Source organism: Hippopotamus amphibius, chromosome X (assembly GCF_030028045.1).
Source record: "Hippopotamus amphibius kiboko isolate mHipAmp2 chromosome X, mHipAmp2.hap2, whole genome shotgun sequence".
Taxonomy (NCBI): Eukaryota; Metazoa; Chordata; class Mammalia; order Artiodactyla; family Hippopotamidae; genus Hippopotamus; species Hippopotamus amphibius.
Window position 1 is genome coordinate 38,124,430 of NC_080203.1, and position 288,358 is coordinate 38,412,787.

Below are 288,358 nucleotides of genomic sequence, written 5' to 3' on the forward strand. Positions count from 1 at the left end.
AGCTAATAAAGAAGTTGTGAATTAGTTGAGACTGATTTTTTAAAGTAACATGTAGCACAGTTGTTACATTGAATGCAAATTAAGCTTCCTTTGATGATTTAGTAAGAAATTGGGGAACCAAAGTTGCCTCAGGATCATGTATGTACATATCAATACATATCAATTTCTCATTACATTGGAAGACATACAAAAGAGCTCAGTGCTGATGGTTCCTCAGCTGATGCACCACTGGGTAATAAGGATTTATTAATATGATGCGCCATCTTTTCTGGGCCATCTCTATGTTCTGTATCTCCTACCCAAAAGGGAAGTACCCTATAACCCTGGATACTATAACTGAAGCTAGTTAGACTGAGCATCTGCTAGAGGTAGAGCACAAGAAGGTTCTGTACATTGAGGTCTCTTATTTGGAAAGCCTCCTTAATGAATGGCCATCTGGTACCCCATGAAGGACTGTAATTAGGGAAGCAGTGGATGAGCAGATACATCAATGAAAACCTTGCCTGTGCTTGCCTTCCCTCCAAGATACTCAGTACTCAGGTGAATGTCAAGGTCACACTGGGCTATTTTTATTTTTCATAAAAAATGATTTGGGTCTAGAGGTTGGGATAAAATAAATCACTGATTGAATTAAATGGCAGACACAGGACTTACTAACATCTGTATGCTCCTTACTGAATGTGATTCAGCACAGATCTGCTGTTTTCATTGTCCCTGTTTTTTTCCAGTTGATTTTAGGCTCTGCATGACAGTAATAGAGGCTCCCTGCAGCTTCGGGATAGATAAAAGAACTGAACAAGCCCCTTGGCTTTCTCAAAAAGATCTGCACATGTCTTTTTCACTACAAACATAAATGAAAACTCCTATCACAGTTATTCCTTAAGAGAATAATAAAAGGAGAATTCTTCATCCAAGCTCCCAAAGAGGATCTGCCGAGTTAGAAATCATCTCTGTTGCAAGGTTCAAACCTACAGATGTGATCAAGCCAGAAATTTATCTTTCCATGCAAAAGCAAACAATAAAAGGGGCTCTACCCTGACCCTTGCTGTCTACCTTAACTCCTCCATCCGCAGGACCCATGGGTGAAAGCCTTCGGATTCCTGGGTATTTGGTATAAAGTGTTTATGAGATCAGAAACTAAGGTTGCAGGAATGAGGTACAACCCAATGATATGCTTAAATTACAGACCTCAGCTATGGCTTTAAGATATTTCTCTGAAAGATGCAATAATAGGGGTATCATTTTAGAACAGTGGAGTGCAACAGGAAGCACATTGTCAACTACCTCCTGGTTTTGTATTAACTTGAATGTTACTATAAAAAGTGACCCTTCACGTTTCCCAACCTCACCGTACAACCTCAGCAGTATCGCTTACCTATAATGCAGCTAAGAACCAGGAACAAAGCAAAGAGGATATCTGAGCATCATATCCATGCATTTTATTTAATGCATGTGCTTCCCTCAAGGTGAACCTAGATAGGATTTGATTCAGAATCTATACACCTGTATTTTTTGTATAATTCTAACCAAATTTGGATATTTCCAATCCTACCAAAGATTAGGAACATCACGTCAAGTGCTACACAGTGGATGTTAAAACAAAGACAAGAGAATACTTAGAGCAAGTGGAGAGAGAGGAAAACAAACTAGGAAAAAGCTGACAAAATAATCCTCTGCAGTCTGGGAACATTTAGTGTTGGAGCAAATATTCTTATAGCCTGTAATAGGCCCTGAGGGTATCACTGGATACAGCACAGTGAGAAAATGAAAATCATAACATGGACCCTGAGTCATCGAGAAAAGATACAATTATATTCAATATATTCTGCTTAAGGAGGCAAGGAAGTGTGCAATACATGTTAGAGAACATTTTATCCAAAATGGTTAAATTAAAAATCATTGAAATGCAAGGAGGTAAATTTGAATTCTAGAAAACTCTGCTATCCAAAAAGATCCTTTTTAAAGAGCTCCATGTGCTGTTGTGGTTTCACTGTACATCATTCTGACCTCATCTTTTACAGCCTTGACCACCTCTTGGTGAAAGAAGATGATGATTTTGCATCTTATGCTCTTTTTTGGCAGTGGAAAAATACATGTTCCTAGTTTTGCCAAGTTTTTCAACTCTTGGAAGGAAAGGGGGATTTTTACTTTTAATTGCATATTTTGTATGCTGAAGGGTCATAAAGTGTCCTTATTCTTATATTAGCAGTGAATTTCCACTAAAAATTCTGGTGTAAATATAGATACCCCCCCCCAAAGTAAAAGAGAATTACCCACAATGCATCTTTGTAGTAGAATATTCATCCAATCATATTGCAAGTGTGATTTCTCATCTACATACTCATTACTTAGTTTCCATTTCACCTGCAGCAACTACAGCTTTGACAACTTATCTGACAGGTCTGCAACCTACATTTTCTGAAAATGCCAAAGAAATGGAAGTACCTATGTTTGTAGGGTATAGTTCAGAGATTTTGGAAAAGGGTAAGAATAATGGGCCCATAGCAGAGGGAGAGAGAATTGAGATGGAGAGGAAATTGTATGGCTGAATTCTAAGAGCGACTATAAGGACTAAAAACGTAACTCTAAGGGAGGGCAATGCTGCAAGAAAGATCTAGGAGGAAAAACGATAAGGTCAAGATAGCAAAAGAAAGTTGGCATCAATCTCCTGATAAGTAAAAAGGTCAGATTCCAGAGGAAGTAGCCAGTGCAAGCCAGATACAGCAAATCTGATTCTTTTCTTTTTTACTTACACTTTGGTGGCAGGGGAGGAGAGAGGAAATTAAGGAAGCAACAGGAGTAGCCTTTGAGTGGATCTGAGCCTTTAGTATCAAAGAGTCCAGACTAGGAAAGATAGGTGAACTGCAGAAAGTGATAAGTATGGACTGAGAGAAAAGGACCAATAAGGTAAACCTAAATACCAGAGGTATTACCTAGCATGGTGGGAATCTTTTCCCAGCACCTATCAACATTCAAAGGCCCATGGGTATCCACTAAGACTAAGTCTAAGCAAGAAGTCCTAGGTGGGGAAGACATACAGAGGTCAGGGTTCTTTTTAAGGGTCTCTGGAGAGGTTTCTTAAGCCAAGCTTCCAGGAAAAGCTGCAGATTCAGTGACCCAGTTAAAGCTTTGTTGGTGAGAGTGACATCAGCAAAATGTCAGGGTAGGCAGCTCCAAACTCCTATCCCTTCTCAGAAACATTGAAAACCAGCAGAAGCAGTCGTAATCAACTGTGTCAGAAATCTGGAAAACAGTCAAAGATTTACAGAAACCAAGAAAGCACTGAATTAAGAAAAAAAATCAACTTCCATATGGTAGGAAAGCTATGTGGCATTTTCACCTGGCCTTGCTCCACCCACTTCCTAGCTCAGCAGTGGTTTTGAAGATAGCATCTCCCATTTCTTGTGTGAGACTCTAATCCCTGGTTCTAGAAGGAGCAGAGCAGACCTTATCTGAGACTTATTGTGTTTATCTATTCTAAACTGTCTATGGGCTTCCTGGAAGGACTGATGCAAGGCACTCATCTCTGTTTCACCTAACTCAGAAATCACTCAGGGCAGTAAAATGGTGGACTTTGCTCAAAAACATTGTAAGGCAAATGAAAACACTGCACCCACCTGGGGCAAAAGATTGTGGTTGTGACAAACAATAGACTGCCTAAAGCCTGAAGGGATATTTGAGGAGAGACATTCTTTTGGAAAGTAGGACATTCAGAAGCACCCACGTATACTGGGGAATTTAGAAAGCCACACACATTCCCAAAGCAGAACACATGTTCAGAAAAGACCTAAGAAGACCCTAAGCTTTCACCTCTGGCTGATCTCTGAGCTCAGTGTGAGCGGGAAGTGAAGGCTAAGCCAGATTTATAAACAATCTAGCTAAGTTTTGAAAGAGTTTCCCAGCATAGAACCAATCTGCCAAAGACTGGGAAAGGTGGATTTTTGGCTTTTTTAAATATTGGGTTGTGTGCCTGTGTGTGTGTGTATTCTGGAGTTCAAGGAAATCTCTGTCAAAACATTAGTTGAACACTAGCTGAAGGAACAGAGACTTCACTGAACACACATGACAAGGAATACAGTCTTTGCAAAAATAGTTTGGAAAACTCATTAAACAAATGAACAACTATAACCTTCCAAGTTAAAAAGAGCAAATCCCGGAGAAGGGGAATAATTTGATTTCTAGAGATACATATTATAATATTCAATGTCCAATTTTCAACAAAAACTCACAGGGTACACAAAGAAACAGGAAAGTATGGCCCATTCATAGGAGAAAAGAAGTAGACAGAAACTACCTCAGAGGGAATCTGTTGTTAAGAGACAAATTCATAGTTCTAAGCTCCTACATTAAAAAAAAAATCTCAAATCAATAACAAATTTATGCCTTAAAGAATTAGAAAAATAAGAGCAAAGTAAATGCCTATCTGGCAGAGCAAAGGAAATAGTAATGATTAGAGTTGAGATAAACAAAATAGATAATAGAAAAATAATAGAAGCAAAGATCCCAAACATTGGTTCTTTGAAAAGAATAACAATATTGACAAACTTTTAGGTAGACTGACAGAGAAAAAATGCAAAGAACTAAAATAAGAAATGAAAATGGGGACATTACTACAAACCTTACAGAAATAACAAGGATTATTAGAGAATGCCATAAACAACTTTATCACAGCAAATAAAAAGGCCTGGATGAAATGGACAAATTCTTAGAAACATACAAATTACCAAAACTGACTGAAGAAGAAACAGAAATTCTGAACAGTAAATATATTTAATTTGTAATAAAGCAAAACAAAGCAAAACATCTCAGCAAAGAAAAATTCAGGACTTGATGGCTTCACTGGTGAATTCTGCCAAACATTTAGAGAGTAATTAACACTAACTCAGGGACTTCCCTGTTGATGCAGTGGTTAGCAGTCCGCCTGCCAATGCAGGGGACATGGGTTCAATCCCTGGCCTGGGAAGATCCCACATACCACAGAGCAACTAAGCCCATGTGCCTAGAGCCTGTGAGCCACAACTCCTGAGCCCACATACCACAACTACTGAAGCATGCACGCCTAGAGCCTGTGCTCTGCAACAAGAGAAGCCACCATGATGAGAAGCCCACACACTGCAACAAATAGTAGCCCCGCTTGCCGCAACTAGAGAAAGCCTGCATGTAGCCATGAAGACCCAAAGAAGCCAAAAAATAAATTTAAAAAAAAAAAAAAAACACTAACTCAAACTTCTCAAAAAAAAAAGTAGGAGAGAAAACTCCCTAACTCAGTGTATGAGGCTAGCATTACTCTGATAAAGATATGAGGCTAGCATTACTCTGATAAAGACATCACAAGAAAACTACAGAATATATCTTATGAATATACATTCAAAAATCCTCAACAAAATACTAGCCAATTGAATACACATCATATTAAAAGGATTGTATACCATGACCAGATGGGATTTATCCCAAAAATGCAAGAATGGTTCAACATAAGAAAATCTATCAGTGTAAAACATAACATTAAAAGAAAGGAGAAAAACCACATCATCATTTCAATTGATGCAGAAAAAGCTAATAAAGAAATTAAGCAGGGACTTCCAAGGTGGCACAGTAGTTAAGAATCCGCCTGCCAGTGCAGGGGACATGGGTTCAAGCCCTGCTCCAGGAAGATCCCACATGCTGCAGAGCAGCTAAGCCCATGTGCCACAGCTATTGAGTCTGTGCTCTAGAGCCCGCAAGCCACAACTACTGAGCCCTTGCACCACAACTACTGAAGCCCGTGCACCTAGAGCCTGTGCTCCACAACAAAAGAAGCCACCGCAATGAGGAGCCCACACACCACAATGAAGTGTAGCCCCCACTCACCACAACTAGAGAAAGCCGGTGTGCAGCAACGAAGACCCAATACAGCCAATAAATAAAGAAATAAATTTATTAAAAAGAAAAAAGAAATTAAGCAAAATTTCAGGATGCAAAATCAATATACAAAAATCAGGTGTGTTTCTATACACCAACAATGAAGAATCCAAAAAGGAAATTATTTAAATAATTCCATTTACCATATTGGTCGAAAGAATAAAATATCCAGGAATAAATTTACACAAGAAGGTGAAAGACATATACTGAAAACTTTTTTTTAAATACTGAAAGAAATTAAAAGAAATCTCAATAAATGGGATAACATTCTATACATTCTGTGTTCATGGTTTACAAGATTTAATGTTGTTAAGATGTCAGTTCTACCTTAAAGGGATATACAGATTCAATGCAATCTCTATCAAAATTCCAACAGCCTTTTTTTTTTCAGAAATGGAAAAGCCAGTTCTCAAGTTCATGTGGATTTGCAAGGGGTCCTTGCAAACAGCCAAAACAATCTTGAAAATGAAGAACAAAGTTAGAGGACTCACATTTCTGATTTCAAAGCTTCCTACAAAGCTACAGTAATCAGTATAGCATGTTACTGGCATAAGAACTAACATATAAATCAATGGAATAGAATTAAGAGTCTAGAATAGACCATGTAGATTTTGAGGTCAAGATGGACGAATAGGAGGATGCTGGGCTCACCACCCCTCATGAACACATGAAAATTACAGTTATGTGTAGAGAGACTCTCACTGAAATAGACCTGGAAACTAGCAGAATGGCTTTTCTAAACCAAGGCTGTGAAGAAAGATCCACATGGGGTCTGGTAGGAGGGAGAAGTGATTTGGTTGGGGCCCATACCCCTAGTGGGGGACCCAGAAGAGGAAGGGGATATCACAGACTCAAGGATCCTCCTTGCAGAGCGAGAGAGTCAAGCCATATATTGGGCACCCCAGTCCTGGGGTCCAACACTGGGAAGACAAGCCCCATTATCAGGTTTGAAAACCAGTGGGGCTTACTGGAGGGCTGTAAGAAACTGAAACTCCACTCTTGAGTACACACAAAACTTGCACATTCCCAGTCACAGCACAAAGGCAGGAGGCTGAAAACTATCTGGGGTTCTGGTCACTTTGCCAGGACTACCACAGCACACCAAAGCCTGCACCAGGTCCCTGCTCCAGCCCCTCTTGCTCTGGCAATTCTCCCCATGAAGAAGGCTGTTGTTGCCAATAAGTGTGTCCACCCTTAGAGGGAACAGAGCCAGCAAGGACCCTAGCCCTGCCTCTAATGAGGGTGGAGGCACCCATTACCAGCACCTGCATCAGTGCACACACTTCAACAGAGCAAAACTAGCTCCAGGGTGAAGACCGCCATCTCCAGAGCGAAGACCGCCATCTCCAGAGCACAAGTCCCTAAACATACTCAGGAGGGAGCAAAATCAGTTCAACAGTGTGGCACCAACCCCTCTGGACCCAGCCTCTAACCAAATCATGCATACCATGGAAGAAAAGTGAAACCAGCACACAGAAATGCAACCCCAAGCCCTCAGGTCCCAGTCATGCCCCAAACCAATGTGGAAACTTCCATCTCACCCTGGATAAACCCAACTCCCTTAGGGCTTCTGCTCCAGATGCTCAGGCCCAGACAGCCATTGAGCATAGGAGAAGCTCCAGCTTGTACTTGGCTCTGACGCTATCCCTTCAAACTCCAGCCCTACCTCACACCAAGGCAGCAGCTGCCAGCACACCCCAGGGGAAAGACGCAGCCTGTGCTCACTTCAAATCCAGCTCTCCCACCAAAGCCACTGGGCACATGCAGACTGAATAGGGATGCTCCCACACAATGACACACCTTCAAGACCAGAATAGTTAACTGTTTCACCTAAATTCATAGAGACAAAGAAAGTCAAACCAAATGAGAAGACAGAGGAATATGTTTCAAATGAAATAATGAGAAAAAAAAAACCTTAAAAAACATAATAAAACAGAGATAAATAATTAGCAGATAAAGAATTCAAAACAAAGTAGTAACAATACTAAATAGATGAGTACAGTGAGAATGTTAACAAAGAACTAGAAAATATAAAAAAAGAACCAGTCAGAGCTGAAGAATACAATAACTGAAAAGAAAAATACACAAAAGGGAATTAACAGAAGATTAGATGATACACAATAAAACACGTGTGATCTGAAGGATATAATAGTGGAAATTACCCAAACAGAAAGGCAAAAAGAAAAACAAATTTTGAAAAAAATGGAAATAGTTTAAGGGAACTCTGAGACAACATCAAGGGTACTAACATTTGCATTATAGGGGTACCAGAAGGAGAACAGCAAAAGGGGCAGAAAATGTATTTGATGAGATTATGACTGAAAACTTCTTGAACCAGATATCTAAGTACAGGAAACACAGTGAGTCTCGAACAAGATGAAGCCAAAGAGACCTACATCAAGATATATCATCATTAAAATGGCAAAAGTTAAAGATAAAGAGAGAATTTTAAAGGCAGCAAGAGAAAAACAAAGACTCACATATAAGGGAACCACGCACCTCCCAGTAAGGCTATCAGATGATTGTACAGTAGAAACTTTGCAGGCCAGAATGGAGTATCATGATATATTTAAAGCACTGAAAGGAAAAAGGCTACAACCTAAGTTACTCTACACAGCAAGCTATCATTCAGAATTGAAGGAAAGATAACGATACTAAACCTACCCTAAAAGTAATGCTAAAAGCTCTTCTCAAAGTGGAAAAGAGATAAGAATAAATAGGAAAGGGAAAATCCCACTGAAAGGCAAAGGCACAGTAAGGACTGAGGACCAAACACTTAAGCCAGTATGAAGATTAAAATTTAAAAATTGTAAAAGCAACTACATCTACAATAAACAGTTAAGGGATAAACATGAAGATGTAAAATATGACATCAAAACCACGAAATGTTGGGAATGGGAGTAAAAAACTGTACATCTTTTAGAATGTGTTTGACCTTAAGTGACCAGTTTAAAACAAGTAGATATAGTTTACAGGTCAACATATATGACCCCCCTGATAACTACAAATCAAAAACCTATGATAGATAACCAAAAACTAAAACGAAAGGAACACAAGCATACTACAAAAGAAAATCATCAAGCCACAAGGGAAGAAACGGAAAGAAGAAGAAATGAAGAGACAACTACACAATCAGAAAACAAGGATTAAAATGGCAATAAGTACATTGCTATCAATAATTACTTAAATGTCAATGGACTAAATACTCCAATCAAAAGACATAGGATGGCTGATTGGATTAAAAAAAAAAGACCCATTTACTGCCTTCAAGAGACTCATTTCAGACTTAAAGACACACACAGACTGAGAGTGAGGTGACTGAAAACGATATTCCATACAAATGGAAATGTAAAGAAAGCTGGGGTAGTAATACTCATACAAACAAAGCAGACTTTAAACAAAGTCTATAACAAAAGACAAAGAAGGGCATTATATAATGATAAAGAGATCAATGCAAGAAGAGGATATTTGTTAACATGTATGCACCTAATATAGGAGCACCTAAGTATATAAAACAAATATTAACAGATATAAAGGGGAAATTCACAATAATACAATAGTAGGATACTTTAATTCCCCACTTATATCAATGGAGAGATCAACCAGACAGAAAATCAATAAGAAAACAGTGTCCTTAAATGATGCATTAGACCAGTTACACTTAATATATATGTACAGGAATTTCATTCAAAAACAACAGAATACACATTCTTTTCAAGTGCATATGGAATGTTCTCCAGGATGGAACATACTAGGCCTCAAAACAAGTCTCAACAAATTTAAGAGGATAGAAATTACATCAAGCATCTTTTCCAACCACAACAAAACTAGACATCAATTACAGGAAGAAAATTGGGGAAAACACAAACACATGGAGACTAAACAACATGCTACAAAAATAAAAACAAAAACAGTGGGTAAAAGAAGAAATCAAAGAGGAAATAAGAAAATACCTTGAGACAAATGAAAATAAAAACAGAACTTTCAAAAAATCTATGGAATGTAGCAAAAAACAGTTCTAATTGGGAAGTTCATAGTGATACAGGCCTTCCTTAAGAAGAAAAATCTCAAACAACCTAACCTACCATCTACAGGAATTAGAAAAAGAAGAATGAAAAAAGCCTAAAGTCAGCAAAGGAAGGACATAATAAAGATCAAAGAGAAAACAAATAAGAGACCAAAAAAATGTTAAAGATCAACGAAACCAAGAGCTGGGTTTTTTGAAAAGATAAATAAAATTGATAAGCCTTTAGCCAAGCTCATTAAGAAGAAAAGAGAAGGGGAAACTGAGAAGAAGCGAGAGAGTAGCACAGACATATATATACTACCAACTGTAAAATAGTGAGTGGGAAGTTGTTGTATAACAAAGGGAGTCCAACTCGAGGATGGAAGATGCCTTAGAGGACTGGGGCAGGGAGGGTGGGGGGGACTCGAGGGGGGGGCGTCAAGGAAGGGAGGGAATATGGGGATATGTGTATAAAAACAGTTGATTGAACCTGGTGTACCCCCCAAAAAAAAATAAAAATAAAAATAAAAACAAAAACAAACAAAAAAAAAAACTGGAAAAAAAAAAAGAAGAAAAGAGAGAGGACCCAAATAAAATAAGAGATGAAAGAAGAGAAATAAAATTGATACTACAGAGATACCAAAAAAAATCATGAGAATACTATACAGTTGCATGCCAAGAAATTGAATGACCTAGAAAAAATGGATAAATTTCTAGAAACGTACAGTCCTCCAAGACTGAATCACAAAGAACAGACAATCTGAACGGACCAATCATTAGTGGTGAAATTGAACCAGTAATCTAAAAACTCCCAACAGACAAATGTCTAGGGCTAGTTGTCTTCACAGGGGAATTCTACTGAACATACAAAGAAGAGTTAATACCTATCCTCCTCAAACTATTCCAAAAATTGAAGAGGAGGGAACACTCCCAAATTCATTCCACAAATCCACCATTATCCTGATAGGAAAACCAGACAAAGACACTACAAAAAATAAAATTACAGGCCAATATCTTTGATGAATATAGTTGTAAAAATCCTTAACAAAACATTAGTAAACCGAGTTCAACAATATATAAAAAGGATCATATACCATGATCAAGTGGGCCTTATTCCAGGGATATAAGTATGGTTCTGTGTCCAGAAATCAATGTGATATACCACATAAACAAAAGAAAGGATAAAAATCATATAATCATCTCAATAGATGCAGGGAAAGCATTTGACAAAATTCACCACCCATTCATGATAAAAACTTTCAAAAAAGTTGGTATAGAGGGAACATATCTCAACATAATAAAGGCTATTTATGACAAAGCACAACTAACATTATACTCAATGGTGGAAAATTGAATGTTTTCCTCTAAAATCAAAAACAAGACAATGATGCCGATTCTCACCATTTCTATTTTACATAGTATTGGAAGTCCTAGTCATAGCAATCAGAAAAGAAATAAAAGGCATCCAAATTGGAGGGAAGAAGTAAAACTGTCACTATTTGCATATGACATGATACTACATATATATAAAACTCTAAAGTCTCCACCAAAAAAACTATTAGAGTTAATAAATGAATTCAGTAAAGTTGTAGGATACCCTATACACTAATGATAAGCTATCAGAAAGAAAATGAAAGAAAACAATTCCATTTATAACCCCATCAAAAAGAATAAAATACCTAGCAATAAACTTAGCCAAGGAGGTGAAAGATCTATACTTCAAAAACTATAAGACACCGATGACGGAAATGGAAGATGATACATATAAATGGAAGGATAGCCCATGTTCATGGGTTGGAAGAATTAATATCGTTAATACCATCCAAAGCAATCTACAAAGTTAATGCAATCCCTATCAAAACACCCACATTTTTCACAGAAGTAGAACAAATAATCCTAAAATTTGTATGAAACCACAGAAGACAGAATAACCAAAGCAATCTTGAGAAAAAAAGAACAAAGCTAGAGGTTTGCTCCCTGACTTCAAACTACACTACAGAGCTACAGTAATCAAGACAGTGTGGAACTGACACAAAAACAGACACATAGATCAAGGAAGCAAAATAGAGAGCCCAGAAATAACCTCCCTCACACATTATCAATTAATCCATGACAAAGGATGTTAAAATATACAATTTGGTAAAAGACAGTCTCTTCCATATGTGCTGTTGAGAAAACTGGACCAGCTACATGTAATAGAATGAAATTAGAACATTTTATTCGCACCATATACAAAAATAAACCCAAAATGCATTAAAGACCTAAATGTAAGACTGGAAACCATAAAATTCCTTGAAGAAAACATGGGCAGTACACTCTTTGACATGAGTCTTATCAATATATTTTGGATCTACGGCCTTAGGCAAGGGAAACAAAAGCAAAAATAAACAAATGGGACCGAATTAGATTTAAAAGCTTTGCACAACGAAGGAAACCATCAACAAAATAAAAGCAACCTACTCAATGAGAGAAGATATTTCGATATATTTGATAAGTGGTTAACATCCAAAAAATACAAAGAGCACATACAACTCAATATCAATAAAAAACCCAATTAAAAAGTGGACCAAAGACCTGAATAGACATTTTTTTCCAAAGAAGACACACAGATAGCCAATAGGTACATGAAATGATGCTCAACATCACTAAATATCAGGGAAAAGCAAATCAAAACCACAATGAGATATTACCTCACAACTTTCAGAATGGCTATAATCAAAAAGAAAATAAATATAATAAATATTATTGAGAAAGCAGAGAAAGGGGAATGATCACTGTTGGTGGGAATGTAAATTGGTACAGCCACTGTGGAAAACAGTATAGAGGTTCCTCAAGAAATTAAAAATAAAACTATGATATGATCCAGCAATTCCACTACTGGGTATGTATCTGAAGAAAATGAAAACACTAATTTGAAAAGATAAATGTTCATAGCAGAATTATTTATAATAGCTAATATATGGAAGCAACTTAAGTGTCTAACAATAGGTGAATGGATAAAGAAGATGTGGTTGATATATAAGACACACACATACACACACACACTGGAATGTTACTCAGCCATAAAAAAGAATGAAACTTCGCCATTTCCAGCATGTATGTACCTGCATCATGCTTAGTGAAGTAGATCGAACAGAGAAAGACAAATACTATGTTTCACTTATATGTGGAATCTAAAAAATAAAACGAATGAATATAACAAAACAGAAACAGACTCATAGATATAGAGAACACGCTAGTGGTTACCAGTGGGGAGAATGGTGAGAGGAAGGTCATGATAGGGAAAGGGGATTATGAAGTACAAACTACTGGGTATAAAATAAATAAGATACAAGGATGTAATGTACAGCAAAGAGAATATAGGCAATATTCTATAATAACTTTAAATAGAATATAATCTATACAAATATTGAACTACTGTGTTGTACACCTGAAACAAACATTGTAAATCAACTATGCTTCAACAAAAAATGAAAAAAATGCAAATTAAAAAAATATTCTACTACATCATTGATAAAGTAAGTATCATGCAGCAATACAACTCCATTTATATCCTGGCCCTTTTTTTGTGCTATTATTATATGTTACATAGTACTGTCATACTGATACATATGTTATAACCCTCCACAATAAATTGTTTGCTTTAACTATAAAAAATGAATAAATTAATAAACAAACAAACCATCTATGGCCAATTGATTTTTGACATGATGCCAAGACCATTCAATGGAAAAAGAATAGTCTCTTCAACAAATAGTGCTGGGACAGCTATATATCCACATGCAAAAGAATGAAATCAGATCCTTATTTCATACCATATATAAAAATTAACTCAACATAGATCAACAATCTAAATATAAGAGCTAAAACCATAAAAATTCATACAAGAAATACTATGGGTAGATCTTCATGACCTTGACTTTCACAGTGGTTTCTTAGATAGGATACAAAAAATAAGCAACAAAAGAAAAAAATGGATAAATTGGATTTCATCAGAATTAAAGACGTCATCAAAGGCTATTATCAAAAAATTGACAAGATAACCTACAAAATTAGAGAAAGTGTTTTCAAATCATACACCAAATAAGGGTTTGTATCCAGAATATATAGAGAACTATTGCAAGTCAACAACGAAAAGATAAAAACCCAATTTAAAATGAGCAAAGGACTTGAATATACATTTCTCCAAAGAAGATAAACAAATGGACATCAAGCACATGAAAAGATGTTTAACATCATTAGTCATTAGGGAAATGAAATTCAAAACCACAATAAGGGACTTCACAGCCACTAAGATATCTCATAATATAAAAAGGAGAATCACAAGTGTTGGCAAATGTGGAGAAACTGGAACTCTTGTATATTGCTGATGAGAATGTAAAATGGTTCAGCATTTTAGAACATGGTTTGGTGATTCCTCTAAAAGTTAAACAGAGAATAGAATGGCAATATAAACCTACATTCCATTCTTAGGTATATATCTAATATAATCGAAAACAGTTCCCAAAGCAAGTATACATACACACATTCATAACAGCACTATTCACAACAGTCAGAAAGTGTTAACAGCCCAAATGTCCATCAGTGGATTTTATGGATAAAGAAACTGTGGTATATACATACAATGGAATATCACTTGTCCACAGAAAAGCAATGAAGTACTAATAAATGGTACAGTGTGGATGAACCTTGAAAACACGCTAAGTGAAAGAAACCAGACAAAATTAAGGTGACACATTTTATGATTCCATTTGTATGAAATATCCAGAAGAGTAAATCCATTGAGATAGGATGCAGATTGGCATTTGCCACGTGCTGGGGTGAAGGTGGAGGGGTGCGAATGAGGAGAATGCTTCATGGATAGGGGTTTTACTCTGTACTAATGGAAATGTTTCAGAACTAGGTAGAAGTGTGAGTTGCCCGACATTGAGAATGTGTTAAATGCCACCGAGTTGCTCACTTTAAAATGGTTAATTTTATGTTATGTTAATTGTACCTCAATAAATTATTTTTTTAAATGTTGCTGGTGCCCAGTAAGTGTTTTAAATGTTAATCTTCTAAATAGTTTACCCCTATTAACATAATTAAGAATACACAAACTTCAGCAAACTGAAAACAAAATTAGCCAATTAGCAGGTGCAGGAATTAGAAACAGGAGGTTAGAGGAAATGCTCACAGTTAAAATGACAATAAAAAACATTTTATGACATTCCCAAGATGTCATCCCAAGACAGTTCCCAAGATGACATTCCCAGTTGCCTGTCCTTGACTTGACTAGAGGCAGGAGAGGTATATCCAGACCTTTCAGTCAAGGCAGGGACAGCAAGAAACAGGAAATAATCCTTCAAGTCTCTGTCTCAGGGAGCTGTGCTTTCTGCATTTTTCTTTCTGGAAAAGATAGTGGCTTGTGTTCGTTCTACTGTAGGGAAATCTTCAGAGAGGGGGAGCCAGGAGTGAGAGAGAATTGAGCAAGACTGAGATTTCTCAACTTGTCTAGATACTTGTAGAAGGCAATAACTTTGTTTTAAATGAAGATTGAGTATCATAGTAGAATAGACCTTGGATTTTAGAGTAAAATTGACCTGAGTTCAAATTCCAACTCTGTCCCTTAATAGCCATGTGACTGCATGTTATTTACTTAGCCATTTCAAAGCTCAGTTTTCCCTTCTCTTAAACGTGAATATATAACTCTGAAAGATTATTGTGAAGATTAAGTGAGGTAGATACAAAATACCCAGCACACGCCTGGCACATAGTAGATACTTGATGCTAGCTATTTTTCTTCAATCAAGTTACAGATGCCTGCTCCCTCCCACTTCACTCCCCCTCCAAAAAAGTAATTAGTTTGTTGATGAAGAAGAATAATAAACCAAAACTTCAATTACAAAATATACCAAAACAATTACACCAGGTGATGAAGGCGAGTGTTCAAAGCAATGTTTTTCACCTGGTGAAACATCCTGCGTGATGCGGGATAAAAGCAGATTCCTCAAGGAGAGATCAGCAAAATGACAGAAAGAGGATGCTGAACAATTTCATTCCAGAATCCTTGCCTTTTCTCTTGGCCCCATAAGAAACCAAAGATATCCACATCCCATGAGCAAAAAGAAGCTCAGCTAATGGATGAATGACAATGAAATCATTTGAACAAAAAGAATAATGGTTTTCCTATCCTCCTCAGGAGGCTCTAGGATTCAGAATGCTATAGTGACTAACAAGAATGTGGGTATAGATCCATACAGATGTTGGTTCAATTCCCAGATCTCCCACTCACTAGCTAGGGACCTTACGCAAGTCACTTTCCTTTGCTGAGATTTGGAATTTTCATTTATAATGAATAATACTTACCTTGTAGGGTTGTTATGTGTATTATGCAAGATAATACATGTAAAGTGCTTAGCACAATGCCAAGCACATTGTCAATAACTCATAAATGTTCATTTCCTCCCTCTTCCTATCACATAAAATTCGACCCTATTTTACAGAAAGGACTCCTTTTAAAGATGAGGCTGTCACGAAAATGAATCATCGTCTCTACCTTTCTTTTCATTCAAATTAGCATTTAAGGGTCCCCTACATTACATTATGTAGGCTCCTATCAATTTGGCTCAATTTAAACATTGAAAGAGAGGTGTTTGTCAGTGGAAAATTCAACAATTTAAAAGTTAAAAGCACTGTTTAGTCCTAGCTTTTATGGTAACTAGCACACCATCTTTCTGGGCCTGTTTCCATATAGTGAATGAGGAGTGTGGGCTTGACTATCCCTTCCAGTTTTGAACTTCCTGAAACTAAGCACTAAAGCTGAAGGACAAGTCACAGCCTTTGCTAGTAAGAAGAGTCATGGGCATTAGGCTATTTGAGGGCCTTCAAGAGGTCAAGAAGTTTATTAATGTTACAATGACGTAAGCCCAGCACCTAGGATGGAGATCCCATAGAATTCCTTGTTGGCATTTTCTAAGATTTATTCTCTCTGAAAGTAAGCCTCTGTGATTTTATATGCACAGAATAGAGTATGCAAATGAGTATATAACAGTCACTATGTTGAAATAATAAATCAATCTATATTGAGAGATATAATGATGAATTCTTTGGTATGGAATATTTTTAAAGTAATCATAAAAGGAGACCTAGAAAAGAATTTTGTTATTTGGTCTGATATATCAACATAGTCTACTTTCAGGGCTGAGGGCATTTTCTCCTATTTTCAAAGCTACTTAGTTAAGCCTTGATCCCTGTGCTTTGAAAGATGAAACATAACAGGACTTACAAAACTTCACAAATAGGTATGTGTGTGGCACACACACATACACACACACATACACTCCTCTTCTCCTAAAGGAGAGAAGCTATTTCTCTCAAATTATATCAGTTAGATGTGATTCCAACGAGACTTGAATCGTCTTTACCTAGTAAATCAAGCAATCTCCCAATACTACCATGGGTAGAGCTTCTAGAAGGCCACAACTTAGTTAAGGTTATTTAAAGGGCAAATTCAAAATCTGAAGGTTAAGGACAGAATGTGGTAACTTATTTAGTCCATCTCCCTAGTCCAAGAAATAGGCAAAAACTTCTTCAGACTAAATGCCTCCAGGGGAGTTCATGCTCCTCCTTGGCCTACATATCTTAATGTAACACCTTCTCTCCATAGACAATATGAAATCTAGAGACTCGTCATACATGATCATTGCCCTCAAGATGCTACAATCCAGCCAAGACTCCACATGCGCACATAGAAGCATAGACTATAGAGGCTGGAAAGGTTCTTTAGAGACCATCCAGTCCAGTGGTTTTCACACTCTTTCATAGAGCTTTCAACAGTTCCATAGAAGAGCCTCAAAGTGATATCTTTAAGGAGAGCCCTAGGGGGATTTTTTGCACTTAGAAGGCTCTAGATCCACAGTCTTTTTTTTTTTTTAAGAAACTCCCTATTTTTGTCTCAATTTTGTATATTGGAGTTCTACAGATTTTGTTAGTAGAAAGGGTTTCATACTAAAAGAAAGACTGAAAACCACAGCTTGGATGCAAATCTTTCATTTCAAAGGTGAAAAAATGGGGTCCCGATGTATCTAGCAATCCATCCAAGGTTTTCCTGCAAGTGTTTAGGCAAGTCATGAAGTGTTGAAGAGAGGAGAATACATTTTGCCTTGTGGTATTTCTGCTGCTGCCAAATGCCAAATAAGTGCTGGAGCATGATGTGGGTGGGCACAATCACGGGGGCGCTGTGGTGGATAGGGACTGCTTCGTAGGGGAGGTTGGACTTAAACTGGGGTATGGCCTGTGGGGAGGGTTTCATGAGTTGGAAGGAGGAGGGTGTCCTGGCAGAGGTACAGTTTGAATAGAGGTGCAGGGGCATGGATGCATCGAGAATGTTTTTCCAGCCATTCATTGTGGACTTGTCTGCTACTCAGAAAACTTTTATTCCTATTCTGACAAAATCTTTTCCTATTGACCCTTTCATACTGGCCTCAGTACTAGAGGATTCAGCTTTGATATGAGCCCTCATAAGCTGCAGTTTTGACAACTGACACAATCAGCTAATTCTTGCTTTTATCTCCAAGAGCAAGCTTGGAAATGAAAGATCAAATCTTATCCCATATACTGATATACCATAATTTACAGGGCTTTTTTTTTTCCCTTCATTTTATTTATTTATTTATTATTTTTTGGGGGGGTACACCAAGTTCAATCATCTGTTTTTATACACATATCCCCGTATTCCCTCCCTCCCTCGACTCTCCCCACCCTCCCCGTCCTGGCCCTCTAAGGCATCATCCATCCTCAAGTTGAACTCCCTTTGTTATACAGCAACTTCCCACTGGCTATCTATTTTACAGTTGGTAGTATATATATGTCTATGCTACTCTTTCACTTCGTCTCAGCTTTCCCTTCACCCCCCGCCCCCCCCAAACCTCGAGTTCTCCAGTCCATTCTCTGCATCTGAGTCCTTGTTCTTGTCTTGTCACTGAGTTCATCAGTACCATTTTTAGATTCCGTACATGTGAGTTAGCATACAATATTTGTCTTTATCTTTCTGACTTACTTCACTCTGTATGACAGACTCTAGGTCTATCCACCTCATGACATATAGCTCCATCTCATCCCTTTTTATAGCTGAGTAATATTCCATTGTATATACATGCCACATCTTTATCCATTCATTTGTTGATGGGCATTTAGGTTGCTTCCATGTCCTGGCTATTGTAAATAGTGCCGCAATAAACATTATGGTACGTGTTTCTTTTCGGATTATGGTTTTCTTTGGGTATATGCCCAGCAGTGGGATTACTGGATCATATGGTAGTTCTATTTATAGTTTTTGAAGGAACCTCCAAACTGTTTTCCATAGGGCTTTTTGATTGTGTGTGGCTAGACTTTTTTCATAATATCTGGGTACCCATTTCCTGCACATAATTCTGTGGGAATTGTCATGATCACAAAAACCATTCTTCCTAGGAGACATTGTATATTTCTATTTAAAGGACACAAAACAAAGCGAGGGATTCACGTTGCCTTTGGTATAATTAGCATCAGAGAAGATTATAATAAACTGTTCTTGGTTAAAAGTAAAAAAAAAATGTTGGGCGTTGATATTCTTGCTCAGCAGCAATGATTGATTGCTTGACTTTTTATAGCATAACCATAGCATTGGTATGGGGTGAGCATTCATTACAACAACCTATGGTATAGGTATAGGGTGTGTGTTCATTACAACAGTTTATCTCACTATAAAATGGGAGTAATATGGGGAGATGACTTATTGAAAGTCATGCCACAAATAAATTATTGAATCGGGATTACAACTTTGGTCTCTTAATTCTTAATAAGGCTTCCTTTCTCTAAAATCACCCTGATTTGAAACATTTTCTTAAGTATAATAAGACTGCTTGAAACTTTCCTCCATCTTTTCTCTTTTTCTTCATGGAGTAGCCAATGTGGAAAGGCAGTTATATTAGTCAGGGTTCTCAAGAGAAACAAAAACAGTAAGATAATAGGGTATGGGTGTGTGTGTGTGTGTGTGTGTGTGTGTGTGTGTGTGTGTGTGTGTGTAGAAAGGGAGAGAGAGAGAGAGACTGATTGATTATGAGGAATTGGGTCACATAATTATAGAGGCTGACAAGTCCCAAGATCTTCAGGGTGCATCAGCAAGCTGGAAACCTAGGAAAGCCAATGATACAGTTCTAATCCAAGTCCAAAGGCCTGAGAACCAGAAGAACCAGTGTTTAGGTTCTGGTCCGAAAGCTGGGCAGTCTTGAGACACAAGAAGAGCCAATGTTTCAGTTTAAGTCTAAATGCAGGTAAAGACCTATGTCCTGCTCAAGTAGTTGCGCAGGAGGAGTCCTCTCTTACTCAGGGGAGGGTCAGCCTTTTTATTCTGCTCAGGCCTTCAGCGAATTTGATGAGGGCCACTCACATTAAGGACAATCTGCTTTACTCAGTCTACCAATTCAAATGTTAATCTCATTCAAAAATACTCTTACAGACACACTCAGAATAATATTTGACCAAATATCTGGGCACCCATGGTCCAGTGAAGTTGACACAAAATTAACCATCACAGCAGGGATGGGGGAAAACTCTTACCTCCTTGTCTGGGAAAACAGGAATTGCGGATTCATCAGTTCTCTTTCTGCTCAGAGATAGACCAACATCTTCAATAATGTAGGGTTCATTTTTTAAGAATTTCTAGACTGAATGAAGTTTCCAAGACCAGAATTCCTATGGAAGAGAGTTCTAGAGATTAAGGAAACCATGTCCCTATAAATAGGGGAAAGATGTAAAATCACTAGTTAAAACTGCCCTCACTCCTTGCAAATTATATTTTATTTGGACTGGTCCTACCTTGCATTTTCCCCTGTTGGAGCTTAGGCAGGGTTTGGAGCATCAAGAGACATCAGGCAAAGGAGCCATGAGCTACAGAAAAACATGGAACTATAGCTGTAGATAAAGGTAGATTATAGAACCAAAATATAGGAACACGTCAAGAAAATAATCCAGTTCCAGGGAGTTTATGGCAACTGAAGGTCAGAGTAAAATAACAGATGGGAGCCAGGCAAGTAATCAATAGAAAAGTCCAGGAGCTAGATGGCAAGGCAAGTCCAAGGAAGGAGTCAGAATAGTAGAGGCTGACACAAGGATCCAGAGATAAGAAGAAACCAGACAACTTCTCTCTCTGACAAGAAACCTTTTAGACTTTTTTCACAGGAGCCTAGGACCTGCTTGCCAGGATCTGGTGATTCTAGTACCAATAGGGCCCCATGTCACAGAATCAGGATCTTTGTCAGAAGGATCTGCCAAGGACTGTGAGAAATCCACCAGAGGCTGGAGGTTGGGAACAGATTTCAGTGGCAGATAGGAGAACTGCAAAGACAAAGCCAAGAAGAAAGGAGACAGTAAAGAATTTTAAGGTATCTAAGTCCTGTATGTAACAACTCTTCCTCAGCCCCCAAGGCTGGGTTTCATGGAGGGCTTCACTGTGCTGAAATCAGACTACACAAATAGTAGAAAATGCTAGTCTTGCTGTTGGTAAATTTCATCGTTAATGTTGCTCCAGTGAAATAGTACTTCCAGTAAATCCCTTGGCAATTAACACTTTTTTCTCTTTTCCTGAAAACTTGAGCCAAGTTGGAAAGCCTTACCAAACTTATTTTCTTTTTGTGGTTATAATTTTGGGACTACCATAAGCTTCTCTTTCTCTCGTCCCCATGCCTTTTCTAGATTCCACGCTCCCACTCCATGACAATTACAATACAAAGCAATATATAGGTATTGGTTACAATGTCTTATCTTGAATGATGAATGAGAGTACTTATTCATTCATTCAACACATCTGTTGAGTTCCCACTGTGTGTCAGGCATTTTTCTGGGCACTAGAGATACAACACTGAGAAAAGCACCCAAAAATCCCTTCTCTCCTAAATCTTGTATTTCTGTGAACTTCTGTGCTGTTTGGAGGGCTTGGTTATCAGGACTTTTGATCTTTCCTCATACACACATGAAGGACCAGCCTTTCACTGTAACCAGAAGCTCTTTCTTCTCTGCCTGTACTTTAATGGTTTAATAGAGCATCTGAATCCTAGAAAATTATTTCTATTCTCCATCAAATATGACAGAGGACTGGGATAAATGAAAATCTGACTGTGGCTTAGAACATCCAATTCCTACTGTATAAATACAGTATCTTCCCTCACTAATTCCTTGGACTTTTATCTACTCCACAAAAGGTACACCTAAGCTCTATTCACCAAACTCCTGGGCCTCTTGAAGCCAGACCCCTGAGGGCCATCATTCAGAACCTACAAATATTTATTGAATAGCCATTATGTTCCAGGCACGCTCACATAATTATTTCACTTATTCCTCACAACAACCCTGTGGGAGATGCAGAATAGGTATTCCTAGCCTTCTTAGATTTCATTTTTCCCAGCAAGATGTGTCAATGACTTACACAAGGTCAATAAACTAGTAAATAGTTCTTCAAAATAAGAAAATCATTCTTTTGACTCCATGGCCCTTGTCCCCTAGTGTCCTTATGGGGGACTCTTTTTCTTTATTAATCGTCCTATGTGCATGAAGCATGCTCACAAGCACAGCATATGTAGTAGCCTTTGTCCTTGGAGCAGGTATATTCAATCACCTTTACTGTTCAGTAGCTCATATTCCCTTTAGATTCCACATTTGCATGGAGACACCAACAGGGGACAGGAGGGTAGTGGTGGTAGTGAAAGATTCATTCAGTGGCATATGACTGACAGTCTGCACTCCTATCCCTACTCAGTTTGGAATTGGGAAATGTGAGGTCTGGGCAGTTTCACAATAGAGATTAATGCAAAAAGATTAATGCAAAAAAATTAATGCAAAAATTCAGTCATATTTGTGTGAATGGTTAAATTAATGAATATTCCACTTTACCATTGGTTGGTGGAGAAAAACCTTCAGCTTTGACTTGACTACAAGGAATTCATTAGATAGAAGCACCTATACTGATCATATGGAGGTTTTTTGGTAGTTTTTGTTTTTCTTCTTATTGTTTTTTACCTGCCTATCACATTTACAGAACAAGAGAAAGGGAGAGGTGACAGATAATTCCCCACAGACTAGTAGAATCAATACTTTGTTTCTATCCCAACTCCTACTAGTCCTTTCCTTAAAGCTTCAAACGAAAAGAAAGTAAACTGATTTTCTGCCAGTTTCTTCTATCCTCTTGTGACCCTGCGGTGGAAGTGGTAATAAGGAGGATAAAGACCCCAAAGATCTGAAGCCAGTGGAAGTCATCAAGCAAGTAGCCCAAAGCATCAGGCAACTAGATAAACATCCCCAGATGAGTTGAGAATTGACTGCTGTTAGGAGTGGGAAAAGTCTGCTGCAGTCAGGTTATTGATTATTTTGCAGTAGAAAAATTATCCTCAGTGCCTGAACCCCTGGAAACATGAACAATGAGAAGAAAACATTTTCAATAAATAATCTAAGCTGATTTGACAGGGATCTGAATCAGGCTGCAGCCCAAATCCAAAGGTAGGAAATAAAGGAGGCAGCTGTACCTTTAAATTCAGTCATTGACAAAGCCAGGCCCCAGAGACTCCATTTTTATTTTTTTCTGCCTCTGCAAAAATAATACTTGCTCATCTCATCACATTGGTAGTGTACTGTCAGCACTGGAGGAACAAACTGTATGTGTGCATTTTTAAAATTTGGGCCTAAGACTGTCACTCAGGTAATGTTCCTTTGAGATCTCAGGGTGTTACATTCCCTTCTGTGTTACTCATCAGATCCTTTGGTGGGAGCGGGGGAGCAGTGGAGGAGCTGAACAGAGGACTTTGAGGCTCAAAGGTTATTTCCATCCAAAGCTGTCAAGACTTCCGGCCCTCAATGGCCCAGAGCCTCTAAATCCCTCCCCTTAAAAGCCTGTTCCCCAGTAATTCCATCACTGTACTTTGTCCTGAATGAGAAAGTCACTTCTTTGCCCAAATTCCTCATCTCTTAAACAATTGGTTTAAAGAAAAATATACATCTGAAAATCAGGAAATTTAGCACAATTCATAATGTAACAACCGGTACATTCAGCGTGAGATATGAATGAGAGGAGGACTTCACTGTTAAATACAAAGGAAACTTTATTTATCTAAAACTCAAAGAATACAAGCGTTTTTAGGCTGTAAGTTGTTTCAGAGTACAGGTAATCATGGGAAAAGTGAGGAAGTTAGTTTGGTTGAGAGGTTTTAATCTTACCAGATTTCAAATGTTCCATCTGCCAGCCCTTCCGACAGTCAACTGTAAAACAGGAGGGTTATTTTATGTTATCTTCAACATGCCTTCCTGTGCCGACATTTCCTGATTTCAGAGTTCCTTTCACAGGTTCTGTGGCCACTTCCTAAATAGGCCTCCTCCAGCTCTAAAGGTATTGGCTTCTGTAGACTCAAAGGTTCTGCTTATAATTTTATTCTCACTGAAACAGCGGAGGATCTTGTCTGAGGTCTTGTGGAAGGCAGAATTCTAAAATGGGCTCCCAAGACTCCCAGTCACCGGTACATACACACCTTCTCTCAGTTATTCAATAAAACACTAATCTATCAATAGGTACTGCTATGAAGGTGTTGCAGATGTAATTAAGGCCCCAAATCAGCTGACCTTACGATAGGATGATTATCTGAGTAGTGCTGACTTAATTGCATGAGCCCTTTAAAAGCAGGGAGCTTTCTCTGGCTGATGAGAAAGAAGTCAGAGACATATGCTCCACCTGGCTTGGAAGAAAGCAAACATTCATCTTGTGAACTGCCTTTGGGGGCCACATGGCAAGGAACTGTGGGCAGCCTGTAGGAACTGAGAGCAGTCCCCAGCCAGCAACAGCCAGAAGAAAACCAAATTCTTCCAACAACCTGAATGAAATTAGAAGAGGCCCTGAGCCCAGATGAGAAATGCAGCCCTGACTGAACACCTTGATTTCAGTGCAGTGAGATCCTGAGCAGGGAATCCAGGCATTCTCTGCCCAGGCTTTTGACCCACAAAAACTGTGACATAATAAATTTATGTTGTTTTAAGCCATTAAGTTTGTAGTAAATGTTAATACAGCAATACAACACTAATACAAATCCTTTTAGCCACATAGTCTTGGCACCTGTTGACCTCTCCACTTATTTTTTTTTGCTTTAAATTTCCCTTAGCCTGTGAATTATTTCCTCTTCTTCACATCACTTTCTCCGAACAGACATGAGGATTTAGATAATAAATCTGTAAGTGCAGCAACATTACATCACTTAGCCACAGCTACAACTTCCTGTCATTAGTGAAATTAAAGACATGAAATCCAGTAATGTGAATTAAATACCTAGTCCCCCAGAGGAATGGAAAAATAAATCCAAGATAATTCCACGCATCTAGCCAAAGTTCCAGGGTTCAATGCAAATCCAGATACAAGATCAATTCCTTCATTTGGTTATTTAGCAATAACATACGGAGCACTACTCCATGGCAGGCAGTGGGGATACCATGGCAAGCAAAACAGACAAGGCATCTGCCCTGCCCTCATGGACCTGACAGTCCAGTGCAGGGTGGTCCAACAGAAGTAAAATGTGAGCCACATTTGTCATCTTAAATTTTCTAGTATCCACTTTTAGAAAAGCAAAGAGAAAACAGATGAAAATAATTTTAATATATTTTATTTGGCCCAATGTATCCAAAATGACTTCAACATGTAATCAATATACAGAATTATTAATGGTTTGTATTTTACACTTACACCATATCTCATTTCAGACTAGCCTCATTTCAAGTGCTCAATAAGCACATGTGGCTCATGGCTACTGTACTGGACAGCATGTCTACTTGATACTATGATGCGCTGTGATAATTTGTTAGGCTGTGGAAACATGAAGGCAAGGCGTTGACCTTAGATTGGGAAAGGGGGAAAGCAAGGGAGGCTTAATAATGTTAATCAGGTAAATGGCGGGTCCAGGTGTGTTCCAGGGATGAGGGAATAGCATAAGCAAAGAACTGGCAGTGAAAGAAGGATGAGTATGTTCAAAGGCCAGAGGGAGGAAAGTGGGCCATTCCCAGAGAACTGCAAGTATTTCGGACACTGCTGGAGTGTAGATGGGGAAGGAAGAAGAAAGGCCTGATGCCGTCTCCCCGCCGCCATGGAATTAGACTCAGTCTGCTGATCCACTCTGTCAGCTCTGCCTCTTCCTACTTAGGTCACTCATAAGCAAATCCTACCCAGTTCTTTCTCTGCTTGGAATCATTACTGTCTAAACCCCTTTTACCAAGAGCATCTTACACTTGAGACTCTGTTAAAATAGTCAGCTTCATTTGGCCATAGTGTTAATAGCAATCACCCAAGGAAAAGCCTATCCTGGGGCGGGGGGGGGGGGTTCAAAAGAGTGGTTTTAAAGTGCCCCAGACATCTAGGTCATGTTGTCAACCACTGGGGGCTTCTCTGCTTGTCCTAGTAGTCTCTCTTTTCTTCCATAAAAGTAATGATAATGATAACAACAGCTGACATGTTTTAAGTCCTTATAATGTGCCAGGTTAAGTGCTTTACATGGATTATTTCTTAACTCTCACGACCACTCTCTATATTCAGCTCTTTTTGTTATCCCTTGTTTAAAGGCAAGAACTGAGGCTTAGAGTGGTGAAGTGATTTGTTCAAGGTAATACAGCTAATAGAATGTACAGTTGGGATTTAAATCCAAGGAGTCTGAATTTGGATGGTCAACAAGCTGTACTACATCTTCACCTCCCTCTCCACACACAGAGACACACCTGCACATGCCCATGCACACACAGCAAAAGCTTAACCCTGAAAAATACATGGTTAGGTTGGACCAAGCTCTCGAGATGGTGAGCTGGTAGTCATTCTGAGGGAAGGGACCTGAGAGGATAGACAGCATCCTGCCCCTCGTGGTACTAGGATGTGGAGGCAGGAAGAGAAAAGGTATCAGGATTGATCTGCCAACCCTGAATTCTGAGTACCCCTAGCTAGGCCAGCAGTTATGCCAGCTCATCTCTACTCTTGGCTGTACAAGAGAAAATTTAGTAAGAAAGAATGAATATCTAATAAAGTTGTTATTGTTGGGGGGGACACACACACACACACACACTCCAACCTCCCAGAGGTGCTTCTCTGCAAGGTATAACAAAAGTGCTGTCTCAGGGCTGCTGGACTAATTTATCGCCTCTGTTCTTGTCTCTGATCCAGGAGAGAAGAGGGAATGAATGGCAAATGCGGGGGCTGCATTGCCAGTCATTCTCACCCAACAGAGTGACTAACCAATCCCCTCCCAACCTCATCATCCCTAGCTAGCTACCCCTCCCCCCATCTTTGTGGCGAATAATTAAGCTTGCAAGCACTGGGCAGTGTTAGCTACAGCTGACCGAGATATTCAGAAACAACCCAAAACATTCTTCTTTCTGGTCTGCCGCCCTGGATTAGGAATGGCTTATGATTTGTTTTGTTCTGCTTTCTTGCTGCCTGTGATCTCTAATTTATCCTTGTGCTTTAACAATGAACCTGTTTCTCTTTAAAGGGTGGAAGACAGTTCTCACCATGGCAGGTGGAGATGGAGGCAAATGCCCGAGCCCTACAGAGACTGAATCAAGATAAACAACCTAATGGTTTAACTCTTTTCTCAGCTGCTGGCTGCCTCCCATTACCCAGGAGTACATGTACTTAGTTCATTTGTCTTTCACTTGGCTTTGCAAGCGGACACTTAGTAACTTTGATGTCACTCTCCCCAACACAGCTGTGTGAGGTTGCACACCCTTACTGTGCTGCAAAATTACCATGGAGATTGAGGGTAAAAAAAAAAAATCACACATCACAACTGTCTTGTAAGAGGTAATAGCTGAAGAGAATTGTTTCCCTTCCCAGTGGTTTGCAAAGTGTCGTCCCTGAACCAGCAGCACCCACACCACTGGAGAACTTAGAAATCCAGATTCCTAGGCGGCACCCCAGTGCCACACAATCAGAAGCTCTGGGAGTGAGGCCAGAAGTCTGTGTGACTCAAGTAATTCTGATGCCCACTAATGTTTCAGAACCACTGCCTTACTGAATCCCTTCTGAAACTCTGCTTAAAAAGGCAAGAAGGCAGAGTAAAGGGAAAAGTGGCTTTGGTTTTAACAGGGGTTCTCAGCCTGGGACACGCCTTAGAATCACCTGGAGAGCTCTAAAAATACTAATGCCTGGGCCCCGGCAGCAGTGGCGGGGCCCAGGCAACACAGTGTTTTAAAAGCTATCCAGGTGATTCTAGTATGCAACGAGGGCTGAAAAACCACCATTTATAGAAATATATGGTAGGCTGTCATCTGGACAACTTTCCCTTTTCAGTTATCTCCTGGTCAATGCACTGGTTTGGAGCCAGGATGGCTCCTATGTAATGGGGATGTATTACCAGTTTATAGGCAAGGAAGCTAATGCACATTGAGTGCTGCTACACACCAAGCACTACAATAGGCATTAGGCCCGCACAGCCCTGAGCAGGTAAATTGGGAACAGCCACTGGGGAATATCCAAGGGGAGGAATTAAGATAAAGAGATGATTAGTTCACAGGACCAGACAGAGAAGGTGCTGATCATAATCATTGAAAGAATAAATGAACAAAAGAAGTAAGAAGATCCAAGCATATATTTGGATTGGGTTAGGCACATCCTGGCTTAGATGCGGAAGGCTAGACTAAATGACATCATATTTCTTCCAAATTTCTTCTACAATGCTCTGGAAAAGCATAAGGGCAGGTATGATTTGGAAGTTGTTTTTGCACGTTCAAAATGATGGAGAAAACTGAGGTACTATGTGCAAAAACCATTGTCAACTAACACTTCGAGATGACCCTTAGAGAGAAATGAAGTCAAGTATTATCACACCCATTTTATGGACTAGAACAGTGGTTCTCAATCTGTGGTCCCTAAAATTTATTAGAAACATAATTCTCAGGCCCCACCCCAGTCCTAGTAAATCAGAAACTCTAGGGGTGGGGCCCTGCAATCGTGTTTGAACAAGCTCTCCAGGTAACCCTTATGCAAGTTCAAGTTTGAGAAGCACAGCTCTAGTGAGTACATTCAACTGATTCTCAAAGGAAGAGTCGACTTTTCCTTTTCTTCACATCAATAAGAGCCTGCCTATCTAGCCCTTGATCACACCCTTCTCAGAACTTCACTGGAAAATGCTGAGGTGCAGGGCTGCGATGAGAGCTGGTATTGTGGCTGGGAGGAAACACTGGAGATTGGGCCTCTAAACCCTGACATGTGCTTGCAGTGTGACCCCACAAAAGTCACCTAACATCTCTGACTCCAAATCTGGCCCACAGCAGGTGCTCAATAAATATTTATCTAGGTTCCTATAAACCAAAGGTAATAGTACTGAAGGAGGCAGGGTATTGTGAAGTACTGAAGGAGGCAGGGTATTGAGAAGTCAGACACATCTGAGTTTGGGTCCTGGCTCTGCCTTTAAACTTGCCTCTTGACCTGGAGCAAAGCATTTCCCACTTTAGCCTCAGATTTCTCAGCTGTAAAATGGAGGAGAGGAATTCTGATTACAAGCTCTCCCAGGGCTCTGTTGGCAACCACCTGATTAAACATTGTCCCGACCCATTTATCGCTTTCCGTTGTCTCTCTTTGTGGCAGGAAGCTGCTTGGAGTAGCTGGGAGACATTATGCGCAAATGACTGGGGAAGCTGCTGAGCTCATTAGCCTTGCAGGGCTCCTTGAACCCCTCAATGGCCCTTAAATGTTAGAAGGTGAAAAAATATAACAAAGGGTCAAGGAAAACAGATCATCAGGAAGGAAGGAAGGAAAATAGTGAAAAGAGCTAGGGCAGTGGGAAGAGCGCAGGGATGCGAATCCCTGCTCCGCAGTAGCTGTGTAAACTTAGGCTATTTAACATCTCTGAGCCACAGACTCATCTGTGAAAAGATGATAACACCCGCTTCATAAGGTTGTTCTCAGCACTAAATAGGACAACGCAATATAAAATAAAAAGTTAAAGTTAAAAAGAAATAGGACAATGGACTATGTAAAGCGCCCAGTTTCGAACCCAACACAATCTTAAGTGCTCAGGCAATGATTAGGGATATTATTATCCTGAATTACCTTTGCATGTGAAATTAAAGGGAGTTGTGAGATCCTGGCAGCCTGCAACTTAATCAAACAAAATAACAGGTTTGACGAGTACCCGCTACTTACAGAGCTCTGTATCAGGTACCGTGAGGCATAGCCAAGAAATGGCAGGCTGAATCATACAAAATTGCAACATTTGACCATTTTACCAATAAACCCACCAACGTTATATGATTCAACCTAGTATATGAGCCTGTGCCTCATTTCATGGAAAGTCTGATACTGTGGAGAAATGACTGATTTGCACAGGAAAAGAATAGCAATCCCCAAATGTTTAAGCAAGTGCTAAATCGAATATAATATAAAATGTGCAGTGCAGGGAGGCAGATTGGTGGCCCCAGAGGCAGCCAAGGAGCTCTCTTTTTTTTTTGATTAAGTGACCTACTGAGATCCCCACACTTTCTGAATTGCTGTTTTAAAATACTACCTTCCTTTTTTCAAAATATCACCCATCTGGCCCCACTCCCTTCCTTCCGGAGAGCTCATGGATAGGAGGCCAGTGGCGCACTCAGTCCCCACTGGAGGAGCCTGGCACGCTGAAGGCTGGGTTGAGGAGCTCCCCTGTTCCAGTCAAAGGAGCTCAGCACAGCCAAAGTGAAGCTGACGTGCAGAACAGGCTTTTTTTTTTTTTTTCCATATATTTACTTTTTTATTGAATTTGTTAATGTTACAGAGTTTTTACACTGCCAAACCATGGGAACAGGCTTTTTTGCTCCTGGAGATTCCACAAGCCTGCAATCAATGGGAACAGGCTGTTTCATAGAGCTGATCTCTGCCGAGAAGAGGCAGCAACAGCAGATGACTCTTTCCAAGTTGTCGAAGTCATCACGATGCCTGTAACCCTTTCATTATAAAAATATACGTATATCCCGCAGAGCCCTGCCACTTCCACCTTCCCTGAGTGGCTGCTGGGTTTTACACCCACCAGATTAGATGCATTCTGACTTGTTCAGACACCAGTAGTTTAGGTCCCTTGGTCCCAGAAGCCAAGGGGATTAAGGGCCACTAAATCCAAGGAGAAATTGGAGACACTTTCCCAGGTGGAGGTTTCCCAAAGGCAGCCGCATCTCAGCTGCTGTTAGAATCAGGCTCATCGTTTTCCCCCCACTGCCTCCTTAGATGGAGCCTGTCCTTTACCCTTGTCAAACTGGGGAGGTTGGCACATCCCTGCTGTAGAGGACTAAGGCCACTCTGTTTCCAGCCTGGACACTCCTCATGCTCTCCCCCGAGGGAAGTGGGTGGCTGGCTGGCTTCTCTCAGGCAGGAAGTTTGGCTGCCAGGCATCTCTGGTTCCACATTTATTTCACAAACATTTATGTAACACTCACCATGTGGCAGGTGCTGTTCTAAGCACTATATACATAGTAACTCATCTATTATGCTCATAACAACCCTGTGCAATCTATAGAGTTATTAAACCCATTTTACAGATGAGGAACCTGAAGCACAGAAAGATGATGTAATCTGCCCAAGGTCACCGAGCTGGTAAGTGGGAGAGCTGAGATTCGACCAGGCAGGCTGGCTCCAGAGCCTACTCTCTGAACTACTAGAGTATCATGCCTCTGGAACTAAGACCTTTCTAAGGGGTAAATTGGGGGCAGAGGGAAGGTCACAAGTCTTACTTAGAGGCACAGCCACTGGCACTGAGGCTTGAATTGGGGGGCACTAAAGACATCTGCTCTAAAATGTCTCCCCCTTGCCCTGCTGAGTCAGAGTTCATACTCTGATCCCTTTCTGAGGCATCCAAGGCCCTTCCTGAGCTGTGATTAAAACTTCACAGGGGTCATGGGTCATCATGGGTCATCATGGGTCATGAACACCCACAGGCCCAAAGCACATTATCATAGTCAAAGCAGAATCCTGAGAGTTTGGCTCCCTCAACAGGCAAGTTGTGAAGATGAGGGAGTTTAGAAAATGTCTAATGGCTGCCAGAGTTGCCCAGGAGAGAGAGGCCTGAGAATGACAAATAAGACTACATTGAAGATAGCTGTTATCTCCTTCCTGGTTTGGCCCCTGATCTGACTTCTTAAACTAACCCCAAGTCAAAGCTGATGCGCAGCAGCAAGGTCCTCTTCTAGCAGAGAAGAGGCTCCTGCACTAATGAATGAGGCCCCTGATGAGTAGGTGTCCAGACTCAAAGTTGCCCCCAGCATGGCTGACACCAGTCAGTGAAGTCTATCCCCAGCTAACCCACCTTGTGGCACCACTTGAGAGAACAAGGTGACAGCAAAGCATCCAGATCAGAAGGCACAAGAAAGCCCTTTAATGGGCCAAGGTTATTGACTGTGGCAGTGACAGGCAGGTCCCCTGGGAAGGCTTACAACCCAGACTCTCAGCTTGTGGTGGCTACATAACCCATACACCCTAACTACTCAGCTTCTATCATTGTTAACATTAAGATGAATCGCCCCTTTATTAAACATCTGACTGGTACCAGACACTGTTATAGGTGTTTTATATGTATTAACTCATTTAATCTTCATAGTGACTTTATTATGTAGTTATTATTATGAAGAAAACTGAGGCTCCAAGAAGTTAAGTAACTGGTTAAAGGTCACATAAATACTAAATGGTAAATGAGGGACTTTCTGCTTGTCCCCAAAGCTATCTTCTCTGTATCTAAAATACAATGGGGTCCATGCAAAAGTAGGTGACTTCTGCATGAGTCTCCATCAGTCTTTTATCTCCCATTTGGAAGTATGTATAAAGGATTCTGAGTTCCTTGGCAGGTCAAGGACCTAGCAGGTTGGGGATCAGGGAGGAGGTGGCCCACTGCCACTCACATCATCACCAAGGCACCCATCTCCTCCCTTATGTCCACCCCAAGCCCTCTTCACCAGGATAAACTCATATATGAGCATGTGCTTGGTGGGTTTCACCTTGGGTGGAGTGGAGGGTCTACTTTCTTTGTAGGGTGCCATTTGCCAGACACTTCACGAGACAGGAGACAGGCAGGAATGAATAGTAGGACATGGAGTGGCTATTTGATGAAATTCCTCTCCCCGTAGGTCCCCCTACCACCCAGATGGCTAGGCCATGTTGAATGGACTCCTCCATTCTGGTCCTTTAATGTGGAGCTGCCTGAGCACTGCTCAGCAAGTAAACCTGCCTGGCTACACTGAGACTGAAACCTCTCTCACTTCTGTGGGTCCAGACTGTCCCTAGGTCAGAGTGACTTGGTTGGAGAGCAAGGCTACCTGCTATGGAGCCATTCAAAGGCTTCTATTTTGGACAAGCACCACCTAGAGTGCTGCCTCTGTGTCCTAAGGGGCAGAGCAGGGGGACAGGGCCAAGAAAGTGCTGAGAATATAGGGGATGCTGTGCATCAAAGTCACGAATCTGTTCCACTGCCTCATCCTCTTGTACCTGGAATGACCTTTAGGATCCGCACAGACTCTTAGGCGTGGAAGGAGGGAGAAGTTCTGCTGTGTACCCTCTAACTCTATCCCATGTAGGAACTCCCTTTCTAGTCCCAAGAAAGCAGATTGGAGGAGAGTTTCCTTTGCCCGCCTCTAGCTCCCAGGAACACACTTTACATAAATCTCTCACAGGAGGAAAGCAAAACATAGCTTCATGACTCAGCAAGAAACCAAGTCCCTTACAGGACAACATCTAGTATGGATTAAGAACATTCATACTCATCTAAACACCAAGCATGCAGGTGGAACTGTGAAGGTGTCCAAAGCAAGTTTATCCATTTCTGTCTCAAATCAGCTCCCCTTCCTGATCCTTCCATTTAGTCATCCAGATTTGATGTCAGAATTGTCACTGAATATGGGAGGTGAAAGAGAGAGGACCATTCCTGAAATGGTGTTGCTTCTCCTTCCTAATAAGGCTTGCACTCATCCTTTATTTTCTTGTCCCACTACCACCACCCCAGTCCCTGATTTTATCCATACCCCGCCCCCTCTGCTACGTACTATCTTCTTGACTATCTTCTTATCTCCAGGGCTGGCCTCATGAGCACGCTACCTGTGCGCTTTCATTTTGCAGTGGGCTTGCAAATTACGTAGCCAGTCCTGCCTGTCTCTCCCCACCTAGACACACCTTACACAGAATATTTATTGACAGAGATTTTTTGCTAATATCAATAATAATTCCTTAATGTCCCTAATGGCTCTCCAGTGCCTCTAGAATCAGACCCAAACTCCTCACTCTGGCCTCCTGTTATCTGGCCTCTGTTTAAGGTTCCATACATCCCATACAAATTCCACCCATTTCAGAATTGGGGATGGTTTTACCATTACCTTAGCAGAATGGTTAACCGCTCACATTTTGGCGTTAGACCTGGCTTAGGGTCCTAATTCTATACTTACTGGCTGTATGACTTTGGGTAAATGTCTTAACCTCTCTGAACCTCAGTATCCTCATCTGTAAAGAGGGAATACCAACAGTGCCTGTCTCATAAGGTCGGTGTAAGAATTAAATGAGATAATAGAAACAAATCTCTAAGCACAGTGCCTGATCTCTAATAAACTTTCAATCAATACTAGCTACTAGTACTGTTTGTTGTTGAAATTATTACAGAGCTGAGTAGTTCTAAAAGTCACCATGCCTTTGTTCCAGTCTACTCAGTCATATTGCTGGCTGGATTTCAGGTCTCTCACAGTGACCTGCTGTGTTCTTCTTCTCCCCTCTTATGTACACTTCAATGACCCTCCTCTGGTTGTAGATCATCGTAATTTGCATGCTGTTCAGTCACTAAACTCTGATGCTGCATTTTCTCATCAGTAATATAGGGATGTGATAATATTTTGCAGGGTTATCACAAAGAATGAAATCAAATAATGTATGTAAATCATAAACCTGGCATATATTCAGTTCTCAATAAATAGTTGCTATTACAAATGCATTCAAACTTTACTATTAATAGCTAGTGAGATCTTACCCAATTATCCCCTCTACCACCCACCCCAGGCAGCCTTTGTATTCTAACAACAACCTTGTCAGGGAGGGTCTCTGGGGAAATCCTCCATTTTTTGCACTTCAGCCAGAATAATCTTTTTTTTTTTAAGGGACTGACTCTAATTCCAAGAGTATATCTGAATCAAATCTTCATGTCCTACCTTCAGTATTATGACAGTGATCCTTCTGGGCTTTCTTTGCTTTTTAAAAAATAGACTTTAATTTTTAAAGCAGTTTTAGATTCACATCAAAATTGAGTGGGAGGTAAAAGATTTCCCGTATGCCCCCAGACTCATGTACAGCCTCCCCTACAACCAACACCCCCCACCAGAGTGGTATATTTGTTACAATTGATGAAACTACATTGACATATCATAACCACCCAAAATCCATAGTTTACATTAGGGTTCACTCTCGGTGTTGTACATTCTATAGATTTGGACAAATGTATAATAACATGTATATACCATTATATTATCATACAGAGTAGTTTCACTGCCAAAAAATCTTGTCTTCTATTGAAACACTCCCCACTAACATCTGGCAATCACTGATCTTTTTACTGTCTCCAGAGTTTTATCTTTTCCAGAATGCCATATAGCTGGAATGATATAGTAGGTAGCCTTTTCAGATTGGCTTCTTTCACTTAGTAATACGTAATTAAAGAATGATCTTTTCAGAATATAAACTGGATCACTTTCCTTTCTTCCTCTGCTTAAACTGTTTTCCATTGTTTCCACCTTGCTTGTAGGACAAAACCCTATATCCTTAAATGATCTCCATTTTTTTTAATTTATTTATTGTTTTTTGGGGGGTACACTAAGTTCAATCATCTGTTTTTATATACATATCCCCATATTTGATCTCCATTTTAATTCCAAGAGTATATCTGAATCAAATTGTCATGTCCTGAAGGCCCTTCCTTCAGTAGTTCTTAACTAGGAGGTATTTGGAAGTTTAGGGAATTTGGGGTTGTCATAAATACCAAGAGGACGGTTTGGCATTTGGTAGACAGGGACCAGAGAGGCTAAACTTCCTGCAACCTTGCATATGCAAACTGGCATCCCCCACCCCCATGTAGAATTGTCCTGCCCCAAAGCCAATGGCACCTCCATTGAGAAACACCCCCATCAAACTCTCCAGCTTCATCTCCCACCACCCCCTTACAGTCTGGACTCCAGCCACCCTGACCTCGTTTCTAGTCCTCCACAGCACCTCGGGCCTGGTATTCCTTCTATTGGAATACAATTTTTTTCTGGCTCATTCATACCTACTGACCATCCAAATCTCCGTTTAAGCACTATTTCTTCACGGAGGCTTTCATTAACTCCCTGCTATAGTGTACATTTCCTTAGAACTGTGTTTCTAGCCTTCAGAATATTTATCTCAGTTTATAATTATATACTCATTTATGCAATTATTGAATTAATGTCTATCTCACCCATGAGATCAGAGGCTCCAAGAAAGCAGGCCTCACATCTGTTTTTGCTCACCGTTATATACCCAGCACCTTGCCCAGTGCTTGCTTGACAAGTAGTAGGCACCCACACACTCTCTCTGAAATGAATGCCCACATAATTAGTCCCTAGTCCTACTCAAATCCTAAGGGAGAAGGAGCAGCTATCAACATCCTCTGTTCTCACGGGTCTTAGAACAACTGACTCCCACTGAACTCTTGGAGGTGGAGGAGGAACTGGAAATAGTAGACAGGTTCTTTAATTATTCTGCTTGCATTCAAGCTGGTTAGAATGGAGTCACAATGGTTCTATTTCCAATTTCTTCCTGCTTCCAAAATGCTACACATAGACACTCTGATTGATTACTGGCTCCCAAACCTAATTATATTAAAACAAATGAAGGAGTGTTTAAAGCATGTTGTCTATTCACTCTTTGATGTTTTCAAGACATGCTGTGTACCTGTCCAGTTTTGGGAAAATTTGAAAAACACCCTGACCAGAGTCTAAGAGTCTTGAAATGTGGTACTGCAAGTAGTAGAGCCACATACACCTCAACTCTCTAGTGAGCTCTGCGTTGAAAATGAAAACAACAGCTGGCTTCAAATCCAAGAGGTTTGGATTGGCTTGTTTGTCTTTTTTAGTTCCATGGTCTAGGCAATCAGCAAGAAAGAGCACGAGGCACATACAGGTGTACGATGGGAAAGGAGCTGGTGAGAGGAGCAGAAGCACACTTTATAGGCACTGGGCCTAAGGAACAGTGGTGCCAATCAGTGGAGAAAATAGTGAGACAAGGCACACTTGTGTCTCACCAAGAGGGTCTCCCCCGGACAGTCTTGCCAGATTCATGGGAAGCTGTATCTGCATTATGGGATGTCTACTACTCAAAGACATTTGCTTCACATCTAGGAAGTAGCAGTCAGGTGAGGTCAGGTTTAGAAAACAGTTGGCCCTACTTGCTTTCCCCATCCTCACCTCCAAGCCTGAGTTCTGCCTTGCCTCTCCTCCCCAGTAGTTACAATGTGGGTCAAAAGCAAAGAAGCTGAAGGCTCTGCCCTGATTGTTCAGTCTAGCAGCTTAGCGCTGCTCCCTACTGTTAGCCACTGTGTGCAAAACCCCAAGAAGCGGCTCAGAGAGTTCTGGTGGACTTGTCTTCCCCCCCTCCTCCCAAAGCGCATTGTGATTCATCTGATTATATGGATTTAACATAGGTGGGAAGAGCAGAGTCTTCCTAATTTTTAAACCCCCTCCTCTCCAGAGCATAAATTCACAGCCCCAAGCAAAGATCTACGAATCAAACATTTTATTTGGAGCTGCAACAAACTTAAATAATCCAAACCTTCAATAACCTTATCAAATCAACCGGTTTGCAAGGCAGAAATAGAGACACAGATGTAGAGAACAAGCATATGGACACCAAGTGCGGAAAGCAGGGTGGTAGGATTGGGGTGGGATGAATTGGGAGATTGGGATTGCCATACATACATTACTAATAAGAAAAAATATCAAATTGTACACTTTAGATATATGTAGTTTATTGTATGTCAATTGTATCTCAATAAAAGTTCTTAAAGAAAAAAATATCAAATTGTACACTTTAAAAAAATAACCTTGTCAATATATTTTAGGTTTTTTTAAATTTTCCTACCACTTGCCCACTATAAAGTTTTTTTTTTAAGTTAGAATGCCATCAGTTTTTTAAAATACAATAGAAAGAGTTGTCATCAATTGTTATTTTCCAAGGTTTCACCCCCCCAAGGGAAAAAAAGTCGACTAGAGAAGGCATTCGTATTTAAAAAGCTAATTGTTGCTCTATGTAATTAATAATACAGAGTTATATAAATGGCTACTTGTCCCTTCCCTCGCGCCCATCCTCGTCTGCGAAAAAAAAAAAAAAAAATACATTTTTCCAGAAAACACTGTTAACAGTTTCTTTTGAAAGATGTTATTTTGTAAAAATAATGGAACGCACTCTTCAGAATGAGTTTTAAATGCAGCCAAGGGGAGCTGACCCTCAGTACTTACGGCCTCATGCTGGCAAGGTTTCAACTAGGCTCACAGTTTGGAGGAGTGATGCCACAATAGGACCATTGCCCCTCCAAATTTTCATCCTCAAGGGCTTTTGTTAATATCTCCTCCCCCCATGAACCCCATGTTTTCCTATATTTTGCCAACCAAACTGATTTTATCAAGGAAAAATTTATTTGTCCCACTCTTCAGTAATCAAAGCCAAATGTAGCTGGCCCTAGAATAAGGTTATATATTAGAATATAAGCTGTTCCTTAGAGTAAGAAGACTCCAGTGAGGAACATCACTTTTTAAAGACCGTTTATCCATTCATTCAACAAATAATTATCAAAGAATCAAAATAGTCCAGGCACTCTCCAGGCACTAGTGATATAGCAGTGAACAAAACTGTCCAAGTACCTGTCCTGTTAAAGATGACATTTTGGTGAGGTAAGATAGACAATAACTAATCAACAAATACTAAATATGTCAGGTGATGATAAGTGCTATGGAGAAAACTAAATCAGAGTAAGGTGGTTAGGGCATGCTAGGGATTGGGATGCTGTTTTATATAGGATGATCAGAAATGGTCTCTCTAGTGGCAATATTTAAGCAGAGCTGAAGGAAGTGAGGAGGTGAACTAAGGGCATATCTTGGAGAAGAGCATTCCTGGCAGAAGAAACAGCAAGTATGAGGATGCTGAGGCAGGAGTACATGCCTGGTGTGTTATGGAAATTCTATTCTATTCCAATGTGGCTGGAATACAACAAACAAAAGGGAAAGTAGTAGAAGATGAGATCAGAGAGGTAGGTTAGAGCAGATCAGGTAAAATTTTGCCCTTTGCTGTGAATGAACTGGGAGTCATGGGAGGGTTTTGAGCAGAGGAGCAGCGTGACCTTACATATGTTTTAAAAGGATCACTTTGAGTGCGGTTTGAAGACAAGATTCTGGGCAGGCAGCAAGGAGGCAGGATTTGGGGGGCAAAGGAAAAAAATAGGCCAGTTAGAATGCTGCTGTGATCATTCAGGTGAAAGGAGATGGAGGATATTAACCACAGGATAGCAGAGAAGGCAGTGAAAACTAGTCAAACTGTAGCTATATTTTGAAAGTAGAACTGATGGATTGAAAATGAGGTGTGAAAGAAAGGCATTAAAGATTCATTCATTTATTCAACAAATATTTACTGAGCACCTTCTATGTACCAGGTGCTGTTCTGTGTGCTTGAGGCAGGGCAGTGAACAAAGCAAACAAAGATCCCTACCTTTATGGAGGTTGCTTTCTAACGGATAAGAATAGCTAACATTTATGAAGCAATGTTCTAAGACTTCGCTTTCTTAACTCATTGAATCCTCACCACAACCAAATAAGATATGTTTGTATGATATTATCTGCATTATGCAGATGAGGAAACTAAGTCACAGAGAGGATAATTAAGTTCTTTGAAGTCTCACAGCTGATAAGTAGCAAAGCTATATTTCAAACTCAAGAAGTTCAGCTCAAGAGTCTGAGTTCAAACCATTCTGCTCCACTGCCTCTCTCTCTATCAGGCCAGTATTTCAACACCAAGAGTCAAAGCTGGACCACATGCATGCAAAGCACGAATCAACTGCTAGAGGACTCAAGCTTTTGGGCTTGAAAAACTGCAAGACTGCTCTTTCCGTTTACTTGATACTGAACATAAATTGGTAGCCTGGTGTTATGGACGGAACTGTGTCCCCTCCCAAATTTATATACTGAAGCCCTAACCCCCAGTGTGATGATATTTGGAGATGAGCCATTTAGGAGGTGATTAAGGTTAGATGAGGTCATGAAGATGAAGCCCTCATGATAGGACTAGTGTCCTTAGAAGATGCCGGAGAGTTTGCTTCCTCTCTCCATCATGTGAGGACCCAGTGAGATGGTGGCTGCCTAGAAAACCAGGGAGAGGGTCCTCACCAGGAACTGAATCAGCTGGCACCTCGATCTTGGACTCCAGAAACGTGAGAGAATAAATGTCTGTTTCACACTGCCAGGCAAATCAGGAGCATTTTGGTTAGTGAAACTGCCCTAGGATTCTTCTGTGGAAATCGCCCATCAATATGGTAGAAAGAAATACGTGGGAACAAAAGCAAAAAAGAACCCTGAGATTTGGAGATATAATGATAGAACTTGCTCACATTTTTGTTAAATGCTTACTATATTGTAAAAATGCATTACCTCATCTAATCTTCAAAACAACCCTAAGGAAGAAGATATTAGTACCTCCATGTACGAAACTGAGGTTTAGAAAGGCTCAGTGACTCAGGCTCTCCCAGCTAAGTGGAAAGGGTGGGACTCCCATGTATTTAGATGCAAAGCCCACATTGTTCCTCAGTAGGGTGAACTCTTCTCCTGCACTCCCCAGCAAGCCCTGCCCAGATCTTCCCATCACTATTACTTGCATCACATCTACTACTTAAATCAGGACATCTTTGTATATTTCTATGCATGCTTTGGTATAATCTCCTTCAAACACGTATGCCATCTCTCCCATTCATTGCATTAGCTCACTGAGGTCAGGAGATCTGATTTGGTTACCTTTTCACTTCCCAGCAGTTTTAGTTATGTGGATCTGCCCACAAGTGCAGATCTAATAAAGGCAGCTGATCAACTGCTTTAGGAATCTACTGGTGATATTGTATGCTTTCACCGAAGACCAGATTAATATCACATTTACAGGTAAACTAAGCATTGTCATTTCTTTAAGGCTTAATTAGTGTTTGATACTGTACTAAATGTTTTCCATGCATTATCTCATTTAATCCTTAAAGTATGAATTAAGTGCTCTCATTACAATCTGTATTTTTCAGATGGGAAACAGACTCAGTGAGGTTTAGAAAAACTTCCCAAAACCACTCAGCTAATAAATGACAAAACCACAGGTCTCTCCAACTCCAAAGCCAATTTTATTAACCATAGGGGTTAAAGTGGAAATTATGCCCTATGAGAATTTGTCTCAATGAGTGCATGCAATTTTTAAAAATTTATTATCATCAAATTATTTTAACAGCTTGATTGAAGTATAATTGAAATACAGTAAATACCACAGATTTAAAGTGTACAACTTGATTAGATTTGACGTATGTTTGCACATGTGAAACCATCACCACAAACAAGATAATGAACATATCCATCACCCCCTAAAGTTTCCATGCCCTTTTGTAAGCCCTCATTCCAACTCCTATCTGCCCCCTACCCCATCCCCAAGCACAAATTATGTTTTGAATGTTCAAGGTAGAAACTTAGGAATTGCTCTGCTTGCCCAATGATCATACTATCGCTGCCCCTAATATACTAGGTTCATTTGATTAGTGTCCCAATTTACTGACCTGTGACTTGGGATTTTCAACGTTCAACTTCAACTTCAGGCTGACACCCAGGCTAACTAAACTAAGAGTGATGATAAATTCTCTGAGTTGGAAAGCTAAATCTAAGAAATCATCTGCATTGATTGATTTATTCTTTTTTAGACACAAAAGATGCAGATTATTCATCAGACAGACTAAAACCCTAGGTATGCTTTAGGGCTTCTGTGTATTAGGAAAAATAAGTTTGGCATTTTAAGCTTTTGAAAAATCTCTAATTTACCCACTAGAGAAATTCCCAGGCTATGACAAAGGTAGCAGAGCCAGTCAGCAGCTAAATTCACTTATTTAATAAAACCTACCCAACCTATTTATTTGATGAATGAATGTAGAATTGATAGATTGCCACCAAGTTCTTAGAAAATGATGCATAAGAGCCCTAAAGGGCTTTTCTTTATCAACTTGATTTATCTATCAGCTCTGCTCATTTGCTCATGTGTGTCCTCCACCCACACATTAACCTAACATTTTCGCTCTGAATGGGGAGAAAAAACTGGGAGTGATGGAGGATTATGTGAACCTCTGGGCTCTAATAGACCACTACCCTTGGCCACTATCACCCATTCATCCAGTTCCCAGCCCTATTCATGAAATGGGATGATGAGCAAGGAAGATTAATATTGTTTAAGTGGTGAGATAATTCAAAGCAATGTAACCTAAGGATGAATCTATATGGTACAGCTGATATGCAATAGGAATATAGGGAAGAGAGGTCACTGTACACTGAGGTGGTCAGAAAAGGCTTTTTGAAGGAGTAACTGGGCATGGGCCCAGAGGAGAAGGAAGTATTCCAAATGCATCTAGTCACTGGGATGACTACTGGGTTAGAGCCAGGAATGAGTGTAGCAAATTCAGTGGGTATAGAGGGACAGAGAGCATCCCCAGTGTTCAGGGTTGAAGGTATCTAACAGCCCTGCATTGCTGACCTAGAAGAGACACAGATGCAGAAAGGAAAGAGGAAAGAGACAGACAACCGGTGGGGGTGAGAGAGTAGTTGCCAATTAGTTCTTCTGTCTTTTTACCACAATAAGTGGCAATCAGATGTCTGGGCCTTTTAATTTCGGACAAGCCCTTGTCTACTCATCAAAGATAAATAAATTCAGCTTAGAGCAGCTTCTATTAGCAGCAACAGTTAGTGTAAAAGAAAAAGTAAGCAAAGGAAGGAAATTCTGCAGGGAAAACATTTTCCCTTGATTTTCCTGTCAAAAGATAGAAGTATTCCATGGTAGGAAACATCCAAGACAATTTGACCTCTCTGTAGCAGGACATCTGGTAGCCAAGCACTTCTGATCCTCAACTCCTACATTAAAGGAGGACATAGTTTATGCAGGAGTCCAGAAAGCAATGAATCATTTAAGAGAGCTGAGTCCATCTTCACTTGTTTTCATTGATACTCGGTGTTGGAATAAATCTTAAAGGTGGTCTGCTCTGATCTCCCAGGGGAAAATTTAGCTAAAGTGAGGTCCTGGAGGTCGTCTTGTTCATCTCCCTGTCTCAGGGCCATTTAAACATAAACCATTTATCCCAGAGAAAAGTGTGAAGCCCCATCCCAAGACAATTTTGAGAGTGTTGTGACTTTCCACTACTGAATTCCTCCTTTTATCTTAGAGCCATAGAATTTTAGAGCTCAAATGGACCTTAGGGACTACCTAGTCTAACCTTCTATACTTAAAAAAAAAGAATATTTTTATTTCAGAAAATTATTAAACAAATATAAAAATTAGTAATTAAAAATTTAAATTTAGAACTGAATATTACAGATAAAACTGATGACCTCCTTCCAATCTGAGGCACTTCCTTGTGCCCTGCCTTTCCCCTCAAAGGAATGAACTATTACTAGTTTACTGATTTTCCTTTCAGACCATTTTTGATACTTCTACATACATAAAAACACGTAGTATTATTATTGTGTTCTAACTTCTTTAAAAGGTATCATGCAGTATGCATCTGACTTTCTTCATTCAGCATTGTTTTGAGATCTACGTCATTCCTCTTAACTGCAGTTCAATATTCCATTGTGTGAAAGTACCTCATGTTCTTTATCTACTTCCCTTTTGATGAATATTTACAAGTTTTCTTTATAAAGAGAGTACTGAGGGTCAGAGAAGTTACAGGATTGGCCCAAGTTATGCTTTTGCAAACTGGAACCAGAAGCCACATCTTAGGTGAGGGACAGATGAATTTCTCAACAGTTGGCTGTCCAGGCTCATTGATGAAAGTCTTAGTTTGGATAGTTTTATTGCTGTGTTTGCAAGTTAACTAATGTTTTCTTCTTATTCATCTAACCTCTTCTTCACCATTTATCTCACACAGTGTAGTACTCACCTGAGATACTGTACTTCTCATCGCCAGAAGTTCAATTTGTTTTTTTTTATATCTTCAATATCTATACTTAACTTATATCTTAAAATTGCTTTGTTGAGATATAACTCATATATGGTATCCATATAAATCACTCATTTAAAGTATTCAACTGACTGTCTTTTAATATATTCACAAATATGTACAACCATCACTACAGTAAATTTTAGAACATTTTCTTCACCTCAAAAAGCAACCACATACACTTTAGCGATCATCCGCCAAGTCCCCATCTCTCTCAGCCCTAAGCAACCATTAATCTACTATCTAGCTCTATAAATTTGCCTCTTCTGAACATTTCATAAAAATGGAATCATATATTATGTGGTGTTTTTTGACAGAGTTCTTTCACTTGGAATAATGTTTCAAGGCTAATCCATGTTGTTGCATGTATCAGTACTTTATTCATTTTATGGCCAAATAATAATTTATAGTATGCCTGTAACTATATTTTGTTTATCCACTCATTAGTTGGTGGACATGTAGGTGGTTTCCACATTTCAGCTGTAACAAATAATGCTGCTATGAACATTCGTATACAAATTTTTGTGTGAACATATGTTTTCATTTTTCTTGAGTATATACCTAGAAGTAAATTTGCTAGATCATATGGTGACTCTATTTTTAACCATTTGAGGAACTGTCAGACTGTTTTCCAAAGTGGCTGCTCCATTTTACATTCCTAACAGCAGTATATGAAGATTCTGACTTTTCCACATCCTCATCAACACTTGTTATTATTTTACTTTTTGATTATAGCCATCATAGTGGATGGGAAGTTGTATTTCGTTGTTTAGATTTGCATTTCCTGGTGACTAATGATGTTGAGCATCTATTCATGTGCTTATTGGCCATTTGTATATCCTCTTTGGAGAAATGTCTATTTAAATCTTTTGCCCATGTTAAAAATAGGCTGTCTTTTTGTTAGTGTTTTGCAGTTTGTATATTTTAGATACAAATCCCTTATCAGATATATGATTTGCAAATATTTTCTCCCATTCTGTGGGTTATCCTTTCACTTTCTTGGTAGCACCCTTTGAGGCATAGAAGTTTTCAACTTTGACAGTCTAATTTATCTATTTTTTCCTGCTGTTGCTCGTTCCACAATCCTTGGCCAAATTTGAGGCAATGTAGATTTACCTCTATTTTATATGAGTTTTATGGTTTTAGCACTCACATTTAGATCTTTGAATCATTTTGAGTTATTTTTTTAAAGTTTCCAGTTGTCCCAGAGCCATTTACAAAAAGACTATTCTATCCACATTGAATGGTCTTGACATCCCTGTCAAAAGTTAATTTACCAGAGACACATGGTTTATTTCCATGGATTTATATGTCCATCCTTTTGCCAGTATCACAATTATGGTAACAGTAATTCTAATTATTGTTGCCTGGTAGTAAGTTTTGAAATAAAGAAGAGTGAGTCCTCAAACTTTGTTCTTCTTTTTTAAGATGTTTTTGGGTATTCTAGGTCCCTTGCAATTCCACATAAATTTCAGGATGAGTTCATCAGTTTCTACAAAGAGCCAACTGGGATTAGACAGGCATTGCATTGAATCTGTTGATCAATTTGGGAAGCATTGGCATCTTAACATTGTTTTCCTATCTATGAACATGGGATATATTTCCTTTTATGTAGATCTTTAATTTCTTTCAGAGATATTTTTTAGGGTACACTTCTTGAGGTTTTGTTAAATTTATTCCTAAGTACTTATTCTCTTTGATGCTATTATAAATGAAATTATTTTCTTAATTTCATTTTTCAGAATGTTCATTGCTAATGTATAGAAATACAATTGATTTTGTGTATTAATCTTATATCCAGCAAACTTGCAGGTTTTATTAGTTCTAATAATTTTACATGTATGAGGATTCCTTATGATTTTTTTAATGCAAAATCATGTCATCTATGAATAGAGATAGTTTTACATTTTCCTTTACAGTCTATTTTTTCCTTTTCTTGCTTAATTAATTGCCCTGGCTGGAACCTCCAGTATGATGTGGAATAGAAGTGACAAAACAAACTACATTGTCTTACTTCTGACCTTAGAGAGAAAGCATTCAGCATTTCATCATTAACTGTGAAGTTAGCCATGGATTATTTGTTTTTCTAGACACCCAATCCAAGTCAAGTACATTCCATTTTATTCCCAGTTTGTTGAGTGTTGTTATCATGAGAGTGTGTTGAATTTTGTCAAATGCTTTTTATGCAGCTAATGAGATGTTCATGTGGCTTTTGATCTTCATTCTATTAATACAGTGTACTACATTTATTGATTTTTATATGTTAAACTAACCTTATATTCCTGGGATAAATCCCATTTGGTTATGGTATATAATCCTTTTTCTATATTACTGGATTCACTCTCTTAGTGTTTTATATTCCTAAGGGATATTATCATATAGTGTCTTTTTCTTGTGATGTCTTTGTCTGGTGTTGGTATCAGGGTAATACTGACCTCATAAAATGAGTTGTGAAGTGTCCCCTCCTATTTTTGTGAAGAATTAGTGTTAATTATTCTTAAAATGTTTGGTTTGTCAATTTTGTTAAACTTTTCACAGAATCAACTTTTGGGTTTGTTTTCTCAATGGGTTTTCTATTGTCTATTTATATCCACTCTAATATTTATTATTCTCTTCCTTCTGCTTCCTTTGTGCTTATTTCCTCTTATTTTTCTAGTTTCTTATGGTAGAACTTTAGGTTATTGATTTGAGATCTTTCTTCTTTTATAATATAGTTACTTACAGCTATAAATTTCCTTTCAGTATTACATTAGTTGAATCCCATTTATCTCAGTATGTTGTATTTTCATTTTCATTCATTCCAAGATATTTTCTTATTTCCCTTATGATATATTCTTTGACCCATAGGTTACGTAGGAATGTGTTGTTAAATATCAATGTATTTGTGAATTTCCCGAAATTTCCTTTTCTATTGATTTCTAAATGAATTCCATTGTGCTTGGAGAACATAGTTTTTATGATTTCAATCCTTTTAAATCTAATGAGTCTTGTTTTATGGCCAAGTGTATGGTCTGTCCTGGATAATGCTCCATATGCATTTGAGGAGCTGTGCATTCTGCTGCTGTTGTTGTGTTAGGTCTAGTTTGTTTTTAGTCTTATTCAAATGCCCTATTTCTCTGTTGATATTCTTCCTCCTTGACCTATTCATTATTGAAGGTGAGGTATAGTATTAATAACTCTAAGATTGTTGAATTTTCCATCTCTCTTCATTCCTGTCAGTTGTTGTTTCACATATTTTGGTGTTCTTAGGCACATATATGTTTATAATTGGTACATCTTTATGACCCTTTCATTATAAAATGTCCCTCTTTCTCTCTAGTAACATGTTTTTTTAAAGCCTATTTTACCTTATATTAGTATACCCATTCCAGCTTGTTTTTGTAATTATTTGCAATGGTATATCTTTTTTAACCCTTTTACTTTCAACCTATTTGTGTCTTTGAATCTAAAGTGTCTCTTATAGACAGCATATAGTTGGATTTTTTCCATTCTTCCAATTTACTGCCTTTTATTTGAAATGTTTAATGCATTTACATTTAACGTATTTACTGACAGTAGAGTTTATGTCTGTCATTTTTCCATTTGTTTTCTGCATATCTTACCATTTTTGTTTCTCTGATCCTCCAGTATTGCCCTTTCTGTGTCAAACAGATATTTTTAGTCCACCACTTTAATTCTCTTTTGTTTCTTTTACTATATTCTTGAGTTATTTTATTGGCGGCTGCCATAAGCAGTTTACATCTTAACTTTAAAAAATTAACATGGCTTAGTAGCAACTTAATTTCAATAGTAATACAAACTTTCATCCAACATAGTTCTGTTCCCTCCACTCTCCTTTCAGCTATTATTGTCAAACAAATTACATATGTATATGTTATTAGCCCATGAACACATTTTTTAAATTATTGATTTAAGGACTTGTGTTATAAATCAAAAAGGAGAAGAAAAGAGTTACAACCAACATACATTTGTACTATCTTTTTAATTTACCTATATAGTTCCTTTACTGGTAGTCTTTATTTTTTTCATAAGCTTCAAGTTACTGTGTAGTATCCTTTTATTTCAGCCCAAAGGAATCCCTTTATTACTTCTTCTAGGGCAAGTCTAATCAGTCTTTGTTCATCAGGGAATGTCTTCACATCTCCTTCATTTTTGAAGAATAATTTTGCTGGATATAGCATTCTTTGTTGACAGTCTTTTTCTTTCAGCACCTTGAATATATCTCCCACTACCTTCTGGCCTCAACTCTTTCTGATGAAAATTCAATTGTTAAACCTATTGAGGAAACTTTACGTAATGGATTACTTCTCTCCTGCAGCTTTCAAGAAACTCTCTTTGTTTTTTGGTATTTGACTATGGTTGTCTCGGTTCTTTTAGTTTATTCTATGTGAACTTTGTTGAGCTTCCTGGATCTGTAGATGATATGTAGATATGTTTTCCCATAAAATTTATGGGATTTTGGGTCATTGTTTTAAAATATTCCTTCTGCCGCTTTCTCTCTCTCCTCTTTCTGAGACTAACATTATGGTAGTGCACTTGATGGTGTCCCACAAGTCTATGAGGCTCTGTTCACGTTTCCACATGTTTTATGTTCTTTCTGTTTTCCATACCGGATAATTTCAATTGACCTATCTTCAAGTTCACTGATTCTTCTTTGGTCAGCTCAAAATCTGTTGTTAAGCCCCTCTAGTGGACTTTCATTTCAGTTACTATACTTTTCAACTTCAAATTTTCTGTCTTTATTTTTAAAATTTCTATCTCTTTATTGATAGTCATTGTTCGGTAAGACAGTGTGATCCTACTTTAATTATTTAGACGTGGTTTCCTTTAGTTTATTTAACATGTTTATAATAGCCAACTGAAGTCTTTGTCTATGAGTCCATTTATGGGTCTTCCTTTGGGACATCTTCTATTGACTACTTTTTTTTCAGTATAGGGGCCATACTGTCTGTTCTTGCAGGTGTCTGGAAATTTTAGTTGAAAACAGGACATTTCAAATAATATTTTTTGGCAGCTGTGAAAATTATATTACTCCCCTACCCAGTGTTTGATGCTGTTGTTGCTTGTTGTTTTGCTGCTGCTGTTTGTTTATTTAGTGAATTTTCTGGACTAAATCTGTAAAGTTTGTATTCTATGTTGTATGTGTCCACTGAAGTCTATGCTCAGTTAGCTTAGTGGTCAGTTAATAATTAGACAGGAGTTTCCTTAAGTGCTTTGAACTACTAATTCTTCCAGCTTTTGCCATGGGGCTCCGTGTGTGTTGGGGCAAGCCTTCAGTGCCATGGGAGGCAGTTAACAATTATACCTTAACCTTTACTTCCTGATTCTGCAGAGACTCAAGGTCAGTCTTATGTGAGAGATTAGGCTTTTCTCAGGTCTCTTCTGGGCATACATACAGCATTGAATATTTGCATCACCTTTTAGATTCCAGGGAAATTTTCAGAGATCTTCAAAGACCCCTATGGACATCTCATTCCCCGTATTTTACTTTTGAGTTTTTGATCAGTCTTTTGTTTGCCCTAACTAACTCAGGGAACTATAGCATTAAACAATTGCTGCTGATATTTTTTGACAGCCTGGGGATAGGGCTTTCCTCACTGAGAAAGCTCTGAAATAAGCTCAGATAAAGACAAACCCTGAGAACGGAAATTTCCCAAAGGTTTGCCAGGCAGATCAAATAGTGACAATTCTCCGGGGATGGGCATCTGGTGAACTCCAAACCCATTTTGTCATCTGTAACGACTACTATGCTGCTAACTTTTTCAGTTACTGTGGTTCTGAGGTTGCAGGTTTTCAAGGCTACCATAAAAGTAGAGAGTGAGCAATGGGACTCAAGCAAATAAAATGCTCTCTGTTCTTACTGAGATTTAGCTGTTTTTCTGGAATAAATGCTCCTCAAATTGTTGCAAGCCTTTGATTAATTTCTGGAGCTCTGAAAGTGTCACTTTTAACATTTTTTTTTGCCAGTATTCTCACTGATTTTATGGAGGATCATATTTTCAGAGGTTCCTACACCATCATGCCAGAAGTGCTTCTCCCATGCTAGGTGTTTTCATACTCCTATAAATATTCTTCAGAGACTTTGTTAGGGACATGGGTAGGATACTCAGAAACAGAATGATCCTTTCTAGTTTTGCTTTTAAAATTTATTATATGGTACCAGAGACTTGTTTAGTCTAGGGCTAATTATTTCTTGCTACCAAGGTAAGACCTTTCTCCTCAGTACCCCATAATATATGAAGGTTTCCAGTCTGGCTAGAAGCAATAGGATCTATTTCCCTTTCTGTATGAACATCAGGTAATGTTCCATCAATGTTTTGTGTGGTTCTTTCTCCAGCCTTGAATTGTCTTCTTATGTACATGTACTGATCAGTGTTCTCCTTAATACCTATGGAGAACCCTATGCATATATTTGGAGTTCTCTCTCTCTGGAACTCTCTCTCTCTCTCTTGCCCAGTACTCTATCCTGTGACCTCTAGCTGCCTTGCTTTCCCTGTACTCTCAGCTCTATCTCATCACAGGGAGTCTACCAGGCTCTGCCTCAGTTTCCTCTACCTATGTTATGGCCTGAAAACTCTCTGAAGGCAGTAATCTTGGACAATCATAGAATTCTCCTCACTTGTTTCTTATCTTCAGAGATAACTGTCCTTCATTGTTGATGTCCAGAGTCCTGAAAACCAGTTTCATGTGTTTTGTCTCATCTTTTGGTTGCTTAAAGTGTGAAGTCCCTGTTATTCCTTTTTGGCCAGAAGCAGATGTCCCTACACGACATACTTTTAAGTTTAATCTGCATTATTAACATCTTTCTCCATCATTTTTTCCCAAGTTTTTTAAAGTATAATTGGCTCTCTATCATTTCTTTAAGTTTAGGCCATCAACAAAATAATAAATCTAGCTCTGATTTATAGCATTTTGCCAATTTGTGTGGTGGTGTAAAGACTCTCAGTATGGCCAATTTTAAGTTACTAACGTGTAATAGTGCCAGTATAGATATAAAATAGGATATAAATGTCCTCAAGAGTATAGATTACAATAAAATGTAGTAAAATAATTAAGAAGTTATGAGTTTTAAGTATTATTTTGCTTTAAAATAATTTATTTAATTTATTTAAGTTGATATAATTTAACTTTTAATAATAGCTATATTTAAAAACCAGCTTTTAAAATTCCTGATAATTTAGCAATCAGCTCTAGTGAGATAGTATGAGCCATCTGCAGTACACTACTGCCTCTATCTATGGAGATTAGGATCACTGTGAAAGCATCACTATAAAGCAGTGTACAAGGAGCAGAATTCATCTACCTAGGGACAGGTATGCAAGCTCCCTGCTCACCAAGAGTGTTAGGCTACCCTAACAAATATTGGACATAAAGCAAACCTTTTCCTCTCAAGAACAAAAATAGCTATCCTCAAAATTACATCATTAAAAATTCATTAGTATGGATCTTGAAGTCTTTTCAATTTCTAAGAATCCCCTTTTAAAATGGCAAGGTATTTCCTGTAAGTGGTAATACATTAAGCCTTTTAATCGGCTAACACCTTTATGGATGTCAGGCAGCTAAGTGAGAAAAAGGCCGTGTGTCATTGGCCCATAGGCTCTGTGCTTAGCACAGGTATGGGGTTAGATCTGGAAGGGAAATAAAAGAGAGAAAGTACAAATATCCCCTCCCAAACTGCCTTTTTCAGTCTTTCAGAAGGTCAGCTCCAGTGTATCAGCATGTGGGACTGCATAAAAGACGAGCCAGTGACTTCTCCTATCTTGGACTGACTACCTACAATACTAGCAGAGAACACTATATGAGCAGCTGACTATTCTGTATTGCTCATCCCCTAAAGAACTTCTTATATTAGGGAAAACAAATGAAAGAAGAAAATGACAACAAAACCATCCATAAACCTCAAAGGTTTAAAATACCTCTACGAAATAAAATAAAATACCCTTACAATAGTAGCCATGCCATAATATAAAAAAGCTAGGCATGTCCAGCAGTTCATGTAAATAAAGAAAATAAATACTATAATGACAAACCAGAGAAAAAACGGGGAAGAATAATTTTGATCAAAAACCAGGTTTGTCAAGAAATTATTTTTTGAGTTCAAAATAATATTTTTTGCTGGGATGAAGTGAGAGAGTAGCATTGACATATATATACAACCAAATGTAAAACAGATAGCTAGTGGGAAGCTGCTGCATAACACAGGGAGATCAACTCGATGATGGATGATGACTTAGAGGGCTGGGATAGGGAAGGTGGGAAGGAGTCGCGGGAGGGAGGGGATATAGAGATATACGTATAAATACAGCTGACTTACTTTGTTGTACAGCAAAAACTGGCACAACAGTGTAAAGCAACCATATTCCAATAAAGAGCTTAAAAAGAATATTTTTGCTCAGGATTAAAAGACAAAATTATAACTGATTGATGTAAAATAGCCCACTAATGAACATGTAGAATGTATGCAATCTTTTTAACACCTTTGAGGAAAAGAGTACTAAGAGCAGAGGATCAATTGAGATGGCAGAGTAAGAGGATATGGAATTCACCTCCCACCCTTGAACATATCAAAAATATATCTACAAGAGGAACAATCCTCACTGGAAACTGGGAGAAACACTCCTGTACAATCAAGGCTGTAAGAAACAATCCATATGTAATCAGGTAGGAAGGAAAGAAGAGTGATAAGGTCAGGATCTGTGCCCGTGGGAGAGGACTCAGAGGAAAAGGGAGAATTTATGGGAAGAGATGCACCCTGGGAAGTAAGCAGTGAAAGCCACAGATTGGGTGCCCCAGTCCTGGGGAGACAAGCCCCCTTGACTGGTTGGAGGACGATGGGGACTAATAGGAGGGCTGTAGGAAGCCTGGATTCTGCTTCTGAGGAGTGCATGCACTAGCTTGCCCCGGAAGCGAAGCAGAGAGGGTGGAGAGGGGACTGCTCTAGTGGCTGCTAGGTTTCCCACAACCACCTCAGCACACACCCCAGTCTAAGCCAAGCAAACACTACAGCCCTGCTTACTCCATGTCACAGTGTGGTACTGGATCTAGGGCTGCCACAACCAGGGAGAAAATTAGGCCATGGACACAGAAGTGACCCAGTCCCCAGGCAGAGCCTGGGTGGGGCTGTGGTAGCCACTGGTGGCTGTTATTCAAGCAGTACATCAGAAGCAGCCCAGAATTCTGCTGGTGGCCCCCCACCACAGCTCACACCCTGATATTCACTGAGAGTCCACACGGGCCCAACCTGCCCTGCAGTGTGGCTCCACAACAGGGCAGGGGCAGCAAAGGCTGAGGGCACTGATCAGCTACGAGGAACAAAAGGGACCTGCACCCAAGGCTGCATCTGAGCAGAACAAGAGAAAAAAGCGGGGGTGCCTGGTCAGGCAGTGCATCAGAGATGGCTTGGATCTCTGTCTGCAGCCAACACAAGCTAAGACCTCACACAGGCACCCCATGCTTCAGCACTCCTCCCTTCTAGGGCAAGAGTCCCAGTGCTAGGAGAGGGGAAAATACACACTTACAGGGAGCAGAGATAGCTCAGGCCTGACCCTCAGGGCTTCTGTTCCAGCAACTTGGTATCAGACCCTGCCCCCACCCCTAATAGGGCAGTAACAACCACTGAGCAGAGGGGAAGACCTGCCTCACACCCACCTCCAGCTCTAGCCTCTCCATCTCCAGCCCCACCACCTACCAAGGTAATAGCTTCCAGCATACCCTGAGGAACAATATGACTTGCATCCACATCAAATCCAGCTCTCCCACCAAAGGCACTGGGCACATGCAGTGTGTATAAGGATGATCCCACATAATATCACCCCTTCAGGACCACAGTAGGTAACTGTTTTACCTAAATTCACAGAGGCAGAGAAACATAAGCAAAATGAAAAGACAGAAGAACTGCTCTTAAATGAAAGAGCAAGAGAAGCTCCCTGAAAATATAAATAATGAAACAAAATGATTTACCTAATAAAGCATTTAAAGCATTGGTAATATGAATGTTAACTGAATTAGGAAAAAGAATAGATGAACACAGTAGTGAGAATTTTAACAAGAAACTAGAAAATATAAAAAAAGAGCCAATTAGAAATGAAGAATTCAATAACCAAAAGAAAAAACACATTAGAAGGAATTAATAGCAGACTAAGTGATACAGAAGAATGCATAAGTGATCTGGAAGACAGAATGGTGGAAATCGCCCAATCAGAACAGCAAAAAGAAAAGCAAATCTTAAAAAAATGAAAACAGTTTCAGAAATCTCTTGGAAAAATTGAGCGTACTGATATTCACATTATAGGGGTCCCAAAGGAGAAGAGAGAGAGAAGGGGATTAAAATGTATTTGAGGAAATTATGGGTGAAAACTCCCCAAACCTGAAGAAGGACAGATATCCAGGTACAAGAATCACAGAGTCCCAAACAAGATTAACCCAAACAGACCCACACCAAGATATATCATAATTAAAATGCCAAAGTTAAAGATAAAGAGATGATTCTAAAGGCAACAAGAGAAACACAGTCATATACAAAGGAACCCCCATAAGGTTATCAGCTGATTTTTCTGCAGAAGCTTTGCAGGCCAGAAGGGAGTGGCATAATATATCTACAGTGTTGAAAGGTGAAAACCTGCAACTTAGGAATCTTTACCCATCATGATTATAATTTAGAATTGAAAGAGATAAAGAACTTCTCAGAGAAACAAAAACTAAGAGTTAATCAATATTAACCTACTCTAAAAGAAATGTTAGAGTCTTCACTGCATGGAAAAGAAAAGGCTATAACAAGAAGTAAGAGACTATAGGAAAGGAAATATCCCACTCATAAAGACAAATATAAAGGCTAAGGATCAACTGCTTACAAAGTACAAAGATTAAAGGAAAAATTGTAAAGCATCTATAACTACAATATAGAGGGAAGGAACAAACATGAAGATATAAAATATACCAAAACCCGACCTGAAACCCTGAAACTCCTAGAAGAGAACATAGGCAGAACATTCTTTGACATAAATTGTAGCAATATTTTTTTAATCTGTTTCCTAAGGCAAAGAAATAAAAGCAAAAATAAACAAATGGGATCTAATTAAACTTAAGAGCTTTTACACAGGAAAGAAAACCATTGACAAAATGAAAAGTTAACCTAGGGAATGGAAGAAAATATTTGCAAATGATATGACCAATAAGGGGTTAATATCCAATACACATAAACACCTCATATAATTCAACACAAAGAAAACAAACAAATTTAAAAATGGGCAGAAAACCTGAATACACATTTTTTCAAAAAACACATACATATGGCCAACATGTACATGAAAAGATGTTCAACATTGCTATTAATTAGAGAAATGCAAATTAAAATCACAATCAGATACCATCTCACACCTGTCAGAATGGCTATCACCAAAAAGACCACAAATAAAAAATGTTAGTGAGGATATGGAGAAAACAAAACCCTTGTATACTGTTGGTAGGAATGTAAAGTGGTGCAGCCAATGTGGAAAATAGTATAGAGTTCCTAAAAAACTAAAAATAGAACTACCATATGCTCCAGAAACTCCACTCCTGGGTATATATCCAAAGAAAACAAAAACATTAATTTGAAAAGATGTATGTACCCCAATGTTCATAGCAGCACTATTTACAATAGGCAAGGCATAGAAGCAACCAAAGTGACCATCAACAGATGAATGGATAAAGAAGATGTGCTATATATGTGTGTGTGTGTGTATACAGTGTGTGTGTGTGTATATATAGTGTGTATCTGGGAATATTACCCAGCCATGAAAAATAATGACATCCTGCCATTTGCAGCAACATGGATGGACCTAGAGAATATTGCGCTCGGTGAAGTAAGTCAGACAAATACTATATGGTATCACTTATATGTGGAATCTAAAAAATAAAACAAACAAATGTATATAGAAAACAAAAACAGACTCACAGGTATAGAAAACAAACTAGAGGTTACCATCAGGGAGAGGGAAAGGGGAAAGGGACAAGGGAGGGGTATGAGATTAAGAGATAAACTGCTATGTATAAGATAGATAAGCAACAAGGATATATTATACAGCACAGGGAATTATAGCCATTATTTTGTAATAATAACTTTTAATGGAATATAATCTATAAAAATACTGAATCACTATGCTATATACCTGAAACTAATATAATACTGTAAATCAACTATACTTTAATTAAAAACAAAAGAGTGCTAAAAGCAAGATCAAGCCCCACTCACTATAAATCAACAAGCTATTAGGCCTATCCACCAAGCAGGCCTTACAAATTCCCAGTCAGCTACACAGAGTTTTAAGGGACAGACAGTACTGACTCCCTCCCACAATAAAAAAAAAAATGTATCACTCCCCCAAGTCACCCAATAAAGCCTCCTCACTTCCTCACTAACCCCATACCCAGGGCAACCTGTCAATGCGTACCATGAGTGGAGTCTAGTATTAGATGTATCACTCCAGAAAGAAATATGTAGAATCTACCTATCCCCATCTGCACAGCTATTGGAATTGTGCATATCTTTTTCAGACTTTTAAATTTTTCCAAGGTAAGAAGAAACCTAACGTGGATGTCTTAGTCACCTCGGGCAGCCATAACAAAATACCACAGACTGGGTGATTTAAGCAGCAGAAATTTATTTCTCACAGTTCTGGAGGCTGAGAAGTCCAAGATCAAGGGGCTGGCCAACTGGGTGTCTGGCAAGAGCTTTCTTTTTGGTTTGCAGGTGGTGCCTTCTCACTGTATCCTGACAGTGGAGAGAACAAGTGAACTCCCTGATGTCTCTTCTTATAGGGCACTAATCCTATCAGGACCCCACCCCCATGACCTCATTTAACCTGAATTACTTCCTTACTCCAAATACAGTCGCCTTAGGGGTTAGGGCTTCAATATATGAATTTGAGGGAACATAATTCAGTCCATAGCAAAGAGGAAGGTTTATGTCACTTAAAAGGATTATAAATATGGTCCAACTTGATAAAGGGCCCAATGGGCAGAATCCTCTCTGGAGCTCAACTGAAACATGGGCTCTGTTCTCAAAAACAATGTGAAGTACAGCTCTGGGGTGGATGCAGAGGTAAAATTCACACGAAGAGTCTTGCTTTAATCAATGTATTTCATAGAGTATTCTGTCACTTCTCCATTTTTACACTGAATGGACCAAGAAGTGGGAAAAGGACAGACATGGAGTCAGAAGACTTGGGTTATAATTCTGACTCTGCCATTTACTAACCTTTGGGTTTTAGAGCAAATTATTAATCTCTGTGATGTTGGAAAATATTCATCTAGTTTAAAAGGTAAATGATAACAGCTCTGTGAGATATGCAAGGGTAAGTGAAAGAACTGAATGAGATAACGTATGTAAAAGAACTTTGTAATCATAAAGCCTTAGATAGATATCAGGGACCATCAAACTAAAGGGAGAGCTTAAAAGCCTCCTGACTCAGAGACACATTTCATCTGAGAGAGATAATGGCCAAGAGGGACCTTTTTAATCAGGATACTAGTATTAGAGGAAATCTGAGGATAAATAAAAGTCCTACACTGCACAGTAATTGTAAATATAACTCACAGAACTGCTTAGTATAAAAAGTGGTACAGGATGACTAGTTACATAAATAACACTAAAAATGTGTTCTGATCAACTGATATTCATCACACTATGGTTCCACAAATCACTGATGTTCTTTAGGTTGCACCAAGGTGTTCTCCTACCAAAATCAATCTGTGGCAGTCATTTACTGACTTGCAGAAACAATTTAATCTATGGGGAGAATTTTCTCCATTTCAGGTTTTTCAGTCACAAATTCCTCTTAAATCCTTTAGTGACTGCTGACAGCAAAACAAATGAACCTGTAGCAAAAAACACCTAGGAAAAGCATATCAAGTGTCATCGATGGCTTGCTTTTATCCATCTGTGGTCACATACTTAGGTCTGAACTTTAAACTGCTAGCAAAAATTCCCTGTAGTCATATGATGGTTTGAAACACACTGTCTGAATCCCACCTGTAAGAACCACATTCCCACCAGGGAAGGAGGTGGGGGAAAGGGCAGGAGATGCAAGACAGGGCAATTGTAGCCTGAGGCAGTCTTGGAGGCAGAAAATTCTGAAAAGAAGTTGGCAGCCAAAGAGAACACAGTTCACATTTGCATTTAATCCAGAGAGCAAGGTGTGGATAGAATGGGTAGCGGGGAGAACAGACAGTGCGAGAGAACAGGGCTTGAGTTGCGTAAGGAGCTGAAAGATTTGCTGAGCAGAGCTTTTGAATGTGTGAATGGCTAACTGATAAATGTGTCTCTCACTCGATGCTGTATCTAACCCAGTAGTCTTTAAGTATCATAAATGTTGCTAATACTATGTAAACATTTGTTTTAATACTTAGTTGATTTTAGGGCTGACATTCATCTTAGCACTCTCTTTTGTCTTCCTCATTTCACAGAAAAGGAAACAAAGAAGAGGAAATGTGACTTGTTCAAGTTCATACTTCAGATTAGTGGAAGAGCTGAGATTAGAATCCAGGTCTCCTAATTCCCAAGACACTAGTCTTTAAACTGCATCATTTCACACACAGAGGTATGTACCATCATTCCCAGGTAAGTCCCCTGAAAACTTTTATCTTTCATTTTGAAACTGTACTCTTGTAACATTTCAAGTCCTAGTCTTGTATATTGGGACAAGCAGAGAGGTGGAGAACTAATCAACTTTGCATGAAATAGATCCTTGTACAAAAGTAAAACCCTCTCAGTAACAACAAGGGTGACCTGGTTTTTATAGATCCCAATATGCAAAAGGAGAAAGATAGATGATCATTATTTGGCAGAACCCTCTGGGACAGAGAAACAAAGTTAAAATGTTAAGAGCCAGTGCCAGATGAAAACCAAGAAGAAGGCAAAATAAGCATCTTCGAAGTAAAATGGAAATCATGAAGAAGTAGGATCTGTTTGACAGAAACTCAGTTTACCGTGAAAAATATCATAGCCCTAGTAACCAGCCTAGTGAAGAGCCTTCCTCAATCACATGGATGGCAGCACTGCCACTTTTCTAGTCACTAGGGCTTAAACTTGGATATCATCTTGAGGTTCTTTCTATACCTCACCTCCTAAAGTCTATCCAGTACCAAGTCTTTTTTTTTTTCCTTTCTTTGAAATAACTCTAAAATTCTTCTCTTCTCCATTTGACTGCAAGCAATCTATTGATACGTGGGACTCCATTATCCATGGAAATAGTCCCATTCTTTCATACTCTAATTTACCATTTGTACAGCCATAAGAGTCACCTTATAACATACAGCTTTCTTGATCTCATTCTGTTTAAGAACCTAGACTGACTCCCCAATGCCTATAAGATCAAGTCCTAGCTTCTCAACCATATGTTCATATCCTCCAACAAACGAGTCCAGTTTACCTACTCCTACATACATCTTTCTCTTCAAATACTGCCATACCCAAGACAGTGCCAACTTCCACCCCTTGCTTCTATCCTCACCCAATATATAACAGAGGTATTCTCCCAACTCCCACATCTGCCTGTATAAATCCCACCCAGCCTTTAAGATCCAGCTCAGGTCCTACCTCTTCTACATGCCTTTCCTAACCACCTTACAACAATTCCAGCTAATCTTGATCTTTACAATTTTAATTAGTGCCAGGTGTACTCAAGGCACTGCTCTCCTTGCTTCTTTAGAAATGGAAAAAACTAACAGGTAAAATTTGGACCCATTTGACAAAGTCCTGCTCTGAAACAGAGAGATGGACAAATGTTCACATAGCCTTTGATGTCTGTTACTATGGGGAATGCCAAGCCATCAGTTGAAGGGTCCCCCAAACTTTCTTCCTCGCAAGATGAAAGTAACATCTATTGGAACATCCGAAATGCACTTCATTCATGACACATTATTCATTTGTTACACTATGTGAGAATTTTAGAATATGTGAGAGGTAAGAGACTTTGGATCATCAATTATACATTATACATGAGAAAACTGAGGTCCATTTCTATTTCTTGTGCTTTCTGATGTTTTCCTTCCCTTTAGAAACCCACTGATGATAAATTAATAAAACAATTTAGAAAGAAGTTCAGCATTATGTATCTTTTAAAATATTCCTGGTATTTGATCCAGTAATTTGACTGTTAAGAAGCTGAGCAAATAACCTCGAATATATATAAAAATCTTTACGTACAAAAATATCTATCACAGCTTTATTTGTAACAGTAGAGATAAACAGAAGAAAGCCTAAATATCCCCAAACTGGAGACTATGGTATACCTGATCTGACACAATGAAATATTATGTAGCCGTTTAACATGATATTTTAACATATGATGGCATGAAACATACTGTATCAGTGTCACCTAGCAGAGCCACTTCCCCACAAGGGAAATTGGTGGTAGGAAGAGCAGGAGATTTAAAAAGTGTTATTACAGATAATGATGTGTAGGAAATTCTACAAAATATTAACTGAAGAAAACTGGATAGAAAATGTTATAAAAGATGAACTCATTTAAAATGCATGAGAGGGAAGACTGGAAATTTTTCCTTATTTTAAGCCACATTGTTCGATTTTTATGAGAATCCATGATTTTCTGGTTTAAGTAAATTTTTTGCAAGTTTTATTTTAAAATAGTTTCAGACAGAAAAGTTGTAAGAACAGTACAATAAACTCCTATGTACTCTTCACTCATATTCCCTAATTGTTAGCATAAAAACTTGTAAAGAAGTCCCTCTGCCCCATTTAAAGAGGGTTTGGTCAATAAGTTGCTATGTGAATGTCACCACTTTAGATTTCAAAGTGAAGAGGTAACAGAAAGGGGACAGACACTCATTTATCATAGACCATGGGATCTGGGATGAAAGCCAACCTCAAGACTAATAATCAGGTGCCAAGACTTTTAACCAATTAGACTGCATATTGTTTGCTGTAATCAGTGTCACCCACTCTGCCTTTCCCTTGACTACTTCAAGGAACATCATGCAGACAACGTGATAATGAGTGTTAAGCAACAGATTTAAAGTCCCCCATGACTTGAGGGAGACAAATATATGTGTTTCACTCGTCTTCACTCTAGAGAAAATGAAAAGCATTGATTTAATCCAGCTGCCATTGGTTCTACATAACTTGCCTGGACTTCAAAGAGAAGTGTGAAAGAGTTGAAGACCTTACAAAAATAAAAACACCATGTGTCCATAGCCATGAAAATGCATTATTCAAATGAAAGTACCCATATTTTAACATAGATACTGTATATATCTACCCTGAATTTGGAAGAATTCTCCATATTACAGACATTTTAGGGGTGGGAAATACATTTGGGTCATCCAGCACTGTCCGATAGAACTTTCTGTAATGATGAAAGTGTTCTATATCTGTGCTGTCCAATATGGTAGCCATGAGTCTCCTGTGGTTACTAAGTGCTTGAAATGTGCCTGATGCAACTGCAGAACTGAATTTTTATTTTATTTCATTTTAATTCATCTAAATTTAAGGAGCCACATGTGGCTAGTGGCTACTGTACTGGACAGTGGCGACCTAGACCCTTTATCACTCTAAGTATTGATAGTTCCCCTGATCTTCTTGCACTCTCCCTGATAATCACATCCACTCCTAACAGCTCCAGTTACCACTTATAATGACGGTACTCAATCTTGGCGGCATGTTACATTCACCTGGAGAGCTGTTTTAAATGTCAGTGTGTGTGTGGGGAGAGGTGGGAGGTACTGTGACCCAAGCATGAGGGGTTTTTCAAAGCTCCTTAAGTAACTCTAATGTGCAGCCAGGGTTAAGAACCTTTGATCAATATGGGGATGACTCCCAATTCTATATCACCAGATTCCAATGCTGTGCTCCACCTGCTAACTGGATCTCTCCTTCCTTTGTCCATTGCCCTCACCCAAATCCCTCAAACTATAATTACTGGACTTACTTCTGCCATTTTGCTATTTGTTTTTCCTATGCGGCTCCATCCCTCCTCCTCTATATTGCTATTGTCACAACTTACATCTCTATATATTGTGTGCCTATTAACATAGATGTATAATTTTTGTTCTATGCATTTGTATTCTAAATCATATAGAAAAAAAAGAAAACTTACAAACCAAAAGTACAATAGTGGCATTGATATTTAGCTGTGTAGTTACCTTTACCCGTGTTCTTTATTTCTTCATATGACTTTGAATTACTATCTAGCCTGAAGGACTCCCTTTAGGATTTCTTATAAGGCAGGTTTACCGGCAATGAACTCCCTCAGCTTTTGTATGTCTGGAAATGTCTTAAGTTCACCTTAATTTTTAAAGGGTAATTTTGCAGGATAGTGAATTTTGGTTGAGAGGTTTTTTTTTTTTTCCTTTTTTCTTTCAACACTTTAAATGTATCAACCCACTGCCTCTTGGCTTCCATGGTTTCTGAAAAGAAATTGGCTGTTAATTTTTATTGAGGTTCCCTTGTCTGTGACAAGTTGCTTCTCTCTGCTTTCCTGATTCCCTCTTTGTGTTTGTCTTTTGACAGTTTGATTATGTGTCTTGGTGTGGAATCTCTTTGAGTTTAGCCTTCCTGGAGTTTGTTCACCTTTGATATGTAGACTCATGTATTTCCTCAAATTTTGTAAGTATTTGGCCATTATTTCCTCAATTAGACTTTCTGCCACTTTCTCCTCTCCTTCTAGGAATCCTATTATGCATCTGTTGGTATACTTGATAGTATCTCACATACTTATTATGTTCCATTCATATCTCTTCATTCTTTTTTATTTTCTGCTCCTCAGACTAGATAATTTCAATTTATATAACTTCAGTTTCACTAATTCTTTCTTCTACCATCTCAAATCTTCTGTTCTGCATTTGTCTAACTGCTGGGAAGGCTATTCCAACTCTGAGAAAATTCCAAGAGGGGTTAAAAAAAAAAAAAAAAAAGGAAATCCTCTGACCTGATTCCTCTTTTTCACAGACATTCAATACCTATGTATTGACCAGTCAAAGCATACAATCACAATTCTTTGAGAACAAAATCCATATTTCCCTCCTCCCAGAAGCAGCAAGCCACACTAGGAATATGAGCTACTGTCCCCATGGCTATATTCAAGCTTAGGAGTGGGAGATAGTAAGCAATTCAGTAAAAACACCACAAAACTCTCTTACCAAAATTTAGTAGCTTCTTTCTTCATTAAGCACTACTCTGATTATTGTAAGTTTTTATTAGATTCCAGAGTTCAGACAAGGTTGATTTGAACGGATGGGTTTTGCTAGATTAATCACTGCATTAGTGGAGAGATGGGTTTTTGAAGTTCCCTACTCTATCAATTTTTATAATGTCCTTTTTTTCTTAATCAGAATTTTTGTGGAATTTTTTATACATTTATCCTTTCATTTAACTTTAATTTTTTCCCAGGTCCATATAAAACCCAAATGGGATAATTTTTTAAATTTGTATCTTAATTTGGGAAGAAGTTATATTTTTATTAGGTTGAGTCTTCCTATTCTGTAACATAGTGTGCTCCCCTATTCTCTCCTTCAATAACATCTTTTCTAGGTAAATTTATTCCTGGATGTCTTAAGATGTTGTCACTATTCTGCACTATTTTTCCTTTTTAATTTCTGAGATGATGATTACTGATATACATTTTTAAAGCTATTGATATTTGTATTTTTCTTGTATTATGTCACCTTACCAAAGTCTCTTGTTAGTTCTAATAGACTTTTGTAAAGTTTCTTGGGTGTTCTATTATACAATTATATCCTCTGCATATAAAGGTAATTTTGTCTCCTCTGTTAAATATTTATAATATTTTCATATCCTTCTCTTATTACATTAGTCAGAACCTTAAAACTGAATAATACAGCTGATAATGGCATTCTTGATTTTAACGGCAATGGGTACAGTATTTCACAATTTACTATGATCTTTATTATTGATTTAAGGTAGTTTTTTGTATATAGGTACTTTACTTCTATTCCAAGTTTACTCTGTTTTTTAAGTAAATGGGTGCTAAGTTATAGCAATTTTTTCATCTGATATAATTATGTTTTCTTTCCTTTATGTGGTTGACTTATCTACTAATTGTATTGAAAATTGTCTCATATTGAACCCTGCTTGCACTCATAGGATAAGTTCCACTTGGTCATAATGTATTATTCTTCAAATTCACTTCTGGTTTTTATTTGCTAATATTTTATTTAGAATTTTTAGAATTATTTTCATGGTTGAAACTGGTCTATAGTTTTCACCTTGGAGTATCATTATAAGGTTTTGGCGTTAAGATTATGCTAGCTCTGTAGAATTAATTGAGGAGTGTTCTTTTTCTATAATCTGAAAATAGTTTTACTATCAAGATAACCATCTGCATTTTTAAGTTCTATATACAACTGTGAAACCACTTGAGCTGAATGACTTTTAATTGGTAGATATTTCAAACTATTTTAATATCCTCGATGATTATTAATCTGCTTAGGTTTTCTATTTGTTTGTGGTTTAATTTTGGTAGTTTTCTAGAAAATGCTATCACTTAGGATATCTTCAGCTACTTATAACAGAAAAGCAGGCCTAAAAGTAGGTTAACAAAAAGAGAGTTTTCGTCTCACACAACTAGAAGTCTAGAGGTTGAGCAGCTCCCAGACTGGTTAATTCAATGGCTCAAAGACATCACAAAGGACCCAATTTATGCCATCCTCAATGTGGAGGCTGCATCTTTTAGGCTGGCTTTCTTCATAGTCCCAAGATGGCTACCAAAGTCTTGGGTGTCACATGCAAATGACAACAGAGCCAAAAGGGGAAATATTTTTCTTTTACATCTCTTTTTAAGAACAAAGAAACTTGTCCCAGAAGCCCTCTAGTACATCTCATGGGGCAGAATTGTACCAAATGCTCAAATCTAGGTCAGTCACTGCCCAAAGACATGGAATAACCAATACTGACTTAGACTAATTAAATCTCTTTCATTGAGATGAAAGGGGGACTTTTTGCGTAAGCACTTGGCCGCATGGAGGCGAGGAGGTTAAACAGATAAGAAAAAGCAGAGCTCAGGATTTCCCTGGTGGTCCAGTGGTTAAGACTCTGTGCTTCCAGTGCAGTGTGTGCGGGCTTGATCCCTAGTCAGGGAACTAAGATCCCACATGCCATGAGGTGTGGCCAAAAAAAGAAAAAGAAAAAGAAACAGCAGAGCTCTACTGACAGAGCATTCCCCCATCTCTATCCCTACCAGTGTTTCATGTAGTAATTTAACACATATCTATTGAGAGCCTACTACATGCCAGGTTTTGGATATAGAGTAGTAAACATGACAGGTAAGGTTCTTGCTACTATGGATTTTACATTTTGTTTGGGGGAACTAGATGTTGAAACAATAAACAAAAATGTGAGCATTTCAAATAGTATTAAGTTCTTCAAGAAAATCAAGTCTGGATAATGAGATACGGGGTGACATGAAGGGGCTTGCGCCATTAGAAATGTGTTCTTGGGAAGCTTACTGAAAAGACATTTGATCTGAAATTTACATAAGAAGGAAACTGAAGATCTAGTACAAGAAGATTATAGGCAGTGAACCACATGTGCTAAGGTCCCAAGGTGATCACGTGCTTGAGAGGTTTGAAAAAAGAGAAAGAGAGCCAATGTTCTCTTAAAATACCATTGTGTTTTATATACCCACACCTGAGCACCTGCTGTGTCCGTCATCTAGAATGACCATCCTTACACTGCTGTCTAGCAAACTCTTACCAACCCTTTAAGACATAGTTCAAATATTTCTCTTCAATTATCTTCCCAGGTAGAGGTGAATACTTCCTCCTTTGTGTCCCTACTATATATTAGACTCTGTATCAGACCATAGTACATTTAACTTATTTTCACTTTTATGTCTCCCTCTGGACTTGGAAATGTTTGAAGGCAAGGGCTATGTTATTTATATTTGTATTCCCTACTGTCAAGTGTTCTGAGCATGATAAATACTAGGTGTATAACAAGTATTGAACTGAAACATCGAATATCTACTATTCCTAGCACTATTATAGGCATTATGGAGCATACAAAGGAATCTACCTTCACTGAATTAGTTCAGAATGTAGACTCTAGAGTCAGAAGCTTGGCCCTTATCCCATTCCCACCACTTACTAGCTGTGTGAACTTAAGCAAATTACTTAACCTCTCTGTGCCTCAGGTTCCTTATCTGTGAGGTGGGAGATAATAATGGTAACTGTCTGAAAGTGAGGAATAATTTAAATAATGTATGTGAAGCATTTAGCACATACAGTATCTGGCACATGATAAGTGCTTACTGTTAATTTGTTATTTGTAAATAATGAAAATATTGGATTGATAAGATTTATGTAAATGAAAAGCATAATACTACAAATACACCACTATGCAGGATGGTCTAAAGTGCCTTTTGAAACAAGATATTATGGTGTCTTGACCTCAGTAAAGCATTGCTGAATGAGAAATGAAATTTAAAAAAAAAAAAAAAAACAGCCACAGTGTAATCTGTGCTGGCCTGACCATTCTAGAGAACTGTGATCATTTCTGAGCAGCATACTTTAAGAAAAACAAAATATAGTATAACTGGAAGCAGACCACTAGGATGCTCATAATTCTAGAGGAGAGGAGACTCCTCTGGGCAGAGAGAGACATGGGAGCTGAAATCAAACACATGAAGGATTTTTATGTAGAAGAAAGGAGAGCTTTGCTCGATACTGCTCTAGAGAGCAGAATTAGGGCCATAAAATAGAAGCTTTAGACAGGTGATTTCAGCTGGATACAAAGAAGCATTTGCTAAATGTCAGCACTCACCATGAAGGTGAGAAAGTGGTGAGTTTCTCATCAGCGGAGGTGCTCATTAAGTGAACAATCACTTAACATGGGTATTATCAAGGGGGCTTTTTCACTGGGCAGGGGATTATTGTAGATGACCTTTGAGGTCCCTTGCAGGAGGCTCAAGATCTGGCCCTTTCTGGGAAAGATTAGTGTTACTACATTAAAATTAGGAAGTTCTCAAAGTAGTATTCTTAAAGGAGTCAAAAGGCTCTCAAAATCAACACACACACACACACACACACAGGTACATACACACAAGCTTCCTGTGACCAGCCTATCCCTGTGGCTACGTACACGAAGTTTCCACTTTAGTCACTCATTGGATTGGGCATTCAAGGTTCTTATTCAAATGTAATTTTTTCCTAGAGGACGTATGGCTTTAAGCCACTTAGCTGTTATAATCAGCTTCTGTCACAGTGCCTGGTACATATTCATTGAATGTTAGTTATCCACCATTCACACTTGAGATTGTACAAGTTTATCAAATTAAACCGACTTTCCTTAAAGGACTCTGAAGAGATGGACAAGTAGACAGATAAGCTTGGATAAGGGTAAGAGGTCACAAGGGTTTCACCATTCAAACTCAATTCTCATAGCACAGAATGCAAGCTACACACAGATACCATGTCCTTCCAAAGGCACTATTTTTTTAGTTAGATGGAAAGCCAGGCTTTCCTCCTCACAGACAAAGTCCTGAGCTGGGCAATGATCTGGGCTGGGATTTGGCGAGACTACTTTGCGTCCTGGCCTTCTGCCCAGCCCATTGATTTAGCTCTTTAAAGTGCATCATTTAAACCCACAAATATCACAGATCCCATTAGACAAACTCCTCTGGCTAGCAGCACAGAAAAGAGGGAACATGATAAGCCCCCTGAGGCAGCCTGATTGACCATTCCTAATCTTTCGTGCTTGGGGGACCACACTGGGAGTAGGGTTCACTTGCAGAATGGCATGAAGTGCTGGCTGTTTCATTTCATTCACTTAAAGATATACCTCAAGGTCAGTGCATAATGATGGGAAAGCCAATCTCACCTCCCGGTTTAGGATAATGGCAGATGAGCGCAATCTGCCAAGTATAAAGGTAAAGCGTGATGGAAAGGAACCTTCCCTATAATCCATCTTACAAGAGACACCAGAAAATCCATCATTAGTTACTTATTCCCAGAATAATGGCAGAGTAGGACTAACAAGCATATGGAGAAAGAACTAGTCTCAGAGCTCGGAGCAAGGCTGAGGCTAAAGCTGTAAGTGAGGGTCAGGTGGCTCCAGCTTTGGGGATTGCCAGAGGGCAAGGAACTAGGCAAGTCATTAGACATCTAAAGAAGCCTGCATGTAGACAAACAATATAGGGAACCCATTTTACATCACTCTTAACGTGTAGTGTAGAGGTGGGCATGAATACATAAAAGAGATTTCCAGGCCTCTCCTTTCCCCTCCATTACATCTTCCATGTCCTCCTAAACATACATCGCTTTATTCCCAAGGCCACAGCAAATTTCCTAATCAAGGAATCCACATTAAGGTATTACTAGCTGTTGGCCACGTGATTTATTATTCCTTCCAGCGCTAGTTTTAGAGACACAGTGCCTTAAAGCAAAGGAATGACTCTCTAATAGTACAACTCAGGCAAACTTCTGGAAGGGAGATTTTTTTTCTCTACAGGGAAATGACACTTCTCATAACACAGCCCACTGGAAACACAATAGACCAGATTAATTTCAAATTTCAAGAAATGTAAAGTAACACTAGACTCTGAATTGACTATATATCATCCAATTATACTTACTGCAAGTCACAAATTTACCGTGATTTTACTGTCCTCTCTCTTTGCTACTGTAACCCACACATCTGGCATATAGTGAGAGTTCAATGAATGGTACTTCTTGTTGCTTTCATTATTATTACTATTAGAAGCAGTAGTAGTATTAGTGCCGCCCCAGTACCTGGCACAGTGCCCAGAACATATTAATTATCCCAAACTGTAATAATTATTTTATTGTACTGGCTCCTGGCATAGTGCCTGGTACACAATAGGGCACTGATTGAGTTAGTTCTCTTTGTTTTCACCTTTTGCTGGGAAACATTTGCCTTCAGTTTCCCCCCAAGCTGCACCTTACTAAAGTGGGCAGAGACTTTGCTGTAGCAATAATGCTTAGCCCAGTACCACCAGTGACACCATATGAAAAGACATCTAGACTTTTCTTCCATGGTAGCCCCATAAGTGGCAGATGGGCAGCAAGTGTTTAAGATCATTTTTATATGGGGAAACTGAGGTTTTGAGCTATTGCCTTGTAATTTTAGTTATCCTATCATAGCTTTAAAAACATGCCTCCACCACTATCTCCCAACTAGGCTATGATCAATCTCGCCACCTTTGTTCTTGTAGTCCCTGAACTACCCTCACATTTTTACCCTAAATTCATCCTCCAAGGACTGAGTAACAGCTACCTTCTCCATGAAACCTTCACAGAGCCCTTTCTGAAATCCTAAAGCATTAAATCAGTACCACATAACTTAGCCCTTCATTCTGTGACTGTGCCAACCTCCTCAGCTAGCTTGTATTTGCTCATTAAACATCCATTTGTTGAGCACTCGTCATGTTCCAGACCCTGCGTAAGTGGTAGGAAGGTAGGAATCAAGGTACTCCTACCCAAATAGCAGGAAGACAAACATGCAGTTGACTGACAATGGAGAAATGTGATCTAAATACCAGTGGGGAACTCAGAGGGAGATTGGCTAACTTTCTGAGGGTCTTGGGGGCAGGCTTCACAGAGAAGAGAACCTATGAGCAAGGTGCCAAAGTAGGGAGGAGTTTAAGTGGAGAAAGTGGGATGAAGCCATGTGCAAATGCATGGTCATAAAAGGGCAACTCAGAGAACATGCTCAGTATAACTAGAACTGAGATGGAGAGAGGTGAGAGAATATCATGGAAGGTTTACTCATTCATTCATCAATTTATCAAGCATCCAGGGTGTGCCAGGAACTGGGCTGGCTGCGAGTGCTAGAAAAACAGGATAGATGCAACCCCTGCACTTGAGCTTTAAAGCAAATTGGACTGAAGACACTATTGCCCAGGAAGACAAAGAAATATGTCTATGTAACCAGAAATTCTGGTTAGCATCAAGAAGGAAGAGAAAAGGCTATAACGGAGAGAAGAGTATAAACGAACTACTTTAGAGGGTGGTTAGTTAGAGCTTCTCTGAAGAGGTGACATTCTGTCGAGGCTTGAAAGATGAAAAGAGCTGGAGAAGAGTGTTCCAGGAGGTGATCAAAGGTCTGGAGGTGGGAGAAAGCTTGGTATGTTGGAAGAATCAAGAGAAGTTCCACAGGGCAAAAGAATAGTGGGTGAGGGTGGAAGAGTGGCTTAAGATGACATTGGAAAGGTAAACACAAGCCTAGACCTAGTAGACCTCAGAAAGGAGTGTCGATTTTATCACAAGAGCAGCAGGATACTAACCAAGGAGAGTGAAATGGGATCAGATTTGTGTTTCACATGATAACTTGGGGGTGGTATGGAAAACGATCTGGAGGGGGAGAGAATGGAGTGAGGATAACTAATTATAAGGGTGTGGAATTGTCCAGGTGAGAGATGATGAAGGCAGGGACCTTTTCTTTCTTCTGTTCCAAAAGTGACTAGCACAGTGCTAGGCACATTGAAGGCTTCCACTGATTAATTAAGTAAATATAAACTGAATAGGGTTGTTGAGTCTCTTTTCAGGAGATCTCACTGTCTCTACTTTCTCCTCCCTTTTTTCTTTATAATGGAGACAGGGAAGCAGGGAGGCATCCTACAATTAGTATTATTAAAGTAATTTGCTGTTTAGTGACAAATGCTTCCTCTAAATGCCACTTTCCTTTAGTCATTGCTGAGTTACTTGAAAGTAGCACAAGAAAATATCAGTGCTTCTCAAGACAACCATGCAGCACTCTGCTCTCCTGAGATTGGATGCAGAGAGAAATTTGTCATTTGGGCTTATTCAGGGCAAGAGGCAATACTAACCTTCAAATACTAACTTCCCAGAAGATCACAAGCACATGAATTGCAAATGCCACTTGGTATAATATATGCCTCTCACTCTGCCAAAGTAGAGATGTAATTACCTGGAAGAGTAAGGCAAATGCTTGTGGAAGCTGCAGGTCTTCATCTTCTCTTACATCCAGGAGATGAGACAAGAGGCCCTTTATCACATTTCTGTTTCTTTTTGCTGGCAAAACATTTTGGAAATGAAAGACACTTAAATAGGTTCATCCAAACTCAGCCTCCAGAGGTGTGCTGGAGGTTCCAGGGATGGTAGGGAAAGGGGAGTCAATCACCTAATGGGTCTGAGCCTCAGTTTCTCTCCTGGGGAGTATAACCATTCCCATCTCATAGGGCTAGTACAAGGAGCCAATGAGAAATGTGCATGAATTGAATCTGTAAACTACAAGGCAAGGGCTCTGTACTGTGATTCATTCTATGCAATTAAGGGCAAAGACTATCTTTTATTCTTGGTCTCCCAGAGAAAGTTAAGCATATTGTAGGAGCTCTTGCTTTGAAATCTCTTGTATTAAAATCTGGCTTTAAGGACAGGGGGAGCAGGAGGGAGTGCGGGAGGGAGGGGATATGGGGATATATGTCTAAATACAGCTGATTCACTTTGGTGTACCTCAAAAGCTGGTACAAGAGTGTAAAGCAATTATATTCCAATAAAGAGCTTTAAAAATCTGGCTTTAGATGTGGTGCATGTAAAACAGACCATTCACTTCTCAGAATTGAATCAAACAGATTCTCAGATCTGTCAGCTGCTTGGTTTAGAATGGTGGAGGGAAAAATCATGCATGGGTAGAGGAGGTACATGGCTTTAGTCTGTTGGAGTCAATACCCCTTCCCCAGTGAGCAGCAGTAAGAAGAAGGTTTCAGTTAGCACTACAACAGGATCTCAGTCCATGATCTGCATCTGGGGCAGCTGCAAATGCAATCCTACAAATTAGCACAGGCCCACAGGGCCCAGGGTCCAAAGGAAATTGGCCAAAGACGAGGTCCAACTTTGCATCACCAATCAGAAGTATTATCACGAGTATTTTCAGACAGCAGAAGGGAAGGAAGAAACTATGTGCTATGTCTCAGGAGGTTTACTCTATGCCAGTTGCTTTAATCAGTCATTATCTCATTTAACTCTCACGATAGCTTTATGAGGTAGGAATTAGTCTTTAGCATGGAGCCTGGTGCTATTAATGTTATTAATATTGATAAGTTTAATAATAATAAATGGAAGCACAGTGACCCTGAGTAACTCATCTAAGGTCACAGACCTAATAAAGCCAGGATTTGAACTCACATCTTTCTGACCCAAAAGCCTGGGCTTTTTCTCCTGTACTCTTTTGCAAGAGGAGGAAGTGTGTGGCTTTAAAACAGTTGAGGATTCTTCAAGTCCTTAGCAAGGCTGCCTCCATAACTGGCCACTTGAGACCTGCAGGTATCTAAGACTATCTTTGGTCTCCCTCTCTCTCCTCACTCAGGTTTCTAAATTGCTATGAACCATGGCCCAACTGTACTACAAAAAGGTCAGCTATTCACCCTACAGAGACCGCATCCCCCTGCAAATTGTAAGGGCTGAGACGGAGCTCTCTGCGGAGGAGAAGGCCTTCCTCAATGCTGTGGAGAAGGGGGACTACGCCACTGTGAAGCAGGCCCTGCAGGAGGCTGAGATCTACTATAATGTCAACATCAACTGCATGGACCCACTGGGCCGGAGCGCCCTGCTCATTGCCATTGAGAATGAGAATTTGGAGATCATGGAGCTACTGCTGAACCACAGCGTGTATGTCGGTGACGCGTTGCTCTATGCCATCCGCAAGGAAGTGGTGGGCGCTGTGGAGCTTCTGCTCAGCTACAGGCGGCCCAGTGGAGAGAAGCAGGTAAGAAGTCCCCAGAGCCTGGGAGGTAGCCAGGGACAAAAGAGCACCACAGGGTCAGAAGCCTTGAAACTAAGGAAGGTGAGGTAGGCTGGAGTTGAGAAGCCCTATCATGGCAACCCTCTGCTCTCAAAAATAGCATCAATGATCTCAGGTGGGATCCTAGAGCTATCCTGCATGGCCCACACTGAGTTTCACTCATTTGCTTTTTCCTTAGTAGTATTTGCCTATATATATTCAAAACAACCTAAAAGTGTCCTCTCCATTCTCAGAATATTCAAGCTCCTTCTAGCCTTCCTACCCCCTGCTCTATGTCTTCATTTCCTTCCCCTACTCAAAGGTTACATTCGAGAGAAGGAGAAATCAAACACAGACCTGAGCTTTCCCCTTCTCACCCGCTCTCTCCTGAAGAAGGACAAGAAGCCTTTGAAGTTGAGTGCCACAGCACAGATGCAGGTGGATACAGGGGCTTACATCTCTCTCCAGTTCCACTCATGTGACTGCATTCCACCCCTAGATATTCAGGGTTTTGCCCCTGTGATTCTTCTATCCTCTGAGACACCTAGGTTTAATACTCTGGAGTCATCTTTGAGTCCTTCCTCTCCCTTGTCTCCATGTTGAATCCCCAAGCCCTGTGAGTTCTTCCGTCCCAATATCTTTTATTGACATATACTTTCTTTCCTCTCTAGCCCAGCTCCCAACACCCCGCCTCTGGTCCCCATCATCTCTCTCCGAGATGAGTGATTCTCAAAGTGTGGTCCTTGGACCAGCAGCATTAGCATCACCAGGGGGACTTGTTATAAAATGCAAATGCAAAAGCCTCAGGCCCCACCACAAACTGACTGAATCAGACATTCTAGGGGTGGGGTCCAGCAAGCTGTGTCTTAGCAAGCCCTCCAGGGGACTGTAATGCCACTCGGGTTTGCGAATCCCTGTCCTAGACTAATATGAAAACTTCTATCTGGACTCCCTGCCTCTAGCCTCTTTCTTTCTCTCAAGCCATCCTGAACAATGATACTGGCTTATTCTTCCCAAAATAGCATAACAATCCTGTCATTCCTGCCCATCCTTTCAGGGACTCCAATGTCTCTTCATTAGAAGAGAAACCAGCCCATGAAGCCTCACACTCAATACACACCGTTCATGAATGGTCTTTTCTAGTCCTGTCCCCCTTTAGTCCCTCCTAAACCCCTCAAGCCAGACAGGTCTCCACTGTCTCTCTTCCTTTGGAGCATAGTAGGGGCATGTAGTAGGAACAAAGAAAATACAGAGTTATCAAACACGGAATACCACAATACATTACAAAGTAGAAATAGTACAAACCAAAACCAAAATTGCAAAGTGCTTCAAAAATACTGATAATGAAAATACTCAACATCAAATCTTACGGGACATGAGCAAAGCTGGGTTTAAAGGGGATTCACAGCTTTCATACTTGCCTAGTTACACAAAAAGGAATGAAAATAAGCTAACTGATAACTTGCAGACTAGGAATTGAAATTGATAGAGCAGAAAGCAAGATACTAGATTAAAAGTTCCTTGGGTAAAGAGCCTGAATCAACATTTAACACAGAGTCAAGAGAGAAGAGACCTTATCTCTCTTCTTCACTGCTGTATCCCAGCACTGGGAAAGTGCCTGCAATATCAAAGGCTCTCAATAAATATTTATTTTATGAATGAATAGTATGCAACCACACTGTGCTAAGCATCTTACACGATTTAATCCTCTCAGCTATTCTATTAGGCAGGCACTATTATTACTGTCTCCATGCTACTGATGAGATAGATTGAGCCACAGGATGGTTAAGTCAGTTGTTCGAGGTCACAATAAATGTCAGAGCCAGAATTCAAACCCAGGCAGCCTAGCTCCTAAACCCACCCTCTTAACCACTAGGCTGTACTGCTCCCCTGGCAGTCTGAGTTAAGGCTGAGAACTCCCAGCACAGGAGTTCTGAGACAGGGTAGATCAGTGGAGGATGGATGACCTCTCTGGAAAGGACAGGCCTACAGGATTTGGACATACAGCAAAGCAGAGAGGTGTGAGTATGTTCTCTACCCAATCCACGTCACCATCCCCATCACAACTGGTTTGTTCTGGGCCCCTTTTCCCTAGAGCCCTGCTAAGTGTCTGAGTGATTTAATGTGCTAATCTGAACTAAGGCTTACCCAGCTACTCTGCTCCATGATGATCTTGCCCACCTCTGAGATTATATAGCCTTTGACTCTACCCTTCACTTGACACCAATCACACACTACTATGTACTGTTGGTCAGCTTTACTCATGTAAATGTCTAGTCTCTGTAACTATTGATAGATTGTTTCTTAAATGTGAGGCATAATCTAATGTCCAACGGTTTCCATGCATCCCCCATCAGCACCTGACCCAGTGCCCAGTATATAATGCGTGGTATATAAGTACTTGTTAATGAACAAGAAGCAGTTATGTGTATCTCCCAGAAAAGCACATACCTAGCCGCTTGAACAAGACATCCTGGACTTTCATATTCAATCCCATTTAGCTTCATAACTGTTTGAAAGAAGGGAGAGCACAGAGGAGTTTCCAAAGAGAGGACTAGCAGCAATAGCAGCCCTATCGGGAGTTTTGAAAGTAGGCCAAGTCCTTATTTGATGGCCAACCCTTTCCTCCATCTTTCCCCATTGTTCTGGCAAACTCTGAGGAAGAAAGGCACCAGGTAAACTCACTCTAAAGTACAATCTAAGGCATGACCCCCCCTGGATAAAAGCAGTGTTTAACTCAAAGGAATGAAGCACTACTGGTAGAATGTCAGGCATATGAAACCTGGGTGAAGCTTTTTGGGACAGGCTGTTTTTCACCAAGAGCCTTTCAGACTCACTGCCAGTATAAGACCTCCTTTGTCCACCGTATATCATACCATATATACCAACCCACAAAGCCATCAGCTCCATCTCCAAGTCTCTTCAGCAGCCTTCTCTTCCTTTTCTCCTCTCTCTCCCAACCCCCACCACCAGCCGCTACTAAATTGCATTTTCTTCCATTGCTCTGAGAATTGCTGTGATAAGTCATATATCAGTAACTATAACAACAGGCTGCCACAGTGCTGGAGCTCTGCCTTTCTGGGAGCTAGAAGCAAGATCTGTTTACCTGGAAGCAGTCAGGGATGTGAGCAAACACAGGACTCCTGAAGGACCTTGTGTCCAGCTGGGCAGGCTACTCTCAGGACAGCACTCTTCCCACACACGGAATCCAAACACCTGTCCCTTTTCATGGAGGCCCTCCTCCAGCTCGCCAAAGGATTGGGCACAGCTGACCTCCATCAGTTTTGGGTGGATAAACTAGTCCCCTCTTTGGCTTTACTGAGCAAGGAGTTTGGCTTCAGGCTGGCAGCAAGACCCCCTCTTCTCCACCCTTACCCCAGCCCATAGTGCTCTTCTTCTTCTTCTACCCTATCAAAACTGCTCTCAGATGAAGACCGGAGGCTGGGCGTAAATGGCTGACACTGGCTGCAAGTATCAGCACTCGCACAGACATCTGCGTTTTTAATAGGGACCAAATCTTAAAGAAAAAAATGGTGATGCTCTATCAGATAGAATTTCCTGCACCAGACAACAAGTAGAATACTGTGTGTGTGTGAGAGAGAGAGAGCGAGAGAGAGAGAGAGAGAGAGAGAGAGAGAGAGGGAGGGAGGGAGGGAGGGAGGGAGAGAGAGGAGAGATTCTGTGGTCTTGCTACTCCGGAAAACCGACCCTCTTGCCAGCATCCACTCCCTAAGCACTACAGCCTATTTCCTTAGGGATAGATTTTGGCCACCTGGGGGCTTTTGATTCCTTGGGGTAAACACTCAAATAATTCTCACTATTCTCTGTAGTCTCTCAAAATTTTTTGGACTACAGAAGGTTTCATACCAGGCTATTTCTTGTCTGTCAAACCTACTCCCTTTGGCCCGCTGACTCTTGGAACCACTAGAGGGGCATCAGCAGCAGAGGGGTCAAATCCAGCTCCAGTCCAGAGACGAGGCTTGTGTCTGTCTATGGTCAAAACCTGCTCAAAGATGAAGCAGATTCCTACCTACATACCTACGAAATTAGAATCTTGGGGGTTGGGCCTGGAATCAGCATTTTAATAAGTCCACCCCACCCATTTCTAGGTAAGAGGCCTATGTGCCTTTCCTAGGGCTGCCGTAAAAAAGTACCACAAACTGGGTAGCTTAAAATAAATGTATTCTCTCACAGTTCAAGAGGCCAGAAGTCCAAAATGCAAGTGTCGGCAGGCCTGGTTCCTTCTAGAGACTCTGAGAATCTGTCCCGTGCCTTCCCTTGTAGCTGTGTCACTCCAATCGCTGTCTCCATCATTACATGGAATTCTCCTCTGTGTCTTTTCCCTGTGTGTCCGTGTCCAAGACTCCCTCCCCTTTCTCTTATAAAGACACCAGCCATTTGATTTAGGGCCCACCCTAATCCAGGACTACCTCATTTTAACTTGATTACATCTGCAAAGACCCTTTTCCCATATAAGGTCACATTCACAGGTACCAGGTGTTAAGACTTGAACATATCTTTTGAGGAAATACAATTCAACCCACTACACTCTCTGTGAGAAATACTAGACAAGTGGTTTTCAAACACTTTCAGCAGCAGAGTCTTTCATTAAATGAAATCCTGCAGAAATGTAAAACAAACAGACCCAAGCAGAGCTGCCCTAGTTTAAGTGCAGGTTGAGGCCCAAAGCCCCACTTGTTCACACACACACACACACTCCCATAACTCCTTGGCCCTGAGGAGCAAGCATCACTGGAAAACCACTGATCTAGAAGACAGGATAACAGACTCTAATTTGGAGTTTGAGATGCTAGCCTGCTTGTAGCTAACAGGGTGACCTTGGGCAAGTCATAAGGTCTTCTACAAGTATCCAGTTACAGAATCACCCTACAGCTCAATTTCCTCATCTATAAAGTGAAGCTAACAATACCCAATACCCACCCCTACCAATATAGGGGGCTGTTGTGAAGAAGAAATAAGATAAAGATATATTAAAGTCTTTTGAAACAAAATTTAATGCTAGACAGAGTTCAATGACATTTTCAGCTTCACTCCATTGGTTTGACTTAGCCTGTTGTACTGCGTGGAGAGACCAGCTGGCAAGTGGCACTTACCCCAAGGCACTGCCAGTATGGCAAGAGGGAGAGGCCAGAGAGCGAGCTGGCCCAGCTCACAGATTACCTCCTTCTGCCTGGCCTTGATGACAATGGTCTGCCTTCTGCTGCCATGACCTCACAGTCATCCCTCCTCATTCCCTGGAGTCTAAGGATTTGAGCAACAGGGAGGTAGAGCTACTGGCCTCTGCATCAACAGCACACCCAAGTAATTTTCTTTCTTGGTCACTTGCGTCAATGCAGGCAGGCGGAAAGAGGCTAAGCCAACCTTCTCCCCATGGCCCACCCCTCTGGGCTCAGCCATAATTACTCATTTGTCTGTGGCAGATGGCTCCAAATTAAAATTGGTCTCACAGATGAGCTAGCGAGATTAAGTCTCAACAACACCGATAACTGTTTGTGTTGAGACTGTAGAAAATCAGCAACAAAAGCACTCCACTTACCCCTTCCCCTATCTGATCCTTGGTCCCAGGGAGATATGGCACAATGTAGAGGGGACACTGAGGGCCTAGGAAAAGATGACTGGTACAAAAAAAGGGGCCTACAGTATCTAGCCTATAAATCTCAAATACTAAACATGAAACAGAAAGTAAAGGAGAGAACTGCAAAAGTCACTCTGCTTTTACAGGCAGCCTGAAGTAGCAGAAAGAACAGAGATTTTAGAGTCTTATTAGTTTTAGTAGATGTGCTTCCTTGGACAAGTCACTTAATCTCTCCAAACCTCAGTTTCTTCCTCTGTAAATGTCAATGATAATGGAGCCTACCTCATAGAGTTCTAGTGAAAATTAAATGAAATAATCCATGTATATTACTTAGAACAGTGCCTGACATGGTGAATATTCAATGCGTGGGAACTAGTACTACTCCCATTCCTACTAGTTGAAGCCATGCCAATATCTCCTGCTGGCTAATCTCATTTATTCATTTCCAAATATGTATTAAGCACCCACTAGCACGTAGTGGCTAAGAGCTCAGACTGCATGACCTTAGGAAAGTTGTTTGCTCTGATTAAGCATCAGTTTCCTTTTCTGTATGATGGGTTCAATATTACCTACATCATAAGTGGTTGTGAGATTTAAATGAGAATTATTTTTTAACATTTGGCATAATTTGTGGCACACAGCATTCAATACTGATACTCATATCATTAGAATTAATACAAAATATTATTAAATCTTTGTTACCTGAGTTGCCCAATACAACAGTAGGTATTTATTGCTATAATAATCTGAGTCACAGCTTTAATTCTATGAGTCTCATTCCAAAGTCAAAGTTCTAGGCCAAAAACATGGGCTGTGTCAATCAAGTCAAGAAAATAAATCAGCCACTCCATTGGAAGAAAATGTCAGAATGACCACATGGCATCACATTGGTCAAACTGATAAAGTGAATTCTCTCCTCTCCTGTATCTGTGCTGACTTTCGGTAGACATGGCCTACTTCCCTCATAGAGCAGAATCATAGAGTTTAGCGATCATTTGGTCTGAAATGACATGTCCAGGGTGACTCAACTGAGCCCAAACTGGCACAAATGTCCTGTCTCCCAAGCCACTATTTCTACTACCCCACGCTGCCTCTGAGGAATCATCAGAATCAGTAACACTTACAACAAAGCTGAAAATCAACAAAGCAGCTATAAGTAGTGTCTAAAACAACTCGTTCATGACAGAGTTCCAGTGAATGATTCATTCTCTTTAGTTCTATTCAACTTTCTAAGTATGTGTGGGTACGAATCATATGCCACATGATAAAACTGAAAGATACAGCAAATGCCCTCAAGAAGTTTATAGTTTCAAGGAGAGAAAAGACAATGCACAGGCTGTCCAACGGTCCGCCCCTCTCAGTGGGCCTGGCCTCCCGTGTTCCAAGGGACACAAAAGACCTAAGCTAGTGGTATTTGCCTTTAAGAAAGAAAAATTTAATTGTTTAAACTTGGTCCCAAGTAGACCAAGGGAGCTAGCTGCATAGTATTTTACAAGGAAGAGGCTATGAAATAATCTCAAAAGCAAGTCACTAAAAAAAAACACATGAGGTTTTTTAGCCATGACTGACACCCACCCTGCACCTTCAGAGTTCCCACCAACTCAGGGCTTCCTTTCTGTAGCCTGATGCTCATGGTTGTATATGGCCCTAACCCACATACACAGGTCCAGATGGGGAGTTTCCTCTTCTCCTCTGTCCCTGAGTAGGTGTGTTTCATCTGTGTGTAATAGCCACGCCCACTCCTTCACCTCACATGCTCAGTTATCTATAGGATGGCCATCTTCTATTTCCTTTTCACCGCAGGCTCCTCATTGGTTTTTTTCAACTTATGGTTCTTGTCGCAAACTCAGTTCAAGTGTGAAATATCAGTGCAAAACTCAGCCCCCTCCTTCCATCTCTCCTCCCAGCTGTCCTATTCCAGAGCACCAAACGTTGCCTTGTACTTATTCCTTTCCATATGCCAACAACATGGGACAGAAATAGAACGGTGCAAGGAAATGTGTCTTACATTATCCAAAATGCGTGATGTAGACGATATAGAAGCCCGCTCTGTTTACAAAGTAGACAAAGAGATTTCAGGGGGGTGGGCAACATTTCAAAAAAGAAATAGGCTTTGAGCTGGAAAGGAAGAAAGAAGGGGATGGCACACTTATCAGAAGGGAGTAAGTGAGCAATGACATGGGTAGTGGGAATGATAGTGGCCTGTTCACAGTGGATGCTGGAGTGAAGGGTTGGTGATGAAAGCAATGCCTGGGACTCTTGTTGCCCTCATGAGATTAACCTCACAGAGGAAGGCCTCAGATACCTCACTCAGACTCAGGACACTGGGCCAGGTGGGCCCTGAGTCTTATCAGAAACAGTAGTTCTTGGGTTCCCATGCTCACTTGCCCTCCTTCTTTATCCTCTGATCCTAGTTGTAGTAAAGGAGAATGAGTCTATGGCCATTGGCTGAGTGACTCCTTAGTTGGGACCTTGGGGAACAGTCCTCACTATCCCAGCTGTTTGTTACTGGTCCTCTGATTGGCAGTTGCGGCAGAGAGGACTGAAGTGGGATGAAAGAAAGAAGCTGGACCCACTAATCACCCAGGGGCCCTTTGGACAGGGCTGCCTCTCAACAAATATGTGTGAGGAGCTGACCATATTGATCTTGAGCTGTCTCCCTTTATCTATCTTCTTCCCCAAATGGCACTCTCTCCCTCCTCTCTTCCAACCCCTCCCCATACTCACAGGTCCAATGTCTGTGTCCCATTTTAATCTCATTGGTTGACAACTCTCTTGGTTTCCAGGATATCATGCCTACCTGATTCCTCCTCCCTCTCTGACCACTGCTTCTTAGTCTCTTCTACAAAATCCTTATTGTTTTCTCCCTTCAATATTGATACTGTCCAGAGTTCTGCAACTTTTCCCTTTCTAGCCCAATATCTATTAGGAAATCCAAAATTTATTTTCCAAATTTCAGAACACATTTTAAATGTACTTCAAATATTTAAATTCCCTGTGTCAAACACTAACAAACACTAACTTAGCACTTACTTTGTGCCAGGCACCATTTTAAGTACATAACCTACATTACATTATTCAATATACTCAACAACCATCCTGTGATGCAGGATATTCCATTGGCTAAAAAGTTCGTTCGAGTCTTTCTGTAACATCTTATGGAAAAACCCAAACGAAATTTTCGACCAACCCAATACTATTATCCATTCTTACAAATGGGGACATGAGATTAACATGTCATTTAACAAAGAGGTTAAATGACTTTCCCAAGCTTGTACAGCTAGCAAGTGGACAAACTGGGATTCAAACCTAGGAAGCCTGGCAGCAGAGTGTGTTCTTAATCCTTGGGCCAGCCTCATTTTGCCCTGCAAATCCTCTTCCTTAGCCACTGTATCCTTTCTCAGGCGATAGCACCTTTACCCTTCCATTTATCCTTTCAATTGCCTAGATGTCTTCATCTTCACTCTCTCCTTCAGCCACCCACATCCAGTTGGTTACTAAGTCCCTTGGAATAACTTAATTGAAGTGAGGAGGTAAATATATAATCAATGAGTTGAAGTATAATGTTGTGAGAGATAAGAAAGCGATGTATATGTGGGAGCATAAGTATCTGATCACATCACTCAAACGATCACAAAATACAGGCACAGGGTTGATAGTTTGAGGAAAGAGAGTTGGTTAATGACCCCTCAAATCATGCTGAATTGTCACTGATAAATCAAGCCCTAGGCTTGGAAGGACAGTGAAGCCACCAGACAAGACAGGATGAGGGAAGTGTTTTTTTGTATCCACAGAAAGTCTCTGAGTCAGAATGAGAGCCACCTTAGTGAGGGCCATCCCAGATTCAGAGACCTATCGATAAATGCACACTTGGTTACCTCTGGCAGGATTAAGTCACCCCAATCCAGCAGCTAGTCTCTATTCCAAGAAGTATGTCAGCCCTCTGAAGTCCTCAGTAGAGGGAAGGTAATCAGCACATGATTACCAGGAGCTTGAATGAGGGCAATCTTCCTGGTTCATCTTGCTATCAAGTGGATTGTTATTGCCTATCCATTAGTAAAGGAGGGCTGTGAGCCAGATATGAAAAAGGCATTGAAAGCACCTTCCAAAAAAAGTCAAATCAGAGAAGGAAAAGAAGCTGGTCCCATGACAAATCTCTCGTGAGTCTACCACCTTTGCCTCTTCCCCAAGCAAAGGGGGTGATGACCCAAAACAAATACCTCTGAAGCTGGAGAGTGTAATTTCCAAATCCCCCTCTGCTCTTCCAGGGCAACCTGGAGTGATTTGATGTTTGGGCACCATCAGCTCCATTATCCCTAACAGAACAGTGGATAGAACTTTGGAGCTAAAAATGACCTCTAGCGATCCTCCAGTCCATCCTGTTATCATTAAATAGGCAGATAGATGTCTCCCCACCTTCTAGTGGGCCTGCAAAGGGAAGGCTTCTATCCTCACAGAGACACCTGGTGTTTAAAACAGTCTGGGCTTTGTCTACCCAACAAAAAAGAATGTTTGTCATATTTACTTTCTCCCCTGCCTTATTTCTATTTTTTTAAGCTCCTTATTGGGATATAATTGCTTCACACTGTTGTGCCAGTTTTTGCTGTACAATAAAGTGAATCAGCTGTATTTACACATATATCCCCATATCCCCTCCCTCCTGCGACTCCTTCCCCCCCCCATCCCATCCCTCTAAGTCCTCACCCATCCTCGAGTTGACCTCCCTGTGCTATGCAGCAGCTTCCCACTAGCTATTTTACATTTGGTAGTGTATATATGTCAATGCTCCCTCTCTTATTTCTTAACTCTTAAACTGAGGTATGAAATTATTGAAGTATCAGGGTCCAAGGTCACCACCACCCTTATTCACATCCATTTGTTTATTTTGGAGTTTTTTCTATAAAAGTAATACTACAAGAATTAAAAAAGGATAAAAGCATGTGAAGGAAAACATCCCATTTCCACTCTCACAAGTCATCACTATGAATGATATAGGTGTGTCCTCCTAGGTATTTTCTATGCCTATTCAAGCAGAAACAAATACACACAAACACACACACAGAGACATCTCTTCACAAATGTTCTGCAACTTGTTTTATCTTCCTTAGCAATACATTGTGGACATCGTTCCCTGTGAGGCTATTTATCTTTATTGTATTCTTTTTAATGAAAATATTGTATTATATCATACAAATGTGCCTTTTTATTTAACCAGTCCTCTATTAATGAACATTTAAATTGTTTCAAGGATATTTAGGTTTTGGTTTTTGCTTTTGTAAACAATGCTGTTATGAATATCCTTGTATATGTGTTTTTGAACACTTGCATGATTATATCTGTAAATTCCTAGTAATAAGATTATAGAATCACAGAGTATGGGCATTATTTAATTTTGATATATATTGTCAAACTGCTCTCCTACCAACAATATGTGAAAGTGCCTGTTTCTCACATCCTTGCAATCACAGATTGCAAAAAAATCAAGAATTTTAAAAAAATCTTTGGCGATCTGACAGGTAAAAAATACTATCTCATTGTTTTACATTTGAATTTCTTTTATTATAAGTGGTATTTCACATCTTTTCATGATAAGAAATTTGCTTTATTCTGTGAATCAACTGTCAATTTTTTAATTAATTTTTATTGAAGTATAGTTGCTTTACAATGTTCTGTTAGTTTCTGCTGTACAGCAAAATGAATCAGCTATAAGTATACATAGATCCCCTCTTTTTTGGATTTCCTTCCCATTTAGGTCACCACAGAGCACTGAGTAGAGTTCCCTGTGCAGTAGGTTCTCATTAGTTATTTATTTTATATATAGTAGTGTATATATGTCAATCCCAATCTCCCAATTCATCCGACCCCTCACTTTCCCACTTGGTATCCAGACACTTGTTCTCTATGTCTGTGTCTCTACTTCTGCTTTGCAAAAAGTTCATCTGTATCATTTTTCTAGATTCCACATATAAGTGATATTATACAATATTTGTTTTTCTCTTTCTGGCTTACTTCACTCTGTATGACAGTCTCTAGGTCTTTGCAAATGGCACAATTTCATTCCTTTTTATGGCTGAGTAATAGTCCATTGTATATATGTACCACATCTTCTTTATCCATTCCTCTGTTGATGGACATTTAGGTTGCTTCCATGTCCTGGCTATTGTAAACAGTGCTGCAATGAACATTGGAGTGCATGTATCTTTTTGAATTATGGTTTTCTTCAGGTATATGCTGAGGAGTGGGATTGCTGGGTCATATGGTAGTTCTATTTTTAGTTTTCTAAGGAACCTCCATACTGTTCTCCATAGTGGCTGTATCAATTTACATTCCCACCAACAGTGCAGGAGGGTTCCCTTTTCTCGATACCCTGTCCAGCATTTATTGTTTGCAGATTTTTTGATGATGGCCATTCTGACTGGTGTGAGGTACTCATTGTACTTTTGGTTTGCATTTCTCTAATATTTAGTGATGTTGAGCATCTTTTCATGTGTCTGTTGGCCATCTGTATGTCTTCTTAGGAGAAATGGCTATTTAGGTCTTCTACCCATTTTTTGACTGGGTTGTGTTTTTTTGATATTGAGCTGCATGAGCTGTTTGTATATTTTGGAGATTAATCCCTTGCTGGTTGCTTTGTTTGCAAATATTTTCTCCCATTCTGAGGGTTGTCTTTTCATCCTGTTTATAGTTTCCTTTGCTGTGCAGAAGCTTTGAAGTTTAGGTTCCACTTGTTTATTTTTGTTTTTTATTTTCATTACTCTAAGAGATGGGTCAAAAAGATCTTGCTGCGATTTATGTCAAAGAATGTTCTGCTTATGTTTTCCTCTAAGGGTTTTATAATGTCCAGCCTTACATTTAGGTCTTTAATCCATTTTGAGTTTATTTTTGTGTATGGTGCTAGGGAGTGTTCTAATTTAATTATTTTACGTGTAGCTATCCAGTTTTCCCAGCACCACTTATTGAAGAGACTGTCTTTTCTCCATTGTATCTGTTAATTTTTTAACCCATTCTTCTACTAGAGTCTTCATCTTTTCCTTACTGTTTTATCTAAACTCTTTATATATTAAGGTCATTAGCACTTTATTCATTCTTTAAAAAGGTTCACCCTGATTTATTAAAAGAAAACAAAAAGCAATGATTTACCCTGAGTCTTACAGCAAGTCTGGATCAGAGAGCAAAGTTCATTTGTATTCTAAACCTTTTAACCTTTCTGCATAAAAGTATAGGGTTGTTTTAAGTGATGCTTTAAATATCTTAGTGTCTCTCTCTGATGTAAGAGAGCTTAGATGAGAGAGTATTCATGCTTCATCATTCTTTTATTTTTAAGTTTCCAGTTTAGTGCTTAAGTATCTTTGTTCAAAGGAAAGAAAATCTATATGGCTGTTTTAGCTAGAGTTTGCCAAGAGAAGTAGAAAGGAGACTGCAACAGAAGAAAGGGTTGGTCTTTAACAGAGGAATGAGTTCTATCACTGAGGCAATTGCAAAAATCTATGTAATCCATTCTTTGCCCTGACTTTGTTGGCAGCAGAGTTGTTACTTTAGAAAAGATGGCAAGTATCAAATTATACAGGAAAACATTTTCCTAGATTTCCTTAGTAGGGAGGAAACATGTAAGAGGGAGGAAATGTGACATAAGTCTATATATATTATTTCTGATCTAAACTCTCCAAATTGTCTACATTGATCTGATACATAGGACAGTTTCCAAACTCTTACTTTATTTGATGTCATGCTGACATAATCATGTAGATTGAGAATGTGTTTGGGACAGAGAGAGTAGACCAATACCAGTGTCAAGCAGGATGATCAGGCAGCCCCAACTGATATGCCAGAACGATTCTTGATGACGTGGAGGCTTTTAGTGTCTTCTTGTTCGGCAGTCAGTAAAATGGCATTTAGCCTTGGAATGGAACAACCTTAACAAGCTCAAAGAGGGTCAGCCCTCTGTTATCAATTGTCTGTTTAGGTTATTTTTTCCTACTCTGATTTGAGAAGGACTAGTAATTTGGGGAATTCACGAAAAGGATAAATCAAGCTTTCCTCTGTTTGAAGTATGTGAACTGCAATGATAGGCTCATAATGTTTAAAAAGGGCTCAAAGAATAGAGGAAATCATGAGATGTCCATCAGAAGAGCCTTCAAGCCTTGATTCATTCCAGACTACCCTAGAATCTGACCACCTCCCCTCCCCACTACCACCTCCCCCTTGTAAAAGCCACCATGACCTTTTACGTGGATGATTGTAGTAGCCTGCTAACTGATATCCTCTCAGCCCCACATCATCTAGTCTTCTCCTAGCAGCCTGAATCACCCCCCATTTTTTTTCTGAATCACCCTTTTAAAACATGTCAGACCATGTCACTCTGCTCAAAGCCCTCCAAAGCCCTTTCCAATGCCTACGAGGCCCTGTATGATCTGGCCTCCTGCACTTTCTCCTCATCTCCTACCACTCTCCCCTCACTTGATTTCTCCAGTCACACTCCCCTCTTACTGATCTAGCCTCAGTCCCTTGGCCTGAAATATTCCTCATCCAAGTAGCTGCATGGCAGTCTCCCTTGCTTCCTTTAGATATCTGCTCCAATGCTACCTTATCAGGCAGGTCTTCCTTGATCTCCCTATATAAAAACAGTGCCTCTCCCATTGCTCCCTCCCTCTTGCTGGGCTTCAAGATTCTTCATAACGCTTAGCACCACCTGACATATATGTTTGTGGCCTGTGTCATGCCTCTAGAGAAGGGATTTTGCCTGTTTTGTTCACTTCTAAATCCTCACAACAGCTTTTGGAACACGGCAGGTACCCCATAATTTTTTTAGTAAGATATAATTGACTTATAACAGTGTATTTGTTTCAGGTGCACAACATGGTGATTTGGTATTTGTATATATCGTGAAACGATCACCACAGTTAGTCTGGTTAACATCCATCACCACCATAGTTACAATTGTTTTTCTTTCTTATGATGAAAATTTTAAGGTCTACTCTCTTAACAACTTTTAAATATTCAATACAATATTATTCACTGTAATAACCATGCTGTACATTATATCCCCAGAACTTATTTATTTTATACCTGGAAGTTTGTACTGTTTGACCCTCTTCACTTTTTCCCCTACCTCTGGCATCCACCAATATATTCTCTGTATGATGGGTTTGGGTTTAGGGTTTTTTTCCCCTGATTCCACATATAAACGAGATCATATGGTGCTTGTCTTCCTTACGTATGACTTATTTCACTTAGCATAATGCCCTCAAGGTCCAACCATGCTGTCACATGAATAACTGAAATTCATAGAATGTCAGACCTGGAAAGATTGTCTAGTCCACCTCCTCCCCATTTTATAGATGGGCACAGTGAGACTCACAAAGGGGAAGTGATTTGTCCAAACTCAATGGAGTGACTTGTATAGCAGAGCCAACTTCTGACTTTCAATTATCACTTCCACTACATTAATATTAAGTTCTTCTGTCTTGAAAGCCACTCAGAGTGAATTCTGTGACATCCTATAGTCACCTATTCTGAACTATCTCCCTTGCATCTAACCTAAATCTTGCATCTTATAAGCTAAACAATTTCTTCTACTTCAGCTCTTTGTAGACAGGAAAGACATTCTAAAGATTTATAAGCCTTCTTTCAATCAAATATTTTCTATTTTAAGGAGCTGATAATTGCTCTAAAGAAAAGCCAAGGCAAGGTTTCTGATCCAAGGTGCCCCGAAAGACTCACATCAACCCCATGAAGCAAGTCTCTCTTGTTAGATGGCAGGGATCTAGAGATCCAAGGTAGGAAGGTCACATGAATGTCTAAGTGACAACATCTTTGACTCCAGATTACTGGCGTGTAGGCAGGAGAGCATTAAAATGTCCTCTAAAAACAAAACACATTTGTGTCTAAAAACCAAACCTTATTTAGTCGGTAACCGACAGCTCCTGGCTGTTATTATGAGGTCATAATTCACAGCTTTTGCTAGCCAATAGCCTTCCCTTGAACTACTGAGGGGGTACACAGTGGTGAGCCCTGACTTGGCCTTGGTATCACTAGTTTTCTACCTTCCCTATTGGGAACCTGATTTCTTTCTTCCAGTGTTAAAAGTCTCCATCATTTTAATAAGAGACTGCTGATTTCTAAATTAGCTGATTCCCACTTGTAAACCAGGAAGCCCAACAAGGTGAGTTTGCACATTCTGCCGTCAGTGCTAAGCTTTTCTGGGTAATAGCTTGTCTGATTAGAATGGAAACTGTTCTCTGGATCCTGGAACTTACTTGGGAGAAAATGCCATAGGTCTTACTTGAGGGGAGCTACTAGAATGAGCTAAGCTATCTTTGACTGGAGACCGTTCTTTGGTCATTCCCACTACTTTTTCATTTAAACTACCTAGGAGGAAGCCTAAATTAATAAACTCAACTAAACAGTTCAGGTGGTAGTATCAATTCCCTTGATCTTCAGGATTGGAGAATCCAGTCTAGCAACCAGACAGAAGACTATGGTCTAATGAGAACACTGAGCTAGCACTCTCAATCCTGAGCTCCTTCTTTAGAACCAGATTGAAATATTTCCTGACAGACCCTTGAGCCCAGCAACCATAAGTAGGTCAGATAAGCAAGGACCCACCTTGTACCTAGCAATTTTTTTAATCACACCAAGTGGCTTTACTAGGAAAAAAAAAACAGTATCACAAAGAATTTAAGAGTTAGCATTGGCACTCTTCTTTTTGCCAAAAGTGGTACAACCTTGATGAAGCGTCACTTGTACTACATCTGCCACTTGACCCAGCCCATCAGCATCTCCTCCTCCTCTCACTACCCCTCCTTTTCATACTTTTTGGCCACTTTGAGAGTCTTACTTCTCACTTTCCCAGCACAGGCTGGGGTACAATGGACTTTACCTCCAAGCATGCGGCTAGCTACTTCCTGAGTGGTCAAGGTCTCCACCCCACACTGGCCAAGGGTAGCCTCCATAGGCACGCCTACCAGGAGTACCACTTGATTTTCTGTGTTGATGCCCTCCAGTGAGCCTCCAAGAGCCTTGATCTGAGTAACTGTCTCCTGGTCAGTCAGCTGTCAGCTCTAGGGTGTGTAGCTCCTGGACATGGACAAAGAACTGTATGTTGGCTGCTTAATCCACTGCAGCCATCAGGAGTCCAGAAATAGGAAGGAGTACATCCTCTTAGCCTGCTGTGTGCCACATCGCTACCTAGAAAAGCATTCATAATAAAGAATTCCATACTAGAGAGAGCAGACCAAAGGTGTTGAGGAGTGTTTGCTGGGGAAGAAGGAAATGTAGCCACCCTATTTCAAAACCATGATCTCAGCAGTGGAGAGAAATGGAAAGGCATATCTCCATAGGGCATGTTTGAGCAGAGGCAGAGTGGCCATTGGGCAGGATTGTTGCCAAAGGGGTTAAACATCTGTAATAAAGCTGGACTATGTTATCTTAAGGTCTCTTCCGACCCTGCAAGTTTGCAGTGTGTACATCAGCTGTGGCACATGATATGATGAATGAAGTCTGAAGTGGAGTTCTCATGTTGACTCCATCCTTCCACTGTTATGTAGCCTTAAGCAAATTACTCTTTATAGTTTCTTTACAGTTTAACCTCTTACCATTTTTTTAGAAAGAGATCTTTTATTTATTTATTTATTTTTTAAGTTTCTTTATTTTATTGGCTGCATTGGGTCTTCATTGCTGCACATGGGCTTTCTCTAGTTCCAGCAAGCGGGGGCTACTCTTCGTTGCAGTGCGAGGGCTTCCCAGTGCAGTGGCTTCTCTTTGTTGTGGAGCGTGGGCTCTAGGCACACGAGCTTCAGTAGTTGCAGCACGTGGGCTCAGTATTTGTGGCTCGCAGGCTCTAGAGTGCAGGCTCAGTAGTTGTGTATAGGCTTAGTTGCTCCACAGCATGTGGGATATTCCCAGACCAGGGATCGAACCCGTGTCCCCTGCATTGGCAGGCGGATTCTTAACCACTGCACCACCAGGTAAGTCCCTAACCTCTTACCGTTGAAAAGCAAAAGGATAATACTAAATAATCTCACAAGGATGCTGTAAGGAAATGAAAAATGTTCTGAAATTGTTCTAAAACTACTTTATAAACCCACATTAAATAGGTACTGTTCCTGACACATAATTGGTTTAGTAGAGAGGCAAGACTACAAAGCCCCAGTATATTATAAAAACCACAGGGGATTTAACTAATAACTCCACAGGGAGTGATGCCATTGGTGCATTTCTAGAATAAAACCTCTGGAGTTCTGGTGGATATCTGTTTCGCTGTGGTCCATTTAATCATAGAATCATCAGGATTAAATGAAACATAGTGCAATCTAGCCATTCTTCTGTCACTGCAACCAATCCAAGTTATAGTAACCTCTAGCCTCTGAAAGAGTTAAACACCCCCATGTTAATTGGATGGAACAGAAACTTTGCAAGGTATGAAAGGGGTCCCAACACAATTCTGTGTAAGTGTCAGTTGCCCCAAATGCTCAAATGTGTGTCTGGGGCCTCCAGGGAGTCTCAAGTTTATGAAGGAGCAGTATTATGAGACCACTGATGAAGGAGACTTTGCTGGAAGCTAAGCTCCTCCTTGCATACCCGATCACCTTTGCTGCTCTTTTCTGACAATAGACAAACAATCCCCTGTGTCTGTGGAGTCCTCCAAGAGCTGGGTGCTGTCTCCTCCCCGACTAGAAATTGGGGGTAGAATAACCAAGCATCTGGGAGCCTCGATCATGACCACTCTTGCAACTTTTCATCGCTCTTTGAGATTCTTATTCTCTGTTGACTGAATATGAAGGAGAAAATTAAGCAGTAGTGAATTTAATTTGGAACCCTGTCCCTTCTAAGGCCTCCTTTCCATTAGCCTTGGCCTGCATTCCTGAAAAGGTGCTACAGAGTAAAAGACTTCATTGAAGCACTAAGGTATCTGGTTACACGTGTCTTTCAAAGAGAGGGAAATGTTTTGCAAGTGATTGAAAGGTCATTTTACATTGAAAATATCTCTGCCTTTCCAAGTTTCAGATTTGGGGCATGTTTGACTTCAGGGAAATAAGAACAAGACAGCTGATGTTTTCCTAATTCAGCAGTGAGCAGCACATAGCTTACTATTCTCGAGGGAAGATAGCAGCCCACACTCTTAGCCTGTGAGCATACTGGAAGAGGCAAGAGGCAGTAGCAGTAGGATTAGAAACCCAAAGTAGCTCTCCCTTCTTCCATCTCCAACCAGAGGCAACTAAGCTCCTACTCCTTTTCTTTAACACTTGGTCTGTTCTGCCAAGAACAAAAGGCATTCCGCTTGAGAAGGCACAATTGACAATGCAGCCGCCAGTTCAAAGCAATACAATTAAAAGTAATGTCTGAAAGAGGGAGAAATTATGAGGGGGGCAGTTTTCTTTAGTTTTTTCCTCTCGAAATGTAATAGAGGGAAAATAAATGAGTAAATTCACTACATTAGAAGGATATTAGTAAACTTTGTTAAAGACTGTGTTTAGAAAAAACTTGCAATTGATTTTGTCCACATGATAGGCACAGGTTCAGTTACAAAATGATTTAAGCTACTTTTCTTGTCAATCAAAAGTTACGTATTCTTTTTTAAATATGCCCCCATTTATTGTTATGACCCAGGGATTTAATCCTGGCCTTTGAATACCAAAAAATCAACTTCTCATTATGACGTTTTTCTGATAAAAAAGGAAGAGTCCTGCTGAGATGTCTGTGCTAGCTGAGCTTAAGCTTCTTGGCATTGTCCAGGCTCAAGCTTCTTTTTTCAAAGGCTTCCCAACTCTAGCCAAGCCCTGCTGCAGAGCAAAGGGCTCCTTGTTGCATGGGTGTTTCTGAGAGAAGCCTCTCAGAAATTCCTGGTAGAGAGTTCGAGAAGAAAGAACCTAAATACAAAAATTCTCCCAAGGTGCCTCCAGCAGTAGCAACCAATAAAACATGTTTCCTGCCATGAGTGTTCATTGTAGGTTTGTTTCATGTTTTCCCAAAACATCCGTAACTCATGGAGTTGCATTCTGATGATAACCAAAGGACGTAACTCTGTTACTTCCATGAGATGCACGTGCCTTGACTCCTTTTCAGTGGGGCTGAAGATAGTAGAATCACAGCACCATGCCATGGAAAGGTCATCTCCATAAAGACCTGCCCAGTTTCCTGCCACTGTAGCCCTTCAGTGCCACTACCCCCAGATAAAGACCCTTCCTTCCCATAGGGTGACTCTTCTAGTACAGGCTCTGGGACTAATCCTGTTCCTAGTCACAGAGAGTCTCAGAACCGGAGGCCAGCAGCTCAGCACTTCAGTATCTAGTCAGCGAAGCTCCTAGTCTCCTCGGAATCTTGTATTTTGGTAGCTATGCCTGAGCCCTTGCCTTGTTGCCATGTAACCATTATAGTCTACTTTGATGGTTCTACACTGCAGGCAATTTTGCACCCCAGGGGGACCATTTGGCAATGTCTAGAGATGTTTTTGGCAATCAGCAAGGCCACATATGCAAAATTCAACACTGCAGATACATACTTTACCTCTATCTGGAGACTTGGAAAATGGAAGACAGCTGATGACCTTATAAGGTTTCCTTTGCTGAAAAGATCAAAGATAGTCATGTAAAGAAAAATTAACTTCCTCCCTCCTCAGGGAATATGCCCACATTTTAAATAGCTGTGGAGCAGCAGTATTCTACTTCTGGAGGCTGGTGCCAGTTGCCTGGCTTGCCTCAGGTGTGGATAACTGAGAGAAGCATGAGAGTGGGGCTCAGTAATTGCTTCACGAATATGATACAATCTCCTCTCTCAAGCCTCATCCTCCAATCACACAACCCTTCAGTCCGATGCCTGCATGTGAACTGAGCAACTTTAAAATAAAACATCATTTGGCATGTGTTTGGAGCATGAAATGAAAATCATGATTGGCAAAGGGAGTACTCTTGACATTATTTAACATGAATTCTGCTTCTAGATTTCCGGTTTTCTTTATACCTTTCTAAAAGGTCTCTTACCTACCACTAGCTGACTTTAGGTCATCTTCCTTACCCAGGCTTATCCCACACAACTTTTGAGAATAATGTTGAGAATTACCATTTTATAACTTTTCTTCACAGAGACTGAGAACCAACTGAGCTTAATTTTTATCACTCAAGCTCTTCTAGGCCTAAACCAGGACTCTTGGTGATGCCTACCAATTTTCAATTTATGGCAATGAACATACTTTTCAATTGTATGGCTATGAGCTACTTAAAACAAAATTGAGGTTCCCAACTCCTCTTTTTGCATGAAAGACCCTCTTTTGTTCATTCTGACTTTATGTTGCTGGTAAATGTACTCCTATCAAGATTGTTACCCACTGGAGAAAGTATCCAATAATCGACCTTTATTTGTATTGAATCCTGCGATATATTTGATGTCAATCTGGTTACCCTAGCCCTCACATGGTCCCTTGCCCTGGTTGGATCACCAAGGTTTCTGCGCCTGGGTTCTCAGACCTTTCCGGAAATCTTTATCGAACTCCCACTAGTCACGTGATAACCAATGACATGGACAACTCTAAATCAGCTTGGCAGCATCCTCTTTCCAGTAAAGCAATCTACAGGAGAAATTTAATTTAAAAATTACATGATGACCTATAAAAAAATGAATCAAGAACACTGACTTTCCTAAACAGCTATATGTTTCAAGCTCCACCAGAGGGCTACCGGCAAAGCTAACTACATTCACATTGGCACATTGGGGCTCCATTCCTCTGTGCAGCCCTGGAGACACAATGACCAGACCTTTACTTCTGACATTTTTCCCATCTCTGTAATAACCCATATCCTCTGGTTTACTTGTTTTTCAACTCACTGCATCATTTTCACAATTTCCTGGGAAACGTCGTATCTTAAGAGCACAGAGGAAGCCTTCAGAGAGGGTTGGGTCCCTAAAAGCTACCCATAACATATCCGATTCCTACCTTGGTTTCTTTTACCTCTTCCATTATTTCTAATAACCATCCAAACACTCACCTTACTTTTGGAGTTGATGGCCCCACCATTCATTATAACCAATATTTTGCAAAAGAAAATGTATGGAATGGTTCATTTAATTCTTTGTGACTATCTAGATTTGAGAAAGATGCCTTTTCAGGTTTCCTACAACTAGAACTCTGAAATTATAAACTCTCACAACCTAGGGAGTTAGCTATGTATTATTTTTCCATAGATTTAGCTCCTGTCTTATGAAAAATTAAGAGCCCCCATCTGAGGAGAAATCAAGAATGGCTTTGTGGGCTCCTAAACCTTGAGCAATACTATATAATATTTATCTGGGTTTAAGGTAGAACATTACTTGATGAGGTTAATTAATATCCAATAAAACCTACAGTTTGATATGTCTGAATATTCAATGTTGGCCTGTAGATTTGTTTATTGATGTAATAAATCAAATGGTTGGTCTTTTGCTGGTTGGGGTTGAAGTAGTATAGTGGTTAACGGTACAGGCTTTGGAGCCAAACTGCCTGGGAGCCAAACTTCAAGTTCTGGTCACCCCACTTTCTAGCTACATGACCTTGGATAAGACATTTAGCCTCTCTATGGCTGAGTCTCCTCAGGTGTAAAATGAGGATAATTATTATGCCTATAGTACAGAGCCATGGTGAGGACTAAATAAGATACTCCAGCATGGTGCCTAGCATATGGAAAGTGCTCAATAACCAGTAGCCATTAGTATTATGTTTACCCCTGCTAATCAGGCTAATGCTGGCCACTGTTACATACATTATTTATTTTTACATATAAATACTGACTTTTTCAAAAAACTTCAGGTGTGTTCTGTGACACTATCTCCAAATAAATTTTGTCCATTTGAGTCTTCCAATCTAAATTATATACACTTTGACCTTGAAATCAGCTGAGATGATCCAACAAATTCTGACTATAATGGTTCTGTTTTTACCAGAGTCTGGGAAACGAATTATTTCCCATCTGATGCCAATGGCTGTTTCAAAGTAGCTCATGCATCACCGCTACTAGCTAACTGACCTTGTAGGTACAGCAGAGTGGACAGCTGGTAATGTGACGTGATTAGACGCTAGTGTTCTTCATTTCTGAGTAATACAGAGAAATGAAATTCATTTCCAACAGTCCCTTGGACTGCTGAAAAAGATTGATTTTTATCTGGCATCTTAGGGTGGGGAAGAGGAGACCCAGTAGGTGGAAAAGAGGTATTGCAATTTCATTCAATGTTGGCACAAGATAGGAGATTCATTTCCAATGTGATGCTATCAGGCTAGCTGTGTGAGGAAGTGCCAATCCGAGAGGTTCAGCCTATGACCAGACGGCATTGTGGGTATGAATGAGGTGGCTCCTGATAAGGGTCTGCCCATTAATTACAAATGGGGGGTTTAATTTCAGAAGCCTGTGATAAACTCCAGCAAGGGTGCCTGCCTAAAGCTGGTAACAACAGGGTTCAGAAAATTTCCAATTAGCAGATTGTGTCCAGTGATTAGGTTAATGGAAATGAATGTATCATTTGGGCCCCTTGAGAACAATAACCTTGCAAAAGCCCTAGCCAGTCCTGGGAGTGGGTAAAGTACAGCATCATCTGTTCCTCTGTTGTGTCCTCTGGCAATGGAATTTAGCTGAAAATATGAAGAAGCTGGCTTTCACTCAGTGTTCACTGTACTGCAAGTGTTTTATGTGATGAGCTCTGAGCCGAGCGACTCTGTCCCATGCTCATTAATCCAGAAGGATCCTAGAATATAATGCCAGCTTTTCAACAGGGAGACCTAGGGCAGATCCAGGAGCAAACTCATTAGGCCTGAATGCAAAGCCTCAGGGAGAGGCAGGCAATGTAACTTCTTTAGTGGCTGTGCCCTAAGCCCATATCATTGCAAATTTTAAAATTCAATCAAGTCAGTTCATGCACCAGGTTTCTTTAGAAGTACAGTTGTAGATAATATGAACCGAATCTAATTTCTTGGTGTGTTGATTTCCTTCCCTTTTCTCCCTCAACCTCCACCCTTTTTTACCTTTTAAAAAACATGATTTTTAATGGGAAGCTCAAGATCATTCGGTATAATTTTGGAGTTCAAAGCGAAGGAAAAACTTGATAAGAAAAGAATAAAATTCAATTTTCCACCTGACCTCAATCTGAACACAAAATGGCTGTTAAAGGATAATTTAAAAATAAAAAAGTTAAATCATGATCCTCATACAAATTTAAAATTAACACAAGTGGACACATGTCTAAGATTTTATATAACTCATTAATTAGTGAGGAGACCAGGAGGCTAGAAGTCTGCAAACATGGCCTGCAAACCAAATCCAGCCTGTCACCTGTTTTTGTGAATAGATTTTATGGAATACAGTCACACTCATTCATTTGCATATTGCCTTTGGCTGCTTTCTTGCTACAGTGGCAGAGCTGTAAGGTCCACAAAGCCTAACATATTTACCATCTAGCCTTTTACTGAAAGAGTTTGCTAACCCCTAATATAGGCCACCATCAGGAATGCTGGAAGAAATTTACATAGATGCAAATAAATTTACATATAGATGCACAAGTCAATTGCATTTTGCCAAGCAAGAAATATTTTCATTACAATTTGCAGAGTTGTTAAATACCTCAAAGATAATCAAAGGCACGGGTAATCCAGAAAATATACTAGTCTTTAGCTATTAGGCCAGTTATGTGAACAGAAACTCAAGGCTAGCGATTCAGGGAGAAATCTTGTTGTATGAACTAGGGCACAGGTAGGAAAGAAGCTGGAATTCAGAAACTATCCAAAAGGGGAAAGTACCCTAATGCAAAGCCTTAAAGATTGGAATTTGGAATGGAGGAGGCTGAGTTTGGTCACTTGGGTACTTCCTACCTCAAGCCTTGGTTGCTCTGGAAACTGGGATAGGGCTGAGTCCTTGGGGGTAGATCAACAGGCTGTGGGGGAGCCAAGGTGGGCAGAGGCTGACCCCATACACTGTCTTGGTTTCAACTACTATTATAGGCTGAAGACTGTCGCATCTATTGATACACTTCCAGCCCTGACCTTTTTCCTTCAACATTCATGATAGAGGTATATAATTTCCTGCTACTCTCACAATAGGTACTTCAAAATCAACATATCTAAAATTGATCTTTCTTTAAACCCTAAACCTGCTTCCTCCTGTATTCACTATCTCCAGTGGTGACACCTGATTGATTAATCAGGCATGCAATGCAGAAACATGACATCCTTGATTTCTTCTCCCTGTAATACTACTACCTGACACATCCAAAGAATGTCTTAAATCTGTTCTTTTCTATCTCTAGAATCATTGTCTAGTTTAAGATCATGCCATCTTTTCACCTGGACTATTGATATCTTTTAACTAGTCTTATCTTTCTGAAACTCATCCAATGGTGTGCTGGAGCTGGCTTACACCAGCTGGTGAGAACTGGTTGTGTGCATCTCTCCCCAACTCTGTGTTCCAGGATGTCATATTGGTAGCTTGAAATTGGCCACAGTGAGAGTATTTACACCACAGAAATTGGCAAACACTACAAATCAAAATGTTTTACTGGAAAGTTGTTTGTTAAACATTTATCAGCACATATACCACTGCCAATTCCCCATACTTTGGCCAAACTGATCTTTGTAAAACATTTGTTCAACCACACTACTCTCCTGATTAAAATTCTTCAGTGCCTCCCTATGGCCAACAGATCACATTAAGTTCCTTCTCATGGCATATGAGGTCTTTTATGATCTGACCCATCCCTAAATGTCCAGCTTCCTCTCCCATTCCTCCTAGCAACTTCTGTGCTAGTTCAAAGGTCACACACTGGCTCACTCAAGCCTAAATTGTCTCATATATATATATTTTGTTTGGCGTACACATTATCTTTAACTTTTTTGAGCCAACATTGAAGACTTCAAGAAATTCTGTCTCCAAATCCTTATTTCTGACTTCTCTTGAAAGATTACCACATTGGGCCCTCATTCATGTGTATAACAGCAATTTTATCACAACAAAGAGCTCAGCAGCAAATGCCCCCTTTGAGAGGCTATGTGCTCCATAGCTCACCAGCTCCTACCATTTACTCATCCAAATAATGCATATGTACCCACACTTAGCTTTTATTTCTGTTACCTGTTATCTGTTTGGCCCCTGTTGTAGACCATATTACAAAATCCTGATAATTATCAGAAACCTCTGACCCTAATTATAGCCTCTTTCTTTACCATGGCTGTCCTGATGATAGTCCCTGGTCCCTGCACAGTCTCAGAAGGGAAGAACAGCAGGATGAGGAGAAGCAGAGTGGGGAAGAGGAGTACAAATATGTAGTCTTTGGGTCAGAGTCTCCATCTTGGAGCAATAGCATTGTGGAAATGACAAGCAGGGACTGTCCTGGGTTTTTGCGACCTCAGGCTATTCCCTATGGAGCCCGCTTGTTAACCTTCCCGAGAGTCTTAGAATGCCTACCTTCTAAGCTAGACATGGAAAGGAAAGACCCAAGGACAGTAGCTCACACTGACTGCAATTGTGGGATCCAGGCTTGTAAACAAGAGTCAGCATCTTAATTTGAATATAAAAAACAATTCCTCTTAGCTGAGTGCCTGCTGTGTGTCTAGCACTGTGCTAGATGTTATGGGGGAAAGAAGAGCAGACTACAACTGCTCTGCCTTCAGAGAGCTCACAACCTTATTGAGGAAGCAAGAAATACATATATGAAATAATTAGAGACTAATATAAGCCTGCATCAGAAGAGTGACATCTTGGATGTAATCTAGTGCCCACAACATCTGGGTGGTCAGTAGGGATGGGATGGAGTTAAGGGGAAGATCAATGGAAGAAGTCAGGGGCTTACAGTGGCCCTTCACTAGCAGAGAAGTGGGGATCCACACAGGGGATGCCGCAAGGATATACTTACAGAGAACAATGAATGAGGTGGGTGTGGCAATCTGTGAATGATAAGGCTGACTGGAGGAGAAAAAGGCAGTCTTGGTAGGAGGACATGGTTGGTCACTGCAGACCAGTTTCTTTTGAAAAGCTTTACTCTCTGGTGTCATGTATCCAGAAAGACAAATGGAGAATCAGAGGCTCCTTGTTGAGCACCAAGTCAAAGACAACAGAATCAGATGGCTCTGGAAAGCATGTCCTACTCTAGGCATAGAAAGCAACCTTTCAGCTCCATGACACAAATGGGACTGCGCATTGTGTGTCTTGGCCAGGTCTGTCAGCATTGACATAGAGAAGAAAGAAAAAGAGTAAGAAAAGAGAGAGCAAGGGAGTGGGTAGAGGGAGTGGACAGGAAGAACATCATGGTAGGGAGCAGATACATACCTCCAATCTAACCCAGGGGATTCTGTGCTGCAAGCCATCCTCCCTCCACCCCCCACCTCCTGCATCTAGATCAATATAGAGATTAAGAAATGCCCCTGCCCACCGAGGAGGGGCAGATTCTGATCTGAACTCCTTTCTTCCCAGGCAGACTATGATACATTGTTCACTTGCCATCTCTCCCAACTGTAGGCTTTATGGTGGTTTTTGTGTTTATGTTCATTACCAGGCCCACTCAGACTTACTTCTTCCTTAGCCTGAAGGCTTATGTTAATTTCTGAGATTATTCTTTCCTGTGTCCAATTTACTTTATGAGCCAGTTGCTCACTTCCTGCTGTCTTGTTTGTAGCTGCTCCCTCAAAATGTTTAACAATGTTTACTTGCAGCTCCATCCAAGCAATTGATGACCAATGTGCAGCCAACTCTCAACTATTCAGAGGCTGATGCAACCACCCTGTGAAGGAAACATTTCTTGCAAACTTCTCCACCTTCTTCTCCTCCACCTTTCTCCCACTCCCTGTTTTCTGGCCAGTTCCCTGTTTGGGAATCCCTCATCTAAGGTGGGAAGGAGGCAAAGATGATGAAAATTGTAACTCATCCTTTTGTCAGTTTTCCAGCAACTTTGGGTTTTCAAAACAATTTTTTTAAGAGTAAAAAGAAACTAGCAATTAAAACAGTATTTGTTCTGTGAGAACCTCCATCATCCATGTTCTGTTCTCCACCGTTAAACTGAGTATTTGGAGCTTTTTTTAAAAATGCATTAAGATCAATATTTCATAATCTCCTGGAATTTTATCCATGCTTTGAAGCCTCAGCTCCACATCTATGAAGCCTCCTCGGACTATTCCAGTCCTCCTCATTGTCTAGCTCTAGATTCTATCACACTGAGACTCTTCTGTTGGGTGTAGCATGTCCCAAAATTCACATTTTAAAGTCGAAAGATTTTTTGATCAATTCATTGGTCAGAATCTGCACACTCACTCAGAAGTATATGCTCCTGAATACCCAAAGAACCCCATACCTTTCACGTATAGTTGCTATTTACACCAAGCACCACATTATGGACATATCAGTTTTATCCGAGGTCTTTTTGCTATTGGTAATCCATCCCTCAAGCCTAGAGGTCCTCAGTTACAGAGTAATTCTCCCTGACAATAACAGTTTCTCTCTACCTTGCTAGGATCTACAGGAAGTTGGAGGAACACGGTCTGGCCTTGGTCTTTGGTCCCCTGAAGTTACAAAGTCAGTGTCACAATTTGGGGATGTCTTCTCTTCAGCCCCAGGGCTTGATTTAGTGGCATGGCCTTTAAGATTACTGGTTGTCTTTAGCCTTTCAAACAAATATTTCTGTAGTCTCTCCTGCTCATTTGGAACTGAACACATACTCCTACTTACCAATGTATGTAAGTCTGATATAGCCAACCAAGTTCCAGGGAAAATGCCCTTTACTTCTCTGTACCGCCCCCTATTGTGCCTCAGACAGAACTGGCATAATTTAATAGCCAAGCTCCAGAGTCATATTATCTGAGTTTGAATCTTGGCTCTGTACCTAAAGCTGAATAACCGTAGGTATGTTCTTTACATGCTGTGTGCCTCAGCTTCTTCATTTGGGGAGGATATTTACCTCACAAGGTTGTTGTGGGGATTAAATGAGTAAATGGATGTAAAGTGATGTATGTCTGGCATACAATAGGCATGTCACAACTAGCTATTCTGATAAGGAGAAGAACTGACCAAAAAATTGGTAACCCCAGTTCCTGAAACATTAACACTTGATGGGCTTATGCCCCAAGCCTTAATCCTCCCCTTTTACGTCTTCTGCATCTTCTTGTACCTAGGTGCCCACTCTGATGATGGACACCCAGTTCTCTGAGTTCACACCGGACATTACTCCCATCATGCTTGCTGCTCACACCAACAACTACGAAATCATCAAATTGCTCGTCCAAAAACGGGTCACTATCCCCCGGCCCCACCAGATCCGCTGCAACTGTGTGGAGTGTGTGTCCAGTTCAGAGGTAGACAGCCTGCGCCACTCCCGCTCCCGGCTAAACATCTATAAAGCCCTGGCAAGCCCCTCACTCATCGCCTTATCAAGCGAGGACCCCATCCTAACTGCCTTCCGCCTGGGCTGGGAGCTCAAGGAGCTCAGCAAGGTGGAAAATGAGTTCAAGGCTGAGTATGAGGAGCTCTCCCAGCAGTGCAAGCTCTTTGCCAAAGACCTACTGGACCAGGCTCGGAGCTCCCGGGAACTGGAGATCATCCTCAACCATCGAGATGACCACAGTGAAGAGCTTGACCCTCAAAAGTACCATGACCTGGCCAAGCTGAAGGTGGCCATCAAATACCATCAGAAAGAGGTAAGCTGAACTCGTCTCTGCTTTCGGGGAAGCTTAAGCCCTCCAGAGTCCAGAGCAGGAGAGCAAGAATCAGCATTTTCCTACTACTTAGCTCTCCACCAAACAAATGGTTAGACAGGCTTCAAAAACAGTGAGGCCCATATTTATCCAAGGCACATACAACCAGATAAGTAGGAGAAAATCTGACTCTATGATGGGAAAATATTCATTCATTCAACAAAGGCTTATTCAGCACTGTTCTAGGGGTTTGGGATACAGAAAATAAGCACAACCATGCCTTCATGGAGCTTACAAGCTAGTGCTGGACGGTAAGTAAATGATCACATTAGTGAACATATAATTACAAAACTAACATAAGGGCTCTGAGGAAGAACTTCTGAGAATGCATAGAAAGGGTCCTACCCTGTATACTGGGCCCATGACAATAGTGATCACAAAGGGCTCGCTGTCTTGATGCTGGTAGCTGTTGACAGAACTAAGTCCTTGGCAGCCCCTCGACAAGAGACGTACATTTGAAAGCTGAGACGTACATTTGAAAGATGGAGTCACACTCAGGGTGTGTGGTTCTGCAGAAGGCTGAGCACCATCTGAGATGGTATGACTTCCAAACTGTTAGGGTTCACCTCTTTGAGGGAGGTCAGGTCAAGCAGATCACAGCAGGAGAGGTTTTGCTTTCCAGGCTGGCCATGTTTACAATCTAGCTGGTGCTGTTCTATGCCATCTTATCAAACAATTTTGGGGAATCTTCTAGCAGGCCTCATTTAGCTCTTTAAGGAGGAAGCATGGTAGAAAGAGCAAGGACTTTGGAGCCAGAGCAAATGCGGATGGAATGGCCTTCAGCTGTTTGGCCTGAAGAAAGTCTCTCAAATTTCAGGACATTAAGTTTTCTCATAAAATGGAGATGACAATAGTTCCTCCATTTCATGGGGCTATTATGAAAATAAATGTACTTTAATGTCCATTCCCATCTCTCTTCCAGTGCTACCTAGAGTCAGATTCAAATGAGTTGTACTGAGAAGTGCTTACTGTATGAAGGGCAACCAGCAGTGCCAACCTTTCATGGTTCCAGGCTCTGCAGTAGATCATATGTGTGCTCCTCTGGTCCCTTTCTCTCAGACAAAAAAAAAATACTATCCCTCTGAAATAAGGCAGAAATGAGTACCGGGGCAACGTTCAAGGGGATAAAATATGACAAAAGAGCAACATGGAGATTTAAGGGCTGCACTGGGGGAGACAGTATATGGATAGACCCTCCGCTGAGTCTCCTTATCCTGTTTTTGCAACTATTTGCTTTAAGTAATTTCATTAAGACTGAAGTTATTCAACCTCACTTTTCTCTTCTGAAAGATAGGGATAATAGGAGTACTTACCTCCCTAGAGAAATATAAAGTTTAAAATAAAACAGGTAATATGCTCATGCATGGCACAAGATTTAGCATATATTTGGTATTCAATAAATAGCATATATTCAATATTCAATAAATATTAGCTGCCATTCTTATTCATTTTTATTGTTACACACAGGGGACCCAGGGTATATGATCTGATTCTGTGTGCTAAAATTGTAGGTAATAGATACAGCAATGACCAGGCCCTCCTTTACCCCTCCCTCCCTCTTGCCGCCCCACTGTTGTTGTGTAGTAGTAGTTGTGTTAAGTTGTCTGCTATAAGGTCTAATTGACTTTTCTTCACTTTTATATACGTGTGTATTTCCATTAATGATGTACATTACAATTTCAGTGTGTTTTTCACTTTACATAAATTGTTACAATACTGTAAGAAAAAAAATCACAAGTATGTTTAGAATACGAATTGCTTCCAGATGACAAAATGGTTAATGGGAATAGAAGTGTTAAAAACGGATATTGCAGAATATAACTTAAGTTTGCATTCCTTACCTCACTAGGTAGCAGATAAACTTTATAATTGCAGGCCCTCATCCCCCTGAAAATTGACAAAGTGTTTATTTTCAAAGTTTCATAACAATATTTCATCAACTTTGTATTGGTAGATCATTTCCCAATTACTTTATCACTTCATCCCTTCAGCTCCTATAATCTTCATTTGCCAGTTTTAGTTTCTGCTCCATTTGGAAACCATTGTGACGACTTCCTCACTCTCCTGGGGATCTGCTTAGCATATGACCATGGAATCACCCTTGGGTTCTACATTCACTGCCCTCTAGCCCTCATTAACCTTCTCATCGTTTTTCCCTCATGTTTTAGCCCTTTTACTTTTCTAAAACTTCGTCCCCCATGTCCCTTATTTCATAATTTATCTTATTACTGTTACTACAGAATATCTCCATGTTTCTACATGTTAATACAATATATTTCTCATCTATCATTATATCAACCTGAATGTGGCAAAGGGTTATATTTCCTTTTGCTCTCTCAATTAAACATCAGAGATGCCAAAACTGGTCTCAGGGTCTATTTCCTGTTTACATTAAAGTGGAGAGAATCGTTTGTTTTATTGCGGTAAAATATACATAACACAAAATTTTCCATTTTAGCCATTTTTAAAATATACAGTGCCATTAAGTGCATTCATGTTGTCGTGCAGTCATGACCAGTATGAGTCATTTTTTGAAGATGGACAAGTTTTGGGGTGTCTGCTTTTTCTTTCAATGGTGAGCCCACACAGAGTTTCATATTTTGCAGACCATATTATTTTCAATCCATAACACTGCCAAAGTAGCATCTTTTGGCTATTAAAATTATGGATATTCAGCAGTAATACAAAGGCAATCCAAAAAGCACTGTATTTATGCAGAGATCAACAATTTTAAGTCTGGTGGTACTCACTCATCATTGTGAACCAAATCAATGAGAACTCTGGAATTTGATAGGTTGAACTGTTTCAGTCAGACTACATCAAACTCCAACTCCAGGTCTGCAGCAAATGCAGCAAGGATAATGAGTGGCTGTCAACTTCAATGTCAATGATTTCATAAAAAAGAATATACCCTCACAGAGTCACATAAACTCAAATAGGGCCAAAGTTTAGTCCCATGGCAAGAGATTTCAGAATGATTTTAGAATTTATATATTTAGCTCCACATTTCCTGAGTTATCTTAACAATGGCCATAGATAAATTTTGGTTTAGTTTCTATTCAAACTAAGCCACACTAATTAGCAGGGCAGGTTTGAGAATTCAGATATATCTTATGCTTTGCACTCTAAAGGCACTGCTTCCAGAATGTAAAACATGATTTATACTCATCAAAATCTATAAATATCTTCTGAATTGTAACTTCATTTCCACTAAAGAACTCTATAATCCTTCCCAACCTGTGAATTACAGGTTTTTTTTAAATCTGTGGTTCCACTGAGTCTCAAATGAGTATAGTCTCTGATTTTCTCTATTCAAATCCACATGTCAAGTTTAAGACTGAATACTCAGCAATGTCCTTGTTTTGGGGGTGTGTTTGTAAATTCAAGTTTAGTGTGTTTGAATAAGAAACACAGTCCTGTGAGCTACTGAGGTTTTAATAATTCAGGTATCTGTGAGCACTTCATTCTCAGAAGCTCTTGATCTAAGGAAGAAGACTGATAAGTTTGTTCAATAAATATCCATAATCTAGCCATTAAAAAAGTGAAACATACATACAGTGCTTAAGGCCACAAGCATAAAAAAAGTCATGATCTCGATAACTTATCACATTGTATAATACACTTGATCATCAGTTTTCATCATACAAACTCCTTATGTAGAATGTTATGGACACAAATAAATGAAAACTAACTTTATCCTTCTATTATACCTATAGCAAATGAACTCAGCTTTTCTATGTTAGATAAAATTCCTCAGATTCCTTGAAGGCATATAGTTTATGTGTGCTTACACATCAAGAAGAAAAATATATTCACATCTTAAGTGATTCACACTCCAGGGTCTGGTGGAACACATTCAATTTGAGGGTTGCATGTTACAAGCCCCTAAACAAATTGGAGACATTTTTTTAAAGCCCAGCTTTTCAAGATGACCTTTAAGCCCTGAAGAAAGCTAGACAAGATTATCTCCCAGGACCAGAATTAGTCAAAGGAGAAACAACCTCTAGATGGCAACGGGACAACTAAGCTAGAAGAGAAATTTTGTCTTCTTTTTCATATTTGATTCCATGCTTGATTCCAGCTGGACCATGGGGGTCTATCTTCAAGAATAGGGAGGTTACTTCTCTGTGTCTATACTCAGAGCAGGGAAAAGCAGATACACCACTTCTCCACTTTCTAGTGTCAAGCCTGCTGACACCCTGTTCAGTCTTCTTTCAAAGCTTGCTGTGATTCCATCGGGGCAGAAATTCTCAGTACAAATGGAAATTTTCTCAACAGGTGGAGGTAATGTAAGGGAGGAGCATTAGAGACTCCTTCATCAAGTAAAAGTACCCAAAGATAAGCCTGCTCACATCAAAAGTTTCAGACAATCTGTCTCTGTCTCTTAAACCTTGAGCTAAAAAGCTTTATTTAAAAAATACAGAAAATATTGTTCTCTGTAAAATGAGATGCAACACAACTGATTTTCCAAAACTGGAAGTTAGGAGTTGCCAATATTAAAAAATTTAGAAGATAATGGTTTCAAGAAAGGCCAATGTTCCCCCAAGTTTAAGTAAGAATAAAACTATTTTAAAATGATCAGTATTGCCAGAATTTATCATCTAGAGACATGTTTATTTATGTGTTTTCAACAACAGATTTTGTTAATGGCATCTTTGATTAAAGGAATCTGAAATACTGAAGTTGTGTTTTCTAACTGTGACTCCCTAGTCTACTTTACATGAATACTTGTGTTAAACTAAAAAATACCTCTTGAGATGCTTTCAGCATTTTACTAGGGTCTTTAAGATGAAATTGTGGCAAGGGGTAGAGTTCAGTTGTTTTCCTTACCCTGCTAAAATGCAGTTTCATTCTTCAGAGGTATAAGTGGAGATCACCTTCAAAGACTCTTTATTACTCTGAAGAGATGTGACACTTGAGACCAATGCATAGTTGTATCTGTCGATACAAATAACTCCCAAATAACTTCAGGGACTAGAGGTTATTTTTTCTTTTGAGGGGGGAGCAGTTTTTTGGTTGGTTGGTTGGTTTGTGAGCTAAGGATTATATATTCAGAAGAAAAACAAGTTTTAAGGGATAGGGTCCTTGAAAAAAAATAAGTATACCCTAGAGGAAATGGCTAAATACCTCTAGTCTATTAAGATATGGCTGTCAATGCAAAACACAATAGTCAGCTTTGATGTAAAAAATAAATCTAGTTTGATAATGGTGGGTTAATAATGTACAGAGTTACATAACTTCCTCAGAACAAAATCTTAGCCTTAAATGGAATAAAATTCACTATTTCTTGAAAGGCTGCTTTTTCATTGTTGTTTTTTCCTCATTACTATTCCTAGCAGAACTGAGTAGACTCTCAAGAAGAATTTAACTTGCTGCAAAAAAAAAAAAAAAACTCAAAAGAATGAAACAAAAACTGATTCCAACTATAAGTCTGACATCAAGTAAAATAAGGAAGCTCTAATCTCTTAGAAAACAAGTGTAAAACTAGTAGATAATCTTTACATGTCACGTAGACTTTCAAGTATTTTCATATAGACATTTTTCAGCTATTCCTAAAAAGTTCTGATTTCCTCTGTTCTTTCCCATTGTCAGATATATCAACCAAAGGCTTTGAAAACTATATCACTTTATGTGTTTCTTATTACCATTGAAGGTAGGCAAAAAAGGTATTATAACTATCATTTTACAAACAAGAAAGGACTATATTTCAGAGATGTGTTCAGGACTATCTATCTGACAAAGCCAGAAGAATTTTAGACTCCTGATACAATACTTTCTCTGAGTATATTCCACCTTCTGTTGAGCGGGGTTCCTTTATGCTGATTTGGCAGCCTCCAAATTCACTACCAGGTAATTTAAGATGACCACAAGTTCTTTGATTTGTGAATGAAAGTTTATTAGTTAAAATCTGCTAAAACACATAACAATAAAATGGTATGGCTCAATAGCTAATAAGGACTATATTCAATTATAATCTAATAACTGGCAGTAATCATCATACATAAGAATGCAACAAAAAATAATTTAAAATTTAAAAAAAAATGCAACTTATGTAGTCACAACTTCCCACACATCTGGCCAGAGCACACAAGGATGAAGAATTAGATGCTTCCTAATTCACTGCAATCTACTAGTCTATCTCCCATGGTTTTCACACCTTAAATTTGTGTTAGAACGGTGAGCTTATCCCCCTCTCTATCCATCCATGCCATACAAAAATTGGCTTTGGTGTTTTTCTCAAGAAGATCCAGAAAAGGGCAAGTTTGGATGAGGGACTAGAAGAGCAATGCAATAGAGGAGACATGCGGGATTCCAATCAGAGGTAATCAGTCATCTGCCAAGTGAGTTAACCCATCTTCCTCTCACTGCACTTTTAAGTGCATGACCTGTGTCAATTGCTAACCAATTATTTCTATCAATATTAATAACTTAGGGTTGCCTAATTTGCATATGACAAAACAAGGCTTGGTTCATAAATGTGCTTAGGAACTAACTCTATACCATGGTTTCCCACCATAAACAGCTGCATAACTGTTGACAACTTGTTACTTTTCTTCTCTCTCTCTCCTGAAAATACCTTCCCTACTAGCTCTTATTTCTAAGTATTTTCTTACTTTCTACACTTATTTCTTATCTCTATTAACTTTATTTCTAATTCTGTTCTAGAAGAGCAAACATACTTAATACAACCATCCATTGCTTGGGGCAGGGTAACATCTTAACAATTCGTAAACATATATAATCACACAATCAAAGCAAACATTATAACATATTTTATCTAATCCTGAGATGCCATTATAGTATAATCTTTCCATATAAGAACCCATCTAGCCAGGATGCTAGATAGTTCCACATATTACACGGTTGTAGCATCTTCCCGTTTGACACCTAAGGACCATGTTGACTATTAGTTGTTTTATAGGCTGGTTTAAGCTTTATCTTGTTTCAATGTCTGGAGTGGTCTCACGGATTTCTCTTCATGTATTTGGATGACTTGCTTGAGTAAGTATGGTTGACTGTGTTCTCTTAGTACTACTAACAGTTTTAACAAGTTCACACTAATCTGTTGTGGAACTGTTATAAGGTCCATATTCCAGAGTTCGAATTGGAAGAATAGCTACCCTTCAGTATCTATCTTACTTGAGGAGCACCAGATCTTTCCATTTACAGTTAAATTGCTCACCAAATAGAATTCATAGCAGATTGATGGTCTCTCCTTGGATATGTTTCCTGATCTTGCACAAGTGTTTATGCCTTGAGTTTTATTTTGACACAAAACTATAACCCAATTTCCTGAAGTCCAAATTTCTAGTGGAGAGTGTATATCTTTCCTGACTGTTTCTAAACCTTTAATTAAAGCATAGATTCTATCTTTTAACTTTTATCCAGTTACTCTGTTATTCATCTTCTTGGTTGCTACATATATAGATTTCCTTATTTAACTCTAATCACTAATTTTCCTTATAAAACTGCTCCTATTGAAATGCTGGGATAAACGGTTACTTCTTGCTTTCCCACTGTTCTATTTAGGTTAATTTGGCATAGTTCCTTTGCACTGCATCTATTATTTACCACTTTGGACATAGTGCAAAGAGTCACCTACCCTGGGCAAGGCTCAGTTTGTCCAGTTATTACAGCAGTAAAGTCCCTCAATCTGCTGTCTGGCATGGCTTGTAATTATCCACAGTAGTTGCTTGTAATATAACTTTTATTTCTCTTCTTTGTGTCTTTGTTCACCCCTCTAAGTCTCCTGGATCCTCATCTACTCTGTCAATCTTCCCACATAGCAGTCTAATGTGAAACTTTCTCATACTAATATTTTTCAGTAGCTCCATAAGCTCTTCTGATTTCCCAAATGATGTCTAAAAATACAACAAACTAGTGAATACAAAAAAACAGAAGCAGACTCACAGATATAGAGTGGTTACCAGTGAGGAGACGGGAGAGGGAAGGGGCAAGATAAGGGTAGAAGAGTAAGATGTACAAACTATTGGGTATAAAATAAATTACAAGGATATGATGTACAAACAGTGAATACAGCCAATATTTTATAATATCTATAAATAGAGTATAACCTTTAAAAATTGTGAATTACTTCATTGTATACCTACAACTTACATAATATTGTAGAGCAACTATATTTCAATTAAAAAAATTTTGAAGAGTCTGTGTAGCTTTTCTTGATACAGTAATCTTTTTTTAAACTTTTGTTGAAGTATAGTTGATTTACAATGTTGTGTTAGTTTCTGGCATACAGCAAAGTGATTCAGTAATACATATATATTCTTTTTCATTATAGGTTATCACAAGATATTGAATATAGTTCTCTGTGTTACACAGTAGGACCTTGTTGATTATCAATTTTATATATAGTAGTTTGTATCTGCTAATCCCAAATTCCTAATTTATCCCTCCTCCCCCACCCTCTTTCCCCTTTGGTAACCATAAGTTTGTTTCCTATGTCTGTGAGTCTGTTTCTGTTTTGTAAATAAGTTCATTTGTATTCTTTTTTCTAGATTCCACATATAAGTGGTATCATATGATATTTGTCTTTCTCTGTCTGGCTTACCTCACTTAGTATGATAATCTCTAGGTCCATCCTTGTTGCTGCAAATGGCAATATTTCATTCTTTTTTATGGCTGAGTAGTATTTGTATATGTATATATGTGTGTGTATATACACACCACATCTTCTTTATTCATTCATCTGTCCGTGGACATTTAGTTTGCTTCCATGCCTTGGCTATTAGCCGCCTTTCTTAAATTTGTTAAATAAACTTATCCTGAAATTCAGTGGCAAAACTGACTTGTTTCTCCTGCTACTGCTCACCCAAATAAGACCTGGTTATATAGTCTATAATTTTCCCCATTTACCTTTAAAGGTAGCTAATTATCTGTGTATGCAGAGCTCACTTAGTATTAGATGCAGCATCTGTCATGGTGGTTAACTCTGAAGCCGTCTGTATTAAAAGTCTTTTTAATGCCTTTGACTATAATATACTTTAGGACATAAATAAATAAATTGGTACAGTCTGGTTTCCACAAATGTGCATTGACTTCTACATGTCATTTCTTCACAATTTTCATATACTACTTTGTCTAATGGTCCACTTTTAGTCTTTACTTAGTTGCTGCCCATGTTGTAAGATGCAAAGGCCATTCTCTAGGAAGGAAGACCGTAGTGTCCATGGGCTTGTGTGAAGGGTAGCTATTCTTCCAAACAGAAGTAAAGGTACTATAGGGCATGCAATTAGTACCACCAGTGAATTTCCTGAACATGTATTTGGTCGCTCTCTCTTTTGATATGGGGATTTTCCAACTACTGCATTTTCCCCCTCTGGTAGCTATAGAATTATTTTGGCTATAACCAGTCCACATTTTGTTTAAATTCATTATTGCTCCCATTTCTCAGGAGTTAAAATTTCTATGTCAGGGTTGCAGCAGTTTCCCTTATAGCCTATCAGCGATTCTTTATAAATGTAGTTATACCCAAGAAGGTGTACTTTATCCACTTCTACTTGTGGACCATCATCTCTAAGCCTATGCCATAAGTGTTTGACTTTTCCATAGGTGAACAGTCCTTGTTAGGGCTCTGTCTAGCCCTTCTAGTACTAGTACTTCTCTCCTGTTATTATTTAGTATAACTTGTCATTTCCATTTGAGGAACAATGTTGCAGAGTAGTTGTAATGTGGGTCAGCATTTGAGGAAAGAGCCCTGCATTGGAACTTCTTGGCCTCAGCTTTTTCAAAGGTTTTTCCCTGGCAAGCGTTATCTGTAAACGTTTCTACAGTTCTGTTATCTGGTAGATGGCTGCTTTTTATAATTATTTCCAAAAGTCTGCTATAGAATCCTTTGGCTGACACATTCTGTCCAAAAGGCCTAGTAAGTAGTTATATCTTTTCAAGTAGAAGTGCCCCAATATTGTCCTATTAATGTGAATGTATTCACTATAATGCCATCCTGGGGGATATTCCCCTTTTACTTTCCACTCATTGTAGAACAGTGAAACTGGGTCCCAAGGTGTGATAGAGTTCATCAGGTCTTCACTCTATTGTTAGGTAAAGAGTTTCTTTTCTTTGCTAGTGTTTGCTTCTATTACCAGGAATCTTAGCAGGAGAACAAGTACAGGTAAAGAAAGAACCATATTGCTAAAGTCAGTGCTTTTTAAATAAATACAAAGAAGAAAAGAGACCAGCCTTTGCCAGAAGTAAATCAAATAGTACTTGTTCTATAACAGATTAGTAATGACACTACAGAACTAGAGGAAAAACTCACTGCTAACATTCAGAAAAATTAGAACATATTTGAAACAGAGAAATGATCAGTTCTCACATGCTGGTGGGGGCAAATGAGGTCTTATCCACTTCTTAACTCATCGTTAATATTAGAGAGAATGTCTTCATGTAATTCACTTATGTCTAACATAGCTTGATCTATATCGAAGTTTAAGTCTTCGTCTTCTCTTGGTGTAAGTATTGATTCTAAGTCTGAGAGATCAGCAAGGTCTGGGAGTGAATCTTCGCTGGGAGGAGATGCAGCACCTGTTTCTATCTGTTCTGCTCCATCATCTTGCTCTTTATGAGGAACTAGTTCTTGTGAAATCACCTGTAAAAGCTCTTTAGCTATTCCTGTTAACTGGGCTATACCATCAGCAAGTCTACCAACTACCATAGGGATTGATACAGGCTCCATGCCTCTATGCTTTCCTCAGTAGATAAAATATTACTAAAAGCTGTAGTAAATGGGCTTTTGGTGACAATGGATCCTATGGGGCTGGCAATGGTTCTGTGGTTAGTTTGGTCGAGTTATGAGGCTGTTGATATGATTATGATGATGATCGAGTACAAAATGAGGCCAGAGGTCTTATAGTACTTTTTGATAAAGTTGGTGAAGCTCCCACAAATTTACATATAGTACTCTTGTTTGTATTGGTAGTGAACTGCTATTACAATGACCATCAGACAGATTGTCACAGCCAAGAGAAAACAGCAAAGTAGATCTAATAATAGAAAAGAGAAATATAAAGTTAGTATCCGTGAGCCTTTATCCATCATAAAGTTTCAGGCTATAGGATAAGGTTGAAAGGGTACCCCTAGCTATCGCTCCTCCTTTTTTGATGGCTTTATGAGGCTCTACTACTCATAGTCCCCTTTACACTTCTCATAGTCTTTATCTCTTCTTATGGTATTTGAGAACAAAGTGAGCATAGGCAGTCTGTCTATCTTTCTTGAACATCTCTATTAAGGAAAATACACTCAGAATCTTTCAATTAATCCTGTTTTTATTAGTACCTTTGCCTCACTGCCATTTATATCTGGTGCTGGTAAATTCTTTCTGTGTTTTTAATAATTCATTCATTCAAGTTTCCCACTGCCTCTGCAGTCTGGGGAATTTATGGTAAATGAAAGACCCACCTTCTCTGTCTTTTCCCTAATTTCGTATAACTTCTGTTTTAAAATTAATTCTTTGGTCATTTCCTATCACTGCCAATATTCCATATCTAGCAGCTATTTCTCCCAAATTTGTCTAAAGCCATGGTCATACTATTCTCATCTGTATGTCTGGTGTGCTCTGCAAACCCTATTCCTAAGTTTATACTTCTTTAAGGTAATATTTTTTTGTTTAAAAATCTAGAGAATAGCCCAATATATTGTACCTATCACATTTGTCTGGTTTACCACCCCCGCTCCCCTTAAAAATGAGTTTATAAAGGCTTCAAGTTTTTAGTAATTCAACATAGCTCACATTGCTTACTCGTTTGTTTGATTCAGAAGGTTTTTTTTCCCCACTCTTTCTCCTCTGCTTACCTAGAATATTCATGTCCACATGCCCTGAGGTTTCACATGCCCAATCTGCAACCTTCAATTGAACCGACAAAGGACCTGAGTTGAGACTTGGAGTTGCCAAGACTGCAGAGTCTATGTTAGTTTTTGGTTTTTTGTTGTTGTTGTTGGGGGGGGGGGGGAGTTGTCAGATTGTCTCCTCTCTTATTGTAAATACATTATTCTGTCTTTCCATTCTGATCAGCTGGTACATGTCCCACATGAACTGCTAAATTCCTTTCACTGATTTCTTTTCATATCTCCCTTCGCCATATTGTTTTTCCCTCAGTAGGACAGTCTGTAATTTTCTATTTATTAGAACATATATCTCCACTCCACAGTTGATCAGTACAGCTATGTGCTTTTGGCCAGTTGTTTTCTTGGGCATATATATACGTTAAATTTCTAGCTACCAGTCCTGCAAACTGGGCTGGTTTCCTCTCTCCAGCGTCAGTCCAGTTTGTTCTAGCGGAGAGTATTACAAAGCAGCCATCCATCTCACTCTTTTAGGATACTGCCAAATCTATCTCTGCCCTGTTTCTAGCAGTTCTGACCTGAATGGGGCCCAGCAAGCCACAGGCTTTACCCCAGCTACCTGTACTCCTTAGGCCTTTTTTAGAGTACAGCAAATCATCAGCCAGAGGGTCTGTGATTTTCACACGGAGCTTGCCGGTTTCCACAGGGCATGGTGTGACCCACTCAGTTACATACTATCTTCACCTAGCTTAAGTCCTGTCAGAACCACACATTTTTTTTTTTTGTCCAAAAATCCTGACAGTAGACATTGGGTTTGCCCTGATGAAAAGAGTCCTAACCATAATAACCAGAAGGCGTGATTTTGGTTGGAGGCAACTTTCCATCTGAAATATGAGAGAATGGGTACTAGATGCATGGCAGCTTATTAACTCACAAGATCTCTGCTTTTTGATTAGAGAAAAAGCAATCTAGTGGAAGGAAATAATGGTAACATATCATGAAAGGAATTTGGCATTAATGTAGAACATGAATCAGCTCATCAGAAAGAAAGACACAAAAGTAAGGTGTAAGTTAAAAGGTAGTAAGAGAGCACCATCACATTTTTCAAAGGAAGCAATAAACTACTGTAATGCCCATAGCCCAAGCGCACAAGAGGGTAATAGGAACATACTTGCACAAAACCTATTTAACTTCTGGCTTCCCTCTCACCCAGTTTCTTTTGTCAGCTTTTCTACCTCCCTCTAGGACTCTTAGTAATCCTCTTGCTCAATATACCTCCATTTATTCACCTATGTGTTTCATTCTATTTCATTCTCTCTGTACCTCCATCTTCCACTAACCCTTCTCATCATCTTTTCTTCCATCGCTCCCTAAACTGGCCAAAATTTAGAAACAAATTTAGTCCATTTATCAAATAGATATTGTATTTATAGAATTTTATATGACACAATCTAAATGTAAAATGCAGAGGTAGAACATTTCATATGTTGCTATCTTATAAAGACAAATATAGTTACCTATTATTTATGCAACCCTTGATTTAATTTTTCTATCTCTTGGTCACCTTTGATGGGAAAAACAATCCTGACCGAGCCTTAACCCTGTTGACCACTGTGTTAGCTAATCCACAATTCCTAACTTCAAAGCATCTTGGAACCTAGGAGCTGGGGATGTGGGGAGGGCAGGGAGGGTGTTGAGAAATTGCCAAGTACTGCAGTGCTAGGAAACAGTAAGAGCATAGCATCAGCTTATTCCAGTTATGATAAATTCCAAAGCAACCAACCCCTGACCCTAAGCTGTTTGTCTAAAAGTGTATTTTGAATAGTTTGTACCTAGCCCCAACTCGCCTTAAGGACCCTTTTATTAGCTGTTCCTTCTGCCTAGAATCCTTTCACCCAGAAAAAAAATAGCTTATTGTCATTCTGGTCTCAGCTTAAATATCATATCCTCAGATTTCATGCCCTCCAACCTGAAAAAGCCTCTTAATCATCCCTTTCTCATTTTGCATACAGCACACTTTTACATTAAAGCACCCATAATCACCTCGTATTTTCCTATTTATTCATTTGTTTTTCTGTCTGTCAACCCACCCCACATACATATAGACTAAAATGAAGTTCCATGAGATTAGGAAGGTTCTCTGTTTTGTTTTCTGCTGTATCTCCAAGGCATAGAAGAGAGGCTGCCACATAGTAGGTAACCAGTAAGTGTTGTTGAAGAAAGAAAGGAAGGGAAGAAGGGAGGGAGGAACAACTTTTAACTCTTTCATTCAGTAAATATTATCAAGTTTCAAATATGCATGGATACCAGGGGCTATAAAGATAAAACAATTCATCAAAACACATGGTTAATAAAATGAGCAGGCAATGCACAGACTGGGAGAAAACATTCTCAAAACACATATTTGGCAAAGAATTTGTCACCAGAATATATAAAGAGCTCCTACAACTCAATAATAAAAAGACAAACCAATTTAAAACTGGGCAACAGAGCTGAACAAACATTTGACGAAGGAAGAAACAGCTAGCTAATAAGCACATGAAAACATATTCAATATAATTAGTCATCAGAGAAATGCAAATTAACATCACAATGAGATACAACACACTCACTAGACTGCCTAAAATTAAAGACTGACAACACCAAATGTTGACAAAGATATAGAACAACCAGAATTCTCACACACGCTTGTGGGAGTATAAAATGATAGAACCTCTTTGAAAACACCTGGCAGTTTCTTATAAAATTAGGCAAGCACCTATCCAGTCCTGCAATTCCACTCTGAGGTATTTACCCAAGAGAAATGAAAGTTCACAAAAAGACTTTTACAAAAATGGGTATAGTAACTTCATGCATACTAGCCCAAAAATGTGGAAAGAGCCCAGATGTCAATCAAAAGGAGAATGGATAAACAAATTGTGGTATATTCATACAAGATGATAACCAGCAATAAAAAGAAAGCCACTACTGATAGGGATAACAACGTGGATGGATATCAGAAACACTGTACTTAATGAAAGAAGCCAGCCACAAAAGAATACATATTGTATGATTCTATTCATATGCAATTCTAGAAAATGCCAAATGATCTATGATGGAAAAGTCAAAACAGCAATCGCCTCTAGGGGAGTGGAAACTGAGAACTTTCTGAGGTGATGAGTTATGCAAAATTATGAACTTTTCAAAACTCACTGAATGGTACTCAATATTTGTGTATCCGACTGTATGTAAATTTTACTCACCCCCAAAAGGTAACCAAAGCATGATCGCCAGCCTCAAGACTATATACCAGATGAGATGACATGCCCATAAATATCCTAATAAATGTTCACATTTATTGCAGACCTATTACACTTCGGGTACTTTCTTTTTTAATATTAGTACATTGAATCCACTCGATAACCCTGTGAAGTTACAGATGGAAACACTGCCTAAAATTAAAGAGGCACAGAGAAATTAAGTAACTTACCCACTGTCACATGGTAAGTGAAGATACAGAATGGGAAGTCAGCCCAGGTCTGATTCCTAGTCCTGTGCCAGAGGGCACAAATTCAGGTGCCAATGGGAGGAAATTTTGCCTTATTCAGGCCAGAGCTGGCATCTCATTCTAAGCAGGAATAGAACTCAGATGTTAATTTCACTTCCAATCCCTGCAAACTGGCTTAATTCCAAGTGGACTGTGAGTCCCAAAGCAGAGAGATGGAGAGAGACAGATCAGTCCCCTCAGAAATCGCCATCATGTGACAGGAATGTTGTGTCCATTTTACCTGCCCTCCCACTGACCTACTGAACTGGCCCACTCATAAACTACTCACCTGCAACAGAGCCGAGATGGATGAGAGGGTCAAGGTTATGCCTAAACTTTTACCGGACTTCGCTTTCAAATGCGACGTGAACGCTTCCGTCACAACTAGAAAACAAAACAAAACAAAACAAAACAAAAAAAAGATAAACTACAAAAGTAACAGGACTTAAAGATATCCCCAATCTGTGGAAACAAGGACAAGATGAACTAAAATTTCAGAGAGTGAAGAGTCTTTCCTAAGTGAGCGGATAATCACGGACTTTTTTGCTTCACCGAGACGTTTGCTAATTCTGGTCACAAGTTGAGGAGGAGGTTTCGCACCAAGGCAGAGGGATTCTACTGAGGAAAATGAGAAATCTGTATAAAGTTTGAGTCTAGCATAATGGACTGGAAATTTGAGAAGTTTGAAAAGCTGGGCTAATTTTCCTCACCTGAAGTTAGCCGAGTTCTGGGCCGCACCGGCGCGGGAAAGTCTGAGCGCGATCTCCCAAGTCTCGCGGTATTTTGGAGACAAAGTCTCACTAGAGGACGCGAGAGTACGACTGGTCTCTCCCTCAAGGGTTATCTAGATTTTGAAGTTGAGAGGGCGAGGGGAGGCGAATGAGTTAATAAGCTCAAAACCGTCCCCAAAGAGCACTTTAGACAAAGTGATTCTATAAGCCAGAAAGGGAAAAACAAATATGGTATGCTAACTCATATATATGGAATCTAAAAAAAATGGTATTGATGAACCCAGTGACAGGGCAAGAATAAAGATGCAGACGCAGAGAACGGACTTGAGGACACGGGGTGGGGGCGGCGAAGGGGAAGCCAGGAGGAAGTGAGAGAGTAGCATTGACATATATATGCTACCAAATGTAAAATAGATAGCTAGGGGGAAGCTGCTGAATAACAGAGGGAGATCAACTCGATGATGGGTGATGACTTACAGGGCCAGGATAGGGAGGGTGGGAGGGAGTCGCGGCAGGGAGGGGATATGGGGATATATGTATAAATACAGCTGATTCACTTTGGTGTACCTCAAAAACTGGCACAACAGTGTAAAGCAATTATATTCCAATTAAGAGCTTTAAAAAAATAAATAAAATAAAATAAAATAAAATGTATAAGGATACATAAAGGGCTTATTATAGCCAAAACATCTTAAAGAAGAACAAAATTGGAGGACATATACTACCAGATATCAAGGCTAGCTATACAGCTGTAGTTATATGACAGCATGGTCCTGACGCAAGAACAAACAAATCAATGGAACCATGACTCTCACCTCACACTGGATATAATAATAATAATAATAATAATAATAATAATAATAATTTGAACAGACTAAATATGAAAGGTAAAACAGTAAATCTTCTAGATCAAACCATTGACAAATATCTTCATGACCTTCAGTAGTTACAGATTTCTTATTCAGCACAAAAGCATTAAGTATGAAAGAAGATTGATAAATTGGATTTCATTAAAATTAAGAACTTCAATTTATCAAAAGACTCCTTAAGAGGGAGAAAAGGCCAACTACAGACTGTGAGAAAATACTCACAATACGTATATTTAACAAAAGACATATCTAGTATATACAAATATTTTAAACTCCTTCAAATCAATAAGAAAAAAAATAGACAATCCAATTTTTAAAAATAGAACAAGGGCTTCCTAGGTGGCTCAGTGGTTAAGAATCCGCCTGCCAGTGCAAGAGACATGGGTTCGAGCCCTGCTCCAGGAAGATCCCACATGCTGCGGAGCAACTAAGCCCATGTGCCACAACTATTGAGCCTGCACTTTAGAGTCCGTGAGCCACAACTATTGAGCCCATGTGCCACAACTACTGAAGCCCATGGGCCTAGAGCCCGTGCTCCACAACAAAAGAAGCCATAGCAATGAGGAGCCCGCACACCACAACAAAGAGTAGCCCCCACTCGCCGCAACTGGGGAAAGCCCGTGTGCAGCAACGAAGACCCAACAAAGCCAATAAATAAAACTTTAAAAAATAAATAAAAATAGAACAAAGAATTGAATGGCACTTCACAGATGAGAACTTTCAAATGGCCTACAAACATATGAATAGATTTTCATCATTATTGCTCATGAGGAAAATGCAAGTTAAAATGACAATGAGATACACAAAACCCCACCTGAATAGCTATAATTGAAAAAAACCCAAAAAAATGACAGTACCAAGCACTGAGAAGAACATGGAGCAACTGGAACTCTCATACATTATTGGTGAAAGTGTTAATGGTACAACTTCCTTGTTGGGCAGTATCTACTAAAACTAAACATACCTCTATTGAATGACCTTGTCATTCTACTCCGAAGTATATAAAATAAAAGTATATAAAATAAAATGTCCATAAAAATACACGCACAAGACTGTTGAAAGAAACCAAATGCCTAAAAGTACATACAATATAATTCCATTTATATGAAATTTAAGAACAGGCAAATGTAGAACAAAGCTGAATGTAGTAGTTACCTCAGCGGAGGGGGGCGGAGGGGTGTTGGTTATTGACTAGATTGACTGGGAAGAAATGTGAGGAAGCCTTCTGGGATGCTGGAAATATTCTGTCAATATAATTACATAAGTTTTTTTAAAAAGCATTTAGCTGTATCCTTAAAATTGATGATGCACTTCACCTTATATATGCTATTATCTCAAAAAAAGCTTTTTTTTAAATTTTGGATTTCCTTCCTATAAAGCCAGTAAGGACAGCAAGACAGTGATGAGAGTCTCACCAGGGTTCAGCAAGCCTGTCATCATAGCCAATGGAAATGGAATGAGGTCTGAAGGTACAGAGAAGGGTCCTTGGCCCACTTCATAGCAGCGCTAAGTAAAGCAAGAGACCCTTATAGCTGGATGGAGTCATAAATTGGCAGAAGATGAGATAACCCATATCTTACAAGTAGCTCAGAAGGACAGCTGTGGCAGAGGCCACGCTGTCCATCTGATAACTAGAATCTTTAACCCCGTAGACTTTTATTAATCTCACTCATAACATTTTTGTCAGCACGACTAATCAAAAGCCACCATTTTTCTTTTAGCCAATAGTCCTACCCTGCTATTTTGTGATGCTCATAGCTGACAAACTGGCAATAAGTGTCTAACAGTAGTATGGAAAAGGAGCAGAGGAATTCAAATCTTCTGGGTCTATGTTCATAGTAGCTAAGTTTCTCTGTATCAGGCAAGGTAAATTAGTTCATACCCAATGGGAAGAGAGGCAGTTATGTGGGAGACATTAAAATGTGCCTTTGGTGAGTATAGGTGCCAGCTTCCTATTTACAAACTAAATTTTTTAACAATGCTCCCATTTCCAATGCTGCAGTACCATTTGGATACGTGCATTCAACACAGACTTTTTTAAAAACACCCTCAGACACTATTTCTCATTGCCCTCCCCACCCCTGAGGAAACATGAAGAGGTCCTTGTTCCCAAAGGGCAAATTTTATAATTTTGACATAGCAGGAGCTCTCTGAAGGGCTACAGTGAACAAAGCAACAGGATCTGCCCTTTAAACTCTTTTTTTTCTTTCTTAAAGGAAAAAAAGCTACAAACCTTTGCGTTAAAAAAAATTGTGCAATAAGGCATTTGCCTGTTATAGGATCTGACATTTAAAATCCCCACGAACCATCTTTAATTTATCAAGAAAGAAAGGAAACAATTATATGGCTGAAGAGCTAAACATGGCCCCTTCTTGAAAATATATGAAAAATTCAAAACAGAAACTGACAAAATGGAGGGTAGGAAATGTCCTTATGGTCAATTTAAACCAAATTCTACTGAATTTCTTTCTTCCTCCTCCAAATTTGTTCACTGCTGCAGAGAGAATCACAGATTCTTACTTACCCCTCAGAAAAATAACTTAGTCACTGGAGAAAAACAACCACTTTTGAAAACATATCTCGTTTATTTTCCTAGACAGACAAATAGTTTCCTCAAAACACTCTTCAAACATGAGGACAGCAACCCCATCTTGACTTGGTGGGGCTCTGCACAGGCTTGTCCCTAAATCTTGGCTGTTATGAGAAACCCACAGGCCCCCAGAGAGCCTGAAAAGAGCTGTAATGCTTCTAGAAAGATTCTTGGCTTTTAAATATTACCAGTGCAGAAGACGAGCTCTAAAATAAGGGAAGTAAAAACAAAACTTAGAGGTAAAAGGAAAAGGGATTTTATTCCCAAGTCTTCCCTCAGCTTTCTGAGAGGGAAAAAGGAAAATTATTTTTATTTGTTTGTGTATTTTCTCTGGGAGAGTCAGTAAAATGATGCTAGTGGTTGTAATAATAGGATCTGTGTCAAACAGACCTGTATTTGAATTACAACTTTTTCACTCATTAACTATAAGGTTGCTAAACTACTCTGCCTCAGTTACCTCATCTGTAAAATGAAGACAGTAAAAGTTGTGAGAATTACGTGACTTAACACATGCAATGAGTTTGGAATGGTGCCTGGTATATAGTAAGCTCTTAATAAATGCTAGCTAATATAATTGTCCTGCAGAAAATTCTGGGATCCAGGATACAGTATGTGGTGCATCCTGGGTACTGACTAGTGATCCCTGAAAGCAGGGGTGGGGGTCGGGGTGAGACAGTTACAGGCATTACAGAAACTGGAAGGAAGTACTGGAGATACAATTCATCTCATAGAACCAACATGACTTTGAACTTGGATAAAGATGTGAGGGAATAAGAAAATATAGATTTTTTTTTCATTTCCTAAAAAAAAAAAAAAAAAAAAAGATGTGAGGAAGCAAGACTGTCCTGTGGCTCTAGTTCACACATAACCCTTTCACAAGACCTCAGACCAGTGACACAGGGAATCCTTGAGGATTAGTGGATCCTCCTGGCCTAATTCACTCTCCCGTTTGAAGCCCTTGCTCACTCTGGCTCTGAGCTCTGGCAGGTGAAAACTGACTACACTCCGGGCTGCCCATTAGTTATTCCTCCAACACACTGCAAGCTGCATGGAGAAGGCCCTCCACTTGATATTATAGCAATGAATCTTTCAAAGCATTAACTAGCTATTGCTTGGAAACATCTCTCATTGACCCTTGAACAACACGGGGGTTAATCCACCCATAACTTAGAGCTGGCCCTCCACATCCGTGGTTCTTCCACATATGCCAATCCAACCAACCACAGACCATGCAGTTCCATAGTATTTATAATACTATTGAAAAAAATCCGCATATAAGTGGACTGTGTTCAAACCCACCTTGTTCAAGGGTCAACCATACCTGGAAAATAATTGGCAAGATAATGAAGCCCATGACCTCCTGTCTAGAAAGGCTTCACCTGAACCAGCCCAGATTCTCAGGTCTTCCTATGTGAATCATTTGGGTAAGAAAGGAAGCATCATACAAATATCATTGTATACTTTGTATCCCTTACCATCCTAGCCCAGATTTAGTAATGAGCTTCAAGAATTCCTCTCAGAAATTTGACAAGAGCAAAACAAAGCACCAGCAGTAGCCTCCTCTCTGTTCCCATGGCAAATGCCAGTTTGCCAGGAGAGACCTAATTCATTTCTTTTACCACCAGGAAAGAAGATCAGAAGTCATACAGTTCTTCCTTCTGCCTGCAAACATACTTACTGCTTATCCACCAAAGGAAAACTGCTTCTGTTTTTAATGGTCTCAAAATAAGATTCCATAACCCTTGGTAGCTCATTCCAGTGTTTTATAGTTTCCTTCTTCTGCTCATTATATCCTCAAGTACCTTCACATACATTAACTTATTTAATCCTATAACAATCCTGCACAGCAAGGATTATCCCTATTTTACAACTGAGGAAGTGAAGAGAATAAGAGACGTGCCAAGATTACATACCTGGTTAGTAGCAGAGCAAGAGTAAGAATCTGATTCTTCAGTCTCTCAGCCCCCTGCACTCTCCCTTACACTGTGGTCTGCCTAGTGATGCTCTGAGGAGCTCCAAGTCACCAGCAGAGTAAGAAGCAGCGTTAAGATGTCAACAAGAACACAATACAGCTGTGGTGGGTGGCTTACAAGTGGACCATAGGCCACAGGTCCCCTTGAGGATAACCATTTCATTATCCTCATCCCTACATACTATTGTTCTCAGAGTGCACCTACAGTGAGAATGTTCCAGTAAAAAGAAAAGATACCAAAAACTTAAATGAACATTCAAATCACCTTAAGACCATATGCTGACCTATGAAAATTAAAAATAAGACAAGAGTACTTGGTCTCCTGTGTTCAAACGTCTCCATTTTTGACCTCTGAGATAAATATAATCAGAATAAATTGGACGAAGTGAGGTAGAAAAAAAATCTTTCCTAATAGCCTAAAACGAAAAATGCTTTGCCCTTGGGCATGAACTTATTGTTTCCTCTCCCTTTGAAGTCTTCATTCGTTTCATTCGTTTACCTCTCAGGTTCATAAAGAGGCCAAAGGTTAGCATTTTAAGCATGGGTAAAGAGCGAATCCCATCCTCTATATGCTTGGCACCAGGGCCACAGCCCTGTCCTCTGGCGAGAGCCCTCCCAATACCAGACCAGCATGCTGCTCAAGCGAAAGACTGGATGGAGTTGTCCTGATAGGATTCCTTATAGGATTTCCTTTATTTTTTTTTTCAGATCTTTATTGGAATATAATTGCTTTACACTGCTGTGCCAGTTTCTACTGTACAACAAAGAGAATCAGCTGTATTTATACATATATCCCCATATCCCCTCCCTCTTGAGCCCCCCTCCCACCCTCCCTATCCCACCCCTCTAAGTCCTCACCCATCATCGAGCTGATCTCCCTGTGTTATGCAGCAGCTTCCCACTAGCTATATACTTTATGTTTGGTAGTGTTTATTTTTTTTTGAGATACACCAAGTTCAATCATCTGTATTTATACACATATCCCCGTACGTTTGGTAGTGTTTATATGTCAATGCTACAATCTCACTTCATCCCAGCTTCCCCTCGACCCCCCCACCTTGTCCTCAAGTCCGTTCTCTACATCTGCATCTTTATTCTTGCCCTGCTACTGGGTTCATTGGTATCATTTTTTTTAGATTCCATATATATATGCATTAGCATACGGTATTTGTTTTTCTCTTTCTGGCTTACTTTGTATGACAGACTCTAGGTCCATCCACCTCACTACAAATAACTCAATTTCATTCTTTTTTATGGCTAAGTAATATTCCATCATATACATGTGCCACATCTTTTTTTTAATATATATTTATTTACTTTGTTTATTGGCTGCATTGGGTCTTTGTTGCTGCATGTGGGCTTTCTCTAGTTGTGACAAGCGGGGACTACTCTTCATTGTGGTGTGCAGGCTTCTCATTGTGGTGGCTTCTCTTGTTGTGGAGCACAGGCTCTAGACGCGTGGGCTTCAGCAGTTGTGGTTTGTGGGCTCTAGAGCACAGGCTCAGTAGTTGTGGCACACGGGCTTGCTTGCTCTGCAGCATGTGGGATCTTCCTGGACCAGGGCTCAAACCTGTGTCCCCTGCATTGCCAGGCAGATTCTTAACCACTGTGCCACCAAGAAAGTCCCTGTGCCACATCTTCTTTATCCATTCATCTGTTGATGGGCATTTAGGTTGCTTCCATGGGATTTCCTTTTTAATGTTAGCCAGAGGCAGGGGATTCTCAAGGCAGTTTTGCTTGGCAAGAACAAAATCTCTCATGTCTTGTGACTGATATTACCAGGTTAAATAATTCTGCTCTAAAACATGCTTTTAATTAAATATAATGGCCACTCCACCTAACTACCCTTGTCAAAGTTGTCAGTGACTTCCACACTACTAAATTCAGCGGTCAATTCCCAGTCTTCATCTTGCTTGTCTTATAAGCAGCATCTGATGTGACTGATCGCTCTCCGAGTCCTCTTCTTTGTCTATAGTCACTTCCTTGGTGATCTCATACAGGCTGTAAATAATACCTATGTACCAATGAATCCAAAATTTAGCTAGCTCTGACCTTTGTCCAGAATCCCATGCTTGTGTATCTTAGTGCCTTCACAATGATTTCTGATATCTAAAACTCAATATATACAAAACTGGGTCCTTGGTCTTCCCTCCAAAACCTACTCCACCTATAGCCTTCTCCATCTGAAGTAGATAGCAGCTGTATCCTTCTAACCACTCAGGCTAAAAGAACTTGAGTTTATCTTTGACTCTTTTCTTTTTCCCACAATCCACATCCAGTCCACCAGGATATTCTGTTGGCTTTGCCTTCAGAATATATCCAAAATCTAATAACTTGTCATCATGAGCTAACATCATCCACCTCTCACTTGGATTATTTCAACAGCCTCCTAACAGGATTCCCTTTGCCTCAGTCCAGTCTCTTCTCAATACAACAGTCAGAGGGATCCCTTTAGACTGTAAGTCAGATCACACCACTCCTCCTCTATGGGCTCTGCATTTCCTTCAGAGTAAAACCTAGATCCTTATAATGGCCTCCATGGCCCCCCATAATATAATCTGCAACTTCATCTTCTACTTCTCTCCCCCTCCCTCCGTTCCAGCCACTCTGGCCTATTTGTCATTTCCCAAACTCACCAGGTGCATTTCCTCTTTAGGCGCTTAGCACTGGCGATTCCTTCTGCCTGAAATGTCCTTTATTCAGCTACCTGAATGGGGCTTCCCAGGTGGCACAGTTAAGAATCCGCCTGCCAATGCAGGGGACACAAGCTCGAGCCCTGCTCCAGGCAGATCCCACATGCCGCGGAGCAACTAAGCCCATGTGCCACAACTATTGAGCCTGTGCTTTAGAGCCTGTGAGCCACAACTATTGAGCCCGTGTGCCACAACTCCTGAAGCCCACACTCCTAGAGCCCATGCTCTGCAACAAGAGAAGCCACAGCAATAAGGAGGACAATGAGGAGCCCGAGCACTGCAAAGAAGAGTAGCCCCGCTCACCTCAACTAGAGAAAGCCCATGTGCAGCAACGAAGACCCAACACAGTCAATAAATAAATAAATTTATTTAAAAAAAAAGATACTCGAATGGCTAAATCCCCTACCAACTTCAAACCCTCTCTTACATCTTACCTTTTCAATGAGAGCTACACTTACCACCCTTTCAAAATTTGAACCTTCCCCTCCCAGCCTGGCACTCCTAGGTCTTCCTTATTCTGCTCTACTTTTTCAATTTTCTTAGAACTTATCACCTTCTGTACATATTATATGGTTTACTTGTTTATTGTGATTATTATTTATTTTATGGCTCCTGTCTCTAGAAGGTAAGCTCCGTGAAGGCAGTTATCTCCATTTTGTTCAAGTGTAAGAACAGTGTCTGGCATGTAGTAGGTACTCAATAAATATTTGTGGAATGAATAACAGGACTAATAACTCCTTACATTGTTCATAGTGCTTTGTACTTTGTATAAAGCACTATACATTATATCTCATCTGATCTTCACAATTACCACATAATGTGGGTAGGGCAACCCAGAGTTTATTATCTCTCTTCTACATTTAGGAAAATTGACATCTAGAAAGGCAAAAAGATCTACCCAAAGATCCCGTCACAGCAGGAATGTTGTAGAACTAAGAACATAGTTCTGTGCATTCTTCCCAGAGCTGCCAACCTTCTGCTGCAAAGCTGGCAGTCCTTGAGGAAAGGCCTTCCAGATTTTTTGTGAGGACAGAGACACACCTTGCTTATGCGATTAACCCAGTACCTTGAAGCTGAATGTGTTGCACATGCTCACGGGAATAAAAACACGTGAAGTTATCTAAAGACTTGAGTTTACATGGGGAAAGCCATGTGAATGTCAGAGAAAATGATTCCATTCCCAAATGGTGCTCTCTCCAAGAAAGAAAGCAACATTTGACTATACCAGCTGCTCAGTGGAATAAATCATTTGTTTCTTCCTAACCAGCTCTGCCTTCCTCTTGCATTACACATTAAACCAAACAGTTCTCCAAAGCAACTTAATAGTACAAAGGGGGGAAATTACGGTCTAAGAAGGCATCTGCTACAGAAGATGCATCCTGGGGGCCTCTTTCACTGTGCCACTATCTAAGCCACTGACTGCCCATGGTGAAAGCTCTCCCCCACTGCCATTGCCACACAAGAAGAGAGCAGGGTGTCCCTTTAAATGTACCACCGAAGAGGAAGCTGGTGTTTACTTGGCAGGAGAGGAACAGGATACTTCATGCTTGGCATACTGCTACCATTGGCATCCAATCTAGAAGCTGCTACATTCTGCAGGGGTGGCAACTATTTTGTCCTCAGGATAACATAGTGGAAGATACAGCTATATTTACATACAGGCTTTTTAACAGAGATGCCTGTCACCCCTGGGAAGCTCACAGGAGGCAAGAGAAATGGCACAGCCAGGAAAAGGCAAGCCAAGTCCTCAGTGCCTTCTGGCAGCCGAATACACAGCACCAGAGAGGGAGGCCTGGTCTCTTTTCCTGGTCCCCAGAATCTCATTATGACAGGGATGTATATATCCCATAACCCTTCCAAGAATTACTAAGTAGATCAAGTTTGTCTTCAGTGCCCTTTTCCTTTGATGACAGCAAATCAAGAGGTTGAGGCTTGATCCTACTACCAAGTCAGCTTTGCTTCCAGACTCAACAAACATTCCCCTAATGAAAACAGCAACCATCAGTATAGAAACCTCAGGCTGAAAACAGAAACATCCACTCAAGTATAGTCTACCAAATGCTTGATGGACTTCAGATAATACATGGACACAAGCATCACTGAAACATGAAAACATACAACAACCTCAGCCACACAGGCATGTACTGTAGTATTTGACACTGGGGAATTAGGAAGGATGCAGAAAAGAGGTTATTTTTAAGGGGAAAAATATGAGATTTGGAGGCAGAGTAAACTGGATTCAAGTCTAAAAGTTTTCTTACTTTGGGCAGGTCGCAGAAGCTCCCTGTGACTCACTTTCCTGATCTGAAAATAGGATGATGATAATTTCTTCAGCAAGTATTACTTTTCTGATTGAGACAATGTTTCAGTATGCGGAGATGCATGTTTAGTTTAAAAAATAAGAACATGGCTTTTGAATTCAACCATAGATATAAAATCTACCTCTGATACTTACTAACTATATACCATTGAGTAAGGTACTTCTCTCTAAACCTGAGTTTATTCATCTGTATAATGGGGATGATAATGACACCTATCTCAAATGGATGCTATAATAATCAAATCAAATACTGTTGAAAGTGTTTTTTAAACTATAAACTCCAAGGCAAAAAGTTTTCTTTAAAAGACCTTGACTAGAGTGACCAACCAATCTGGTTTGCCAGGGACCAAAGGATTTTCCAGGGCTAGCACTTTCAGCACTAAATATGGAAAATCTTGGGCAAATTGGAAAGAGTTGGTTACCTTAGTCTCGATTAGCCCTTAAGAAAGTCAAGGGCCTGAATAGCCCTTAACTGGGAAGACTAGGCCTTAACTAGACTTGGGCCCTGGCTTGGCCTCAACTATACTCTGACTAGGCATTAACTAGGCTTAAGGCCTGGCTAAGCCTTAACTATACTCTGATTAGGACATAAATAAGTTTAGCCCGTTATGGAACTTAACTGGGCTAAATAGGCTTTAAAAAAGCTCATTCCCTTGCTACACCTTAAATGAGACTCTGACTATGCCTTCTCTAAACTTAGGTCCTAGCAAGGCCTTAAATAGACTCTGAATAGATGTAAACTAGGCTTAGTCCCTGACTCGGCTAAAAAGGCTGTGACTAGGACTTAACTAAGCTTATGCCTGACTAGATATGCCTGACTAGACCTTAACTGGACTGGCTAAACTTTAACTAGGGTGAATAAGCCTTAAGTAGGCTTAGGCCCTGGCTATAGCTTAACAAAACTCTGGCTAAACCTTAACCCCAGTTCAGACTAGGCACTAATAAGCTTAGGTCCTGGATTCTACCCCAACTAGTATCTGACTAAAACTTAAGTAGATTTAGGCCCTAACTGGGCTCTGACTACATGTAAACTAGGTTTAGGCCATGGCTAGTCCTTAACATACTCTGAAGCAATCTTACCCATGTTGGTTAGCTTAACTGGGTTTAGGGCCTGGCTATACTTTAACAAGACTCTGGCTAAGCCTTAACTTGACTTTGACTAGGCTTTAAAATGCTTAGGCTCTGGAGTCTACCTGTTTCTGACTAAAACTTAGGTAGATTTAGGCCCTAACTGGGCTCTGACTAAACATAAGCCAGGCTTAGGCCATGGCTAGTCCTAAACATACTCTGAGGATATCCTAACCATGTTGACTAACTTTTAACTGCACTTAGGCCCTGGCTATACCTTAACAAGACTCTGGCTAAACCTTAACTTGGCTCTGACTAGGTTCTAATAAGCACAGGCCCTGATTTGTACCTCAGTTAGTTTCTGACTAAGATTTACGTAGATTTAGGCTCTACCTGACTTCTGAATAACTAGGCTTTAAAAATACTTAGGCCCTGGATCCTACCACAGCCAGTTTCTGACTAAAACTTAAGTGGATTTAGGCCCTACCTGGCTTCTGAATAACTAGGCTTTAAAATACTTAGGCCCTGGATTCTACCTCAGCCAGATTCTGACTGAAACTTAAGTGGATTTAGGCCCTTACCTGGCTTCTGAATAACTAGGCTTTAAAATGCCTGGCTTGTCCTTCACATACTCTGAGGAGATTTTAACCAGTTAACTGCGCTTAGAGCCTGGCTATGCCCTAACAAGACTCTGGCTAAGCCTTAACTCTGCTTTGACTAGGCTTTCATAAGCTTAGGCCATGGATTCAACCTCAGCTGATTTCTGACTGAAACAAGTAGATTTAGGCCCTAACTGGGCTCTGACTAAATATAAGCTAGGCTTAGGCCATAGCTAGGTATAACTGAGTTCTAATACTTAACTAGGCTGAGCTTCCGACTTGACCGTAACGAGGCTTCAATTACATTTTAACTAGGCTTAGGCCCTGCCTAAGTCTTAATTAAGCTCTGACTAGGACTAAACTTTGTTTATCCTCTTGTTAGGACTTCACTAGACTATGACTGGGACTTAAGTAGGCTTTGGCCCTATCTAGACCTTAACTAGGCTCTGACTTGACCTAAGCTAGACTATGGCACTGGCTATGCTTTAACAAAAACCTGGTGAGGGCTTAACCAAGCTAACTAGCTTCTAACTAGGCTTAGGTCTTGGCTATACCTTAATAAGGTTCTGACAAATCTTACTATGTTTAGGCCCTGGCTAGGCCTTATCTGGGTTATCAAGACTTTAACTGAACAACTAGGACATTAGTAGGTTCTGGCCCTGGCTGCATCTTAACTGGGCTTACTAGCCCTTAACTAGGCTTAGCCCTACTTAAGCTTTAACTAGGCTTTGAAACTGGCTACATCCTGGTTAAGTCTAACCAGGAAAAGGCCATGGCTGGAACTTAACTCGGTTTAAGCCCCAACTAGGCCTTATCTAGCCTGAAGTCCTGGATAGACCCTGGCCTTGCCTTAATTAACTGTCGTTTAGGCCTTAGCTAAATCTCAGTTACTCTTTACTAAGAGTAACCTAAATCACATACTCCTTTCAGCCTTTACCTCCCTTAGTTTGCTTCTGCTATTAACTCACGTTTCCTGTAGTTTCAGGCTGCCCTCTGAGTCATAGAAAGGAAATAGACATGACCCCACTGTACGCTCACTGTAACAGGAAATAGACTACTTCTAGCTTCATTGCAGCCAGATGCATTTATAATGTAACACAGGAAGTTACCACTGAATTCACACTCCCCCAAGAAACCAGGGGATACTCTTTTAGGTAACACTCCACCCAGAAGAACATTTCCTTTTCACCCAGTCAAGATGATTCATGTAACTCCTTCCAGCACACCTACATTTTGTAACAAGTTTTTAATAGATATAGATGAAAGTGTTTCCAAGTACAGGAGCTGTATCCACAGCTTTTGCCTACAATGTGCAATTGGCAGTTAAAAGAGATAGCTTACACACTACAATTGCAGTAAAGGAAGTGCTTACTAAACCACTCCTCATCAGCTCAGTCCTTATTTCTCAGTTCTGCCTGCTTCACAACACTGGGGCAGGTATAAATCAACCATACTCCAATAAATTGTTTTTTTAAATCAGAAAAGAACAAAACAAAAACCCAATGGAGCAGGCATATGGTTTTGAGGGGGATGGAGGCATAAAAATCTGGTGACAGGCCTCCAGGAGTGTGGTGTGGGCAAGGGCTGAAAAGAAAGAGAAGGTTACAATTGTATAAAACCTTTGGGCTATGACCACTTTTATGGGAAAACAAACAAAAAAAGGCTACTTCATGAGAATTCTTTTTATAGTAAATTATTGAGAGGGGGTGAAAATACCAGGAGGTTTATGATTTATCCAATGTAACAAAATTCTCTGAGGATTTATAGTAATCCCTGGGGTTGTAGGGAATGCTAATGCTTAATAGTCCATATTCTGCCAGCAAAACAGCAAATTCTTGCATGTAAATACACTGTCTGTATCAAGCAAAGTAAACTTTAGTCTCCTGGAAGCAAGAGACTAGCCCCATCCCTCTGATTAGTCACCTTGATCCAATGATGGGATGGAGTACTTTGCACAGGGGTATCTAGGGGAAGTCCAGTTGAGAATAGGAAGTCAATCTGCTTTAAGGACAAGGAACTCCCAAGTTTGTTCAGGACTACCAATCATCACTCAGTTAAATCTTGGAAAATGCCAATTAGTTCTGCATCTCTTCTCATACTCCTCCTCAGAATGTCTCAGAAGCAACTTAGTAATGCTATAGTGAACTTCTTATGGCAGCTGGATTCTCTAGGCCAGTTCCCTGGTCAAAGTGTGTATATTCTTTGGTATCCTCAATCTCCCTGGAAGATCCCACAAATATGCAATGTAGTCCCCACTCAAAGCCTGCTGGCAGGCTAAGTATTACTAATGACCTCCAATGTCCACTGGGAAAGAAAATTGCTCCATCGTTTGATTTGTCTAAACCACAGAAATCAGAAATTCAGTATCACACAATTAATGACACACTGCCTTTTCTAGTTCTTTATTTCCCAGAATGAGAGGTGTCTTATCATCTAAACTAGAAAGAATGTGATAGGTAGAAAAAACACGCAGCATAAGGAAGAAAATGTGTTTTCTAGTCTCTCCTTGTGATCCTCATGCCTACCATCACCACCACCACCACCACCAAGCCATCGTAAGCAAGGCATTTATACTTTCTGGTCCTCAGTTCTCTTTTCTATAAAATAGAATCTATTACCCACTCGAAAAAAATGAAGGGAAAGTGAACTAGATAAATGAATCATATCAGCATAGTGGATAAGAGCACAAGGTGTGGAGTTATATAGATCAGGGTTTGAATCACAGCTTTGTCACCTTATCACTATAAACCCTTGGCATGTCATTTAACCTCACTGAGGCTCACATTTTCTTCTCTGTAAAAAGAGGATTAATACTAGCAATACCTATTTCATGGGCTGTTGTGGGGCCAAAATCCAAGACTACTTGGAAGTTGCTTAGTTCAATAAATAAACATGACGCTTGTGCAATCTCACTCCTTTTATTTGCATCACTTTTGGGTGTCTTAAGAGTACCAGGCATTTGATTGTAATGTACTGACTGGTGTATTGGACTTGCCCATAGGACAGTAGGGAGATTAAAAGGGCACTACCAAGGAACCTCAGAAGCCTGGAACAGGGTGGTAGAACAGGATAAGATATTAGAATTTTTCTTTATCCTCACCCCCCCACCCCAGTCAAGCTCAACCCACATCTAGTCATTCCTTTGAACCATAACAAAGAAGTGTCTTCCTGGAACCATAGGCTCCATTGGGATGATATCTAAAAGTGTCAGGGAGACGCTTCGGGTTTAGCCTAAAGAATGAGAGCCAAGGACTCCTGGGTTCTTTGCTCTGCTGGGGGCACTGAAACCTTCTGTACCTTTATTTTACACATTCCCTCTTTCTCTGATTTCTCCAACCTCTGGCCAATTTCTGAGGAGGCTACAGGCAGAGTTACAATATATTTGAAAGATACTTTGAAAAGGAAAATATTATTAACTACTAGTTGGACTTTGTGAACAAATTAATAAATGCTTCCCTTATAGTTGCAGAAACATTGCAAACCACTGCTGTAATTAGATCTCTCCCCAGCTTTGCTTTGATATTCTGCATCATAAGGGAAGTATGTTGGCACCATTTCAGTACTTTGTGTTTCAGTGCAAATACTGAGCCATTCATTCAATCCAGGGAAGAGACAGAGAAAAGAAGGAATTTAAGGGTCTCAGAACTGAAAGCAAGTAACCAAGGAAGATTGTCTGTCCCTTTCTGGAGGCTGTGAACTGGACACCAATGTTTCTCAATGGGAGATGGCTTTGGATTGCCCCTGCTGAAGTACAAGGGAAATAAATAAACTAGACCTAGCTCACCCAGAGCAATGGGTTTCAACTGAGTCAGTTCCCCCCACCCTAGGGGACATTTGTCACTATCTGGAAATACTTTTGGTTGTCACAACTGTGGGAGGAGGGAAGGGAGGTGCCTAGGCAATTAGAAGGTGTAAGACAGAGATACTGCTAAACACCCTACAATGCACAGGACAGTCTCCCAGAACAAAGACTTACCCAACCCAAAATGTAAATAGTGTCGAGATTGAGAAAATCTGCCCTAGAGAATCTTTCTATCCTTCCTATCCTAACAACTAGCAAATATTCTTGAAAGCCTCTCTTGGCCCTGTGGGAGATATAAGCCATGGTCTCTGCCCTAAGGAAGCTTAGACTCAAATATGAAGACTAACCAAGCACACTGAAGCTACCAGAAAATAAAGAAGTATATCACATAGCTGTTTTTTTTCCTACATAGTATGGTCTAGCTTCTGGGTGCTATAGGAACTTTCCGGAGGAGGAGAGCAGGGGGCATGGCCATCATTCAGGAAAATGTAAGAAGAGTTGAATCTTGAGTTGGTGTTTGATGGAGAAAATTACTCACATTGTTAAGAGAAAGATGAATCTGTGCTCACCACCCACACTTCCTTTCTTCCCATTCTCTATTTAATCAGCATCTTGTAATCTGATTTCGGGACTCCACAGACTGGAGGACTCCACAGAAAATGTTCTCTTGTAGGTGACCAGTGACATGTTAATCACCAGAGCCAATCAACTGTCCTCAATATTAATCCCCCTTAACTCCCATCTTTTTGAAATTCTCTTCATCCTTGGCTTTTAAGAAATCATCATCTTGTTGCCTTTAGCTCTCTTGGGGCTTGGCCTCTTTCTTTCTATAGCTAACCTCAACAGGTAAGTGGGGCTCAAATTCTAGCCTGCTGTCTTTTTCTCACTCACTTTTTTCTCTTAATTATTTATTCATTCATTTATATCCACAAGGATATAGATATAACTCCACAAGGGATTTGAGGTAGTTATAATCTCATGCTATGTACTTTCCCTTAATTCTCATACCCACTCCTATGGTTTCACCCATCACCTCTACATCAGCAGCTCTCCAAACTATACCCCTGACTCTGATGTCCTTTCCACACACCACTCCTCCATACCCAACCACCTGCTGGCCACTGTCCGCAGAGTCCTCAAATCCAGCATATCCTAAATTTAGGATAACCAACTAGTCCTGGTTTGCCCAGGACTTTCCCAGTGTTAGCACTGAAATTCCTGTGTCCTGAGAATCCCCTCAACAGCAGACCAACCAGGATGTATCTCAAACGAATTCATCACTATTTGTCCCAAACCCAGTTCTCGTCCTGATCTCCTGATTCCCCTGTACCATTTAAGAGCAGAGTACCCTCAGCTCCTCATTACCTTCCACCCTGACATGCAATTGATTACCAAATATTGTCAATTCTATCTCCAAAATATCTCTATCGCCATCACCTCCTTTCAACTCCCACTGCTCTAATTCAAGCCCTTGTCGCCTCTCACCTGAAAAGTTATAATAGACTCCTATTCAGTGCCCTGCCTCCACCCCGCTCCCACCCCCTTTGCCAATTCACCTTCTGTACAGCCAAGATGGGTCATTCTGAAACACAGATCTGGTGATGCATGTGTAATCATCTCATCAACATGGAAGTTTTGCAGACTGACCCCCAAGAACAGTATTAAACCTAGGCTCCGGGGTATTCAAGCATGGTGACCACACAGGGTAATACCTCAGAAATGTTGCCAGGACTGACTAAAATGCACTGAGTAATAACATGAGCTGTAAGTGCAAGGGAAAAGCAAAGCAAAACAAAACCAACAACCACACCCTTGAGAAGCCAGGAATTTTGAATCTGTCAGTTACAGTTTTGCATCTTCTCACCTTTTCAGAGAAGTATATGACAACCACAGTTAAGGTAAGTAAGTATTGCCAGGGAACTCCGGGTAGTATAGACCAGTTATGGCCTTGATATTCATCTGAAATAGAATCAACTGGAAGTTAGATTATGCAGAAACTAAGATAGTCTGAGAGAGAATACACTTGCTCCCTTAGGCTGTCTTAACTTGTCTGTGGCCTGACTTTCAAATCACCCCCGATGCAAGAGCCATAGGCTTTCCATCCAGAAAGATGAGAAAAAGAAGAACTTGCTTGAGTGATGTTTATATCAGTGTCAGGAAATATGGATCCCATTTGAATAATGGTTGAGGGAGACCAAATTTAGATTATGAGAAGTGAAAACTGCCAGATGAAGAAAAAGCCAAATGTTTTCCCTAGAGGGGAAAGAGAGCTTGTCCCTCCCTCCTTCAGCAAAACAAAACCGTCCTCTGTCTCCTCTCAGACACTTGCAAGTGGTAAATTGTTTACAGAAGGAACTCACCCTGGGAGTAAAAGCTGACCTTCACAAAGGCATTAGAAAAAGATGGCTATCAGAAAAAGCAGTGCCATAACCCAATGGCTTACCTCTCTAATATAGGAATTTCCATCACGTTGTAGATAACTTCCTCATCTATCTAGGTAAGTAAGAGATGTATCCGGCCAGCAGAAGGCTCCCCCAGCTAGGGTCCTGCCTTTTTTTTTTTTTTTTTTTTTTTTGGCCACATTGGTTTTTCTAGTTTTTCTATCACTTAAGGCAACATTGAAACATTAACACATTTCATTTATCTCTCAAAGACCTTGCTTCTGAAATTCATTCTCCCTGCTCTATCAGGGACCTCCCTAGTCAGGAACACACACATACACATCACGAATAAACATATATTCTTTGTCGTTTAATAGCAGCAACACCAAACTTCTCAACCAGGAAGATATAAGCCAAGGTCTCTGCCCTACAGGCATTTAGAGTCTAATCAGGGAGACCAACAAGCACAATTGAGAACAAGGAAGTAGATCACATAGTCATTTTTTTTCTATAGTTGCTATAGTAACTTGGAGAATGGGGAGGTCAGTACACACTGGAATCTTTAAGAAAACTTCAGAAAAATAAAGGGGCATGAGGGAACCATTTAGCGTGATGAAGATGAACTCATTAAACTACAGTCATTGATCTGTACACTTAAAATAGTTGCTTTTTTATTGTAAATTGTACCTGAATAAAGTTGACTTTTAACATGCAAAAAAAAACCTAAAATTTTCAAAGAATGGAATTAGAGTTCATTTGGGTGTAACACAGGGAGAGGGCTTTTGAAGTTACAAGAAAAAAATTCACAGAGTTGGGACTTGCTTTCTGTCTCTCTTCACACACACACACACACACACACACACACACACACACACACACACACACACACCCCCCTACCTACCTCACTTTTGTCATATAATGTGGTTCAAGCTTATTTAGGCTTAAAGCATTAAACAGCTTGTTCCAGAGTAAGTCCTTTGCTGTCAACTACCCTCTAGGCCAAAAGCACTGTGTTCACTGCCCTGCTGATCCTCACACCTCTCCCTTCAGCCCTAAACTTCAGTCTTTTGTGCAGCACTCCAAAGCCCTAGCAAATCAGCAAGAAGACGACAAATACAACTGTTTGGTATTTAAGTGAACACTCCCTATGTGCCAGGCACAGAGCTAACTTTTGTCTATCTCTTGTCATTAATACCCCAAATAATCCAGCCATCATTTCTTTAAGAGTTGACTATGTACAAGGCATCCAGACACTGTGCTAAGGACTTTTGATGCAGAGTATCTCATTTAATCCTCACAACAATCCTAGGAAACAGGCAATATTATTATTCCCATGTACAGATGAGGAAACTGGGAATTAAAAGGACTTGTCAAAGGGCACACTGTGAATACATGGCCAAGCCAGAGTCTGACCTCAGCTCTAACTCCAAAGTCTATGTTCCAGAGATTGTGTCGTATGATGGTTAGAGCCATGGGTCGGCAAACTTTTTCTGTAAAGGGCCAGATAGCAAATATTTTAGGCATCTTAGGTCATAGGTCTCTGTTATAATTACTCAACTCTGCCAAGGTAAAAAATAAGCATGGCTATATTGCAATAAAACTTCATTTACACACATAGGAAACAGGATGCATTTGGCCCCCAGGCTGTAGTTTGATGACCTCTGGGTGAGAGCATCAGTGGTGTACACAGACCTGGGTTCAAGACTTGGGTTCAAAAGACTAAAGACAAGTTTTTTAGTCTCTCTGTGTCTCAGATTCTTCATGTGTAGAATAGTAATAATACCTCCCTCATACAGTCATCACGAGGATTAAGGGTTAAAGGAATGAACACAAATACAAAGTACCTGGCACATTGTAGAGTGCTCAGGAAGTCATGATTAAAAGCCCACCACAAGGCTGCCCCTAGAAGGAAGGAGAAAGGAAATGGGTTAGGATAGGTACCGCTCTCTTTAAAATCAAGCCACCAGGCTGCAATAGTCTTGATACTCAGCAGCAATAATTACTCCCTCAGGATGCCAGCTAATTCAGTTCTCCCATCAGCTACACAAACCTTGCTCTTTTTTGAGTTTACATTCCTGTTTTAGTCATTAGTGAGAGAGTCTCCCGGTTTCAAGGGAGGGCAGGAATACGATTTTGTCATTATGTGTTAGGTGTCTCCTTCAGGAATGAGGTTCTGGTCACTGGAGTGATGTCTGGCACAGAGTAGGTGCTCAGTAAATTTTCCTGGCTTGATTGAACTGGTTTTGGAAGCAGAAGGAAAGTGACTTCCTAAAAGCCCTCAAAGCACTGAGGACTTATGTTTTCTTTGCCTATGCGCGTGCATGGTCGGGGGTGGGGGGTGGGGGGGGGAGCTCCATTGGTCTCTCTAGGCCATGCTCCTGAATAATCACCCAGTGAACGCCACTCAGAGCAAGTTTTTTCTCTTTGAGCCAAAACCATACTCTTGGAATCTTCCATCTTGGCTTTAAAGAACCTCCTGTGATACCTTAGCTTGTCAGCCAGCCTCAAAAAAGCCATCCTTCCTGCAATGCTGACTTGCTAATCTTTCTCAATGAAAAATTCTCTCCTTTATCTACCAAGTTGTCTCTCATCCTCTAAAATGTGTCTTGCATGACAATCCAGTTTTCATTCTGGAATTTGAGTTTTTTATAGGATCTGACTATACCATGAGGACTGTACTGACTCCAATTGGATGTACTTCTCCAATGCACTATTCCTCCCCACCTCCCCATTCCTAACCCTGCTACCGTCACCATCAGTCTCCTTTCCAGAATTCCAAGTCAGTAATTGGTATGAGAGAACACACCCTCAGAACATTCAGAGGAGCTGATCATGGAAACAGTGCTGATGTGTGCCAACTGTCTAGGCAAAGACTGTGTTAAGTCACGTATATCGTCCCTTCAAGACTCTCCTTCCAAGAAGCAACAGTTCTCCAACTCATGATAATAACAATAGCCATAATGTTGAAAATAGCTAACATTTATTGAATGCTTCGTCATCTAATTCTCACAATGGTTTAGCGCTCTCTGCTTTGATATTTTTATTCCTTGAGGTATTTCCCCTTCCAGCCTCTTGATTTAAACCAGTAGGATCACAACTCCCAGCTGACCTAACCATGTCCTGACTTCTTTTTCTTTATTGGAGTACAGTTGATTTACAATGTTGTGTTACCTTCTGCTGTACAGCAAAGGGAGTCAGTTCTACATATACATATATCCACTCTTCTAGATTCTTTCCCTCTATAGGACATTACAGAGTATTGAGTAAAGTTCCCTGTGCTATACAGGACTGTCTGACTTCTTATTCCGTTTTAGTGGGTTTCCAGCCTCTTTGTCAATTGCCCTGACACGCCAGGTCACTTGCTCCCTCCCAGGTGAGCCGGTTTCCCATGCCGGCTCCCCTTCTAGAACTTCTCTCTTTGGAGTAGGAAGTGAGCTCCCATCACCCTCTGCTGCCATCTCATGGCTAGAATAAGCCATTGCATTGGACTTAATTCCACAGCACTAAATGCTTTCAGAGCCCATTACCTCCAACACAGGAGAATTATAACATCTGCCAGGAAACCCCATTGAGCTAATTCAGACTGCTATGTATACTTGCAAATGGGAAATTATATATTTTTTAAATGTGTTCTAAAACAGAGCTTTCAGCATCTAGCTCACTTTCTTCCATTTAGTTCAAATTAGTGAAACAGCTATAGTTTGAAATTAGAGGTATGGCTGCCAGTTGACATATTTTGTGAGTCTGCACCTGTGTTGCCATTGGTATTGGTAGCCCAGCTCGGGAACCAAGTTGGCTAGCTAAGTGCAACAACAGCCAGCTGAGTCCCAAATGTCTCAGTAACCCCTGGGTAAGCACACATTTTTTTTTTTTCCCAGAAAAAAAAATCACCATGGATTAGTGATCTGAGCAGATAAATAGCAAATTGTGTCAGACAGAGACAACATGTAAAACGCAGGGGCTACTTCCTATCATAATCTGGGCCTAAACTACTTGCCAAAACCTATTTCTTCATCTCAAATTTCTGCTGCAATGGTAAAAAAGCAAAACCATTTAATGAAAGTACGGCTCAGCAAGCTCCTGTCACAGTGAGGGAAGGAAGGTGTTTTGAACGTTTCTCCCTCTGTGGGAAATCTTGCGTTGCCACCGATTTCCTTTTTGAGCATTTTTTCTCCTCAACGGAGCCCAGCTTGATGGGCAACTACAAAACAAACCAACAAAACTCATTCTCTCTCAGTCATTTCTGCTGGCTTTTTCAATACACCTTTATATACAACTAGACTTTTCTGAAGAACTGACATCTGAGGCAATGAAAGTTGAACCGGTTCCAATGTGCAGCCATTCACTAAAGGAGCAGAAGAAGATTGTGGAAGATCAGTAGACTTTTTCAAACTAGCGAGAAAGGCCCTTTATCTCAGATCCTGCCATAGCCAGGAATTTGATTTTTCTTCCCAAGCCTCATCTCCCCTGGGGTGGGGGTCGGGGGAGCCACTCCTTCTCATCTTTTAGATTTTCTTTTCCTCCAAATGAACTAAAGGAAGAAGTGTTTGCAGCTGTAAATCCCCCAGCTTGAAGTCAGCTGATCTCTTTTAGGAAACACAAAGATAACTCACTGCCAATTACTTCAGAGAACAGCAGGCCTGTACTGCCTTCCAAACCTCTGAATATGAAACATATGTCAAGGTGACCTTCCTCCTGGTCTCACCTATTGCACTTTCGTACACACCCAAAAATTTAAAATCATCTGAAAATAACCACTTAGGTGACTCAACTTGGGACTGACTTGTTTGATCCCGATTTAATTTTTTCTTGTTGACAGCCTCCATGGCAGGGAATAGGGTAGATGGTGGGAGTTAAGACTTTTCTCCTCTGACCATTGCTTCTTCCTAATGGAACCACTAAAGGTTCACTGCTATTGGCTTTTTTCTCTGCCTCATAGCCTGGCTTACTTCTCAAGAGCCCACCTCACATCCTCTACTCCTACCAGGGGACTTTCCCTCATTTTCCATTACCTCCGCAGAGTGGACACTCAGTCAATAACCAGGGAAGTCTGTCCCTAGCTCACTACTCTTTTTTTTTTAATTTTTTAAAAGATTTTTTTAAATTTTTATTTATTTAGGCTGCATTGGGTCTCTGTTGTGCACAGGCTTTCTCTAGTTGCGGCAAGCAGGGCTATTCTTCATTTCAGTGCTGAGGCTTCTCATTGCAGTGGCTTCTCTTGTTGCAGAGCATGGGCTTCAGTAGTTGTGGCACATGGGCTCAGTAGTTGTGGCTCAGGGGCTTAGTTGCTCTGTGGCATGTGGAAACTTCCAGGACCAGGGCTTGAACCCATGTCCCCTGCATTGACAGGCGGATTCTTAACCAATGTGCCACCAGGGAAGCCCCCTAGCTCACTACTCTTAAACGAGCTCTAACTACAGTGCTTGACATACAGTAGACACTCAGATTAATTGTTGTTGTTATTACTATTTAACCTCTCTGAGCCTCAATTTTCTCATCTGTAAAATGGGTATAAGTATAGTACTAACCTCCTGGGTTTAGTCAATATACAGAAAATGCTTTCAAAAGTATTCAAAACATAGGAAGTTCTGTATACATCTAATCTGTGACTGTTATGACTGCTATTAGAAAAATGCCTTGAGAGCACACAGAATGTGAGGTAAAAAGAGAAATGTGTGTGTGTTTGTGTGTGTGTGTGCATATTTTGGGGTACTTTGGCTGAAACGAGTTCTGTTTGGGTTATGCATTTGAAATGCCCACTGGGCAGTTGAACATGTAAGTCTGAAGTTTAGCAGGGAGGCAGAGAGGAGATTTTCTCACTTTAGCTAATATAGTAAAGCCCCTGGGATATGAAATGTCACACAACAGACACAATTGTTTCTCCCCTTCAGAAGCTTACCGTTGTAAGAAGGCCGAGTCAAGGGTTCTATGTATAAGTGTAACGTGAGGGAAGCTCTAAGTGATACCACAAGGAAGAAGTAAGGTGGTCTGGGCTCAAGAAGGAGGGATTGCCTCTGACTGGGGCAATCAGGGAAGACTTCCAAAAAGAAATGATTTAATAATTCTCTGCAGCCTTTCCTTATGACTCTAAGTGCCTGCTGATTTGTCTCTGAATGCCCTGAATTCCTATGTTGTGGTGCCTCATAACAAAGTAATGAGATTTTCCTAATGCTAAATGGGTCTAATTTGAATGACTAGACTTTATTCTGACCTTTCTTCTTATAAAATGGTGGTAACAGAAGGTCAAAGATGTGTAGGGTTTGTTTTTTTTTTTTTTTCATGTCCTTACTTGGTAAAATAATCTCCGGATTTGGAGGGGAGTGGCCTTTGGTCTATTGAGAGCCAGCCATCTGGGACCATCTGTAGCACTTGTGCGGGCATCTGAACACAAACTTTATTGTCCCATTACTTCTTTCACGTGAGTTTAGCTGGCCTATCAGTGAGATCCCGTGGGCAGAATCACTGTCACTGTCTCGTTGGGACTCTCTCCCCTTGCACGCCACATAGAACCAGGCACAGCCCGTGTACAGAGCTACTTGTTGAAATGCCTGAACTGAATCACATGGACCTTGCATCCGCTTGGCTATGAGCAAGTCAGATTCTGTTCTGCCTTGGGTTCTGCCTTGGTTCAGGCACGAAAGTCACTTGATTATTTAGATACCTAGCAGATAGGTCCCTTATAGCTAGATCACTGGCTAATATGAGGTACTCACTTTAAACTGTTAAGGTTAGTAGTTTTATATATTACCACTTCCTACAAACATGAATCTAACTTCAAGGCCTTAACTCAAAGCAATAAATGATGTGTGCATTTCAATCACTATGGCAAGGCCAATGGGGAAGATACTGGAAAATTCAGCTTTCTGTGGGCCTCAGCTCATACTATCCAGGGATTGACAGAGTACAGTGTTTAAGAGCTTAGTCTGTGGTCAGCCAAGCTAGGGCTCCAGTCCTGGCTCCACTACTTACCAAGTATGTGAGCTTGGGCTCGGTCTCATCATCTATAAAATGGGTATGATACAGATATCTGCCTTTAGGATTGCTGTGAGATAATCCGTGAGAAAATCTGGTACCGTGTCTGGCACACTGTAAGAGCTCATTATATGGTAGTTAATCTGATTGTTAAGAATAACTCCTCGCTGCAACTCCTGAGACTTGACTTACCTATCAGACTTTGCCCCCTACATACACTAAGGAAAGAAGGCTTTGGAAAGAGAATGTTCCACCAAGGTTCTCAATCACTCATTCAATAAGTGTTTATTCAGCATTTACCTTGTACCAGGCATTTAGCAAAATATTGGAAATATAATGGAAACTAAGATGTGCTCCCAGGCCTTGAGCAACACCCAGTCTTCTGGCTTTTAAGAAGCTACTATACTGCTCAAACTTTGTTTCTTTGAAGCCCCCTAAGGAGGGAATTGGAAAAGGACTCTATAGTTTACACTAAGTCACACAGAAATACAACCTCACTTCCCATGAAAAGTTAAAAATTCAAGAGGGAAAGCACTTTCAGAATGGTGGTGTTAGGACTTCTGAAAATCCACTGCAGAAAAGCAAGAAGACACTGGAAAAATCTTCAAAGGCAACTTCCTTACCATTCTGGGATTTAACCAAAGGCTTGCAACAGAGGAGCATTTATTCAAGAAAAACAGCTGAATCTCAGTAAGAACGGCAAGTTTTGTGGTAATTTAACTTGCCCTATTCCTATCTTCCTTTACCCAGCTCCACAGTAACCTTGAAAACCAACAGTCTTGAAACTCTAGTAACTGTGAAAAGGAGCAGCTTGGCAGGTGCTGGCCAAAAAAAAAAAAAGAGAGAGACCAAGTTTGGAGCTCCCCAAAAACACCATCCCCAGAGAATTGTCATTATATGACCTGTCTGGCAACTCTCTAGAAAAAGCTCCATTTACGTGGTTTGTCTTTGTGTGGTCAAGACCAGTAGACCTTTGCCTAGGGGCACTTGTTGAAAAATATCAGCAGCAATTGTTTAACATCAAAGATGCCTGAGGTAGTGAATAACAGTTGAGGCAAACAATAAGCTTAACCAAAAGCAATCTGATTCCAGCAATTTAAAAAAAAGATTATACACCATGAATTTATAACTGGAATGTAAGAGTAGTTCAACATAACAAAATCAATCAATGTAATACATTACATTAATAGAAGGAAGGAAAAAAACACATGATCATCTCAATTGACACAGAAAAAGTATTTGACAAAATCCAACATATTTTCATCATGAAAACACTAAAAAAAACTGGTAGTAGAACTTCCTCAGCCTGATGGCCATCTATGAAAAACTCATAGCTAATACCACAGTTGATGCAAAATGACTGAAAGCTTTCCCCCTAAAATCAGGAACAAGACAAGGATGTCCACTCTCACCACTTGAGTTCATCATTGTACTGGAGAGTCTAGCCACATAAATTAGGTAATGAAAAGAAATAAAAAGCATCTAGTTTGGAAAGGAAGAAGTAAAACCCTATTTATTCACTGATGAGATGTTCTTGTATATAGAAAATCATAAGGAATCAACCAAAAGACCTATTAGAGTTAATAAATGTGTTCAGCAAGGTTGCAGGATACAAGATCAACATACAAAAGCAACTGTTTCTATACACTAGCAATGAACAACCCAAAAATAAAATTAAGAAACAATTCCATTTACAATAGCATCAAAAAGAATAAAATACTAAGGAATAAATTTAGCAAAAGAAGTGTAAGACTTATACACTGAAAACTACAAAACACTTGTCAACTGGAAAAAAAACTGCATAACCTAAAAGTTGAGATTATGTTTAATTTGGCAGACAAAACTGAGGGCTTAAGCCCGGGCTGCAGCCTCTCATATAGCTCTGAGGAATTGCTCCAAAGAGGCAAGGGAGGAACCAGGATATATAGGAGCTTTTGCAACAAAGACCAGGTAGTTGGAACTTCTAAAGGTTACTGTTAAAGAAAACCAGATATCTCAAGTTAAGGAATTTAACGCTTTTCTATGTATGGGAAGATGCAAGAATCTGGGCTCACTGAAATCATTCTTTGATAGGCACCTCAGCTACCTAGGGTCAGTATCTTGCTTTTCTCCATCCTGAATCCCCTCAGGGTACACAGTTGGGGGGTGGCTGCAGTGGCTGAGGGCTTGGCAGCTGGCAGCGCCCTTTCGCCCTTTCATCTCCATCCTGAGCTCCCTCACGCCTCACCCTCAGGGGTAGCTGTACTGGTTTAATGGCTGCAACATCTTTTGTTTACTGATATAGCAGGCAACATTTTTTTTCATTGACACACTGTTGAAAGACTAAAGAAGATCTAAACAAATGGAAAGACATTGCAAGCTCATTAATTGGAAGACTTAATATTGTTAAGATGGCAGAAGTTCCCAAATTGTTCTGCAGGTTCAAGGCAATCCCTGTTAAAAACCCAGGCTCCTTTTTTGCATAAATTGACAAGAAGATCAAAAAATTCACATGAAATACAATGGAGGCAGAAGAGCCAAAACAATTTTGAAAAAGAACAAAGAATTTAGAAGACTCTTGCTTCTCAATTTCAAAACTTACTACAGAGCTACTGTAATCAAGACAGTGGGGTACTGGCATAAGGATATGCTTATTGATAAATGGAATAGAATTATGAATCCAAAAATAAACCCTTATATTTATGGTTAGTTGATCTTCAACAAGGGTACCAAAATAACTTAATGGGGAAATAGTAGTCTTTTCATAAAATGATGCTGGGACTGATCTCGGGTGGCCTCAGCCTGCAGCAGCTTGAAGCAGGATTTCGGTTCCCCAGCCAGAGATTGAAGTCAGGCCACAGCAGTGAGAGCACTGAATTCTAGCCACTAGACCATCAGGGACAATGGCCAGTGACAAGGCCCTGACCCTTTGGCTTTGTAGAAATGAATTTCCACAAAGAGATGGAAAATAGTGAAGCAAGTAAAGTGTTTATTAGGAGGAAAAAGAGTACATGTGAATAGACTCACAAGGGCAGGCTCAGAGAGAGAAAGTTACACCCTCGTGGTAATTTGAATCACTTATATGGGGCATTTCTTCCGGGTTTCCTCTGGCCAATCATCTTGCTTTGTCTGGCTCTGAGTCCCTGTTTGGTATAATTCAGGTGTGAGCACATCTCTTAGCCAAGATGGATTCTAGCGAAGAGGCCTATGGGTAGCTTGGCATCACTTACTATGGGGTGGTGACCTCTCTCTTTTTGACTCCCAAGGAGCCTTTCTGTGCATGTGTAGTCAGGAAGGTCTCCTTGACCTCAAGAATGAGAAATATGTGGTCTCTTTATCTCTCATCTGGGCAGGGTTCAGCTCCTGCTATTATCTTTGTCTTGGAGTGTCTGTCCACAGGGGACAGACTCTAGCTGCTCAGCCTGGACCCCATCTATCTCCTGCCTCAGGACAAGTAAATACCCACACACAAATAAATGAAGTTGGACCCCTTCCTTATCAATATGCAAAACTTAATTTAAAATGGATTGAAGACCTAAGTATAAGAGCTAAATCTATCAAACTCAGAGATGAAAACATAGGTGTAAATCTGCGTGACCTTGGATTGAGTGATGGTTTCTTAGATATGGCTGCAACAGCACAAGCAACAAAAGAAAATATAAAATGGACTTCATCAAAACTAAAAACTACTGCTCTAGGCTCTGTACTGTTTGGCCTTTAGTGCAATCAAGCAACAACACATACACACTGATGTTTTTCCTGCAATCCCTCTTTCTGAGGCAGTCTCAAAATCAACTAGAGATTAAATAAACTGTCAACTTGGAACTTCAATATGCAAGCAGGAATTAGGATTGTGCTTTCAAAGCTCACAGGTGTGTTTGGATTAGATACTACATGGTAGCCTAAGACAAGTTTGTTTTATAATATTCTAATTGCAGTTTGTTCTGCCAGAGTCCACACCACCCTATACTACTCTTGCCAGGTACAAAAATAGAAAATAAACACCTGTCCAACTTTAAAATTACTATGTTCAGCCAAATCGAAACTCAGAGTAGAGGCATTGAAAATAAAGGTTGGATGGTCACATCCACTATTAAAAGCAGCTTCACATCTGTATTTTTGCTTTAGGGGAGGGTGATTTCTTGGGTCAGAGTTCTTGGGGATATGCAAGGGGAAAAGTCCCAGGAGATCATAAAGACCATGGCAAAGTGGTCCAAATATCTGGTTCTGGCAGATGCAGGGGACAATACTGTAGAACAGCAAACTACAAATTGCCGCCTGTTTTGTTAAAGTTTTATTGGCACACAGCTACACCCATTCATTTACATATCATGTATCACTGAGTTTGTGCTGAAATAGCTGAGTTGACTCTTTGCCAAAGGGATGATATAGTCTGTGAAGTCCCAAATATTTACTATCTGGCCCTCTACAGAAAAAGTTTGCTGACCCCCGCTGTGTAACGTCAGTACCTCAGTCTGGATATCTCCATTTAGATGTCCCACAGGCCAATCTAACTCAGCAGGTATAAAAACGCATACATTTCCATAAACTTGTTCCAGCTTCAGCATTCCCAGTCTCAGTCAATGGCACTACTGCCCCCCAATTCACCCAAAGAGAAGCCTCCCTCCCTTTTACCCTCTTGCCTGATATATTACTTCACTTCCCATGCATCACCACAACCCACCAATTCCACCTCCACACTGTGTTTTGAATCTGAGCACATCTCTTCACTTCCACTGTCATTACCTTAGTCTGAGTCACGATCATTTCGTACAACACTGACAACACCTTTCTAACTGGTCTTCCTGCCCCTAGTTTTGCCCACCCTCAGCCCCCAATCCATTTACTACTCAATAAGCAGAAGGATCTTTCTAATGTCTAAATCTGATTGCGGCACATGCATAATGATATATGCTGTTAAGATTTAATGATCCCATACTAGGTGCTAGACGTAGTTCTAAATGTTTCATGCATAGTAACTGATCTTAATCCTCACATGAATCCTATATGGCAGATGCTGTTATTAGCTCCGTTCTTTAGATGAAGACTTTGAAGAACAGAGAGAACCAATGCAATGTAACTCAAGTGTCTATAGTCTTAACTAGTATACTACTCTACACACACACACACAAACCTATCATTTATGGCTTCCCATTGCTCTTAAAATGAGTCATACTATTTATAACGGCCAAAGACTATCGTTTTGATCTTTTATAACCCCTGCCCGCCTCTCCAGCCTCATCTCTTGCCATCCACAGCCTTGCAGTTCAAGCAGCAGCCTCTCCAGACTGCTCTAACTCCCCACACGTCGTGCTTTTTTTCACCTCTCTGCCTTTAGTCATGTTATCCCCTCTGCTCTGGCTGTCTACTCCCTTCCCCTCTCCTTCACTACACCTAGCCATCTTCTACACATCCTTTAATGCTCCACTCACGTATTACCTCCACCGGGAAGCCTTCGCTGAGCAGTCCAAATTTTCCCTTCCTTTGTGCTCCCATTACGCCTTGTTTTCCTATCCATTTCCACGCCCTTACTCTACTGTTTCATAACTGTCTTTTTATATATCTCTCCTTCACTAGACTGTGTGCTCCCAGTGCTTCTCCCATTGCATCCAAATATTTTGCTTTACCCTCCTATTTTTCTGTCCTTTTTTCTCTAGGATCTTTTCATCCCAGCCATTGGCATAGGCTATAATGTCAAGAGTAGAAAGGGACTGTATAGGATTTTACTATAAATGTCAAGTGTGAGTGTGCAAAAAAATTATTATTGTAGAATGCTGATGACCTCCTTGCAGAACTGTCCTGTTAGCTGAGACATGTGGGTTAAGGAGGAGTCAGTCTGAGGAAGAGAGAGACTAGGAAGCAGTAGGTACAAAGCTCCTCCCGAAATGGAAGGTCACTGATGTGGTGGAAGAACTGAAGAAAGGCCAGTGGGCTGGGGAAAAGTGACAAGAATAGAGTGGAGGCCCAAGATGGGAAAGAAAGAGCAGATCAGGTGGGGCCCTGTGGGTGAGGTTGGGGGTTGGGTCTTCATCTTAAGGGCAAGGAGAACCCAGTAAAAAAGTTTTAAGTAGGGGACTGACGTAATTAGATTGGTCATTTTCAAAGATTGCTCTGATCTGTGTGTGAAGAACAGGCCAGGACGGCCAAGACTAGAATTCAGAAACCCAGTTTTCATGGGCATTTTAATGGTCCAGACTCATGGACCAGGTGAGGCCGCAGATGCGCAGAGAGATGGAGGGATGCCATGTGAAAAGATGTAAAGACATAAGAGGGATCATGAACATCTTTGGAGAAAATGGGGTCACATGATAAAAAGACTTTAGAGCTTATTTTTTTTTTGTCATTTCATAATAGTAAACTGCTTTAGGGTAGACTAGACCCCAGAATGGATAATGGCTCAAACACAACAGAATTAGTCAAGTAACTGTCCAAGACAGATATTCTTGGTCACCAAGACAGTTCTCCTCCACATAGTCTCTGAAGGACACGGGCTGACAGAAGTCCTCAGGCCATCCTGAGTTACCACATCCCACTCAGCAAGAAGGGGGAGAGACCATGGAGGATCACACATGGAGGGGGGGCATATATAGTCCAGGCCTAGAGGTGCCACTCATCATTTCTCCTCACATCCCATTATTGAGGACTTGGTCATGTGGCCACACCTCACTGCAAGGGAGCCTGAGAGATGTAGTCCAGCCTGTACCCAAGGAAGAGAAGAATGGTTTTGGTGGGAAGCTAATGACCGTCACAGATATACTGACAGTAAAATTGGGCTAGTTTACCCTGGGTGTTAGGTAAATGATGGAAGAATTTTATTCGCTTTGTTCTAGTAAGCTATATGGTGCAGTGCTGTTTAACCCTTCCCATGGGAAGCTGGAGTCATCAAACAAAGGCAATATTTTACATCATTGCTGACAGTTGAGGTCCCTATTGAGTTGCTTACTAGGAAGTAGCAGCCGGAGGGTGACTTGCAATGCTGATAATCTCTTAACTATTAATCACTGAGACTTTGTAGATTGCCTTTAAGTAAAATCCCAGCTGAGTTAGATACTGTCTTATAATATTGGCCCCCAAATAGCTTTGCCTCCTTTGCATGTCTAGACTAGAGAGGGTGTTAAATAAATGACAAAGTAGCAACCTGAGTTTTGCTAGCCAACCAAGAGGTGCTCAGAACCAAAAGGGAAAAAAGAAAACATCATAAAGGAAACTCATTTCCATTCCAAACCATAGCCACAGGCATGAGCTTATTCGCTGCCAGTTTGTGTTTGCCCAAAGTACACATTTGTTGATGACCTCATGTAAGCTAGGGGAATGAGTAAAAGTGAATCCATTTGAAAGGAAACATGCCCATGAGTCTCTGCTAAGAGGCATGTCCATTCCCAGGAGAAATTTGTAAAACAGCTGCCCAGGTTCTGTTCCCCAGGGAGGCCCATTTAGTCAGTCTGTGGTGTGACTTGGGAACTGGGATTTTTTTCCATGGTCCCTGGTTGATTCTGATGCCGAGTCAGGTTTGGGGAAGCATCTCTCTTAACACAACGAGAGGGGGAATGGTGGGGGGAGGGGGGCATGCCAAGGCACAAACCAGAACAATTCTGTTTAATGTATGAAACAAATAACCCTAAGGAAGATCTAGTCTCCTAGCTTGACACAGAGAGCTGGCTCTGAGGTTAGAGCCATGCCTGGGAACCTGGAAATCAGGCCTCCTCTGGGGATTGGCCACGTGGCTGGCTGTGAACTAGGAGAGCTATTATGAATGTAGACTTCCTCCTGAACATCCCAGATGCCTGACTGGTTCTCTTCTTTTCCCAGTTTGTGGCCCAGCCCAATTGCCAGCAGTTGCTTGCCACTCTGTGGTACGACGGCTTCCCTGGATGGCGGCGGAAACACTGGGTAGTCAAGCTTCTGACGTGCATGACCATTGGGTTCCTGTTTCCCATGCTGTCTATCGCTTATCTGATCTCACCCAGGAGCAACCTTGGGCTATTCATCAAGAAACCCTTTATCAAGTTTATCTGCCACACAGCGTCATATCTGACCTTTCTCTTCATGCTTCTCCTGGCTTCTCAGCACATCGTTAGGACAGACCTCCATGTACAGGGGCCTCCCCCGACTGTCGTGGAATGGATGATATTGCCTTGGGTTCTTGGTGAGTCTAAGGGACCAGGAGCTATGGCCAGACTGCCCACTGGTCCTGTCTAAAGAAACTATTGGCTCAAGCAGTTGGATTGGCCCTGAACTAGGGTACCTTCCCTCTGTGCAGTGGGGCAGTCCTTTGTTGGGTATCTCAGAAATGTGGTTCCTTTCTTCCCCAGGCCCTGGCTGCTCAGTATCACAGGGTTCACTGTGAGATGGACAGTGTACCCAGGGCTTGTTTCAACTACCCTAATACCATCAAGGACAAGGAAGTTGTTTGTCAGTTGGTTTAGAGGGAAAGTCAAGTGTTAGTCAGGACAGGCTCAAGTAAGCTAGGCAGGGCAAGTGCTGACCAGTCTATTCAATGCCTTCTTTTACATAACTGGGGTTCGGGGGTGGCACTTGGATCTGCTGCTTTCTCGTGACTATTCCACACAATCCCAGTACTTATTCAGGGTCAACATCCTATTTGGATACTGATTTCACAACCAGGAGGGAAACCTGGGAAATTCACACAATTCATGGTTAAAGCAGCCTTACCAGAAGCCTCCAGGCGTAATTCGATTGCATTGGACCCTCCAATGCACTGCCATCTTCCAAGTCCTTGTTGCTCAGACTGTGGTCCCCAAACCAGCAACGTCAGCATCACCTGGGAACTTGTTAGACATGTAGAATTTCAAGTCTCCCCCTGGGACTGCGGAATCAGAATCACCATGATCCCCAGGTGATTCACGTGTATTTTAAAGTCTGAGACACACTGCCTTAGACCACAAGCCACACCTTTTACTGCTTTCCACATTCGAAGGTTAAAGAAACATCTATGCCATCGGGCAGAATTCCATAAAACCCACACACAAGGAGAGGAGAGAGGAGAAAAGAGGATTGTAAATTATTCTGGGCCCCATTGCCTAGCTGCGGCCCCAACATCCATACTTTAGACCATGGCCAGCTTGCTCACCTCAAAACTCATTGAGAAGTTTTCCCCCTAGTACATAGTGGAAACTAAGGACTCTGGGATAATATTGACCTAATCAATTCTCTGATGAAATTACCCTCACTGTAACATGGGAAGAGGGTAGAATCAAACACCCTAAATTGTAACAGCATTCCAGTAACTATGGTAACAAAGTGAAAGTGAGTAGTATCCAGAAAAATATAACATATAGGCATCTTTATGTAAAGCCTATCCAGTTTGGCAGGTTCAAGACAGGGAGGTGAGGTAGCAAAGAAAGAAATTACTATCTCTAGGGGCTCCACTGACCCCCAATTCATTCACTGATTTCCTCTTTCTTCATCTGGGGGGTTCCTACTATGATGTCTAGTCTGACGCTGTGAAGAAATAAACTTTTTGCCTCCATTCTTCAGGTTTCATTTGGGGGGAGATTAAGGAAATGTGGGATGGTGGATTTACTGAATACATCCATGATTGGTGGAACCTGATGGATTTTGCAATGAACTCACTCTACCTGGCAACTATTTCCTTGAAGATCGTGGCCTATGTCAAGGTAACTTGGAATGTTTGCCATTTTTCTTAATGATTTTGCTTACATTAAGCTTTAGCTCTTGGAACCTAAAGAGTTTAGGGGGAAAGTACAGATGACAGTTCAATCCATGTGGAAAAGTACCATAAAGCAGATATTCTTTCAATGGTTTGTAAGCAGTGCCCACCTAACCAAAGAAAGTGGAGAATGGAGCAATTTGCAAATGAATTCTTAGCTTCTTGAACTCTGAGAGTAAAAGGGTCTTCAGCCACACACCCACTCAATTTGTGTTTACATCCTCTCTACATTTCCCTTGCCAAGAAGATGGCCCACTGATGCTTGCATAGGTCAGAGACTAGGAAATTCACTGAATTTCCAAAAGCCTCTTTCAGTACTTGTCACTTCATTAAAAAGTGCTACTTTGTATTTTTCTAATATTATTCTCCCTGTGACACATCCATTAGTAATCCTTCCTCCCTGTGGGGTCACACCGAACAAGGCTGCTCCTTCTCCATAATGTGCTTCCAATATGAAGTCATCTCTCCCTAACCTGCTGAGTTGTCTCTTCTCAGAGCTAAACATTCACACTTCCCTCAAGTGTTCTTCATAGGATAGGAACCCTAGAAACTTCACTGCAGGAGACATAGATCTTTAATCGTCTCTGCCTCCTGAATCACTTCCACTACCAGGATGATCATTCAAGCTGTTATGAATCCTACTTTTCAAGTATCACCCAATCTATGTCTCTCTACGAATCTAGATAATACACACACACACACACACATGTACACACACCCTGCCTTGATGTTGTTCCTGCACCATGTACAGCCTGAATTATCCTGAAAAATAGCTTCATGTCCAACACCCCATGCTGGGCAGTCACAGGCTCTGAGTTCAGATTTGGTGCTCATTAGAAAATGGAATGGCTGTGCTCCCTGTACCCTGAACTGAACTTCTCCAGCATGAGGAAAGGCTGACAAGTCCGTCTCCAAGACTGTCTAGTCAGTCATGCTTTTTGGCACTAAATCCCACATGAAGGAGTTTCAGAATGGGAATATGGCTGTCCCCCAAATCACCAACAACTTAGTTTATTTTTATATCCCTAATATGCATATTGCATAAATTTGAAGACCTTTGGAGTTAGTTCCATGGAACGTGAATATTGAATGCAGTCCTGAAACATTTTCGAAAGAAGCCTAAGAGTATGCTTATACTTGTGGTGATCGTTTAACACACACATACAACTTCCTTACAAGAAAAAGCTGGTAAGGAAAATGTTTGAATCTCTGGTTAATGTGCCTGGATGCAATCCATGTCATTCTGGCACTCTGCTGACTAAGTAACACTGTTTGCCTAAAAAAAAAAAAAGTCTTCCTTTGGAAGTGGTATTTATATACTAGAGGGACAATAAATTGTCAATCTAGAAATCAGTGGGTTCTACTTAAACAGGAAAGTTTAGAATAAATGATCAAAAGGATTAACCCTTGGGGATGTGAAAATATGTCAACAGATGCCCAACATTAGGTAAGCACATAACCTGCCCAACCTGTACACTGGCAAGCCTTCCAAGGACTAGATACTTCCCTACCATAGAGTGTAAGGATAAATCAGCTCTACTAAGCTGAGTAAATGCCCGTCAGCTGACAAACACTTAACTCAAAAAAAGACATTTGCTAAGAAGTTGGTGTCCTCCTCAAGAAAGGAGAATTTACAAAGCAAGGCATTCTTTAAGCAGACTGGATTTGCATTGAGAAATTGTCAATGGGCAGACTGGTCCACCCTTACACAGAGGCACACAGTCTGAAATGAACTTCTCCAAGTAGGCTGAGCCAACTTCTGTGAGGTAAAGACACAGGGCTGGTCCGCAGGCCCTTTGAAAAATTTCAGATCACCATCGTACTGAAGCAGCACTGAAGCAACATGACATAAACTGGCCTTAAGAAGATCCTTTATTAGAACGAAAAACTAGTCCACTATATATATGTGTATACCACCTCACGTGGCCTACAGCAACAGGAAGCAAAAGGCACACACCAAAGTAATCATAAGGAACAAGCACACATAAGATTGGCCCTTAGTACCCCCGAGATAACCCTACAAATGGAGAGTAATTGTTCTTTTGTCTTCCAGGATGGCATCATCTAGATTTATCCCACCACCACCTTACTCCATATGTACAGACTAAATCTGAACTTTTATACCCATTGAGTTGTGATCCTTTCCTCAGCCAGTACTTGGATGGAGACACACCTCCCCATCTTTATTCCAACTGGGTTCCCACACTTGGCTGACCCTCTTCATATTTTGCTGTTGAGTTCCCACTCCCTTTGAAAAGCGTAGAGGCCAATTTTCAAGCTGCATTCCATCTTAAAGAATATAAGAAAAGCCACTAGCCTCCTAATACCACTAACTCAAGAGTAAGGAAACCTAAATTTAATCCCTGCTCTGATATTTACGAGCTGGATTCGCTGGATTACCATAGGCCATCCTTCTACCTCTCTAGCCTCAGACACTGCCTCTGAACAATAAGACAGGACTAAATCAGTGGATTTCAAGCTGTTAACTTTTTTCCATGGAACCACTTCCTGAAGTTCAAACTTACGCAGAACTTCAACATATTAAGGAGCTCAAAGGAACGAATTTGGATTGAGGAAGGAATCTTCCAGGCCTCCTTAATGGTTTCCACAGTGGCCACCAGATGCCTCCACTGAACCCTTCCTCAGGCTTGAAAGAACACAATTTGAAAACTACTTGTGTTTGATCAGGGGTCAGCAAACTATGGTGTGCAGGCCAGATTGGGGCCACTGCCACATCTGTTTGTTTACATATTGCCTGTTAGTTCTAGAAGGGAAGAGTTGAGTAGTTGCCGCAGGGACCATATAGCCCACAAAGCTAAAAATATATACTATCTGGCCCTTGTCAGAAAAAGTCTGCTGACCTCTATGCTAAACGAGCTCCAAGTTTATTCTCTATCATATTCTATAATATCTTTCTCCAAAAATATATAGGCGAAGCATAGATTTGCCACGAGAATCATCTTTCACACTTTTGACTGTCCCGCAAATCCTAGCTCACCTGCCCATGGGCAGAAGACCTCCCTGTGTTTACAGGTGTGTCTGTGGAGAGAGAAAACCCTAAATTACGAGCTATGCATGTTCCAGTTGATAGTTTTAAAATATAGGTCTGTTTTCTTATCAGCAAAGAACCTGCATCTTTCACATAGACCTCCAAACCTGTAAAGGCCTATCTAACATATGTGCTGTGATATCAACTATCATATAAGCAACATTTCATAGAAATAATGCTAGACTGAGTGTTCAGAGCCCTGAGTTTTAGTCCTGGCTCTGCCAGCAACTTGCTGTGTGACCTTAAGCAACTCGCTCTGCCTCTCTGGATTTCAGTTCCTGCACTTGTAAAACAGGCATGACAATGTCCACCCCTCACAACGATGCAGCAAATGTTTTCTTTGGAAAGAAGAACAGAGAGATACAAGATTTGGCCAAGAGTGTATAAAACCAATTGGCCACCTCAGGTCTATTTGAAACAGAAGTACAAACGTGGCAAGTTTTCTGCAAACTCCTCTGACAGCAAGGAATATTGGATACACACAAATGATTTTAACAACGTCAGTTTCCTCAGTTGTTGGAAGCAAAGCACATTTTAGAAATGCTAACAATATAATCTGGCCCCCAATGCAACATTTTCTTGGAAAAGTTGTTTACATTTTGTCCTGAGAAATTGTGATATTTAGATGAGCGCTCAAGGCAATATGCTTCATATTGGATTCCAGGCAAACTCTACTTCTGTCTTGGGGAAGGTAAAAAGCAACTTCTTATATTTCCATAACATCGCCCCTTATGGAGTACACAGACTTTCGCATATGGATACAGAATCACAGACATGTGCAGTGGGTAGGAGTAGATATTATCCTCATTCTGTGGTGAAATTGAGAGGGAGAGAGGCAGTTTTAAGTGACAAAGCCCAAATTGGAGCTCAGGTCTCACAATGAAGCCATCTTTCCGTAAGGCAACCTCCAATGTTCCAGGAGCTGAAAGCTCAGGAAAGACTGAAAAACGGGCAGCCAACCCTAGAAATCCTGGCTCTTCCCCTTCTTCAACCCCCTGGTTCTTCAGTTGTGCTGGAGGGACATTGCAACTTGTAAGACTGTCAAAGGAACAATAAAATACATCCAAACATCACCGTGTGGGCAGCAGTAAATTTGCTACCTGGAAGGTTGACATGCCGTTTGTAATACTATGGAAGAAAAGAGCATCGGCAGAAAACTCTGAGTAATGACCCTCTAAGGATGCTCTATCAGCTCCAAACTGCAGTTAGCAGGGAAGTCAAGGTGAACACTGCACACCGAGGAGACTGATCGCTTGTCCTTCAGGAACTACAGGTTATCTGCAGTGCTCCAAACAAAATGGGGGATTGGGTAGTAAAGTTGATTTGAAATCTCATTAGGAAGCCGGGTAATGTGGCTCCACTACCTTGGGCATACCTGTGGCTCTGTTCCAGGGACACTCCCCAACAATCTGGTCAACTCACACTTCAAAAATGTCTGTTGATAAAGCACAGGTGGTTACTGCAGATGACTGCTCCGAAATTCATTTTTCTATATCTACGTGCTGGGTACACATTTGGATGGGAGTGGGAGGAAGAGTGTTACCAGCATCATGTATTGATTGGGAGGGGAAAAAAAGACAAACAGTGCCAATCATGGGGGCGGGGGGGGGGGGCTGTTGTATAAATGAATGCTCGATGCTTACTTTGGTGGCTTTATTTGGATACAGAAGGGAGGAAAGAGGGGAAAGTTGTCTAAATGCTCGCTGTACCTCTCATCTTGTGCACTTGTTGTTTCTTTCAGTATAATGGTTCTCGTCCAAGGGAAGAATGGGAAATGTGGCACCCGACTCTGATTGCAGAAGCTCTCTTTGCGATATCCAACATTTTAAGTTCGCTACGTCTCATATCCCTGTTCACAGCCAACTCCCACTTAGGGCCTCTGCAGATCTCTTTGGGGCGCATGTTGCTTGATATCCTCAAATTCCTCTTTATCTACTGCCTGGTACTGCTGGCTTTTGCCAACGGATTGAACCAGCTTTACTTTTATTATGAGACCAGAGCAATCGATGAGCCCAACAACTGCAAGGGGATCCGATGCGAGAAACAGAACAATGCTTTCTCCACGTAAGACTCCCTGCTTTCCTCTTCTGCCCTTTGTCTGCTTTATCCTTCTTTGCCCTGTTTTCAGTCCACAGCTTCCTCACTGCGCCTTGACAGTGCATGCAGAGCTCACTTACGGATCAACCCGAAGGGTTTGAAGTGGAGGAAGGTTCTTCCCTCACTTCGCGGAATAGGAGAGGAAGTAGAGTTAGGTGAGGGAGGAAAGAGACAAAGACACATGGGCTCCTAGGAGCTCATCTAAAGAGTTAATTCCGAACTATACTATTTTGGTCACATCCCATATTTTTAAAGGAATTCACAGGGAGGGGGTAAATAATTCCTCACTCAAAAAAGCATCACTAACCAAGGAAATGAAACAGCAAGGCTATACCTCGCAACCAGTGATTACCGGAGCTAATGTAACTGTTCTGCATCAAGAACAAAGAAAAAGGAAGGGTGCGAAATTATCTGAATGCACCTTGTGATAGTGTGATGAATAAGAAGAAATATATATTTGCTCTTTGTCCCCATTTCTGACACAGAGCTCCTAAAAGCCTCGGAATTTCATAAGTCTTGAGAACAACAAAGGTGTCTTTTGTTGTGTTAACAAAGTGACTTTTGGACCTCACCTAAGGAGGGGGGCCAGTAACCCCTATGTGATTAGAGGGTTGGAACTTTCAGTCTCAACCTTCCGGGGAGGGGAGAGGGACTGGAAACTGAGTTCAATCACCAATGGCCAACGATGTAATCAACTGTGACTATGTAATGAACCTTCTATAAAACCCCGAAAGGACAGGCTTCCGAGAGCTTCCAGGTTGGTGAGCACGTGGAGATTTGGGGAGAGCGGACGATCAGAGAGGGCAGGGAAGCTCTGCACCCCCTCCACCCCCACACACATACCTTGCCTTATGCGTGTTCTATCCAGTTGTTCCTGAGTTGTATCCTTTTATAATAAACCAGTAATCTAGTCATTTAAATGTTTCTCTGAGTTTTGTGAGGCACTCTAGCTAATTCATCAAAGTCAAGGAGAGGGTCGTGGGAACCTCTGATCCATAGCCAGCTGGTCAGAAGCACAGGGGACAACCTGGATTTGTAATTAGCATCTGGGAACACGGGAAAGGGGAGCAGTCCTGTGGGACTCAGCTCAACCCATGGAATCTGATGTTATCTCTCAGGAGTGTCAGAATTGAGTTGATTTATAGGACACCCAACTGGTGTCAGAGAATTGGTGGTGTGGGGGGAAGATATCTCCCCATACCCACAGGTTGGAATTGAGTTAAGAACCCCTTAGGTGGTGTCAGAGAAATGGGATTTGCTAGAACTGCCCTGGCTCATGGAAATATGTGGTTTGGGAAGAGAAAATAAATCAAAGGGCCTGGGGATGACAAACCTTTGATTCCTAGATGGAGAGCAGACAGGCTAAAAGTAAGAGGAGGGTCGGCTCAACCTCTGGGGTTAATTTAAGGTTTCAGCTGGGCCAAGAGGCACCAAGCAGTGATGGGAAATATCTCCTATTCCCATTCAGGACACAGGAGAGAGCTCATGACTCTCTGTCCACGAGTCCACTGCCTATGGAGTGGAGACCTATGGAACCGCTGTGCCTTTTCTTTGTAAACTCAACACCTGCTTCTCTAGGACTTTCAAGCCTCCAGAATGGCTTTTATTTTCTGACAAATCACTGTTAGGGGAAGCAGACAAGAGAAAGAAAATAAGCACATGTCAGAAAACGTGTTAGGTTCCAGGAGCAGCCCTGAGCTTACCCCGGACTCAGTGTCCTACACCTTGTCCATCTCCAGCCCCTGTGCTGGAGAATGCCAGTCATCCGGTAATCACAGCGATGACCCTAAGGTTGTGAGCAATTCCTAGTCTTTAAATTGAGATACAAATTTCCCCCTTGACTCTATAAACTAGGGCAGATTAATGGACTCAGAGATTCTTGAAATGTGTTAAATCACAAACGTCAGGGGCAAAAAAGGGTTTCTGCTTGACCTCAAGTTGCACCAACAAAGAGGCTAGAAAACACTACTATATAGCCTACGCTTAGAATTTGCCTCTAGGAGCATTTCCTAAAGTGGATGACAAATAACCACAGTTCTGGGAGTAGAGGGAGGGAGTGTGGCTTCTCAAAGACTTTCCATTGTGAATCTACAGTAAAGGGAGAGGTTTTCCCAAATGTATTGACCAAGATGCTATTCCAGTGAACAAAGTTTGGAAAATGTTGGCTTGCCCCGTCGCTCATTTTACAGCACCCACCCTCCTCCAGTAGGCCACACTCCCTCCCTCTCCTCCCAGAACTCAGGGCAAAATCTTGGATGGGGAAACTAGACTCATGTGAAAGGGAGAAAGAGGCCAAAATTGGATGACAGAGATAGTTCCATTTTGGTGAAGCCAACCTGGAGTGGACAAAGGCAACTGGTCACCTCACTAGTGCCTCTTGACTGGGAACTGCTTTCTCTCCTGTATTCCTCTAGAGACAGAACTCACATCAACCTGTTTTCAGTACAAAGAGCAATTTTGTAGTGGCTTGAGCACCAGGAGACTGTATCTGTTTCCATTAAAGCGTTCGATAGAATTGCACACCTGAATGCAAGGTTCCTTCCAGGAGGCCAGGTCCCTGCCAATTACCCTCTCATGTGAACTCTGCTGAGGAAGTTTATGAAATGCCTTCTTGTAGATCTGTAGTGATTATTAACTGACATGTGCTCCCATCACTTGCCCAGCAGGGACAATCGACAAGAACGGGCACCTGTCGTACAGGAAATTATATCTTGGGGTGTCAGGTATGAAGAAGTATTGTCACGCTGGGGACAAATCAGCAGTAATGTTATTTCAACTTCCCTTCTAGGTGTTGATTGTTTTTTCCTCCCCAGAAGTCTGACTCAGATTTATATTTTCCCTTAAATGCCTCAACTCAGGCATTTGTAATACCTGCTAAAATACATGCTACTTAGAGCGTCAGAAAGACTCCGTTTTTGGAGAAGGGGAAAAGGGAGCTTGTTAACAGACCTGACGTAAACTGTGGCATCTGTTTGCTGTCACCCTTTTCCTTCTGATTCTCCAGAGATGTCATTGCTATTCTTCAGCTTAAAAAAGAAAAAAAAAATTCTTGGGCACACAATTCAGGGGGAACTTGTTATCCTTGCTGACAACCACATGACAGAACTGTCGGTGGTTTGAGTTCAGTATTCAATACTGGGAGTACCTGGCCTTCATCCACTGTTGAGAGCAATTGGGAAGGCATCCTTCTGTGGGCATGGGGCTTGGGAGAGAAACAGGACTGAAGTGGCAGGAAGCTAACTTGGTGGTCCTGCTTCTCCTTCTGAGGTCCTGACCCTCAACTCCAAATGCCTCCTGAACGCACCTCGCTGTGCCCCAGGCCTCTCAAATGCAACGTCCGCAACAAAATTCCTTCTCTCTCTATCCCCACCCCAAATCCATTTCCCTTCCAATTCCTCATCTCATTCAGTGACACCAGGCAGACTCCTGGGAGTCATCTGGGACTCTCCCCATTTCCCCCAAGCAACACATCCTATCTCGCACTCAGCCCTGTCAGTTCTACTTCCTAAATAACTCTTCAATCCATCCTCTGTATGTACACATACGCACACACACACACACACACACCCCACTGTCTTGGTTCAGGCCTAAATCATCTCTCCCAAAAACTGCTGCGTGTTTAACTGGTCTCCCTGCCTCTGGTCTTGTCTCCCCCACAAACAATTTCCCACCCACCACACAGAAGTTTCTAAATAGTAGTCTTATCTTGTCACCCCTGGTCTCATCCCTGCCTGGTATCTGTATCTTCTCCAACGTAAAACTCACCTCTTTCCTATAGTGCACAGGGCCTGGGAACCTGGACCCCACCTCGCCAGCCTCTCACTCCTCTCCTCCATACTGAACATCTTGCTCTTCCCAACTTCAGGAGAGCATCTCAGCTCAACAGGCATTTGTATATGACATACCATTCCATCTGCCTGGAATGCCCATCCCCACTGGCCGGCCTGGACAACTCTCACCTATCCTTAAAGCATCTACCAAAGCCTTACCCGCTCTTTTAAGCCTTTTCTTACCCATTCTGACCCCACTCTCAGTTACAGGCTCCTTCTGTGTTTTCCATGGCATTCTAAGTCCATCTCCATTATAATAGATAACTGTAATAATAAAGGTACTAGTAATAATAATAATAATGTAATAGATCATATATTTTAGTTATTTGTTGTCTCTCTTACCCACCAGACTGAAACCCCCATTTTAGAGGCCTTGCTCCTACCATAGAGGGACATAAGACATAAAGGGGCTCAACATGCCCATTGAACAACTGAGTGAAAGGATGAATTCTAGTAGCAATCCTATCTTTAATTCTAGAAGATTCACTTCTGCTTCTGTCTCCCCTTGCAAGGCTGAAGTATCTGGCTAGCTCTGTCACTCTACTGATCCACTTTGAACTTGCTGTTAGCAAAAACCCTTGGCCTTTTTCCTACCTCCCTCATCCTGCATGTGGGCACTTGGCCAGAGAACAAAGCTCTGCACTGATCCCTATTAAACGCCATCTTGTTAGTTCCAGCTCCTTGCTCCAAGGTGTTGAAATCTTTCTGAAATCTTGATTCTGTCATCCAATCTGTTAGCCCTCCCTCCCAGTCTTGTGTCATCTGAAGATCTAAAAATCTTGCCACCTATTCAAATCGAAAGCATTGATAAAACTGTCATTCAGACTTGGTATATATATGCTGGGTGGAACATTGGGTGGCTATTAAAATTACACTTATGAAATGTGTGATTTCTAACTCATTTTTAACCAGAGATGTATTACGGCCACAGGCATTAGTTTCTGCAAAATGCCCCACTCAGTAATGTGTTAAAAACACAAAAATTGTATACACTGTGATTGCAACTAACATAGTTGCAACTAAATATGCAAATGAATGAGCATCTATAAAGACAATAAAGAAAGGTTGTATTTAGGTGGAAGGTTAATAATAGTCATAAAAATAGCATATTTGCTGAGTGCTACGTCCAGGCACTATTACAAAATGAGCTTCATGTGAATTAACTCATTTAATCCTCACAACCGTGCTATGAGGTAGGCACTATTATTATTACCCATTTTACAGATCAACAAATTAGGGAACAAAACTTTTAAACAGACTGCTCCCAGTCACTTAGGTGGTAGTGGCGGAGTCAGGATTTCAATCCAGGCATACAGGTTCCAGTCTGTGCTTGTATCCAGCAGGTGCAGGTGTTAAGACTGATTTTGAAGTTATGTAAAATTAGTTGGATAAAGTTGCAATAATCATGAATACGTGTAAAGCTAAAGAGGACAGAGCCATGACCTAGCAGGTCACTTGAGACCTCCTTGTAGACCATCACCATTCATTTGTGGCTATTCCTACTTAATCAGTGGTGATTTCTCTACTCAACATTCAGCCCATATTTTCCCATCTTATTTATATGGATACAAACTCAGTCCCCATCAGAGGCTCTTCTTCTTGTTCTGACCAGGTTTTAAAGGTCCTTATGGAGTATCTTCAGCTTTTTCTCCTAATTTCAGTTCATAGCCTTCCTGCTGCTCTTATCACGGGATGGTGCCACTCAGTTGTACTCTCCTTATTTATGTGCTTCTATAATCTTTTATAGATTTATTTAACATTTCTTCAGCAACTCCTATGTGCCAGGCAATGAGGATACTGAATAATGGCATCCTTATCCTCAAGAAGTTCACAGTCTAATGGAGAACACAAGTGAACAACTAGAAAAGCTGCCATTTTTAGTGCTTACTATACGCCAAGCACTGTGCCGAGTGTGTTACATGCAGTACCTTATGTGATAGAAAAAGGTGGTTAAACGTTTGGACTCCAGAGTCAGAAGAGCTGGGTGCAAATCTACCTCTGCCACTTTCTGCCTGTGTGACCACTCTGTGACTCAGTTTCTCATCTGAAAAAAATGAATAGTATCTACTTCATAGGGTTATTCTGAGAATCAAATATTACAAGGCGTGCAAAGCATTTAGCACAGTACCTGGCCCATAGTAAGAGCACGATAAATGTTAGCAGCTAGTATTTATCCTACTAATGACCATTTTAGAGATGAGGAAACTTGAAATTTAAAGAGGCCATGTGACATTCCCAAAGTCATATAGTTAATAAGTAAAGGAGTCTAATGTTTGCTCTTAGCCACTCCAGTCTCCTGCCTCTACATATACACAGTGATATATATGTGCCTTTATGGAGTAAGGCTGGGTTCCTATGGGAGAACAAAAGAGGAGCATCGAACCCCACCTTGTAGGAAAGGAGTCAGGGGAGGCTTCTAGAGGAGGTGGGGTTTCACCTGAGCCTGGCAGGTCAAACAAGATGTGGGCAGAGGAGATGGGATGAAAGTGGAGGCTAGAGGTTGGGAGCAGGGTGGGAGCATTCCAACCAGAGTTAGAAGCTTGTCAAAGTCACAGTGAAATGAGAAATTGCAGGTCTAGGGAACTGCAAAAATGGGTAGGGATGACCAAAAAGATGACCATGTCTTTGCTCCATGTAGGTTATCAGCACAACTTGTGAAAGGATGATGGTACTTGCTTTCTCCCAAGGAGCCATTCTCTTCCAGTACATCGTCCAGTTCTTCACTGGTCAGAATGAAGTCCAGAGGGGTAAATCTTCTTCATTCTCCTGCTACCTTTTGAAAGATTAAGTCCTCATCTCAAAGATGAGACTTTCAGCAAGGGTCATGAGAACTACAGTTCCCATCTCTATTCTTCTGAGCCAGTCTTAGCTTTGTGATCTATTTTTGGAAGGCTCCCAACATGCACAAATCCCCTTTACCCAGATGGTATAGCTTTGTCTTTACAACAGTTAATATCAAGTCTTCTTGAATCTTTGTATCTTCACTTTGTGCCCCTTCTTGAGCTAGGAAGTTCCATATATTTGTTGACTCTCCACTAAATAAAAATGGACTGATTGTTTTCTCCAAGGTCATCTCCTTTAAAATCAAAATAGTATTCTTTTGACATTAGGGTCTGTGGTTTGGTCAACAAGTCTTTCTATCCCTGTGATAATTGTATTACAGACCTGACCACCAAGTACCTCTAGGTAATGGCCCTTTCTCTGTGAATTCAACTGAGCCTAGAAGCCACAGATCTTCCTATAGATGTCTCACCAGAATGCTCTTATCTACTCCAAATGTCAGTTGCTCATTTTATCCGGGCATGCCTTTCGATAAGCCAGATTCTTCTAATGGCCATACCATGTTGTGACATTTTGTGCCCCATGTCAAGGGCATTCTCACTATTAACCACCAAAATGGAGGAACAATCTTTTTCCCTTTTTTATCTCTTGTACAATTATACCTATAGAGTCTCCCTAACTAGAATATCACCACAGTTTACGGCAGATTTTAAATGCCTGGACTTTCGCTTTTAGGGAATCTTTGTATCAGTCATTGAAATGGCTAGTAGTAAACCCTACACTCAAGCATTAACCATGGCAATTTTAATTGTTACGGGGCTGGGGGTGAAGGAGCGTAACATCATCCATTCTGGAGAAGCAACTGATGAAGTAAGACCCTGCTAACATATTGATGACATATTTGCTCTGGCTTGTGGCTTTGTTGTCCATCATGCAATCAACAAATGCTTAATGAATGCTTTCCATATTCAAGGACACTCAACTTTCATAGACTCTGGTTCTTCAGTGTCATTTCTATTTGCTGCAGTTGCTTTCTGTGTTTCTGAACCATATCTTCCCTGGCTTCTGTTATCCAGCTGCTGGGCTAGCTTCTTGTGCCATTTCTGGCCTCCTGCCTGCCCTGACTTCAGATGGATTCTGCCAGGTCCTAGATAGGCCTTCCTAGCAGAAGCAGACTTTTGAACCCCGTATCTTTCCCATTTCTGACACTCTGCCTGGCTCTGTCATGCATTGTATTGCCTGGCCATGACTTGTAGAGTCTCCTGAAAATTCAGATCTTGTGATAGGTCTGATTTGCCATATTCTGGTTCTTGTTCCCTGGCTCCTGAAGTCAAGACTCTCATCTTACTGTTGATTCTCAAATGTTTCACCATCTGGCACTTTCATCAAACAAAAAACAGATTTCTTCCTTCTTGGCTAGCTCTCAAGTAATGTGATACTGAAAGGATGGTGGAAGCTCTCCACGATGATTAGAGAAGAGCCATTTAACAGGTTGAAAGGGCCATGTGCATGTTGCCCAGGCAGCCCCAAAAGAAGCCCCCTGAGAATCAGGCCAGTGCAGCAACCTTCATCAAAAGGAACTAACCTTTACTGTGCAGTCTGCTGAATGTGCAATTGTCAACAAGTTTGGAATCTTCTAGACCTTAATCCAATGATAACAGTAATAGCAATATGTCTCCATTCATTTATTCAACAAATATTATTGAGTGCCTATTATGTGCCAGGTATATAGTAGGTGTATGTCTGTCTCTTTCCTCATAGAGCTTACATTCTAGTGGGGATGAACACAAAATCAACATTTAAACAAAAAATTACTAAATAATTTTAGAGTTTTAAGTGCTACCAAAAACTGAAACAAGACAACAGGATAGAGAATAACTGGTGGAACTACTTTAGGTAGAGTGACACTGGGGAGCCTGTCTGAGGAAGTGACATTTGAGTTGAGACCTCAGTAATGATCAGGACACAGCCACGCAGAGATCAAGGGGAAGACAACTCCCAGACAGGGGAAATCTTTAAAACATTGTCCATACATAGCCCCAAAATGAACCCAAGAACCAATCCCTAAGCCTCTCAAAAGACATTGAGCTATAAAAACAACACATTTTGAGCAATTGAAAAGTTACATCTATTCTTAAAGTAGCATTTCTTAACTTCTATGCCTCTTCTGTGTGCTTAGAAAAGGGTTGATACATGCCACCCAGAAGCTGGCTGCATTGTGTTACTGTGTGCACAGATATCTGAATATGATGCAAAAGAAACCCTGGACCCCCAAAACATATCATTGCAAAAGTTACATATTTGGATATGGAGACTGTGAGAGGAAACCATCATTTGTGAAGCCATCTAATGTAGACTAATGCAGTGATTTGGGGAGGTCAGAAGAATCTGGATTTGAATTCTGGCTCAGCACGTATAAATGGGTGACCTTGGGCAAGTCATTCAATCTCTGGACCTCTGTTTCCTAGAGCAGTAACAATAAAGTTTTTGTAAGGATCATAAAGTTAATGTATGTGAAAGTGCCTAGTATGCTTATATAGTAAGTCCTCAATAATTGTTAAATTTATCATTAAAAATAATTCACATAAATGTTTATTCAAGAATCTTTAAGCTCCTCCATTGAGCTCAGCACCATTCTGGGCCATATGGGAATCACAAAAGAAGTATCAAAAATGGTTTAAGTTGCTCATGTTCACGCAGCTGGCAAGTGTCAGAGCTAAGTTCTTAACCAAGGGCAATCTAACCTAAGAACCATATTCTTAGCCACTGTACTTACTGCCTCTATGTACTTAGAAAGGTGGTAAATCACATGATTTGAAGATGGAGAAAGTTTGGTGGAGGAAGTAGCCCTTGAAATAAGTCTTAGAAAATTATAGGCTCTGTGTAGATTGAGGAGAGGGAGATGGCATTCCAGGTGGAAAGGCAAAGCCTAAAACATAGGAGTGGGAACAAACAAACTGACCTGGCTGGTTTGTGTTGGGGAAGCGACCAAAATATGTGAGACCATCAGTCTACTTGTTGGGATGCAGATCAGGCAACCTCCTTATTAATTAAGCAGATCACCTCGCGTTTTTGCTCTTCTCTTGCTCCTCCTAGAGAATTAACTAACCTACTCTTTGATCTCTTTTAGGCTCTTTGAAACCCTTCAGTCACTCTTCTGGTCTGTATTCGGCCTTTTAAATCTCTACGTTACCAATGTGAAAGCCAGACACGAGTTCACAGAGTTTGTGGGAGCGACCATGTTTGGGACGTACAATGTCATCTCCCTGGTAGTGTTGCTGAACATGCTGATTGCCATGATGAACAACTCCTACCAGCTTATTGCCGTGAGTAGTTTTGCTCTACAAGGGCGGTTACCTTGCTTTCAGGAGTGGTCACAGTGGCCTGGAGCCCATTGGAAACTCAATGAAAGGGTCCATCTGCCTTACATTAGCTTTTCCAGCTAGTAGATTGAATTCTTTCTTTCCAAGGTAACTCAATTTGGTCTCTTAGTCCATTGAACCTCGGTAATCTAGAAGATGTTCTAGTTAATAAGATTTTCTGGTTACCAGTATGCTTAAATCTCTGAATCCATTTTCTTGCCTTAGTAAGAAGAGCTCAGGAGGTATGAGCAGTTTGGCTACAACATGTCCCCTCACGAATCTCCAGGGTTGATTGAGCTGATCCAGTTCTCTAGGCAGAAGGGCTTTATCTCCATCTTCACTGCAGACATTTCCCTCCCAAAACTGAGTAGTCCATTGCCAAGGACAGCCTTCTCAGAGAGTGGCTTTTTTTTAAATCAACAGTGTATGAGTAACTGCAGTCCACTGTGACACGCTCTTAAGTAGAGTCTATTGCTGAATCTTTGGCCATCCTGTTTTCATTTGGATCAGTAGCGTTTATTACTCTAAACTAGAAATGGGGAAGATATAGGATATGGGATCACTCCAAGCCCTGTCCTGGTTTTTGATGTCAAAATAAACATCTAAACTTAGCTTACTTTCGTATGATTTAACTATCATTTCTAGAAACGGAGTAATAGCAAAGGACTTTGGCTATCTGAGGTCCTGATTAGTTGAGTATCAGTGAATTTGTATGTTTAGCTGTGTGTGTGTGTGTGTGTGTACCATATATATACCATATTTTCTTTATCCATCCATCTATCAAAGGACACTTAGGTTGTTTCCATGTCTTGGTTATTGTGAATAATGCTGCAGTGAACATAGGGGTACAGATATCTCTTCAAGATATTGATTTCATTTCAGACAAATACCCAGAAGTGCAATTTCTGGGCCACATGGTAGCTCTAATTTTAATTTTTGGGGGCACCTCCATGCTGTTTTCCATAGTGGCTACACCAATTTACATTCCCACAAACTGTATACCAGGGTTCCCTTTTCTCTATACCTCACCACAACTTGTTATCTTTTTATCTTTTTTATAATAGGCATTCCAACAGGTGTGAAGTGATATCTCATTATGGCTTTGATTTGCACGTACCTGTTGGTCATTTGTATGTCTGACTCGATGGTCTTTAGTATCCCTGCCAACTTTGATAGCCTATGAGTCTGAGTGTCTACAGGTGAACAGGATAGGCTCTCAAAGTCCCTTCTAGCTTGAAATTCTGTCCATCTGTTGCTTTCAAAATGGAACATAGTTCAATCTCTCTCTCTCTCTCTCTCCTCCAAACCCAACTATACCAACAACTCAGAAACAATCTGGAATATAGTTCAATCTCTCTCTCTCTCCTCCAAACCCAGCTATATCAACAACTCAGAAACAATCTATGCTCACTCCTAGACTGTCTTATAAGGGGGAAAGGAATAGAATCTCAGGGGCTTATTTCTACCACTATGCCTATCAGCCAAACCCCCTACCCCTACCAAAGATGGCAATATTTATGTTGAGGCATTTGTCATTTTCTCCCTCGGTGTCTTGCAGCTGATTGCTCCTAGTGGCAGAGGAAAAGGGAGATATTTTCTTGTCACCAAATGCATGGCTGTAGTGTCTGCCACTGCGCTCAGTGACATTTAGCTAGGAAGGGTAGAAATCTGCAACTCCAGCTCTCTTGTCACCGCCTGCTGGTAGTAAGTTGTATTTTAATGCCACCTACTGCTGCACCTGAAGAAAACACCTCGGCTGGAGAGAACTGAGGGGTGGGGTTTGCAGGGAGATGGCCTTAATAGGGTCTATACCATCTCATACATCTAGCGTCATGGCCAACCATCCTGGGTTTTTTTTTTTTTTTAATCTATTTATTTACATGCTGTGTTGGGTCTTCGTTGCTGCATGCAGGCTTTCTCTAGTTGCGGAGAGCGGAGGCTACTCTTTGTTGCGGTGCATGGGTTTCTCATTGCAGTGGCTTCTCTTGTTGCTGAGCACAGGCTCTAGGCACGCAGGCTTCAGTATTTGTGGCACATGGGCTCAACAGTTGTGGCTTGCGGGCTCTAGAGCGTAGGCTTAGTAGTTGTGGCCCCCAGGCTTAGTTTGCTCTGCAACATGTGGGATCTTCCCGGACCAGGGATCAAACCCATGTCCCCTGCATTGGCAGGTGGATTCTTAACCACTGCTCCACCAGGGAAGTCCAACCATTCTGAATCCTCCCTGCTGCTTTGGGATCCTCTGTTAATGTGTCTTTACCATTTGGACTCGGATTCAGTGGGATCCTGATATTGGGCAACCTGATTCCAAAAATATCTGGTTCTGTTTACATGATAAAGACCAGCAAGTAGATTTGATTCTACTTGCAACACTCCACTTCAGTATTAATGCAGTTTTTAGAAAGGCCCAGACATGAGGGAAAGGTTACAAGAAGGGAAGCCACCAAAGACAGATCTCTCCTACTTCAAAAGGTATCACAGGGCTGACTCAGTTTATGTAGAGACTCAGTAATTGACATGCTTCACTGTGAATCTGTTCACCTGTGCTCTTTGGACCCAGTCAACATCAGCAGGTGAAGCTGGCCATATTGTGCATTATTATCAGTGTTGTTTGCAAAGCAGTGATTTACCCTCCTCCCTTTATCCTTATGTCTCCCTCAAGCTGCTTAACCTCTGTGACACTTCTTTCAACACATGCACCTGGTCTCTGCTGTTCCTGATGTCTATGCTCCCAGTTCCATCAAGTGAAGCTGCCCTTGATACATTTTAATCAAATTCACCCATATGTAAATACTAGGTGGGAGAAACAGACCAGTCCCACAAAAGTCATTTAACTCAGGCCCTCTTCCTACCCTAACTGACCCACAAGGGGCATCTCTGTTGCCCGAGATCGGTCCTCAGAAAACACGAGGCTCATGATGATCTGTGATAGAACTTCACTCAGCAAGCTAATGAGAACCCTCGGTTTCTTTGGCTGCTGTGAAGTGTTCACACTAATGCTGAGAGCAAGGAAACAGCACTTGCCTCACTAAGCCACATCCGCTGGATGGCTTGGGGAGTTGGCCATATATGTAGGATTGCTTGTCTCCCTTGGGGTGGCAGCATTTGGAGGCTGAGATGATGGATGGACTCTCCCACTGCATAAGACAGCCATGCAAATGAAGACATTCATCAGAAAAACCCTGGCGCCACAAAAACAGCGGGCAAGGCTGGAAGGGGCTACTGCACACCATGGAGGGCAGGCAGTGTCCCCGCCTTCCCCTAGTCATCTGGGACCAACCTCAGACTCTCAAACCTCAGGGAAGGAAGCACTTCACACACTACATCATGCTTTGTAACCCTCTAACCAAGCAGATAAACAACTGCTATGCACTGATACAGTCCCTGGTTGTTAAAATATTAAAATATTTTCATACCAGTTGGTAAATAGCTGCCACTCTGGCTGTTGCCTTTGGGACGCCTCCAGGCCACCCCACAATCCAGCAAGTAAAGGATAACACCTGGAGCAGCAGGTATTATCCACGCCCCAGATCCGCCCCTGCTCCCGTGCTACTGTTGGCATACATTCTGATTGGTCAGTTTCTCAGTCTGACTACTATTATGGTGGGCACAATGCTGAAATGGTCCCCCAAGATTTCCCACCCTAATCATTAGGACTGTGAATATGATGAGACAGCATAACTGTGATTGTGTTGCATTGCATGGCAAAGAGGATTTTGCAGATATAATTAAGGTTACTAGGCAGAGAGATCATCCAGGTGGGCCTAATCTAATCATGTGAGTCTTTTAAAAATCGGAGTTTTCTCCAGCTGGTAGCAGAAGAGACTGTCAGAGATTTGAAGCCCTTGGAGGATTTGATGTGTCATTGCTGGCTTGAGTGTGGAGGGAGTCATGTGGTAAAAAATATGGGTGGCCTCTAGTAGATGAGAATGGCCCCCAGCTGACAGCCTGCATGGAAGTGGGGACCTCAGTTCTACTACCACAAGGAAATGAATTCTGCAACAACATAAATGAGCTTGAAACAGATTCTTCTCCAGAGTCTCTAGATAACAGCTGCACTATGCTGGCACCTTGATTTCAGCCTTGGGAAGGCCAATGTGGCTGAAGTGGAGTCCACAAAGGGGAGAGAAGTAGGAGATGAGGTCAGAGAGGTAATGGGGGTGGGGGACAGATCATGTAGGGCTTGAGAGACCTTTGTGAAGACTTTGGCTTCTTCTCTGAGTGAAGTGGGGAGCCATGGGAGGGTTTTTAACAGAGGAGGTACATGATCTAACTGGCACTTTAATAAGATTGCTATGGCTGATTGAGAAAAGATGGAATGGTACAGGGACAGAGACAAATTATGAGACCATTCCATGGACCCAGACAAGAGCTGTTAGTGACTTAGACAAAGGTGGTCATGATGGACACAATGAGAAGGGGTCAGGTTCTTGAGATATTTCGAAAATAGATCCAATTTGCTGATGGAGATGTGGGGTGTGAGCAAAAGAGAGGAGTCAGGGATGACACCATGATTTCGGGCCTTGAGTAACCGGAAGGGTGGAGACATCCCTTACTTAGTTGGGGAAGAGTGGGAAAGGAGCAGGCTTGGGAGGGGGCAGAAAACCAGACTGAGAAATGCCTATTAGACATCTGAGTGGAGATATTGGGTAGGCAGTGGTCTACAAGTCTAGAGGAGAGGCTGCAGACAGATTTGGGAGCCACCAGCATGTCCACAGTATCTAAAGCCATGGGACTTGGTGAAATCACTGAGGGAGTGAGTGTGCATAGAAAAGAGATGCAAAAATGAGGCCCAGGGCACTCCAGTGTTTGGGGGTTGGAAAGATGGAAGTGATTGCCCAAAGAAACTGAGAAAGAACAACCAGGGAGGTAGGAGAAAAACCAGAATAGTGGACTATATTACAATACTGTGTGATTCCCCAGTATGCTGGTAAAGCCATATGCTGGAGAGTGGTAGAGCCTGGATTTGAACTGAGGTAGTCTAACCACAAGGCCCATGCACAGAACCACTATCCTGTCACACTGACACTTAGCTTGAGGCCAAAAAGCACCAGAAATGCAGTTTCACTACAAGATCCCTAGCACATCTTCTTTCCTGCCCCAGTTATACCACCATTCTGAACTGTCCGATTGCATTGTCCTACCAGCTCCAGTGCCTATAGATTTCATTTAGGTAGGAATAACTGACACTTCATCCAACATAACTCTGTACTCTTAGTACCCAAGACCTGTTTCTTAAGAAAACAGAATAAAACATAAACCCTGCCAGCTAAGTCATCTAAGGGATAGTACATCCTCTTCCCAGGTGAAGGAGCTGCTCAATGCAAATTGTAGACATTTTATGACATTGGAGCCAAGCTGTTTCAAATTTTAATAACTGTCTCTTCCCTTTGGGATGCTCTCAAGCAATCTAGATACCAATTTTTCTCACTGCAGCTTAGACTTTTCCCTGTTGCCAAGCCTTGTCTGGAATCTGATCAGAAATTGCTACATTTCACTAACAAGAAAACAAACATTCAGAATGGCAGAGGACATTTTCATAGTCCCTTCCACTCACGCCAGGTAATGCGGAACCTATGAAAACCTGCTGATCATCCCACGTCAGTCAAAAACCTACATTTTCTGGTAGGTTCAGAAAAATCCACAAAGTTTAGGTGCTATAAATAATATAAAGGTAAGGACACAGTAGATGCTTTTAGGGAGCTTTAAATCTAGAGGGAAAAGTCTGACTCGAGTAAAATAGCAATAGTGCTATTACCATTACCGTGAGTATATAATAGTAGTGATTACAGAAAGCATGAGCTCAGGAGTAGTCAGGCTGCCTGGATTTGAAAGCTGGGATGCCACTTAGTGTAGTTTGGGGCAATTTAACCTCTTTCTGCCTCATTCGACTCCTCTGTAAAATGGGGATGAATAATTAGGCTTTTCATCTGCTGCTTACTCTCAGGTCCAGTCCCTGTTCATTTCCTGCTCTGTTCTGTATCAGGGAACTACATTCCCCACAGCCCCTTGCCATTTGTTTCTGGTTTGACCAACCAGAAGGTAGGAAGATGAGAGAAGCTAGGATATTTCTTCTCCATCCGCAATCTCACTTTTTGTGGTACCTCCAGCAGCAGCTGTGTTTCCTACGGGGCTCACCTCCAGCTACTACCAGGCATCCCGCCCCTCCTTGGCCCCAGCTTCTTCCGGGCAGCCCCATCTCAGCTCGAGCTCCCACCAGATAGCCCCAGTCTACAAGCTCTAGCAACACCACTCACTGCGTCTTCCAGTCATCCCTCCAACTCCAGGGGTAAGAGGGGCTTCCTGTTGTTGCTAATCTCTGAGTTGCCTCACTGCCCTTTATTGGGTTTCTCAGCTCTTCCATCACCTGTGGTTAATCTCTGTATTAAATCTCCATGTTTGAAAGGCTTAAATTGATTTCTGTTTTTCTGGCTACCCCCCAACCAGTATCTATCTGATTGCGTTGGGTGAGATTGATTTAGAAAGCACAAATTGAGCTGAGCCTTAGAGGTCAAATCTGGAAAGACAGAAAAGTGAGGGTGGCTTTTAGATCTCATTTCTGGCAGGGAAATAGCTGGCGCACCACCAAGGATTGGCCTGGTGTTTATGGGGGGCAGTAACAATGTAGGAGCTGGCCTTACTCCTTTCTTGGATTCCCCATGAAAATATCTTCAAATGAGAAGGAAGTCCTTCCTGTGCCGACAGGGAATATGTCCCAGCAAGGAGAAGAAGGGTGTAGAGGAGTCACATCTCTCCGAGCTGGATGACAAAGTTTAGAGCCTGCCTTTAGAAAAATAATCTTTTAAAGATGAGGTCTGCTTTTGTGGCTTCCCACACCCCCATGCTGTGTGCGCATGCTGCTGTCTATCTAGCTTAGACAGCACCCTGGGTTAACTGCCTTACCTTACCCGGAGCTTACTTGGACAAGCCCCTGGCCTCTACCTCTAGTCCCAAGCTGAGGTCTTTCTCACTTTCCTAAGGCTTAGAGCAATCAGCAATAAGAATACAGTGAACATCGGGCATAGATACAAGCCTGTATTAAATCCCAGGCACTTTCTATCTAGTATCATTATAACTACTATCAATAATAACTACCATTTATTGAGCACTTACAATGTTCCAGACACTATACAAAGCACTTTTTCATTTTGTATATTTTCTCATTAAATCCTTACAACTACCTGAGGTAGGTACTATTATCAATTCAATTTTATAGGTGCGGAAACTGAGGCAGAGAGCTCAAAGTGACTGGCCCAAGGGCACACTCTTCATAAGGGCACCAGCAGGTCTGTCTGATCCAAAGTAATAATGATACCAAACCTCCTCCTTTCCTGCCTATATCCCAACTCCCCAGGCCGTGGTGTACACCTCCACCCCAACCCCACACAACCTCAGACTCACCCCAGCTTCACACTTCTACTTGGTTGACTGACTTACGGACTCTCCCCTGGGTTCTAACCAGAGGGATCCTGTAAGGAGTCTTTTCCTTGTTTCTGGAGACTGAGTGACTTACTCTGTTTTCCTGAGCTGAGATTTCCTGACCCCCAGCCTCCAACACACACACACACACACACACACACACACTAGCTCTCCTTTTCTTTTCTCTTCTTTTCTCTTTTCTTTTTTCTCCTCTTTCCTTTCCTTTTCTTTTTGCCCATCAGAGTTCAAACTTCTGATTTCTTCTTAGTTCTGCCCCTAATACTCCCTGCTTCCCCAAATGAACAATCAGACAGCCCACCTAAAATCATCACATCCACAGAGGGTACAAAGTTCAGAGCTACCAAGCTTATTTGCGTGACAAGAACTCTTCATTCAACTTACACATCCTGCCTTGGGACCTCTCAGCCCTGTTTCTTCCCAGACAGTTCTTGTATGCTTGAAAGCCTCTCTTGAAATCATATCCACATCAGCAAATGGACCGATTGTCCACCCGCCAGCTTCAGGGGAGGAGAGAGGAGCATTCTCTCCGCGAACACTGCAGGGGGCACCAAAGGCTGACTTTTCAGACTTCCAGCCCTGCCTAGGCCTGGCCCTCCCCCTGGTGGTCTAACACAGAAATGGATTCATTGGTCGTTCTGCATCAGTGCCCAAGTGAGGGAAATATAACCAAAGAAGACTGGGGAGGGGACACCAACAAGAGAAAGAGATTGGAGGCACTGGAGGAAAATGTCACCATCATCACCATACTGCAAAGCATCAGGTCTGTGAAACAGTCCCAAGCCAAAGGTTCCTTCAACCACTACATAAAACAATGACTCTCCATGGACAATCCGGAGACAAGCTGAGACTCAGGAGGAGTTGTTCCCTGTGGAAGACCTGGCCTTCCTATGGATTGGCCTCTGAATGTTCTCTTCATAGGCTACAAGTAATACTGGTGGAAAAGTCAAATGCTCATGGCCGAAAGACCATGGTTGAGGAATGTGTTCTTCTTGGCTTCTGCCTTTATTCTTGTTCTGGGCATCAAGAATCAGTTGACTGGAAAGCTATCTGATACAAATGTTCTTTAATTTCTGAGCAGCTTGAGGTTTAGAAACTAAACATGAGATCTGGGTGATTAATATTAATTAGGTCTCTCTCTTGCTGTGGTCACCAGAGCCCTGTGTTGTAACCCGGCTCAGCGTGAGGGACAGCCTGGGCCAGGAGGTGGCCTTTAGCTACAACACAGAAGCCAAAATACTCCCAAAGAAGCCTCAGAGGTCATGACCTACTGCAATACTCTGCTTTTTACTTGAGATCTGACAGCAAAATTACATTATCTCAGCTGTCAAGGTACATCTGCCTTTGTTTAAAAGAGGAAACTAGAAACAATCTGAGAGTGAAAATGGGGTGGGGGAGGTAATTGTATTTCTCTCTTTCTTATTCTCCTTTCTTCCGGCATGGGATTATGCTTTTTCCTGTGTTCTCTTTGCCAATTTCCCCTCTGTGTTTGAACTTTTAGAAGTACCTGGGTCTATACAGTTGTGAGCTAATCACAAAGGCTTGATGAGAAATATATGTATCTCAAAGCTGCTCTTAATAAATGTGGCATATCAGTAATCACCCAGAGTGAAAGTAAAGAAAATCAGCACCAATTATTAAAGAAGTCTTGGATGACTAGAATTAGAATCCTCTCACTGACTCCAACAAAGTTCCCACTGGCCTAGCCTCAAGATTTCTGGAAGCACCGAGAAGTTTCCATCACCCTATGAATCTTCTTTTTCTCTTGATACTAATGCAGAGATAATTTATACTCAAGTCCCTCCGTTCTTAACCAGGATACACTGTCTCCACACATAGCAGGCTCTCACTTAATATCTACTGAATAAATGAACAAATGAATGATTTTTTTTTTTGGCCTCACCACACAGCTTGTGGGATCTTAGTTCCCCAACCAGAGATCAAATCCAGGCCCCCGGGCAGTGGAAGCACAGAGTCCTAACCATTGGACCACCAGGGAATTCCCAAAATTAATGAATTTTTAATGCATATGACTTGCCAGAATATTTTAAAGTGTGAAAACAGAGCAACTGACAAGCTGACCAAACCTAAGCTTATTGTCCTCTAGTTTACAGGTTGACATTTTTTTCTCTAAAGGGGCAGATAGTGAATATGTTAGGCTTTGTGAACTGTAAGACCTCTGTCACTGCTATCCAGTTCTGTTCTTATAATGCAGAAGAAGCCATAGAAAATACATAAGCAAGTGGGTGTGACTCTGTGCCAATAAAATTTTATTGATGGGCTCTGAAATTGGAAATGCATATAATTTTTGTCTCAAAAAATATTATTCTAACTGTTGGCTTTTTTTCAACCATTTAAAAATGTAACAACCATTCGTAGCATGCAGGCTGTCCAAAAACAAGTGGCAGGCCGACCATGGTTTGCCAGCTCCTACTCTAGTTATTTCAAAATATGTCTCTTTTCTACCTTTGTAGACTGAAGCTCTGTGAAGACAGGGGCTCTGCTTTAGGTTTTCTTTATATTCCCCTGATGCCTAGTAAAATGTGGGACACATAGTAGGTACCCAATATATACTTTTTGACTGATCGATAGGGAGAAGCTTGGGAAAATCTATGATCTATAGTTTGTCAACCATGTTAAAAAAGATACATAATGTGGGTTTAATATCCACTGCAAGTGTTTAGTGTTTGCAGATGAATAAATTGTATGGGCAATGGGGAGGGGCATTATCTAACTGAAAGGAAATCTACCTACATGATGGGTTTCATAATTATAGTTAATATATTGCTTTATACTTTACAAAGCGCATTTGTGTCTATTGTCTTGCTTGATCCTCACAAGAACTATGTGAACGTACGCACGGCTATCTGCGTCTTACAGATGAGGAAACAGGTTTCCCAAGGTTGAGATTTGCCCAGGGTTCCATGGCAAGTTTGCTCATTGGTTAATATTTGACAACTGCTAAGAGAGTAGATCCCCAAAAGTTCGCACCACAAGGTATCTAGATGGGGTGATGGGTCTTCACCAAACTTATTGTGGTAATTGTGTTGTATATAAGTCAAGTCATTATGCTGTACACCTTAAATTTATATAGTGCTGTATGTCAATTACACCTGACTTAGACAGAAAGAAAAAAAATAAATTCTGCAGAGAATGTTAAATAAACATGATCAGCAACACCTACCCCCCCCCCAAAGAAAGACCAGAGAGTGCCAAGCCTGAGTAACCACCAAATATCCTTTTTCTCCCTGCCCCCTCCCCGCCTATTCATTAGTTGAAAGGTCATCTCTTTGGCTGTATAGTGTACACATTAAGAAAGCCTAGGGAGATTATCAGTTACTAATTCTGCCTTTGTTCCTCCTTCCTTCCCTTGTTTTCTCTCCACAGTAGCCCAATACGCCAGGTTTTTTTTTTTTCATATTGCTGGGTGGCATAACATTATCTTTGGGGGTACACAAATTATACCTTCTACTCACTGTCCCATCGACAGAGGGATGTTAGGGGTGGCCATGGGAAGACAGGGACAGGAATGAGAAAGAGCTGCTGTTTTGTTGTTTTGGCCTGCTGAATACATCTGGACCAGCAGACAGAATCCCAGAATTAATGTTTCTGAAAGGATGGTGGACAACCACCTGTGTCAAAATCACTCAAAGAAGCTTGAGAAATAATGTAGATTCTCGAACCACCCCCCACCCCCGCCCCCAATCCCCACAGCAACAATTTTTTCAGGTCTGAGGTGAGACCCAGGCATCTGCATTTTGGTACCCCAGGCGAGTGTAATAGCCCCTGAAGCTTGAGAACCGCTAAGGTAAACAAACCTTTAGTAGTTCATTCAACTTCAATGACCACACTCAACCTCTCTACTCTTTCTGACTTTTCTTACTATTGCCTCTTTCGGGAAGCATTTTTCCCTCCATCTCTGCCTGGAGAAATCCTGCCAACCTCTACAGGCCCAGCTCAAATGCAACCTCTTTTGTCACTCCTTCCCTGCTTTCTGGTCTCTGTCTGCAAACGGCTGGGACTGCTCACAAAGCAATGAGACAGGGGACTGGTTGGTATCAGTAATGGGATGCAAGGGGCGTTGGGAGCATAAGGATGGCCGAGCTGGATGAAGATAGTGCCCGGGTGCTGAGATTTGCCCTGAGGTTTAGCACTAGAATTTGTGCACTGGAGCTGAGGTTGTTACAGGGGCTGGAAAATGCGTAACCAGTTAACACTCACCAAGTCCTTGAGAGGTCAGAGCGGCAGTTTCAACCACCTAGCAGCATAATTGGGGGAGGCATTAGTGGCTGTTTTACCCCTGGGGATGGGGGGGAGGGGTAGACATAATGGCTGCTTGCTGGACAACTGCAAGTGTTCAGCAGGGCCGAGGACCTGTTTGTAATGCCCGCTGAGTGGGCTCTTGCAGTCTGGGGCTATTAGGAGGCATCAGTACTAGGGTATAGGAAGTGTTGGGGGCAATGGATGGGCAGGGAGCTGAAGCTGGAGGGAGGGCTCTCTTTTTTAACCTTGATGTTTTGCAGCTGAGTTTGTGCGCTTGGCTCGAAGTTACCTCAGGGCTCTAAACCAGATAAACCAATATCAAGGTCATTCTGGAGACCCCGGAATGATTAAAACAGGAAATTCTAAGCACCTAGCAACTTTGGGGAAGAGAGGCAGGTTGCTGACTATTTAGCAACGGGGGAATTGGCTCCACGCTAGACCACTGCACACGCACGCTAAGTTGGAGGTGAAGGCATGGTGGGAGATGCTAATACTCACTGAGGGGACTTTCTGTACTTCAGGGACTCCAAGAGGTTGTGGGAGGTCTGTACCACGTCAATATTTTGCAGACTCCTGCGTATTTTTTAAATGAATGAAAACAAAAAGGGAGTTACAAAAACAATGATATATTTTAAATGCTTACGTCTTTTTAAAATTGCCCTGAGGCAAAACCACAAAAAAATATATGTCTAGGGAGTTCCAGAAATCTGCCTTTTTAACAAATGCCCCGTATGATTCTGATGCACACCAACATTTGAGAAGCATGCCCTGAATTCTATCAGAAGGAAGCCATCCAAAGTGAGGTAGACTTCCTTTGAGATCCAGGGAAATGAATAGTCTCACCTCAACGTGGAGAGTGTACGTCATGGCAATTTGTGTTGCTTTCCCATCATAGGGAAACGGAGCTAGTCTTATGCCCAAATGAAGTAAGCAGCCACTAGCTAATGGGAAGGATGCCAAAATATCCCCCTCCTCAATATATGCCTCCATCCAGCCTGCCATTGGGCCCAAGACTCCTGGAAGTAGCTTTGCTCTTTAAAGGCTCTGCTCTGCTGTGTCTGTGCCTGCCACTCTTCCTTTGCATTGTGTTGTAAAGCTTTCCAATTTGCTAGGGCAAGACGATTGCTGGCAGGAGATCTGAGAGAGTGCCTAGGAATTTATCAAAAGCTGGTAAGAAATCAGTATTGTAGTTTGATTGCAAGAAAACTAACCTTGAGCTGGGATTTGTTGAGGAATGTGAAATTGAACAGACATGTTCATTTGACCTAGCTGTGGCCATGTGTTCAGAATCTGAGCAAGTCAACATTTGAGGGTATGATCTACAGTCACAGTACATTACACTGGCACTGCGAAAGCAGCTAAATAGAAGCCCTCGCCTGTTCTACAGGAGCTGACGTCATCAAAGGCAATGCAGGACACACACATGTTTAGAACATATATGTAAGGCTATGTGTCATTAAGGTGACATTATGGTAGCACAAAAGTCCTGAAAATTTTGGAAACGTGGAAGAGGAAGGACCACAGCCTATGATTGTGTAGGTTATGTTTTATACAAAAGCACCCAGCCAGGGGCTGATGATCTTCAAGAACGTTCAAAAGTCATAGTTGGGTAGAGAGGGTAGGGCAAAGTGTGGGAAAAGGCATCATCACCAAACACTGAAAATTTTAAAAAGTCAATGTCTGATTTGTGTATCATATAAGGTGAAAAGCTAGCTCCATAAGGATGAATGAAAATCTCTTGGGCATCATACATTTAGTGAAGTTTTAGACAAATGACTACAAAAACCACATCTGTAATCTTGCAATTCAAAGCAGATCAAGCGGTGAAAAGAGAACAGATTTCCACATGCCAAATTATAATGTTATCCATGTTGTTCACTGCTAAAATCCCACCTCACACCTAGCAGGCAGTCGATATATACTGGTTGAACGAATGAACGTCTGAATGAGTAAGTATCTTATTCATCACTTTACAGCTCACACTATTTAACCAATCCTGCCAGGTGGTCTGTTATTTCCCAGTCTTCAGGATTCAGGTGCTACCTCTGTATTCTAATTGTGTTCTATGTGGTATTCCCACCACCATTAGAGGACAGTCATCTCACTATACCCAGCATCTAGCAGAGTACCTGGAATATAGTAGTTGTTCAACACAAGAATCAAAAACTGAATGGTGGGAATGGAAATTGGTGCAGACACTATGGAGAACAGTATAGAGGTTCCTTTAAAAACTAAAAACAGAGTTACTATATGATCCAGCAATCCCACTCCTGAGCATATATTCAGAAAAGACAAAAGCTCTAATTTGAAAAGATGCATGCACCCCAATGTTCATAGCAGCACTCTTTACAATAGCCAAGACATGAAAGCAACCTAAGTGTCCATCGACAGATGAGTGGAAAAAGGTGTGGTACATACATACAAAGGAATATTACTCAGCCATAAAAAAAGAATGAAATAAAAAGGGAATGCTCTTGCACTGTTAGTGGGAATGTAAATTGATACAGTGACTATGGAGAACAGTATGGAGGTTCCTTGCACAACTAAAAATAGAACTACCATATGACCCAGCAATCCCGCTACTGGGCATATACCCAGAGAACACCATAATTCAAAAAGACACATGTGCTCCAGTGTTCATTGCAGCACTATTTACAATAGCCAGGATGTGGAAGCAACCTAAATGTCCATCAACAGAGGAATGGATAAAGAAGATGTGGCACATATATACAGTGGAATATTACTCAGCCATAAAAAGGAACGAAATTGAACTATATGTAATGAGGTGGATAGACCTAGAGACTGTCATACAGAGTGAAGTGAGTCAGAAAGAGAAAAACAAATATCACATATTAACACATATGTGGACTATAGAAAAATGATATAACTCAACCGGTTTGCAAGGCAGAAATAGAGACACAGATGCAGAGAACAAACATATGGACACCAAGTGGGGAAAGTGGGGAGGGTTGGGAGGAATGAACTGGGAGATTGGGGTACCAAATTGTACACTCTAAATATATGCAGTTTATTGTCTGTTAACTGTATCTCAATAAAAGTTCTTAAAAAAAAAAAGAATGAAATAATGCCATTGGCAGCGACATGGATGGACCTAGAGATCATCATAATAAGTGAAGCAAGTCAGACAGAGAAAGACAAATATATCACTTATATGTGGAATCTGAAAATATTACAAATGTACTTATTCACAAAACAGAAACAGACTCATGGACATTAAAAAACAAGCTTACGGTTACCAAAGGGGAAGGGAGGGGAGGGATAAATTGGGAGTGTGGGATTAACAGATGCACACTACTAGATATAAAACAGAGAAACAAGAAGGACCTACCGTATAACACAGGGAACTATATTCAATATCTTGTAATAAACTATAATGGAAAAGAATCAATAAAAGAATACAGGTATACACACACACACACACATATAACCAAATCACTTTGCTATATACCCAAAACTAGCACAATATTGTAAATCAACTATACTTCAATAAAAGTAAAAATTTTTTAAATTTTAAAAGTGGATAAATGGATAGAGAATGGATTGATACATTACAAATGAGTGGGAAAAGACTGATGAGAGGATAATTTGCAATAACTTCTCCGCTAACTATTAATAGTAAGTCCTAATTTGAGGTCACCTGAGCATAAGGGTAATAGAATCGTATCAGCTGGGGTCCTTGAGCTGTTTTTAAAATGTTTAGACAAAATTATATCCTCACCTGATTTGAGTAGGTACAATGAGTGGGCACCAGAAAGCCTCTTAAGCTAAAAATAAATGAATAAATAAAAACAAAAACAAAAAAACCTATGGTTTATAACTTGGCCCATTGCATGTTTCTATTCTTTGTCAAAATCATTAGACATTTAGAAAACTATTTTTAAAGGACCTAACTGCTTATTGTTTAAAACACATACAAACAAAGAAAAAGCTAACTCACATAGGGATTTAAAAAAATTAAAAACAGCAAGACCATTTCCAGATACCAGGACATCCAGCCCAGTTTATTAGAAAATAGCCAAATACCCATGGGAGCTATACCATCATTCTCCAAGAATCTAGAGACCCTGTGTTTAAAAATCTGACTCACTTCATTTAAGAAATACTTGTCAAGTACCTACTTTATTTCAAGAGCTAGAGAAACATTCCACGACGAAAGACTAGCTATTCTGGGCCACCAAAGGGTAGAATGAAATTCAAAGTTTGTTTCTGATATTATAGGCTCAGAAATGTAGGAGAAGGAATCAACAGTTATATAGGTCTTAACTATATACCCAGCAGTAGCCTAGGCATTTCGCATTGACTTCTACAACAATTCAGGATGGTAGGGATTTTCCTTTAACAGTTGAGAAAACCATGACTCAGATATGGATTGATTGCTCTGAGGTCACACAGCTAATAAGTAGCAGACAAGTATTTCACACCCTGTTTTGTTTTACTCCACAACCCCTGCTCTTTCTCACCATTTCATATTGCCCTTGCCTCCTGTCTTCCTCTGCATTCCACGTTGCCTACAACAATATTGTCTCCCAAGGCAGGATTTCAGGACTGTGATATTTACTAGAGCCATAAGTGTGTCTTAGTTCAAGGTCTTATCAAGGGCATTCAGACCTTCTGCAGGCACACCTGCTAATAAATTTACAGAGAAAAAAATCTGTGTATTTTATATATTCTTAGGTTGACATCTAGATTTTTCGTCATAAGTTTAAACAGTTGCAAAGGATGTAATTTCTGGAATATGGTAAACATTGACATTTAAAATAAAACTATCCAATTACTCATCTAAATGTATCCAATGGAATCTGTATACTATAGTGATTTGTTACTCATAACGACATATTTAAAAAATAAATGGCTAAACTCTTCTTTCTTTAAGGGCAGAGAGTTTACACCATTCCTTTCTCTCCTTGAATTCTTATTTCCATTCAACTCCCCTTAGGGATTTTATATATATGTTATAAATTTGGGGGATTTTAAAGTCTTTTTAATTTATTGATAACCTTATATTTCTTCCTAACAAAAGTATAAATTGAATTTTAATTTTTTATTTTCTGTTGCCAAGAGGTAATAAATGTTGAAACATTTCTTCTGAATATAGTTATTATTCAATTATTAGTAGTACGAAACTGCTCAAAAGAACACAAATATAATAAAAATTTCAATAAATAACAATTAGACATAAAAATACATTTTTACTGGAAATGTATTTCTTAAAGATGTGAGTGGGGCTTTTCTTCCAACTAGTTATTATAGCTACAGAATATTGAGTAATATTCAGGAACAAGATTCAGCATAAATTATATATTTAGTTTCCATTTTTATAAAAGTGCTAAGAAACCTTTTTCATATCAATAAGCATATATGAATGAATAGAGTTTTATTATGCCATTGTCACTCAATATTCTTGAATTCTGAGTTAGTGCCAAAAAGTTATACAATGATTTTTCATAAAATAATACTTTTAACAACCTATCTTCTGAAAACTTGCTTAGGTTCTACTTAAATTTTACTGAAGGCAATGAATTAGAAACCACATGACTTAGAAAAAGATTTTTACCCAAGATTACCGTTATTCAGTTTCTCAGTTTCTGGAAAGTGAGTGGAAGGAAGCTTCTGAGATGGGCCCCAGTGATACCCACTTCCTGTTATTTGAGTCCTTACACAATCTTTTCCTCTTGAATGTGGGCTGGACCTATGGCCTCACTTCTAGCAAATAGATTATGGCAAAAGTGATGTCACTTGAGAGATTAGGTTATAACGATGGCCTTTCTCTCTCACATCCTCTGAGGGAAGCCTGCTGCCATTTTATGAGCTGGCTGACGGAGAGACCCACCCTGGAAAGAACTGAGAGAGGTCTCTGGCCAATAGCCAGTAAGAGACTAAGGTCCTCAGTCCAACAGCCCACAAGGGACCGAATCCTGTCAGCAACCATACAACCATGTGAGCGAGCTTGAAAGAGAATGCTCCCTCAGTTCAGGATTCTGATGAGACCCCACCTTTGGCCAACAACTGGATTATACCATTGTGAGAGATCTTGAGCCAGAGGCACACAACTCGCCACACCCAAATTTCTGGCCCACAGAAACTGTAAGATAATAAATATTTGTTGTTTTAAGGTGCTAAATTTGGGGATAAATCCAAAAAGGCTTTACTAAGATTTGCCAAATAATTATTAAATGCACCAGTTACTATGTTACCTAGAGACATTTTGTTTAACCCAACATACTAAACAAAGTTCATGAAATGGAAAATAGAAATTTTATTAATTTTAATACAGCTTAACCAATAGAGCATTCTTTATGAAATGCTTTTCTCTTATCATGTTTTAAATATAATTTTACCAAAATTTTGGAGCTTCAGATTTAGCAATTCATAAAAAATATTTGTCATATAGCCTAACCAGTAAAGCCAGTCATCATTTCCAAATCAATTGGTGAAATCATATTTCTTTTGTCTCAAAAAGGATGACTTCATTTTTCAATTCAATAAGTATATCACTACTTATCCCTGTGACGATCATTTCACTTGTAAATTCTAACACTAGGATAGACAAATTAAAAGATAGTTAGATGACCGATGATGATAGATGATAGATAGATAGATAGATAGATGATAGATAGATAGATAGATAGATAGATAGATAGATAGATAGATAGATGATAGATAGATGATAGCTAAAGCATGCAGGCTTGTTATGAGTTAGTCATCTGGATGAAATAAAGTGAGTTCAATATTTCTTTTAGCACTATCTTTTAGCTTTGCTTTCACAGAATTCTGATTTTTTTTTTTTGTCTTCGACAATAGCTTGGGAATGGAGACGTGAGGTTGTTAAAATTGTCATCACTCCTGCCATCCCACTATAAACTATCTTAAAACCCCAACGTTAGCCTGTTTCTAATGCCAAGCTTCACCCTTAACTCTTAAATGGGCAAAATGTATGAATCAACATTTCTCCAAATAAGATATACAAATGGCTGATGAGCACGTGATAACATGCTCAACGTCATTCAGCATTAAGGAAATGTAAATCAAACCCAGAATGAGATGCCACTTCACACCCACTAGCATGGCTATAATAAAAAACATGGACTGTGACGAGTTTCGGTGAGGATGAGGAGAAATTAGAACTCTTATACATTGCTGGTGAAAGTGTAAAATGGTGCAGCCACTTTAAAAAACAGTATGACATACAGAGCGAAGTAAGCCAGAAAGAGAAAAACAAATACTGTATGCTAACTCATATATATGGAATCTAAAAAAATGATACTGATGAAGCCAGTGACAGGGCAAGAATAAGAATGCAGATGCAGAGAATGGACTGGAGGACACATGGTTAGAGGGGCGGGAGGCGAAGGGGAAGCTGGGACGAAGTGAGAGATTAGCATAGACATATATACACTACCAAATGTAAAATTGATAGCTAGTGGGAAGCTGTTGCATAAACAGGGAGATCAACTCGAGGATAGGTGAGGACTTAGAGGGGTGGGATAGGGAGGGTGGGAGGGAGTCACGGGAGGGAGGGGGTATGGGGATATATGTATAATACAGCTGATTCACTTTGGTGTACCTCAAAAACTGGTATAAGAGTGTAAAGCAATTATATTCCAATAAAGAGCTTAAAAAAAAACAGTATGACAATTCCTCATAAAGTTAAACATAGGGTTACTGTATGACTGAGCAATTCTACTCCTAGATATGTCGCCAAGAGAATTAAAAACATATGTCCACACAAAAACTTGCACACAAATATTCATAGCAGCATTATTCACAATAGCAAAGTGGAAACAGCCCAAATGACCATCAACTGATGAATAGATAAAAAAGATGTAGCGTATCCATACAATGAAATACAATATTATTCGGCCATAGGAAGGCATGAAGTATTGACAGATGCTACAACAGGAATGAACCTTGAAAACATGCTAAGTGAAAGAATCCACACACAAAGGGCCAATATTATATAATTCATTTATTTATACGAAATGTTCAAAATAGACAAATCCGTGGAAACAAATGTAGATTAGTGGTTGTTAGGGGCTCTGGGGAGGGGAGGGAGTGCTGGGAATTGACTGCTAATGGATACAGGGTTTTTTTTAGGAATGATGAAAATGTTCTAGAATAGATAGAGGTGATAGTTGCTCAACTCTGTAAATGTATTAAAAACTACTGCATTGTACACTTTAGAAGATGAGGACAGCAACATTGCTATCTGTGATATCTAAGAAACCACTGCTTAACATAAAATCATGAAAATTATTCCTATGTACTCTTCTGAGAGTTTATTTTATGGTAACAGCTTTATGAGATATAATCCAGATACCATAATATTCATTTTTAGAAGTGTACAATTCATGTTGTTTAAGGGTACAAACTTGCAACTAGTAGTAAGTCCTAGAGATATAAAGCACAGTATAGTGACAGAGACAATAATATCGTATTATAATCATCAAAATTGCTAAGAGACTAGATCTTAATTATTCCAACCATTAAAATAGAATAATTATGTGATGTGATAGAGCCAACTATTGCTACAATGGCAATCATATCACCGTATACAAATGTATCAACAATGTTGTACACCTTAATGTTATATGTCAAATATATTTATATTTTTAAAAAGATTAGAGCAGCAAAAGCGAGAGCGTCAAAAGAAAAAACTACATAAATTGGGCTACATGAAAACAAAATATATGGAATTACCATAGAAAGAAATTATATTAAAATATAAATATTTTGATAACTGTATAGTAATAAATATTACCATGTTTTAAAAAATATTTTGATAACTGTGTTTTAATATAATTTCTTCCTATGGTAATTCCGTGTATTTTGTTTTCACGTAGCCCAATTTATCTTTGAACTACTTGAAACGATTTAACTAACAGGAATGCAAAAGAGGATGAGTTTTAATGCTTTTCGTTTTTAATTTAATAATATATTCATTTTATTTACTTAAAGTATAGTTATGTGTGCATATAAAATTTATTACTCTAATCATTGCAGTAACTCTTCCAATTCTCAAGTAACTTGGGAAAGAATTTATAATTTTACAATGCCATAATAAACGATGTTTCAACACCTCAAAAAATGGTAATATATGTGCTTCTGTATCAACTCATGAAATAACAAAATCTAGCAGTGGGTCTACTTAGTACCTTAAAGTCAATCTAGAGCTTTGTTTTCCTTTTGAACTTGTTGCTCACTTAACCCAAAGCCATTTAGTCCCTCCTAGAGAACATAGAGGTATCCCTGATTTTTCCATTAAGAGCTGGTTAGCGGCTGTTCAGATACAGACAATGGACATCTCAGAAATCAACAGAATCCTCTACGTCAGTGGCTCTTAACCATTTGCGGGAGGGCAGACTCCTTTGAGAATATGACAAAAGCCCAGAAAAATGCAAAACATCCAATATTTCACACAATTTTAATAGATTCATTGACTCCATTAACTTCATTCACAGAACCAGGTTTAAAAATCCCTATTCTGCTTGATGCCACTTTTGAACTCAATCTGCTAATCCTTTAATATCATAGCTAAGCACTGCTACCTAGGAGAGCAAAGTGAAAGCCTTCATGGAATATCTGAAAGGCCAAGGAGCAAATTCTAGGCTTCATTGATGGACTGAATGTTCACTGAAAAACCACCCTAAGACAAATACTGTAAAGCATAGCTCTCCTTTTTAAGATCTCATGTGTTAGTAAAGAAAGATTTTTTTCTCCCTTACACTGTACACTTTTAACAGTGGAGACTATATTATCTAACCATCTTATCTGGCATTATTGTGAGTTAAAAGTTTATGGATATAAGTCCCAAGTTAATGTGACCTCTGAAACAAAGCTCTTACCACTGTATATGTATGATGGTGCCCAAGGACAGTTTTTTAGAACATTTGAAAGTAAATTGCCAATATCATGACATTTCACTGCAAATATTGTCATATATATTCAACTACATTATCACAATACCATATCTCACTCAAGAAATTTAACATTGATAAACTATAATTAATAATTTGGAGTCCATATTTAAATTCCCCTTGTCTTTTCAAACGTGTCATTTACAGATGATAAACTGCAAGAACATTGAAGATGTGTCACTATGCACACACAGAGCCATTAGCAAAGAGTGAGAGACTTATGATTCAAGGCATTTAATGAAATCCCTGTGCAATCATTATCTGACTACTAGGCTAACTGAACAGAGACTTCAATGGCTGCACATGACAAAGAATACAAATCAGTCAAGGAAAGTCACTAAACAAACACTAAAAACTAAACTCTAGAAGAAGGGGATCACATTTCCAGAATAATCATATTAAATAGTTTAAAATGTCTAGTTTCAGCAAAAAACTACAAAACATACACACACACACAGAGACAGAGAAAGAGAGAGAGAGAAAGTATGATCTGTACACAGGAAAAAAAGTTGTCATAGGAACTGTCCTTGAGGAAGCTCAGATGTTGGCTTTAGTAAAGACAGAAGCAGCTATTTTAAATATCTTCAAATAACTAAAGGAAAACATCTAAAGAATTAAAGGAAAGTATGAGAATGTCTCACCAAATAGAGAATATTAATAAAGTGACAGAAATTATTTTTAAAAAAAGAGTCAAATTGAGTTTCTGGATTTGAAAAGTGCTGTAACAATGAAAAATTCACCAGAAGAGCTCAACAGCAGATTTGAGCTGGCAGAAAGAATTAGCAGACTTGAAGATAATTCAATTACCGTTGTCTAGGCTGAAGATCAGAAAGAAAAACAGGATGAATAAAAATGAACAGACTGTAAGAGACCTGTGAGACACTATTAAATGGCCAAAATACACGTAATGGGAGTCTCAGAAGTAGAAAAGAGAAAAAAAGAACAGAAAGGATATTCAAAGAAATAATGAATAAAAACTTCTCAAAAATAGTCTACACATCCAAGAACTCAAATATTTCTTAGTAGGATAAACACACACACACAAAAAAATCCACTTCTTAGTCAAACTCTCAAAGTCAAAGACAAAGAAAAATTTTGAAAGCAGGAAAATTAAAGATAACTGATTTCCCATCAGAAACAATGGGCACTAGAAGTCAGTGTGATGACACATACAAAATGTGTAAAGCAAGACTGCCAACGAAGAATTCCATATTCAGCAAAAATATCCTTAAATAAGGGAAAAATAAAGACATTCTCAAGTACACAAAGACTGAGAGAATTAATGGCCAGAAGACCTGTCCTACAAGAAATGCTAAAAGAGTTCTTCAGGCTGAAATCAAAGAAAACTAGACAGTAGCGAAAGAAAGAAAGAAAGAGAAAGAAAGAAAGAAAAGAAAGAAAAAGAAAGAAAGAAAGAGAGAGAGAGAGAGAGAGAGAAAGGAAGGAAGGAAGGAAGGAAGGAAGGAAGGAAGGAAGGAAGGAAGGAAGGAAGGAAGAGAAAGAAAGAAAGAAAGAGAAAGAAAGAAAGAAAAAGAACGAGCACCAGAAAAGGTAATTGTATAGATAAATATAAAAGACAATACAAATCTTATTTGGGGGAGCTTTTTTTCTCTCTAACTTGAAAGATAACTGCATAATTCAATAATTATGCAAGTGTTTTGATCTGCTTCTAATGTATAAATGTATCAAATATAAAAGAATAGTTTGTATATCAGTAACAGCACAAAGGAGGAGGGAAGGAATGGAGCTATATTGTAGCAAAGTTTTTACATATGATTGGAATCAGGTTGGTATTCATCCAAAGTACACTGTATTTTAAGATGTTAATTGTAATCCCTGGAGCAAGCACTAAGAAAATAATTTTTTAATATAGTAAATGAAACAAGAGAATTAAAAGGTATATTAGAAAATATTTAACACAAAGAAATCAATAATGGAGGAATAGTGGGACAAAAAAGACATGCAACATATAGAAAATGGCACAATGGCAGATGTATATCCTACTTTATCAGTAATTGCTTTAAAGTAAGCAAACCAGTTAAAAGGCAGAGATTGCCAGACTGTATAAGAAACACACATGTTCCAACTGTATGCTGTCTAGAAGTGACACACTTTAGATTCAAAGATACAAGTAGATTGTAAGAGTGGGAAAAGATATATGATGCAAACAATAACCAAAAGAGAGCTAAGTGGCTATACTAATTATCAGACAAAATAAAATTTGAGACAAAATTTGTTACTAGAGAAAACAAAGGACATTTTATAACAATAAAAGGGTGAATCTATCATGAAGATTTAACAATTATAAACACATTTGCACCTATCTAAAGAGCTGAAAAATACATGAAGCAAAAACTGACAGAACTGAAGGGAGAAATAGAAATTCAACAGTAACAGTTGAAGAATTTATTACCCCACTTTCAGAACTAGACAAATGACCAAAAAGGAAATAGAATGCTTGGACAACACTATAAACCAACTAGACCTAATGGACATCTATCTATAGGACATGCCATACAACAACAGAGAATATATGTTCTTCTGAACTGCACATTGAATATTTTCCAGGATAGATTATATGTTAGCTCATAAAATAAGGCTCACTAAATTTTTGAAAGTATTAAAATAATAAAAAGAATGTTCTGCAAACATACTTGGGAATATAATGGAATTAAATTAGATATCAATAACAAAACAAAATTTGGGAAATTCACACATAAATGGATAGTAGAGAAGACTGCAAAATAACCACTAATTCAAAGAAGAAATCACAGGAGAAATTAGAAAATACTTTGAGATGAATGAAAGGTAGAGTACAATATATGCCAAATTTCCTCAGAAGTATTTATAACTGTAAATGCTTATGTTAAAAAGGAAATAAGATTTCAAATAAATAACAAATTTCCACCTTTACGAAACTAGAAAAAGAAGAGCAAACTAAATTCAAAGCAAGCAGAAAGAAAGAAAAAACATAGTAAATTGTTTATTAGTAAAATATTTATAGATTTAGCTCTCCCATACCTTTGAGTTATGACTCATTTTGAGTTAATTTTTGTATATGTGTGAAGTAAGTATCAAGGTTCTTTTTTTTTTTTTCTTGTGGAAGTCCAACTCTTCCAAGACAATTTGTTGAAAAGATTATCCTTTCCAAGTTGAATTGCCTTGACACCTTTCTTGCAAGTCAATTGCATATGCATGCATTTATTTTTGGACTTTCTTGTTTTGTTCCATTGATCTTCAGTGCCAATTTGTTCTTTTCAAAATTAACTATTTTACATCTTTTGTATTTATATATAAATTTGAGAAGCAGCTTGTCAATTTCTTCAAAAATGCCAACTGAGATTTGACTGAAATTGTATTGAATCTCTAAATCAATTTGGAAAGAATTGCCATTCTAATTATATTTAGTCTTCCAATTCATGAATATGCCGTATCTCTGCATTCATTTGTCTTCTTTAATTTATTTCAGTAATCTTTCATAATTTTCAGTTTAAAAACTTGTGTATTTTTGTCATATTTATTCCTAAGGATTTTATATTTTAAATGACACTGTTTTTTAAATTAATATTTCCTTATGGTTCATTGCTGCTATATAGAATACAACTGATTTGTATCTGGTTCTGTTTGATAGATTTTTTTTTCTTTGTTGTGGTGTGCGGGCTTCTCAGTGCAGCGGCTTCTCTTGTTGCAGAACACTGGCTCTAGGTGCGTGGGCTTCAGTAGTTGTAGCACACGGGCTCAGTAGTTGTGGTGCACGGGTTTAGTTGCTCCATGGCACGTGGGATCTTCCTGGGCCAGGGATCAAACCTGTGTCCTCTGCATTGGCAGGTGAATTCTTAAACACTCTGCGCCAGTGAAGTCCCGCTTCTTGGCATTTTTGATAAATTTTTATCGGATACCAGACATTGTGAATTTTACCTTGTTGGGTGCTGGATATTTTTCTATTAAATATTTGTTTTAAATATTCTTGAGCTTTATTCTGAAAATGGTTTGATCCCACTGAGGCTACTTTTAAGCTTTGTAACAAAAGACTAAATACACCTTTAGTCTAGGGCAATTCTGTACAATAAAAATTTTATGCAAGTCACAAATATGTGCCACATATGTTACATTTTCTAGTAGCTACAATAAAATAAGTGAAAAGAAACTAGTAAAATTAATTTTAATTATATATAAATATATTACATATATAATGTATTATATTGATACCCAAACCAGAAAAAATAGTACAGAAAATTAAAAACTATAGACCAATATCTTTTATAGATATAGACATGGAAATCCTCAGCAAGGTATTAGCATACTGAATCCAGCAATGTATGAAAAGAACACACCATAACCAAATGGAATTTATCCCAAGAATGCAAAGCAATCCATTATATTAATAGTCTAAACAAGAAAAACCCATGATCATATCAATTGATGCAGGAAAAGTTTTTGACAAACTTCAAAATACACTTATGATTTATTTTTAAATGTCTTAGCAAACTTGGAATAGAGTGTAAGGTGCACAGTCTGAACCACAGAACCTACAGCTAAGTGGTGAAAGATTTCTAAGATCAGTAACAAAGTGTATCTGCTTTCAGTACTTACATTCCACATTGTACTGGAGATCCTAGACAATGCAACAAGGGAAGGAAAAACATTAAAGAAATACAGATTGGAAAGGAAGAAATAAAACTATCTCATGATTCTGTATAAAGAAAACCCTAAAGAATCTATTTTAAAACTTCATAGAATTAAAAAAAATGCATTTAGCAAGGCCACAGAATACAAGGTCAATACACAAAAATCAGCCATATGCTAGCAATAAGCAATTGGAAACTGAAATTTTAAAAGAAGGTACCATTGTAAATTGTTGCAAAGAAAATGAAATACTTAGGTATAAGCTTAACAAAACATTATAGCACTTATATGCTGAAAACTGTAAAGCATGGATGAACGAAATGACATACTGTGTTCATGGACTGGAATATTCAGCAAAACAAATATACTTTCACTCAGCATAAGGTTTTCAAGGTTCATCCATGTTGTAGTATGTATCAATACTTCATTCCTTTTTAAAGCTGGATAATAATAATATACCACATTTTGTTTATCCATTTGTCAGTTGATGGACATTTGGGTTGTTTCTACTCTTTGGCTACTATGAATAATGCTGCTGAACATTTGTGTGCAAGTCTTTGTGTAGAATGCGTTTTCATTTCTCTTGGGTATGTAGCTAGGAGTGAAATTGCTGGGTCATATGGTAAATTTGTGTTTAATGGTTTGAGGAATTGCCATATTGTTTTCCAAAGTAGCTGCACCATTTCACATTCCCACCAGCAGTGTGTGGATCTATAGATCCTCACCTACACTGGTTATTATGTCTTTTTTTTATTATAGCTATCCTAGTGGGTATAATGTGGTATCTCATTGTGGTTTTGATTTGAATATACCTAATGACCAATGATGTTGGGTATTTTTTCAGGTGCCTGTTGGTCATTTGTATGTCTTCTTTCTGGAAATGTCTATTCAAGTGCTTTGCTCATTTTTAAATTGGTTTATTTGTCTTTGTATTGTTGGATTGTAATTGTTCTTTATAATGTCTGGGCACAAGTCCCTTATCAGACATATGATATTTAATTACTGTCTCTTATTCTGTGAGTTGTCTCTTCATTTTCTTTGTGGTGTCCTTTGAAGTACAAAGTTTTTAACTTTAACTCCAATTTACCTATTTTTCCTTTTGTTCCTTGGCTTTTGGTGTCATCTCTAAGAAATCATTGTTTTATCCAAGGTCATGAGGATTTACTCCTAAATTTTCTTCTTAGAGTTTTATAGTTTTTATCTATTAAACTTAGTACTATGATTCATTTTGAGTTGAATTTTGTACGCGATATGAGATAGGAGTCCAACTTCATTCTTTTGAATGTGGATGACCAGTAGTCCCAGCATGTCCAACTGATTGCCAAAAGTGCAAAAACAATTCAATGGAAGAACAACAATAGTCTTTTCAGCAAATAGCAAATGGATACCCACAGGCAAAAAACAACAACAAAAAACAAAACAAAAACAAAAACAAAACAAAACAAAAAAGCCTCAATGTAAACTTCACCCCTTAAGCAACAATGAACTCAAAGTTGATCGTAGCGCTAAATGCAAATCTTACAACTATAAAACTTGTAGAGGAAAACATAAGAGGAAATCCTCATGACCTTGGGTTAGGTAAAGAGTTCTTAGACATAATACCAAAAGCATAATCTATTTAAAATTTGATAAATTTGACTTCATTGAAATTGAAACACTTTGCTCTATGAAAGACACCATTAAGTAAATGAAAAGATAACACGCAAACTGAGAGAACACATTTGCAAGTTACCTTCCTGGCAAAGAGCTAGTATCCAGAATATATTTTAAAACTATCTGAATCCACCTGTAAGCAAATGAAGTACCCAATAAAAATGGGCAAAGGATCATGAACAGACACTTCACTACAGAGGATATCCAGATAGCACATAAGCATATGAAAAGATGCTCAACTTCATTCCAATTTGGGAAATGCAAATTAAAACCATAATGAGACACCACTACTTATTTTGTTAGAATAGCTAAACTTTAAAAACTTGGCAAATGCTAAGAAGGATAAAGAGCAAGTGGTGAGAATGAAAGATGGTACAGCCACTCTGGAAAACAGTTTGGCAGTTTATTATAAAGTTAAATGTACACTTACCTCATAATCCCGCAACATCACTCCTAGATGTTTAAGCTAGAGGAATTAAACTTATGTCCACAGAAAAACCTGTACATGAATATTCGCAGCAGCTTTATTCATAATTCCTAAAAACGGCAAACAATCCAAATGTTCTTTAATGGGTGAATGAATAAGCAACCTGTGGTACATCCATACAACAGAAAACTACTCAGCGATAAAATGGAATAGATTATCGATACATACAAAACCAGATGAATCTTGAAGATGTTAATGCTGAGTGAAATGAGCCAATCTCAAAAGGTTACCTACTGTGTGATTCCATTTGTATGACATTCTGGAAATGGTAAACTAAAGGAATGGAGAATGGAGCAGTGATTGCCAGGGGATAAGGGTTGGAGACAGTTTGATTACAGAGGGGCGACATTAGGAAATTTGGGGGTTTGATGGAATTGCTGTGTATCCTGATTGTGGTGGGGGTTACATTAGCCCATCCAGATCTTACAATTCCTAGAAATGTATTCCTGTGTGTGTGTGTGTGTGTGTGTCTTGATACAGTGCTTACACAGGTATATACACTCATCAAAACTCATTGAACACTTAAAATAGGTGAAATTTACTCTGTGTAAATCATACCTCAATAATGTTGATTTTTTAAAAAAAACATAAAGTCTCTCCATACCAATCCCACTCCTTAAAAATAACTACTGTTGATAATTCAGTATGTATCTGTCTAGAACATGTAAGCATGTATAAAGGGGTTTTTCAGTTGGATAAATGGGATCATTTTACACAATATATATTGTTCTTTATGTTGCGTTTTTCACTTAGAGGTCTTATAAATATATGGACAAATGCATACATATGATATGTATTTCTACATATAAGTGTTGCTAGAGCTACTATATTTTTAATAGTTTGATTATAAGCCATTTTGTGGGTGTGGCCTCATTTATTTAACAAGTCTCGCACTTGTGGATATTTAGGTTGTTGCCAGTTGTTTTGCTCTTACAAGTTGCAGTGCTAGTGAACAGCCCTGCGCATATGTCTTTTTACGAGTATATTGACAAGATAAATTTCTAATTGTAGGATTACTGTGTCATAAGGTAAGTGTAATTTGAATTTTTATAGCTACTGACAGATTTCCCTCTGTAGAAGCAAGTAGAACTTTGAGAATGAGTCAGGGGTGCATTTTGCATTTTCCCATCCCAAATCCTTCAACTTCTCTCTTTATAGGATCATGCCGATATCGAGTGGAAGTTTGCAAGGACGAAGCTCTGGATGAGTTACTTTGACGAAGGCGGCACCTTGCCACCTCCTTTCAACATCATCCCTAGCCCCAAGTCATTTCTATACCTTGGTAACTGGTTCAACAACACCTTCTGCCCCAAAAGAGACCCTGATGGTAGACGGAGAAGGCGCAACTTGAGAAGCTTCACAGTAAGGCTTTTAAAAATGATGTTTCTTTGTAAACATAACTGTTTTTTTCCCTTTCCCTCCTTTGCAACATTCCCTGTCTTGAACATCTTAAAACTACTCCAACCTACAGATGCTTAGGGGGTTTGTCAGGCAGTAGCTCCTGTGTCATGTTCTAGTCCTAATGTTTAGAAATATATTTGAGTGAATGGGCTGCTGGGCCGATGTAACCTCTCTGTCCATTTTCAATGACAGGAACGCCATGCTGACAGCCTGATACAGAATCAACATTACCAGGTAAAGCTTCTTCATAGGGACTAAGCACAATAATTCTTAGTTAGTTGTGTGAACTTGGACACATCACTTACCCTCACTGATCCTCAGTTTCCTCGTCTGTAAAATAGGGATGATAAAACTTAAAGTGTAGTTGTGAGAATTGAGAGGTGAGTATGTATGTATGATTGTGTGTGTGTGTGTGTGTGTGTGTGTGTGTGTGTGTGTGGTGTGTGTCTGTCTGTCCTGGTACAGTGCCTGACATATTGCATTAAGTGGTAGCTATCATCATCACCATTACTAACACAAAGCAGGGTGACCATGTGTATACCACTCCCAGGAGGCTAAGTTAAAAGAGGCCATCCTTGTAAAGGATTATAGATTGCCTCTAAGAAAAAGTATCCCGATTATGTAATTAGTGGACACTGAAACAGCAGACTCTGTGACACTGAAGCATGATTTTCTCAACTTAAAAAAGGAAGAAAAGCTCTCATTTTACTAGGAGGGTTAAAGTTTAATCCAGCCTGAAGGGAAAGGATATTGACTGTGACCATTCAAGGATTGTTCCGCTCTCATTATCCTATGAATGTGTATCCGTGTTTACCTTATGCTTGAGTGGAAAATTTTCCTTTCGGGTAAATTTGATCTCACTGGCCGACTCTGCCACCAAATTTAGACACATAGTAATTCTTCATTTAGCCAATGGACTTAACTGGGGGGTTTTGTAGAAAATGGCTAGATCACATGAGAATTTTCCATTGCAAAGACAGTCTATTTTCTTTCCTGTGTATGTTTCTTATTTTACTGACAGTCCAAGAAGGAAACTGAATGTCTCTTCATGTTTTTGTTTAAATTCCAGGAAGTTATCAGGAATTTAGTGAAAAGATATGTGGCAGCTATGATAAGAAATTCTAAAACAAATGAGGGACTAACAGAAGAAAATTTTAAGGTAATTTGATCATAAAGTGGTTTAATTTCTCATTTCACATTTCTTAAGCATCATTTAATCTTCACAGTGTTTGAGGTTTCTGGTGATGGAATTTCAACTGCCTATAATACAGCAAAACCAACTACAGTTCTTATTCTCTCTCTTAGAATAATCCATCATCCAGTAGATGGATAGAGTTTACCAATGTCTGTCACGCCACAATCAGCTTTATGAATAATAAAAATATGCATTCTGTTAATATTCTGGGTTTTTCTCAGTATGGGAATTGAGTGCTTTAAATGATATGGCAAGGGTGTGTGATGAGAAGAAAAATAGTGAAGGGAAGATGCTTGGAGATTTAAAGGCCTTCTTTAAGAGATAGAAGATAAAGACCAAAAAATCTATTATTAAATCTAACATTTATGGAACCCTACCATTACACATTTTTGGATGTCACACTGGGAATGCTATTGGCATCTAGTGAGTAGAGACCAGGGTTGTTACTAAAACTCCTACAATGCACAGGACAGCCCCCCACAACAAAGAATTATCACACTCAACATGTCAGTTGGTTGAGAAACCTTGTCCTAGAGCACATATGTATTTTCTAAAGACCATAGGAAGGCTGTTATCCTAATCCATACACAGAACTCATCAACTGAGGGCTTGCTATGTGCCAAGCACTCTGCTAGGTGCTGGGGCACAGTCATGAGGAAGATAAAACCAGCCCCTGCTCTCTCATAGAGTGACACACAATAATAATAGAGGGTGATGAATGACTGAGTCTTCTAACAGGATCAGTACCGGTTGCTGTGGAGACATAGGAATGGGGGGACACCCAGCTGGGACTTGGGGATTCGAGGCAGGCTTTCCAGAGGAAGCCATGTTTAAGCTGAAGTTTGAAGGAGGAGCCAGATAAAGGAGAGTTGGAGAGAAGAGTGTTCCAGATAGAGAAAATAGCACATGCAAAGGCCCAGAGGCAAGAGAGAATATATCCATCAGGTGGCCTGGGGAAAAAGTAGGAAGGAATGAAATGGAAGAGATGGACACATACCAGGCCTTGAAAAACTTTGTAGTCTGCGGTATGGAATTTTTCCTTTTTCCTAAAGTCAGTGACAAGTTACTGAAAAGTGTTAAACAGGAGAATGACATGATCAGATTTAAGCTTTTCAAAGATGGTTTTTATGAGAGCAATTTAGCATCTAGGCAGCCAGTTAGAGATAGAAGACATTTCACAGGGACTTGAATAAACAAGGTCCCTTGTCCCAAAACAGCAGTCTCATCATCTGACATTCCACTTCCCTAGTTTTATTCCTGAGAGTCCTAAAAGCTTTTTCCTCTTCAGTAGTACTTTCTAAGATTTATTTTATTATTATTTACTTATTTATTTTTGGCTGTGTTGGGTCTTCGTTGTTGCGCACAGGCTTTCTCTAGTTGTGAGGAGCAGGGGCTACCCTGTTGCGGTGCACAGGCTTCTCATTGCAGTGGCTTCCCTTGTTGCAGGGCTCTAGGTGCGCAGGCTTCAGTAGTTGCAGCACGTGGGCTCAGTCGTTGTGGCGCACGGGCTTAGCTGCTCCGTAGCATGTGGGATCTTCCCGGACAAAGGCTTGAACCCGTGTCCCCTGCATTGGCAGGTGGATTCTTAACCACTGCGCCACCAGGAAAGTCCCTTCAGTAGTACTTTTCTATGCAGATGCCAATGAGAGTTCTACTCTAATACCTCCAATTGTTAGTTAACACTTCAGTCTGTTGGTGTGCTCCTGATAGGGAGGTTCTGAAATCAACTTTACCAATTGCACTTTTTTTTTCCAATGGCCAGCCCTGCCCACAAAATTGTTAATATGTTTTTCTTGTGCTGAAATAATGTGAGAGTTTTCTGGTACCTTGTGATTTGCTATGAGGCAAAACCTGGAACATTCCAAAGGATACCCTATGTGGCTATTTTGGACTAAAGACTAAGCTTGTTAACATAACATGTCTTCTCTCTTGCCCTAGGAGTTAAAGCAGGACATTTCCAGCTTTAGATATGAAGTGCTTGACCTCTTGGGAAATAGGAAGCACCAAAGGAGAAGCTTTTCCACTAGCAGCACTGAACTCTCTCAGAGGGATGATACCAATGATGGCAGTGGTGGGGCTCGGGCCAAATCCAAGAGTGTCTCTTTCCATTTAGGCTGCAAGAAAAAAACCTGCCATGGGCCACCTCTCATCAGGACCATGCCAAGAGTCGGTGGTGCCCAAGGGAAGTCAAAATCTGAGTCGTCAAGCAAACGCTCCTTCATGGGTCCTTCGCTCAAGAAACTGGGTCTCCTGTTCTCCAAGTTTAATGGTCATATGTCTGAACCCAGTTCAGAGCCGATGTACACAATTTCTGATGGAATCGTTCAGCCGCATTATATGTGGCAGGACATCAAATATTCTCAGATGGAGAAAGGGAAAGCAGAGGCCTGTTCTCAAAGTGAAATTAACCTCAGTGAGGTAGAATTAGGTGAAGCCCGGGGCGCTGCTCAGAGCAGTGAATGCCCTCTAGCCTGTTCCAGCTCTCTTCACTGCGTATCCAGCATCTGCTCCTCAAATTCTAAACTTTTAGACTCCTCAGAAGATGTATTTGAAACTTGGGGAGAGGCGTGTGACCTGCTCATGCACAAATGGGGTGATGGACAGGAAGAACAAGTTACAACTCGGCTCTAAGTCAAGCTGTTATCACCTGTTCTGGAACTCAGAAAATTTCTAATTTCTTTGCTCTCAGAGGTGACATAGAATATGATTCCCCCCCGCCCCCCACTAGAGAGGAGAGCGAAACTCCTATAGTTTTCACCATCTTTTATAGCCACATTCTTCATTTTTTGTTGTTATTATTATTACTATTATTTGCCTTTTTATACCTATAAACACTAAGTCCATTTCACAACCAACTGAAGGGGTGTTTGCCCCTAATCAGCAGAGGTGCAGTCGGGTGCTTAACCCTTTGGCTTTGCTTTTCTTACCCTTGCTTCCTTGAAGCTCCAGGTGCCACTTTGCTACTGTCGCTGCCGCACAGATTCCTGACCTTCCTCGGGATCTCACACCATTTCCCCACAGGGCTGAGGGCTGTGCTCAGCAGTCCCCACCAGCTATCAGATAAGGCAAACTAACCTGCCTATCTTTGTTGCCCTTCAGTGCTCCACGCTGCCCATTCTGGTTCAATGAACAGCATCAAAGGGAGACTGAATAGACTCCAAAGAATTGTCAGCTTGTGGTTTCTAGGTATAACTGGCCTTTGTGTTGTTTTGTTTTTACACACTACAACTTCTCCTTATCGTGGGGGCTGTTGAATTTTTTGTTTCTTAAAGATTTGTGAGTTTCCTAATGTATGCCAGTGAATATTTACCCCACAGTATATGTCATATCTAATAAGTTAGTGAATTCCTTTCCTGTGTTTGTGTATTTCAGTTAGCTTACATTTTAAAATTTGATAGTATCGAGATTAGTATTTAGGATGTGTACTGTTTTTTAATTCTTCTACTGCAGTCTAATCAATAGTCACTACATCTCATACACTGGCAAGAAAAACTAATTAGCTGGTATATTTATAGGGTCCTATCTACTGTTGATAGTTTTAATCATCAATGCTATCAAAAGCATTTCTAAGATAAAAGTCTGGATTTGAAAAGATTTTTTATCAGAAAAATGACATCTTGTTGAGGTGTCAGAATCTGAAAACAGATCTTCATTTTAATTAATTGCTTTCTGATAAAACAACAATAAAAAACAATTTTAGGTCTAGATAATTTGATTCAAGTTGCAGTTTTAATGTTCAGTGGGGGCAGTGGAATTGCATGTGTAAACTCATGTTAGATAAATAACGTAACAACCCTAGTGAATTCATGGAACTACAAACATGATCCAAATTCTACTGTCTTCAAAGAAAACTGCATTATACATCAAAACAAATTATTTTCCACAGCTTAAGAGTACCTCATCAGAATACATAGGTGAGGGTTAAAAAATGAAGCCCATAACGCATCTGGTCATCATGTTAGACCCAGTAACCACCGACTGATTACCTGCTAAACAAGGGTGTTTTTTTTACCAACGTTAGCACAAAGGTATCCCCAGCTTACAGTCTCACACATGACCTGAAATAGCCTGAGGTCTGGGTCCTGGTGATTAAATTAATGCGTAGCTCAAAAAAGTAAGAAACTTAATTAGTTGTCACTCTGTTCTTGTGGTCAATAAATGTCAACAGTAATAGGAAACCATCTAAATTCACATGTATACTTTCTGGCAAAATTAAGTGAAATGAAGCATTCTCAAACAATGGAAATATGCCTCCAAAATGGTTTTTCACAGCATAGTTTCTGTTACTTGAACTGATTCCCATTCTAGCCCTAACTTCGGTGACTGACAAAATATTCTACATGAAAAAGACACAAACTGGGGATGAGGGGGAAACAAGAGGAAGTGTTGAAGAACAAAGCTCAGATCCAGGGAAATCGTGACCAAGAGAACAAGCTGCATCGAGATCCATTGGCAAGACATTATCACAAAATAATTCCTTGATCATACTTGAAGTGATCATTTACTCAAATTCAGTTTCTCTGCTGCTTCTCTAAGTGGGACTATCATAAATGGCCTTGACATCAGTAACAGGTTACTTTCCAGAAGGAAGGTTTCTAAAGTTACAGATTCAACTTTCCCAATTGTCAAATTCACTTCGAATAATAAATTGCACCTGCCTAACTCATACTGATGGCTCCAGAAACCAATACATGGCCCTATTTCATCAAAAAAAAGTAGGTCTTTCTCACAAATGCATGTACTTGTGATGACCTAGGTTTAATTGTTCCAGCAGTTACTTTATCAATTTGTTGGAAAACAGGGGTAGCCGGAGATAGAGCCATGGTCCAAAATACAGTCTTCTCTCAGTTATGTTCTAAAGAGAGAATATGTATAAATCATAATAGCCAATCTCTACTACTGAAAGAAACCAGTGTCATATTTCATGGGCAGTACATTCCTTTCCAGATCTTCTCAGGGTTATTGTCTTTATGACTTGGGCTTAAGATTTCACTAGCTGTGTTGAGGCCTAGCTATGCTGGGGATTAACTGTTACAGCCAGTTAACTGTGAAAGCTAATCAGCTATTGCCCCAACTTCCATGATGGTAATACCAACAATTTTATTAACTCCAACTCTAGTAGAAAGTAGGAAGGGGAAGAGATTTGTGTTCAATTCTCTAACCTCTGGATCAGCTGCTATCAAGAAAGATATTTCAAATCGAATGTTTAAGTATATTCTCTGACCCCAGAGAAGGTATAAGCCAACTTGAGAGTAAATTTATAAACATAAAAGTTAGAGCTAAAAGAGAACCTTAGTGAGGATCTACTCAATCCTAACGTCTTATTTTACAAATAGGAAAAAAAAAAAAAGGCCCAGAGCAGGATAATGAATGACTTGCTCAAGGTCACAGAGCCACTCCACAAACCCAAATATTCTAGATTATAGAAATAAGACATTTATTATTAAGCATGTATATTATATGTTATACATAGGAGATGTGGAAATGGATTGGCCACTATAGATACCTTTTTGTTCATTTGCCCAAAATGCCATGAACTCCACAAATTTCAGACCGACATATATTTTTTACATGTAAAGTTAAAAATGTATTCCAAAGTCAAACACAATTATAAATGGTAGAAGAATCATTTACTTTTTGTCTAAGTACTATGCCATGACTCGCCTCCATTACAGGTGAATTTCTTATCATTTCTGGACACCTATATTTGTTTGATTCCATCATAATTACGTTAAAGTCTCCCTGATAATTAATAAGGGTAAAAATATTATTGAATACAAAGAAAATACCTGAATTATATTCGAAAATGGCCATTGTTGAAGTAAGTCTTCCACTTCCAGCTTTAAATCCAGTGCCGTACAGAGAAAAAGAAATGATTTCAAATTCAAAATTATCATTTTTGGAAGTTGCCAAATTTTATAGGGATATAAACCTCCAAGTTATACCTCAGTCCACTTACATGGGAATACTGGAAATTTTCCAATTCTTTCTGCCTCTCATAGTAATTTTTCATTCCATTCTGACCTAGGGCATTTCAGCTAAGTCCAAAACATCTAAACATCGGTCTTCAATTTGATTAAAGACACACACAAAAACCCTACAGCCTCTTCCTTTTGAATGACAAATAATAAACAAATACTTTTTCAATAAGAACTTTATAGTTCTTATGGCAGTGTAAAACCTCCTCTGCAAATTTCATTGAAAAATATGAGTTGATACCTTAGCCAGAAAATATAAATAACCATTTGATGTTCATAATGCCTTGTGGGTGAGACTCAAGTGGTGCTTTAACTAACAGTTTAAGTGGCTCAGACCTTGGTTTGTTCAATCATCAGGTAAAAAGTACTTGAATTCAGACAGACATTCTTTCCTGTTTCAAAGTACAAGAAAAATTGACCATACTATTTTGGTAATCACATCTTCTAAACAGTGTTCATAAACAGATTGCTTGAATAGACATAGCCAATGTAAGTCGATGTAATTGTTTGGATCATTTAAATAACCTCTTCATACCTACTTGTCCGCTTCCTCCAACCCCAAACACTGTGGCTTTGCCTCAAATCTGTGGGTATTTTAGATTGTTTCTTTGGCTTGCTTTATCTAGATAATTGTTCCAGATATCCACTTTGTTGGTGTAGAACTAGCCACTGGGAACCAAGTATCCCAATTCAGTGTGAGCATTACTTTAGTACAGAGAAATCCTGTTTCTACTGTATTTCCAATGGCCCTGCCCATCACTTTTCCCACCAGATGTGCGTTTTGGCTTGCACTGCTTTTGGGGGAATGTTTATAAAAGTGAGAACCTTGTCTGTGCGCACACACACATGCAATGAAACTTAATAGCATTTGATTGCTCTGGCTTGGCCCTTCATCCCTGTTGGTAATTACTAAATCATTTTGAAGGGAGGGGGAGCGGGAATAACTCCAATGAAAGAAACTTCCTGAGATGTGATGAGGAATTGCTAAAATGAACTGCAAAGGCACCATCTGCTGCTAATATTGAGAGCTCTCAGGATTTGCGGACTTTGGTTTGAAGAAAAAATAAAGCAGAAGAACCTACCTGTAAAAATAAAAAATATATATTTTTTTGTGAATTAAGTAAGTCTGTATTTTTCAGATTTACGGCATACTTGAGATATTACTATTCATATGTTGATATGTGGCCCAGGATTTCCATCTATATGCTGTATGGTGGTCCAGAGAAGAAGGTGCTGGTAGGCAGTTTTGAGAGCTTTAAGAAATGGAATGTTTATTATGAAGAAAAGAAGTTAATTGCTGGAATGATACAGGCAGCTGGCCAGGGTGCTCTAGTATTTTTAAGCTCTAGAGTGGATTTGTATTTTATACTTGCTAGTTTATTGGATCTGAGTTGCGGTCTTTTTCTAAAGATATACCAACAGTGTTTGTGGTACCTGAGAGACATGTACATATTAAGAATTATTAAGGTTTAAATATAAAATTAAGTGGAATGCCCTTATGCCAAAAGCTTATCTGATGTGAAAATTGTGAAAGCTCTGTAGAAACTTCCCATTACTACACAAATGAAAGGCAATTCCTATAGTAATAAAAAGAGCCTGCAATTTTTGGTCATTGTAATCAACCTTCATGAATCCACAATGTGGCACACATCTGCCCTAACCTCAGCCCTCACCCTCAAAAACAAAAGCCTTCTTTACAACTCCAAATGACTTGATAGAACCAAAAAAGGCTACATGAAGAAGAAACAATAGCCTGCAGTGTGAATGCCCCATCTTTAGCAACGTACAGGGTATTTTGCCCTTTGACTTTATCTATGAGCAGTTCCCAGAGCAAGCTAACATCCCAGGAGCTGCACTTCAGCACAACACACATACTAAGACATCACCCTTGGTGGCAGTGTGCCTTTTATTTTAGCCTATGGTAGCCAACCATTTGTGAGTTTAGCTGGGCTTGGCCATTTTGTCTTTTCCCACAATGTTCAATATACCCCACAATACTCATTGTGACCGACTGCCTTCCAACTTAGAAACCCTCTTGACAGTTCTCTGGTCTTATACAACTCTTAAAGGTGACCCTTGGATGACAAGACAAAAAAGAGGCTTTGGATTTTGGTGGGGAGTGCTTGAGGTACTTAGATGGTGTGGTAAAGAGACAAATGGAAAAGCTTTCAAAGTAAGAACTAGTATGGATAAGCACTTTAAAACGTAGGACTGAATCATCACACTGTCAAACTTTTTAGATAACCAAATTGAGGTGGCATGCACCGGTTTAAAAAAAAAAGGAGTTTCTGGATTAAAACATTAACATCATCATTTTCTCCCTCAACAAAATCCAGAAAAGTGCAACAGTATATGAAAACTAGCTCTGAACAAAATGTAAATCATTTTTTCAAAGGTTGAGTTATATTTTGGTTGAATTTCAGATCACAGCACAGTCTAACCTTGTGATCACTGTATTCTTAAATTCAACACATCAGACTCACAGTAAGGTTACATTTTAAATTGTGCAATATCACTGATTGGCTTTTATAAGTATGCACTTATGACCAATTACTGGAAGGACTGATTTCCCCAAATTTTATCTAAGAAATAAAATGAATTTTCCAAAACTCTACAGAAAAGAGAACTAAAAGGTAAAAGTGGGAGAGGGTAGTATGCAAGAAAGCTAGATTCTGTATCTGATGTCACACTTGAGCCTCAAAAATTTAGAATAAACATATAAAGTGAGATTATAAAATGAGACTGATATTTTCATAAACATGGCAGAATTAATGTGCCCAAATTAATGTTGTTCTTCAAAGTAGTCACCTTAAGCTGCACCCATATTCGAATGCTGACATTACTCCAACCATTGTGGACTTCTGCTTTTGGGAGGATATTCAAAATCCACAATACAACCTGTGAATACCCTCAATGGTAGAAAATCATAATCTTGTAAGATTAAATTCTTAGAAACAGTCAAAACTAACTTTAGATCCATATTTGGTAAAAATTTGGGCAATCAAGCTGAGTTCTACATTTTCTAGTAAAAAACATTTTTCAAGTGCTATCACACAATAGGCACTTTGATAAGCACAATTCTAAAATACCAAGATAGTTTCTTGTGGGGTTTGTGAAGTGACCTGAAACTGCTCTTCGGAATCTAGTTTTTTCCTTACCAACTTTGAGGAATAATTTGTGTATAACTACCTGCATCCATTTAAAGTATACAATTCAGTGAGTTTTCACAGTTGTATACACCCCTAGAACCATCACCAAAATCAAGATACAAAAACTTCCATCACCCCTAAAAGAGGCTTTGTTCCTCTTTCAAGTCTGGAATCTATTATAGTCTCAAACATGCTTGGAACAGTTGCAGCCTCATTGGAGTAAGTTTATGGCCACCCGAGGAGGAAACATTAAAGAGCACCATATTTAGGTATAGAGCCTCCACTGATTTAGGAACAACCATAATGACTTAACCCTTGAAATATCTGTGTTTAAACAGTAAAACACATTCCAACTTCCAATGGCTTATGTTGTAAATAAACTCAGAATTGGTTTCCCAAATCTTAGGTGATCCATTAGAAATCACACTTTATAATTAAGAGGCTCTGACAACTAGGCTGTTAGTAGGAAGAAAGGGCAATAAGGAGAAGCCCTAGCCTTCCCAGAAAATTGAGGGGAGGGTTTTGGATTCAGAAGGAGCTCTGGTAACAGAAGTAAGAGGCAGCTCTAATGGGAGAACGGCAGCAGCTAGCTGAATTTCCAGGTCATTTGAAAATCACATGTTCACACTAGGTATTTCCTGTATAAGATCTAGTCATATTATTTGAAGTACAGATTCATTCATTTTTGGTCACATCTTGTAGGACTTCCTTTTACAACATATATTAAGCAATCAGTTTAAATAACCAAAGCAATGTAGCCTGTACTCCAATAAGCAGTGATAACTGTGCTTAGTATACTTGGGCAGGAGAAGCAGTTAGAACTCTTGACTGTCTGATAGGATTCATTGGAATCAATGGCACTATAAAATGAATGTTGTGTAAGCTTGTGAGGAAACCTCTAAACCCAAAGGGTTAACACATTAGTCTGTAGTTTTCTTAATGTTAAAGCAATCCAATTTGATAAATTATTAACTAAAAGTTCAAATTACTCTTCTAACATAGTACAAGGAAACCCATATGTTCTGTTATTTCAACTATAAAGACAAAGACCTTCTCAAGGACATTTCAGTTCAGATAGGGATAAACACATCCTTCTCAAGTGAAAGCATTTTGTCTGTTGCTTATAACAGGAATGCATACCAGTGGTAGGATTCGAGAAAATATTACTATTTAAACTCTTTACAGGATTCAAGATTTCTCAAAAACAGATTGAAACTGAGGATGAAAAATTTCTACCTATTCAAAACAATGAATGCAGTTTGCAGCCAACATTTGATAGAAGATAAAGGATACTTTTAGAAAACACAGGCAGTGTTTGATTTTCTTAGCCTAGCTGGAGGCCCCAATCACACATAACCATACAGAAAAAGTATGCATCAAACTTAAGGTTAAAATTGTATCTCCTGAGCTTAATAATGAAAAGGGAAAATTCCAAATGTGTTTGTGTAAATGGCATTTTGGCTTTGCAGACTATTTTAAAAGCTAAAGCCTTCTTGAGTAACTATTACTTTTATTTAAATATTTTCTGTAGGAAGTGCAAAGTTACTGTCATCCTTAAATGTGTTAAAAACAATCTTGTACAATAAAATGATTTTGTGTGTTTTTAGCTTCAGTATAAACAAAAATAAAGCATTTACTTTTTTCCTCTGAAATGTATGGCTGCTCAGATTTAAGCTGTTTTGTTCCTCCCTTTTTCAACATAATCATTTATAGGCACCTGCTATTAACAAACATTTGTGAACAACAATGGATTTTACAGTATAATTTAACCAGCAGACACACTTTGGGGAGACCTCCACAGTCCAATATATTTTGAAGAGTAGATGACTAAGAACAAACATTATCATTATCATTCTTTTCTATTTCCCATTAAGCAAAGCTGTATTTAAATATTTAGAAAACTGAATAAGCATTCATAAAGAACTTTGAGATGATGACATGAAGGGACCAACACAGCTAAAAGCTAAGGCTTACAACACTGACAAACCTTACAGGCCTTATCCTGAAAACTTTGAGTATCCAAAGCATGGTACGTGTCGTACAGAGCAGTGTCAATCTGCGGGTCAGTGAGAAGGCACAGAAAATGAGCTTAAGCTGGGCAGTATTCAGCTAGTATAATCTGAGTACGTTCGGGTAATATTTTCTGAAGCTATCAGCTGACATTTCTTTTAAAGCTTTTTCTGTAGTCAAGGACTTTTCACCAATTAGCTTTCCCCTAATTAATTCAGATTCCTGAAGTTTTGTCTTTTATTTTACTAATTAACTTTTAGGCTACCAGAGCACTGGTTAGCATACCAGAACCGCTTAACTTTCAGCCAAATAACTCAGTTGCAAGTCCTGGCCTAATTAATTTTAAGTATGATTGGGTGTATAACATTTACACATTGGTTAGATAAGACAATTAAAAAAGCAGTAATATATCTGGAAAAGATGTGCAACCAGTATATGCAAACTCCAACAACTCAATAATAAAAACAGAACTTGAACACATTTCCAAAATATACACAACTAGCAAATAAGCACGTGAAAAGGTATTAAACATAATCATAGGGAAATGCAAATGAAAACCACAATGAGATACCACTTACTACTAAACCCACCAGAGTGGCTAAAATCAAAAAGACTGATACCACCAAATATTGACGAGCATGAAAAACAACTGGAATTCTCATAGATTGCTGGTGGGAGTATAAAATGGTACAATCACTTTGGAAAAACGTCCTGCATTTCTGTACTAAACATACACCTAACTTATGACCCAGTAATTCCAAGAGGAATGAAAACAAATGTTTGCAAGACTTGTACAAAAATGTTCACGGCAGCTTCCTTCATATCTAAAAACTGGAAATGACCCAGGTGTCCATCAAGGAGAATGGATAAACAAATGATGGCAGTTTTGTACAATGAAATGCTGCTCAGCAATAAAAAGAACTATTGACACACAGAGGGATGAATCTCAAATACCCTATGCTAAAGAAGCCTTACACAAAGGAGCACATATTCTGATTCATTTACATACAGTTTGAAAAACAAACTATGATAGGAGAAAAATCAGAAGAAACAGTGATTGCCTAGGGGACAGGGATCGGGAAAGCAGGGATTGACTGGGAGGAGCATGAGAGAATTTTCCAGAGTGATGAAAATGTTATCTTGATAAAAGCTTGGGTTTCACAGATGTGTGATTTGTCAAAATTCATTGCATCAAACACTTAAGATTTGTGCATTTCATCACATGTAAACTGTACCTCAAAAAGAACCTTTAAGAAAGAAAAAAAAAAAAAGAACCTTTAACAAATACTGAACTCTAGTTAACAATACGCATGCTGAAATGTTTAGGGGTAAAGTGTATTTAAGTCTGTAATTTTCTTTGTAAGCATCAAAAAACAGGATTTATAGATGGATATGTGAAAAGGTAAGTGTAGTAAAATATGAATTATATAATCTAGTTAGTGGATATACAGGTGTACATTGCACAGTTATTTCAACTTTTATGTTTAAAATTTTTCATAATAAAATGCTGGAAAAAATAGTGAGTAAAAGAAAAGAACTGGGTTAACAAAAGCCAAATTTATACCGTGCTTCAAAACAACTAGGAGGAAGAAAACTTCTTGAGTAGTTGAAGCTATTTCAGCAGAGCTAAAAGAATGGAAGAAAATTAAAACAAAGTTCAATTGCTGATGCAAGCAAAACAACTGAATAAAAAATTGTTTTTTTGTAGGGCTATATATGTGGTAGAACTTTTATTTCTTCTATTGTGGTAAGAATACTTACCATGAAATTACCCTCTTAACAGATTTTTAAGTGTACAATACAGTATTGTTATCTACAGGCACAATGTTGTAGAGCAGATCTCTGGAACTTATCTCGCATAACTGAAATTTATCAAGATAAAAGTTACTTTGATCTTGTTAATACACCAGCAAGGAAATAAAAGTTTTTTTAAGTCAAGAACTTTAATACTCTAGTATTAGGGTAGGAATTTTTTTCTACAATTCTGCAAATGATTTGAAAAACCTATATTATATAGTTTAGAAAAAGCTGTAAGATCTACAAGAAAAGGTCTGCTACCTGATTAGGTGAAGGGACTGATCACCTATATAACACCAATACATCAATAACTATTATTAGCATTTGGCGAAAATAGGTCTTAACTTTTTATTAATTGACTGGCCTGAATTCATAAGAATTGATTCAGTTTAACCTCAGTATTGTGGAATTACTCTCCGCCCCCATTATAAAAGGTTTAGCCAGTGGCAGGAGCCACCTACCAGGAAAAAAAAAAAGCTCTTCAACACTAAAGGGTTCCTGGTTTCCAATTCCCCTCTGGCAGCCATAAGGAGAAAAGTGAACTCAAAAGTGGTGGTGATTATTAGGAAAACAGTAAAGAAGTAAAACCTGAAGTGGTTCACTCACCTCAATTAGTTTCAACTATAAATAAATGTTATGGTTTAATATAATTTAGTTTTACATATAGCTAGCGAATATTCTTAAGAATTACAGGACTTTAAGAATCAGTTGCCTATATGCTTCCCCCAACCCCCAGATACCTTAACAAGGGTACCTATGAATCTTTTGTGACTGTGTCTTAAAAATCTTATACTTCTTTGCAGGATGCAAGGCAAAATGTTTAAAAACCTGAACTTTTATTAACTTTATAAACATTTACTCTCCAGTTGGCCAGTTACCAAGGTAGGTTTTCTTCAACTATTATGAAAGATTTCAAGCACAAAAGTACAGGGAATAGCATAATGAACTCAATCTTCAACAGTTATTATTCAACAGTTATAAACATGCAGCTTATCTTTCACCTGTTAAACCCCACCCCCCAGATTATTTCGAGGTGATACCCAGATTTATCCTTCTAAGGCAGTTTTAGTCACACAGCAGGTAGTTACCGAAACTCAGGTCCATCCTTTCCTGAAGCTACATCTTCCCACATACAGGCACCCCACACATCCCTGAAACTGCCTTTGATAACTGAGGCAGAAGACAAGTGTTCTAAATTAAGTTGCTCCAACTGAAATTTCACATTCTAGTTAAGATGGGGGAAACAAGAAGTTGCCATTTGTTGTACTAGTTCTCCTGAATTCTTTTTCATTATAAATGGAAATACAAATGGCTTCAAAGAGGTTTCATGTAAAACGGACTAAATTTGTCCCAGATTCAGAAAAAATCTAGATTAAGTTCAGACACTACCCTCCTCCAATGGACTATTTCATTATTCATGGACATTTATGTCTGAATTAAGTACTGAATGTACGGTGTTCACATAAAAAAATCATGATTTGTTTATACTTTTATTTCCAAAGCTAATTAAAAGGCTATGCCTTGATTATAGGCTCTAAGGAAATGAAAGATGTTTTAAATTCACAAGTCTTGAATTTCAACAGTAAAAGATTCAATATTTTCATCTGTTCTTAATCAAGGCAGAAAACCACAATTAGTTTTGAGAATAAATATACACAGCATAAAAATGAATTCTAATTGTTTTTCCTCACTATGGAAATGATCCAGCTTTCTACCTTTCATGTAAACCAGATTTATCTCAGGAAGGGAGTGAAAGTAAAGGGTCCAGAATAAACCACAGTGCCTTTATATCCGCCTTCCCCCAACAGTTTTTAATGGATGACATTTGCGTAACAGCAGAGGAAAGACAGGATGTCTTCTGTAACATCAACTGCAACTAAAGAGGTGATATGTAAAAAGTCTACCACTAGGCTTATACTATAGGTTGATTAGTTGTTTTTTTTTTTAATTACCAGAAAGACCACTTCCTTTTTACCTGGAAGCTGCCTTCAAAAACCACTACAGACTTCTGCAGCAGTACAGGTTATCTTCACTCTCCCAACTCCCAAAACGATAGGAGGGTCAGGGTACACTCCTTTGACTATTTCTTAGAGAAGTCTGGTTGTAAAGCATAAACAAGTGGACTATACTTGTATGATTTAAACAGACCATACATACTGTTGATTTCAACACTGGTAACAACAATTAGGTTGATCTTGGGTTTTTAAGTTAATAACAAGCATCTCATTAAACTGCATTAAATTAGTAATGGAAATCAAGGCAAGGCAGCAACCTACAAGTTTAAAAGATAAACAAATCAACTGGAAGCCTAAGGCAAACGTACTTATCTGAAAACCACACAATTTCCAGACCCACATTCTCAAGACAGACTACAACCTTCTGAAACACTGCTTAGAAGCTACTTAGTGGATCACTGACAGTTGAAGATACAGGACAATCACTTGTGAGTTACGTACATTTCAGAAATGCTGGCATATTTGAAAAAAATGTTGGAGAGGGGTTGTTCCATGTTTCAAGCTTGACTAAAATAAACCTTTACTTGAAACATAAAACAATCTGTAGGCTGCACAAATTGAGAACACAGAAGGTTAGCAGAGAAAAAGCTGAAACATTAATACAGAGTTAGGTTGTTACAAAGAGCAGTGTACTGCTGTCCATCTTTCTTTATTAAAGTTGTCAGATGCCAACTTGTAGAGCAAGGACTTCTAAAGATCAAGGATGCAAAACCAAAACACTACCAGTTCCATGTCTATTATGAAGCAGAAGCCTTAACTAGTACACTGACTGATTTGAAACTCATTATCACTCATCTTGAGAAGAGTATACTGAAGATAGGGTATCTTGTTTGCAATGGATTCCACTTCAGTTCTTTCAACTGTTCAAGCACCTTGAGCCCCGAGTCTCAAATGGTTCTTTCTGCCTGGGGTACAGCTGAAGGTGGGAAGCAAAGAATGATTCACAAGCATAAATCACTTTTAAAGGAGGCAATATAAATAGGTTTTGTGGCAACCAAAGAACACTTTTAAAGTAGCTGTTTGTAGGTGAGAGAGAGCAAAGCATTCGTGATGAATTACCCCTCAGAGGAGAACTATGAATACAGAAAATCTTGTGGTCTTTGGGTAGATGAAGGGAGAAAGGAGAAGGCAGAAAAGGCAATAAAATATGTCTCACAGGAAGTTGAAGACAAGGCAGGCTTGGAGAGATACAAGGTAAATCTAAACAATAATTTAAAGATTCAACAACAATTAGAAGTATAGGACAAGGAGAAAGTAAAGTTCCATAAGGGAATTAAAAGATTAAAAAAAAAAAAAACCAGAAACACAACTTAAAGGAAAATACACAAGGGAAAAGAACTAGATATGGTAGTATGTATTGCAATGTCTTGAGATTAAATGACATTTCAACTGACCCTGCCAGTTCATGCTATAAATTCACATTTTCTGGCAACCAAAATACCAGGGGGAAAACATATTGGAACAATCAAATGTCTGGTACTCTTTGCTGCCATGAAAAAGCAAAAGAGAAAAAAACTCACTCGTTTCAGCAATTTTAAATGCTAATTTTTATTTACTGCTAACTGTGCAAAGGACATCAATCCAATACTGTGCAGTAAAACAGTTACATAAATCCAATATTAAACAATAACATACGGGATAAATCTAAAGCAGAGCACCATGTGTCTTCAAAACTGATGAATATCATAGAACACAACTTGGTTCAGACAACTCTTAAGAAACGTGAAGAGCTCTGTCACTTAATATTATTAAGCTAGTTACCCAGAATCAAATGCTCTTGGTTTTGTTGTTTTATTTTCTAGAAAAAAGCAGAAGTTTTTCCAATTCTGCATGGTTTAACATGATGTGTGACATCTGAACCAAGGAAAATAGTTCGTATGATTTACTCCTTTTATCAACTGGTACCATCAGCTAATACAGAGTTGACAAGCTGGCTGACAGGAAAACAGCTGAATACAGTGAAATATGCTCATGGGGGCTAGTTGTACATCCATCTCAATGTCCTTATTCACAACCCAAAGTAATATTCCTTTATTTTAAAGTACTATTTTAAATCAAAAGATAAAATAATCTTAAACACAGATACATTAGTAACCACCTAACCACCCTAAATCACTTAAACACTAACATAAAACACTTTTTAAAAACCAAATAGCAAGAAAAATGGCAGTGCAAGAATACTTCATACTGCTGACTCTTACATATTCTGAGGTACACAATGAGAAACTGAGGGAGGTGAAGCAATATAGCTAAGTGGCCCAAGATTCATAGCACCATGAATTTGAGGAGAACCACTATATGCTGCACCGACTGGATGCCAGGGGGCAACACAGGGATAATCTGGCACAACAGGAAGGCAGGAATCAAAACCTGGCAAAGGTGGTTGCCCACAGGGATCTGACATCACCGGATAATAGACTGCTCCATGAGGGACAGATGCAGGGTCAGCATTTGGAAAAGTACCTGAAACAAAGAAAACGTATAGTACACTTCATACACAATGATTCACTAAACAACATAAATGGACATTCTTACAGGTAAAAATGAAATTTAGCATTAACTCGAAGAACGATCATAGCAATGACAGTGGGAGCACTTTAGATATGAACATTAGTGACTAAAACAGGCTACTAAAAGATATTAAAATTTTCTAATAAAAAAATTAAATATACATATGTATGTACAATGTGTCAAGTGTATTCTACCTAGAGACAGCTATCTTTCTGGGATGATTTAGATATCAACAGACTACACAAAGAAACCTTCTCTAGAGTCATGTTCACAATTAAGTTATCAAATAGTTTTCCAGTATAACACACACCATCCAAATCACCATTCTGCATTATTTTAGCAATTAAAAACTCAGGTGTTTTTATAGTCTTGTCTATACTTGAAGGTAAAATTCTAAAGGGCATACCAAAAGACCAAACATTTAAGTGTCATCTCTTGAAAGTCATTAACATCATTTAAATTTTACAGCACTTTTGCTACTATGCATCAGTTTCGAAGGAAATAAATAGATGATGTTCTGACCTTATTATAGTTTGACTATATAAATATTAAAAAAATTAGTCTTTCATTACTTGAGATAACAAGTTCATTTTGCGAAATAAAAACTGGCACTGTCGCATGTTTACTACAATAAAAATAGCTCTATGAAAGGTACATGGAACAAAAATGCAATAAAGGTTGATACTTTAATTTTTATTACCATGGGCCACATCACACCACCACACAAAGGATAAGATTCTATAATGCTGATATTCTAAAACTATTAATATGCTTTAAGAAAAGGTAGGAGAGAAAGTAAATTCACATTCCTTACATGCACCAGAAATAGTATGCTTATACATATAATGTTTCATTTAGTTCTTATAACCCTGGCAAGTCATAAAATACATTATTTCCCATTTTATACAAAATCAGGCTTAGGTAGGTTAAGTAAGTTGGCCGAAATCACAACCCTCAAGTAGCAGTTGCTGGAATGGAAAACAGATTTGGTTAGGTTAGTCTACATCGTTTCTTCTACCTCCTGCTGATTCTAAGAAGGGCAGTCCAAAGATCCTATTCTAAATCCTTCAAAATGCCTCCCCATCTATATTATACTGTGAACTCATGGAGAAAGCAACCATCCTTACGGTCTGGCACAGAGGTCTCAACTTTTGGTCTCAGGATCCCTTTACACTCTTAAAATTTGAGGATCCCAAATAGCTTTTGTTTATTTGGGTTATATCTAGCAATATTCACCAAGTTAGGAATTAAACTAAGTTAAAAGTATTATTTCATGTAAAAATAAACTCATTATGTTTAACTCATTTTTCATAAAAATTTGTGTTACTTCCCCCTCCCCCCAAAAAAACTGTGAGACCAGTGGCATTGTTTTACACTTGTGCAATCTCTAATGTATGGCTTAATAGAAGACAGCTGGATTCTCATATCTACCTCCGTATTTTATCTATTATGATACATTTACTTGAAATATGTGAAGAAAATCTGGCCTCATACCCAGATATGTAGCTGGAAAAGAGAGGTCTTAATGATTAGGCTTTTCATCTAACTGTAGATATTCTTTGATGCTACACCGAAACTAGGTTAAGTGGTAATTTCTTAGAGGTCAGCAGCAATGTAGACTTTTCATACTTTGTTAGCATTAAAATCCATTGTTTTATCTTGCATATTGGATAGATCTTTCACAAAATCATACACGGGTAAAATTATACATTGGTAATTGGGAAAATATTATTTCACTGAGTTATATAGATCTCCCAAATGCTGACACATTTCATTATACAATGTGGAAAACCACATTCATTAATAGCCCCCCATCATCTATTTTATTACAGAAGTTAAGTATTGGAAGCTGTCAAGCTCATGGTGGTAGATAAAAATTAGAATTTTGGATAACTTGTATTTGAAAGCTGGAATTTTTATCTTTGACTAAAAATACTATCTGCTGCTTTTCTTGAAGTGTTATTAGCACAGTTTGGTGCCCCTGCCTTGATTTGTCCTTAGATGCCAGATATTCTACCCACCTCTGATTTTTGCACCCTTAATGCAAATCTAACTCAGCAAAAGAGACAAAATCCGTGTATTATGATGAATTCTTTTAGCCTCATGGATCCCTTGAAAGGGCGTCAGGGACCCCAAGGGGTTCATGTACCATGCTTTAGGAAATGCTGGTCTAGTATAATATCTGAAGGCTATTATTCAATTGCACACAATAAAATCCAATTGTCTTTCTTGCAGGGAATCTCATTACATACTTACCAGTTGATGATACTTCTGCCTGTGTGCCATCTTGTCTTCCCACCTCACTGTATAACTGAGGAATGGTTTGATCTACCAGAGGTTGTGGCTCAGTATAGACTGGATAATTCTCTACATGAAGCTGCTGCTGCTGCATCTGTGGCACATAGACCATGGAGTGCCAGTAGCTGTGGTGATAGTACTTGGGCAAGAAAGGGAAAAAACACTTTACTATTCCTTTTCTCAAACTAGTACCATTCTTCACTGAAAAAGTTGGGTCGTGACTTTCAGGTGGGGTAACTGACTTTTGAACTAAATGACATGACATTTAGAAAATCTATTCTCTATGACAACTTCAAGACCTTTCACAGCCTCTGTATCTCATATTTGGACCTAGGAATTCTTTTAGGAAAACCCTCAGGAAATCAGAGATATACACAATGATCTATATACAAAGATGTCTGTTATAGCATTATTTTTAAAGGCAAAAAAAAAATTAACAACCTAAATATTCAACAATAAGAAACTGAATGAATGGATTATCATATATCCATGATGGACTCCAATACAGGCAATAAAAAAGGTCATGGTGTCAAATATTTAAAGAAAAACTGTTCATACTGTTTAACTTAAAAGTTTACAAAATTACATATTTTATATTTTATAAAATATATTTCAAAAAATATTTTATAAAATAAATAAGCTGTAAGGAAACATATCAAAGTATACAGTGATTTTGGTTTTCTTCACACATTAGCATTTTCCATATGTACCATAATGAATGCTATTACTCTTAATATGAGAAAATATTAAAATATCTATTCTACATTTCTTCGTATTCCCATGATGTAAAATGTAGGAGCCTATATTGTAGAACATGGGGGATATAGCCAATATTTTATAATAACTATAAATGGAGCATAACCTTTAAAAACTGTGAATCACTATACTGTACACCCATAACGTATAATGTTGTACGACTATACTTAAATTTAAAATAAAAGTACTAAAAATACATAAACAAATAAAAAACTGCCTCTGCCTTATTTCCACATGGGACTATAACAAACAAACATAACTGAAGGGGCAAGCACATTATTTTTCCAGTTCTTGAAACTGCATTTAGGAAATATAGTCTTAAAGAACAAAAACCCACTCCACTACTCTTAAATTACAAACGTGTGCCAGTCGGTGAAGACAGTTTTCTGGAAATGATATGTCCAAGGTTTCAGGGAAATCACTGTCTTGGAAAATATGAACTAATCTGAGTATTATCCAGGAGACTATCTAGTATACTATATCATCTGCCAAATCTTAAGAAGCATCATTCCTTTTCAGAAAATATGCCATCTTATTATATCAGAAGTGTATTTCAGGGGGAAAATGATTCCTGAATGAATAAAGTAAAAGAGCTCTTACTTGAAATCAGAGACACCTTTCAGTGATATTAAGATATTTGTCAGTACTCCCTTTCTACAACTCAGGGAAGTGGTGAAAATCAGTGTTTGGCAAATATCTATGAACAACATGAGTGCTTTGAAAATAATACAGCTCTTTAAATGTCCTTGAATTATTAGTCTGATTACTTTTCACATAAAATGCAGAAATAGCCACAAAAATATTTTAAGTAAACAGAATAAATAATTCATTTTTTATTTCAAGACATAAAAACATAGTGAAGAGTTGGCATATGATATTAATTAGGAGGCCAATATATGCTAAAGTTGTACTTTGTAGAGCCCCAACTCACGACAATTTAACAACTATTTTATAAGAGAAACTGAAGCACTGGGAGGTTAAAGTAGAAAACTGACCTGTGTCATCTTCAGAGATATAAAGGCAGAAATAAACCTTTCAGGCCCCTTACAGTGTTCTTGGGTTTTAAGGTTCAAGAGTCTGATTATCAAAACCGCTTACATTTATAAGTTAGAGGTGTTTTTTTTTTTTTAATCAAAGCGATTTTAACAGGACTCTTACCTGCAATCCCAGATTGAAATAGTACTGCAAAACTTTCATATCTAAAATCAAAAATTTAAATTTTAGTGACTAGGTGACATAAACAATTAAAACTTGCCACTTAAAAGCTCTTCTGAGTATAAAGGTAGATACAACAAATGTAGTCTTCCCACATCAACACTACCTTCAATTCTACCTTATAGTAAATGAGCATTTACCTACCACTATAATTAAGATCATTTTTTGACCCAAGGTTTAATCAACAAATACATATTTTATTTCTATTCTTTTTCTGCTGGCTGCATTGGGTCTTTGCTGTTGCATGCCAGCTTTCTCTAGTTGTGGTGAGCAGGGGCTATTCTTCACTGTGGTGCACGGACTTCTCAGAGCGATGGCTTCTCTTGGTGCAGAGCACGGGCTCTAGGCGCGTGGGCTTCAGTAGCTGTAGCACGTGGGCTCAACAGTTGTGGCTCACGGGCTCTAGAGCACAGGCTCAGTAGTTATGTGGCATGTGGGATCTTCCCAGAACAGGGATCAGACCCGTGTCCCCTGCATTGGCAGGCGGATTCTTAACCACTGCACCACCAGAGAAGTCCCTTTATTCTTAGCATTAGACACATGTCACAGGAATACTACTATGCAAATATTTAGAAAAAGTCTAGTAAAGGCATTTTCTTGCTTGTCTCAAGACTAAAATTTTACTTTAATACAAATCTACTACAAAAGCAATCATACTGGACTTCGGAGCTAATACACAGTACAAACTAATGCTCTACAAATGCCAAAATTAGTGATGTCTACTAAGATAACTACCACTGTTTGAAACAAGTCACCTTATTTTTATTTAACATGACTAATATACCACCACTTGAACTCCAAAAAGAGGAGGCAATGAGCAAAGTAACTCGAAATAAGTTATACCCTAAGGTGATAAAATTTCTCCAGACATAGAACTTAATTAAAGTATTTTACAAATGAACAAAAACTAGACGTGTGAGAGAAGAGAGAATAGCCTTGGCATTTCAATTATATCTCTAAATGTATTGTTACTGACTGACCTGGGATTCACATATATTTTTATAAATAAGATAACTTGAGTTCCACTAACAAACTCTCAGAAAACCCCTCTTTCTTGAGTTGGAGACTCCCAATACATACAAATGTACTTACTGCCACTTTAAAAGAATGAGCTTATATTCTGACTATTATGTGGGAGTACAGTATAAAGCCTAATGCTCAAGCTAAAGAATATGAAAAGACAATAGCAGGAAGTAAATCCACAAATGGCATGGGATTCCACCCGTTGGTAGTCACATACATCCACACAAAAAATCCATAGCAGTATTATTCTCAGTAGCAAAAATGTGGAAACAACCCAAATGTCTATCAACTAATAGATAATAAAATATGGTATATCTATATAATGGAATGATATTCAGCTGAAAAAAAGAATGGAATACTGATACATGCTACAACATGGATGAACCTTGAAAACATTATGCCAAATGAAAGAAGCCAGCCTATAAAAGACCACATATTGTATGTCTCCATCTACATGAAATGTCCAGAATAGGCAAATGTACACAGACAGAAAGCAGAATAGTAGTTGCCAGGGCCAGGGAGAATGAGGAGTAACTGTTTCTTTTGGGGGTGATAAAAATGTTCTGGAATTAGATAGTGGTGATGGTTGCACAAATTTGTGAATATACTAAAAAGCACTGAATTAAATGGGTGACTTGTATGGCATATGAATTATATCTCAAGCTGTTAAAAAAAAATGGCAGGTAAGAACTATAAGAACTCAAAAACATCACTTTGAAATGCAATTGGGGGGTGGGATCATGAAAATGACAGGATTTAAATAGGAAGTTAGATGGAAGAGTGGGGGGGAGAGAAATTGAGTAGAATGACCATGTCAGCAAAGGCTCAGAAGCAGAAAACCAGGTGCACAGAGTTCTTGTAAAAGTAGAAGGAGATAAGGTACAACATCGGAAAAATGACCAGCAGCTCCTTATAAAACTAAACACATACCTATCTGTGACCCATCAATTCCACTCCTAGGTATTTGCCCAAGGGAAATGAAAACACATGTTCACAGCAGCTTTATTCATAACAGACCCAAACGAGAAATAGTCCCTCAACAGGAGAATGGACAAACTGTAGAATACCCATACAATGAAATACTACTCAGCAATAAAAGCAAATAGACTGATAAATGCAGCAACATGGAAGAATCTCAAAAGCATTACATTGAGTTTTAAAAGCCTTCCATAAAGAATACATACTGTATGATTATATTCACATGAAATTCTAAAACAGGTAAAACTAGGGCAGAAAAATACCAGAACAGTGGTTGTCTCTGGTGGGAAGTAGAGATGGAGTGGGGAAAGCCTGGGAAGGGGCACGAGGGAACTTTGCGGGATAATGATAATGTTTTACACCTTGATTGGGATCTGGGTTACATTTGGGTTACACAAATGTACTCATTTGTGAAAACTCAGCAAGTGTACATTTAAGATTTGTTCATTTCATTATATGTAAATTTTACATCAAAAGAAAAAATAAATACCAAACTCTAGTTAATGATATGTATACTGAAGTTTTTATGGGGATGAATGATGTCTACAATCTACTTTGAAATGCACCAAAAAGATGGATTATTTGAAGGACAGAGAGATGGATGGAGGAAAAGATGGAGAAATGCATGGTAATGCAAATATAGTTAAATGGTAACAATAGAATATAGGTGGTGGACATATGACTATTCATTTTAAAATTCAAATTTCATGTATGTTTAAATGTTTTCAAAATAAAATGCTGGAAAATGCAAAATCAGTATTATGTGCTGAGAAGATCTTGGGCAGGGTAGGTAGGTGAGGGGAGAGCAGTAAAGGGATCAGAGTTTAGATCCTGGGTAAATTAGGTGGAAATGATACATTATTAATAAAATAGAAAACCAAGGAGAAAACTCAATGTTTCGCATGGCCTAAAGAGAAGAAAGAAGGGAGATAAAGATGTGGAATTTCATTATAGACAGACTGAATCTGAAATCAAAGTAAGAAAGCCAAGTGAAAATGTCTAGCAAGTAGGTAGAGACCAAGACCAGACAGATTTAGAAATCATCTTCATAAAGTTGATAATCAAGTTTTTTTTTCTTTTGATAAGCAAGCTTTAAGGAAGAGAAAAAGAACAGAATGGAGTTGAAGATCCTGGTGACTACCTTAGGGGCTGAAAAAAAAAAAAAACCAAAATAGAATAGAGAAGCAGATAGAAACATCAAGGCAATGTTACAGCAAAAAAAAAAAAGTATAAATAAGCTGCAAACAACTTTCAACTACAATTCTCTTTTGAGATACACTGACAAACTGAGGGGTAACAAAAAACTTCCAATAGAAAGCCACTCCTTAGTTTAATTAAGGAAACAACACATGGCTGAAATCCAAGGCAGATCAGACACCATCCCCCAATTCCTCCCCCCAAAACCTTTTCCAATTCTTCAAAATTCAGCTGGAATCCTAAATATCAAGAATGCAACAATTTCGTGCACTTGTGGTAGGCATTAAATAAAAGAAATGGAGAAAATTTTGTTATCAACTCCTGCTTTTCAAGAAAAACAGTCGAGAGCAGATATCCAGTTAAGAATCTTCTTCAGGGCAGACATGTAGCTACCTTAGAAAAGCAGCATGAGTCAGCTCAACCATCCACTTCTTGATTACGCAGAAGATAGTCTCAGCTTTTTGTTGCTCCTTTCCTTCCTCATTTACCTAGCATTATGCTCTCAAGTCAATTTGCATTTGGTCCCTGACTCTATCCTCACTGGTCAACCAAAGAGAGATATGCTCTAAAATTAAAAAAAAAAAAACAAAAACTGACCTAAATAACCCTCTGATCCAAGACTCAAAATCTACTTACCTTGAGGCAGATCACTGCCACTTGGATCACAGGAATAAGGTGGAGGTGGTGGTGGTAAGTTTGAAGCCTCTCCCACCTCCAGAGGAGGAGGAGGAGGTGGAGGTGGAGGTGGTAGAGAGGCAGTAGCAGCAGGAGTAGGAGCAGAGAGGTATGGATAGGATGGTGAAACAATCACTAAAAAAGAAACAATGCACAACTGTAACACCTTATAAGCAGTAGCACATCTTCTATTTCTTTTGTGTTCCCAATATGGTCAAACAACTCTAAGTCTTACGGTTTGACTTAAAAACAAAAACTCAGAAGTTAAATTGCCCATATTCTTTTAGACATGCCAGTTGAAAAGCAGGAGTTCATTACAGGTTATTTTGAGTTAAGGAAATTAATTGACATTAAAGGAAAAAAACTGGAAGCTATAGAGGCTTGATTACCAAGATTTTGAACATAAGCTAACAGGTACATAAATAAATACTATTAAAGCAAAATTTTTACTTAGCTTAATACAAAGTTAAGGATGTTTTCAGCCATCTGCCAAATCATAAGATGTAGAAGTTAATAAAAGAGACTAAATTACACAGATTACAGATTTAAGCAATCCTTGAAGATTTCTACTTGGTAGCATCAGAGGAATATAGAGAAGTCTAAATCATAACAGTTCCATTTCTAGGGACCTACAGAATCTAAAACAGACAGGCTAGATGAACTATCTTATCCCTTTAACTTTCTATAATTGTTACTATAGTTTAAAAACAATACTCATTTAGGAGTTTCACAGTTTCTGACATAAGAAATTCAAATACAGTTATGTTTAAATATCAATACATTCCTCTATGATGATAAAGGAAACAATGCGGTTCCAATCTAGTGAAAATAAATATCTCCATATATACACACTGTGTTAGATAAATTTGTTAAATTTTTGAAAGGTTAATGACACAACCCTTCAAGTTTAATTGAACATTTTAGCTGACTTAGAAATTCAAGTACTAAATTTTATCACTGTGTTACCTGCATTATAATTTTAACCCTGAGAAGCATAGAAAGTTTACGCTCACTGTTCAATAAAGGTTTATATTCAGAGTTTTAGAACACTTAGTTTAGTATAAGAACAGTCCACACAAGCTGAATTTGTTATCCTGGTAAATTAGCAAGAGGAATTTAAGGCCAAGTAATAAAAGTAATCCACATTGCTTTCACTCACCAACATAAATGCTAACAATACACTTACCTATACCCTTTATATAACTACAGGCTAATAGTAATATGAAATCTAAGTCTTAGGGTGATTGAAAACTTGATAACCAACTCTTCTGGGGTGATGAAACTGTTCCCTCTGGACTGTGGTGGTGGTTATACAATGCTATGCACTGTTAAAACTCATATAATAGGGCACCAAAAAATGAATTTTACTGTATCTAAGTTAAACAGTAAATTTAAAAAATTTGCTCAAATAACTTGCAAGTTCTGGAGTTTTGTCATGCATGTAGAAATCTCCACGTCTACATTTTTAGAAGAGGAATTTAATTTTTAGAACATCTCCAAATGCTCTAAAGACTTTATGGATTTGTTTTCTATAAAATAATGACTTCAACAAAGCCCCACTCTTATTCCTTTTAAACTAGCACTCAAATCACACCATTTTTTAAAAAAAAGCAACTTAAGTTCAATTAGCTAAAAATAGTAGAATGTGATTATGATTACAAGTTAAAAACCAACTACTAGACATAGAGGTAGCTAAATAAGTTCTCATGGGCCTGAGAGAATCAAGGACAGAAGAAATTTGGAGGTTACCTTGTCTGAACTCACCTTTCTTTTTAAATGCATATTATAATATGGTCCATAAGAAAAAGTTTTTAAAACTTCCAGTTGCTCTAGAGATGCATGAGCATCTAATCTGCAGATTTAACAGGGCTCTATAGGCTTACCAGGTATAGTTTAAGGGATGGACCCTGAACAATGGAAGCAAACTTTTCTAAAATGTGAATGGAAACCAATGAAATGCATTCAAAAAGCTTATTTCCTTGTCCACGCAGCTGCGGTTTGCTTCAGGACATTTCAGAAGAGAACATAAATATACATAGTAAGACTGCACTTCTCTAGAGACCAAAGGGCAGGGCCAGGACTAAAGTGCAGTGAGGTGCAAAATTTAAAGCGCCACCAAATTAAAGCAAAAAAAAAAATTCTATGATGAATAAAATATCAAAATTCTAAAATACAGGATCTAAGCTTGTAGTGAGTGCCTCACTCACCTCACCCTAAGCCTGGCCCACAGTTGCTGTCTTTTTTGATACTTTGTTTATCATGGATTCTTGTTTCGCATTAATCTTTTTTTTTTAATAGCGCATTAAAGTACTATTTATCTTGATCACTGTGGGTTTTTTTTTTTTTTGACACTCCCTTAAATTTTGCACCCAGAACAAGTGAGTCACTAGTTCTGGCCCTGGCGAAAGTCTTGGAAACAGTTACCAAAAAACTCAGTTAACATGCCATGCCTATCACGACATCTCGTTACCTGGCCGATAGGAAGTGACTTACAGGAGGATGGAATGGGGCTGCCAGACAGACATATGAATAACAATAGGAAAGATGAGTTTTACCTACAGGGCTGACAGGAATGATAAAGGGCAACTAAAAAGCAGCCATTACCTATTAGAGTTACAGTTGAGGTTCACAAGTGACTCAACAAAAAGTAAAATGAAGGCAGTATACACTTTTAGAAATATCTACAAAAACCCCACAAATATGGCATTTAAAGGGTAAGCTTTCAATGATTCTACATAAATGGGGTATTACAATGCTTGATTTTACCTGTCACTTGTTTTTTAAGCTCAGACATCTGCTGGAAGCAGATAGCCAACACTTTTCTTTGCAATTAGCACAAAGTAGTAAAACCAGTGTCTACATTAACATTTCCAATGAAAAATTTCTGTGGTCCTTAATGAACATATATTGCATGTTTTGTTCCAGGCACAGTGGCTAAGCACTTAATTTTTACATTATAAATAAAACAGACAAAACAAGTCAAACAAATTATTTTCATGTGGACACACACTATCCAGGTTAAGATAACTTTGCCAGCCATTTCAGAAAGCTTCCATGCGCCCCATCACAATCACCACCCTCTTACCCCCACCATAATCAACCATTATGCTAACTTTCATAGTAATCACTTCTTTGTAGTTTTAAGCGTTTTGTCACCCAAATGCGCATTCCTAGACAGTTTTTAAAAACTGATATCTTGAATCTCTTGTAATCTATTGGTCGTTTCTCCATTTTTGTCATTTGCTTTCAATTTTTCTGTTGAAGACCCCTTGACATGTTGAGTTTCCCAGTCTGCATTTTGCTGATTACATATTCATGGTGCATTTCAACATGTTCTTGTATTTCCTGTAAATAAGCAGCTAGACCCAGAAGACTAGATCAGGCTCAGGATTGATTCCTTTGGTAGTCTATAGGTAATGTCTCACTATCTTGGCAATCTTAGCAGCTATTGCTGTTTAATATGCACACATTTGGTAAGGACTGCAAGATGATTACATTCTGCCACTTCTTTTTCACTGATTAGAATACTAATATATAGAAATATTTCCCCTCATCTACTATTTGGTTACCCAGTACAACAGTTCATATAAGAAAGGCAGGATAAATACTTCATTCTTTCACTTTATTGTCCAGTTTTCAAGAAAGTAAACTGGTTTCCTATTATCCTCTTAAGAGAACCAATTTTTTTCAGTTATGCATTTTTTTCAGATTATTTTCCATTTTATGTCATTACAAGATACTGAATCCAGTTCCCTGTGCTATACAGTAAATCCTTTTTATCTATCTTATGTATAGTTGTTTCTATCTGTTAATCCCAAGGGAACCAATTTTTAAAATATCATCAGGAACTTTTAAATATATTTGATACGTCCCACATTATTGCAATTATCATTGTTGAAGCTCAAAGTGTTCCATCTTTGGCCAGTGGGAACCTCTTCAAGATGGCTCCTCAGTCCTTCTGACATGACCCTCAGTACTCTTTGATAGCTTCCTTGCTATCTAACATGACAAGATGATCAGGCTCATATTGAACATTTCCTGCCCAGACCAGGAACCAGAAATTTCTCCACAAAGCTGTCTGGTTCTGTTTCAGTGAGAATTGATATTTCAGTGTCACAAACTGAGTGCTGAAGATATGCATTGCTTCTAGGCCTTTTCAGTGAACAGAGCTAGGAAATACTCAAATTTAAAGATAAAATACCTCAAGTTCATATTGATACTTCCAATTCAAATGTGATACCACAAAAGTTTTTCCTTAGCCTCTTTAGTATATCTGTATTACCTTTCTTCCATATTGAGATCCTGGCTTGCAAGGACACAGGGGATAAAATTGGAATATCCCATACTCATTTGTTTTAGTCGACATTATAGTCTCTGAATAACAATCTAAATATCTAGATAAAAGAATCTGATGTGTTTATTGAAAGCATTAAAAAAATGCTTGGCATATGGTCTCTCAATTCTCCCATTTTTAAAAATAGCTATACTATATCTACATTGTTCAAACGTAAGGCTTTTACATAGTATATTATCAACCTCTCAGCCCTCCTTTTGTGTAAGTATATATTTAATACTTACAGTCAGGTCTTAAGTTGATGTCTCTTATTGTTTTGGTGGTCTAAAAGTCAAAATTCATTCTCCAATACATGTTGTCCATCCAACAGAACTTTCTGTGATGGCAGAAATATTCTGTACCTCTGCTGTCCAATACAGTAGCCACTAGCCACATGTGGCTTTGAGCACTTGGCATGTGGTTAGTGTGACTGAGCAACTGAAGATTCATTCTACTTAACTATAATTAATTAAAACTTGAAGTGTCATACATGGCTAGTGATTACCTTGCTTGACAGCATATCTTTAGTAGATTCTTCAAGAAGGGCTCACGCAAATAATATTCCCTGAACTCTTCTACATTACCCTTTAAGCTTGAAAATGTTTGGTTGGATATACAATCTTTGGTTCACATATCCTTTCATTACCTTAAATGTTACTCCATTTTCTTGTAGCATGAAGCACTGCTGTCAAAGTTTGATGATTATCCTTTTATTTCCTTTATACTCCACAGGCTCTTTTATCTAGATAATCAAAGGACTTACTTTTTCTTTAAAGTCCAGTTGTTTTACTAGAATATCCTGGTGTTGGTTGCTCTGGCTCAATATTCTCAGTTATGCAGAGTGCTGTTTCAGTGCGTCGTTTTAAAGTTTTTTTTTAATTTCAGGAAAATTTTCTTAATTATAGTTTTTAGTATTTCTTCTTTTCCCTTACTTTGGTTTGCTTCTTCAGGAACTTCTCTCAGTGTTGGATATCTTTTGCCTAACTTCAATATGTCACTTTTGAATTTTCTGTCTTTTTTCATTTTAGATTTCCCCTCTTTCTTACATATTTCTCTTAAAGCATTACCTGTCGTATATACTTGGTCATGTTCTTTATAGTTTAGTCTTCATTACCGAAATGACTTTCTTCCATTTCTAATTCTTTCCTGACTTCTGTCATCTCATCTGAGTTTTTCTAATCCTGATTTATTTTTTAATAGTTCGTATTATTTTACTAATGTCTTTGCCTCATTTTGAAATAGTTGTTGGTTGAGTTTCAGTTCTGTTTAGTATGCATCTTCTGACATGCTTTTACTGTCTACAGGGATATTACTCTGTTTTCCTCTTAAAACACCTTTGTACATGAGCTTAGTGCTTTTCTTTCATTCATTTTTACATGAAATTATTTTTCATGAACTCTAGAATGAGATGGAATACAAGAAAGCTTCCCTAATTTCATAGGGATCTCTACTGTTTTTGTATACTGTTTAAAAACATGACTGCTTTCTAGGATTCCTTGGCTCTGTTCTCCTCAACTTTAGTCTGGACCTGCTATTTTCCCTATCCTCATCAATTTTGATTCCATTCCCAGCAGTTTCTTCCCAGTGAGGCATACTGTCCTAAAAGGTAGCCCTGCTAGGTCAGTTTTGAGAGTTCTTAGGGGCCAAACTGTTCCAAGCCCTTCAGTCCCTTTACCATGTATCCTAAGCACTCACCTAGTACTGGAGAGGTCAAATCCCTTCCCAGTCTTAGCTGCTCCTTCCAAATTGGCTGCCCCACTTTCCAGTGAATTCTTATTAAGCTCTTTTGGGGTTCTTCTGTTCTCAGGTCCATCAGACAACATCCCCGATGTTTCCGTCTTCTTGCTCCCACATAGACCCTGACAGCATGCAGGTCTTGTGACCGGTGGTTTGTCCCTGCCTGCTTCAATTTTGGGGTTCATGGGGAGACCTTGTCACCTAGTTTTGTTGTTAAGCACTGTCCCATGAGTTTTGGTTTTGCTATTTCCATTTTTATTTGGGGATGCAGACTGAAAAGCTATGCAGTTGTTGCCACCACTTCCCCAGCATTCTGCTGAGAATCTTAAATTATATTATCTCAATGGAATTTCACAACCACTTCATAAATTGGTACTATCAGTACCTCCAAGCTCACAGATGAGAAAGGTTCAATAATTTGTCCAAAATTACATAGCTAGTAAGTTGTAAAACCAAGATTCTAACCTAGATCTTTTAAATTCTAGAGCCAAATTTTTCAGGAATTAATTCTGTGAAGTGTGAAACGCCTCTACCTTGATTTCTGTATAATAAAACTTAACTCAAATTTTGAGAAACTAGTACAAGTCCTCTAAATTTTCAACGCGGTTATGAGCAAAATGATAGCTATGAAATCATATCAAAGCCAAATTTGCAAGAAAAAAAACTGAAACCCTGGCTCTCATATCTCATGGATTCCTCAACTATAGAACAACACATTATTAAGCAAGTTAAACAAATTTAATACTGGAGATTAAAGTAATCTTATCTAATCACTAGAACTGTTGTATGTGCATGTTCATGAATAGAAAAAGAGGCTTCCAAAGTAAGGAACCACTAATAACCTACCTGGCCTGCCTTGTGTAGGTGGAGATACAAATAGAGGCTGTACAGCATTCTGTGAGGAAACTGAAGTGGTACTACTAGCTTGATCAGCTGCTGCACAGATAGGTAAGACTGGAGCTGGAACATTATTGGCACAGGAAGCTGAAACTGCTGCAGAATTTACCATCACCTGTAAGTGTGGAAGAAAAGTTAGAACTCTAAGTTTGATTTCTCAAACAATATTAGTCTCTTATCTGATCCTAAATTTCAGGAAATAATTTTCTGATAACTAAAACACGGAAAAGTCAATATTTATATAAACCTAATATAGGAAGGTTATTTCTTTTAGAAGACCCCAGATGACTTTGAAAGATCTATTTTTTAAATATTTTTCTGGAAAGGTAACACATTGATATGATGCAAAAACCAAGTTTAAAATTGTATATAATGAAAAGTTTCCCTCCAACCCCTGTCCTCCATCTGCCTAGCTCCTGTCTCCACAAACAAGCAACCTCAATTCCTGCATATTATCTAGAAATTTATATATTTATTTTTACATGCATATATATTTCCCCACACAAACACACTTTTAAAAAAAGTGTTCTTTGCTTTTTGTTTTTTTAACTTTCTGAGACTGAAATTTGTTTTTCTGATTAGGCCACAGCACCCAATAGAGGGCTGTGCAGAGAGAGATGCTCAACAGATGCTAACAGATTCTTCTTCATGAACACCCTGTCCTCACTGCAGTCTCCATTTTCTTATTACCTACTGCAATGTGGCTGCTACCCTCTCTGGTTCTCAGAAACTGTATTCAAAGTCACAGTGGTCTCCATGGCAACAAATCATCGTAGACTCTCGTTAGTCCTTATGCTGCTTGACCGCTTGGCAGCAACTGACACTTGACTATTCCTTGAAACATTTTCTTCTTGGGGCTTCCATAATAATACACTTTCTTGCTTTTCCTCCCTCCTTGGCTATTCCTTCTCTACCCATTTTCTAAATGGTGATGCACAGGCTCTGTTCTACATGCTCTTCTCAATCTTTTCCTTTTCCGGTTGATTTTATTCACTCCTATGGTTTCAGCTACATTTTTGATGCCAGCTCCCCATTCTATAAGAAAGCTTTACCATTTAAGTTTCAGGAACATGGCACAGACTTGACAGGTAATTTATATTAACTCACTCATTATATAAGAGGTTCAGAGTAGACTGACTATGAGTAGTCTAACGCCAGCACATAGAACAGTGTCTGGAACACAACAGATGCTCAATTAATTTGTTAATAAATTTACTAATTACTGGGCCAGGCACCTGGAATTACAATAATACTTAACATAAGAATACAAGCAGCTTCTTTGAAGTATGATGAAGGGTAAAGAGAACGAAAAGAAGAAACTAATTTTCCTCTATTTAGGCCACTGCAACTGACTGCAAAATAAAAGCATAAAGATTACCTTCTGGGGGTAGTTATATGAGGTAACTGTGTTCTGAGGAGACACAGAACATGGTCTTCTATCCTGAAGAGACTTCAATGAGTACAGAAATACAAATAAGGGGAAATCAAGAAATTAAACAACACATCAATAAAAGATCTGTTTTGTTTTAACATCTCCTAAAGTTAAGTGAAAGTGATCTGTCCTAAAAGTATTCAAATTTGGAGGTGACTACTATGATAATGCTCCAGAAGGTATCACTCTAGTGCCTGACTTAGGTGACTGTTCTATTTCCTATCTACAGAAATCCAGATCATATCTAACTCTTGTTCCAATGCAGCTACTAAAATGTAATAGAGAATTGTAATTTAAACACTTTCTCAGCATCCCTTCTTGCCTTAAAAACCTCAAAATCAGTAGGACCAGCAACAGTGTGGCTAAAAGAAAGCATTCCATCTAAAGGAACAGTTTGGGACAAGGGTGGATAACTGGCTGGTCAGCTGCATGCTACCTAAGCAGGGTGTAGTATAACCCAAACACTATTTCCCTTTGGCTCAAGACCTTGTCTTTGTGAAAGTAAAAATGATTTTAAAAGGCTCAGAATTATGCATGACAGATTGTCATGAAAGAAAAATAAACCAGCAGCAGAAATTGGTAATACCAGTAAGAACACAGAGGAGATCAGGGGAAGTAATCACAGGAAACAAAAGGAACCGCAATGTGACAAAGACAAGGCCAACTTAACACGGACCTAAGAGTGCATGTTTTGAAAGTCTGCGTTCAAGTACAGACCAAGTACCTGCCAAAAAGCAAACTTCAGCCCTGGCTCAGAAGGCCCAGTGTGAATGCTAAACAATTCTAGAGAAGGATTCAGGTGAGAGCTGAGCATAGAAGTAAGAAGAATAAAAGTTCATGGTTTCTTAGAAGGTTCTGTGCTGAGAAATCTTTAAGTCTTGCATTGGTCCTCTCCCCTCAGGATGCTGTGAAGAAATTACTTAGAAAAATTACTTAGAAACTTGATGAGTGGGAAGTGGGAGTGGAGCAGATCATGGGGAGATTGAAACCTACCCAGGATGTGTGATAAAGTTCAGAACAAAAAAGGAACATGTGACAAGTGAAATTAAAGGGACAGAAAAAAGGGTCTACTCTCGTCATCCCTGAAGGTGAGATTTCTACTTGCTTTTTCAACTTGGGTGGCTATTTCAAGAGATGGTGTAAAGAGCATGTGATATGAGAATAGTAATGACAGAGTGAGGGGAAAAACTATTTCTCTAGCAGGGGCAAAGGAAGGGAAGAAGAAATAACGGGAAGAGAATTATATATCACAGTCTTCTTCACCTTCTTAAGATGTATTGCCTAAACAGTAAAAACAAACATTTAGTACACGAAGCGATCGAAGTTAAGATTAATCACAGAGAATAGAGGGTAGTCATTCAACTTCTTTACAAATATTCCAGCTCTCCTCCTAAGTACATGGGTAGGTTGCTCTTCCTGGCCTCATCTAATTAGGTACGGCCATGTGACTTGTTTGGACAATGAAATATCAGCAGAAATATTGAGAGTCAGTGTTTAATTTTCCTATCTTCAGCTCTACCAAGATGACTGTGAAAGTACATGTCCATCAGAAAGTACATGTCCAACAAGATTCTGATGAACAAAGGCCTGCTACCAACCTGCACTGGACCTACAACATTAGCAAGAACAACTGTGTTAAGCCGCTGAGATTTTGCGGGATTGTTGCTGCGACATAACCTAGCTTGACCAAAACAGCAACTGGTAACTAAAATTAGTGTGCTGCTGCAACAAAAACCTAACTTGAGAAGAAGATTATGAACTTGTAGCTCTTAAGGGAAGGAGGTTTCAAAAACAGAATGTTAGTTTTGTGTTTTGATTACTGATGGCAGAGTTTAGCAAGGTATTTTAAGACAGATGTATATAGAAAAGTAGTTAAGGAATGAAAGGGAATAGAGTCCCTGAATACTAGGACTTGTAGGGTTTGGAGAGGCAACTGCTTCAACTAGGAACTGTAAAAGATAAAATTGATAAATGCTTTGAACAAAGAGAAGTTAAAACTCAGTCTCGAAGGAAGACTCAAATCATTGTTAAAATATGATTGCACTAAGGTACCTCAAAGCAAGAGTACAATTAAGCATATAACACTTGCACAAAATGGCTCATGGAAAAGTATTCAAATGTATGGCTCTTCCATCAATGCCTGATAAGCTCAAGGTAGCAATCAAGTAGAGAGACAGGGATAAGAATGCAAAGAATTACAGCAAATCTAAGTAGTATATTTATAAAAAAGAATTGTCAGTGTGGCTACTGGCACATGAAACTAACAGGAATCAGAGAAGCTGTACAATAAATTAATCGCATAGCCAAAGAAACCATGAACAGAACTAAAACTATCCAACTGAGATAAAACCACCTTTGGGCCCGCAATTTTCTATGAGTAAGAAGCAGGCTGAGAAAGCTGCTCAGCTGCCAAGACGGATTATTTTCCAATGCCTACTTCAAATATGGCCAAGGAAGGAAGGGCCTTGGAGTAATCAAGAGCCCCAGAAAACAATGAACTAGGAGCTTCTCCAGAGAACAGTCCCCATGTCTAGGTTGGGGGCCCTCTAAATGTCTGTCCAGCATGATGTTAGAATTGCTACGGGCCAGTAACTTTCTGCCACTTTCCCTGGATCTGAATAGGAAGTTCTACTGCAATTTTTCAGTCCCTGCTCTACCACTATAAATTGGGTATGTAGGGGGTAAGTAACTTTGCATCTTTGGTTGTAGGCCTCCAGATCAAGAGGAACCCTGTCTGGACCCAATACAAAGAGTACTACACATTTCCCAGAAACCTTGGGCTGAGTTTAATCACAATGAAGAGGATTTTGGGGTTGCCTCTCTTGAGGTGGAAGGAAGTATTTTGCCTATGGGAGGGAGTTTCTGTTCAATGCTGTAATCTTTAGTGCTGTTATAATATTTCCAACTTTTTGACTTCCAGGCACAGAGAGGTTACAGTATTCAAGTGAAACATGCTTTGGCTGATGAAAAAGAAATGGAAAAGAAAGTGATATGCGTCATCTCCAGGTAGAAGCTGTAAGCGCCAGTGCACCATTCACTACCTTTTGTTTCCTGCCTTAGCAATCATGGATGGAGCTTCCATCAGCCTAAGTCCCTAAGCAGAGCCCTCCTGTAGACCTCCACTACACATGTAGCGTAACTAAGAAGTAAACCTTTGTTATATTAAGTACCTGAGATTTATGGTCCATTCTTACTGTTAGAAAGATCATGGTAAAGTCCTCTGAAAAAATCATTATTGCCAGTGTTCAAATTTGCTCTTCTATGAACACATATTAGGAACATCTCTAGGATAATTTCCAGAAAGGGGTGTGATCTTAGATGAGTTACTTAATTTCTGGGTCTCAATTTCTTCATCTACAAAATGGGAATGATACCCTAATACCTCAGAGGATTGTTCTGATTTAAATACATTTATATGTATAGCACCTAGAACAGTGCTCTAGTACATGGGAGCTATATGTGTTTGTTATTATTATTAAATACCTACCAAGTTTGCTGTAGATTCAGTTGTGCTATGAATATCTGAAGTTTCACAGTCTGGTTCTAGAGGATATAGCCAAAGTAAAAATAATGAGCATTATTTTACAGTTTGAAATTTTATAAATAATGAATATCAGATTTTATCTAGATCTCACTGACCTGAAGGATAAATATATTCTTCATGATATTCCCCTAGAAAAAAAGACAGAAAAAGTGTGTTTACAGAGGGCTTTTTGCTCAGCAGAGCCAGATGGCCAGTACTTGCTTTTTCTCAAGTTTCATGGATATATGTTCAAAACTAAAATGTATACATCCTTGAAACAAGTGATTTGAGCTTTCACACTAGTCAACAGATATTAAAGCCAGAGACTGGCTGTGAACAGTACAAATTTCTCCTTTGAAAATTCCTTTAGTTCTTAGAGTTCAGGCAGATGTGAAAAACCCAGGTGTGTCCAATTCTGGCAGTAGAGTATGGTGATTAACTTCACTGGCTCTGGAGTTTTTAGGACTGTCTAGATTTGAATCTTGATTAACTATATCACTTTAGGCAGGTTATTTAATCTTCGTGTATTAATTTCTTCACTGTAAAACAGGGATAACAGTACCTAGCTCACAGTGGGGTGAAAAGAACATAGCATGATGCTTGACATATAGTAAATGGTGATTATAAAGTAATCTGAGTATAATAACCAATAGTTTGCTTAGGGGAATGTTAAAAGAATATGTCATGCCTCATCTGTTTTTCAGCCTGATTCAGGTAAATAATACATTTAAGATCACTTTGTTCTCAGAAGATGGCTTAGAGAACTGAAGTACTGAAGTACTGCCACACCATTAAAATTCAGAGAAAGTCAATCTTTAATTGGACAGTTTTCCAGCAAATAAAACCCCAAAGATCAAAACTGGATTTGATGTCACTGGATTAAACATGTCACTTGCCAAACACACATGCAGGTAACCCCTCCAAACAACAGGATTTAAGGTGAGAACAAATATTTGGTTACTCTATGCCACTATAGGTGAACAGTACATCTGAAGGTACCCACGGTGCTAAAAGGAAAAGACAAAAGGGTCATCCTGAGTAAAAGGGCAGAGAGTATGCATACTTAAGCACATGCATACACATGCATGTACAAATTCTTCAAAGATCACTCTCGGGCTAGATATTTTGTCCTCATTAAATTCATAGAAATATCTATTTTCTTCAAGTAGCAGAAAGAGGAATAAATCATTTAGACTGCCTCACACTTCCTTAACCCACCCAATTCCTCCAAAACTGTTTCAGTAGACATATACCATTTTTTACAGAAAAATGGTAAAAAAAAAATAAGCACACTCCATGATGAGAGGCACTGTAACAACTCTTAAGGGCATGTATATATGCCTTAGAGTCAGATAAACCCAAATTCAAAACTGATCTCTGCCAGTCACAAAGGACCACATATTGCATGATTCCTTTTATATGAAACGTCCAGAATAGGCAAATCCATTAAGACAGAAAGCAGGTTGATGGTTGGCTATGATTGGTGGCAGGGGAGGGGATGCTGAGGGGATAATGGGTCCAGGGTTTCTTTTTCCAAAATTGACTGTGGTGATGTATCTGACTTTGTGACTATACTAAAAACCACTGAATTGCACTTTAAACATTGAATTGTACATGTTAGGTGAATTGTACGGTATGTAAATTATATCTAAATAAAGCTGTTATAAAAAAAATTAAATCTCTGCCACTTACCAAGGGTATGACTTTGGCCATGTCATTTACCCTCTGAACCTCAATTTCCTCATACATAAAATAAAGATACCACATTCCTCAGAGGGATAAAGTATTATATTAAATTATAAATATAGTTGCTTAGTACAGTATATGGCCATTAGAACTCAATGAACAGTACTGTTTATAAATCAAGTAGATTTCTTCGGGCAAAGAAATTATTTCATAGCAGTCTTGTAAAATAAAAGTCCCATGAAAAGCCTAAAGTAGTTACACAAATGGTGAGGACAACATGAATAGTTCCTTACTAATAAGAAATAGATATTATTTTCCATACTGAAATCTCACCAAATCAAAACTCACTGAACACCTATGCAGAGCTGAAATTTTTAACACTGTAATGGCCTACAGAAATAGAAGTCTGTCCTTCTGAAAAATAATGATACATCTTCAAAAACCTAGCATGCTCTGAAACAAAAACTGATAACTCTTTCAAAATGAGCTGCCAGAACAGAGACCCGCCCCCTAAAACCAAAACTTTAACCCTGTTGTGCTAATACCACAAGAATCATCTTTTTAAAAAATATTTAACTGTAACTAACTCACCATTGTCACTTTGGCCATCACCCTCCTCTGAATTCAAAGTATGTTTGCCTGAGCTATGTCCTTGCCTTGCAACACAGTATCTTGAAGTAGCAGGAACCATTGTAGAGGGCCCTCTGGGATTCTGTACCAAAGAGATACACACATACACATGTAGTTCTCCCTATATGGTCAGAGAAAAAGCCATAAATATTTTAAATGTACTTTAGAACCAAAAATATGTGAGGAAATAATGATCAAGAAAACAGAAAATTTTGGCCCATACTTACATAGGCAAGATTATTTGTCTACCTCTACTCCTCTTTTATAAGAACAGCTTTAAAAAAAATTCTCCTCTCCAATTTTTAAAAGCTCTAAGATGAAAACTCATGCTTTCCAGGAAGGGCTTTATTTGGTCATTTGTAAAATAGCTAAAATTTGTCCACATTACCTTCACTTAAACAAATTAAATAAAAGAGAAAAGTAAATAGCTTTTTGAGTAAGACTTTGACCTACTTACAGGTAGAGTTGGATAAGCAGTCTCATTCCCTTCTTCAACTTCATAAAAAGTAATGGTTTCTTCCAAGCCCCTAGGCATCTGTCCATTCTCTGGAGCAAAGCTAAACTGGCACTCCTTATTCATACAATGCATCTGGCGGTGACTGCGTCTAAAGGAACTTAAGTAGTTTGCAGAATTAGAAGGGGAAAAAAAGATAAAATATGGTAGTAACTTGTTTTTAATTTCTAAACAACAGTTCAAACATCTCAATGTTGACACCTGAAAAAAATTTAGTCCATGTATTTATTGCACAGCAATAAAGTCAGACTCAATCATTTTCTCTAACTTTCAACACTTAAAATTCACTTACCGAGATCTATAGGAGAAGTTATCATAGCTCTGGCAGCACCTTTTACCCGGGCCAGGGTAAAAACCAATTTTAGGGCCTGCCATGTTATGTCTGTTTATAAAGCGAGATGAATCTCTAAGAATAAAGGGGGAAAAAACCAGAACTCTTTACTAGTGTTTGAGTAGTCAGGGTTTGTAGTTAAATAGAATTAACATATCTTCCTAAAAATGACCAAATAGAAAGAGCTTTGCTTTCCTCACTACTGACATTAGGCCTATTCATTTTTTTTAAATTGAAGCATAGTTGATTTACAATGTTGTGCTAATTTCTCCTGTACAGCAAAGTGATTCAGTTATACATACACATACATCCTGTTTTTAAATATTCTTTTCCATTATGCTTTGGCCTATTCATTATTGATAGATACAGTGCCATATACATGGCACTCAGCTTGATGGCATTCTATCTTCTAGCATTTCTTCAACTGCTCCATATTTTCCTAGACTGTGAGAATACAAATCTTCAATAAATCTGACAAGAACTTAAGTATACATCAGTTTCATCCTCCATGCTCCCTTCAGGCAGAGATTATGAAAGAAATCTAAACTATTAACATACGTCTAAATTCTACTGTAATTTTGCCCAGGAATTATTTCCAATGTCTAAACAAAGATGTACATTATCTTCAAAGTCAGCTAAGACCTACCTGGGCATCCCATACCCCTGACCTTGTCTCTGAGATGCATGCTGAGGATGAAAATGTTCATTAGACACAACATTGCCAGCTGTCTGTGAGTAGTGCATTGGAGAGTCATGCCCATAATGCATGCTGTGCTGAAGCCTGGGTGGGAGGAGGGGGTCTCCCCTGCTGTAAGCCACAGTCATATAAACCTCTTTTCCTCTAACTTTCTTGAACAGCTTCTTCCGTTGCTTCATGTCCATCTCTGACATAGCTTTCAAGCAAACAAAGAAGTAAGCAATAAGCTTCATAACCAAAGCAAAAGGTCCAGTGTCTCCCACAAATGTCTAAAACTCTCAGATGTTTTTCTTAGGAAAACCATATGAATACAGGGAAGGAATTTCTGTATTTTCAAAGGATGTATTAGGTCTTCCATTTGGAAGGGTAAAATCAGCAAGTTCTGTATCAATGGACATCTCAGCACTACCTTTAGTATAGACAACTTTGGTCATCAAAACATAGTCAGTCATCCAGTCACCTATGTTACTATTATCCAAGAAATTATGCCTATTAATATCTCTGGCTGCTTCCATGAGGTATTTTCCTAGTTTTTTGAGAAATCTTTTCCCTTCAAGTTTAGAGCTTAAAATCCACACCAGCTTAAGCTTAAACAAAGTCACCTAAACAGTAGTTCCCAGCCAGGGACAATTTTGCCCCTCCCCTTCTTGTGGCACATTTGGCAATGTCTGGAGACATTTTCGGCTGTCATAACTTGGAGGAGGATGCTGCTGGCATCTAGTAGACAGAGCCCAGGGATGCTGCTAAGCATCCTACAACGCACAGAAGAGCTCCCTACAACGAAGTATTATCCATCCCCAAAAGTCAGTTGTGCCAAAGTTAAGCTCTAACCCAGAATAAGACTTACGTTACAGCATTTATTAAAAAAAAAAAAAAAGCAATGTAGGTAAGTACAAGAAGAGGAAAATAATAAAACCTTCAGCATACAAACCCATTTCTGGGACATAGCCCCCGGAAATTTTCTGGTAACCTCTTCCTTTCCCACTGGGAAGAGCATTCCAGGCAGGAACAGGTGTCACTTGGGTAACTGGTTTTAAGTTAGCCAGTGGAACAACATGCCTTAAAGGTAAAGATACCGCCATGAAGCCATTGCAACACAGACTTAATTCTCATTTGATACATATACCAGATCCCTCCTGCTTCATTTTCAAGTGTTTTCTACTTAAACTCGTTAACACTAGCTTCCTCATTGAGGTTTTCTTTTTATGTTAGAAAACCTAAGAGTAGTTTGTACAATTTCACAGCTGTTTGTAGCACATACCATGTTCAGGAGGAATGACTGTGGTAGACTAGTTTACAAATATTTGTTGCCTTTCCTTGAAGAAGGATTATATTTTCTCACCCCACTGACTTTAGGCTTAGTTATGTAACCTATTTTGGCCAGTAAAATTTGAGCAGATGCTTTAAAAGCCAGCACATGGTTTCTCATCTTTTCATTTTTTCCCTGCCTGTGATCATGGTAGCATATGTCTGGATAGAGCCATTGGCAACCTGAGTCCTCTTTGCTGACCTACTATGAACATGCTAAATGAGCAAGAAATGAACTTTGTTTTAAGTTGCTGAGAGTCTTTGGTTGTTAGGGCAGCATAACCTAGTTTAATGGTTCTCAAAGTGGACCAACAGCATTAGTATCACCAGGAAACTTGTTAGAAGTTCAAATTCTTGGGCCCCACCACAAACTTACTAAATCAAACTTTGCAGATGGAGCTCATCAATCTGCATTTTAACAAGCTCTCCAGGTAATTCTGGGGTATGTTAAAGTTTGAGAATGAATGGACTAGCCTATCTTGATATTGGCAGAGGTTCAGTTAGCAAACTAGCTTTCCAATTAGTATAGTTTTGTATCAGAATTCTATTGTACTTAATATTTCTAATAAGCTGGCTATTACCTAGGATTTTGAAACTTATACATAGGTATACTGAAATTTCACACTTCATCATATGCTTTTACAGTTCAAGATAAGTCATCTTAGGACAGTACCAGATATAACTTTCATTCTCTCACTAGCATCTTGGTAATTCTCAATTTAATATTACAAAAAGGCATCAAGAGCCAAAGATTTTAGTAATTCAACAAATTATATTCTTACTTTTCTGCCAATTTTTCAATGAAGACTGTTACCGAATTGTTTTCATTTCCAACTTCCTGAATATGAGCATTATAATATTTTCCACCTGATTCCAAGCGAACCTGAAAGAGGGGAGGAGACAATAAGAATACATCTAGTCTCAGGTCTATTGGCAGATCTGGCTTTTGCCAAACAAAAATACTACTTCTCCACTCAAGTAAAGTTCAGTATCTACTTATTAAAGCAGGTGATAATCAACACTGCCAGTCCAGTTCAATGGAGGCAGCACATGCTGAAACAGCTTTACATCTCATCACAAATCTGTAAGTAAAACGTAACACAAACAAAAAAATTCCTAGCATTTTGTAAATATTTTGTTGAATCCATATTAATGACTAAAACCACAACCTCGGAAAAACAAATTACTGATTCTTTACAGAACGAACTAACCTGACATTTGTCTCCCAAATAGTACTGTCTCCCAGCATACTCCATATAATCAGATTTCTGAAGTTCTATTGAAAGAAAATGAAGATTCAAGCTCAATTGAACTGGTTCCTTTCCTGTTTTACATCATTTTAGTCTCTAATTTATTTTTACCACAGTGTTTCTGACAATACTACCACTATAAGCTAAAATCTAGAGGGAAAATTGACCCTAAAGGGTCATTCCATCACTCTTGATGGGTTATTTCTGTGGTCAATTTAAAGAGACCTGCCAGAATAGTTCTGTGCTATAAAACACAAACAGGTAGAAACTGGGAGTTTGTAATCTTAGTCATACATCAACACAGTACAGTTTGAAAGTAACACACTTCAATTTTTTTAAAAAAGAAAGAAACACTATGCAGCTTCTTCAAAGCGATACAATTTACCCTTGAACAACACGGGTTTGAACTGCATGGATCCACTCATAGGCGAATTTTTTTCAACAGTACTACAAGTACCGAGGTTGGCTGAATCTGAGGATGTGGAACTGCAGATACAGAGGAACTGGGAATACTGAGCGCCGACTACAAATTATATCTGGATTTTGAACTGCTTGGAGGGTCAGGGGACCTAACCCCCACATTGTTCAATGGTCAACTGTGTTTTTAAGAATTTGTGTTCCACAAGGTATTAACCTCATTCTAGATTACTAACTGTACCTAGGTTTACCACCGAGGTTCAAGGAGTTGAATATGAAACATTAAAGGCTACCGTGATGGCAGAACTTTAAGACCTACTTTGATCAACTTCGTTATCTTATAAGAAGAGAGAAACAATTACCTACTTCAAGGGTTGGCAAACTTTCTCTGTAAAGAGCCAGATAGTAAATATTTTAAAGTTCGTGGGCCACATAGACTCTGTTGCAACTATTTAACTCTGTCATAAAACTTTATGGACACTGAAAAGTGAATTTTATATAATTTTCATGTATCACAATATACTGTTCTTTTAATCTTTTCCTGCTACTTGAAAATATAAAAACCATTCTTAGCTCATAGACCATAACATACAGAAACAGGTGGCAGATCAGATTTGATTCACAGGTCATAGTTTGCCAACACCTGACCTGTTCATCTATCAATGAGTGCAGTCTTAACACATTAAACTTAAGATGAACTTATATCCACTTACAAGTTTATGATACTCAAAGTTATCTAAAGACACACAGTCTTTGCATAGTTGATGAACATGAGACTCTAAAAGATCCCACCCCAGTTCTAAACCTATCTGTTTCCTCCTTTGGATTTAAATCATGTATTGAGTAGGCTAAAAAGTACCATATAAACACATAACGGTGTTTTTTATAACAGTGGCTTGAAAACACCTCTTATTTTTTAAAAAGTTGCAAAATTATTCTCCTAGATCTGTCAGGATTCAAAAATATCCTGTTGATGTTTCATTACCTTTTCTGCTTTCCAGCCAAACATCAAATTCTACATTACGATAGATTTCTGGATCCAGAGCTTTGAGCACCTTATAGGGGAAAAGCATCTTTGATGGATTTTCTGGAGACTAAAACAAAAATAATCATGCTACAAACTCACCATCCTTAAGTCTTCCTTCTATGAAGAAGAAAGAAATAAGGTTCTTTTCTTCCTTTTTTAAAACTATGTACACATAGGCCTTTCCTCCTTTATTAAAAGACATAAAAGCCACAATAAATTTTACTGTGTATTTTAAAAATCAGGAGTCTAAAAAGCAATATGCAGAAATCTAAAAGGTTATAGATGGTAGAAGGGAAATATTGTCTAAAGCACCCAATGACTCAGGAGATATATAAATCAACACAACACAGACCAGACTTAAAGATTCAGTCAGGGCTATTCAACAAGTCTCATCTTGATATGCATACACAGGTGCAATTGTCTCTGTACCCTATAAGTCACCTGGACAAATCTGAAAAGTTTACTTCATTTTGGTCAAAATTTGTTACAATTTCCAAAAGAATTATCTTTTTCTTATGCTTTCCTAGAATTTCATGGTATTCCACACTGTTTCCAAATTACCAGCACTTGGGGGCATACACAGAGATTGTTCTAGTAGTATCTGCCCTGTTTAGCTAGTCTCAAACTGAAGGTCTGCTTGATTTTAGACCTATACAGATGGTAAAATTCCTCCTGTTTCTCCAACTAGGATTACTACCTGTTTTCCTTGAGTAAAACAGGAATAAACACTATTCTCTTTAATGACAAAAAGAAACCTTAGTATCAGAAGATTGATTATAAACTAATTATCTATTGAGTTTCTAATATTACTTTAACTTGAAAACAGCTTCTGAAATTTCTCAAGTGTTCATTCACAGTTAGCTTTGAAAAAAATCTACAATTCCATAAGCATAGAGATTCAGAGAACATTAAGCACACATTTTACATTTTCAGATCAAGACTTCCACAAAGGAAAACATCAGCTCCTCCCCCACCCCATATAACTAAAATGGACCATCTGACCTTAACTAGTTTAAGCTATGACACTGCAAGCCAAGATTATGAAAATTCTTTGCCCTAGAAGATCTCAAACCTTTGCTTCTTCTGTTCCTTGACTGTACCCCTCTGGTATATTTTCAACATTGCAGCAGGCACCCCACTCTTCAGTCCTAATTGAAAAGATTTAGAACAAAGAGCTTTATATAAATGTAGTAGCTAAGAAAAGTCTTAAGTCTAATGCCTATACCACCATCTAGTGGTAAAGTAGCTCAGTTCTAAAAATGAGGCAAATATTTTTCATCCCAACATTTACATTTATGTGTCCTTTTTTTAAGTATGCGATACGTATATCTCCTGTATTTCATACCTCCTGTGGGGACATAATTTTAAGATGGTCCCTATGACTCCACCTCCTGGTGTTCACACTCTTGTATGATTCTCCTCCCTCTAAATTTGTGTCTAACCAACAGACAGCATGTATATCATTACACTACGTAAGAATGTAGGGCCTGTCTTGCTGATCTCTCTCTCTTGCTGACCATAAGGAAGCAAGCAGACATGTTCACCAACTCCATGTGGCAAGGAGCTGAGGGTTGTGTCTGGCTGAGAGCCAGCAGAAAGCTGAAGTTCTCAGTCCTACAGTTACAAGGAATTGAATACTACCAAGAACCATGTGGATCCTTTCCAAAGCTCCAGATGAGAACTCAATCTTGGCCAAAACCCTCATTACATTCTTGTGAGGTCCTAAGCATAAGACCCAGATGAACTGTGCCCAGATTCCTAACCCACATAAATTGAGATAAGAATGTTGTTTTAAGCTGCCAAGTTTGTGGAAATATAGTTATACAGCAACAGATAACTAACACACTTTGCCTTCCTACTACTTTAGGTTCTGTAAACCTCAAGTTCTTAAGACAAATAATGAGTGATCAATGAAGTAACTTCTACCCTGATATATGTGGTTGCCACTGCCGCATTCCCTGATACAGTCATCCCTCAGTATCCATGGGGGATTCAGTCCAGGACCCTGGCAGATATCAAAATCCTCAAGTGCCTCACAGTCGGCCTTCCACATCCACAGGTTCTGCATCTGGATTTCAAGAGCTGACTGTAAGCTTTTTTTAAAAACCCTCTTTATCAAAAAAAAAGAAAAAAAAAACTATTGAACATTCAAGAAACAGAACTGCAAGACAACAAAAAGACAAGGTTTCATCTGACTAGCACCAAGCCTATCTGAATTTCCAGACAGAAGAAAATCAGGAAGAAATAGAAGACAACACCTACTTTATTATCTCAAAGTTTTTGACTAAATCTGTTCAATAATAGCTGCTTCCTCAGAGGCCACAATATACACGCCTAGTGAGTACCAAAGGCAGACACTCAAAAGCTCCTAAAACTCCCCTTTAGCCTGAGAGATTGTTTTCTACTAGCTGGATGTTTGTGTCAAGTAACCACTTTGAACCTCAGTTACCATCTACAAAACAATGGTGCTGGTTTAGAATCAGGTTTTTTTTCCCCTCAAAATGTGGTCCATGGCCTACCTGTATCAGAATACTTGGGTGTACTTGTTTAAAAAGTAGATTCAGACCCTATTCTGACCTCCAATTTTGAAAGGAGGCCCCAAAATCTGCCTTTCTAACAAGCACCCTAAATAATTCGTATATAAGTTTGAGACTCATGCGATTAGATATTCTAAAGTCTCTTCTAGCAATTAAAAAACTGCTTCTGGAGTCAGACTTGAGATATGTCAGGAAGGAGAAATTTGCACCTACCCCTCTTGAGTTTTTGTGGCTGGGCTAATAATAAAATTGATACAAGACAGACTAACAGAAGTAAAAAAAAAACAAAAAAAAACCTGATTCTGACTTGGACCAAACCCCCAAAGCCTGAGCATTTTGCAATGCAACATATCTTTTGGTAAAACTTCTCTTCCCCCACTAAAAAATGTATATCCCTCTACATACAAGCATGCATACATACATACATATGTGTGTGTATATACAGTTGGCCCCTTCATTTCAGCAGGTTCCACATCCAGAGATTCAACCAACCACGGATGGAAATGGTTGAATCTGTGGATGCAGAACCCATGGATATGGAGAGGGCCGACTGCACATGCTACACCGTTTTATATAAGAGACTTGAGCATCAAGGATTTTGGTGTTTGCAGGGGTCCTGGCACCAATCCTCTGCAAATGTCGAGAGATGACTGTATATAAATAGTCTAAGTCATAAGGCTGCCCGGTTCCTTCACTTTCAAATGATGCACAGAAACATGATGATCTCGTAGTTGACATCCCCTTTCCCTTTATTACCTATCCTGAATTGAACTCTTGTAGTCAATATGGACATCCTCACTGCCAGTCACAGCATTGTTCCTGTTCTTCTTAGAACCACTTCGAAACAACTCGACTGCAGCCTTCAACTCTTCTTCATCCACAACAAACACATCTTTATAGAGAATTTCATACAATACAGCTAAAGGAAAAAAATGACCAAAACTCCAACTGTCAAAATAAGAGTTTTTATAACAATGTGAAAATAGCTATAACACAGGATACAAATTCAATAGGTACCAACAAAGTTTTAAAAGAGCTATTTATGGTGGGCTCCTCAATTTAAAGACTGGCAACAAATCATCTGAAAGCACACCCAAACATTTATAAAGCCCTCACATACCTTGACAAACAGCTGCACTTGACTGAAATCGTTTTGAGTACACTGAATCGTAATGACCATTACTTGAATAGCAGAGTAGAATCTGAACAAAAACACATAGAACAATTAAGTGATTGTTAGACATCTCACAACCATGAAATACTTTGAAATTAAGTTGCTAATCAGAAATTTATAATTGCATTTGCTCTTTAAAAAATGTGACTTTCAGATTTCACGTGACATCATACAGTATTTGTCTTTCTGTTTGACTTACTTCACTTAGCATACATGTCAATTAAATCTCAATAAAGCTGGGGAAAAAGTGAATTTTAAAATCCAAATACAGATAAGTGAAAGCTGTATGCCACAGAGATTTTCTTGACAGTGACTTTTTTATTTTATTTTTTTAATAAGCGAAAAGAATCCGAAAATATATATATGTACAACTGAATCACCCCACTGCACACCTGAAACGAACACAACACTGCAAACCAACCACACTTCAATTAAAACAAAATGATAGTTTTCCAAAGTGGTTGTGCAATTTATACTCATACTAGCAGTATATTAGTTTTAGTTACTCCAGGTTCTTGACACAATTCTCCATCCTTTTATTTTTTTTATTTTTGTTAATTGTTTGGAGTTGCTTTTGTAGTTCTTTTTTGTTCCTTTCTTCTCCTTTTGTTCTCTTCCCTTACAAGTTGATGACTTTCTTTAGTGATACATTTGGATTCTTTTCTCTATTGTGTGTGTTTATTACAGATTTCTGGTTTGTGGTTAGCATGATAATAGCAATTACTATATATATATATGTGATTATTTTAAACTGCTGATCTCTTAATTTCAAATGCATTTTATCAACCCTGCATTTTTACTCTCCTCCCCTCACAATTACTGTTTTTGACATCATATTTTACATCTATTTTGTATATCCCTTAACTGCTTATTGTGGATATAGATATTTAACTACTTTTGTCTTTTAATCTTCTTACCATCTTTGTATATGGTTGATCTCCAAAAAGATGTGGTGTATATATATACAATGGAATATCACTCAGCCATAAAAAAGAATGAAATAATGCCATTTGCAGCAAATGAATGGACCCAGAGATTATGATGCTAAGGGAGGTAAGACAGTGACTTTAATTTTTTTATAAATTTATTATTTATTTGTTGGCTATGTTGGGTCTTCGTTGCTGCACACGGGCTTTCTCTAGTTGTGGCAAGCGGGGGCTACTCTTCATTGCGGTGAGCAGGCTTCTCACTGTGGTGGCTTCTCTTGTTGCAGAGCATGGGCTCTAGGCACGCGGGCTTCAGTAGTTGTGGCACGTGGGCTCAACAGTTGTGGCTAGCGGGCTCTAGAGCACAGGCTCAGTAGTTGTGGCACACGGGCTTAGTAGCTCCACAGAATGTGGGATCTTCCCAGACCAGGGCTTGAACCCACATCCCCTGCATTGGTCGGCGGATTCTTAACCATTGCACCACCAGGGAAGCCCAAGACAGTGACTTTTAAATGTCAAGATTAAATCATTAAGGCAACTCTGTGAGCCTCAATCACATTCCTGATAATATACCAAGTAAGTCCTGATTTACGCATTTGCAAAAGATGGGAACTTTTACCAACTGAGTGAATAGAATAGAAAGCCTAACAGAAGCCAAAAGACCCAGCTTAACTTCTAAAAATGGAGAAAACAGGTCAAATACCAAAATACCCTGAACTTAGACTATAGGGGGAGAAATTTCATTCAATTTATTCAAAATATTATCCACTGTATTGAACAGCAATATATCAATATGCTATACAGGAGCAATACTGCTAAAGAGACTTCTTTAAAGAATTGAGGCACCGAGATGGCTATAAAATGAGTTAATTTCTTAGCTGATTCCTTCAATCTCTAGTTTTTTCAAACAATTCAAAGGCCAGTCTTACTAATAAATTATTTCAGTAAAAATGCTTGCTGGCTCCATGTGATGAAATCTGTTTATATAACAGGTCCAAAACCTTTTTGAATTTTTGTTCAAAAACCTCTGTCTTGTGTAAGGGATGTAATCCCTAATGATTAAGTCTATTTCATTTTGAAGCCATCTCTGGAATCAGCAACCTGAGGTACCAAAGACAACTCTCTGTGATCTCTGAGAGGATGGTGCCACCAAATTCCCTTGGTAGAAAATTATCCTAAAAACTCTTTTTTCTACTTTCCTGCATCCGCACTACCCTGGGCTAACTTCTCCCAATAAACAAGTTCTCTGACCCCAGGTCTATTATTCTTCCCTAGTCTTTTTTTGAAACCACAACTCTATCAGTATAATTCATTTCAAAGAACTGAGAGGGAGTATCAAGCTAAAGTAACCCACAATAAAGTTTAAGTTGCAAAGTTTCACCCACCCCAAGGGGTATCTGCATTTAAGAGGAGTTAATTAATCCAAAAAAGCAGTGAGCAGATTTTGAGCAGAGAAGCCTTTTGTACTTTGGACTAGAAGAACTGGGAACTCCAACAAAGAAAGGTTAATAACCAGAGGCATTTATTAAGGATTAAAGGAACTCAGCTAACTAGAACTGATGACTAAACAAGCAGGAAAGAAAACAAACATGAATATACAATTTCTTCACTGAAGTGGCAAGAAGTTCCATTTTGATTGGAAAGGCAAAATTAGGCATGATGGCTTTGACGTTCCTGGTGGTATCTCAACATAAATAGTAATTCTCTCATACATACTTGTGGGTGGTGTGTTTGTTGGGGGTGGACAGGTGGGATGTAATGACAGTAAACTAGTTAAAAATGAGGTAGATCTATATTACTGATGAGGATAAATATCTAAAAAGAACAAGTAACAGAATGTTAAGTATGAGACCATCTACAGTAAAAAAAAAAAAAAAAAAATACGACGAGAATGACATGGGATGCCCACCCAAACTTAATAGCTGTTACTCTGAAGCACATGAGATTGAAGAGTATGAACGAAAACTGGACTTTTTACTCTACATTTCCAGATATAAGTTTTATTTTGTTTTAAATATAAGTATGTATTTCTATTCTTTCTAGATAGAACAAATGGGCTGAGTGAAGATGCCTGGTTTCCAGTAGCATTCACTCTGACACTGGATAACTATGTAAAATGCAGAGCTAAGTCAGCTGAAAAGGTGAAAGGTACCAGAGTGAACATTAGGTATTTATTTCTTTGAAAATTTGCTCTAAAATATACTTTATGCAAAGCTCATTAATAATGTCCACTGCTTTTAATAAAGTCATTTTTGAAAACCCAAACAATTCAAATATAAATCTTAGGAGCCTGAACTAATACAGCAACTAAGTTTTAGGCAAAGTAAGGTGTCACAACAAAAGTACCCTGCTGCCACCTGGCTCTTCCACACTTAAATTTCAACCTAAACTAACATTCACTTTGTACATTCCCAAATCAGACATGTACACAGTATCCTGTGCAATGCAAATACCCAACTGCTGACAAATATCAGCTCTATATATATGTATGGATGAGACTTACACATGATATTTTCATGGTTGCACACACTCAAAAGGTCTTACAGTTTTATACTCTTATGGTTCCCAATGGGTGATGTTTTCTCCTTAATTAGCTCAAGAATATCTTTGTAAGATGTACAAGATTCATTTGAAAATGGAGCCATATAATTATAGGAACTAGGTGGTGGGTATATGAATGTTCACTATTACAAGTCTTATAACTTCTCTCCATATGAAAATTTTCAAAATAAAATGTTGGAGAAAAAAAATTAACTGCAGGTTTAAAGGTTCCTGGTAATGATCTGTCTAAATCTCATCTCAGACAATGCTCTCTACAATTGTTAAAATACAACAGCTAACACTCCTCTTCCTCAAATAATTCTGATTACGTCACACCTTTATTGAAAAACTTTGAGTGTTTAAGGGCAATTATACTAATGCCTGAATTTACTTTGAAATACATCAAAAATTAAGATGTACTGATGAATGGATAGAGGGGTGGTTAGATATGTGACAAAATAAGGATATTAAATATCAGCAGTGGACTAAGTGGTGGGTTTATGGATACTCACTGTAAACTTCTTTTAGTTTTTCAGTATGTTTGAAAAATATTCATAATAAAATATTGGAAGAAAGCTGCAATTGACTATTCTGTACAATGAAAAGCATGGCCTACTACACCCCTCTAGCCTATTTTTTCAGCACTGTCCTTCCTCCATCCAACTACTTAAGTCTCAAAGGGTCTCTTGCTTCTATGCCTTTGCATATAGTGTTTCCTCTGACTAGAATGCCTTTCATACCTGTTAGACTCATTTTTTTGGATACTCCACTTAAATGTCACAACCACCATGAAACTTTCTAAACCCCCTAAAGCAAAGTGAAGGGCTTTTTCTAATATGCTCTTTGCATATACTTCTATTATAAAACATATCACTTCACTGTAATTATTTACATGTCTGTCATCATAGCCTTTTTTTTTTAATTTTTTTTTGGGGGGGTACACCAGGTTCAATAATCTATTTTTATACACATATCCCCGTATTCCCTCCCTTCCTTGACCCCCCCCCCTCGAGTCCCCCCCACCCTCCCCGCCCCAGTCCTCTAAGGCATCTTCCATCCTCGAGTTGGGCTACAAAGGGAGCCCATCATAGCCTCTTAATAAGCCCTTAGAGGGCAAGGATTCTGCTGTATTAATTTTGGTACCCCCAAAGCCCAGTAAACTCCCCAGTACACTATAGCGGCTTAATGCTTACTGAAAAAACTGGCAGTACCATTGATAAAATAATTAACATGCCCCAGTTTATGCTTATGTTCTAAGTTATCTCTTGTATCCTACTAAGTCTTTTCTATCCCTAATGCCACTTGCCTAGTCCAGGTCTTCTGGCTAGATTACTTTAACATCTTCACATTTCTACCAGTGTCTAGTCTTATCTTACTATCAAAATGCTGCCTGAATTTTGCTCCATGGTATGAAACAAGACAAAACTCAAATACTGTGTAATCTATATTCACTAATCAAATCACCTGGATAGAAGGCTTTTCTTAAAAACTTTTTGGAAGAAAAACTGTACGCTGAAAAACAATTTGTTTCTCTGCTGAGAGGTTTCAACCAATAAAACCACCTCCTAGAGAGGGTGTGGAGAAAAGGGAACTCTCCTGCACTGTTGGTGGGAATGTAAGTTGGTACAGCCACTATGGAAAACAGTTTGGAGGTTCCTTAAAAAACTAAAACTAGAACTACCATATGACCCAGTAATCCCACTCCTGGGTATATACCCAGAGAAAACCATAATCCAAAAAGAAACATGTACCATAATGTTTATTGCAGCACTATTTACAATAGCCAGGACATGGAAGCAACCTAAATGCCCATCAACAAATGAAAGGATAAAGAAGATGTGGCATATATATACAATGGAATATTACTCAGCTATAAAAAGGAATGAAATGGAGCTATATGTAATGAGGTGGATAGACCTAGAGTCTGTCATACAGAGTGAAGTAAGCCAGAAAGAGAAAAACAAATATCGTATGCTAACTCATATATACGGAATCTTACAAAAAAAAAAAATGGTACTGATGAACCCAGTGACAAGACAAAAATAAGGATGCAAATACAGAGAATGACCTGGAGGACACGGGGCTGGGGGGCGAAGGGGAAGCTGGGACGAAGTGAGAGAGTAGCATAGACATATATATACTACCAACTGTAAAACAGACAGCCAGTGGGAAGTTGTGGTATAACAAAGGGAGATCAACTCGATGATGGGTGATGCCTTAGAGGACCGGGATGGGGGGGGGGGGGTGTCACAGGAGGGAGGGGATATGGGGATATGTGTATAAATACAGCTGATTGACTTTGGTGTACCTCATAAGCTGATACAAGAGCATAAAGCAATTACATTGCAACAAAGAGCTTAAAAAAACAACAAAAGAAAACCACCTCCTACTATTTTCCAAGCACCTTACTAGGCAGTAGTAGCACACTGCCCCTGCATTAAGAAATTTTTAGAGTAATGAGAGAAACAGACATGAAAACATATACAAGATGATAAACACTATAATTACTTGGGTGATGCTAGGGGAACAAAAAAGGAAGAAATAACTCCAGGGGAATTGGTAAAGTTTCAAAGGAATTAACATTTGAGATACAAAGGAAAAGAAAGTATGAAAGTCGGACTATCTAGACACATGATATACTAAGGCTGAAGGGCAATGAAGCTGGAAATAAGGTTTGGGACCCTTCAGGTTATTGCATGTCTAGCTTAAGAGTTTGATCCTTATCTTCCAGTCAATGAAGAGTCGGTTAGGGTTTTGGGTGGTTTTTTCCTATTACAGAGGAGTGACAAGATCAGGTTTGTTCAGAAAGATAGCTAACAATACTTAGGCTAATTGGAGAGGAAAAGGCTGGTTGTAGAAAAAAACCTTGGCTTTTAAAATGTGCTTATTTTTTCATTAATTAGATTTAAAAAGATGACTTTTTAATGATTAACTGGCAGCATCATTCAATTTTTTATTTTAGTAAACATTCCCTTATCTTCTTACCTTGTCTTCATAGCCATTATCTGTGACATAAGTTGGAGGCTTGCCAGGATAGCGGTAAAGAATGAAATCCCGACTACATGGGTAGAAAACAAAGATGGATGAGAAGACATAACTTAGTACACGCAAGAAATAGTTCTAAGAACAAATATTTGTGCTTTTAAACTGCCTACCTTATTCATATAAAATAACCCAACTGTTTAAGAGGTTAAATATTAATTCAACATAGACAGCTAGCTGTCCCTAAAGTTCTATATATTTTAAAAATGTATCTTAATTTGAGGAAAGGAGGAGTAAAGATAAACTGCCAATTGTATGAATGTAAGTTTTGGAGACTCCATTTAAAGCAGGGCTTGGCAAATTTTTCTTGGTAAAAGACCAGATAACAAATATGTGGCTTTTGCAGGCCATATGATTTACTCAACTTTGACTTTGTGGCCTGAAAGCAGCCATAGATAATGCATAAACAAATGTACCCAATTATGTTTCAGTAAAGCTTTATTTATGGACACTGAAATTTGAATTTTATGTAATTTTCATATGCCATGAAATATTATTCTTCTCTTGATATTTTTAACCGCTTAAAAAATTTTAAAAAGCATTCTTAGCCCAGAGCCATACAAAAAACAAAAAGCAGGCCAATTTAAAAGCTGGCCCCTCGTTTAAAAGCAACAACTGATTAGCTGCCTGCCCAATGCCTCTTCTGTATTACTTCTTGCTGGATTTAGTGAGGAATGAGCAGACTGCAAAACAGTAACTTGAACAAGTCCTCATATAAGAGGGTTCTGACTCTATCAAGGTATATGCCATCTCACCATCCGAAGAATTATGAAGAAGTCATACAGAGCCAACTCCTTAAACTAACAAGATTCTCACTAGCCTCCAACCCATATTATATAGCTATTTTCAAAACCCTATAGCTTTCAGAAATGCCACTTTTGCAGTTTTACAGGCCAAAACGGAACTTCCAAAGCAACAGAGCAGTGTTTTTCAAATGTTTACACCATTACTGCCTCCCTAAACGCCGAGACCAGCTCGGTGACTCGGGGCGAGTGACGGGTGCCGCAAGCTTAAAGAAACACAGACACAGATTTAAGAGAAAGATGGGACCGGGGGACTCAAGACCTCTAGGATCAAAAGCCCCGCTGCTTCATCCCACGTTGTTTTTATTGAGCTCTCAGCATTCCAGAAGCAAGATAGCATAAGATTCTCACACTCCCAGTTTCATCCCACAATCAAGATTTTTCTTTGAAATAACCAAACAAAAGCCTCACATAATTGGGGGCAGAGATGTTTTGCAAGAACAGCAGAAGGAGGGCAGCTGCTATTGGCCAGGTCTCTGTTTGCCTCCTGGGTCCTGATCTGAGCTGGGCGTGGGAAGCAAAGCAGCCATGGGGGCAGGAGACCTTTCTCAGAAGGAGTAAGGGTTTGTGCCCCACCCCTGTTGGCCCCTCTGCGACTGTGCCTGTCTTAGGTTGTTCCTCCCCTGAGGAATCTTACCCGTCTCTGGCTAACCAGCCATCCTCCGGGGCCAAACAGGGTGATATGAGGTGTGCAAGAGAGAAAGGGGCTGCGCCCCCAGAGAGGGTCAATATTCTGTTTCCACGGTAGCCTATGCCCCCATGGCCTCCACGCCCCAGCACCCTTAGTTCCTCTGCTGCTCAAGCAAGACATCCTGCATCCAGTCACTTGGCCCACATACTTTAATTACTTTTAGCCATATTTATTACAACAATTTCAAGGTTTCAGAAAGACTTCTGAATGTTTTCCCACACCTAAAGAGCCTTTTAAAAAACACTTTTCTTAATTTCCCTATAAAATTTTAATACTACAGATATACTGTATATCTGTCTATGTATATCTGTCACCCTTTGAAGGATCATAAACCAATGTAATAGCTAATATTTTTTGTCCTCAGGAAACAATTTCTACCCTCTTGGAAGTGACATTGCCCCATTAAGTATGCATGTACAAAAGGCAGAAAGTTAAATATACAAAAATTCTAAGATAAGTATTCCGATTTTCTACACGAATAATATTAGCAGTTCTTAAAGCCCTTTATTCTTCCATTCAAACGGAAACAAATGTAGAAGTTCTCCACCCCAAAACTATGCCATTGACTTTGCTTAGACCACTTCATTTTACATATCAATACAAAGAATCTCAAATATTCCCAATCCTAAAGGGACTTTATTAGAAACCTTACACACACACACACACACTCTTTCTCTCTCTCTCAAAAAAAAAAAAAAAAAAAAAGATCTAACTTACTTGTAAATTCGAGAAAGAGCTCTTATTTCCAGCTGGCCAGCACTTTCCTAAACATAAACAGTACATAGTTTTTAAAAACATTCTGTACCTAGAAAGTACAGAAGTTTGCAAGTTCAACAATTGTTTTTTTAGATGCTTAGCGCTGTTTTAGATGAAGAATTTGTACAACACACAATAACTTGATTTGAGGCTTGGGAAACTGTGATAGTTACTTATTAACATAAATTTATTCTGAAAAAAAAATGGACCTAAAGATCTTCTTAGTTAGCTATTAAGTAACAAGGACAGTAATATGAGATTTAAAAGGCACAATAAAAATGTAGTTAGTGTAAAAATACAAAGTTAGCAGGGTATTTAGTAAATGTGTAAGTCCAGAACTATGGAATTAATTTAATCACATAAAATTATTTTTAATTAAATATGTTTATGGATGTTACTCCCACATAAAAGGATAACTACAAATCAGGGGAACTGTTCAATAAAAAAAAATAATGACCTCCTAGTAATATTCATTACCACCCCTCTCCCCCATTAAAGTGAAAAGGCTTATTAGGTTAGCCCTGTTCCCGAGTAGCGTGCACGCTTTCACTAGTCTATGGATGATAAAATTGTTAACACACAATTTTCAATATTCAACACAAAACAACAGGTCAATTGCCAGCCTCTAAACTTTTGCAAGAACTATTTGATTCAACAGAGCTGGCTACTTAAGAAAATAGACTGGGTCTAGCTAAAGTGACACAGCTGAATGATATTTAGGCTACTATTCCAAATACTCTGAAAAGATTAAACCCCCATATTTGATCTTACCTTGGGATCTCCCAACCGTTCCAGGTATTTCTCAAAAGATCCCTCCACATACTTCAAAAATAAAACAAACTTGACTTAACCAAATACATAGCATTACTGAAATCTGATTATACTCTGCAATATTATCCTCCAATGAGTTTTTGTTCAGCTGAACAATTATGGTATTAAATGACTACTTTGCACAGCAATTCAAGAAGATTTGCACATACACAAAAGTTAAGTGGAGAAAAGCTGGACTATAAAAAGTATCCTAAGAATTGGTCCTCCCTTACCCACATACCAGTGCATTTCATCAAATGGTAAGCCTTTGAGTTTCTTTTGAAATGCCAACTTAAGTAATGACAATTTTCATAAATCAAGCAAGCACAATAATTACAAGGATTTCAAATTTGATAACAGACATACATTTACAAAGTTAAACTGAGGAACTTTAAAGGGAATTTCATTAGTTTCCAAAAAGCACAGGCAACAGGAGACCTTTTTGGGTGATGGAAATATTTTGTATCTTGACTGCAGTGGCAGTTGCATGACTGTATATTATTGCCAAAACTTAAAACGCTAAACAAAATGGTGAATTTTATGGTATGTAAAATATACCTCAGTAAAAATTAAACTCAGAGAATATAAGATAATTTGCGTCTAGTTCCATGCACGTATATCACTAGACTTAAAAAATCATTTTAACTTTTCTCAATCCCCTTTTTAAACAGTTTTGAGGCATAACTGACATACAATAACCACACATATTTAAATGGCATAATCAAATAAGTTGACATTACCTATGCACCCATGAAACCATTATGACAATCATGACAGTGAATATGTCTATCACCCCCATAAGTTTCCTTGTGCCCCTCTATAACTTCACTGACCCCCAATCAACCACTGATCTGCTGTCACTTTCTGTTTGTATTTTCTAGAGTTTTATAGAAAGGAAATCATACACTATGTACTTTTTTGGAAAGTCTGGCTTCTTTCACTCTGCATAATTAATCTGATATTCATCCACGTGGTTTTAAAATTTTACAGACATCTTTGTTACTCAAAATGTGGTCCGTGAACAACAGCAAGCATCACTCAGGAATTTGTTAACTGCAGAAATCTTGGGCCCCAACTCAGATCTACTGGATCAGAATCTGCTTTTTAACAAGATCCCCAGGTGATTTGTATGCACAAAAATACTTGAGATGCACTGCTTTACACCATGGTCTTGCATCTGAAGTAATTTCACGAATAATCCTTTCCCCAGGTGTGGTGAAGACTAATTAACTTCAAGGTAATAAGCTTTAAAATCAAGACAGCTTCATATAGCTTTAAAATTCATAGAAACCTGTTGAGAAAATTAAGAGTAAACCTCGAACAGCAGGCAAATACCCATGATATAGTCAGGAGAACAAATAGTACTGGAAGGGCTAGGAGTGTTAAAGAACAAAAAAAGGACAAAAATAAACAAACAACAAAAAACCCCCAAAAAACCAGGCACAGGGAAGGGCACACTTCAAATCAGACCTTGATAAAACCTTATTTTGTTAACAAGAATTCAAACACTTCAACGTATACGAAGATGTCTTCTAAAAGTTGTTTTAAAGTCAATCATTAGTGGCAGAGCTCCAATTACCACAGTTTGTCACATGAAAAGACAGATGTTTAGGACTAATTTGTTTCCTTATAGTTAAGTTTTAAAAGATTCTTCAAGTTGACTGGCTGACAATCATTGTGCATAGAATTAAGAAAAAAGAGAAGGGGTTCCCATTCGTACAAGTTTTAAAATACACGTTTAAAAATACTAACATAGCCAAACCTTCCGTGAACTATGATTACTTAAGAAAACCGTGATATGGATAACACAGTCAAAACCTAACTTTTTGGGTGTAGGGTGGATAAAGAGTGGGAAGGATAAAAATTAACTTCCTTAATTTTAAGTGTACAATTTGATATATTTTTTATTAGTAATGTATATATGGCAATCCCACTCTCCCAATTCACCCCACCCTAACTTCCTTAATTTTTAGAGTACAAAACAATCTAATTCTGGGAGGAGATCCAGAAGCATGCTAGCTAGGAGGAAGAAGCCAACTGAAAATTAAATATTTGCTATTGAGAGGAGATTGCAGGATATAATATTCATACACAGGTGCTCAAAATTCATTTCCTACCTGCTACATATTCTACGAACAACTCTCCCTTGGGTATGTATTCTACTTACAGACTCAAAAGTTTGTTGATTTTCTCTCATATATGAGACACAAGCCTTCCTGATTTCCAAGTGATGGACCTGGCTGCAAAACAACTAAAAAAAAGAGAAAAACCAGCTCACTGTCAGCAGTCACTTGAAATAGAAGCTTCTAAGTTAAGACTATGAACTGGACACTCAAGTCCCCCCGCCCCCGCCCTTTATTCAGAACATACGTAGGAAATTGGGAAATTAAGTCCTGATCTTACTAAAATCTGTTTTTGTCATCTTTGGTGATATTGAGGAGGTATGATTCTGTCATGCCCCCCCCCCCACTACTTACAGGCACAACCTATAAATTTGTCCTTAGGCATAAAATTTATAGGAAGAAGGGGCTGCTTATAAAGGATCAGGATACATTTCAAAGTTTTCTTTAACCCCATTATTTTACCTCTACATTCCAAAGTGGCATTTAGAAAACAGAAAAGATAGCAAAGGCACAGCGATATACTTGAACTAATCAGCAAAGGCACACACCAAGCTAATAAGTAGCAGACAGACCCCGATGTTTTAAATAGGGAAAAGAAAAAGCAATTTTGTTTTGTTCTGTTTTGGTGGACTACAGGTCTTCTAGCTACAGTACTGTGCCAAGTCTCAAACTCCTAAAACTCAATATAGGGAAGGTATATTTGTTTTCCTTTTACCTGCTCCGAAATAGCCCGAAAGAGGCAAGAGGCATCCTTGGCAGTCAGCTTTCGAAACAGCCCTAAGCTGCCTAAATATTCATCCATTGCTGCCTCACTCAGAGACTTCTGGCCGCAGTACTTTTTCCATCCTTTATGCATTGTGCACAAGGGGTGAAGATGGGGAGGGGGAGAAAGGAACACACGTGTGGCAAGAAGGAAAAAGCAGGGTGCAGATAGGAATGGGTAGCAGCGACAAGGGTTTGCTTATGCAGGTATCCGGAAAGCAGCCCAAAGTCTAGGCACGAGAAGGCAGTTGGAGTCAGCGCTGCAGAATCTCGGCACTTCTCAGGAGCAGGAGAAGCAAAGGGCTGGCTCGCCCAGGATAAGTCGGGACCCTGTGAAAAGAAGAGGAAGAGCCGATGCTCCTAGGAATAGAGACTTGACTTGAGAAGGAGACATGGGAGTGAGAAGGAACTTGCAGAGCTACCTTGTTGGGGAAGGGTGGGATTAACTCAACCAGCCCAAGGTTGAGAGAAGTATGCACAAGCAGCTGAGCTTTGGGATCAAAAGGAAGTCGAGTTTGCAGCTTAACTCAAGGCAACTGCTGCACGAGGTTGCAAAGGACTGTAATAAGGCTCAGGTGTGTATGATGCAGCCCAGCCCACATTACATTGCTTTGAGATCTCTGCCTGAATTTTCAACCAGTCTCTGCCCAAGTTCCCTGCTCCCTTCACAGTTTCACGTAGATGAGAGGGAAAAAAATCTGAACGTAATTAACTAAGTAAGCTTTTGTATTAAGACTATCTTAAAAAACGAAGACAATGCGGGGAGGGGGGACTCCCTTGATCTAAAGGGGCAGAGATCACAGTTCAAGCAAAGTAAAGTGCAAAGCAGTTATCTGGATACTTCAGGTATGAGGTTTAAGTAATCTCATTTAGTTCTCCTAGATAATAATAACCCTCTGCTAGGATCACAGAAATTAAATACATTAGTTATGCTAGGAAACACCGATATAATTCTTGACTAATGTCTCCAAACTACTGTACAACATTAACTGAAAGAGAAATTGCAAAAAGTGCGTTTCTCTGAAAATGCAAACAATGAAATTTAAAATGAAGCATAATGAAAGAAATAGCCACAAACTTTCTAACAGGCTCCATTTAAAATGCTGTGGCAGCGCACTAGAGGTGTTGGACATGAGGGCAACTGTTCTGAAAAGCCTGCTCTGAATTCTGAGAAAACGGAAGTAAATACAATTGTACTTTGTAAGGTTCAAAAACAGGACTGGTCACTTGCATTACTTGATTCCACTGTCAAGTGTTATTTAAATGCCAAAATCCAATTTCGTTCTTACTTTTTCTAAGTGTTTTAAAAAATAAATAGATCTCAGGGGGTGAAGGGGAAGCTGAGACGAAGCGAGAGAGTAGCACAGACATATATATACTACCAACTGTAAAACAGATAGCCAGTGGGAAGTTGTTGTATAACAAAGGGAGTTCAACTCGAGGATGGAAGATGCCTTAGAGGACTGGGCCGGGGGGGGGGGGGGGGGGGGGGGGAGTCAAGGGAGGGAGGGAATACAGGGATATGTGTATAAAAACAAATGATTGAACTTGGTGTACCCCCCCCCAAAATAATAAATAAATAAATAAAATTTAAAAAAAATAGATCTAAAGCTGGCTTTGGAGAAGCTGCAAAATTAAGCTGCTTTCAAAATTGTTTTTCTGGTATCTGTGGCTCTAGTAGTAATCATGATTGCCCCCTACAGGAAAAGCATCAATAATCAATTTTACAATTGAGGAATGAAATAAGAGCATGGTAGAAAAAATAAAATCTTGACTTTCTTTAGCATGCCAATTTGAAATTACTTTGGTTAATTTCTTTTTTAAAGAAACCAAAACACTGGTGCAAAAGTTCTCAAATATAATTTGGGAAGAGGGAATCACCATCTTTCTTTAAGACCACAAATTCACTGAGAAAAATTAAGTTATAGTGAAAAAGTTAATTCATTTTGGGCATTTTTTACTTGTAGAGAAAATATAAATTCTTCCTATTTATTGCTATTTAAGCTAAAAATATGGTACATAAAACTTCGATCAATATTAACCCACACACATCATTTTTGAGAAGGGAATAGAAGGGAAAACAGAGAGAGGGAGAATCAGAAAATAGGAGAAAGAGCAGGAAACAGAAGAAAAATTAGAGAAGAGAGAGAGAGGAAAGGAAAAGTAAACACAGAGAAAACACACAGAAAGACCCATACAAATATGGTCAACTGATTTTTGACAAAGGTGCAAAAACAGCTCAATAGGGAAAAGACAGTGTTTTTATCAGATGATGCTGGAACACCTGACATCCATGCGCAAAAGAAAAAAATGATCCTCAACCTATACCTCACATTTTCTACAATTAACTTAAAATGGATCAAAGACCTATATGTAGAACAAAAGTTCAAAACTTTTAGAAGAAAGCATAGGAGAAAATCTTCAAGACCTTGAGTTAGGAAAAGAGAACTCAGGTATGACACAGTAAAAGAAAACTTGATTAATTGGACTTTATCAAAATTAAGAACTTTTGCTCTGCAAATGACACTGTTAGGAGAGTGAAAACACAAGCCACGGACTGGAAGAATATATCTGTATGTCACATATCTGACAAAAAAAACTTTGTATCAAAAATATATAAAAGAACTCAAAAGTCAACAATAAGAAAACAACAATACAATTTAAAAATGGGCAAAGATCTGACTACACATTTCACCAAAGACAGAGGGATGGCCAATAAGCATGTAAGATGTTTAACATCATTAGTCATTAGGAAAATGCAAATTAAAACCACAATGAGATGTCACTACACACCTACTAAGGTGGCTATGATAAATAATACATTACAATAATGTGTCAACAAGGATGTGGAGAAAGTGGATCCTAAGTAAAAGAAGCCAGATGCAAAAGGGGCATGATTCCAAAACATATGATTCATCTATATGAAATATACCAAAAAGACAAATCTCTAGAGAAAGAAAGCAGGTTAGTGGTTGCCTGGGGTTGAGGTGAGAATAGGTATTAAATGCAAACAGGTACACAGCATCTTTTTGATGGATAAAAATGTTATAAAACTGTTTTGTGGTGATGTCTGCACAACTCTGCATATTCAGTAAAATTTACTGAATTGTACAATTAAAACTAATTTTTAATAGCTTTATAATATAGTTCACATACAATTTACTCACTTCAAATGTACATTTCAATGATTTTTTAGCATATTTACAGTTGTACATCCATCACCACCATCAATTTTAGAACATTCTTATTATCCCAAAATGAAACCCCACATCCCACAACCATCAGCCTCCAATCCTATCCTCACCAACTCCACGCAACCACAAATTCACTTACTGTCTGTACATATTTACCTATTCTGCACACTTCAAATAAATGGAATACAATATACAGTCCTGTGTAACTGACTTCTTTCACTTAGCATGATGTTTCCAGGGAACACCTATGTATCAGTATTTCAATTCTTTGGATAGTTAAGGTAGATTTTATTTATCCATTCATCAGCTGACAGACACGTGGATTGTTTCCACTTTTTGATTATCATGACTAATGCTATTATAAACATTCATGTGCAAGTTTTGTTTGGACATTTCTATTCTCTTGGGTAACACCCAGGAATGGAGTTGCTGGGTCATATGGTAACTCTATGTTTAACCATTTGAGGAACTGCTATCCACAGCAGCTGCACTATTTTCATTCTCATCAGTAGTGTATGAGCGTTCCCAAATCACATTCTATCAACACTTACTGTCCATCTCTTGAATTACAGCCATCCTATGTGGGTATAAAGTGGTATCTCATTGTGGTTTTGTCTTGCATTCCCCTGACGGCTAATGATGTTGAGCATCTCTTCATGTGCCTATTGGCCATCTGTATATCCTTAATGAGATACTACTACATACATCTTAGAATGACTAAAATAAATTTTTTAAATGACAATACCAAGTGTTGACAAAGAGAGCAAAACTATTTTATGTTGCTGGTAGGAACATAAAATAGTACAGCCACTCTGGAAAAATAGTTTAGCATATTCTCATAAAATAAAACAAAGAGTTGCCATATGACCCGGCAACCCCACTTCTGGGTAAATATCCAAGAGAAATGAAAACTTAATCATGATTCCTCCCAAACTGGAAATAATCCAAACATCCTTCAACTAGTGAACGGGCAAACTAGTACGTCCATACAACAGAATACTCTTCAACAATAAAAAATAATGAACTATGGATACATATAAGAACATGTATGAATCACAGATGCATTGTGCTAAGCAAAAGAAGAGCGATTCAAAAGGCCACATACTGTATGACTGCATTTACATGACATGCTAAAAAAAAAATAAAACTATAGGGAGGGAAAACAGATTGGTTACTGCCAGTAGTTAGGGTTGCAGAAAAGGGTTGACTACAAAGGGATGACAGGAGGGGATTTATGGACGTGGTGGAAGAGTTCTGTATCTTGATTGTGGCGGTGGTTACACGATCATGCATTTTTCAAAATTTATAGAACTGTACATGAAAAATGCTAATTCTGCTATATTTAAATTTAAAAATAAGTAAAACAAAAACAGTAGAAGGAACAGAATTTACAGTTGAGGAGCTAACAAAACAGACAAGGTTGGAGAGAAAAAACAAGAAAATTAGAGGATCCATTCAGGAAAGCCAATATCTAGCTAACAGGAGTCCCAAAATGAGATGAAGCAAGTAGAGGTGAAGAAATGACGATGATGATGTAAGGAAAATTCTAGCACTGCAGGATATGACTGTCTATATTTATACTGAAAGCGCCCATGAAGTAGCCAGAGCAAGGAAAGCAAAAAAGATGATCTGCAATGCATATAACAATATTTCTGAAGTCAAGGAATGAAGATTCTAAAGGTTTCTGAGAGGAAAAACAGGTCTTATACAAAAGATCACACGTATGAATAGCAATAAACTTCTCAACAGAACCAGAAGCTAGAAAACAATGAAGTTCAATATTTGAGGGGAAATTATTTCCAACCTTGAATTCTATACCAAGCCATCAATCAACTGAAAGAGAAGGGATTTTCAAACTTGAAAGATTAAAAATGCACCGTCCCTTGTCAGAAAGCTAGTGGAAGATACCAAAATAAAGAAGTTAAACCACAAAAAGGAGTGGGCCACATAAGAATCCTGGAAACAGAAGATTCAACACATGAGAGAAGCAAAAGAAAATTTTAAGATACGGATAAAGGGGAAATCCCAGGAGGACAGACTTTTCAGTAGGACTAGATAGAGGACGAGTTCAAGTAAGAGAAAACTCCAGCACAGACAAATTAAAAAATAAATAATAAAAGTCATAGATAACCTAGCATGTTTAAACCTACTAGGAAAGGTGGCCACTTCCACTGGAGTTTGGGAATAGTTCTATAGAAAACTGAGCAAATGAAAACACAAAAATGAGGTAAGCAGTTTTATAGAAATGTAATCAATCAACACTTACTACATGGCTCATATGTGAATATTGTAATGAAAGAATCATAATAATGTCAACACTGAAAACAGACCTCACTATAACTGATAAACTAAATTTGTTTTTGTTTTCTAAATTTAAATATCACCTATAGACTTTCTACTGTGGAAGAGAGGGAGGAGGGAGATAAAGCCTTTCTTCCACAGTAGGAAGTCTATAGATGACATTTAAATTTAAAAAACAAAAACAAGTTCAAAAATGTCACTTATAAAACATAAAATAATGTAATACGGTTACCTACAGGAAGCAGAATCAGAGATGGGGAGGAATGGGGCATAGAACTGCTGTTTCTTGTTATAAGCCTTGTAGAACTAGTTAATATTTTATATATTTACATGTATTATCTTAAGAAGTAAATCAAAAATTCAATAAAGTGAGCAAGAAACAAAATAGCATAATAAACTGGGGAAATAAGTAGAATGTTACAGCTAAAAGGGACCTCCTATTTTACAGATGAAGAAATGGGTTTCAAATAATTATAAGACTTGTCCAAGTTTTCATATCCAATTAGTAACAGTACCAGTACTGCAACTATACACTGCCTCCTGATTCTTGCGTAATTACTATAAAGAGGAATTGCATACTAAAGAAGAAAAGATATGAACAAAGACTCAGAGATGGTTAAGTACAAGTTACGTTCCCCAAATTAGTACAGCAGGACTTTAAAAAGTCTAATATTGACCTGTGGGACAATATTAGAATTCATCTCGTATATAATAGAAAGCAATTTCATAGTATTTAATACTGTCCTTTGAAATATCTATTGTACTTAAAATCCCAATTGGCTAACTATTCTTCCACAGCAAGCTACTCCAATCCTGCATACTTCTAGAACAGTGTTTCTTAAGTGAAGGTCTTGAAAAAAGACTGCCCCATGCCCAGAAATTGTGATTCAGCCAGGTCGGGGATGGGTCCCAAGAATTGCATTTCTAACAAGTTCTCAGGTAATGCTGATGCTGCTGGCCCAGGACCACACTCTGGGAACCAGTGCTCTAGAACAAAGTGTTCCACAAGTTATTAATAAGTGTTCCTAAGAAGAGAGTTTCAAGGCCACATACTATAATCCTGTCTTTGAGGTTCATATGCCCATTAGCAATATTAAAGGCTCCAAGGAGTGCTAAAATTACCCGCTTAACTATGACCTGGTCTTTACCATAAGGGGAAAAAAAGGTTTAGGAAAAGGCCAAGTCAAAGTTAAACAGGTAACTTTAGCATTTAAGTTACTAATGGTTTTTAATGCACTATAGCTATTGCTTTCAAATTTTCAAAGTTTGAGAACTGTTACTCCAGGAATTTTTCTGTGATCTAAATCTAAGGTTGCTGGAATAACTACATAATAACTACTCGATACTGCATGTAAGTGCTTAATTAAGTTACTGACTGCTGTTAACTGCTACCTGCCAAATAAAGTGCTTCACCAAGAAATTATTCTTTAGTCAAAAAAAATAGGTAAGAACCAGAACAATTTCACCTAAATTCTACTGGAAATCAAGCCATAATTCAAATATAGCTCCTGAGAGGAGCTTTCTCAACCCTAATGGATTTCTACCCTTTGACATCTGAAAATAATGGGAAGAAAAATAATCCCCTTAAAGACCTTTTAAGCACTGTACTGTGGGTACAGATTAAAATAAAACAAATTGAAGAAAATAAAAATAACTTAAAATAATTAACATACCATTTGACCTGTCATAAAATTGATGTGCTTTAATTTTACAACTATTTTCCATATTGTAATTCAACTTGAAAATGCAATTTGTTTTAACTGGAATTGCCTATCTCTTCTTTCACTGATGAAATAGGAAATTCTTTGTAGTATAACATATAAATACTAATAGCTTTAATTCTAAGATAACACTCCTTCATGTTTCAGCCAATTAAATGAGGCATATGCCTGGAATTTTTTTTTTAAAGCATACACTGTCTGTGACATATATGCTATAGTTGCAAATGTATAATTGTAAATGCATAAAAATGCTTTCAAGTTATTATTTTAATTTCTGAGAGACAATATGGTACATGGAAAGAATATTATGAACTTCACTATGCCATTTTAATCTGTCTGATCAATTTCCTTATCTGTAAAATAACAGAGATGGGCTGTATGATCTCTAAGCTCTTTTTCTGGTCTAAGGAACTATGATTCTCCGTGATTCAATGGTGAGTAACAGATTTGCCCTCCCTTTAGATGATCAAATTTGTGATCAACATTAACCATAAAAATAGCTTGTAGGGGGATTAATATATTATCCTGGCAAAATGTGGGGCTGAATGGCCCACATAAAAAGGAATAATAAATCTTACATTATCAAATGAAATAAACAGACCTAGATTTTTAAAGATAACAAAATCTGTAACTATATGTGGTGATGGATGTTAACTAAACTTACTGTGGTAATCATTTTTCACTATATACATATATTAAATCATGTTATACAACTTAACATTACATGTCAATTATATCTCAACAAAACTGAAAAAATTAACAACAGATACATGTATATAACAAATTGTGACAACCTGCTGAAAAGGCAATTAGTATTTTTAAAAAACTTAATACTAAATCATTTATTTCAATTATTTTTAGTACCAAATAACATGAGGCCAATGGGGGAAATTGCTCTGCAACTCTACAAAATCTTTTTAAGGTCTTTCATTACTGAAAAATATAATGGTAAATTTTTAAAACATTTTTTAACAGCACTCTGAAACTACAACCTGTCACTTCTTTTTATGGTGAACACAAACAGAATTAGCAAAGCAAAATTAATGAGGAAAAGAAATCCAATGGTTCCAAAACAAAATTTGGCCACGCGGCCCTATTCAACCTCCTCAAGTTTTAGAAAGGAGACAATACAAAGAACTGATTTCCCAGAGCAGTTATCCTTGTTCAGATGCAAAACATCTCTTCCCTACTTCTACCTGAAGCATTCTAATACAGATTAGAAAAAAAGGAAAATAGCACTGTTTAAAAATATATCTCATTGACACAGAAATACTGAAGGTTGCTTTCTGTTGTTTTTTAAAGCTACTTACAGTGTCCAATCAGTCTACAGATGGGATTGAAGAAAGGGAGAATAAAGACCAGAGCATTCTTTTCTTTGTTTTGATGCACTGAAAAGACTGATTCACCTAAACCTCTAAGTAAACTTTAATTCTCTAACTACAACCCCAGCTAGAGACTGAATATGAATTTACACATGAAATTCAATGAAGATTTTCCTTGCTGTATTATTTAGGACTATATACTGTGAATTCTAGGAAAATATCTCTAAGCCTATTCCTACTTCTTAAAACAGAAACTCTAACCAAGAGAAAATGTCTTATTTCAACATTTTTTATTTTCAAACATGCCACACAATGGTTTTTTATGTCTTAGAAATCACCTATGAGGGAAACTAGTTTTACTAATTCACAAATGGAAAGTCAAATCCAGAAAATTACTTAGGCTTCAAATTTAGGAATGTTTTTCACTCCTAAATCTGGAGAGTGTATTATCCACCCACTTCATACAGTAGTAGAGAAACCACCACTATGTTCTGGACAAAAGGGGAAATGAACAGTAAAAAAGATACAATATATGGCCTCTCACAGACATCATTCCAACAGTGACTATCAGTTCAGCAAACACTTTAGAAGCACACTTAACAGTAAATGGGTAAATTACAACACTGCATTGCTTTACCAGATAGCCCAATATAATATAACCGAAAATAATTACTAAAAATGAAAGTAATTTTCATTTAGTTCCTTTTATCAATTAGAAACAGTACTATACAAGACATGATGGGTTATAGATACTGAGTTAAAGTATTAAGCTTAGTTTCAAAACATGTTGTTTGGCATGTTTTAAATGAGAAAAATTTATAATTTGTGTTACAAAAACTGGAAATTACTAAACTGAAATGTATTTAATCAGAGAGTTTAATTATAAAGGAGTCAAACAGTTACCATCAAATATTAACGAACAATGACCAAGGAATGAAATTACTGAGGTTGGCCTCCATCTAGGGATTTTTAACCTAGGGCGGCCTCAAGGTACCTGTAAATTCTCTGAAATTCATGGCAAAATGTGTATATGTGTGAGTAGAGAGAGAAGCAATAGTTTTAAGTATTTTACAGGGCTTCATGACCCATAAAAGGCTTAAGAACTACTGCCGTAGAGAGCAGGACTGTAGCCATCAAAATAAAATCATGACATGGGAGTTCCCTGGTGGTCCAGTGGTTAAGACTCCATGCTTTCACTGCAGGGGGCACAGGTCTGATCCTGGTCAGGGAACTAAGATTATGCAAGCCACAAAGGGCGGCCAAAAAAAAAATTATGACAGTGTCAATCATAATTAATAATTTCGGCCGGATATAGTAAAAACTCATAAAAACAATAAGGATCTAGAAGTGAAATACCAAAACAGATGGGACGTGATGGTATAAAAATCCCTCAAAATATTTTTTAAGAATCAATATCAACATCAAGAAATGTGTATTTTACATTGTCATTTGAGGCTAGATTTTTTTTGCTCACCTTTTATCTAGCCACCTACAAAAATCATAAGAATTCAAAGAACTATAAAAGATTGTGCTAGAATATTCACGTAAGGAATTTACCATTTAACAAGGAATTAACTGTGATTTGCTGGTTATCCTAAACCTTTTTCCATGTAATCTTTTTTTAGAAAACACTACAGCTACTGCTTTTTATAAATCTGATTTTTAACACGTTTGTCTGAAAATCCCCAACAGATACCATTATTTGACAGGCCCTTAAATACCATTAGACATTTCATAGGATCAGCACTACTGTTTTAGACGCCATTCCTATAAATGCTTGATCCTACAAACTTTATCATATCATGATGGTCACATCTTTCTCCTGAACAAGAGATATACTAGATACTTTGAAGTCAAGTCAAAGACAGTGTGAAATGAATGTGTGCAAGATGACAGTGTTTCCCTGGACCCAATACCTAATCAAGATAATGAAAAAAGAATACTAAGTCACAGAAGTGCATTTATCATGTATGGATAGCCTACTGTTTTTCAGGCAGAGGACTCATGAATAAATATAGTTCCTCAACTATACTGTAAGAGTTCCTACAGAGCAAGAATCATGTCTTGAGTCCCTCTGATACAAAAAGTAGATTCTTATCATGCATTTATGTTTAAAAAAAAACTAAGAGAACAAATAAATGGGCTTGAGACATTTAGAAAGTAAAGCTGAGAATATCTGGTGACCAATCATATACAAAGGGTTGAAGATGTAAGAGTTAAAGCCTGGAGGACTGACTAAATGGTGACACCATTAATAAAGATCTCAGAAGCATGAAAAGGAGAAATATAATTTTAGTTTGGGGCACATCAAGTTTAGGGTGCTTAAGATAATTAACAGACTGACATGACCTATAGGCAACTGGAAATACCATGCAGGAGCTCAAATCACAGTTGGGGGATAAATAGGGAAGTCAATAGCAGAAACCCTGGGAGTGATGAAAATACGAAGGAAAAATACATAAAGAGGACCAAAAATAGAGCCCCAAACACAAACATTTAAAGAGAAAACAAAAGACCAGGAAAAAAAAAAAAAGACTTAAAGTTGCAACCAGGTAACCAACTGCGAGTTTCTCCGCATGGATTTTATGAGTAGCAATCAGTATGCTTTTAAATAGCAATGTAAAAACTGAAATAGGTTACATACCCATGGCTACCATACAATCTAAACTTTTTGGAATAGTCCCTTGATTTCAAATATACAGTCCTCTTGCCCCTATAAATGATGGAAATACACTGGAATTCAGTGTTCCAATTACAATTCCCAGACCATCTTTTGGATACTTAAGCAGCATAAAATTCCTTTTCTACATTATGCTCTGAGCTCAGTTTTCTCATTTGCAAAATGGAACAATAGTAACTTTCATACAGTTATACTGTAAAGATTAAATGAGTTCATTTGTATAAAATGCTTTAAACAGAATGTGATACATACTAAGCAGGCAATGGGTGTTAACTGTTACAGTTATTTTTCATTCCCCACTCCTTCATAAAAATATGGTACTAACTGTTCAGCAGAAAGTTAATCACCACACAGCTATCAGGACCACCCAGTCCAAATCTCTCCCAAAAAACAATTTCAAGTAATCTTCCCATACATCCCATTTCTCAGACCATATGAAGATTTTTGGTCAACTCTGATAGTTTCCTATTTTTAACAAATCACAGGGATTAAGTGCTTATACTATAATAAAGGACCAAGAAAAATATCTACATTACTGTTAGTCATTCCTGACATCCTTAGTCTTGGAAAACTTCCTCGAATTATTAAAGTGGTATACATTTTTATGTTGCCTTTTGTGTCCACATGATTTGCCTTTAAAAGCATACAAAGCAGTGCTCTAATTCTAGGTTCCAGGTGTCTAGAATCACTTGAAAGTACTTTGAAATGACTACTTTTCAATGTTACAGAACCCTGCATCAAGTTCGTCAGTTGTACTATCTTACCTAACACCGAAACCTTACTCTTTCCTTCCAAATTATAAGCACATAGTCATCTAAACATCCATAATTCCCAAGCATCCTATAACTTCACATCACTTTTCACCTACTCCAACATCAATCATCTTTCTACTATTACCTGTCCACCTCTGAACCTACCAATGATGTGAATTTCTCAAAATACTGAACTTTCTCTTTCACTTCTTTATCCCTGGGTATCTAAATACCTCTCAACAAAGAACTGCTAAATAAACTGCATTGCACTTACGCATTAATTTTAAAAATCTGAAGCCCTGTCAGGTAATGAAACTAAACAAATTTTATTTCATTGGGTAAACATTTCAAACAGAATTCTGATTACCACGAATTTTTTCTTAAGGACCAATCAGACATACACTTGGCAATTAATTTATCCTAGCCTCTTTACTCATCTGTAAAATGAGTGGTTTGTACCAGGTATTTTTAGAATTCTCTACCAATTCCAAAAATCTACAATTCTTTGTCTTAAAATCTTTATTTGTTCAATCTAGTATCAATCCTATCCGTGGCATGTTGCTAGATTCCAAAAACTTAGTAATCACCAGTTTCTAAGCCCAAGGTAAGGTTGCAATACACCAAAGGAAAACCCAATTTAGTGAGTTGTGAAATTCCTACTAATTAAATTTCTGGAAATAAGAAAATCTCCCTTGGAAGGGATTAAAGTAACTCAAGTAAATGCTAGGCAAACAAATACAAAGAAACAAAAAGCTTACAACATATATTATGGTGTGGTAGAAAGAGCATAGGACTGGAAGTCAAGAAGCTGTTTCTAGTGGCAGCTCTGCCAAAGGCTGTTATTTTAGACAAGTTGTAGCCTCTGGCCTTCTTCCTCATCTGAGAAATGATGGGATTGGACTAGATGATCTGGAGGATTCCTGCCAAATCAAAATGATTCTAAGATACCTTTTGATTTTTAAACCCCACAACCGATACAAAATTTCACAAAGGTATAATCAAGAGATGTCACTACACACAACTGACATTGCTGGCTTAAGCCTCTGCTAAATGAAATAATGGAATCTGGCTTATGTACTCTGGTGGGAAAGAAGCAGAGAATTTGGGGCCCTATGTTGCTTTTTAGTTGTCTAATGTTTGAGTAGACCCTTTCCTTTGTTTCTGATTCTCTACAGTGAATCCTTCATGACATTAAAGACTAAGTGATGAGGAGTCGAGGGAGGGAGGGAATATGGGGATATGTCTATAAAAACAGATGATTGAATTTGGTGTACCCCCCCAAAAAATAATAAACTACAAAAAATAATAAAATGGAAAAAAATAAAGACTAAGTGATCAACATAAATTTTAAGCCACAATTTTTCCCAAGCTAGAGAAATACATTTAAAAGACAGCCGAGAAAAGTGAAATTCTCTCTACAGATTTGAGTAGGGCCTTTCCTACAGCATTAGGTTAACATTAATATACAATTATAATTATAGTGCTGTGAATTCTCAACTATGTAGATGTAGATTACTCACTTTTTAGATTATTCTCAGCAAATTTTTAATCCAAGTTGGCATCCTCGTACTACCCAGAGTACTTCTCAGCCACCACCTTCTACCATTAGTAAGAATTTATTTTAATATTGGCCTAAGTAAAACACAATCAGGAAAGTAAATCTACAAAAACATTATATAATGCACCCCAAGTAAAATGTTTAGAACATTTAACATTTGGGGATAATACAATGGAAAATAAATCTTTATATTGAATGCTGTATTTTTATGGATGAATTATATCTAAACTTTCTACCAGAAAACTATCAATACTTATGGATAATCTAGTTTATTTTATAGGTCTTGAGACAACTTACCCTAATCAGAATTTCATAAAGTATCTATTTTGAGTTATGTGAATTTTAAAACCATATATTAGACCATTATACACATCATTTATTCACTTGCAAAACTAATTTTATAAGGACATAAATTCCTCTATGATGCTACAGTAAATGTTTCAATACCACTGTGGGGGGGGGGTTCCTTAAAAAATAACAGCAAGTCCTATTGGCACAATTGCTTTTTGACTTACTCTTCTCAAACCAGTAAAGCTTTGACCGTGAGCAAGATTATTTTTGTCACTTTCTATTTATATTTTAGAGGAAAACAGTGAAAACATTCACTCTATTCTTCAGGATAAAAGTAGTTTCTCTAGATCAACTGACTGGATAGTTAATCTTTTTAAGGTAATTATTGAGCTTTTTATTTTACAGAACACAACCCATCATTTTTGTTGCTCTTTTTTTTAAAATTTGATTCCTTGGATTACGATTCCGACTCAAATGTTTTTTACAAGTTTGTTACTGTTTCATTTTTGATTCTAAGGAACATCAAATTAACTACATTTGAGGTTTCTGTCAAAGTTTCCATATTTAATTCATTCTTTTCATGATTCCAAATCCATTCGGAATTCTAGGATAAAACGTGAATGCTCACTACATATTTCTTTCACTAAAATATGAAGATTAGGAAAAAATCTAATAGATTTGTGAAACTGCAATTAGAATTTGGACCCAAATGCTAGCATTCACACCATAAAATTTTCTATACATTCTACAGATGCAGGAGGCTTATTAATTTATATTACTCTACAAATATATACTCTAATTTGATTTAACCACATTTCCATAGGTTGAATTTGAGGGGTGTTTTTAAAGTGTTGAGAGTTTAGTGTTTATTTTTGTAATCCAACAACTTTATCCAAAAATGCGGAAAATTTTTCTGGCTGGCCAGGAGGAAAACATTTCAGTGTTGATAAGTCCATTGACTGTAACAGCCCAGGAAGCGTGCTAAAACAAAAGAAGAAAAATATTAGGTAACATGGGAGAAAATTCTGTAATTCAATGCTGCCCACTTGATGACTGAATCTAACTTCCAAGAATAGTGTGATGCTTCTCAAACTGTGTATGTGAATTTTAATGTATTCTAATACTGTAGGTATATACACTAATAATAAAACAATATGAAGACCACTACATGTCAACAGCAATTCGCAGAGATTTTATCTTTTATGTCAACTGAAATACTTCAGGAATGTTATTTCATGAAAGATGTGGTCACATGGCTTTGGAACACTTCTCAGGACTGGGCAGATATAACTTGAAACAAAATTAATTTATGAAAACAGAATAAATGAAACCAAAAGTAACAGCTGCAAGACAAGAATGATAAGCTGGGGAGACTACTAGACCATGCATGAAGATTGTGAAATAATTTCTGCTAGTAATTCACTACCATAAATCCATATATAATTAAGCAATGTACAATCACCATGCATGCTGGAAATAAGGTTCCAAACCACAACATAAAACTATTACTTCAGAAATTTAATTAAACCAGCCACTTAGAACAGACATACAATCATCCAGCCTAGATTTGGGGCAAATAAATGATATACCTAAAATGAAAATACAACCAATTATTGATTCTTTTTGTGGCATCCATGTGTGTGACTTTCTTGAAATTGATACAAGAAAAAAAATTCTAAAACTGAAAAAAAAACAAACTGGATACTTGTACAGCTCCCTTTTCAGCCTGAGACTCAGATGTGTTTATGAAATCAGTGTTTTCCCCTTTTTAATGTACTAACATGAAAATCAAAACTGATTTAATATTTAGAATGAAAATATTCATCAAAAGTGTCTGGAAAAAAAGTGTCTGGAAAAATTGACTTGCATAAACCAAGGAAGATGAGCATTTATTCCTCTTCAAAAATGGTATTAACCCCTAACAATCTCAACTACCTAAGGATGGATATGCCCATTATCTGAAGCCCACACAATTTTAATTATCTAGCTTCACCCCTGACTCACAATATTTTAAAAATGAGTTCTATATTACATAACCACCCTAACATTCCCTCTCCATCATTATAGGAATTAGGACACCAACCACTGCTCCTGGAACAATCAATGAATATGTCTCCTCTCAACGAGAACAGGAATCTTTGTCTATTTTTTGTTCACTGATGTATGCCAAGTGCCTAGAATAATGCCTGGCACATAGTACGTGCTCAATAAATAATGAATGAGTAAGTATTTACTCAGTGCCTAAGAGACAGAAGCAGTAAAATTAAAAGAAAAGCTTATGTTTTAGCCAGTTTCTTCTAAGGTTTATTTTTAAATTAATTTCAATTTATTATAACATAAAGATATGTATTTTGTAATACTTCTATGAGGTCTTTTCTTTTTAAAACATATCAGGATAGCTTTTGAAGTCAAACAATTGGGAATTACTGACCTGACCCTTTGGCACGCTTCTAGTGTCTGAAGAAAAATTAATAGAAAACAAATCAGCAATTTTCTTCATCCTTTTGTGATGTTGATCAGTTCCTGCTGAATTCTAATATACTTCTAGAAAATAATACTCCTTACCATAAAGCAATTACTCTGCTTAAAATACTTCCATGGCTTCTTATCAAACATAGAATAAAATCAGAACTCTTATGTAAGCTACCTCCACCCAGCTTCATCTTCGGACTACGTTCTCACTTGCTCACTGTACTCCTGCCACACTAACCCGCTGTTCTTCAAACACACTAAACTCCAAGCTCATTCCCAGCTTAGGGCCTTTGCAATTGCTGCTGTTCCTTCTGCCTCTACAGCTTCAAATGACTGGCTCTTTCTGGTTCTTCAGGTCGCAGCTCAAAATGTCATATACCCAGTCATGCCTTCCCTGAGCATTCTAATTAGTCTTCACCCCAGGTTTCACATCACCCTGCCCTATTTTCTTCATAACACATTTAACCATGTGAAATTATCTCGAATGCTTATTTATGAACTGTTTACTATCTATCTCCCACCACTAGACCATAAGCACCATGAGAGCAAGGAGTTTATGTCTTGTTTACCACTGCATCCACAGCACCAAAAACAATGCCTGCCACGCATTACTGGCAGGTATAGTTGAAAGAATAAATGAGTAAATTTAATTTAGGGATTCCAGTGGATTTACTGAAGGCAAAACCTTAATTAAAAATAAGCAAATGCCTTCCTTGAATAATGAAAAATAATGAGCTCAAAAGTTTATATTCTCAGAGACCTGCACACCCAGATGAACACACATAGACACGTGCACACACATTCACATGCAATGAAATAAGCATAGATACTGAAAGAAATACAACACAGAGATCACAGTCAAAGGAGAAGACAAATGAGCAGGTTTTACAGGTGAGAAAATCAAAATGTTTGCTAAGTGGGAGAAGGTAAGAGGTCAAAGATACAGGTGGGTTACATAGGTGGGTAAGAATACCTAGGAAGGAATTAAGACAAAAGGTCAAATAATCAGTCTCCAGTATACCTGCAGGTACAGTAGAAGAGATGCCCGTCTTTGTGTAGCTGCTTTGCCAATTCCAGCTGATGATTGTTCATCAACTTTTCATTTATAACCACTATTAGTGGTTTTCTTTTTTCCAGAGTCTCCAAACAGCTTCCTGCACCTACAAAAATATACCAAATCTGTTAATACAGTTAAAAAAAAAAGTTAAGGTGCTTCCCCAGGCTTTATAGCTAGAACTCAAATGATGAAAAACTTAGTTGGCAACACTACAAATCAAGCCTTTTAATTACACATTCAAAATGACAAAAAATAGTTATGAGTTGCTCTCTAGTGTCACAAACCTGACTTGAAAAACACATTCTTTGTCACTGCCAACAATATTATATGACCTACGATTCAGTGCTTTGCAGTCAGCCCTCTAGCAGTATGCCCTGGGCATAGGCCTTGAATCCAAGTAAGACTCAGGTTCAACATATTGTACCTGAAATCATACTGCACTTCTATTCAAATACAAGCAGAAAAAGCAAGCCTTGAATAGTGACAAGAACCAACAAAGAAAAACTCTGACCACTCCTTAGGAGTCTGCCTGTCAAAATAGTCAAGGATAAATCTCCACGAACGTGCCATATACACAACATTTGGGTCAATTCAACTTTTCAATCTAAACTCATTTAGATAGTTTAAATGAAAGCGAGGAGACTGCTAAGTGAGCAGACAAATCCTTTTTGGGCAGACGATGCCAGCACCAAACTCTTAATCTGTCTACCACTTACCAAATGGACAAATTAACCTTTTAAGTTAATAGAAATGTAAAAAATCTTCCAAAGCCAAATTCTCAATGACCAACCCAACCAATAGCTGGCTGAACATTCCTGCAGATTTAAGCCCAGATACTAATTTCAACCCACAACTCTTGACACATGTCACGGGATAAACTACTTTGCCCCTCTGTGTTTAGGGTTTCTGACTGTAAAGCTGGGCTTCGGTGATTGATTTCCCATTCTTCTATCACCTAGAAGTTATAAATTCTCTCCAATAATGTTCTAGATTGTTATACTGAAATCAGTACTGTATTCAAAAGGGCTACCGGTGAGTTATCCTAGTGATCTTATTTTACATCGTAACAGCTCGAGTTTCTGTTATTTACTGTCTATCAAAAACCAAACCGGACGATTTTAAGGCACTTTACCTGCGTGACTAATAACAAGATCTGCTTTCTGAAGGTCTTCTTTCAATGAATCCTTGTACCTATACACATCCAGCGTAAACGACTCAGTACTGAATGGTTCAGGTATCACCTTTCCTCTACCTATTTGTAGGACAAGTCGGTTGTAACCGAGGCTCTGGATTATCTGAAACGGGAAAAGAAAAAGCGGGCCTTTTAAACAGGCTACTGTAAAAACAGCAATAAAGGCAACAAACCCCCCAATCGGAGCACGGGCTGCCAAACAGTCGAACTGGAGCCCATTTGTTAAGTTTTTCAAACGGCTCCTTTTTCCCCCGTCCCGGGCGACGACGCGGTACCTCAACAGCCCCAAGGGATCTAAAGGTCCCAGCTCACCACGTCGTGAAAGAAATGGCCCCGCAAGGCCTAAGAAACCAGGCAAAGACGTGGGGAAAAGGCGTCGCAAACTAGGGAGGGAGAGCAAGGAACCAGCACCGTTGTGGCCCACGGCTGGGGACGCGCGAACCACAAGCCCAGAGAAGAGGGTGCGTTCGGGGGACGCCGCGCCGCGCTGGCGCCCGAGGCAGAGGAAAGGCGCAGCGGCCTCGGCCCGAGCGCTGCGGGGCAGGGCAGGGGCAGCGCCAGAGCAGAGCGCGGAGCAGGACTGGCCGGGTCGTGCGGGGCAGGGCCCGACGGAGCGCGTACCGCGCGCGGTTCCGAGTGGGCCTGAGGAGCGGCGAGTGAGGCGGACCCGTGCCCGGGAGGCGGGTCGGAGCCCCGGCTCGGAGAGGCGGAGCGGCTGGAAGGAGGGGCGAAGCCGAAGGACGCAGAGGCGGAGGCGGAGGATCTGAGGGGAAAAGCCGGGGGGGTGGGGGGAAGGAGGAGCCGGAGAAAGGATGGGGAGGAGCGGCCCGAGAAGGCGGCGGGAACGGGCAGAGGAGGCGGAGGACCCTGAGGAGCGGGGAAGCGGGAGGAGGGTCCAGTCAGGCGCGGGGAGGAGCAGGCCGAGGGGCGGTGGCACGTGAGGTCGAACTGCCGGGGGTTCTTCCCCAGCGCCGCGGTCAGGCAAGGTGACCGAGCTTAGTGGTCAGGTTGGCAGCGACCAGCGACGAGCGCAGCGGGGCGAGCTCAGCCACCACCGGCCGGCCCCCTGCCCTTCACTCACTTGCAAACTGTCGCGCGCCGATACACACGCAATGAGGTCGTCAAAGCTGGTAGTCCCTACAGTAACAAACACGCACTTCATCTCGCGGGTTCCGCAACCCCGAATCTCAAGGGCCGGATGTGACGTAGTGGAGGTCACGCGGACTGCGGAGGTCACGCAGGATGCGGCGGCCGTGCTACGTGCAAGAGGCGGAAGTCGGCCATGGCCGCCAGGGGGCAGCAGACATCTGACCTGCGTCGCCGGGGATGTGAGGGAAGGCAGAGTGCTCCTGATCTCTGTGCAGGTCACTGTTGTAAGCCCTTTGCGTATAGGAGCTCACGGGACCCCCACAGTTAAGGAGGTGGGGGATTGACAAATTTATTTTTTTCAAAAGCAGGATTTAAAAAATAATCATGAAGCCTCACACCTTTGTGTTTGCATCCTTGCTCGGGTACCACAGATCTTTTAAAGATATAGAAGTTTGGGATTCTTTATTGGCTACCGTGTTTTGCCAGGATACTTTTGAGCGATGGTTTTACCTCGAGTATGTGGAGGGCATCTGAAAAAACAAAAAAGTGCCTTTTAAAAACTGCTCATTAGCCTGAGCTCTTCTTCCAACTGTGGTTCTCAGGAAGCCAGAGCCCTACAGAGTCTCTCGGAAGCTGCAGAGAAACGGTAATCCCCATTAGCAAGCATAGTGTGTAAAATAGAAGCGTTAAGGCCTGAAGCCTACATCTATGTCATTGAACCCAACCATAGAATCATTTAAAACTTAAAATTACCGTAAATTTAAATTATAATGAAATGTAAAATTATACATTAGCATGAGTAAACACCATATATATCTTATACTTAGGCAGTCAGTTACAGGAGAGCCGATTTCACAAGACTCCTCTTTTGTCCTACCACTATTACTAAGATCATTGCCTGCTTTATCTCATTCAAATGTTTTCTGTATTTCCTACTTAAAATCTCAGTTTAGCTAATATGTATCTTTTGCCTTGCCTGGTAATATACAGAAAGGAAGGTATGAGAAGAAACTCAAACACAAGAAGGATTGGAGGTGAATTAGGCCTAGAACATGGGCTAAAAAAACTTACTAAGCCTGTTTCTACCGAGACTGTCTCTAAATCTTGCAGCTTGAGTAAATGTCTTTTTTTAAGCTCTTTATTGGAATATAATTGCTTTACACTCTTGTACCAGCTTTTGAGGTACACCAAAGTGAATCAGCTGTATTTATACATGTAGCCCCATATTCCCTCCCTCCCGCGACTCCCTCCCGCTCTCCCTGTCCTGGCCCTCTGAGGCATCACCCATCATTGAGTTGATCTCCGTTTGTTATACAGCAGCTTCCCCCTAGCTATCTATTTGAGTAAATGTCTTTTTGAGGGGTGGTATGCTGCTATTGACACCAAATTTTATGAATCAATAAAACTAGTTTCATAATAACAATACATGTAGAAAGATCACAGTTAAATAATAAAACATAAGCCTAAGCATATTTTCTGCCCAATAAGAGGAATAAAGCATGAATATCTATTGGAAAATAAAGACAAAAAATATTCCAAAATATTCTGTAATTCAGAAAGATCTCTTCTTGTGCCTGTGATATATTTTCCTATATCTGGAAGATGTAAATTAAAGGAGCACTGTTCTAATGAGCTCATAGAGAGAATAAGCACATGTAGAAATTGAATATTCTTAAACTTCCAGAAAATAAGAAAATTGAATATCTAATGAAACCGAGTCCCACTAAAACAGTTTTCTTACTGAGTTGATGATTAATCTATCTGAAACTTTTTTCCCTTTCTTGTCTCCTCTGAACTCAATCCCTTTCTCATCCCCTCGGACCTCAATCCTATGCTAACTGAATACTCATCAATCTGAGTCAGACGCCTAAAATTGCCATTGTTGTAGATAACATCATTACGGTTAAAAACTCAGGTTGTTTCTCCAGGGCAAGATAGCTCACAGACCTCCAAGCCATGGACCACATGACCAGAGAATCCTAAACCAGAGACATCTTGACTCCTGAAATCATGCTTAAGAAATATCACAGGAATATCACAAGACAATAATTAATTCCAGTTTCTTTGTTCTCCCCCTTCAAATCATCCCCAATTCAGAGACCAAGATGGAGTGGATCTGAGACTTGTCTCCCATTCCCTTGCTTGGTGCCCTGCAAATAAACCCATACTTTGCTGCAAACTCCCATTGTCAGAGTTTGGCTTTCTGTGGCATGGGCACATGAGCCCTTGCTTGGTTACATTAATACTTTAAATGTTCTAGACTTTAATAAAACATCTTCTTGCACAAATTGATCCAGAAACGTTTTAAGAACCCAAGATTACACAATTAATGTAAAATTTTGGCAATTAAGTGTTTTCTCTGATTTGTCAGCATTAAGTATGCATTTTATTTTGGTTGGGTGTGTTTTTCCTAAACTTATACAGGCTTACTTATCAAATAAATTAACATTACTTCTAAAAATGTTTACAATTATGAAAAATGTAAATTTCTTTTCAACTACATTAAATCAGTATTCTGACAAACTTTATTTCAACAGTAACTATGCTTCCTGGTATGCCAGCTTGTAGATAATTTCCAAGATCTTTAAGCACTTTTTAAAAAATTGTGTGCTGACATTAAATTGTTGCTTAATGGATAATTGCTGCACAGCTAGGTACTCTTTAAGTAAAATACAGTATTGCAACATTGGTTTAAACTAAGTTTATATGTTTTTGCTTCTTATTTGAAATGCTATAGAGAAGCTATATCTTGGAGTTGTGTAATGAATTTGTTCATTTTTGCCACTTTAGGAAGTTACCAAAAAGACGTGTGGCTGTAGAAAGTTTTGTCATGTGTATTCTTAAACTCTGCTAGTCTGTTAACATGCTGATATAAGCCAGACAGTTCTCAATTATATCCACCCTGCACTTTTCTCTTTAAATTAGAAATTAGTCACTTTAATTAAAAGTTATAATTAGTGTGGGTGGTTGAGGCTCTTCAAGGAGTAACAGTGACAGAGAATTACAACAGTATATGTGCTTTTGTTTTTCAAGGAAAAAGCATAGTTTTTTTTTCCCTGAAGCAGCTTTTTTTGTTTCCAGAATGCTTTATGTGCTTAAAAATTATTGAGAACCTCAGAGAGCTTTTGCTTGTGTGGATTATGTTAGTTATAACTATTGATATTTACCATATTAGAGACTGAAAAGTGAGAAAATTTTTAAATATTTATTGATTCATTGGAAAGTAGCAGTGATAAGCACGTTGCATGTTTATATAAATGACCAATTTTTTACGAAAAGTATATTTTTTGAAACAAAAATTTTCAAGAAAAGAATAGCATGTTTCACATTTTTGCAAACCTGTACTATCTTGCCTTACAGAAGAAAGCTGGATCCTCGTATCTGCTTTGGCATTTCATCCATTGCATTATCACATATCACATAGCCTCTGGAAAACTCCACTCTATACTCTTGTGAGGAATGGTATGCTGCTACCGCTTTCTTGAGATGAAATTTCATGAATTTGAGAGGATGAGAGTCAAAAAAAGCACATAACATCTTAACATTATTATGAAAATTATTTTGACCTCACAGATTCTGTAAAAGAATATGAGAGAGTATTAAAAAAAAAGACAAAACTTAGAAAGTGAATTTTATTTGCCTTCATTTATAATACCTGAGTCTGAAAAGAAGCTACAAAATATGTTAAAATGTTTAGATGGGGTTGCTTCATTTACTTAGTAATTAATGCTTCCGCCTACAATTTGAAAGATTATTCTTTTATATATATATATTTTATTGGCTGCGTTGGGTCTTCGTTGCTGCATGTGGGCTTCCTGTAGTTGTGGAGAGTGGGGGCTACTCTTCATCGCAGTACGTGGGCTTCTTATTGCGGTGGCTCCGCTTGTAGCAGAGAATGGGCTCTAGGCGCGAGGGCTTCAGTAGTTGCAGCATGTGAGCTCAGTAGTTGTGGCACACAGGCTTAGTTGCTCCGAGGCATGTGGGATCTTTCCGGACCAGGACTGAAACCCATGTCCCCTGCATTGGCAGGCAGATTCTTAACCACTGCGCCACCAGGGAAGCCCTGAAAGATTATTCTTTACCTTACGTGTAATCTGCCTAAATAGCAAAGATTCTTGCCTTTATTGTGTCCCTTATTATTTAAAGGGAAGATACCCATAGAACAGGACTCTTCACTTATAATAGTGTTACATTGTATTTTTTTCAAATGCGTTATTTGAACTTTGATTAAATAGGTAGAGAAGCATTGTTTCTCAGTCACTAATGATCCTATCTAATCAAGCGACCAAATCTCCTCTGACAACCCTTAATTTTTGTCTTCCCAAAGTCAGTTCCTAAATTTAGGACATAAATAAAATTTTCAGAATATATTACCTACTTAAAACTAAAATTTTTATACATAAAACCACTAAGATTTCTCAGAGGGCCTTTGGACTCACAAAGATTTGCGCTGCCACCTTATAAAAAAAGATACTGGAAATAATTAGGTTTGTTTAATGTGTTACTATAGTAAAGTTGCATGGGAAAAGTTGCAGGTCAGAAGGGACATTCAGCCTTTCCTAAATTAAGTTTGTTTTGGTCAAATATTAGTATAAACATTTCAGAAATTGCATGCTTTATGGGAAGTCCCTGGCAATTTGTCAGTGCCCTCCCTGACGAATGTGCCCTCCATAATACTGTTTTACCTTCAGGAATAACCCTCATCAAAACTCCTATGAAATAGTTACATACTGGACTCCGATACAGAATTTGACTCCTCTATTATGATAGAATTGGCAATAGTAATAAATTAACCACAGCCATTAAATCTCTTAATCTTCTTGTTTTACTCTAAAGCTGACCTGAAGATTCTACTACAGGCTAGAATTTGTATCTTCAACAAAGAACAACAATCTCAGAGCCTCATGGAAAAGGACCGTACCAGGTACTTCACCTGATTGCTACTTCAGAGAATAGACTTCTGAGCTGACATCACTTAGATAACTTTCAGATGGTACCAGTGGACTGAGGCAAGATTTCCAGGACTCTTTATAATCCAGTGAAAGGCTCAGGACACTATAGAGTCAGATAATCAGGAAGGATGTACTAGGCAATGTCCAGCTTTCCTTAAGGTACCCAGTAATCCTTTTTTCTCCCCTTTCAAAATCTTTCAGTTTTTCATATGAAACCCAGGTTTTCTGACATGCATTTTAGAAGAAATATATATTCTTGCCCATATAAAATAAACATGGGGCCATTGCTGAAATTCTAAATGTAAAATGGAAAACAAAGTAGCATTAGTTATCCTTATGATAAGGGTGGTTTCATACTGGTTTTATATTACCAAGGATCTATTTTTAAATAATTCAGAAGGAAATTGTGATGAATGCATACCATATTAATTTATTCATATTCTTTTTCTATTTTTTTTTTGTTTCTGCTCTTGCTATTTCCTCTGCCTCCCCATCAATATGGTTAGTTAATCCTTCAAGATTCAGCAGAGGTGCAGTTTCCTCCAGGAAGCCCTTCTCTGACCCTTGTAAGGTATGTGAATTATATGCAATGTTTTTCTTTGCCTACCTCTGTCATAATTCTTTTTTTATAAATTTATTTATTCATTGGCTGTGTTGAGTCTTTGTTGCTGCATGTGGGCTTTCTCTAGTTGGGGTGAGCGGGAGCTACTCTTCATTGCGGTGCGTGGGCTTCTCATTGCCGTGGCTTCTCTTGTGGTGGAGCACGGGCTCTAGGCATGCAGGCTTCAGTAGTTGTGGCACATGGGCTCAGTAGTTGTGGCTTGAGGTCTGGCACAGGCTCAGTGGTTGTAGCGCATGAGCTTAGTTGCTCCGTGTCATGTAGGATCTTCCTGGACCAGGGCTCGAACCCATGTCCCCTGCGTTGGCAGGCAGATTCTTAACCACTGCGCCATCAGGTAAGCCCTGTCATAATTCTGGATGTTTAAATTACCTATACACTTTTTTCTTCCTCTGGACTGTAAAATCCTAAAAGAGTGGAGACCATGTCTAAGTCATCTCTGAATTCCCAGAATTTAGTGCTATCCCTGGAATCTAGGGACAGAAAAGAAATGCTTATTGTACTAAAAAGAGTTACATTATTAGGTACCATGCGAGGCCCTGTGGGGAATACAATAAATAAAACATAATGCCTTTTCTGTCTCAACAATAGATGGTTTTGTTCATAGGCTGATCAAAGGTTTGTGGACTTTTATAATTAAGAAACCATGGAACTCATTGTTTTTATTTTATGGACAGGAAACAGAGATTCAAATAGATTGTGGTTTTTTCCCAAGATTATAATAGCAGAGCTAATAATAATAAGCAGAGAGTTGAATCCAACCCTCCAAATGCTTGTCAAGGCATACAGTGCTGACTTATCCTTTAATGATAAGCCTACACGAATGATATCTATATTATAATTTAAAGTAATAGCAATATGACTTTTTTTTTTGGGGGGTACACCAGGTTCAATCAACTGTTTTGCAATATGACTTTTAAAGTCTGATAAACCAGAAATGTTTCTTCTTTTTTTTTATTTTTTTTTAAATTTTTTTTTGGGGGGGGTACACCAGGTTCAATCATCTGTTTTTATACACATATCCCCGAGAAATGTTTCTTCTTAATCTTATAAACACAGCCCATTATAGGCTCCTTGAGCTGCCTATTGTGTTCAGATTTATTTCTTTAATTTTTTATCATTCATCAAAGTTTCTATATATCCTGTATTATCAAAGTAAATGTCTTTTATCAAAGCTGAGAAGTTGCATATTACAAAACATTTGTTTTTAATCTCTGCTTTGTGGATTCATTGTGTTCTTGAAAAGTTGCCAAAATTTGACTCTCCCTTTCCTCCTCTCCCTTCCAAATATTATTGATGATAACTGTCTTACTGTTAGGGACACAAAAATAATTATTTCTTGCCTACACTGGTCAAATCAAAATAATACTATAATAGAGTCAATTTTTGGAGAACCGTAAAGAAAATGGTTTAATTTTAAAGAGTTAGCAGAATATGCTACTGTAAAATATGGCATTTTGACATAAGAATTATTTTGAGCTGAAGGCAATTGAGAAGATGCAGATACAAGAAAACTCTCTGCCCTACCCTTATTTGCCTAAAAAAGTTGTAAGGGTATACATCTCCCCTGTGTACCAGGAAGGACAGAAGTTAACCACCAGAGACAACTCTAGACCCTTACAGCCTGGAGTCAGCATCAGACGAACCTACATGACAAATTTTACTAACTAGCTCTTATGGTCCATTAGCTCCCCCATATATTTACCTTCTCCCAATTTGCCACTCAAAAAACTCAAAGTCCGTTTCCTTTGTCTTGTCAGTTCTCTAAAAATGTTTTGTTGTTTTATGCTGCTGTATTAGGTCAAGCTCTAACCACCCCTTTCAGTTACTCATCTTTGAGTACACAGACCGCACATGTTAATAAACCCTGTTTGTTGTTTTCTTGTTAATTTGTCTTTTGTCATTCTAATTTATGATGCCCCAGCTGGAGAAGAGTATAGGGACAAAAAAAGATTTTTTTTCCTCCTCTACAGTTTATTAATAGATATTTTTATTTCAACCATGTTTAAAAAATTCCCACTAGGTTTCCTGGTTTCTTTAAGATCCTAGTGAGTAGAATGAAATACTGCATTTACCTAAGAGTGTGCAAGAGAGCTGATAAAATCAAGGTTTAAAAGGATACCCCAAAAAAGATATGAAAGAAAATATGAAGAAGCAGAAACAATGAGTTCAAATAAATCAGATCAAAGTCTTTGGCTTTAAAAAAAAACACTATACAAGTATAAAATTGAGGTTTTAATGAACTGTAATGAATGAGAGTTCGCTATACGACTACTTGAGTTATCACAGGCAGGGGAAAAACTAATTTTTATTGAGCACTCCTAATGTGACAAGCAATGTGGTAGGCAAATTACATG

General features: G+C 39.0%; 3 protein-coding genes across 3 annotated transcripts; 1 reads left to right on the forward strand and 2 right to left on the reverse strand.

Moving 5' to 3' along the window:
* The first annotated feature begins 72,469 nt into the window (after positions 1-72,469).
* Positions 72,470-201,883, forward strand: TRPC5 (transient receptor potential cation channel subfamily C member 5). The gene is made up of 10 exons (XM_057718472.1): positions 72,470-72,847; positions 101,569-102,090; positions 151,258-151,594; positions 152,947-153,086; positions 157,930-158,252; positions 168,027-168,222; positions 197,815-198,018; positions 198,250-198,291; positions 199,127-199,216; positions 201,191-201,883. The coding sequence occupies exons 1-10, from the start codon at positions 72,470-72,472 to the stop codon at positions 201,881-201,883; spliced, it is 2,925 nt and encodes a 974-aa protein (XP_057574455.1).
* TRPC5OS (TRPC5 opposite strand) lies at positions 112,505-112,840 on the reverse strand. Its single transcript, XM_057718839.1, has one exon. The coding sequence runs from the start codon at positions 112,838-112,840 to the stop codon at positions 112,505-112,507; it is 336 nt and encodes a 111-aa protein (XP_057574822.1).
* Positions 201,884-215,748: 13,865 nt separating the features above from the next.
* ALG13 (ALG13 UDP-N-acetylglucosaminyltransferase subunit) lies at positions 215,749-280,540 on the reverse strand. The gene is given in 30 exon segments (XM_057717735.1): positions 215,749-216,664; positions 218,969-219,149; positions 220,925-220,965; positions 224,816-224,989; positions 231,771-231,936; positions 233,200-233,271; positions 236,741-236,796; positions 236,893-236,925; positions 239,054-239,174; positions 239,550-239,706; positions 239,899-240,012; positions 240,584-240,830; positions 241,566-241,693; positions 242,725-242,825; positions 243,154-243,218; positions 244,595-244,703; positions 245,709-245,784; positions 247,930-248,092; positions 248,294-248,375; positions 254,800-254,872; positions 257,068-257,114; positions 257,878-257,928; positions 260,084-260,167; positions 260,755-260,896; positions 260,898-260,974; positions 260,976-261,095; positions 261,098-261,131; positions 278,114-278,252; positions 279,282-279,444; positions 280,423-280,540. Coding segments are annotated over 30 exon segments (3,363 nt in total). The 5' UTR covers positions 280,504-280,540; the 3' UTR covers positions 215,749-216,398.
* Positions 280,541-288,358: the final 7,818 nt, after the last annotated feature.

Coding starts and splice junctions, on each gene's coding strand:
- TRPC5 (XM_057718472.1), top strand. CDS start 72,470: ATGGCCCAACTGTACTACAAAAAGGTCAGCTATTCACCCTACAGAGAC. Junction 168,223..197,814: donor ACTCCTACCAGCTTATTGCC/GTGAGTAGTTTT, acceptor CTCTCTTTATAG/GATCATGCCGATATCGAGTG. Junction 198,292..199,126: donor TACAGAATCAACATTACCAG/GTAAAGCTTCTT, acceptor TTTAAATTCCAG/GAAGTTATCAGGAATTTAGT.
- TRPC5OS (XM_057718839.1), bottom strand. CDS start 112,840: ATGGAGCCTGTATCAATCCCTATGGTAGTTGGTAGACTTGCTGATGGT.